Genomic DNA, 288,358 nt, shown 5'->3' on the forward strand with positions numbered 1-288,358 from the left:
GACAGAGCAAAGAATTGTACGGGTGGGACCCGGGTTCAATTCTGGCCTGTACGGGTGGGACCCGGGTTCAACATTGTCTGTGCGGAGTTTGCACTTTCTCCCTGTGTATGCGTGGGTTTCCTCCAGGTGCTCAGGTTTCCTCCCACAATCCAAAGGTATGCAGGTTAGGCGGGGATAAGGGGAGCGGACTTAGGTAGAATGCCCTTTCAGAGGCCCAGTGCAGATTCGATGGGCTGAATGGCCTCCTTCTGCACTGTTAGGATTCCAAGTACTGCTTTTGACAGCAGAAAGCAGTATTTTCAACCTTCATGACTGTTCACTAGCCTCACAGACCTGCTGATGCTGTGGAAAGGTGCCACAGCAAAATTATTGCTTCACCCATCCCACAAATTCCCCACCTCCCAGCACATATCGAATTCAGAAGTAGCACAGTTATACCAGAGGCTCAGATGTCAATAACTTGACAGCAAGACTTATTGGATTGGATTTTTTGGATTTGTTTTGTCATGTGTAGCGAGGTACAGTAAAAAGTATTGTTCTCCGTAGAGTCCAGACAGATCACTCCATACGTGAAAAAAAAACATAAGTCATACATAAATGCACAATGTAAATACACAGAAGCTGGCATTGGGTGAGAATAGGGAGTGTGGTACTATTCAGTAGAGAAGATGTGTGATCAGATCAGTTCAGTCCCTACGAGGGTCATTCAGGAGTCTGGTAACAGCGGGGAAGAAGCTGTTTTTGAACCTGTTAGTGCATGTTCTTGAACATTTGTATCTTCTGGAACAAGTTGGAAGAGAGAGAAACATGGGTGGGAGGGGTCTTAATTATGCTGCCCACTTTCCCAAGGCAGCAGGAGGTGTAGACAGAGTAAATGGATGGGAGGTGGGTTGGCGTGATGGACTGGGCTATGTTCATGACTCTGTAGTTTCGTATGGTCTTGGGCCGAGTAGTTGCCATACCAGGCTGTGATGCAGCCAGATAGGATGCTTTCTATGTAAAAATTGGTGAGAGTTAATGTGGACATGTTGAAATTCCTTAGTTTCCTGAGGAAGTATAGGCGCTGTTGTGCTTTCTGCGTCAGTGTCGGCGTGGGTGGACCAGTACAGATTGTTGTCGATGTGCACGCCTAGGAATTTGAAGCTGTCAACCATCTCGCCTCGGCATCACTGATGCAGACTAGCTCTGCTGCCTACGGCGCCGAGGACTTGGGTTTCACCTCCACAACCCAAAGGTGTGCAGGGTAGGTGGATTAGCCACGTTAAATTGCCTCTTAATTGGAAAAAAATTGGGTACTCTTAAACATTGATGCAGATAGGGGTGTGTATGATATGTTGCTTCCTGAAGTCAGTGACCAGCTGATGTTGTTGGAGAGATTGTTGTCATTACACCATGCCACTAGGTTCTCTATCTCCCTTCTGTACTCTGACTCATCGTTGTTCGAGTTCCGACCCACTACGGTTGTCATCGGCAAACCTGTAGGTGGAGTGAGAGCCACATAGTCATGTGTGTATAGGGAATATAGTAGGGGGCTAGGTAAGCAGCCTTGTGGGGTCCTGGTATTGAGGACTTTGGTGGAGGTGCTCTTTATCCTTACTGATTGTGGTCTATGGGTCAGGAAGTTGAGGATCCAGTTGGCGAGGAAGAAGCCAATCCTAGGCTCTGGAGCTTTCATATGAGCTTGGCTGGGATTATGGTGTTGAATTCGGAGCTGAAGTCAATGAATAGGAGTCTGGTGGAGGAGTCCTTGTTGTCGTGATGCTCCATGGATGAGTGTAGGGCCAGATAGATGGCGTCTGCTGTGGACTGGTTGTGGTGGTATGCAAATTGCAGTGGATCACGGCATTGTGGGAGTATGGAGTTGATGTGTCTCATGACCAATCTTTTGCATTCATAATGATTGATATCAATGCGGCTGGACGGTAGTGGTTGAGGCACGTTGCCTGGTTCTTCTTTGGGACCAGAATGATGGTGGTCTTCTTGAAGCAGGTTGGAACCTTGGAACGGAACAGGAAGTGTTTGAAGATGTCCGCAAACACACCCACCAGTTGGTCTACTTCGAATGGAGGTAGGGTACTTCATAGCTCAGTAGGAGTATCACTCTGAACCCATAGAACTCATAGAATTCCGAAAGTGCAGAAGGAGGCCATTCGGCCCATCAAGTCTACGCCAACCCCCTGAAAGAGCACCCTACCTAAGCCCAACCCCCACCCTAACCCTATAACCCCATCTAACCTGCACATCAGACATTAAGGGGAAATTTAACATGACCAATCCATCTAACCTGCACTTCTGCGCAGACGCAGGGAGGAAGTGCAAACTCCACATAGACAGTCACACAAGAGCAAAATTTAACCTGGGTCCCTGGCGCTGTGAAGCAGCAGTGCTAACCTCTGTGCCACCATGCAATCCATCAGGAGTTTTGTGAACCACATCAATAACAGGAGTAATACATTACTGTTGACATGTAATAATCTATTTAGACACTAGGGCGAGATTCTCCGACCCCCCGCCGGATCGGAGAATCGCAGGGGGCTGGCGTGAATCCCGCCCCCGCCTGTTGCCGAATTGTCTGGCACTGGATATTTGGTGGGGGTGGGAATCGCGCCGCGCCGGTTGGTGGGCCCCCCCCCGGCGATTCTCCGGCCCGGATGGGCCGAAGTCTCGCTGCTAGAATGCCTGTCCCGCCGGCGTGGATTAAACCACCTCTCTTACCGGTGGGACAAGGCAGCGCGGGCGGGCTCCGGGGTCCTGGGGGCGGGGGGGGCGCGGGCCAATCTGGCCCTGAGGGGTGCCCCCACGGTGGCCTGGCCCGCGATCGGGGCCCACCGATCCGCGGGCGGGCCTGTGCCGTGGGGGCACTCTTTTCCTTCCGCCTTCGCCATGGTCTCCACCATGGCGGAGGCGGAAGAGACCCCCTCCACTGCGCATGCGCGGGGATGTCGTGAGCGGCCGCTAATGATCCCGCGCATGCGCCGCCCGGCAATGTCATTTCCGCACCAGCTGGCGGGGCACCAAAGGCCTTTTCCGCCAGCTGGCAGGGCGAAAATCAGTCCGGCGCGGGCCTAGCCCCTCAAGGTTAGGGCTCGGCCCTCCAAGATGCAGAGGATTCCGCACCTTTGGGGCGGCGTGATGCCGGACTGATTTGCGCCGTTTTTGGCGCCGGTCTGCGGACATCGCGCCGATTACAGAGAATTTCGCCCTAGGTTTTTCTCATTTTACAATTCTGAATAGGGTAGAAATAAGGGGCTGGATTCTCCGCCGTCGGGATGCTCCATTTTGCCACCAGCCTGGGGGCTTCCGGACGGCGTGGGGCTGCCCCACAATGGGAAATCCCATTGAGCAGCCGGCGAAACGGAGCATCCCGCGGCATGCTGAACCAGGGACGAAATTCTCCGGTATTGGCGCGATGTCCGCCGACCGGCGCCAAAAACGGCGCAAATCAGTCCGGCATCGCGCCGCCCCAAACGTGCAGAATTCTCCGCATCTTGACCGGCCGAGCCCTAACCTTGAGGGGCTAGGCCCGCGCCGGACTGATTTCGGCCCCACCAGCTGGCGGGAAAGGCCTTTGGTGCCCCGCCAGCTGGCGTGGAAATGACATTGCCGGGCGGCGCATGCACGGGAGCGTCAGCGGCCACTCACGGCATCCCCGCGCATGCGCAGTGGAGGGGGTCTCTTCCGCCTCCGCCATGGTGGAGGCCGTGGCAAAGGCGGAAGGAAAAGAGTGCCCCCGCGGCACAGGCCCTCCCGTGGATCGGTGGGCCCCGATCGCGGGCCAGGCCACCGTGGGGGCGCCCCCCCCAGGACCCCGGAGTCCGCCCGGGCCGCCTTGTCCCGCCGGTAAGAGAGGTGGTTTAATCCACACCGGCGGGACAGGCATTCCAGCAGCGGGACTTCGGCCCATTCGGGCCGGAGAATCGCCCGGGGGGGCGCCAACTGGCGCGTCATGATTCCCGCCCCCGCCGAATCTCCGTGCCGAGATTTCGGCAACCGGCGGGGGCGGGATTCACGCCAGCCCCCGGCGATTCTCCGACCTGGCGGGGGGTCGGAGAATCCCGCCCCAGAAATCTGGTGCAGTGGGGCGGAGAAACCCACCCAAAGTGTAGATTACTCCTGCGAGTGATTGTGTCATATTAGAGCAGTGATAACTTTGTTGTCTTTAAGTGAGATCATGGATCAAGCCCTATATCAGGACATGAACATATAATTTAGGATAGGACAACAGTGCAGCACTGAGAGTGAGAACCCGTTTGCCTGTTCAGCTGTAAATAGAACTTGAGCAGGAGGATCTCCCTGTGTACTAGCCTACCTCTTAAATTCTGATAAAAAGCAATGCCCCAAAAAAGTCCTTTCTTCAAAAAAATGTCCCAACTTGGTAAATATTTCCAACACCCACACAACTGTGTTTTTGGTTTAAGATAAAAAACGTAAATTCTTTCAAAAATGGAAACAGATTTACAAACATCTTCTCTGAAAATTAATTATAAAGTTTATTTAATTCACAGGTATACTTCAAATAGCAGGATGTCATCATTTCAAAAATATTACTGTCAGCATGCCTCATTCCCAGGATGCCATACACGTGCAGCGGTTTATTGTTCCACCTAACAAAGGTCTAAAACAATGATGGCGTTACTTCAGTCAGACATTTTTCAAGTTCCATTTGTCTTCGGTTTTCTCCAAGGACCCAATTTGGAAATTATACCCAAATTGAGCTTGAAGATGTGTCTATTTAGCTTAGGTGAAATTGCATCCAAAATCCTGCGCAAACAATCGTTATTATCAAAAGTGCAGAGGTTACTGGAAGTCTGCAGAGGGATTTGGATAAGTTAAGTGAATGGGCTCGGGTCTGGCAGATGGAATACAATGTTGACAAATGTGAGGTTATCCATTTTGGTAGGAATAACAGCAAAAGGGATTATTATTTAAATGCTAAAATATTAAAACATGCTGCTGTGCAGAGAGATCTGGGTGTGCTAGTGCATGAGTCGCAAAAAGTTGGTTTACAGGTGCAACAGGTGATTAAGAAGGCAAATGGAATTTTGTCCTTCACTGCTAGAGGGATGGAGTTTAAGACTAGGGAGGTTATGCTGTAATTGTATAAGGTGTTAGTGAGGCCACACCTGGAGTATTGTGTTCAGTTTTGGTCTCCTTACTTGAGAAAGGACGTACTGGCGCTGGAGGGTGTGCAGAGGAGATTCACTAGGTTAATCCCAGAGCTGAAGGGGTTGGATTACGAGGAGAGGTTGAGTAGACTGGGACTGTACTCGTTGGAATTTAGAAGGATGAGGGGGGATCTTATAGAAACATATAAAATTATGAAGGAAAAGGATAGGATAGATGCGGGCAGGTTGTTTCCACTGACGGGGGAAAGCAGAATTAGGGGGCATAGCTTCAAAATAAGGGGAAGTAGATTTAGGACTGTGTTTAGGAGGAACTTCTTCACCCAAAGGGTTGTGAATCTATGGAATTTCTTGCCCAGTGAAGCAGTAGAGGCTCCTTCATTAAATGTTTTTAAGATAAAGATAGATAGTTTTTTGAAGGATAAAGGGATTACGGGAAAGTGGAGCTGAGTCCACAAAAGATCAGCCATGATCTCATTGAATGGCGGAGCAGGCTCGAGGGGCCAGATGGCCTACTTCTGCTCCTAGTTCTTATGTTCTTGTAGGTGAATGTAAAATCACCTACGGATTAATGCAATGAGCAAGACTAGAACAAAGTCACTGGCTTAAAGATGTTAGCCCTTCAAGATGTGGTCCTTCAGAATGAGGTTGGAGACTGCAAGGTAAGCAGCACGTATCTATTTTTCAAACTTTTAGATTAACTAGTTTAAATTACTCTGTAGGGCCCGTGGATTATTTTTAACTTTCCTTTTTCGCAGATGACTGACAGCATAGGCACCTGTGACAAGGTTTCCTGCAACAGGGCTTTCAATTCTGCCGAGGATTAAAGTTCTCTTCAATGATATTGAGGCTTGGCATATCAGAATAATTGGTTCCTCAGGAATGTGTGCAGTGAAAAGATGGGTTGTGGAATGTGGTACACAGTACCTCTGTGTGCCCAACAACTGAGGTTAAGTTCTGTAAATAAAATTGATGATATGACTAGATCAGGGAAGGTAAGAAATTCAGGAAGGGATTTCCAGTCTCTGTTTTTGGGGGGCAGGAATGGTAAGAGGGGCCAGAGAATCGAGCGGGAGTCCCAAAATGGCTTTTAAGCCTGCAGCACTTCCCACTCGATTGCCTCCGCAATGACTCAACGGAAATATCGACTTTAAAAATTGGAAACTCCATTTGCATTAATTTAAATAAGACTCTCAGGCGACTGTCCATTCAAGTCGGCAATCAAGACACGTCCCCCACGATGTGCATCTGATGAATAGAACCTGCCAGGCACACAGGTAAGTACAACCCCTAGTGGGGTCATGCTCGGGTTGCTGGCGGGGTGGGTGCCAGCATGACCGTCACAGGACCCGTCCCTTCCATTCCTTTCACAAAATGTTTGAAAATATAGCTGGCTGCCCTCTGCTTTTCTCCTCCAAGGCAACACTCTGGAAAAAAGAATCGAAAAAGTCCAGTCTCAGTCTCTCATACTTTCTGTCAAACCAATCTGCTAGGCAGTCAGATGAAACAAGCCAAGCTTCACCCTGCCCTAGGGTGGCACAGTGGTTAGCACTGCTGCATCACAGCGCCAGGGGCCCAGGTTCAATTCCGGCCTTGGGTGACTATGTGGAGTTTGCACTTTCTCCGTGTGTCTCCTCTGGGTGCTCCGGTTTCTTCCCACAGTCCAAAGATGCACAAGTTGGATTGGGCATGATAAATTGTCCCTCCAGTGTCCAAAGACGTGTAGGTTAGGTGGGGTTACGGGGTTAGGATGGGGAAGTGGGCTTGGTAGTGTGGTCTTTCAGAGGGTGAGTGCAGACTTGATGGGCCGAATGGCCTCCTTCTGCGCTGTAGGGATTCTATGTAAACTGTCTTTAAATGCAGAGACGTAGTTCTTTCAATTGCTTAAAATATTTATTTAATCTTTTGTTTTCCTGTCATTATAGGGCAACAATATGCAGAATGTCCATGAAACGTTGAAGACGATGTCCCAAACTGAGGAAAGTTCTTGCTTATCAGTGAGGCAGTACAAAGTAGACACAGAATTCTCACCCCATCTGATGTTCTGCAACTCCACACCTATCTGAGGAAGTAGGGCACCTCACTACCAGTTAGGGAAACCATTCTAACTCTCCAAGGAGCCCTAAAGAAGCACACTTGGAGAAAATTTGCGTTTTCCGGAGTTCAAGGTGACTAGTTTTGTGGACAGAAACTCATTTGGAAACAGGATTTAAAGTACGCACCTAAAAAAAAAATCACAAATAGTTGAATATTCTGAACCTCTGCATTATTACTTACCTCCACCCTTTTTTTTTACAATCTTTCAGGCAGCATTAGCTTGTTTGTGGCTAGATTGCACATATAACAAATCAGGAGGAAACTCCAGACTGTTAATAATAGGTGCATATTAAAATATAAATTATCATTCTGCCTCTGCAACAAGAGTAAACTTGTATATAGCTGCACAAGAGAACCCCACTTTCAAATTAAACTGCAAGAAATTCTGTATTTCATATGTGTTCTCTCGTTCGCTGACTCTCATTTTCCAATGGGCAATGTATAAGCGGACAACCCGGAGAAATCGTTTGCTAATTCATCCAACATTATCAAGCTTCTGTGTAATATCACCTTAGTGAATAAACTTCAATTATTGTCGATTTGTGGTGATATAGCAAAACATATAGAAGTCACTGAACATGGGTGAGTCGACAAAATTGTGTTGGAGAGTTACTGACTCTCTTGTTTGACTTTCCTTTTGCTGATTAGTTTCTTTAGCTGTTTTGCAACATCTTTAGGATTTCTGTAGATCATCCGTCTGTCTGTTCCTTTCATTTTGATCCATTTGGCGGAGGGATAACCTTGTGCAATGAACTGTTGCTGAAACTGGGTCACAACCTGCAGTAAATGTTAAAAAGAAACACAAGTTAAACAGGGGTTAACTATAACCAAGACAGAATAATCAACATGAAGAATTGGACTATAACAGCAATAAATCTAAAATCTAAGCTGACACAAAACTACAGATAATGGGGGTGTGTGGCAGGGGCACAAACTCATTCACACTGTTTTCTCGAGTTGCTGATGTGCTTCCACTGATATTATGATATAAACTGCATGGTATTAATATTCACATGAGCTGAAAACCTACGATGTATAATTTCCATTGACTATTAACATTCTTTTGACATGTTTCCAATCAGTAATATTCAATGTTAAACACTTGCATTTGCAAAAAATGCCTTTTCCCACAATGACTAAAATTGAACCTACAAGAAGTTTTCACAGATTTGCTGCACTTTCATCGTGCTGATACATCGTCAGAAGTCACATAAAAGTTTAACAAAAATTAAGGTGTCAATTTTAATTTGCTCCAAATATGGCGCACTAAACATTGCCTATTAGGCATTGTCAGTTTTTTTAAATTGTTATTTAAGCTGCCCAGTGAAACCAAGTTAAAAAGTAGTTTTTCAGTTTATCCAATAAACTGTTTTTAAAAGCAGAGTGTTAAACTTGCTAAACTTAAATAGACAAAGTAGAGTTTTTTCTCACATCACATTTGCTTCTTTTGCAAATCACTTTAAATTTGGGGTGCCCTTTCATTCTTGATCCTTTTACGAGCATGAACAGTTTCTCCCCATCTACTCTGTGCAGCCTCCTCATGACTTTAAACATCTCTATCAAATCTCCTTGTCATAACCCATGCGAGACCAACAGGGATGGATCAATTAGCCTCCCCGTGAGCTTTGTTGAGTATGAGCTTCCCCGCTGAGGGGCGGAAGGCCATCAGTGGAGTAAAAGCCGGCCTAGAACGAAAGCCGAGTTGGTGTAGTCCTGGCTGGGTCCTGGAGTGTACTGCATATATAGTTTACTGTGTAATAAAAGTTTTCTTTACGCCTCTCATTTGAACTCCTCTGTGGCCACCAAACTCCTCTTAGACTTCTTCTCTCAAAGGAGGACAGTTCCAATCTCGCCAATCTTTCTGCATAGCTGAAGTATCTCATCCCTGGAACCATTCTCGCAAATCTCTTCTGCACTCTCCAATGCGTTCACATCCTCCTTATAATGTGACGCCCAGAGGTGTATGCAATATTTTAGGTGAAGTCTAACGAGTGGCTTGTACAAGTTCAGCATAACCTCCTTGCTCTTCTATTCTATGCCCCTATTAACAAAGCCCAAAATACTATACATTTTATTAACTACTCTCTCCACCTTCAATGATCTATGCACCTATACATCCAAGTCCCTCTGCTCCTGCATCCTTTAAAAGTATTACCCTTATTTTTTACTGTCTCTTCATGTCCTTCCTACCAAAATGCATCATCTTACACTTCTCCACATGGAGTTTCATCTGCCACTTTCTGCCCACTCCGCCAACTTGTCTACATCCTTTTGAAGTTCTTTTTTTTTAGAAAATATTTTATTGAAGCATCTGTAATTTTCACAATTTAACATATTTGACATTTCTAAAACAACTGTGCGGGTCGACGCACAAAATACCCCCTAAAACACAACAAACAATAAACCACGTACCCCACTTCTCCCGCCCTATCCCCAATTACCCGTATACTAAATTCCCTGTCCTTATTTAATATTACCATGCCTCTTATTTTTCTCCCCCACCCCCCCTTTTTCCCTTTCCTCCTTACTGCTGACGTTCAGTTTTTGTTCAAGAAATCGAGGAACTGCTGCCAACTCCGGGCGAATCCCTGTATTGATCCTCTTAGAGCGAACTTGATTTTCTCCAGACTGAGAAACTCTACCATATCGCTGACCCACACTCCTGTTTTCGGAGGCTCCGAGTCCCTCCACCTCAGCAAGATCCGTCTCCGGGCCACCAGGGAGGAGAAGGCCAGGATATCGGCCTCCCTCTCCCCCCTTTGCCCCGGATCTTTCGACACCCCAAATATTGCTAATTCTGGACTCGGAGTTACCTTACCTTCCAGGACGTCAGACATAACATCTGCAAATCAATGCCAGAATTCCCTCAGTTTCGGACATGCCCAAAACATATGAACATGGTTTGCCGGGCTACCCCCACACCGCCCATATCTGTCCTCCACCTGCTGGAAGAACCTACTCATCCGAGCTACCGTCATGTGGGCCCTGTGCACTACCTTGAGCTGAACCAAGCTGAGTCTAGCACAGGACGAGGATGCATTTACCATTTTCAAGGCTTTTTCCCCACAGTTCAGTTCCCCTCCTAGCTCCTCTTCACCTCTCTGATAGGGGCCCCTTCCCACTCTAACAATTCCCTGTATATATCCAAAACCTTCCCACCTCCAACCCCTGTTTTTGACAGCACTTTATCCTGTAGTCCCCTCAGGGGGAGGCGAGGAAAGCCTGGGACCTGTCTCCATACAAAGTCCTGCACTTGAAGATACCGAAACCCGTTCCCACCCGGCAAATCAAACTCCACCTCTAATGTCTCCAAGGTCGGAAAGCCCTCCTGGATGAATAGATCCCCACACCTCTCAATCCCTGCCTGCTGCCATACCTTAAAGCCCCCATCCAGCCCCCCCCCCCCCCCCCGGGACAAATCGATGATTGTCACAGATCGGTGACCACACTGATCTCCAGTCTCATATGCTGCCTTCATTGTCCCCACACCCTCAGGGCTGCCACCACCACAGGACTTGTGGAGTACGGAGCTGGCAAGAACGGCAGGGGCGCCGTCAGTAAAGCCTCCAGACTCGTACCTTTGCAGGATGCTGCCTCCATCCGCTCCCAGACCGACCCCTCCCCCACTACCCACTTCTTGACCATCGATATGTTGGCAGCCCAGTAATAGTTAATAAAGCCCGGGAGAGCCAATCCCCCTTCCCCGCGGGCCTTTTCCAGGAGTGTCCTCTTTACTCTCGGGGTTTTACCCGCCCATATTAACCTCGATATCGCCAAATTCATACTTCTGAAAAAAGTCTTTGGGACAGAAATCGGGAGACACTGCAAAAAGAAAAGCAGTCTCGGAAGGACCGTCATCTTGAAATGAAAATCGCTTATTGTCACAAGTAGGCTTCAAATGAAGTTACTGTGAAAAGCCCCTAGTCGCCGCATTCCGGCGCCACCGTCTGAACCCTCTCGGCCAGTGGGAGCATGTCCCATCTACAAAAATCCCTTCTCATTTGATCCGCTGCTTTGCCCAAATTTAGCTTGTGAAGCTGCCCCCAATCCTTGGCCACTTGAATCCCCAGATACCTAAAACTCTTCCCAGCCACTTTAAAAGGTAGCTCCTTCAGCCTTCTTTCCTGCCCCCGTGCCTGAATCACGAACATCTCACATTTCCTTTTGAAGTTCTACACTGTCCTCTACACAGTTTACAATACTTCCCAAGTGTTGTGTCATCTTCAAACCTTGAAATTGTCCCCAAAAACTTAAATGTTCTGAGCTGGTCCATGATCATTGTTAGTTCTTGATTTTCCTGTTCCACTGATGGAATTCTTGGAGATGTCCATAATTTATTGCTGTGCTGGGCTTGTCTGACATCTTTGACAGACAAATGTACTTAAGGCTTCTACGGTAATTTACATTGAGAGCCACAATCACCAGCAATCTGTCACTTGATGCTGGAATCAACACCTGTATTGAAAAGGCTGTAGCCATTATGCCCATGATGAGTAAGAAAGTTTGAAACAACAATGTGACTGAGAACACCAAACTGCGAGTCAACAAGCCTGTGTTCTCAGTACATTCCTCTACATTAGTGAGAGGACTACGTATGCTAGGCTGGAAAAAAGGCTGAAGAGTTTCTGCTGCTTCGGATGTATTCTTGGCAGGACTTGGCCACCAACTCAGAGGTCCTGGACCATCAGCAGGCATCGCTAAGCCAATGACACCTGCACTGGCTCAGCCACGTTCATTGGATGAATGACAGTTGTACACCTTTCTCTATGGCGAACTGGCCACTGGGTAACAATCTCTTGGGTGTCCATACCTCTGCTACAAAGAGGCCAGCAAGCGGGATACAAAGATTGTGGACACTGACATGGACAACTGGGAAACAGTCGGTGTTGACCGTGACCTCTGTAGGTTGACTGCTTGGAAGAGCAGAAACCAAAAGCACAGCTGGCCAAGAAGAGGGCCCAGAGAAAAAAGAGACCAGAGACTGGCATGTCAGAGTGGGGATCCTAAACCACACCAGATGATATTTTAGGGTTGACCAGGGCTTAAACCATCATCTTACTTGACAGAAAGGCTGCCACCATAGATCATTTACTACTCAGAAGAAAGCTATTTGGCACATCGAGTCTACGCCAACTCTCTTTACAGCAATTCAGTCAGTCCCATTCCGCTGCTCCCACCGTCTAGCCCGCAAGTTTCTTTCCACTAAATGTCCCATCCAATTTCCTGTTCATATGATTGACCTTCTATGCATCCACGTGGCAGTCAGTTCTAGGTCATCACTATTCAGTGTAAAAAAACATTCTTGCTGACAAACCGCATCTCTCTGTCCCCCCCCCCCCCCGCCTCCCGGACTTGCCAAAACATTATATTAGTGCCCCCTAGTTCAGGGGTTCCCAAGCTCTGGGTTGCGATCTCCGATGGGATTGTAGGGCAAAACTCTGGTACGAGTTCCAAGCCAGCAATTGCCATGAAACCCGCACCGAGTTTGACAGCTGCGAAGGCCCCTTTAAATGTTTGGGCTTTTCTTTTTGCTGGGCATGACTTAATCATCTACTCTCGGAGGCCCGATTGCTGCTACAACTACAGCTGAGAAAAAGGTGGGCCTTTACTTTTTTCAGGGCAAACTCAGAAGTTCAAACCTCCGTCATCCTTCCCACTCCTGTTCAGATACACTCTCCCCATCAATTATTACTCCGGGGGTCACACAAAGACAGAAGCATTAAAACAGGTAACATCAGGAAAAAGATTTGGGAAGCGCTGTCCTAATCCTTGTTCTATCAGTTAGTGAAAACAGTTTTTCTTTATTTGCCTTCCTACACAGAAATTTTGCACCTTAATTTTGTGAATCTTCACCATTCTGCAACATTTAACTAATTTTCCTCACAACTCTCAAAACCATTGGATGCAAACCTTAGTATTTACTTTCTCCTACAATCTTTAAGCTTTTAATACCCAAGATTAGGATCACTTAATGGCTAAACCAGATTACCTAGTCTTCTATCCTTCTGAACCTTGATGTGCTCCACTCTGGCCCTTGACATTTGCCCTAGTTTTGACAACAAAATAAGTATCCAGTAATGAGATTATGGCATACCTAATACATCCCAAAGTTATTTAATTACAAGACCAAGCAGAGTTTCATAATCTAATTTATTCCTATGCCTTTATCATGACTGTGTATTTTATTCTCTGAATTTAACTTTCTTTGTAATTTACAGTGCTCATAGTCATCATTCTGAAATATACTAGAGGTCATCTTACTAGTTCAACACTGTGCTAAAACATTAATGAATTAGGTGGAATGACAAGGCCGGTATGTTTTCAATGTATGTAATGGATTGCAGATATCTGACTATGAACTAGCTTTTCGGCCCATTCTGGAAAGAGGCTAGTTTTCCCATCCTCAACATTACAGTGACATCCATTTTAAAACAAGGGCAACTATAAACAAAATTTGAGATCAATTAAATTAAAAATGGTCATTTCACGTGGAGCTCACAGAATCCCTACAGTGCAGAAGGAGGTCATTCACCCATCGAGTCTGCACCAACCCTTTGAATGAGCACTCTATCCATGTCCACTCCCTCATCCACCCCGTCGTATCCCCATAACCCCATAACCTAACCTGAGCACCAAGGGCCAACTTAACATGGCCAATACACCTAACCCGCACATCTTTAGACTGTGGGAGAAATCGAGCACCTGGAGGAAACCCATGTAGACACGGGGAGAAAGTGCAAACTCCAAACAGAGAGTCATCCAAAGCCAGAAATGAACCTGGTTCCCGGAGCTGTGAGGCAGTAGTGCTAACCACTATGCCACCGTGCCACCCCTTACTACAATAATTATGTCAATATTTTACACTTTATTTGCTCGTAGCTTTTGAAGCTGCTTTCCCAGTTAGAGATTCACTTTGGAGATGCACTGGCATTTTTGTGTTTTGGTTCTTTCAGCATTTGCAGTGTCACAAATGTTTAGTTCACAGAATGTTGGAATCCCTACAATCCATAAGGAGGCCATTCGGCCCATCGAGTCTGCACCGTGTCTCCAAAAGCGCACTCTATCCAGGTCCACACCCTCGCCCCAACCCTGTAACCCACTTAACCTTTTGAACACTAAGGGGCAATTTATCATGGGCAATCCACCTAACCTGCACATCTTTGGACTGTGGGAGGAAACCGGAGCACCCGGAGGAAACCCACGCAGACACTGGGAGAAAGTGCAAACTCCACACAGTCACCCAAAGTCAAAATCGAACTTGGGTCCCTGGCACTGTGAGGAAGCGGTGCTAACCACTGTGCCACCTAGCTGCCCCAGTTATGATATTATACATTTTGTAAAAAAGTTAATCTTTCTTCTTAATGGACACAAGAATCCTTAAAGATGGCTGCCAAAAATCTCCTGTCTTTTACAACTGCAATGTTGTCAAACTTCTGGAAGGCTCCAAGTGGACTGAAAGTAGACATATTCAGACAAGTGAAAATATTTGAAATCCAATATGAATTTCCACATGAGCAAACAGAAACTCCTTGACAATAACTTCCCCGGAGGTATGAACAGCTCCTTCCTGTCTCACAAAACCTGGAAGAATGGGAGCCTTTAAAGTTAATGGCCGAGTCATTCAAAAGGTTAATTACCGAGGGCGGCATGCTGGCGCAGTGCTTAGCACTGCTGCCTCACGGCACTGAGGACTCTGAATCGATCCTGGCCTCGGGTCACTGTCCGTGTGAAGTTTCCACATTCTCCCAGTGTCTGTGTGGGTCTCGCCCCAACATCCCAAAAATGTGCAGGGTAGGTGAATTGGCCATGCTAAATTGCATGGCCAATCCATCTAATGGCACATTTTGGACTGTGGGAGAAAACCGGAGCACGCGGAGAAAACCCACACAGACATTGGGGGAAGGTGCAAACCCCACACAGCCAGTCACCCAAGGCGGGAATTGAACCTGGGTCCCTGGCGCTGTAAGGCAGCAGTGCTAACCACTGTGCCTCCCTGATGGTGTCCTGTCTCTCCTCGACTGCATCCTGCATCCTCTCAAAGTCCGGCTCCAGGAACCGATGGGTCGGTCTCCTTGCTGTCATTTTCTTGGCTGGAATGAGTGTGTGTGGGGAGTGGTGTGCTTATAAGCAGTTCAAGTCTGTCAAGCGCTCCAGCACCAATTCCCGCCCCTGCAAATCAGACGGCGGAGGGAATGGGAATTGCTCCAGACGTGGGCAGAGTGCTGGACCAGTGTCTCACTCAAACGGAGAATTCCGGCCCTCATCTTGAAGTATGGTTTTAAAAAGCTTTTTTAATCTGCATTTTAATCTTTGCATCTGTATTTTAAATAACGACTTTATCACTTTTATTTAAGTAAGTTTCAACAGTAGTTTTGTACTAAACTAATCATTTTGTAATAACTCCACTCACCATTAAAATATCCATAATATCACTATATGTTAATAACTCTGCACCTTAGAGAATAATCCTTCTAATGTAATTGTTTTATTTCTTTGCATATAGAGAGCTTTAACCCTCTTGTGTATGCACACACACATACTACTGCCACCCCATTTTTCGGTGAAGGAGGAATGGGGAAAAAAAGCAGCTGGATGATTAAAAGGGAATGTGTGGGTATTCACTGTTGTGAGAAGGCAGAGTGCTGTCAGATTGTACAAGTTATTAATTGAATTTTAGTCTCATGGAAGCTATACTTCAACATGCTAAATCACTTGAAATTTCGTATTTTGTAATATTACATAATTAAAGAGAAGGGAATAGCAATCGGGATATCAAGTGGGACAAACCCTTTAAAATATGAACAGATTTCAAATGCTGAACAGGTGAATAAAGACAAAGTATAACTTTTGACTCAAGAATACCTGTCTGCTGTATTAAACAATATATATTCAACAGGATATATTGTATTTAAAAAACTTTCTGTTGAATATATACTGTTTATGTTTCCATGGCATGTAATATTAATATTGAACTGCTAGTGATGAGAATTCAGATCCAAGAATGCAATCCTTTTTTCTGGACAAGTCACCTTGCTGAAGAGTCATTGTTTTGGGAAAATCATCAAAAATGCAATTATCAGTTAAGTAAATGTTTGATCCAGGATAGAAAATAAAAAGCGACCCTCAGCTTCACTTAGGGTCATAATATGGGTACCATGGCAAAAATACGCACAGAGTTATTTAGCTACTTAGTAATACTGCCCATAGCTCAGAAGTTGTCAACTGGGTGCAGTACAATTTTTCAGAAGTTTGCAGTGAGACTCATCAGGATCACTGCTCGGTCAAAAACTCTTTTCAATTATTTTGAACGACCTAGGCCAAGGTGTGTGGAGCAGCATTAGAACATTTGATACAAAACTGGCAACAAATGAGGGCAGTTGTAAACTTCAGGATGACAAAGACAGGATGGTAAAATGGGAAGCATGATAGATGCAGTTAAACGTGGGAGAACTGTGAAACCTGATAACCTTTGTGTTTTGGGAAAAGCCTGCATTTTATTTTTGCGTAATGTGTCCCTTTAAGATCAATGTGAAACTAGAATAACTGAGAAGTGCTCACACGTGATCGGAGTTAATATGGGGATGAAAGTTAAAAAGCAGAGTGAATGGACAGCTAATTGGTAATCAAATTATACCTGGTCTCAAAATCTGCAGTTCACAACACAGAATTTGTGCAAAGGAAAGCAAACCGTATGGTTTACTATTTTTGCAGCAAGAAGAAAATACAACTCCGGATGCTCTTGGGTGAAGCAACGTGCCAGCCAGCTAATTGTTTGTATCTGAGGACCTGTAACTGTCAACTGGCTGTGTTGGTTAGTCAGTTAAAAAGGAACGCTTTTGAATTACGCCATCAAGACTGTTGTGACCCGAGTGAGAGGGGGTTTGTGGACCTGTGCCTAGTTGGGGTCAACTATATCCAGCAGCGTCAGAGTGAGTACACTTCTATTGAAAGGGACTCGAGGGCAACATCCATTGAGTGGGGAGCGTGAGACTATATCAGCTGGAGAGCGAGTTGGAAAGACTGAGAGATTGAACATGGTGCCACATTTGTGCAGCAAATGATGCAAGTACTTGTAACAACATGTGGCATACCTTTTGTTGCATCAACTACTAAAAATGAAATGTACTTTTGATTTGGTGATGAATGTAGGAATTTCAGATGTATTATTGGTATTTGGTGTAGTGAGGGTTAAAATGCTGGGTTAGTGTGTGTGTGACTGCTGCAGTCATGTTTTAAAATAAATCCTCATTTTAAAGACAACAAAGCTTTTGGGAGCCAGGGGTGCAATTAAACCAGGGGTGCAATTAAACCAATGTAAAAGGCTTGGGCTAATGCAATTTTGTTTGGATTAAGGGGATTCCCTGTGGAGTGAATTAGATTTTAGCCTGGTAAGATGATGCTGTTGCTGGGTGAGGCTAAGGCATCAGGCAGAAAGCAGTTCATTTGTGAGCTGAATGAAGCTATGACCATAAGTGACTCAGTTTGCTCTCACTACAGTTCAGTTAAAATAGATTAACACTCTTCAAAGCTGATGTCCTATGTTATTTGTACCAAGGTGTGCCATGGCCACTTGCTGTTCACCCTCCCCCTTCAGAATATCCTGAATATTCAGAGTAACCATTCTGAGACATCCTTGACCCTAGTACCAGAGAGGCAACACACCATCCTGGAGAAAGCTTCAAAGTCTGAGAACAAGGGGATCTGAAACCAACTGAAACAGCTTCTGAAGAAATACAGCCAGTGTTTCTGCATGGTTCCGACACGACTCAGGTCTTCACTTTAAAGCAGTATCAAAATATCTCTCTTTCTAAAAGAACATCTCTGTACAGCAGGTATTCCCAAGTTATAGTTATTTAATAGTGGATTGAGAGCGGAGATGTTTTATTTCTTGTTATTTGAGTAGGAATAAAGATAGCAGTTAAGGGTATTGTGTTCGCTGGTATGGGGTAGAATTGTTTAAGGGTAAATTTAAATTATTTTCTGGTGTGATGTTAGAAGATATTTTAATACTGTGTCGGTAATAAGGTTTATTTTAATATACCGTATCTCTATTTTCTTGTGTAACCACTCTGAGAGCGAGATATCCTTTCCGCCCAGTATTACAAAATTAAGATATTGGAATTTCTGTCCAGTATCCTAGCCACTGTTGGCGTCTGGGTTTGTAATAAATTGAAGTATCATTGGCTGTTAATGTTTAAACCATGTTGATTTTGTTTGTTAGTGTTAAAAAGTAAAATCTTGTTCTGTTTCCATTGGCATTGCAGGGAACTCTTCCTTTTAAAAAGTTATTGGTCTCTGCAGGGATCTTAACAGAATGCTACAATGTGCTCGGTAAATGTGGAAAGTCATGGGCGGGTGATTTTGAGCTGACATTTCCCTTGAATCCAGAGGGAATTGAAAAATGTAATTCTCTTGCGGTAACTGGGATCCCCCCTCCTCCTCCCTTCCCCTCCCTTCCCTTCCCTTCCCCCCTCCCCCCCTTCCCTTCCCTTTCCCCCTTCCCTTTCCCCCTTCCCCTCCTTTCCCCCTTCCCCCCCTTTCCCCCTTCCCTTTCCCCCTCCATCCCTTCCCTTTCCCCCCCTTCCCTCTCCCTTCACCCCTCCCTTACCTTCCCCCCCTTCCCTTCCCTTCGCCCCTCCCTTCCCTTCCCCCTCTTCCCTCTCCCCCCTCCCTTCCCTCTCTTCCCTCTCCCCCCTCCCTTCCCTCCCTCCTTTCCCTCCCCGCCCCCTCCTCCCTCCCTCCCCGCCCCCTCCTCCCTCCTTTCCCTCCCTCCCCCTCCCCCTCCTCCCTCCCCGCCCCCCTCCCCTCCCTCCCTCCCCCTCCCCGCCCCCCTCCCCGCCCCGCCCCCCTCCCTCCCCCGTCCCTTCCCCCCTCCCTCCCCTCCCTCCCCCGTCCCTTCCCCCCTCCCTCCCCCTCCCTTCCTCCAAAGCAGTATATCTGTTTCTCAGGGGAATATTCCTGCACTGCTGATAGATTGTCACTCAATCGCGGGGAGATGAGTCGGTAGCAGGCCTCAACTTCTGTGCGTTTCAGGGCACTTCTTGCTTTAAGAGGGGCAGGAGGCTTGCCTGCAGGCATCACTTCCTATGTCCTCATTTCTGGGCTTGCGCCCAAATCTATCAGCAGTGCAGGAATATTCCCGAGAGAAACAGATATACCGCTTTGTATACTGTAGTGGGGAATGACCTCTCAGGGGCAAGCAGCAACAGCCAAATTTGTTGCTCTACGGTTGGTTCTGCTGCAGAGGGGAGGAGTAAAAAGTGAGGGAATGCAATAGTTTATAGGGGACTTAATTGCAAGGAGAATAGAGAGGTGTTTCTGTGGCTGTAAATGAGTCTCCAGGATGGTGTGTTGCCTCCCTGGTGCTAGGATCAAGGATGTCTCGGAGCGGTTATTCTGAATGTTCAGGATATTCTGAAGGGGGAGGGTGGCTGTGGTACACCTTGGTATAAATAACATAGGTTAAAAATAAAAGGTTAAAAATAAAAGGGAAGAGGTTCTTAAAGCAGAACATAGGGACTTAGGAAGCAAGTTAAAAAGTCGGACCTCAAAAGGTAATGATCTCAGGATTACTACCAGTGCCAAGTGCGAGTCACCGTAGAAATAGCAGGATATATAGGATGAATACATGGGAGGGTTTCAGATTCCTGGGGCATTGGGACCAATTTTGGGGGAGGTGGGACCTGTACAAACTGGACTGGTTACACCTGGGCAGGGCTGGGCTATGTCCTTGGGGGGTGGAAGTGAGGGCGGGGGGGGGGGGGGGGGGGTGGGAAATAGTTGCTAGAGCAGTTGGGGAGGGTTTAAACTAATATGGTGGGAATCTATGTAAGGATTCAGAGCAGGGGAATCAAGAACAAGGGAAAAACACAGCAAGGAGAATAAGAAAAGCGATAAGCAGAGAAATAAATTAGGGGTCTGTATCAGGTAATGACGCCGTAAGAAATAGTAGCGATGGGAGAAAGAACGTTTGAGGCCCAGGCCTCCCAGGGGACATCCGGCAAAGTAATCTCAGGTAACAGGGTGTGGAAGGCAGCAGACAGTTGTGGATCCTCGGTAAACACCTCGACGTAGTGGGAGGGTTGGGAAGAGTCAAGAACCTGTAGGTACCTAGTGGGCACAGTTGAGCAGAGGCACTCATTACGACAGGCCACCACTATAAAAAAAACACATCCAAATAAACATCACTTGTTCACCAGCAGATTCTCCACCCTGTTGTTTCATGGCACCATGCTCCGCGAACCACCGCAGACACTCAGTGCTTCATCCATGTGTAGTGTGAGAGTGACAGTCATATATCTCTCCCAATTCTCACATTGATGACTCAGTAAAGAAGTGCTGCTGCTGGCAGCCCCCTCCTCCACTCAGCATCAACGCTCAGGCCTCTCATTGCAGCCACTCTTCTCCAGCGATGAGGCAGTTGGAAGACCCCTGACCTCGAAGGGGGCTGTAGTAGACGAGAGCTCATCCCGTGTCTCTAAACTCCATGATAAGCCTGTTCATGGGCAGGACACGCTCAGCTCGCTGTCAGGCAGGTGTCAGATATATTGTTGAGGAAGGAGCATCATTATCAACAAGTCATCATCATCATTCTCCTGCAGAGTCCGACCAATAGCTTTAGTTCCCTGCCCATGCAATCGGACACCATCGTGGAAAACTACCACTGGCACCACACAAATGATGAGGCAACAGTCCCCACGATAGGAGATCTTCTCAACCCCTGGTCCTGCTCGTCCCCAAACCGCAAGGCTACGAGGGCGCCCCTGGCCTGACAACCCATGCAGGCCCTGGCCCGAGGTCCTTCCTATTCCTCCTATTCTGCAGGTTGCCCCTTGCCGCTTTCCTCAACCTCATCCAAAGAGATGTCACGTTCCTCCATCTATCCTGGTCCAGGTGGTCTTCCCTCTGAAGCGCCAGTTGTGGAGAGCACAGCATACTCTCTGGGGGCTATATCGCAGGACCCCTCAACTGGTCCAGGCATTAGAACCACATCTTCAGTTGTCCAGTCGCCTGCTCAACTAGCATGCACGTTGAAGCATGAGACTTGTCATAGTAAGTCTCTGCCTCAGTCTGTGGCCTCCACACTGACGTCATCAGCCACCTCCTTCTTGGGTGACCCTTGTCCCCAAAGAGCTATCCTGCTGCTCTTCCTCAAAAATGTCTGGGATCTGTGAGGGCTCGAAGATGTAAATATCATAGGCACTCCCCAGGAAACTGGCACACACATGTACGATCCATATGGTGTAGTCACAGACAATCTGGAGGTTGGGGGATTGGAACCTCGTAGTTCATAAATGATGCCGCATGATGCCATGGAGACCGCAGGACCACATGGGTGCAGTCTATCACACCCTGCACCTGGGGCATGTCAGCTAAGTGGGCGAAGCCCATGGCCCTGGCGCCTTGGCTCTCCTTGTCACAGTCCAAGTTGATATACATGTGGGCCCTTGCATAAAGGGCATCTGTAACCTGCCTTATGTGCGGCTGACTGGGGGATGCCACACAGATCACCAGTGCTATCCTGAAACAAGCCACTCGCATAGAAGTTCACAGCAGTGATATCTTTAAGGGCCACAGGCATTTGGTGCCCTCCCAGTCCATGTGATGCCAACTCTTGCAGGACATGGCAAAGGTGGTCCCCAGGTCGGATGCGGTCTTCTTTGGCACTGCAACTCCTACACCAGTAAATAGGATGTCCGACATTGGAAGACCCTTTGCCGGTACAGGGCTGTTCCCACTGCAGTGTTGCTCCCTGTACAGCTATGGGCCCAGCCTCCTTCTCCTCCGGGTGCTGATCCTGACCGCGGGCAGCAGTAGGTTTCTGCCTCTGCTGCTGCTCTATCGCAAGTAGTAGAAACGCCGACTCAACAGGCTCCATGATTCTCCCAAAATTATGCACTGAAAAGAACAACAAAGTGAGGGGTGAGGATTCATGAGAAAACCCTTACCCTCAGCCCTCCACTCCTCGGTGACCTCCATCCACCCTGTGCTCCCCTCTTAGTGAGGACCTCTCCACTGAGCCTCACACCGTCTCCTCTTAAACTAGCATTCCCCACAACTGTCCCTCTCAACCTCACCTTGGTCCCGCGACTGTCTCATTGGCACATTTCTCCTGTCATTTCCCAAACGCCACAAACTTTGCGGTAGGTTACACAGCAATTGAATGGATGCGTGAACCTGTGTCTGCATCCTCACAGGGCACTGCAAAGATGCCCCCTGTCATGACATAAAACGCAGTGCGTGAATATAGACTTCACCATATGAAGCCTTTCACGGAGTTCATTTCAGTGTATCCTGTGTGATGTTAATTCATGTGGGAGTCCTGCCAGTTCAGATTATTGAGTATTGGCATGCGTGGCATTGGAGTGGGAGCAGGGACAGGAGGGGCAAATTTGAGTCAAGGGGCACCAAGGTGATTGTGGGGATGGGCGCGTGAGAAAGAGGGCCTCATGACAGATGGGCAACCTGTGGTGAGAGATTGCGTTGGAGTTGCAAGGGGTGGGGGTGCATTGAGAGACTGGAGGTGGAAGATTTACCCTAGCCGCATGAAGATGATCATTCATTTTCTTCTGGCACTGCTGCCCCGTCTTCTTCTGCAGTGAGCTGGCACTAAGTAATGCCGCTATAGCCTCCCAGGCGGGGGTGGTCACTTTGTTGGTGGGCTGCATCCTGGAGTGAGGGTACAGGAGACCCCGCCTCTCTTGTGCTCCCTCTGAGAATCCTGGTACAGACTTTCTGGATGCCATCCCCTCGGTTGGATCTGGAACAAGTGCTGGGGAGGCGTTTATATGGAGCTCCTCCGTGATTGCAATGATCAAGTCTCCCTGGGCCGAGCGAATCAGCGGGAGGCCACCAAGAGCACGGCGTCAGGGAGCACGGTGGTGCAGTGGTTAGCACTGCTGTCTCACGGCACCGAGGTCCCAGGTTCGATCCCGGCTCTGGGTCACTGTCTGTGTGGAGTTTGCACATTCTCCCCATGTTTGTGTGGGTTTCGCCCCCACAACGTAAAGATGTGCAGGGTAGGTGGATTGGCCACACTAAATTGCCCCATAACTGGGAAAAATGAATTGGGTACTCCAAATTAATTTTATTTTTTTGAAAAGATGACGGCGTGATTCACTCGGACAAAAAAATTAACAGACTCAAAATTCTACTTTTCGCACCATGTTTCTCACCAGAACTGACACAAAGGTTCTGACCAGAATTTAACTCGGGTCGTGTGGATTGTAAAAAGGAGATCACAGAGAATGAAATGGTCCTGGTACAATAATAGATTGGCAAAACAGTGGCAATTAAGCTAAGAAAATTTTAAAAATGTTGTTGAAAGTACTTTTGACTGCTGAAACACTTAACATTTAAACCGAACATTTAAAAGCTCAACAAGCCTGACTTCCATATTTTAAATTCTAATCTAATATTAACATATTTCTCAAATTCCACAGTACTTTCAGGTTTCTATGGAAACTAAAATGTATCTATGATCTGATTGATGCTTCCAGGGTGTGCTGTAATTCAGTGAGATTTTTATTCTGCAAATCGGGTGTGTAAAGCTAAAAGTAGATCCCACAATGTTTGATTGGTGTCATAAAAAGAAACTTTCAGACATCTTCATGCTGCATGTTGCTGATTTCTTATGGGGTGGTACTGCAGAATCTGAGCAATGTCTTGTTAATAATTTTCGCAATATTAAGCAGAATAGATCCGGAATAACTTTAAATCAATAATCCTAGTTAGATAATGTTAATCCTGGGTAAAATGTACTAAGTCCTCACAGAAAGATGATGCTATCTCTAAAGAGACAGAACTATTGTGAAGCTTGATTGGTCACTTGAGCTGGTTGGGTACTCAGACTAGGCTAGATGCTAGTCTTAATGTACTGTAGTTAAGTGCTACAAATAAATACCCCTAAAGTCAGTAATGTTTGAAGGGAAAATTAAATATTAAAAATACATCTGGAGAAATGTAGGGTTATGGCCCCAATCTTCGAACATGAAATAGTAATTTTTGACAATGTTTTAAATGCAAATCTTTTTGATGAGATTTCTACTGTTCTAGTTTAATATTTTTTCTTATGGGTGTGAATAGGAAATATTGTCCTTCAGCTTGGGAAGCTAAGAAATTAAAAAGTACAATTGAAAGTACTTTGACTGCTGAAACACTGACTCTTGTTAAAGCAGTGGATATGGGATATTTTAAGTGTGTTACAACACCCTGGGTGTGTGTGCAGTCAATCCCAGCCTCACTTATCCCTTGGTTACAACACAAGTGAATTAAGCAATAATTCTTGGAAAAATACCCAAAGTCTTTGGCCTTCGGCTGCCCAATAATTACAGTCACCAGGTTTGTAAATGTAAACACAATTACGGTTTGCTTATAACAAGTGAGAAGGCATTGCCTTTGTCTGCAGCCTGTAATGGTTTCCCGTAGATTCACTCATTCAGATTCTATGCAGCCCCAGGAATACAGCATTTCTGGAAAAACACGGAAAAGAGAGTAGGATCTTTCCTGTAAGCTGCCAGGAGTCAAACTGAAACCCCCAGGTCTCTGACAACCATCTCACGGGGATAGGATCCAATTACTAGATGATACTGGGCAGAGTACTCAGCCTTTTGGACCAATTCATTGGCACCCAGCCAATCAATCAAACCAAGTCCCAGCCAATCTATTTCTCTGGTGCCGACATGTCTGAAGGCTCACATTCAAACAAGCAGGAACCAGTATTCTCTCTCGTAACTTCTGAATTCTGCTGCTTGACTTAAAGATACATATCCATTAAACATCCATGGGTCAAAAATGATAACAGCAAAATAAAAGAAAGGGGAAAGAGGAGAATAAAAAGGAAGGACCCTTCCTTCTTCACCATGGGATAACGTATATTCAACAAAAAACGAGAAAACATTGGGGTTTCAAACACATACTGGAGAGAAATTAAATACATTCTCTAAAATCGAATTGATAGATGCCAGCCATGAACTGTTTTCAAAAGGAAATGGATATACGAGCAAATTGTTAAGGACCGCTATCAAAGGTTCTCTCGTAATGTAACATTTTGTACAAAACATGAAGGTTTTTGATTTAATTTATTTAGAAACTGTAGTGGTACATAATATGTTTTATTTAAAGAAGAAGAGAATCTGTTATTGAATACTAATTGTATTTAATTATAAGCAGATAGTAAGCATTAACTGGGAGTTCTCTTGAGTCATTATAAATAGTCACAGTCTGCAACTGTGGTTGTTGGGCGAGGAGGTACTTGCTTATAATCTGTAAGCATGTAAATAAATACTTTAAATGTGTGTAAGGACAGACTCCAGTTATATTAATCACCAACTGGCTTCCTGAAATATAACATGACTGATCAAATAACTTCCTTCATTGCTGCAAGTTTCTTTGACTCTGTGATTAAGTTTCTTCCTTCTTTTACCATTGCCAAACTTACCCTAGTACTCAGGACACACGTCATTTTGATTGTTCAAGCATGTTAAATTGCAGCAGAATTAGAGGACGTGGTGTGTTACCTATTTCAAGGAAGTTCTTGATAAACAATTGGCTTTAGAAAGAATTTGTATTTACATAGTGTCTTTCATACCCTCAAATCATGACAAACACTTGCCAGTTAATGAACAGCCTTTGTGGCAGCAGACGATCTGAATACCGCAAGATTCCCCAAGTCCAACTTTTAGCATGGGCACATGCCAATGTGCAGAGTCTCGAGGCAGCAGACAATTTAAATACAGCATGATTCCACAAATATTAATTAGGTTAATGCCCAGGTAATTTGTTTTTGGTGGTGGTGGCAAAGGGCTAAATGTTGGCCAGGTTACCAATTAAAATTGCTGACCTTCATTTTTTGAGTCAATAGGGCAGCACGGTGGCGCAGTGGTTTAGCACTGCGGCCTCACGGCGCCGAGGTCCCAGGTTCGATCCCGGTTCTGGGTCACTGTCCGTGTGGTGTTTGCACATTCTCCCCCTGTTTGCGTGGGTCTCACCCCCACAACCCGAAGATGTGCAGGGTAGGTGGATTGGCCACGCTAAATTGCCCTTAATTGCAAAAAAACTATAATTGGCTACTCTAAAAAAAAATTTTTTTAAATTTTTTAAGAGTCAATATAGATTGATAGAAACGAGGGGCTGATTACAAGATTCCAATTCAAAGTGCTCATCCAACCATGTGAGCAAAACTCAAGGTTTGTGCATGGAGCCAGTACTCTAACCATCAATATTTGTTTTAAGTAACAAATTTTATAACAATCTATACGCTTTTTAGACACAATAATGCCCCAGATGTTGCGGAAAAAACAAGGGTGAGGTTATGAGATTGTTAACGAGTATTAAAGATTCAAGGGGACAGTGACTGGTTGGCATCTGCACATGCACAGTAATACACGGAAAACCAGGAGGTTGCTATCTGATTTGCTCTGTTGCTCCAGAATTTTCACCAATATCTCAGTGAGATTCTTGGCATTGAAATACGTTCAAAGATGTGGGGCGTGATTCTCCGCTCCCGCGCCGGTTGGGAGAATCGCCTGCCGCGCCATTTTTCCACGTGACGCCGGTCTGACGCCCTCCCGCGATTCACCCAAGCGGCGAGAACGGCCCCGTCGTGTTCTGCGTGGCGCAGGCCGGAGAATCGCCCGAGACACCCAAAATGGCGATTCTCCACTATCCCCGCTATTCTCCGGCCCGGATGGGCCGAAGTCCCGACGGCGTGACCCCAGTTCACACTGTCGGCATTCACACCTGGTAAATAAAGTCGTCAGCCAGCGAGCAGTGAGCCGGTGAGCGGACTTCCCCGGAGCTCCTGCAGTCCGGGTCGGCTTCCCCGATAACGCTGCGGCCAACGGGGGGTGGGAGGAGGGGTGAGGGAGGGTGTGGAGGTGGGGGGGGGGGGGGGGGAGTGTGTGGAGGTGGGAGGGGGGGGGGAGGGAGGGTGTGGAGGTGGGAGGGGGGAGAGAGAAAGTGGAGGTGGGAGGGGGGGGGGAGGGAGTAGAGGTGGGAGGGGGGTGAGGGAGAGTGTGGAGGGTGATGCCACATGTCAACCGCCCTGATATTGCAGGACGGTGACGAGGACACGGCCGCAGGTTGTCGCGTGGCTGATGGGTACAGGCGACTGGCACATTGGTGAGGGGGACGATGTGAACTGACCGTTGGACGCAGACAGTGACCAGGTGTCAGGCTGGCTGCGTATCTGCAGCGCGACCAGGCCACCGGGGCATACAGGGATCCCAGGGGCACACAGGGATCCCATGCAACCCTAGGAGGAGGAGGATCATCCACTGATGGTGGTGCCAAGGCACCACAGGCGTCCAGCAAGGCCGAGGGTGTACCGTGACAGAATGTCGTTCGAGGCCCTACCGGACATCACATGCAGGAGGAGACGACGGTTCAGCAGGGAGACGGTCACACGTATATGACACCTCGTGGCGCACCTCGCACCACTTGCAATGGGTGGAGGACACGCTATACCAGTCTCCGTCAAGGTGACGGTGGCCCTAAACTTTTACGCTACCGGTTCCTTCCAGGCGCCGAGCGGGGACCTATCCGCGATCTCACAGGCATCGGTCCACAGGTGCATCAGAGCCGAGACCGACACCTTGTACGCCATCGCGGACGAGTACATTAAATTCCCCGAGGACCGAGGACAGCAGGAAGCACATGGATTCGCCAAGGTGGCCGGGATACCGATGGTCCAGGGTGTCATCGATGGTGTACACGTCCCCATGTGCGCACCTGCAGACAACAGGGAAGTGTTCATGAACAGGAAGGGCGCATACTTCATGAGCATTCAGGTGGTGTGCGACCCCCACATGAAGATCATGCACGTGTGTGCAAGGTTCCCCGGGAGTGTGCACGACGCCTACATTCTGGCACAGTCGTTCATCCCCGCAATGTTCCATGGATGCCCCCCACCCCGGCTGAGGGGCTGGTTGCTGGGCGACAGGGGCTATCCGTTGAGGTCATGGCTGATGACGCCAATACGGAGGCCTCAGACCAACACGGAGAGGCTATACAACGAGGCCCGTGCAGCATCCAGGTGTGTGGTGGAGCGGTGCTTCGGGCTGCTGAAGATGCGATTCAGATGCCTGGACTGCTCCGGAGGGGCCTGCATTACCGGCCCGACAGGGTCGGTCGCATAGTTGTGGTCTGCTGTGCGCTGCATAACATTGCCATGCAGAGGGGAGATGCACTGGTGGAGGAGTCGGAGGGAGGACCTGACGGCACCGGAGCTAACGCAAACGAAGGGGAGGAGGAAGAGGAGGAGGAGGAGAATGGTGTGCATCAGGGTGGGGGGAGGGGCGCAGAACACAGACACGGCCCGGGTGCTGGTTACGTCCAGGAGGTTGCACCGTCGAGGTCAGCGGGCACGCAATGCGTTGGTGGCCACACGGTTCACGCACTGTGGGGGAGGGATTCACTGAGCACTGCCACTTGCATCGCCAGTCCTGCACACGGGCACCGCTGCACGCCGCACCCCCCACCCCCCCCCCCCCCCCCCCCCCCCCCCCCCCCAACACCGTGTTCACGGCACCAATTCCACATCACCTTACCACTGCAGCACTACGGGATTGCACAACATTGATGATTGGGTAAGCAGGTGTGAACAGTGCCATGTTGAATGATGACAGCCTGCTCCGCGATGAGCTGTGAGCTCAGATTCGCCAGCCAATGTCTGACTCATGGCTAGAGCTGAACCATGCACTCTGGTGGTCACAGCCTTCGTAACGGACATTTCATCACGTGCCCATGTGGGGTAGCTGGCGCCGAGTGCCGAGGACTACGGTGTCCGATTTTGGGAGGCGGGGGGAAAGGGACAGCACATCCGGCACCAACGTTGAACCGCTCGTTAACCCCAGCGCCACTCAGTCACCCTCACGAGCCCCCCGGCACCGGACATAGCACAGAGTCTTACAAGTTAAGTGCAACAGTGAGTTTATTTGTGACATTGAAATACAGATGCCCTACCCCCTACAACTAAACTGTGCCCTGCCCTACCCCCTACAACTAAACTGTGCCCTGCACCCGTGCCAACTTATTAGCCTTACGGCCCTACCACTACGTCTAGGTGTCTCCCCAGATGGTGCAGCAGGAGTGGAGGCGGACTGCTGAGAATCATGCCCTGCGACATGGCTCTCCGTCGGCACACGTTTCCTGTGGCGGCCCGGCCTCGATGGGCTAGGCTGCTCGGCGGGTGTGCTGGATGGTGTGGTGCCACCCTGTCCTGCCCACTGCCACCAGATGCGCCAGGGACAGAACGGGGGGAGGCCGAGTGTTCAGGATGTCCCCTTGCTGGAGGTAATGGGACTTGCCCCAGAACCTCCTCCTCCCTCGGGGAGCCCGGTGGCCCCCGGGCCTCACTGTGGGACGGAGATGCGATCGTAGACATGCCCCGTCGCACCACCGACACCTGACGCTGCCAGTCCTGGAGGCCTGCAGCAGTATCGACCACGGTCCAAATGTTTGCAGAGACGGAGCCCAAGGAGTGCGACATTCGTGCCAGGGGCTGTGCCATTTCTACCTGTGAGTGCGCTACGCCATCCATCACGTGCGCCAGGCGGTCTATGCTCTCCGCGACTGACTGCTGGGACTGTGCCATCGCCTGCTGGGACCGGGCCATGGCATGGTGAGACTCGGCCAGGGCCCGGAGAGCGGCGGCAATGTTGTGTTGGCTCTGGCGCATGGCTGCCTGTGAGAGGGCAGCCCTCTTCTGGGCCATGGTTGACGCATGTACGTGAAGCCCAACGCCTTGCAGGACCTGACCAATGACCAATACCGTTTCACCCATTGCCTCCACCGCGGACGCCACCCGTGCGGTGTCGGCCTGGGTGGCTGCGATGAGCGGCACCACTCCCTGCTCCTGGACGCGAATGGACTCCTCCAACTGCGTGTGCAGGTCCTGGAAGATGGCCCTCATCCCGTTATTCAGTCCCTGGGTGTCCACATGCATCGGTTGTCCGGGTGGGTTAAGTACATCGAGGAACCCGGGAGCCGTCTGGGCGGCAGCTGTTTGCTGGGCCTGGGCTGCCCTCCGACCGTCCAACCCCTTGGCTGCTCCAAACTCCACCTGCTGTACCGGCTCGGCTGTGTGGTGCGCACCAGACCGTAACCCGGGAGCCTCATTGCTTACCTGCCCAACCGAGGTGACTGTCTCTGCGATGGTGGATGGTGTGGGTGACAGCAGTGCCGCTAGCTCGAGGTCATCGTCCGTTAGGATGTCTGCTGTGTACTGCTCCCCCTCATGGCCCGGCGCAAGGTGCATGCGGCCCATGTCATGTTGCCCTCCAGGTGAATCCATGGACTGTGTGGCTGTTCTCTGTTCGTCATCGTCACTGTCCGTCCTGTGCCCCTCAGTATTGTCTCTGTCCGTCGTATGTGCGTCCCCGTCCAGCGTCCCAGACTGAGAGGATGGCCCTCCTGTCCGACCGACTGCCACCCTCTGCCGTGCGTCCCTGGGTGCGCTTGAGGTTGGAGATGGGCGGCTGTGTCTTGGCCGAGACGACCCTGGACGTTCGGCGGCTGGCCCTGGGGAACACAACGATACGGGGTTCGTTAAGACACGCTGGGCCGGGTGTATGGTGGGTGGTGGGGGCAGTGTGTGTGTGTGTGTGTGTGGGGGGGGGGGGGGGGGGGGGGGGATCGGGGGTGCAGTGGCCAGAGTGTGAGGGGGGAGTGGATCGAGGGTGCAGTGACCAGAGTGTGAGGGGGGAGGGAATCGAGGGTGCAGTGGCCAGAGTGTGAGGGGGGTGATGACGGGTTGGGGGGGCAGGGGTGAGGACATGCAGGGTTGTCTCACTTGCTTCTGTGCCTCCGACCTGGCATGTCGCTACCTCCCGGGTGGCGGATCCCCCAGCGAGGTCCAGGGCCTCTACTCGTGAACATTAGGGGGTGCAGCACAGGAGAACCCCCTCCGGTTTTCATATGCTCATGATGGTTGTGAGCTGTCTTGTCCTGGGGGGGGTTGGATAAAGCATGACAATTAGGCAGATATCATCAGGGCATGCAGATATAGGCTATATTAATGCTGGGTGAGGAGACAGTTGGAGCCACGCCATGACATCTCTCCAGAGGGGGGTCCCGGTGCTCATGTGGGTCGAGTACAATGTTGTGCACCCTGAACCACCCACCCACTTCCCCCCCTCGTGCCCGGGGGGGGGGGGGGGAGGGGTTGGTTGTGACCCGGGGGTACCCTCCTGGCACTTACCCTGGCAGACCGAGTGAGGTTGTGCAGCTTCTTCTGACACTGCTCCCCGGACTGGGGGGGGGGGGGGGGGGGGGGTTGGGTGCCCCACAGCACTCTGTGGTGCCAAACTCGCGCCATCCACGCCTCACCGTGCTGGATGGCTGTCGATGCCCACGTCTTGGGCAAAGGGTGGCCCTTCGGTTTTCTACCTCATCGAGGAGGGTGTCCAGGTCCGTGTCCTGGAACCTCGGTGCGGCTCGTCGGGGCTCAGCCATCTCTCGTCCTTCTCCTCCTCGGGGTCCTTCCGTGCGCGGATTGCGCCGAGCGGAGAATCGTACCCGTGAAGTTGCAATACTTATCCACTTCATATCCACTAAACATGCCAGAAGATATTAGGGCAGCACGGTAGCATTGTGGATAGCACAATTGCTTCACAGCTCCAGGGTCCCAGGTTCGATTCTGGCTTGGGTCACTGTCTGTGCGGAGTCTGCACATCCCTCCTCGTGTGTGCGTGGTTTCCTCCCACAGTCCAAAGATGTGCAGGTTAGGTGGATTGGCCATGATAAAATTGCCTTAGTGTCCAAAATTGCCCTTAGTGTTGGGTGGAGTTACTGGGTTATGGGGGTAGGGTGGAGGTGTTGACCTTGGGTAGGGTGCTCTTTCCAAGAGCCGGTGCAGACTCGATGGGCCGAATGGGCTCCTTCTGCACTGTAAATTCTATGATAATCTATGAGCTTCTCCATTAAGGAGTAACTGAGTTCTTAATGGTGTACTAAGTTTTAATCATTGCCAAACAGCTCTCTCTCTCTCTCGCTCTTAATTCCATCTCTCTTTCCTTCGCTTTATTCCACTTTCTGTAAATTATTTCAAATTGAATTGAACAATGTAACCTGTACTTTCTGGATTAGCCTCCGTGGCTCAGTGAACATTCTTCAATAAGATAGGTTGTGGAGCCACACTGTTGTTTGCCCTGTTCTCACAGACCCCAGGTACCCTGGGCGCGATTCTCCACTCCCACGCCGGTTGGGAGAATCGCCTGGGCCGCCGAAATTTCTGGGGACGCCGGTCCGACACCCTCCCGCGATTCTCCCGAGCGGCGGGAACGGGCCAGTTGAGTTTCGCGGGCCGCAGGCCGGAGAATCGCCGGAGACACCGAAAATGGCGATTCTCCGGCACCCCCGCTATTCTCAGGCCCGGATGGGCCGAGCGGCCAGGCCAAAACGGCGGGTTCCCCCCAGCGCCGTCCACACCTGGTCGCTGCAGTCATGGGCGGTGCATGAACGCTGGGGGGGCGGCCTGTGGGGGGATCCTGCACCGAGCTTCACCTTGAATGTGGCATGGCCCGCAATCGGTGCCCCACCGATCGTCGGGCCGTCCTCTCTGAAGGAGGACCCTCCTTCCTTCCGCGGCCCCGCAAGATCCGTCCCCCATCTTCTTGCGGGGCGGATTTGGACAGGACGGCAACCACGCGCATGCGCGGATGACGTCCGTTATGCGGCGCCGGCCGCGTCATCTATGCGGCGCCGCTTTTACCGCGGGCGACAAGGCCTGGCGCGTGTAGATGACGCGGGCTCCGATACTGGCCCATTGTCAGGGCCTGAATCGGTCGGGACCGGGGCCGTTCTGCGCCGTCGTGAACCTCGACGGCGTTCACGATGGCGCGGCCAATTCGGCGTGGGGGGCCGTTCCGCGCCGTCGTGAACCTTGACGGCGTTCACGACGGCGCGGCCAATTCGGCGTGGGGGTGGAGAATCCCGCCCCCTGTTTCTAATTCTTGATTAAAAGTAAATGGTCACTTAAAAAGCCCAGAACGTTTTGTCGCCAATTCTACAGGCAGTGAACTGTGGGCATTTGTTTGTACGCTGCAAAGTCGAGATCAATGGTTTGCTGTCAGTACTAAACTGTGCAGTTAAGGTAGTGTGACATCACACTTCAGGTATCATTCCTGTTTGTACCGTTGCAACACTACATCACATGATATCACGCTGGACTTTGCAATGTGAGCTTTTGTTGCTGGAAACCTTTTTAACGATTTGTAATTATAAAGATATTATTTCCAAATGATCAACTGTAGAGTATTTCTCTATTAATTCATATTTTATTGAAGCCGGAAGCTTATTTGACAATCATAATTTTTTCTGTGGAGGTCATAACACATATTTATAGATTTAAAACACACAATTCCCTGATTTTTCAGTTAAGAGCTATCAGCAAATAAAAAACGGAACCTAAAACCAACTAAGATCTAAACCCAACGCAGAAAATGCAGTGTTTTATTTCATAATTAAATTCTGTAATAACTTCAGGAGATTATCATAGAATTTACAGTGCAGAAGGAGGCCATTCAGCCCGTCGGGTCTGCACCGGCTCTTGGAACGAGCACCCTACCCAAGGTCAACACCTCCACCCTATCCCCGTAACCCAGTAACCCCACCCTAACACTAAGGGCAATTTATCATGGCCAATCCACCTAACCTGCACATCTTTGGACTGTGGGAGGAAACCGGAGCACCCGGAGGAAACCCACGCACATACGGGGAGGATGTGCAGACTCCGCACAGACAGTGACCCAAGCCGGAATCGAACCTGGGACCCTGGAGCTGTGAAGCAATTGTGCTATCCACAAGGCTACAGTGCTGCCCACAATAATAATAATTGCTTATTGTCACAAGTAGGCTTCAATGAAGTTACTGTGAAAAGCCCCTAGTCGCCACATTCCGGGTCCTATTCGGAGAGGCCAGAACGGGAATTGAACCCGCGCTGCTGGCATTGTTCTGCATTGCAAGCCAGCTATTTAGCCCACTGTGCTAAACCAGCCCCTGGTTTAGAGATGTGGAGCGAAAGGCCAAACTGGTTTATTTTAAACTGAAAATAAAGCCGTTATCACTGCACACAAACAAACGACCCAGCCCAGGACTATCGGACACTGCCGGTCCTGGTCTGGAAGTTACATTTAAGGCCCCAGCTGAACGCGCCTCCGCCTGCTCACCACGGGAATTTGTATTCCACGAAGCCCATGGGGAGATCAAATGCGATCACCCATGGGCCTCATGCGGGTTATCGTTAAGTCAAAAGAGCCACCTAATTTTAGGAGTTTTATGTACCCCATGTCCCTTGGGGAAACTACTGCCATGCAATCCCTTCCAGGTATTTGCTGTTTCATAGATAAGCTATTGTACAAGTCAAACCAAAGCCTGTTACAAATGGATTTCTACTGCGCATTCAAATGTATTTTCCGATTCTCAGCAGGTTAAAAGGATAACATTGTGGTCATCATTAATTACAATATAGTACTTGCCTTATTCAAAGAGTCAGAAAGCTGTTCATCATAATGATCTCCTGTGATCACTGTTACAGTAGTTGTGCTGGACAGTGGTTTAAATTTCAAAATGTCTCTAATAAGAAAGAATTGGAAAATGTAAAGATGCAGCATCATCTACAAGAATCTATGATTGAAAATCTTCAGGTTACAATATAATATTTCAAAGGGGGAATCATTTCATAACCATTTTCCTCCTGTCTTTACTTCTAAGTTGCCTTGAATAATGCAACTCTTATTGGTAATTATTAGTTTCATCGGGCAATTTGAAAGATTGGTTACCATATTTTTCATGAATTCCACAACTTATAGCTTTGAATGTAAACTTTTAGATTGTATTCTAAAACTCTAACAAGAATGATTCAAACAAAATGGTCAATACAATCTGGTACCTGGTAATCTGGTACCTGGTACAATCTTCTACCGAGGGTGGCATGGTAGCCCAGTGGTTAGCACTGTTTCTTCACAGTGCCAGGCTCCCGGGTTCGATTCCCGGCTTGGGTCATTGTATGTACAGAGTCTGCACTGTCTCCCATGTCTGTGTGCGTTTCCTCCCACAGACGTGCTTGTTAGGTGAATTGGATATTCTAAATTCTCCCTCAGCGTAGCCGAACAAGTGCCGTAGTGAGGCGACCGGGGGATTTTCACAGTAACTTCATTGCAGTGTTAATGTAAGCCTACTTGTGACACTAATAAAGATTATCAATTCTTTCACCTGCCACCATCATGCACCCCCCACTTCCAATCATTGCTTATAGCTATAATTCTCCATTCCAAGGACAGATCCCACCTCCCGGAAACAACTGAAGTGTGCAGTCGAATATGCGGCCTCAGGATCAGGCTCATCAGCCATGCAAGAATCCACAGAACCAATGACCAGTAACACAGAGTTTCTTAGGTGAATATTCATACTCGTTAGCAACGATCGCCAAAGAAGAATTCTCCCATCTGACAACATCCTCTCCAGTGTGATCATATCCTTTTTGTAATGCGGTGACAAGGATGCAGGACTCCAGCTGTGGCCTAACTAGCGTTTTATACAAATCTACTTATACTTTGGCTAATAATATTATTACCAATAATAGAGGGAAGTATTCCATATGCCATATTAACCACCTTATCTATCTGTTCTTCTACCTTCAGCAATCGATGGACATACACTCCAAAGGTCATCAACCATTTATTGTGTATTTCCTTGATGTGTTTGCACGGCCAATCCGGTCCTCCTCATCTTTCTGCCAGTCACCCATTCCGTTTCTGCATGCATAAGCTTGAACTTTGGGATGACCCTTCTCCCCCCCCCCCCATTCCCAAAGCAGGTCACCACATAGAAAATAGGAGCAGGAAGAGGCCATTCGGCCCTTCGAGCCTGCTCCCCATTTATTATGATCATGGCTTATCCTGACTCCACCACCACCCCCACCGCCCAATGTCCTTTGATCCTCCTCTTTCCAAATGCTATATCTAACTACTTCTTGAAAACAGTGTTTTTGCCTCAACTTTTCCTGTGGTAGTGAATTCCACAGGCCGACCACTCTCTGGGTGAAGAGATTTCTCCTCATCTCTGTCCTAAATGGTCTACCCCGTATCCTCAGATTGTGACCCCTGGTTCTGGACACCCCCACCATCAGGAACATCCTTCCTGCATCTACTCTGTCTAGTCCTGTTAGAATTTTATAGGTTTCAACGAGATCCCTCCTCATTCTTCTGAATTCCAGCAATTACAATCTTAACTGACTCAATCTCTCCTCTTACATCAGTCCTGCCATCCCAGGAATCAGTCTGGTAAACCTCCTTTGCACTCCCTCGACAGCAAGAACATCCTCCCTCAGATAATGAGGCCAGAACTGCACACAATATTCCAGGTGTGGCCTCACCTCGGCCCTGCATAATTGTAGCAAGACATCCCTGCCATGTACTCAAATCCTCTCGCTATGAAAGCCAACTTACCATTTGCCGTCTTTACTGCCTGCTGCTCCTGCATGTTTACAATCAGCGACTGGTGTACGAGGACACCCAGGTCTCGTTGAACATTACCCTCTCTTAATTTATGGCCATTCAGATAACAATCTGCCTTCCTGTTTTTGCTATCAAAGTAAATAGCCTCACTTCTATCCAAATTATACTGCATTTGCCATTCCACTCAACATGTCCAAATCACACTGATGGATCTCTGCATCCTCCTCACAACTCACCCTCCCACCTGGCTTTGTGTCATCTGCAAATTTGGAGATATTACATTTAGTTCCCTCATCTAAATCATTAATATATATTGTGGCAGCGCTGGACCCTCTCTGCAACCGGAAAGCCAGGCTCACGACCACTGGGACCACACGTGCCTGTGTCGTCGGGAACTTGGCCCATTGGAGGCGGAGCATCGTGGGTGGACCGATAATGCCGTTGCGGCTGCAGGCATCCCGATGACGGCGCTTTGGTGGGGGCGGAGCATCGCGAACTGGCTTCAAACCGGCGCTTTCCCGGATTCCGGTGTCAGAGAACATTCTCCGCCCAATCGCCGATTTCGGCGTCGGGCTACGGAGAATCCCGCCCAGGAAGATTTTTTTTTTATGAAACTAGGACAAATGAAAGCACTTTAAAAGGGAAAAAGAACATCATCGTTGAGACTATCGATGGTGAAATTGCAGAGTAGAAGTGAAACACTGAAGAAGACTGTTGAATTATTTTGCATGCTTTTAAGTTTGGATGAGAACACTAAGAGCTTCTGCAATAAGAGGTTAATTGAATTCTACCAGGAGGTCATAGACACAAATCTTTTAGAAGATGAAGTGAAACAAGTCATCCATTTCATCGATAATAATGAGCTCTGTGCTTTGAGATCACCAGCTAATTTGTATAGGCTTGCACATGATGGTTTGCATGCCACCTTTCCAAATGTGGAAACCATTCGGAAGATCTTTTTCACAATACCTTCCGGAGAATGTTCTTTCTCTGTATTGAAAATGATGAAAAATAGTCTGTGAAGTACGATGAGTTTGGAACATTTGACAAGTTCAGCAGTACTGACAAATGAAAAGGCATCCGTACAACATTTTACATACGATGATGTGACTGATAAATTTTGTGAAGTAACAGCGCAGAAGAAAAGCCATCTAAGTTGCCATGGTTGAAAATCGCAAGAAAATCTAAAAAATCTGTACCTCTACCATGTTCTCCAGTCCAGTTCTGTTCTTCAAGAGAGAACATATACTGGTCTGATATAATGGCTGGTTATAGTTATAACCGATGAGTAACCGCCATATGAATAACCACCATCCCCCATCCGTGTGCTACAATGGTTAGCACAGTTGCTTCACAGCTCCAAGGTATCAGGTTCAATTCCCGGCTTGGGTCACTGTCTGTGTGGAGTCTGCACGTTCTCCCCGGGTCTGCGTGGGTTTCCTCTGGGTGCTCCGGTTTCCTCTCACAGTCCAAAGATGTGCAGGTTAGGTAGATTGGCCATGATAAATTGCCCTTTGTGTCCAAAAAGGTTGGTGGGGTTACGGGGATAGGGGTGGAGGTGTGGGCTTAAGTAGGGTGCTCTTTCCAGGGCCTGTGCACACTCGATGGGCCGAATGGCCTCCTTCTGCACTGTAAATTCTATGATCACTCTTTACTGGCCTTCAGAAAGTCTCTTCTTACTCTTTTGGACAAATAAAGAATGGAATCCTTCCAGACAGTTGGTAGCAAAGCCACTAATATTAGACTTGGACTGGACATTCCACTTCATTGGGGTATTTGCTCCTGCACTGGGCTTTTTCTGGTTCATTCTGTCCTTCATTGGCCTGTGTTGCAGTCATACCATGGGTAGCTCAGAGGTTAGCACTGCTGCTTCACAGCTCCAGGGTCCCAGGTTCGATTCCCAGCTCGTTTCACTGCCTGTGTGGAGTCTGCACATTCTCCCCGTGTCTGCGTGGGTTTTCTCTGGGTGCTCCGGTTTCTTCCCACAGACCAAAGATGTGCAGGTTAGGTAGATTGGCCACGCTAAATTGTCCTTATTGTCCAAAAAAAGGTTAGGTGGGGTGGCTGGGTTACGGGGATAGGGTGGAGGTGTGGCATTAAGTAGGGTGCTCGTTCCTTGCCAGCACGGTGGCGCAGTGGTTAGCACTGCGGCCTCATGGCACTGAGGCCCCACGTTCAATCCCGGCTCTGGGTCACTGTCCATGTGGAGTTTGCACATTCTCCCAGTGTTTGTGTGGGTTTCGCCCCTACAACCCAAAAGATGTGCAGAATAGGTGGATTGGCCACGCCAAATTGCCCCTTAATTGGAAATGAATGAATTGGGTATTCTAAATTTATTTTTTAAAAAGTAGGGTGCTCTTTCCAAGGACCGGTGAGATTCGATGGGCCAAATGGCATTCTTCTGCACTGTAAATTCTATGGTATCATCAGTTCATTTTTCCATCCCGGTGCTTATCAGCCAGTTCTTGTTTGCTCGCCTCCAAGACACTGAGATCTCAATATTGACCATTTCTATCATCATGCTAACATGCCGGCTTGGATTTCAATTTATCAATTCGTACAGACTTATTGTTTTCATAAGTTAAAGAACACTATACCAGTTTGTCAAGCAGTGATTTGGGGTTTCTGTGCCTTGCAAGGTGACAGCTGAGGGTTGGCGGGGTCAAGAGGGTACTGATGTCATTCGGTGTGGGGGTCGACATTGGGGGTGGGCCACCACATCATCAAGGGGCGGGTTACGACATGGGGCCGCCAAAAGTGTAAGTCTGCCTCTGCTTCAAGATAAGTGCATGCACAGCAATGCGTCAATCTGGGATGTACCATGCAGAGCAAAAAACAGGCCAGGCACAAAGCAAAAATAGAGGCTACATTGCAGATTACATCAGACTGTAATAAATCATTTCATATACTCTTTGTTGAGGTTTTGTTTTTGATTACATCCCTGCCATCTAAATACCACTTAGCAATTATCCCCATCTTCAGTGTTATTCCAGCCATGAAGGGTATTTCTCAAGCTCCGAGGTCCCAAAGAAAAACTGATCCTTGCAGTCTTGAATCAGTGTTAAGAAACCTTCTTTGACAGAGAAATTGCAAGTGAAAGTTGATTTTTGTGAATATATAACTAAACATATTCTTTCACAGGATTCACATGCAACATAGTCACCATTATACATTTAGAGTTGACTGATAACCAGGAACTAGAAAGGGTCTCCAGCTGAATACCTTGGGATTGGTTGATTCACTCCGATGAGAGACGCAATTTTAAAAATCCAGATGCAATAAATGTATTAAATTAACCTCTCCATAGCTTTTTCTTTTTTTTTAAGCAAAGCCTGGAACTTCTCTCTCAATTGTCAATGTTATAATTTCTTTTTTAATACATTCATTCTTTCTCATTACTATGGTTGACCTAAAATACAGCCCAGAAGCAAATCATATGATAGAGGTTACAAAATTTGTTTGGGGTTGACACAGATTTTCATAATGCTCACATTTTAAGTAACTTGGTATCTTATCTTCTCACAACAGAATCACATTTAATCAATGTGGGTTCCGTCGTAACTGTTTTCACAACTTCATTCCTGAATATCTGCCTTTCCAGATTGTAAGGACCAATACTATGAAGAATAGCTATTACGTTTTGGCATTCTTGTAACCTGGTTCTGGCATGAGCGAGGCACATTGAACAGTGCCACTTCACTTGCACCCTCTGGGATGTACTTCCCAGGCACACGAATGCCGGAGTTTTTCTGCCGTGTGAAGTTGAGTTGTGCACGTGCAGAACAATGTTCCTTTTGTTTTGATCGTAGCCAGTCATGCTTAAACTAACCGAGTGACACCCATTGGGCTGGAGGTGCAGGATGGGACTCTTGGTAGTCAGTAGATATATAAAGATTCCTGGAATGCTGCTTCTGCACCAGTCACTACACTGGATCCGCCAAAATGTGTTGAGTTGAGCCAAAATTGGGATAGAACCACAGAAAAGCTATGGCACAGAGAAAGAGGTAATTCAGCCCAATGTGTCTGAGCCGGCTGAAAAAAAACTAATAATGTACTAATAATCTTTGTCATAAGAAGGATTACATTAACACTGCAAATGAAGTTACTGTGAAAAGCCCCTAGTCGCCACATTCCAGCACCTGTTGGGGTACACAGAGGGAGAATTCAGAACGTCCAAATTACCGAACACGTCTTTCGGGAGTTGGGTTGAAACTGGACCACCCGGAGGAAACCCACGCAGACACAGGGAGAATGTGCAGACTCCACACAGACAGTGACCCAAGCTGGGAATCAAACCTGGAACCCTGGCGCTGTGAAGCAACAGTGCTAACCACTGTGCTACCATGTCATCCTCTAGCAGCCCATTGTAATGCCCACCTTCCAGCATTTGGTTCGTAGCCTTACAGGTTATAGCACTTCAGGTGTAGATCCAGGTACTTTTAAATTAGTTGAGGGTTTCTGCCTCAGCCACCAATCCGGCTAGTGAGGCACCCTCTGGATTGAAAAGTGTTTCCTATCATCCCTCAATCCTTTTGCCAATCACCTTAAATCTGTTCCCCCTGGAAATTGACTTCTCCACAAGGGGAAACAAGATTTTCCTGTCGACTGTGTCTCGGCCCCCTCATCATTTTCTACATCTCAATAGGATGACACATATAGTGTCTCCTCTGTTCGAAGGAAAACAACCTACCCAATCTTTCCTCATGGCCGCAATTTTCAAGAAGTGTCAATCTCCTTTGTTCTCTCTCCAGAGCAATTATGTCCTTTCTGTAAAGTGGTGACCTGAATTGTTAACGGCTGTGGCTAGCTCCACATTCAGACAGCACTCACTTACTCTACCTTCTCAATATCCTCTCCATTTATTGTGCATGTTCTTGCTTTGTTTGCCTTCCCACAATGTACAACCTCACACTTCTCCAGATTGAATTCCATTTGCCAATTCTCCGCACACTCAACCAAACTATGGATATCATTCTGGAGTCCACATCTCTCTGCTTCGTTATCGATAGTTCCCATTGGAGCATCAGTAGTGGAACTGATGTGTGAACTTGCTGTTTCATATTATAATCTTTGTGTGAAATAAAAAGGGACAATAGCATAGAAACAAAATTGGCTGAGCGACAGCAAACGAAAACTTGTGGTGAACAACCGTTTTACAAACGGGTGGAAGTTATATACTGCGGCTCCCCAGGGGTTGGTATTTGAACCACTGCTTTTCCTTGATCTATATTAACGACCCAGACTTGGGCATGCAAGTCAAAATTTCAAAATTTGCAGGTTAACACAAAACTTGAAGGTATTGTGAACTGTGAAGATAGTGACAGTCGTCAAGAGGACCTGGGCAAGCATGTGGAATGGGTGTACAGGAGCAGATGAAATTATGGGGTCGATTCTACTACGAAGTGTTTGCGCCGTCGTGAACGCCATTGTGTTTCACAACGGCGCAAACAGGGCCTGGACACGACCACAGGGGGCCAGAACGGCGCTGGAGCGCATGCGCAGTTGGGGCAGCCCAATCCTGCGCATGCGCAGTTGGGCCACGCCATCTTGCGCATGCGCGGGGAACGTCTTACGCACGCTGGCCCCTCACCGACATGGAGCCGGTGTTCTGGGGCTGCGCGCGGGAGGAGGTAGGCCCGGGGGGGGGGGGGGGGGGGGGAAAGAGGCCGGCCGAACGGTGGGCCCTGATCGCGGGCCATACTCCATCGGGGCCACCCCGGTGAAGGAGCCTCCCCCCCCCCACCCCAGCGTTCCCGCAGAGTTCCCACCGGCAGCAACCAGGGTTGGACGGCGCTGGCGGGAACCTTTTGTGTTGTAGCGGCCGCTCGGCCAATGCGGCCAGAGAATCGTCGCTCGCTGGTTCTCCGAGCGTCCCGGTGTGAATCACGCGCCGCTGGTTTCCGGGGTTGGGAGAATCGCGTGCGGGGGTCGGGGCGGCGTGGCGCGATTCGCGCGGCGCCCGGTAATTCTCCCTCCCGGCGTGAGGGGGGAGAATAGCGCCCTATATGTCTAGAAATGTGACGTGAAACATTTTGCTCAGAAAAATTAGGTAAAGTAATATAAAATGATACAAGCCTAAAAGAGGAACAGGAGCCGAAGTGTCTGGGATTATATACACACAAATCATTGAAGGTGGCAGGGAAGGTTATAGCAGTTACTAAGGTATACGACATCTTCAGCTTTATAAATAGAGGCATGGAGCACAAAAGCAAGGAAGTTATGGGAAACTTTAGAAAATATAGATTTAGCCTCACCAGAGTATTGACTTCCATTCTGGGCAGCACTCTTTAGCAAAGATATGAAGGCATTGAAGAGATGCAGAAAAGATTCACAATAATAATAATCTTCATTAGTGTCACAAGTAGGCTTACATTAACACTGCAATGAAGTATGTGTGAAAAACCCCTAGTTGCTACATTCTGGCGCCTGTTGGGGTACAGAGGGAGAATTAAGAATATCCAATTCACCTAACAAGCACATCCTTCGGGACTTGTGGGGGGAAACCGGAGCACCTGGAGGAAACCCACGCAGACACGGGGAGAACATGCAGACTCCGCACAGTGACCCAAGCCGGGAATCTAACCTGGGTCCCTGGCATAGTGAAGCAACGGCGCTAACCACTATGCTACCGTGCCGCCCAAGAATAGTTTTCAGTTATCTTAGCTAGATTGGTTAAGCTGAGGCTGATCTCTTTAGGTTACGACAAGATTGAGAAGAAATTTGATTGAGATATTCAAAAATCATGACAGATCTAGACAGAAGGCTTGAGAAGCTGAGCGCACTGATTTAAGGTGATTAGCAATAGAACCAGAGGCTGTATGAGGAAAAATATTGCTTATGGGATGTGTTTGTAGGATCTAGAATGTCCTGCTTGAGGCGATAGTGGAGGCGGATTCAATAATGGCTTTCAAAAGGGAGTTGGAACGTTATTGTTCTATATTGTATGATTTGTTTGGCTTGCTGTACTCTGCAAGCCAGGGCCTTGTGGGATCGTAGGATGCAATGAAGAAGAGTTGCAATGTCAATCATCTCCTATGTCTACTTGACCTTGAAAAGTACCAGGACCAAAATCACAATTAACTGGCGATGAGGATGATGGACCTCTGCGTAATGCCACTGGAAAAGTCAAACTAAGGTAAGGAAATTTTAATTTTCACCCGAACCATGATGTGTTATATATGTGGGATTAACACGGACTGCAACTCGATGCAGTATCACTTGAAAACAGGCTTCCAACGCTGGAGATAGTGCAACACTGCTTTATTGAACTTGCCGAGTAATGTACACAGTTCGCTGTGTGTCGACACTCTATTAATCTAAACTTGCTAACCTTGGTCTGGCTTTCCCAGACTTGCTCTGTGCCATGTGTAGTAGGTACTGACTGTACATTGCATCCTGACTGTCTCTACAGCTATCACCAGTACGAAGAGGCCGAGCCTTCCTGCCTCGTGTTTTATATACTGGTAATGTACCCTGTAGTGTCCGGCCTGGTGATTGGTTGTTCTGTATTCTGTGTGGTGATTGGTTCCTGTGAGTATCCATCACTGCCTGTCTGTATCTCATTATGAACATGAGTGCATATTATGACATCTCTCCTTTTTAAATAAATTTTGGATGCTTGTGGCTGTGTGCTTGTATTTACATGTGTCACTACATGCAAAATGGTGAGTAAGTGAACATATATACATGGGAAGGTGTCTATCGTGCATTTACAGAACAAGGTGAACAAAACTTACACAGTTAAAGCCTATAAGTCCAGTCTTTGTGGTGGGCGACGGATTCTTGTCGACCGCCTCAGGAGGTAGCGGGGGGGGGGGATGCCGGCGTCTCGACAGGCGGGATTGCTGTCAGATTGGCGGGCTCGTGCTTTGAAATGTCCGGAGGCGGCGTCTCGACATACGGAAGGGTGTGGTCAGGTGGTGGTGGGCAGGCAACTTTGCGCAGTACCCTTCTGTTGCACCTGAGAATGGAGCCATCAGCCATGCGAACACGAAAGACCTGGAGGCAGCCTGTTGTATAACAGCTGGGGCTGACCAACCTCCCTCAGGCAGCTTGATGCGAACATCATCTTCTGGAGCCAGCACAGGCAAATCAGTGGCATGAGCATCATACGTGATCTTCTGCTGGTCCGTGAGTCGCTGCACTTTTCTTAGCACCGTGAGGTGATCAAGGTCTGGAACGTGGATGGCTGGAACAGTTGTCCGCAGGTTGCGATTCATGAGTAGTTGAGCCAGAGTCAGACCAGTCGACAGAGGGGTTGCCCTGTATGCCAACAGTGCAAGATTAAAATCAGATGCAGTCTGCAGCCTTGCAGAGCAGCTGCTTAACAATGTGGACCCCTTTTTCCACCTTCCCGTTTGAGTGCGGGTAATGGTGACTGGATGTGACATGTTTGAAGTGGTAGGATTGTGAAAAGTTGGACCACGCTTGGCTGTGGAAACATGGACCGTTGTCGCTCATCACGGTGAGTGGTATACCGTGCCTGGCAAACGTCTCCTTGCAGGCCTTGATGACTGATTTTGACGTGAGGTCCGACAACCTCACAACTTCTGGGTAATTCAAAAAGTAACCGATCAGAAGTACATAGTCACGCCCATTTGCGTGAAAGAGGTCTATTCCCATCTTGGACCACGGAGAGGTCACAAGCTCATGTTGTTGGAGCGTCTCCTTGGGCTGAGATGGTTCGAATCTCTGGCATGTGGTGCAATTGAGGACCATGTTGGAGATGTCCTGGCTGATCCCAGGCCAGGCGTGGTGATGGATCTGGATAGGGCATCCGCGATTATCAGCTCCTTGCCCGGTGTCTAGACGAGGTCGAAATCATAATCGGCGGAGTCGCAGAAGAATGCGCTGTAGCCAGAGCGTCATGTCATTTAAATCCTACTGGATGATGTGGACTAAGGGTCTGTGGTCTGTTTCCACCGTGACCTTTGGCAGAACGTATACGTAATCGTGGAATTTAACGATTCCTGTTAGGAGACCCAGGCACTCCTTTTCAATCTGTGCGTACCTTTGCTCGGTCGGAGTCATGGCCCTGGATGCGTATGCCACTGGAGCCCAGGACGAGGAGTCATCTTTCTGGAGGAGCGCCGCACCAATGCCGTCCTGGCTTGCGTCCGTGGATATTTTTGTTTCCTTGGTTGGGTCAAAGAACGCCAGGACTGGGGCCATGGTGAGCTTTGCCTTGAGCTCCATCCACTCCACTTGATGTGTTGGTGTCCACTGGAATACTGTGGTCTTTTTTACTCGATGCCGGAGGGCTGTGGTGTGGGATGCCATGTTAGGAATGAATTTTCCCAGAAAATTCAACATCCCCAGGAAGCGTAGTACTGCCTTTTTGTCCTCTGGGGTCTTCATGGCATTGATTGCCATTACTTTGTCGGAATCAGGTTGCACACCCTGCTGGGATATTTGGTCACCCAGAAATTTGATTGATGACAGACCAAATGAGCATTTGGCCCTGTTTAGCTTGAGGCCATTCTCGTGGACCCTTTTAAAGACCTGTTTGAGCCGATCTATGTGCTCCTCGGGGGTCGTGGACCAGATTATCATGTCATCCACATAGACTCGCACACCCTCGATGCCCTCCATCATTTGCTCCATTATGCGGTGAAAGACTTCGGAGGCTGAAATGATACCGAAAGGCATGCGGTTGTAACAGTACCTGCCGAACGGAGTGTTAAACGTGCTGAGCTTCCTGCTGGAGTTGTCCAGTTATATCTGCCAGAAACCACGTGAGGCGTCCAGCTTGGTAAAGAATTTAGCGTGTGCCATCTCAGAGGTTAATTCTTCCCGCTTCGGGATCGGGTAGTGCTCCCTCATGATGTTGCGATTGAGGTCTTTGGGAGCGATACAGATTCGTATTTCGCCTGAGGGCTTCTTCATGCAGACCATGGAGCTGACCCAGTTTGTTGGTTCGTGACCCTTGAAATGGTGCTCTGGCTTTGGAGCTCTTGCACCTGCGCTCTTAAAACGATCCTTTAGAGGAGCCTGCACCCAGCATGGTGCATAAATGACTGGGGTGGCATCCGGCTTGAGTAGTATTTTGTAGCGATATGGGAGCGTGCCCATCCCATCGAACACATCGGGATATTGCGTGAGGATGTCTTCTATGTCAGCCTGTAGATTCACATGAGATGAGGCAGTCGGAGGTGCAAAGGACATGGCATGGATTCGCTGTACCAGATTAAGGAGTTTCCATGCACAGGCACCGAGCAGGGATGCCTTGTCATGCCTGACAATCTCGAATCTTAACGTCGCCGTGATTGCCTTGTGAGATACAACTAGATGACACGATCCACTAGCAGCTATGGCATTGCCATTGTAGTCAAGGACCTGGCAGGCTGGCGGAAGAATTTTGGGTTGGTCTCCGATGCTGTCAAGGTCTGCCCGGGATATGAGGTTTGCAGACGCACCAGTGTCCAGTTTGAATTGGATTCTGCACTGATTCACTTTAACGACAGCACGGCGGCATTCGTCACCAGAATCCATACTTAGGATTGAGAGGCACTTTGCATGAGTGGAGGAGATATTCTCACATGTGGTGATAATGCCCACCTGATATGGAGACTCGAGGCAGTCATCATTTGGGTCCGTTGGGCTTTCGGGATCGGAATCCTGCATGCCTTGCTGCATGCAGTCAACAGGTCTGCGTTGCAGCTGGGGTCGCTGGCTTTTGACCGGTGGTGCAGACCTGCATAAGGCCGCATAATGCCCAGGCTTTCCACATTGTAGACATCGCCTTCCTTTGGCTGGGCATTGCCCCTTTAAATGGGCGGTGCCACAATTTTGGCACGTCATGACGCTGACGTCAGTGCGTTCTGCGCACCTTCACGCCTGCGCAGTGCGGTCGGCCGACGTTCGCACATGTGCAGTAGGGTTTTTTGGCCGCATTGTCCTCCCTGTCGCGGTGCGCCTATGCGGGGCCCCGTGGAAAGCCCGCGAAACGGCCACTGAAACCCGCGAAAGGGCCACTCTCCTCAATGCTCAGGCCCTGCAGCCTAGTGATGGCCTGTACACTTTCAGCCTCGTGGGAGGCTAGTTTTGCCATTTCTGCTGCCTTGATGTGGGAGTAGTGATTTCTGGTATGTTCATGGACAAAGCACGTTTCGATGTTGATCAGGAGGGTCATACATTTGATTTTAAGGAGCTGCTCCCGCAGGGAATGGGAATGGACCCCGAAAACGATCTGATCCCGGATCATGGAATCAGTAGTCGAGTCATAGTTACATGACTGCGCTAAGATGCAGAGATGGGTCAAAAAGGAGTGAAAAGGTTCGTCCTTACCCTGAAGCCTCTGTTGGAAGATGTACCGTTCAAAGCTCTTATTTAGCTCAACTTCACAGTGGCTGTCGAATTTTTGCAGAATGGTCTGGAACTTTGCTTCATCTTCTCCTTGGGCAAATGTGAGCGAGTTAAAGATGTGGATGGCGTGATCCCCCGCCGTCAACAGGAGCAGCGCGATTCTCCTGGCATCTGATACTTTCTCAAGGTCGGATGCCGCGAGGTGTAGGAGGAACTTCTGTCTGAAGACCCTCCAGTTGGCGCCGAGGTTGCCGGAGATCCGGAGCTGCGGAGGGGCCTGGATCTTTTCCATACCACTGACTGTTTGCTACTTGCTTTCCGGTCGTTTCAGATTTACTCGCGGTAGGTCCGTTAAGAGTGATGCACTGTCAATTACCAGAAGACGAGAATGGTGGAACAATTGAGGCTTTATTGAGCAAGATGTTGTGCCTCCTGTAGCTGGAACCAGAAGGGCTGCAGCATCGGAGAGCACACACTTTTACACGCCAGCAGGCAGGGATTTACCATTGTACCCTCAATATACAGGCAGTGCCGTAATACATATGATATGCCACTAGTTGGGACTACCACATTCACCCCCTGTTAAAAAAAGAGTCCGGCGGGGGTGGTGGAAAATATTACAAATTAAGTCTGTCGGGGGCCTTGACCCTCCTCTGCGACCGCCGCTGTCCTAGTGGTGATGTGGGCGCCGACTTGGTCACCTGCGACTCCGGGAGCGTGTTGTCCTCGTCTTCGTCACCCCTGAGTGGATCCAGTGGGAGGACGGATCCTGCTGGGGTGGGGGCTGCGGTGAGGTTCGCTGGAGGGAGGGTGAGTGGTGAGTGGCGCAGGGGTGAATGAGGCAACCGGGGGGGGGGGGTGTCAGGTCCCAGAGGGAGACTGTGTCCTGGCACCCGTTGGGGTGTGCCACGTAGGTGTACTGCGGGTTTGCATGTAAGAGGTGAACCTTTTCGACCAAGGGGTCCGACTTATGGGTCCGCACATGCTTCAGGAGGAGGACGGGTCCAGGAACTGTCAGCCATGTTGGGAGCGAGACCCCGGAGGTGGACTTCCTGGGGAAGGCAAACACACGTTCGTGAGGGGTCTCGTTAGTCACGGTGCAGAGGAGCAATCGGATGGAGAGGAGCGCGTCGGGGAGGACCTCCTGCCAGTGGGGGACCGGGAGAGTTTTAGACCGCAGGGCCAGCAGGACTGCCTTCCAGACCGTCCCGTTTTCCCTCTCCACCTGCCCGTTTCCCCGGGGGTTGTAGCTGGTTGTCCTGCTCGAGGTGATGCCCTTGCTGAGCAGGAATTGACGCAGCTCATCGCTCATGAAAGAGGATCCCCACAAAGACCCAACGGAATGTGGGTCATACAGACCCATCTCACTGCTGAATGCAGACGCCAAAATACTGGCCAAAATCCTAGCCAAAAGGTTAGAAGACTGTGTACCTGAGGTGGTCGCAGAGGACTAGACGGGCTTTGTCAAAGGTAGATAGCTTACCTCGAAAATCAGGCGCCTGCTGAACGTGATAATGACCCCCTCCGGGGAGAGAACACCAGAGGTGATTGTCTCCCTAGACGCAGAAAAGGCCTTCGAGAGAGTCGAATGGAAATACTTCAGAGGTACTGGATCGGTTCGGGCTTGGAACAGGGTTCACCTCCTGGGTAACGCTCCTTTACAACGCTCCCATTGCGAGCGTATGGACCAACAATACCAACTCCCGATACTTCCAGCTGCACAGGGGCACCAGACAAGGATGCCCACTGTCCCCGCTGCTGTTCGTTCTTGCGATCGAACCACTAGCAATAGTGCTCAGAGCAGCAAAAAGCTGGAGGGGGATCCGAAGGGGAGGCAGAGAGCACAGAGACTCACTCTTCTGCAGATGCAGGTGGGCAGCACGGTAGCATAGTGGAGTGGGCAGCACGGTAGCATAGTGGATAGCACAATTGCTTCACAGCTCCAGGGTCCCAGGTTCGATTCCTGGCTTGGGTCACTGTCTGTGCGGAGTCTGCACGTCCTCCCAGTGTGCGCGTGGGTTTCCTCCGGGTGCTCCGGTTTCCTCCCACAGTCCAAAGATGTGCAGGTTAGGTGGATTGGCCATGTTAAATTGCCCTTAGTGTCCAAAATTGCCCTTAGTGTTGGGTGTGGTTACTTGGTTAAGGGGTTATGGGGATAGGGTGGAGGTGTGGGCCTCGGTAGGGTGCTCTTTCCAAGAGCCGGTGCAGACTCGATGGGCCGAATGGCCTCCTTCTGCACTGTAAATTCTATGAAATCTATGACCTGCTCCTCTACATTTCGGATCCAAAGAGCAGCATGGGTGGAAACATCGCGCTCCTGAAAGAGTTTGGCGCCTTCTCAGACTACAAACTCAACATGAGCAAAAGCGAGATCTTCCCGGTACACCCACAAGTAGGTGGGGCAGCACTAACGGGACTGCCGCTTAAACAAGCCCGACTCAAATTCCGCTACCTGGGGATCCAAATAGCCTATGGCTGGAAAGGGATCCACAAATGGAACCACACCAGTCTGACAGAGGAAGTAAAAAAGGACCTGCAAAGATGGAACACACTCCCACTCTCCCTAAAATGAACGTGCTGCCCAGGTACCTCTTCCTATTCAGATCCATCCCGATCTACATCCCCAAGGCCTTTTTCAAAGCACTAGACAAACTAATCATGGCGTTCGTATGGGGGGGGGGGGGGGGAGAAAACTAAATCCGGGGGGGGGGCTTGCCCTCCCAAACCTACAACTTTACCACTGGGCGGCGGCGGCCGAGCGAATAAGGGGATGGATCAAGGAGCCAGAAGCCGAGTGGGTGCGCGCGGAAGAGGCCTCCTGCATGGGGACCTCCCTCCGGGTCCTCGCCACGGTGGCGCTCCCATCCCCACCGAAAAAACACTCCAGCAGCCCGGTGGCAATAGCCACCCTCCAGTCCTGGAACCAACTACGGCAACAATTTGGCCTGACCAGAATGTCGGGTAAAGCTCCCATCTGCAACAACCATAGGTTCACGCCAGCGCTGACTGACGCCACCTTCAAAAGGTGGGGGCAGAAGGACACTGACAGTCAGGGACCTATACACAGACGGCAGGATCGCAACACTGGACACACTGAGAGAAATTCCAGCTAGCCAGGGGGAACGAGCTAAGGTACCTGCAACTAAAAATCTTCTTACGAAAGGAGACAGGGATATACTCACAACAACCACGACAGACACTACTGGAAGAGTTACTGGACGCAAGCATACTAGATAAAGGAAACTGCAGTGACATGTATGACGGACTGGGAGAAGGGGCCGACACCATACTGGACGCAACAAGAATGAAGTGGGAGGAGGACCTGGGGATCGAAATAGGGTGGGGACTCTGGAGCGAAGCACTGCATAGGGTCAACACCACCTCCACGTGCACAAGGCTCAGCCTGACGCAACTAAAAGTGGTACATAGAGCCCACTTAACAAGAACCCGTATGAGTAGGTTCTTCCCGGAGGTGGAGGACAGATGTGAGCGGTGCAGAGGAGGCCCAGCCAACGCCCACATGTTCTGGTCCTGCCCCAGACTTGTGGAGTACTGGACAGCCTTCTTCGAGGCAATGTCCAAGGTGGTGGGGGTGAGGGTGGAGCCATGCCCGAAAGTGGCGGTCTTCAGGGTTTCAGACCAGCCAGATCTATTCCTGTGGAGGAGGGCGGACGCCCTTGCCTTTGCCTCCCTGATTGCCCGCCGTAGAATCCTGTTCGGCTGGCGGCCAGCAGCACCACCCAAAGCTGCAGACTGGCTGTCCGACCTCTCGGAATCGCTCCAAATGGAGAAAATCAAATTCGCCATCCGAGGGTCAGACAACGGCTTCCACAGAACGTGGGAGCCATTCATCCAATTGTTCCGAGACCTGTTTGTAGCCAACAAACAAGCAGAAGAATAGCCAGGTAGCCAAGTGTTATAACCTGCCTACTTACCATTGGCTGGGGACTAATGACAATCCCACAATCCTGTGGGAGTATGAGCTTCCCCAATGAGGGGGGCGGAGAAACCATTAGTAAACTCCTAGTATAAATAAAGCTGGCCAGAGCGCCAGGTGGTCATATTGCTCACCGCCTGCGGCCCGCATACGTTTGGGGTGATTAGGAGCCTTACGTACCCAGCTGCGCCGGACACCAAAACGTTTGATGAACTTGTGAATATAGTGGGGCAACATTTTAACCCAACCCCGTCCACGATAGTCCAGCGTTACCGGTTTAATACCGCTGAGAGGACCCCTGGAGAATCCCTTGCCGATTTTCTATCCAGGTTACGCGGGATTGTGGAATACTGTGACTATGGTGAGACCTTGTCAGAAATGTTACGCGACCGTTTGGTTTGCGGTATTAACAATGCGGCCACCCAGAGAAAGTTGTTAGCTGAGCCAACATTGACTTTTCAACAGGCCATTCAAATAGTATTGTCCCGAGAGAGCGCAGAACGAGGAGTGCAGGAGCTACAGGGAATGGAAATGCATGCCTTGGGGCGCAACCCCTTCCGTCCGAAAACGTCCCCCCGCACTCCTGCGGTACCTTGGGCGAGGCAACGTCCGGACCGACGCCAGTGGCCGTCGGACATTCCTCCCCGAAGCAAGCCTTCTCCAGAACCAATGGATGAGGAGCCATGTCCGTGTCAGACTTGTAGGCGCCGACCCCGTCGTGGACGGCGGTCCTGGGGGCGCCAGAGGTGCCGTCGTTCCGACCGAAACTGGGACCAGCCCAGGGGCCGTAACTGGGACCAGCCCCAGGGGCCGTACCTTCCATGTGGATGAACCTGCGGCGACTACTCCGGAGGACGTGGAGACGGAGGACGACTGCCTGCAGTTACATTGTGTGGCAGCTCCCCGTGTGGCCCCCATTAAGGTGACAGTACAGGTCAATGGCCACCCGCTTGAGATGGAGTTGGACACTGGCGCAGCGGTCTCCGTGATCGCCCAGAGGACATTCGACCGCATCAAGCAGGGTATACAGACCCTTACATTAACCGACTCACAGGCCAGGTTGGCCACCTACACGGGGGAACCACTGGACATTGCAGGAACTACAATGACACCTGGTGTTTATGGATGCCAGGAGGGGCGTTTCCCACTTATCGTGGTGCGCGGCCATGGGCCCAGCCTGTTGGGTCGGGACTGGTTGCGCCATTTGCGGTTGCAATGGCAGCACATCCTCCAAACAGTTTCTGAAGGGTTGACTGAGGTGCTAGGACGATACCCAGATGTATTCCAGCCTGGTTTGGGGAAAATAAAAGGGGCGGTAGCCCGTATCCAATTCGAACCAGGAGCCACGCCGCGTTATTTCCGGGCGCGCCCGGTGCCTTATGCCTTGCTCGAGAAGGTAGAAGGGGAGCTCACTCGTTTGGAGAGTTTGGGTATTATCAGGCCCGTCCGTTTTGCTGACTGGGCAGCACCAATTGTACCTGTAATGAAGCCAGATGCCACAGTTCGCTTGTGTGGCGACTATAAACTTAGTGAATACGGCTTCCCGACTCGACCGATATCCAATGCCTCGCATAGAGGATCTCTACGCGAAGCTTGCAGGCGGACTCTCCTTCACAAAATTAGATATGAGTCACGCCTACCTGCAGTTGGAGCTGGACCCTGCCTCCCGACCATATGTAACGATTAATACACACCGGGGCCTGTATGAATATATACGGTTGCCCTTTGGAGTATCCTCTGCCTGCGCAATTTTTCAACGTGTTATGGAGGGCATTTTGAGAGGTTTACCACGTGTTGCTGTCTACTTAGAGGACGTTTTGATTACAGGGACGTCGGAGCAGGAAAATTTGGAAAATCTGGAGGCTGTCCTTAGACGCCTTTCGGAGGCTGGAGTCCGTTTACGTCGCACAAAGTGCGTATTTCAGGCAAAGGAAGTAGTCTACCTAGGTTATCGGGTGGACCGTGAAGGTTTGCACCCCGTCGCAGAGAAGGTGCATGCAATTCAACAGGCCCCCGCCCCGACTGACACTTCGCATCTTCGTTCTTTTCTCGGTCTCGTAAACTATTACGGAAAGTTACTCCCCAATCTGGCAACTACGCTGGCCCCTTTGCACGTTCTGCTAAAGAAAAATCACACCTGGGTTTGGAGTCAGCCACAAGAAACCGCTTTCAGGTGGGTAAAGCAACAATTGTCGTCGTCTGGGTTACTAACCCACTATGATACTGGAAAGCCTTTGCTCGTCACATGTGATGCATCCCCGTATGGTATTGGGGCCGTCCTGTCCCACAAGATGGAGAACGGGGCCGAGCGACCGATAGCTTTCGCCTCCCGCACATTGACTGCAGCGGAGAAAGAGTACGCGCAGATCGAGAAGGAGGGCCTGGCAGTGGTTTTTGCGGTGAAACGCTTCCACCAGTACGTGTATGGCCGCCATTTCACTATCGTGACTGATCATAAGCCTCTGCTGGGACTTTTCAGAGAGGATAAGCCAATACTGCCCATTGCTTCCGCACGGATCCAGCGCTGGGCTTTGTTGCTTGCTGCATAGGAGTATTCTCTGGAGCACAAACCAGGTACGCAGATAGCAAATGCCGACGCACTGAGCCGATTGCCTTTATCGACCGGCCCCATGTCGACCCCCACGACCGGTGAGGTGGTTGCGACCCTAAATTTTATGGACACCTTGCCTATCACGGCATCACAGATCCGTGAGTGGAGCCAGTCCTGTCAAAGGTTCGGCACATAGTCCTGTATGGTGGGCAGCATAGACAGCACCCAGGCGAGTTGCGGGCATTTTTCTCCAAGGTGTCAGAATTCAGCGTGGAAGACGGCATCCTCTTGTGGGGGATGCGCGTGATTGTCCCGGAAAAAGGCCAGGAGCTGATACTAACAGACTTGCACAATGGGCATCCAGGGGTGACCAAAATGAAAATGTTGGCCCGGAGTTATGTCTGGTGGCCAGGCCTCGACACCGACATTGAGAAGGTGGCTCAAAACTGCTCCATTTGCCAGGAGCATCAGAAGCTTCCGCCGGCCGCGCCCCTACATCACTGGGAATGGCCAGGGCGGCCTTGGGCACGCTTGCATGCAGATTTCGCAGGCCCTTTTCAAGGATCCATGTTCCTTCTATTAATTGACGCCCAGTCTAAATGGCTAGAGGTGCATAAGATGCAGGGGACAACGTCCTGCGCAACAATTGAAAAGATGCGTTTGTCGTTTAGTACGCATGGCCTCCCCGAGGTACTGGTCCCGGATAACGGCACTCCATTCACGAGTGAGGAGTTTGCGAGGTTCACAAAGATGAACGGCATACGCCATATCCGCACTGCCCCTTACCACCCGGCTTCAAATGGGTTGGCAGAGCCGACATTCAAAAGAGGACTAAAGAAGCAGTCTTCCGGATCAAAGGACACGAGACTGGCTCGCTTTTTGTTTATGTATAGGACCATCCCCCATGCGGTGACTGGGGTAGCTCCCGCAGAACTCCTAATGGGCCGGAGACTTCGCATCCGGTATGGTTTTCCCGGACATTGGCGCAAAAGTACGCCGCACACAAGAACGGCAGGGACAGGGATTTTCTCGGCATCAGCCGATTCGGCCCGGTGACCCAGTGTTCGTTCGGAATTTTGCTGGTGGTGCCCAGTGGGTTCCTGGTGTAATCTTTCGCCAAACGGGCCCTATATCTTACCAGGTGCAAGCCCAGGGTCGTCTCTAGTGCAAACATGTAGACCACGTTCGGTCCAGAAGACTATCCCCTCAAAAGATTCCCCACCCCCGGAGCTCATTTCTACAGCCGCAGAGACCAGAGACAAGGGAAGGTAGTCCTCACAATCTTCCACTGGTGCATCACCCGAAGCCTGCGCAGGTTGTTACGGGACCGAATGGAGATAGAGACGCTGGCATGACGGAGGCAGCAGACTCTGACTCCGAGATGGAGACACAGGATGCATCAGTGGGGGAATCCTCGGGTCCACGGGCCGTGGATGTACAACCGTTGCGCCGTTCATCACAGAAGCGCCGGTCTCCATCTCGTTACACGCCGCCTGATCCAGCGCCGCGTGCAAATGGTGTCCGGCCTGCGGCAAAACGAGTCCGACGCCCTCCTTCGCCAGGGTCTTCGGTGGATTCCTTGGACTTTGGGGGGGGGGGGGGGGGGAAGGATGTTATAACCTGCCTACTTACCATTGGCTGGGGACTAATGACAATCCCACAATCCTGTGGGAGTATGAGCTTCCCCAATTAGGGGGGCGGAGAAACTATTAGTAAACTCCTAGTATAAATAAAGCTGGCCAGTTTAGGAACCAGCAGGAAGGAGTGTGCAGCAAGGGAAGTTGCTGCTGTTACATATATATATATATATATATGTTATTGTAAATAAATGTTATTACTTTGTATCCTTAAAGCTTAAATGATTACTATTTATTATGAAAAACTTTGCGAAACTTTAATAAAAAATATTTTTGTTTTAAAAATTAAAGAGGATCCCCGATCGCTGTGGATGTAGGTGGGGAAACCGAACAAAGTGAAGATGCTGTGCAGGGCTTTGATTACCGTGGCAGAAGTCATATCGGGGCATGGGATGGCGAAAGGGAACCGGGAGTACTCATCAATCACGTTCAGAAAGTATGTGTTGCGGTCGGTGGAGGGGAGGGGCCCTTTGAAGTCCACTCTGAGGCGTTCAAAGGGGTGGGAGGCCTTCACCAGGTGCGCTCGATCTGGCCGGTAGAAGTGCAGCTTGCACTCTGCGCAGATCTGGCAGTCTCTGGTGACGGTCCTGACCTATTCAATGGAGTAGGGCAGGTTGCGGGCCTTGATAAAATGGAAGAACCGGGTGACCCCCGGGTGGCAGAGGTCATAGTGGAGAGCCTGGAGCGGTCCACTTGTGCGCTGGCACATGTACCGCGGGATAGGGCATCAGGTGGCTCATTGAGCTTACCCGGGCGATACAAGATTTCATAATTATAGGTGGAGAGCTCGATCCTCCACCTCAAGATCTTGTCATTTTTCATCTTGCCCTGCTGTGTATTATTAAACATTAAGGCAACCGACCGTTGGTCAGTGAGGGGAGTGAATCTCCTGCCGGCCAGGTAATGCCTCCAATGTCACACAGCTTCCACAATGGCTTGGGCCTCCTTTTCGACAGAGGAGTGCCGCATTTCGGAGGCATGGAGGGTGCGGAAAAGAAGGCCACGGGCCTGCCCGCCTGGTTGAGGTTGGCGGCCAGAGCTACGTCCGATGCATCGCTCTCCAACTGAAAGGGGAGGGACTCATCGACCGCATGCATCGTGGCCTTGGCGATGTCTGCCTTGAGGCGGTTGAAGGCCTGGTGGGCCTCAGCCACCAGGGGGAAAACTGTGGACTGAATGAGTGGGCTGGCCTTGTCCGCATAATTAGGGACCCACTGGGCGTAATAGAAGAAAAACCCCAGGCATCGTTTCAGGGCCTTAGGGCAGTGGGGGAGAGGGAGTTCCAGGAGGGGGCGCATACGGTCGGGGGCGGGCCCTAGGACTCCATTTTCCACACATAGCCAAGGATGGCTAAGCGGTTGGCGCAGAATACGCATTTCTCCTTATTGTATGTGAGATTAAGGAGTTTGGCGGTCTGGAGGAATTTTTGGAGGTTTGCGTCGTGGTCCTGCTGATCGTGGCCGCAGATGGTGACATTATCTAGGTACGGGAAGGTAGCCCGCAGTCCGTACCGGTCAACCATTCGGTCCATCTCTCGCTGGAAGACCAAGACCCCATTAGTGACGCCGAAGGGAAACCTAAGGAAGTGATAGAGACGGCCATCTGCTTCGAACGCAATGTATTGGCAATCCTCCGGGCGGATGGGGAGCTGGTGGTAGGCGGACTTCAAGTCCACTGTGGAAAAGACTTGATACTGCGCAATCTGGTTGACCATGTCAGATATGCGTGGGAGGGGGTACGCGTCGAGCTGCACGTACCGATTGATGGTCTGACTGTAGTCAATGACCATCCTGTGCTTCTCCCCAGTCTTCACCACCATTACTTGAGCTCTCCAGGGGCTGTTGCTGGCCTCAATGACCCGTTCCCGCAGAAGCCATTGGACCTCCGACCTGATGAAGGTCCTGTCCTGGGCATTGTACTGTCTGTTCCTAGTGGCGACGGGTTTGCAATCCGGGGTGAGGTTCGCAAACAGGGAAGGTGGATCGACCTTAAGGGTCTTGAGGCCGCAGACGATGAGGGGGGAGGGGTCCGCCGAATTTTAAAGTTAGGCTTGGAGATGGCACTGAAAATCAAGGCCAAGTAACAGGGCAGCGCAGAGGTGGGGGAGGACGTAGAGCCGGAAGTTGCTGAACTCTACGCCTTGGACGGTGAGGGTCACGATACAGTACCCCCGGATTTCCACCGAATGGGATCCGGAGGTCCGGGAGATTTTCTGGGTGATGGGGTGTACCGGGAGGGAGCAGCGCCTTACCGTAGTGGGGTGGATGAAGCTCTCGGTGCTCCCTGAGTCAGAGGCAGGTCGTCTCGTGCCCATCGATCTTCACCGTCATCGTCGCGGGGCCGGGTGATCTGCGGCAGATGCTGGGAGCTCCCGGGCTGGTCAACGGTGGCGGAGGTAGTGGCAGGCGATGAACGGCCAGACGAGCAGGGGTCCTGAGGCGCCGTCCAAAATTGCGCCGAAGATGGCGGCGCCCACAGGCGCACATGGCGGGTGCCAACAAAGATGGCGGAGCCCATGGGCCACACGTGGCTTGCGGTGAGGAAGATGGCGGCGCCCATGGGCCGCACGTGGCTTGCGAAGGGGAAAATGGCGATGCCCCTGGGTCGCACGTGGGGGGTGTAGGAAGGCCGGGCCTGGAAACAGCGACGACCGACCGGGCCTGGCAAACAAGCGAAGTATCCTTTCTTCCCACACCCATGGCAGGTCACGCTCCGCGCCGGGCGCGCTGCCTGGGGTGTTTGTTTTGCCCGCAAAAATAACACTTGGGGGCCCCCCAGAGTTCGCTGGCTGCCGCGCAGCGCAGGCTTGCTGTGAGCTGGAGTCGGCAGCTCACGAGGGTGCCACGCGGTCGAGGGCGTAGTACTGAGCGTTACATGAGGCCACATCTAACGAATTAGCGAGCTGCCTAGTTCCTGCAAGGTCGAGCGTACCCCCTTCCAGTAGCCGCTGGCGGACGTACGCAGACTTCATGCCCGTGACGTAAGCGTCTCAAATTAAAAGTTTGGTGTGCTGGACTGCCGAAACTGCCCGACAGTCACATTTCCTACCTAGGATGTGCAGGGCATGCCAGAAATCGTCCAGAGACTCCCCGGGGAGTTGCTGTCCTGTGGCCAGGAGGTGCCTGGCGTATACTTGATTCACTGACCGAACGTAGTGTCCCTTCAGGAGCTCCATCGCTTTGGAGTAGGTGGGCGCATCCCGAATGAGGGGAAAAATGTCAGGGCTCACCCGCGAATAGTGGGCTTGGCGCTTCTGCGAGTCCGAGGGATCTTCAGCGGCTGTTCTGTGGTAGCTTTCAAAGCAGGCTAGCCAGTGGTCAAAGGTGGACGTAGCATTGGCTGCTTGAGGGCTCAGCTGCAGGTGATCAGGCTTGATGCGGAGGTCCATCGTTTAAAAAATCTTGCTCAATAAATTGATGCACCGTCAATTACCACAAGACGAGAATGGTGGAACAATTGAAGCTTTATTGAGCAAGACGTTGTGCCTCCTGTAGCTGGAACCAGAATGGCTACAGCATCGGAGAGCACACACATTTAGACGCCGCCTGCTGGGAGGAGCCAGCAGGCAGGGATTTACTATTGTACCCTTAATATACGGGCAGTGCTGTAATACATATATGTCACTAGTGGTGACTACCATATAGAGTTAATAGTTTCCTGGTACCATGATGTGTTATATATGTTGGACTAACACGGATTGCAACTCGATACAGTAATACTTGAAAACAGATCAAAGGCGGTGGAGCCCATGGGCCGCACGTGGCTTGCGGTGAGGAAGATGGCGGCGCCCACGGGCCACACGTGGCTTGCGAAGGGGAAAATGGCGATGCCCGTGGGTCGCACGTGGGGGGTGTAGGAAGGCCGGGCCTGGAAACAGCGACGACCGACCGGGCCTGGCAAACAAGCGAAGTATCCTTTCTTCCCACACCCATGGCAGGTCACGCTCTGCGCCGGGCAGCGCTGCCTGGGGTGTTTGCTTTGCCCGCAAAAATAACACTTGGGGGCCCCCTAGAGTTCGCTGGCTGCCGCGCAGCGCAGGCTTGCTGTGAGCTGGGGTCGGCAGCTGGCGGGGCCCACGAGGGTGCCACGCGGTCGAGGGCGTAGGACTGAGCATTACATGCGGCCACATCTAACGAATTAGCGAGCTGCCTAGTTCCTGCAAGGTCGAGCGTACCCCCTTCCAGTCGCCGCTGGCGGACGTACGCAGACTTCATGCCCGTGACGTAAGCGTCTCAAATTAAAAGTTTGGTGTGCTGGACTGCCGAAACTGCCCGACAGTCACAGTTCCTACCTAGGATGTGCAGGGCATGCCAAAAATCGTCCAGAGACTCCCCGGGGAGTTGCTGTCCTGTGGCCAGGAGGTGTCTGGCGTATACTTGATTCACTGACCGAACGTAGTGTCCCTTCAGGAGCTCCATCGCTTTGGAGTAGGTGGGCGCATCCCGAAAGAGGGGAAAAATGTCAGGGCTCACCCGCGAATAGTGGGCTTGGCGCTTCTGCGAGTCCGAGGGATCTTCAGCGGCTGTTCTGTGGTAGCTTTCAAAGCAGGCTAGCCAGTGGTCAAAGGTGGACGTAGCATTGGCTGCTTGAGGGCTCAGCTGCAGGTGATCAGGCTTGATGCGGAGGTCCATCGTTTAAAAAATCTTGCTCAATAAATTGATGCACCGTCAATTACCACAAGACGAGAATGGTGGAACAATTGAAGCTTTTTTGAGCAAGACGTTGTGCCTCCTGTAGCTGGAACCAGCTCGGAGAGCACACACATTTATACGCCGCCCAGCAGGGATTTACTATTGTACCCTTAATATACGGGCAGTGCTGTAATACATATATGTCACTAGTGGTGACTACCATATCGAGTTAATAGTTTCCTGGTACCATGATGTGTTATATATGTTGGACTAACACGGATTGCAACGCGATGCAGTAATACTTGAAAACAGGCTTTCAACGCTGTAGATGGTTCAACACTGCTTTATTGAACTTGCCGAGTAATGTACACAGTTCGCTGTGGGTCGACACTCTATTAATCTAAGCTTGTTAACCTCTTGCTCTGTGCCATGTGTAGTAGGTGCTGACTGTACATTGCACCCTGACTGTTGCTACAGCTATCACCAGTACGTGTGTTTTATACTGGTAATGTACCCTGTAGTGTCCTACCTGGTGATTGGTTGTTCTGTATTCTGTGTGGTGATTGGTTCCTGGGTGTGTCCATCACTGCCTGCCTGTATCTCATTATGAACATGAGTGCATATTATGACAAACCACATGTTGAATTTACACTGCATACATGTTAAATACGGGGACCTGCGGAGTTGGAGCAAAAAGAAACTTGCAGACGTTTTTTTTTTTAAAAAAAGAAACTGTAGATTGTAGCAAACAGAAGGAAGATGTTTTTAAAAGCGCATCAGAAGCACTGTTATGCTTTTGAGTTTAAAAAACACATTACAGAGAAATAACAGCAGAGTCAGTAAAGTTAAATTACTAGTGAAAAAATACAGCAGGCAGTAGAAGCAGCTTTTAAGTTTAAAAAAAAACAGGGATCCTGAAAAGTGCAGGAAATCAACAACAAATCAACATCATCCCCGATGTGCAAAAAAAAGCAGAAAAAAGTCTGCAATAGTTTGTAAAAATAAGTGAGAAGTCCTCAAAAGTAAAAAACAGGGCAGTCATGATCGCAGGTCTCTCAAAAAATCACGCAGAAAACACCGACTCCATCAGACAGCTGAGAAAAAAAAGGTGACAGTCTTAAAGCAGCAATGCATTAAAAATGGCAACACAGCAATTGAGAGAGAAAATAAAAGGCTGAAAATGGCTACACTTATGGGACATTTTGACGAGACTGCTCCAAACATTGAACGTTTCAAGGTTTTTGTCCTTGCAAAAGAAATTGGAAATGATAGAAAGGTGGCAACTTTCTAAGTATGATGGGACCTTTGGTTCATTAAGAGGTTTGGTGCTGCCTGACAAACAATCATATCAGAACATTGTAACAGTGCTGGAGACCCATTTTCCTCCCAAGGCACTTGCAGAAAGATTTAGGTTTCACAAAAGAAACCAAGAAGAGGGAGAACAACTGAACAGTATGTTGCAGTGCTTAAAAAGCTCACTGAACACTGTGAATGTTGGTCTGTGGTTTTCGCAATGAAGAAATCCAGAAACACACCCTTGACAGAGGCTAACTCACCCTAAGCAAAGCTGTAGAAATTGCAGTCCCCATGGAGCTGGCTGCAAAAGAAGAAAAGCAGCTGAATGCATCAACTCAACTACCCAGCATACACACAAGATAGCAAACTGCTAAGAATGTTACCGCTGTGGAAAGTCTGGTCACCACCCATCTGAATGTTGGTGTAGAGACCTTGAATACCACCAGTGTGGCAAGCAGGGATACATTGAGCTGAGCGCGCATGTAAAAATAAAAAAGCTCTGAATCACAAAGCAAGCCAGGGAAAAAGCCATCTGCAGTCTGGCATAACAAGAAGAACAATCTGCATGTCATAAAGCAGGAATGGGAAGACCAGAATGACACTGCGTTCAAAGAAGGAGGCCTTTTCCAAATCTTGTCAGTGACTCACAGGGCTATTGAGCAATCCTGCTGCTCGAGGGCAAATCAATACGTATGGAACTGACTACAGGGGCAGCAGTTTCTCTGGTCCCATAAAACCATAAGACATAGGAGCAGAATTAGGCCAATCGGCCCATTCGAGTCTGCTCCGCCATTCAATCATGGCTGACATATTTCTCACCCCCCATTCTCCTGCCTTCTTCCCATAACTCCTGATCAGCTTATTCATCAAGAACGCGGTGTATGAGGAAAAGCTTAAACATCTTCCCTGGACGTCTGCAAAAATCATTCATAAATCGTATAAAGGGGAATCTGTACCCTTGATAGATAGAACGGAAGTTAATGTGGTACTAAATGGACAGACTGCGAAGCTATCACTGTGGTGAAAGGCTTCAGTTGGATGTTCATCGCTGCTTTAGTTGGACATCCTTCGCTGGAGAAGATCCGGTTAAACTTTGCAACAGCAGAAACTGGGTCTGACAGTTATACAAAAATATATGGTGTTGCTTTCAAAGGAGATTTGGGAAGAATGAAAGGAATTACCATAACATTGACTATCAAAGCTAACTTTCAACCAAACTTTGAAGACCAGAACCATGGGTGGGATTCTCCGAGCCTCCGCGCTGAAATCGCGATTGGCGTGGAGGCAGAGAATGTGCATCGACGCTGAAATCCGGCATGACGCTGCTCCCGCGATTCTCTGGTCCCCGGAGAATCATGCGTGCGCGGTCGACGCAGCGCGGGTAGGGGGCCCCGCACCAATTCTCCAAGAGTAATTGGCAGAGTTCCCGACGCCATGGTTCTCTTATGGTCCCACCCGTCGGGAACTCGGCATGGCAGCTGCGGTGGGGGTATCCTTCACCGGTGGGGGGTGGGGCCTCACAGACGGCCAGGCTATCGATCAGGGGCCACCGATCCATGAGCGCGTGAGAGGGCCTATCTTCTTGTGCTGGTCCGCAGTGTGGGTCCGCCATGTCGCGCGGGGCGGCTGCCGTGCATATGCGCGGACCCCTGACCGGAAGTGCAGGACCCCGTATCGGCAGCTGGAGCTGCGAGAACTACTCCGTGGCCCTGATGGCCCCCTCCAGGAAGGAGAATCACTCTGGACTTTCTTCAGGAAATTCCAGAGTGATTTGCCTGCGTTTCCATGCTGGAGTGGGAACATAGTCCCATTATTGGAGAATCCCGCCTCATGTCTTCTGCAATGTGACCAAAAGTCGAAGTGAACCTGGAGAGTATGGTCAAGATAAGAGTCTTGGTACCTGTCCCCCATAGTGAATGGGCAACAGCCATCGTCTCCATGCTCAAGAAAGGCAGCTCCATAAGCATCTGTGGGGATTTTACGGTTACTGTTAATTCTGGTGTGCTGAATAATTACACTTCCTCAGATTGAGAACCTTTTTGCTGGGCTGGCTGGTAGACAGAAATTCAGCAAAGTAGACCTATGCCAGGCTACTGCCAAATGCATGTGGATGAGCAGTCACATGAATATCTTACCATTATAAGACACAAGGGACTGTACAGACATTGCTGTTTGCCTTTTGGAATAATGTCAGCTTCAGCACTTTTTCAAAGGGCCATGTATCAATTCCCGAGTGGCTTGCCTGAAGTTAAGTGCCTCCGTTGATTACATCTTGGTAATGGACAAGGCTCGTACGGATCCACCTCACAAACTTGAAGCTGGAGGAATATGGCTTACGGGTAGAGGAGCTAGAGGAGTGTGGCTTACGGGTTTGTAAAGACAAATGCCAGGTTCTTTTCAGCCCTCTGGGGAATATTTGAGGCACATCATTAATGCTGCTGTTCTTCACAAAGCACCATGTAAGGTCAAGGTTACTGTGGACGCTCAAGCTCCTCACCATATCAGCCAGATTTGCTCGTTCTTCAGGCTATTGAAGTATTATGGGAGATTCACCCCACAGCTGACAACACTGCTGAAGCCCCTGCATGAGCTTCTGATTCAGAACAAAGCCTGGAAATGGAGAGAAGCCTCATGCTGCGACCAAGAAGGCTAAAGTAGCACTGACAAATTCTGAGGAAGTGACGCACTTTGACTCCTCCCTACCTCTACAACTTGCAAATGATGCATCACCTTCTGGAGTTGGGGCTGTTCTCTCACACATAATTCGCTCTTGTGTGAAGAGGCCCATAGTGTTCACATTAGACTTTAAATAAAGCAAAGCAGAGAGTTAACATGCTCAAATCGATCACAAAACACAGGGAATCATTTTCGGAATCCAGAAATTTCACCAGTACCTGTTTGGGCAGAAATTCATGCTCCTGCCTGATCATCGACATCAAATATCAAAAATTTACCTTGCATGGCAATGCAGATGGCCTTTCAAGGCTGCCCCCACCAATCAGTCATAGGGACTCTGCTCAAAGACATCTTCTACTTTGCACGCATTACTTCAGTCCAAATCAAGAAGGCCACTCGAGAGGGACCCAGCATTGTCCAAAGTTGGGATCCATAGCAACTCTTCCCCAGACTTCCAAGTCTCATCTGACCTTTATCCTTACATTTCCAGGGGGATGGAGTTATCAGTCACTTCTGGATGTTTGCTTTGGGGCATGAAAGTTATTATTCCACCAACATTAAGGAAACCAGTGTGAGACTAATTGCATTCAGGACACTGTGGAATAGTTTGCATCAAAGAGATCGGCAGAAGCTACTTTTGATGGCCTGGCCTGGTCCAAGACATTGAAGCCATGGCAAGATCGTGTTCTTCATGTCAGAGCATGAGAAAACTGCCTCAACTGCACCGCTCCATCCATGGGATTGGACGGCAAACCTCTGGCAGCCCATCCACATTGTTCCTTCAAATAGACCAGCAAAATCAATGTTCATGGTGGTTGTTGATTCTTTATTCCAAATTGCCAGAAGTTTCAGTGATGTCCTCTATTACTGCTGAGCGTACAATTTAAAGGATAAGAGAAATATCCGGTTGTTACAGATTATCAAAACAACTTGTGACAGACAATTGACCTCAATTTGTCTCACAGGGGTTTGAGAATCTTTTGAGACGTAACAGAATTCATCACATCACCTCCGCACCATGCCATCCATCCACCAATGGATTTGCAGGGAGACTTTTCAAACCATTAAACACGCTTTAAGGTTGTCGCAAGGACATTCGTCCATTCAAAAGCGCCTGGACACATTTCTGCTGACACACCGAAACATGCCACTTGCTTCAACTTCAGCATTCTTCCGAGTGGGATGGCAACTGTGCACTTGCTTTGATCTTAAACCAACGAAAAAACAAGTTGTGCAAGATCAACAGCATGACCAAGTAAAGAGGAGACCAGAAAGATCAACGCCAAGAATTTTCTGTTTGGGACAAGAGGTTCTAACTTGCAATTATGCTATTGGAGCGAAATGAGTTCCTGCTACTGTGGTTGCACAGACAGCACCTGCTTCTTATACAATCCAACATGCCAATAATCTCACCTGGCAGAGACATGTTATCCAAATGTCGCCAAGTCAAGCATCCCATGGAGCAGCCTGATTTCCCCACTTCCAGAGAGCCATCTCCAAGTCAAGGAATGGCAACTCAGTCTCACATCCTCAGTGTAGCTCGACTGAAGTTGAAGACACCTCACCTCCACCGGCATTAGATAAAACTTTAAATTCAACTAGAAGTCCCAAATTGACATCAGTCTCCAATGAATATTACTCTGTAAAAGCACCAGATGTCCATCGTAACCCACATCAGAGAGAAGACCTCCCGAGCACCTGAATTATAGTTTAGGCGAACCCATTTTTTTTTTTTTAGGCAGTCTGACCTCTTTCCCAAATTCACAAAATCTCTTGTTAACCCAGCATTTCCAGTAAGGGGGATGGAATATGTTATGTATTGTCATTTCATTATTGTATGTTTTGGCTGGCTCGCCGTACTTTGCAAGTCAGTGCATTGTGGGATTGTAGGATCCATGTTTTCTCATTAGTTCAACTGATACAGCAATAAATAATAGTTGTAATCTAATTGCCTCTTGTGTCTACATGTGTGCTGACTGATCATGAAAGATAGGAAGGGAAGAGAGAGAGTGTAGAAGATTTTAGGTTAGATGGGCAGATTGTCACAGTAACTTCATTGCAGTGTTAATGTAAGCCTACTTGTGACACTAATAAATATTATTATTATTAGCATGGTTGGCACAGGCTTGGAGGGCCAACGGGTCTATTCCTGAGCTGTACTTTTCTTTATTCTTTGATACCAGGAATCCTAACCATTATCTAAAGGGCAAAATTGGCATGGGTGCAGGAAAAAGCGGAGTTGCTCGTACAGAAAACCGGCACAGACACGCCAAGCTGTATAGGCTGCTTCTGTGCTGTAAGCACTCTACGATTCTATTCCTGGATATTATTGACTCACAATGAGAATGTTTGATACTGTTAGCCCTTGACTGCTACACCTCCCAAACTCATGTTACTTTGGCTCTTTTAGACAACAAGCAGAGAAAGCAGAGAAAGCCAAGTTAGGCCAGGTTTCTGGATAATCGGTCCACTCACATTACTGTACCCATTTTAATTAGTTACATTGTAATGTAATGCTACCATCATCAAAATGAGCTTTAATTGTACAGTATCTATCAGCAATAACTTTGTTCCTTTATACAAACAGATTTCAATTTGCCACGCATTAAAAAATTTAAACTGTACACAGTCCCCAGAAACCAGCGAATCACAATTAGATCACAAATAAACTAAACAAATACAAGTTGAGCATCCCTTATCTGAAATTCCGAAAACTGAAAAAATCCGAAATCCGCATTTTTTTTCTTGAACGCTGCTGTGATGTCACAAGTGGGAATCCCACAACGCTCTGGAAAGGTTCCGGGCGATGAGCAGGTCCCAACGTGCCGCACATGCGCAGGTCCCAACGCGCCGGACATGCACAGGTCCCAATGCTTCGCACACGCACAGGTCTCAACGTGCCGGACATGCACAGGGCCCAACGTGCCGGACATGCACAGGTCCCAACGTGCCGGACATGCACAGGTCCCAACGTGCCGGACATGCACAGGTCCCAACGTGCCGCGCATGCACAGGGCCCAACGTGCCGCACATGCACAGGCCTCAACGTGCCGCACATGCACAGGCCTCAACGTGCCGCACATGCACAGGCCTCAACGTGCCGCACATGCACAGGCCTCAACGTGCCGGACATGCACAGGGCCCAACGTGCCGCACATGCACAGGTCTCAACGTGCCGGACATGCACAGGTCCCAACATGCACAGGTCCCAACGTGCCGGACATGCACAGGTCCCAACGTGCCGGACATGCACAGGTCCCAACGTGCCGGACATGCACAGGTCCCAACGTGCCGGACATGCACAGGTCCCAACGTGCCGGACATGCACAGGTCCCAACGTGCCGGACATGCACAGGTCTCAACGTGCCGGACATGCACAGGTCCCAATGCGTTGCACATGCACAGTTCCCAGAAACAGGCCATTTCGTTCACTCAAAAATTATATTCCGAAATCCGAAAAATACCGAAATCTGATACACACTCGGCCACAAGCATTTCAGATAAGGAATGCTCAACCTGTGTCCTTTACAGTAGATATGCAGTCATTTATTTGCACTTATGATCTCATACGGCTTTGCACATTCAAAGCTGGGGAATTCGCGGATGTATCCATGAGAAAAATTCTGTTGGAAAAATAATGTTCATAAGACCATGAGCCTTGGGAACAGAAATAGGCCATTCAGCCCATTGGGTCTCCTCTGCCATTCAATGAGACCATGACTGATCGGATTTGACAATCCTCAAGTCCACTTTCCTACCTTATCCCCATAATCCTCAATTCCCTTCCTGATTAAAAATCTGTCCATCTCAGCCTTGAACATACATAATGACCCAGCCTCTACAGCCGTCAGCGATGAAGAGTTCCACAGATTCACTACCCAAATAGAAGAAATTCCTCCTCATCACAGTCTTAAATGAGCAACCCCTTACCAGAAGTGCCCCAAGAATCCTGTATGTCTCAATACGGTTGCATCTCATTCTTCTAAACTCCAATGAGTGCAGGCCCAACCTACTCAAACTCTCCTCATAAGAAAATCCCTCCTTAATCTGGTTTGACCTAGAACATAGAATATACAGTGCAGAAGGAGGCCATTCGGCCCATCGAGTCTGCACTGACCCACTTAAGCCCTCACTTCCACCGTATCCCCGTAACCCAATAACCCCTCCGAACCTAGTGACCCTTCTTTGGACTGTCGCCAATGCCAGTATATCTTTCCTTAGGTAAGGGGACCAAAACTGTTTACAGTATTCCAGGTGTGGTCTCACTACTGCCTTATATAGCTTTAGCAAGGCATCCCGATTTTTTACCCCATTCCCTTTGGAATAAAGGCTCGCTTTTTGTGTTTTATGCACAAGGACTCTCAAATCCCTGTGCAGCAGCTTTCTGCAGTCTTTCTCCATTTAAATAATATTCAGCTCCTTTATCCTTCCTCCACTTCTCATTTTCCTACATTATATTCCATCTGCCAATTTTTTGCTCACTCACTTAACATGTCTATATCCCTCTGTGGACTCTTTGAGCATGATCCAATGACCACATCGCGCCGAGAGAGAGAGCGGGTAGGCTGGTTAGATAGTGGGAGACAATGCCGGGCGCCGATCGGGTTCCGATCTAACCGGCCCGCTCCCTTTGGCGAGATGGGGATCCCTCCACAGCGTGGTTAGAAAACAATAATCCCCAATTAAGACTAATTTCTATCTCCTTAAAGGAAACGACGCCCTATTGAATGGCCATCGATGAGCGGTCACATGGGGGCCGTTCAATACACCTGGGGATCCGAGGATGTGAAATAGGGCAGTCAGCCCTGGGCCATCGGGGCCGCTGCCCCAGTGCTTGGGCTGCCACCGTGGAGGGTGGCATGCCACCCCGGATCTTGAATACCTATAAATAGGGGATGTCCCAGTCGCTGCCTGTCTGCCCCACTGAACACCTCCATGACAAAGCTCCATCCGTTGTAAGTCGGTGATGGTCACTTTAAATCCTGCTACCCGTGGCATCCACTGACCGTGCAGCTGCAGGCCATTGCTAATGGTGTATTTCCAATTCTAGCAATGTGAGCACTTTGCAGCTCCTCAGTGGATTCCCATGGATACACGTGCCATGAGGCAGGCGGTTGTTAAAGCCCAGCATCACAATCAGTCCGTAAGGGCTGGACACTCTGCCGAACCCCGGAGGTAGCAACACCTCAGAGGCAGCAGCCAACATTCAAACACTCAGGAGCTGGGACACAGCACTGGGGACATCCCCGCGACTAGAGGGTGGATGTGTGGACGGGAAGCGGACCAGCGCCCGGTTCAGGTAATGTTCCCACCTGGTGCTTGTGGTCCGGGGTCTAAGGCCCGGTGTCCAGGACACCTCTGCGGCCGGAGATGCATGTGCAGGTTGGGTTGGGTGGCACCATGAGGGGTAGCAGGGAATGGGAGGGTGGGGGAAGTCTGCGTGTCCTGCGGATCTCGGGTGGAAGGCATAGTTGATTTGTCTGTCCCTCACCCTCTCAAATTCTTACAGATATCACATTATGGATGATATTGTGGACCCCGCCGAAGCTGCCATCACGGTGCTGTGGCAGGCCAGGCTGCAAACACCAGAGAAGGCGGCAGCAGCATCGACATAGCCTTGAGGAATGAGCGGGGCTCTGCCCCACATCCTAAGGACCCGACCACCCATCAATCCAGGGATGGACCCAGAGGGGGAGGCCTGCGACGGCCCACGGTATACAAGCATCGCTGGTCCTTCGAGCAGAGACGGTGCGGCTGTGTGAGATGAGGGAGGAAATTACAGGGGCTCTGACCCAAATTTTTAATTCCTCTCTGGCCATGAGAGGTACCAGAGGACTGGAGGATGACAAGGTCCCACATAGGAGACTGAAGGGTAACATGACATGTTGAATCCAAAATTGGCTTAGTGATAGGAGACAGAGGGTGGTGGTATAAAGCTGTTTGTGTGACAGGAGGCTGGTGTCCAGTGACGTGTCACAGGAATAGTGCTGGGTCATTTACTGTGATACATATAAACAAAATAGAAGAAATTAAGGGGGGGGGGGAGGAGCAGAAGGATATAGATGGATTGGTCAGATGGGCAGATCAGTGGCAGATGGATAAAAGCTTGAAAAGTGTGAGGTAATGCACTTTGGAAGAAGTAACAGTACATGGGGTACGTAATGAATGACAGAACTCTAGGAAACTCAAGAGGAATAAAGGGATCTTGAGGTGTTTGTCCACAGATTCCTGAAAGACATTGGTAAGGTGTTGAATGAATACTTCATATCTGTTTTCACCCAAGAGAATAAGGAGAAAATATGGAACACAGGGAGAGGGACAGTGGGATTTTTGAGCAAATTTGCATTGGGAGTGATTGGAGGTGTTGGCAGCCTTAAAAGTGAACAAATCTCCAGGTCTGGATGAATTGTGTTCCAGGCTGCTGTGGGAGGCGAGGGAGGAGATTGCAACGGCTCGGACCCAAATTTCTAATTCCTCTCTGGCCACTGGGGAGGTGCCAGAGGATTGGAGAACAGCTAATGTGATCCACTGTTTAAGAAAGGCTGTAGAGGTAAGCCAGGGAACTACAGATCAGTGAGTCTCACGTCAGTGGTAGGGAAACTACTGGAAAAAACTCTGAAGGAAAATACGTCTCCACTTGGAGAGGCAAGGTTTGATCAGGAATGTCTAACAAATTCAATTGTATTTTTTGAGCATGTGACCAGGGCAGCACGGTAGCATGGTGGTTAGCACAATTGCTTCACAGCTCCAGGGTCGCACAATTGCTTCACAGCTCCAGGGTCCCAGGTTCGATTCCCAGCTTGGTTCACTGTCTGTGCGGAGTTTGCACATCCTCCCCGTGTGTGCGTGGGTTTCCTCCGGGTGCTCCGGTTTCCTCCCACAGTCCAAAGATGTGCAGGTTAGGTGGATTGGTCATATTAAATTGCCCTTAGGGTCCAAAATTGCCCTTAGTGTTGGGTCGGGCTACTGGGTTATGGAGATTGGGTGGAGGTGTGGGCTTGGGAAGGGTGCTGTTTCAAAGAGCCGGTGTAGACTCGATGGGCCAAATGGCCTCCTTCTGCACTGTAAATTCTATGTAAGGGGCGTAGATGAGACCAGGTGCGTAGTGCAATTGATTTAGTTCACATGGATTTCAGCAAAGCCTTTGACACGGTCTCACATGGGAGACTTATAAAGAAGGCAAATGAGATACAGGGTAACCTCATGAGGTGGCTTAGTTGTCGGAGAGAGGATGATGACAGATGGCTGCTTTAGTTACTGGAAGCCAATGTCTAGTGGCATACCAAAGAGATCTGTGTTTGGTCCCCTATCATTTGTCATTTGTATAAAAGACATAGATGGCGATGTGGGGGATAAGATCAGTAAGTTTGCGGATGGCACAATGATTGGCTGGGTGGTTAACAGTAAGGCTGAGAGTATTGGGTTGCAGGAAGATATAGATGGGATGGTCAAATGGGCAGAGGTGGCAGATGGACGTTAACCTTGAAAAGTGTTGAGGTGTTACACTTTGGAAGGAGTAATTTGACAAGGAAGTATACAATGAATGGCCTGATATTGCAAAATTCCTACTAACAAAGGGGCCTTAGCATGTTTGTCCATGATCTCTGAAGGTAGATGGGCAGGTTAATAGGGTGGTGAAAAAGGCATATAGGACATTTGCCTTTATCAATCAAGGCATAGATTACAAAAGCAAGAAGGTCATGTTGGAATTCTAAAACTCTGGTGAGGCCCCAGCTGGAGTATTGTTTGCAATTCTGGTCACCACATTATAGGAAGGATGTGATTGCACTGGATGGGGTGTAGCGGAGATTCACCAGGGTGTTGCCTGGGAGGGAACATTTATCTTACAAAGGCAGGTTGGATAGGTTTTTTGCTGGAGCAGAGAAGACTGAGGGGTGACCTGATTGAGGTGTACAAGATTATGAGGGGCATGGACAGGGTGAATAGGGAGCAGCTGTTCCCCTTAGTTAAAGGGTCAGTTATGAGGGGACACAAGTTCGAGGTGAGGGGCAGAAGGTTTAGGGTTTGAGGAAAAACCTTTTTACCAGAGGGTGGTGACAGTCTGGAATGCACTGCCTAGGAGGGTGATAGAGGCAGGTTGCCTCACATCCTTTACAAAAGTACTCTGATAAGCACTTGGCATATCATAATGTTCAAGGCTATGGGCCAAGTGCTGCAAATGGGATTAGGTAGGCAGCTCAGCGGTCTTTCATGTGTCGGTGCTGACTTGTTGGGCTGAAGGGCCTCCTCCACCCTGTATTTTTTGTGATTCTTTGAAGGCGGAACAACAAACAAAGAACAAAGAAATGTACAGCACAGGAACAGGCCCTTCGGCCCTCCAAGCCCGTGCCGACCATGCTGCCCGACTAAACTACAATCTTCTACACTTCCTGGGTCCGTATCCTTCTATTCCCATCCTAGTCATAGATTTGTCAAGATGCCCCTTAAATGTCCCTATTGTCCCTGCTTCCATTACCTCCTCCGGTAGCGAGTTCCAGGCACCCACTACCCTCTGCGTAAAAAACTTGCCTCGTACATCTACTCTAAACCTTGCCCCTCTCACCTTAAACCTATGCCCCCTAGTAATTGATCCCTCTACCCTGGGGAAAAGCCTTGACTATCCACTCTGTCTATGCCCCTCATAATTTTGTATACCTCTATCAGGTCTCCCCTCAACCTCCTTCGTTCCAGTGAGAACAAACCGAGTTTATTCAATCGCTCCTCATAGCTAATGCCCTCCATACCAGGCAACATTCTGGTAAATCTCTTCTGCACCCTCTCTAAAGCCTCCACATCCTTCTGGTAGTGTGGCGACCAGAATTGAACACTATACTCCAAGTGTGGCCTAACTAAGGTTCTATACAGCTGCAACATGACTTGCCAATTCTTATACTCAATGCCCCGGCCAATGAAGGCAAGCATGCCGTATGCCTTCTTGACTACCTTCTCCACCTGTGTTGCCCCTTTCAATGACCTGTGGACCTGTACTCCTAGATCTCTTTGACTTTCAATACTCTTGAGGGTTCTACCATTCACTGTATATTCCCTACCTGCATTAGACCTTCCAAAATGCATTACCTCACATTTGTCCGGATTAAACTCCATCTGCCATCTCTCCGCCCAAGTCTCCAGACAATCTAAATCCTGCTGTATCCTCCGACAGTCCTCATCGCTATCCGCAATTCCACCAACCTTTGTGTCGTCTGCAAACTTACTAATCAGACCAGTTACATTTTCCTCCAAATCATTTATATATACACTACAAAGAGCAAAGGTCCCAGCACTGATCCCTGTGGAACACCACTGGTCACAGCCCTCCAATTAGAAAAGCATCCCTCCATTGCTACTCTCTGCCTTCTATGGCCTAGCCAGTTCTGTATCCACCTTGCCAGCTCACCCCTGATCCTGTGTGACTTCACCTTTTGTACTAGTCTACCATGAGGGACCTTGTCAAAGGCCTTACTGAAGTCCATATAGACAACATCTACTGCCCTACCTGCATCAATCATCTTAGTGACCTCCTCAAAAAACTCTATCAAGTTAGTGTTAATAGGGTAGCTAAAAAGCAATTTGGGACACTTGCCTTTAATCATAGGATCATAGAATTTACAGTGCAGAAGGAGGCCATTTGGCCCATTGGATCTGCACTGGCCCTTGGAAAGCACACCCTACCCAAGCCCACACCTCCACCCTATCCCCGTAACCCAGTAACCTCACCCCACCTTTTTGGACCCAAGGGCAATTTAGCATGGCCAATCCACCTAACCTGCACATCTTTGGACTGTGGGAGGAAACCGGAGCACCCGGAGGAAACCCACGCACACACGGGGCGAACATGCAGACTCCGCACAGACAGTGACCCAAGCCGGGAATCGCACCTGGGACCCTGGAGCGGTGAAGCCACTGTGCTACCTACCCACTTTACTACCGTGCTGCCCATCATGGCATAGATTATAAGAGCAGGGAGGTTATGTTGGGTTGGAACTGTACAGGACTTTGGTTAGGCCACATGGTATACTGTGTTCAGCTCTGGTCACTACACTATAATGAGGATGTGATTGCACTAAAGAGGGCACAGAGGAGATTCACCCGGATGTTGTCTGGAATGGGCATTTTAGCTATGAAGAGAGGTTGGATAAGCTCAGGTTGTTTTCGTTGAAACAGAGAAGGCCGAGAGGGGACCTGATTGAAGTGTATAAGATTATGAAGGACATGGACAGGGTGGATAGAAAGCAGCTGGACCCCTTGGTTGAAGGGTCAATAACAAGGGGACATAATTTTAAGGTGAAAGTGGCTTAAGGTTTAGAGGGTATTTGAAGAAAACAAATTTCACCCAGAGGGTGGTGGGAATCTGGAATGCACTGTCTGGGATGGTACACAAATTAGGGAAAGATGCAATGCAAAGGGTGCAGCAACTGTGTAATATCAGAGTAATTTTGGAACAGAAAGTGATCACTTGGCCCACTGAATCCACGCCAGCCTCCGGTCTGCACGCATCCTGACCTTCCTGTTCCTTGCCATTTTAACAAAAGACCCTGCTCCCATGTCTGTTGAAAATGAAAATCGCTTATTGTCACAAGTAGGCTTCAAATGAAGTTACTGTGAAAAGCTCCTAGTTGCCACATTCCGGCGCCTGTTTAGGGAGGCTGGTACGGGAATTGAATCGTGCTGCTGGTCTGCCTTGGTCTGCTTTCAAAGCCAGCGATTTGGCCCTGTGCTAAACAGCCCCTGTTCTTGGCCTGCTACAATGTTCCAGTGAAGCTCAACGCAAACTGGAGGAACAACATTGCATCTTCGGGTCTCAACATTGAGTTCAACAACTTCAGATGGTTAGCTCTACCCCACCTCGACCCATTTGTTTTCATCCCATTTCATTTTAACTGTCTTTTACCATTTCTTTCTTTCTTGTCTTTCTTAATATATATTAACCCACCCCCACACCATCTTATCCACCTTTCCTTACCCTTTCTCCACTTTGCTTCCCCCTTCCCCTCCCCCCACATCTACATCTACATCTGTCACAGTTTACCCTCTGATGTCAGTTTCTCTGCTGTTTGGACTTTCACATCTTTTGTCCTCTCTGGGGACTGCCATTAGCACTCTTTCCCCATGGTTTCTGTGATCATTAGCACCCGGTTTCCCTGGGTTTCTGTGGCTATGACTCATCTTTCATTCTCACTGCACAATATAAATATTTACCACTTTCTCTGTCTGGTAGCTTTGACAAAGAGCCATTAGACTCGAAACGTTAGCTCTTTTCTCACCCTACAGATGCTGCCAGACCTGCAGAGATTTTCCAGCATTTTCTTTTTGGTTTCAGATTCCAGCATTGCAGTAATTTGCTTGAATCCATGCCAGTTCTCTGTAGATAAATCCATTCGGCCTCATTCTCCCGTTCTAACCCCATAGCCCTGCAACTTTATTTTGTTCAAGAGGTCACCCAGTTTTCTTTTGAAATCACTGATTAACTTTGTTTCTGCCTCCCATATAGGCACTGAGTTCCAGGTCATTCCCACTCACTGCATAAAAACATTCACAGATTTAAGGTTATGGGCAAGAGATACAAGGAGGATATGAGAGAGAATCATAGAATCTATTCTATGACTCTATGATTCTTCCCCATATCCTCCTTTTATCACTTGCTCATAACCTTAAATCTGTGTCCTCTAGCCTTTGCATCATTCACAGCTAATGTGAACAGCTTTTCCTTGTCTACCTTGTTTAAACCTGTCATACCTTGTATGTCTCTAAAATCTTACCTTAACCTCCTTTGCTCCTAGAACACCAGCTGAACCTTCTCGCTAAAATCCACCATCTCAGGAACCATTCTGGCAAATATCCTCTGCATCATCGAGGATCGGCACGGTAGCACAGTGGTTAGCACAGTTGCTTCACAGCTCCAGGGTCCCAGTTTCGATTCCCAGCTTGGGTCACTGTCTGTGCGGAGTCGGCACATTCTCCTTTTGTCTGCGTGGGTTTCCTCCGGGTGCTCCGGTTTCCTCCCACGGTCCAAAGATGTGCAGGATAGGTGGATTGGCCATGCTAAATTGCCCTTAGGTGTCCAAAAAGGTTAGGTGGGGTTACTGGGATAGGGTGGAGGTGTCGGCTTAAGTGGGGTGCTCTTTCCAAGGGCAGGCGCAGACTCAATGGGCTGAATGGCCTCCTGCTGCACTGTAAATTCTATGATTCTATGATCCTCACATCTTCCCGAGTAGTCTAATCAGAGGTATATAAATGAAATGAAAATGAAAATGAAATGAAAATCGCTTATTATCACAAGTAGGCTTCAAATGAAGTTACTGTGAAAAGCCCCTCGTCGCCACATTCCGGCGCCTGTTCGAGGAGGCTGGTACGGGAATTGAATCGTGCTGCTGGCCTGCTTTGGTCTACTTTAAAAGCCAGCTATTTAGCCCAGTGTGCTAAACCAGCCCCTAAGGTAACAATAACATCCTTGCTTTTGTATTCAATGCCTCTATTTATGAAGTCCAAGATTCCGTATGCTTTGCTAATTCCTCTCTCAATATATACTGTCATCTTCAATGACCTACAGGCCCAAGTGCCTGCGTCCCTGCACATTCCCTAAAACTGTGCTATTAAGTAAAAATATTGCTTGCTCCTCCATCTCCTTTCTGTCAAAATGCTTCATCTCGCTGTTCTCTGTACTAAATTCCATCTGTCCCTACTCTACCCATTCGGCTTGCCTATCTATGTCCTGTTGCAATTAATGAGTCTCCATCATTTTCTACCTGGATTTCTCACATGAGAAAGGAAATCCCCAAGGTTCCATTTTTTTGTACATACAGTCAACTAGATAAGTGATATTGTGTACATTGTTTGTTACACGCTATAATCCTAGTATAAAACCCCATTTGAATTGCATCATCCTTTTGCAGGGGCTGTTAGCTCACTTGGCTAACATGTGGATTATACTAACCCCAACAGCACAGGTTTGATCCCAGTTTCAGCTGAGCCAGACTTGGGGCCTGTCTCCTCGTCCTACCCGTAATCAAAAGCCACATTACTTTGCCGTGGTCAGGCGCATAGTTGTCAAGGACCTGCTTTTAGGCAGAGAACTCAGGAAGAAGAATAAATTTTGCATTGTGTGCAGCATATCACATTTCTGATAGCGAGGTGCGAAATGTATTAAAACAAACAAGAAAAAAGTTATTTCTTGTTGGTACCATCCGACCTGGAGCCAGGAATTTGCAGCCAGCTGTTTATTTGCCAACAGTAATTAACTTCGAATTGATTCGCAGCCAGGCCAAGTTATACACAAATATATCGTTGCAGCGCCATTATACAATACTTGCAGCATGGCATAATGTCCCTGTTGTCAGTAAAGTATTTTATGCACATTGCTGTTAGAAAAATACATTAGATCCACCTCCAGATATAAACATCCGGATAGATAGCTGTCACTCTTCAGACAGTACACTCCAGAGTGTCAAAACTTTACAACAAAAGCATTTATTTCTTCTTGCCTTTTCTGACCTTGGGATCAAGAGGAAACAATAATATGCAGCTGACAATCCATATGGAAAGAGAAACCTTTTAACTGACTTCTGCTGTAAGCATGTTTACAGCAATTAGGTTTCCAGCCTTACGCTGCACATCAGTTCACACATTTCACTGGCAGAATACGGTGTTGCCTGTCATTTGATGCCATTCCCCTGTCCTCCTGACGCAATTGATGGGGGCTCCTGTTATTATAGTTAAAGTACAGTTCAGATAAGCATTTCAAAATGATCTATTGTAACTTCAAAAGCCAGGGGCGGGATTCTCCGACCCCCCGCCGGGTCGGAGAATCGCTGGGGGCTGGTGTGAATCCCACCCCTGCCGGTTGCTGAATTCTCCGGCACCGGATATTCGGCGGGGGCAGGAATCGCGCCACGCCGATTGGCGGGCCCCCCCCACCCCCCGGCGATTCTCCGGCCCAAATGGGCCGAAGTCCCGCTGCTGGAATGCCTGTCCCACCGGTGTGGATTAAACCACCTCTCTTTCTGGCAGGACAAGGCGGCGCGGGCGGGTCCTGGGGGGGGCGCGGGGCGATCTGGCCCCGGGGGGTGCCCCCACGGTGGCCTGGCCCGCGATCGGGGCCCAACCGATCTCGGGCGGGCCTGTGCCGTGGGGGCACTCGTTTCCTTCCGCCTTCGCCATGGTCTCCACCATGGCAGAGACGGAAGAGACTCCCTCCACTGTGCGTGCGCGGGGATGCCGTGAGCGGCCGCTGACGCGCCCGCGCATGCGCCGCCCGGCAAAGTCACTTCCGCGCCAGCTGGCGGGGCACCAAAGGCTTTTCCCGCCAGCTGGTGGGGCGGAAATCAGTCCAGCGCGGGCCTAGCCCCTCAAGGTTAGGGCTCGACCGCTCAAGATGCGGATGATACTGCACCTTTGGGGCGGCGCGATGCCGGACTGATTCGCGCCGTTTTTGGCGCCGGTTGGCGGACATCGCACCGATTGCGGAGAATTTCGCCCCAGATTCTGATTTCACGTCTTGGATATTTAAATACCAAAGGTGCAGTCACCACTTACCGGACTTGGGAGATGCTCTCATTAATGAAGAAATGTTCATCCACAACAGCACTCAGGTGGGCTGGATTGCTCAGCAGATATTTCTAAGTAGGAGAAAATAACAGATTGTTGATTTGTTTAGTTGCAGAAAGTGTTTTAGTTAGCTTATGAAAGCCCTTTCCAGGTTATGTGCATTCAGAAAAGAGTTTATGGGCATGTGAAACAATCGGTGCTCTTAAAAGCGGCCACACAAACAACGGAATTGTCTCAATCTTCCATATGCAGTAGCAGAGAATCAGTCACATTGCTAAGTTATTAAAGAACTGGGAAATCAGCTATTCCAATGCACAAAGGTCATTATATCTGCCACCATACAATTTTCCCCAGGAAGCTACTACACAATACATCACAGTTATCATCTACACCATCTACTATTTATTCTCGTTGAAAAATGGATGAAGATTTATTTTTTTCACATAACCATAAAGTCAAACTAAATTAAACAAAACTGTTCCTATTTTTAATTTTACCTCCTTAAAGTAACCCGTTTAATGTCTCATCAAGATAATTTTGATGTCTAAGAACATAAGAAATAAGAGCAAGAGTAGGTCAATTAGCCCTTTGAGCCAGCTCTGCCATTCAATGCCATGGTTGACCTGATCCACTTGCCTGCTTACATTCCATAACCCTAGATTCCACTGTAGATCAAAAGTCTATCCAACACAGCCTTGAATATATTCAATGACACAGCCTCCACTGCTCTCTGAGGTGGAGAATTGCAGAGATGAATAACCCCGAGAAGAACATGGAGAGACAATATCAAATAAGTGGTAAAATTCTTAAGCAGTGCAGGAGCAGAGGGGCCTGGGTGTACATGTGCATAGATCATTGAAGTTGGCGGGTCAGGTGCAGAGAGGGCAGTTTATAAAGCACATAGTATTCTGGACCTTATTAATAGGGGCATAGAGTACTAGAGCAAGGAGGTTAGACTGAACTTATACAAGACGCTAGTTAGACCTATAGTGTACAGTTCTGGGCGCCACACTATAGGAAGGATGTGAATACATTGGAGAGTGCAGAAGAGATTTAGAAGAATGATTCCAGGGATGAGAAACTTCAGTTATGAGGGAAGATTGGAGAGGTTTGTACTGTTCTCCACGGAGAGAAGGCAGCTAAGGGCTTATGTGACAGAGATGTTCAAAGTCACATATCATATCATAGAATTTACAGTGCAGAAGGAGCCCATTCAGCCCAATGAGTCTGCACCGGCTCTTGGAAAGAGCACCCTACCCAAGGTCCACACCTCCACCCTATCGCCATAACTCAGTAACCCCACCCAACACTAAGGGCAATTTTGGACACCATGGGCAATTTAGCATGGCCAATCCACCTAACCCGCACATCTTTGGACTGTGGGAGGAAACCCATGCACACACGGGGAGAATGTGCAGACTCCGCACAGACAGTGACCCAAGCCGTGAATCGAACCTGGGACCCTGGGCACGAGGGAGTTGGACAGAGTAGATGGGGAGAAACTATTCTCACTCGCAAAAGGATCAAGAACGAGAGGGCACAGTTTTAAAGTGATTTATAAAAGAAGCAAATGTGATGTGAGAAAAAGTTTTTCACACAGTGACAGGTTCAAGTTTGGAATGCACTGCCTGAAATGTGGTGTAGACAGGTTTAATCGAGGCATTCAAGACGGCATTAGATGATTACTTCAAATAAACGGGGAAAAGGCAGGGAAATGGCATTAAGTTATGATGCTTGTTTGGAAAGGCGGTGTATACATGATGGGCCAAATGGCCTCTTTCTGTGCCATAACATTACTGTGACACTCTGCTCCTCATCTCCATCTTAAACAAGGGGCCCATTATTCTGAAACAGAGCTTCATACTTACAGAATACCATTCAAAGGGAATCATCCTTTCAATATCGACACTACCAAGCTCCCTCAGAATCTTATAGGTTACCTCTTATTCTTCTAAATTCCAGTGAGTATAGGCCCAACCTGTTCCATCATTCCTCACAAGACACCTCTTCATCCCAGGAATTCTCTGATCTGCCTCCAATGAGAATCCAGTTATCCCACATTTGGCACTCCTAATGTGTTCCTCAAAAACTTGTGCGAAATGAAAAGTCCTTTCCCATAAGCAATCCTGTAACAAGGGTTACATTCCTGGTCTGCTCTTCTTCAATTGAAATCCTGAACCTAACTGGCCCAATAATCCTCTTTCTGCTTCCGACTCACTATTATTGTAACTACTTCCTCCCACCTCCTGTTCACAGCATCCTTCTCTACTCTCACTCCCTCCAGCTCACTGCTTCCCTCTCCTGAACCCCTCGCTCTTTCCTTCGCAATGAGGACTCAGCAAGAGAGGTAGTGAGCGGGAAGCAGCAAGCGGGTCAGGAGAGTGTAGCAGTGAGTGGGAGAAAGTGAGGAAATTGGGAGAGAGTGAGGGCGGCACAATGACTAGCACTGCTGTCTCACAATGCCAGGGGCCTGGGTTCAATTCTGACCTTGGGTGACTGTCTCTGTGCAGTTTACACTTTCTCCCCATGTCTGCGCGTGTTTCCTCCGGGTGCTCCGGTTTCCTCCCACAGTCCAACGATATGCACGTTAGGTGGGCTGGCCATGCTAAATTGCCTTTTAGTGTCCAAAAGGATAGGTGGGGTTACTGGGTTACGGAGATAGGGTGGTGGCCTGACCCTAGGTAGGGTGCTCTTTCAGAAAGTTGGTGCAGACTCAATGGGCTGAATGGCCTCCTTCTGCACTGTAGGGATTCTATGAGTAAACTGGGAGGGAAGAGGTGGGCCGAGAGAGGTAGCAAGCATTAGGGAGCGAGGGTGGCTTTGGCTTTTGCACAACAAAATCCTTTGTCACTTAGTCTCTCCTGCCTTCCACCCTATCACAGGTCTTCCCTTTTATTCTTCCTGCCCCTTCCACTAACTCAACCCTATTATCCATTGAATCTCTACAGTGCAGAAGAGGGCATTCGGCCCATTGAGTCTGCATCGACGCTCCGAAAGAGCACTCTACCTAGGCCCACTCCCTGCCCTATCCCTGTCACCCCTCCTAACCTGGACATCTTTGGACATTAAGGGGCAATTTAGCATGACCAATCCACCTAACCTGCACACCTTTGGACAGTGGGAGGAAACATGCACAGAATTGAACATGACACTTTGCTAAACCTGAGCAAATTTGACAATCTGATTGACACTACTAATATTTCTCTGTAGAAAATAAAACAAATAAACTAATAGCAGAACTGTAGAGGAAAATGGATTGCTGAAGCTACATTTTTTTAAATGGAAAACACAAAACTATTGGTTGTGGATTACATATTTCAGAATACCACAAGAGGGCAACATTCCCTCTTCATCTGACAAACAGCAAACATCTAAAATTCCAAATGAAGTTGCAGAAACAAATTTATTCAGGAGTTCGCAGCTTTTGAAGATAACCAAGCAGAGAATTAATGTGGCTAAAATATTTTATTACTGACTTTCTTTGAAATCTCCTATGGAATCCGCCTCCGCCACTCTCCCAGGCAGCTCTTTCCAAATCCCAACAACTCTCGGAGTAATGATATTCTCCTCATCTCACTCCTAGCTCTCTTGCTGACCATCTTGAAATTGTAACTCCTAGTCACTGACTTACCAACTCCATGCAGGCAGAAGATCCTTCTTTACCCTGTCAAAATTGTTCATAATTTTGACCACCTTTTGGTCACCTCTTAATTATTGTGTTTTATACAGTTCATGCATAACCTCCCTGTTCTTATAATCTATGTATTGGCTAATAAAGAAAATATTCCACATGCATCTTATCGACTTGTCCTGCTATCGTCGGGATCTGTGAACTAGCACGCTCAGGTGTCACTTCTGCTACACCTCTTAGTATCCTCCATTTATTGTGTATTACTTTGCATTGTTTGACCTCCCCAAATGTATCACCTCACACTTCTCTGGGTTAAATTCCATTTGTCACATTTTCTGCCACCCGAACAGTCCTTTGATATTTTCCTGTAGTCAAAAGCTTTCTTCTTTATCAACCATGCAGCCAATCTTTGTGTCATCTGAAAAAATACTTGATCATGCCCCCGACATTTAAGCCTAAATCATTAAAATATATACCACAAAAATTAGGAGACCTAGATCTTTGAGCCCTGCAGAATTTCACTGGAAATAGCCTACCAATCGCAAAAACACATCCCAACCCTTTGTTTCCAGCCACTGGGCCAATATGTATCCAACTTGCTAGACTCCCTTGGATTCCATGGGTTTTTATATTTTGAACCAGTCTGCCATATAGTACCTTGTCAAATGCGCAGCTAAAATCCATGTAGATCAATTAGTCAGACACAACCTTCCCTTAACAAATCCATACTGACTGTCCTTTATTATTCCATGCCTTTTTGTGTGACAGCTTACTCTTAATTGATTCCACTTATTTTCCCAGCAAGGTTAGACTGATTTGCCTGTAACTATTCAGTCTATCCTTCACTCCGCTTCTAGACAAAAGTGCAACGCTAGCAATCCTCTGGTACGACACCTGTACCCAGAGAGGATTAGAAAATGGATGGTCAGAGCATTCGCTATTTCCTCCCTGGCTTCTTTAAACAGCCTGCAGTGCACTTCATTCGGCCCTGGTTACTTATCCCTGGTGACTTTCAAGGATGCTAGTTCCCTTAATATTTCCTCTCTTCGCACCTCTCCTCCTTAATTACAACATCCCTTTTGTGAAGGCAGAAGCAAAGTATTCATCAAGAAACATACTCACATCTTCTGCCTCTATACACAGATTAGCTCCTTGGTTTTTTATGGGTCCTACTCTTTCCTTAGCTATCCTATTACCCTTAATGTATTGATAAAACATCTTTGGGTTCTCATTGATTTTGCTTGCCAATATTCTTGCATGCTCTCTCTTTTGATTTCACGCTTGCACTTCCTATACTCCTCTTGGCTTTTTGGAATATGGAGTTCTTTGTGTCCAACATAGCTTTCAAAGAACAGTACACCAGAGGAACAGGCCCTTCGGTCCTCCAAGCCTGTGCCGATTATGATGCCTGCCTAAACTAAAGTCTTCGTTGAAGCCTACTTGTGACAATAAGTGCTTATTATCTTTATACTCATATTTCTTTAGCTCTTAATGCCAACATTCCATTCATTTTCTTTATTACCTGCTGTACTTGCACGCTAGTTTTCTGATTCTTGCATGAGAACACCCAGATGCCTCTGCACCAGAGCATCCCAAAGTCTTTCCCCATTTAGATAATAGTTGCCTTTCCATTTTTCCAACCAAAATGGATGACCTCACACTTATCCACGTTAAACTCCATCTGCCACATTTTGGCCCACTCACCTAACCTATCTATATCCATTTGTAAGGTTATTTCCTCATTGCAACTAACTGTTCCACTCATTTTAGTGTCATCTGCAAATTTAGCTATAGAACCTTCTATTCCTCTATCCAAGTTGCTAATATAGATTGTAAATAGTTGGGGCCCAAGGACCGAACCCTGTGACACCCGATTAGTTTCATCTTGCCGTCCAGAAAAAGACCCATTTAGCCCGATTCTCAGTCTTCTGTCCATCAGCCAGTCTTCTATCCAAGTTAATAAATTACCCCAACCTCATGTGATCTAACCTTGTGTATTAACCTTCTGTGCGGCACCTTATCAAATGCCTTCCAGAAGTCCAGATATATTACATATACAGGATCCCCATTACCCACTTGGCTTGTTACATCTTTGAAGAACTCTCGCAAATTTGTCAAACATGATTTACCTTCATAAAACCATGCTGACTCTGATGGAGAGAGTTTTGATTTTCCAAATGTCCCGCTATAACTTCCTTAATAATGGATTCTAACAAGTTCCCAACAACATATGTTAAAGTAACCGGTCTGTAATTTGCTACATTCTGCTCCCTCCCTTTTTGATTAAGTACTTTAGTATTTTTCCAATCTGCTGGAACCTTTTACGTGTCCAGGGAATTTTGGAATATTATAACCAATGGATCCACGATCACCACTGCCACTTCCTTTGAAGCCCTAAGATGTCGGCCATCAGGTGCTGGGGACTTCTTTGCCTTCAATCCCAAGAGTTTGTTGAGTACTGTTTCCCTATTGATGCTGATTGTTTTAAGTTTCACCGTTTCTATTACCTCTGAATTAACCGTTCCTATAGGAATGGTACTAATGTCCTCCACCATGAAAACTGGGGGAAAATATTGATTTAGCATCTTTGCTATTTCAGTGTTCCCCATTATTAACTCTCCATTTCATTCTTCAAGGGACCAATATTCACTTTAGTGACTCTCTTCCCTTTTATGTACTTATAGAAAGTTTTGCTATCCTTCTTGATGTTCTACGCTAACTTTCTTCCGTAATTTACCTTAGCTCTTTTTATTACTTTTTTTAAGTTTCCTTTCTTTGAAAGTTTCCCAATCTTCCAGTCTGCCACTGGTCTTTGCAACATGGTAAATCTTAGTTTTTGTGTTTATATCGTCCTTAACCTCCATGCTTAGCCATGGATGTTTTTTACCCCTCTTGCCATCTTTCTTCCTCTCTGGAATATATTTTAGTTGTGAGGAATTGAGTATCTCCTTAAACAACTGCCACTGCTCATTACCTTTTAGTCTTCCTGCCCACTCTATTTGAGCCAAATTTGTCCTCATGCCTATGTAACTATCTTTGTTTAATTACAGAACGCTAATGTGGGGCTCTGCTTCCTCACCCCCAAGAGCAAGGAGGTTATCCTGAACTTAAACAAGACCTCAGTTGGAATATTGTGCACAGTTCTGCGTGCCACACTATTGGAAAAACATGAACGCATTGTAGAGAGTGCAGAAGAGGTTTGCAAAACTGGTTTTAAGGATGAGAAACTTCAGTTATGAGGATAGATTGGAGAGATTTGAACTGTTCGCTTTGGAGAGAGGATGGCTAAGAGGAGATTTGATAGAAATGTTCAAACAGAACAGAGAGCAAAAAACTGTTCCAATGCATAAAAGGATCAATGACGAGGGGGCACAGATTTAAAGCGATTTGCAAAGGAAGCAAATGAGATGTGAGAAAAATCTTTTTCAGCCAACAAGTCTGAAGTGCACTGCCTGGAAGTGAGGTGGAGGCAAGTTCAACTGAGGCATTTAGAGGACATTCGATGATTACTTGAATAAAACCAATGTGCAGGGGTATAGGGAAAAGACAGGGCAATAGCACTAAGCCACGATGCCCATTTGGAGAGCCAGTACAGACATGATGGGCCAAATGGCCTCCTTCTGCACCACAGCGATTCTGTGAAAAAAATCAGGAGTGAGATCAGGCTTTGACTTATAAGTTACTTAAGTTCAACCCTAATTAGTTATTTCTAGACTTAATTGACAAAATGATTAATTGCAGGTAACAAACTGTAATTATACAGAGTAGACATAGGCCTGTTTAACTGTACAAATTTCAACAAATAGTAACTTTGAAACCAACAGAGAACAATAAGCTCGAGGCAAAATAATAATTGTGCATTTTCCTTTGCATTTATTCGACTAAATAAAATGTTTTTTCTATCCACGATTGATTTTGCCAATGTAATTTTGTTAAACTCACCCATGTAGATTGTTATCTTACTATCCTTTTATGATTTGACAAATGCACTTTACATCAGTGACATTCTGGAAGATCAACTTGTTCTCTCATTGCCTAGCAAACCACTCAGTTGTACCAAACCACTATGGAAAAGACGAAGAAACATGAAACTAGATTCAGACTCTGCTGCTCCCTCCCTTTACTCCCCGCAATACCCCGCTGCTCAACTCAGTCACCACATCAAGTGGCCAGCAGTAACAGTGTGCCCTGCTGGTGGGATGAGTGACAGCACCTGGGCCGAGGATGTCGAGGCTAAGTGGTGGTTTGGATCTGGCCATGAGCTCCAATGGGGCTCCTCACTCTGAAGTTCATGGATTCCGCCACAACTTCAAGCATAATTTAAAAGCACAAGATTGAGGACAAACGCATCAACAACTGGAGAGGTGGAGGCCATAACATTTTTTCCAATGGTGAAATGTCATATTTGAAATGAGAAATCAGCCAAACAGTGGAAATTCCTCATCCTTGCGTTTGTAACTCTCAGATACTGATGCAATGTTTCCACATGCAGCAAGACCTGGACAACATTCAGGTTTTGGCTAATAAATGGCAAGTGACATTCACTTCACGCAACCAGGCAATGGCCATCTTCAACAAGAGAGAATCTAACCATCGTCCCTGACATTCCACAGCATTGCCATCACTGCATCTGCTGCCCACATTGACATCTGGGGGTTATCAGTGATCAGAAACATTACTGGACCAACTACACATACTGTGGCTACAAGTGCAGGTCAGAAGCCAAGAATTGTATGGTGAGTAACTCACCTGCAGACTTCCCAAACTCCACACACCACTTAAAAGGCACAAGTCAAGAGTCTGATGGAATACACCAGAAGCACTGAGTATTAAAACAGGAAACAAGTTCTGCTGAACCTTAATAGAGTTTGGCAGAGGCCACAACCAGAATATTACATCCAGTTCTGGTCACCACTATTTAGGAGAGATGGGAGGATCCTTAAGAGGATGCTGAGCAGACTTATCAGAATGGCTACAGGGATGAGGGCTTTTAAATACTATGCTAGGCTGAAGATGTTGGAGACGTTTTTCTTGGCATAAAGAGATTGAGGGGCGATTTGATGGAGGTGTACAAGCTTCAGATAAGGTAAAGAAAAGTCATTCCTCTTGCTGATGGTTAGGCGACACAGATTGAAGGTTTAGGCTAAGTAATGCAGTGGTTATGTGAGGAAGAATTTTTTTATGCAGGGAGTGTTAATTACCTGGAGCTCGTTGCCCACCAGTGTTGGAAATGTAGACAACAAATAATTTTAAAGAAGATATTTTATGAGCATCCGAGGGAAATAAACTTGCTGAACAACAGGGATAGAGCTGGGAATGGGACTAACCTAATTTCTCTACAGAGAGTCACCATAGATTCAATGAACCAAATGATCTTCTTCTGTGAGGGGTGGCACAATGGCACAATGGTTAGCACTGCTGCCTCACTGCGCCAGGGACCTGGGTTCAATTCCAGCCTTGGGTGACTATGTGGATTTTGTACTTTCTCCCCGTGTCTGCATGGGTTTCCTCCCACAGTCCAAAGATGTGCATGTTAGGTGGATTAGCCATGTTAAATTGCTCCTTAGTGTCCAGGGATGTAAAAGTTAGGTGGGGTTATAGGGATGGGCCTACGTAGGGTGCAGACGTGATGGGCTGAATGGTCCCCTTCTACACTGTAGAGATTCAATGATTCTGTGTGCTACAGTGACGTTATCACTCACCGACTGCAGCTCCAAGAACACTCAAAGAAAAAACATCCCACTTGATTGGCATCCTAATTACCAACTTAAACATTCCTCTATCCCTAGAAGGACATCAGCACCTGTAAATTCCCCTCCCATGTCATACACCATCCTGACTCACGAGCTATATCACCATCCTTTCACGGTTTCTGGATCAAAATTATGTAACTCCATTCCTAACCACACTGTGGGTGTGCATGACCAAAAACATGGACTACAGGGAGTCCAGAGGGTGGCTTACTTTACCTGTTAAAGGGTAGTTAAGGGCGGACAATAATGTTACGACACCCTGGGCGGGTGCACAATCAGTTCCAGCCCCACAGACCCCAACGTAATTGAATTAACCGATAATTTGTGTATTTTCTTGAGATCTTTAACCCTTGACTGCTCCAATGAGTTACAGGCACCAGATTTAGAAGTAAAACATTAACAAACTGTTTATTTATAAGAGTAAAAGATGAACATATAATGGAAATAATGGAACAATGGTCCAACTATTCCTAAAAGCCCATTCCACCCTCTATCCAGACACACACAAGACAAACATTACGGTAGGGGGTAGGGGAAGGATTAAAATAACAGGGATTAAAAGGGTATTTGAGGATCTTCACTGCTGAGGTTAAGGTCCTTGCAGGCAGTAATCTCGATGCGAGGTGTTGCAAACCATCGGTGAGTTTGGATCTTTTAAGGTCTACCATCCATTAGAGCTCCCAGACTGTAGGTCTTCCTCTGGGGAAATCACCTACACACAGGAGATTCAGGTCTGTGCAATTCTATCATGCGACTACCAGATGGGCTCATATTCTCCTGGAGATATTACTGAAGTTTTCTACCTGAGAGTTTACAGCAGATTTTACATCCACTTAGCTTTTCAACTGCTTGCCTGGTCTCTGTGCAGATATTCTGGCTGTATTGTGAAGAGAGTCTTCAGACTGGGCTTTTCCCAGCCATTCAGACAGAGGATAAAAAACTGTGTACAAGAAAAGTAATGTGAGGAATTATTAATTGCTTTTGACCACTTAGAAAATATATTAATATTAGTTGCTATTATAAAAAAGCACTTGCTAAAGCATGCTGGGATTGTTTGACTATATTTTAGCACTGTGCTTAGCCATATCTTAGAATGATGCGTAAAGGAAAAAGCACTGGTAAACAACTTTTAGATTAATTCTATTGTGCTGACAAATTGTTCCAGCCAAGGATGCCAGGATGTGCTGCAAGATGTTGATGGTTAAGAGATAATGACTATAGTCACACTCCCAAGGTTGTATAGTAGTATAATCATGGTCAGGCCAGATGTTGTTTTGTACAAAAAGCTATTTATTTTGGTATATTAAGATAGGCTCTGCACTGCTGTAATCAGATCGCTGGTGAATGGTCACTGACTATTGCAGGCTCGCCACAATATTGTGCTAATAAACTCCTGAAACGAAGCTCGAAGTTTCTGCCTAATATTATTTCCACGACAAACTGTTACAAAGCTGGTGGGAGAATCTGCTGGAAGCCTTTCAAACCAGTAGTTCCCTTCACAGGTCTGGTTACAGAGTATAAAAATTGGCAAGTCATGTTGCAGCTGTATAGAACCTTAGTTAGGCCACACTTCGAGTATAGTATTCAATTCTGGTCGCCACACTACCAGAAGGATGTGGAGGCTTTAGAGAGGGAGCAGAAGAGATTTACCAGGATGCTGCCTGATATGGAGGGCATCAGCTATGAGGAGAGGTTGAATAAACTTGGGTTGTTCTCACTGGATCGACGGAGGTTGAAGGGTGACCTGATAGAGGTCTACAAAATTATGAGGGGCATAGTCAGAGGCTTTTTCCCAGGGTAGAGGGGTCAATTACTGGGGGCCATAGGTTTAAGGTGCGAGGGACAAGGTTTTGAGAAGGTGTATGAGGCAAGTGTTTTTTTTTTTTTTTTTTACACAGAGGGTAGTGGGTACCTGGAACTCGCTGCCGGAGGATGTGGTGGAAGCAGAGACGATAGTGACGTTTAAGCGGCATCTTGACAAATACATGAATAGAATGGGGATAGAGGGATACCGACCCCGGAAGTGCAGAAGAATTTAGGTTAGACGGGCAGCATGGTCAGCACAGGTTTGGAGGGCCGAAGGGCCTGTTCCTGTGCTGTGCTTTTCTTTGTTCTTTGTTCTACTGCCTACACTCTTTTAAATAGGAGTGCCTTCCACAGGTCTGGCTGGGAGCCTCTTAGGCCGCTTGACAGAGAGACAGCTGAGAGAGATTGCCTTAAAGCTGCTTCATGTCTGGATATTTCATAGAACGGACAAAACGGGGCTTTGCTTCTCCTGTTCCAGAAGTTTCTGAAAAGCTCCAACAATCCTAAACGAAAATCTGTCCAAGGCCCGGATTTCAACAAACTGATTGTCTGCTTGGCCAAGTTCATCAATATGGCATCATGGGATATGCCACATAGCATAATGAATCTGAAGATATCTGCCGGATCGGTCCACATAGCGGCTTGCAGCATAGGAGGTGTGGTTCCAGTTCAAAACCTAAAGTCTATGATTTGAAAACTAGCCAGCAGGATAGGCATTGAACGAAAAACATGAAACAGACCAGGATTTAGCAAGGGCAGCATGGTAGCATTGTGGATAGCACAATTGCTTCACAGCGCCAGGGTCCCAGGTTCGATTCCGGCTTGGGTCGCTGTCTGTGCGGCGTCTGCACATCCTCCCAGTGTGTGCGTGGGTTTTCTCCGGGTGCTCTGGTTTCCTCCCACAGTCCAAAGATGTGCAGGTTAGGTGGATTGGCCATGATAAATTGCCCTTGGTGTCCAAAACTGCCCTTAGTGTTGGGTGCGGTTGCTGGGTTATGGGGATAGGGTGGAGGTGTTGACCTTGGGTAGGGTGCTCTTTCCAAGAGCCGGTGCAGACTCAATGGGCCGAATGGCCTCCTTCTGCACTGTAAATTCTATGAAAGTTCCTTACAATAAACACTGGCCTTGTCAGAGATACTCACATCCCAAGAATGAATTAAAAAGACTTACACCATTGGACATGTAAAGTGGTCTTCAGTTTTGAACTGGAATGCAATTAAAAGCTGTAAATTCTATACTTCTGGCCTAATAAGAGTTGTTTTTCAGGAGACAAGTACTTTCAGAGTTCAGGACCAGTTCATGAAAGAGATCTGTCTGATTTCTATCAGCCACTATAATCTTCTCTCCAGATGATAATTATTCACTGAAATTTAAACAAACAAAAATCCGAGTACCACTCAAGTTCACATGATCACACTTCTTTTGTTACATACCATGCTGGCATACAGAATTACACTGGGTTCATTTTATAATTAATCTCAATTTTTTTTTCTATTTAAAGTCTGTCCAATTTTACACCACAATTTTGAATTGTGCAGTTGAGTGCAGTACTTATTTCGCCATTAGCACAAGCATTGAGCATCATGTTTCTATGGAAATTAGCTCTGACTAATGCATACACAATTGTATAACAGCAGCTTTAGACTCCAGTGACATCAATCTTGCCATGATACATTTACACAACAGCAGATTTACAATTCACAAGGATTTGTGATATTCAGTAATAAATGTGACCTATTGTGGGTTAACATAAAATTGACTACTTACCTGTCTCCTAATAAAGTCCTCAGAAATATTCTCTCCCATGACTGGCGGCTGCACCAGCCCTGCGATTAACAGCATTCTATTTAAACCAATAGCAGCAGAGAACTGTTGTGTCTGATGATACGAGAGTAGTTCTTTATACCTGAAAGTTAGGTAAACAAGATAAAGTAAAGAATCTTACTGGCATTCATCATGGTGAGAACATGAGCTACTTAGTTCTTCAATTCTAGCAATGACATTGAAGGCAAGATTCTCTCCATACTGTTCAACAATGTATTGTTGTTGTTCCACTCCAACTGTCTCCTTACCCTTTCTGCTGGCACATATCAAGATTGTTAAGGCACTTCACCCCAGATGGTTCACTTTCATGGTGTATGATTGAACAGATTGCCAAACAGCTATTTTCCCAGCAGAGACAATTATCATCCTACCCTTGATTTGATGTATTCACAAAAATGCTTCACTAATTAGGAATCAATCACTGGTTACAAATCGCGTGCAGGAACTTTGGTCCATTTCTCCCTGGCTCCGCCTAAGGACTGGAGGCTGACTATACCACTTCCATTTTTTTTTGCCAATTTAAGTTCAGCACAGACCAGCCATCAAACCTGCTATTGTTATGGTAAGTGCCATGTCATGCAATCCCACCTGAGACATGGACCCTGGGGTTTCTCCATTATCCAGGCCTCTTAGTCCTCCCCTCCCCACTTTATGCCTTCACTTCAATCATGCATAATATTTTTTCCACTTTCAAAATTCACCAAGCAATTCACCAAACAATCACAGAAAGATGCAAGTATAATGATATCGCCATTTTTGGCATCTGGTTGCAAATATCGTCCCATATATATGCAGCTTAGGCCATTAATATTAAGAGCAGCAACGATATAACGCAATGTTAGTTTGCGGCACACTTTAGATGATCCCACTGTGGCTACTAAATAAACCAAATTTATTTTAACAGCATTGTGCAATATTGTTAATACCCCATTCATTATGTATAATACGGTGCAGTTAATAACACTGGTTTCAGAGACTTTCCCAGCCTTCATTAGCATGTTCTGTCCATTGCACCATATAGAAATGATGGCAGTAAATTTATATTTCAAGATCTTTTCATTCTGATAGAAGAAGATGACATTCTCCTGCCTGAGTGCATGATATCATTCATTATAACTATCTCAAACGAGGGATGTAACTGGATTCTATTTTATCAGTAATTTCACAGGGTAGAAAGATCAAATGGCTCCTGAGCAACAAAGTGAAATGATTGAACAACAGAGGTTTTCACTGTCAAGTGAGAAGCGCTGGAGCTCTCAGGTATCTGCGTGTGACAACTGTTCAGAGGCCAGAGGACAAGGACAGAATGGTTTACAGTTGTATCTGTGTTTCCTTCCAAAGACTCTGCTGATTGCTGCTTCTCACTATAATATATTTTCAATATCTACTTTGCAGCACAACTTTATCACAATATTTCAATACTTCAAAAAGCACCAAGATAGAGTGGGAGGATAGTTAAGTAGATAAAATATCAAAGTCAGTGGAAAAGGCTCTTGAGAATCACATGCCGGGTAGAACAATTTATTAGTTCACTACGAGTCAATTATGCCTGACAATTTCATCCCACAATATTTGTTCACAGTAAACTTTCATTGGCAACAAATTAACCAGAACTCCAGCCATGATTCCACCCTCTGTTTGCAGGATAATTATGGATGATGCATGCCATCTAGCTCAGCTTATCTCATCTGCCCAAAACGGCACATGAACGTATGCATTCGGAGCAGGAGCAGCCTTGAGCCTGCTATGCCATTTGATAACATTGCCTACATTATACCAGTGACTTACAACTCAAAGTACTTAATTGGCTGGAAAGCGATTTGGGATATTGTAAAAGGTAATGTATGAATGTAGGTTTTGCCTTTCCTTCATTAAACCTGCACACAGGAAGCAGAGTGACGGTGGTAATGACGGAATTGTAAGCCCAATGCAGAGTCTCTGAGGATATTTAATCACAGAGAAATCAACTGATGTCAGGAAAGTGACTACAAAGAAATCACTACACTTAGATTGTAGCATTCTGACTTGTCTGGAGCCAACTCGCTGTTGTACAACTGTGCTGTACACAAAATTTACAACCTATCCACGGCTTCCATATGATGTTGCATTGCATTTGTACCAAATAAATGTGCAAATAGTATTCTTTTTTAATTCTAATCGCTGTTTGAGACGTGAGAGAAACAGCAGATTTGAGTGGAAAAATGGAATTTCTTACTTGTTAATTACATCAGCAAAAAAGCACAGCAGCAAAATCCCAGGAGAGATCATTTCTAGAAGCATAGAAGTCATAGGATTGGGTTTCTCTAAAAAATAGACCCTTTACGGTCAAACTCCTTTATGCTAATTATCTGGGATTTCAATGGATTTTATTTACCAAAGTTATAATGGACCACTGGGAATCTTCAACCCAGAAAAAATGTACTCCCACAGTATGACCACCTTCTGCTAGATTTTTAATAGCATGGTGCAGGGCAGGCTGAACGGATGGGGTAGAGATTTGTAAAACCTTTTTTTAAGCAATCTCTCAATGACAAATAGGGATTTCATTCCCAGACTTTGTCCGAGTAATAAAACAGGCTATAGTGAGTCAACACCCTGTTTTGCATCACTCCCGGTTTTTAGTTTCATGCATTTTGATGAGGCCAAAGTTTTCTGGTTTGGCAACACATATCACTAGAATCGTATCCACTACGAGGAAAAATAAAATTTAGACAGTTTTTATAGGCTAGTTTAAACAGAAATTAGAATTTTGAGATGCATGCAGTATTTAATTTTTATGGTACTAAACCTTAAAAACTGATCCTCCCACCCTCAACCATCCCCACACCCCTGCCAATCTCACCTCCCCAAACCCTCTGCAACCTCACCGTACTCCCCTTACCCCCCATCCCACCTTCAATGTTACCCCAGCCCCAACATCACAAACCCCCTGCCCCTACCCGAACCATCCATCACCCTCTAAACCATACCCTACAAATCCCCCACTCCCAGCTCACCCAACCTCACCTCTACCTACCCCCACACCATTCAACTGGTTCTGAAATTACAAGAACATCACTTACTATTTTTCAACCGAGAGGACTCTCGTGTCAGTTGCTGCGCTGCTACCGTTGACCTTTATGGTAATCTGGCAGGCTTTTCAAAAAGAAATCAGTACCACAAAGCTGCCCGAAGGTCGGAGGCAATAGTACAGCAACTAGTGAAACTGACCTGGCCGGCTTGAAACAAAATCAAAACTCTCAGGCTAGTGGTTCCAATTTTCTTAAACCGGTCTTCGAGGTCTGAAGCTCTGGCTGCTTAGGCTGATTACTTGAGAACTCCATTTAAAGCACTAAGGCTGATCCCACCTTATTCCCCAAGCCCGGGCGTTTGAAGCAATCTGCACATCCCTCAAACGGGCCCTGCTCTAGCCAAGCTATTCCAATATGGCTCAACTGGCAATTTTGAAAATTACCCAGATATGTCCTGTGTACAAAAGGTAGGACAAATCCAATTGGGCTCATTACCGTCCTATTAACCTATTCTCAATTATCAGCAAAGTGATGGAAGGATTTGTCAAAATTGTTAATAATTAGCATTTACTCACCAATAACCATCTTGGATTATGGACAGAAGAGATGAATGTGAATGCTCTTGAAATCAAGGCAGCATTTGACCAAGTATGGCATCAAGTGTGGCATTAAAGAGTCAGAGTAAAACTGAAGTTAATTGAGAAGCAGGAGGAAAATTCCTCAATGATTCAAGTCATATCTAGTGCAAAAGGAGATGATTGTGGTTGTTGAGGTTCACCATCCCAGCTGCAGAACATAATTGCAGGAATTCCTTAGAGTAATGTACTAAACCCAGCTATCTTCACTTGATAAATCAATGCCTGTTCTGCATCATAAGACTGGAAGTGGGTGATCCTGCTGCTGATAGTACAGTGATCTATTTTCAGTACCTCAGATAATGAAGCAATCCATGAGCAAATGCAGCAAGACCTGTACAAAATCAGACTGGGGGTGATAAATAGCAAGTGACATTCAAAGTCTGTTAAGTGTCAAGCAATTATCATCTGCAACAAGACATGGTCTAACCACCTCCCCAGGCATGCTATTTAATGGCATCGTCAAACCCCCACCACCAACATTCCGACAGTAGCCATTACCCAAAACCCAATTGGCCTAGCCAGTTAATGCTGCTGCTAATTGAGAGGTCAAATATGGGTACTCTGTGGTGAGTGCACTACCACCTGACCCCCAAAGGTTTCTCCACCATCTATAATCACAAGTCAGCTGTGTGATGCAATTATTTCCTTTTGTCTGGATGGGTGCCGCCATAAAGCAGTCCTTTTGATTGGCAGCCCATTCACCACCTTAAGCGTCCACTTCGTCCAACAGTCACACCTTGGCTGAAGTGTACACTCTCCACAGAACTCACCACAACAGCGCAGAGGAAGGTCTTTGAAAACACCTCCCAAAACAACTAACTCCACCATCACCTCCAAATTTTCTTTCAGACCACACAGAATCCCAACATGGACAATATAACCATTGTTTCATTGCCATGGGGATCACAATCCTGGAACTTCCCCCTCACAACATTTATTGTGATTCAGATGGCAACTTCTCACTAATCCCTTTTCAAGGGTAATTGGAAATGGGCATTAAATGCTGGTGTTCCTAGTGATGGCTATCTCCCAAGAGATTTTTAAAATTAGTACTTTTATGTACCCAATGTGAAGATTAGAATGTATACTTTAACAGGCAGGTGTAATCAATTTAGAATCACCAATTATCATGAATAAATGTAACACACAGGAGGAATTCCAGTATATTAAGATGATGGTTAACATAAGGTAATAGAACTTGTTAGAAACATTTGACTGAGCTGCGTACAGGTTTTACTACCAGGAGCATTACCCAACTGGAGCTGTATAAAAATGTACCAGAATGGGAGTGACCTTTCAGCCCACGTTGTGTTATAATTTGAATTTAGCTGTCCTTCCAAGATCTGCAAAATGCTCTAATTAACTTCACTCCTGGAGCTTGTTGATAGGCTAAGAAAGCACATGTCAAGCATAATATCCTTTCATGAATTCCACACATGCTGACCTGCAACAAAGGTTATAGTTCTCTACATTTCAGTTACTGAAATATCAATGACACAAAGGGCAAGCTAAGTAGGTGTTGCTGCTTTTGCGATGAGACTTTGCTAATCTAATTATTTAGTCTATCTGGACCAGCAAGCCAGTATTTATACAAGGATTGGAACTGAAATGTGGTCATTGAAATATCACAAAGATTAAAAATTTCCAGATAATATGCACAGCAGTAACACAAAGGTGTTTATTCTAGTGGCAGATCAGCAGAGCCGCACTGACGTAGCTTCATGGTGCCACTGTCTTGCACTGTTCTAAATCAAGTTGTGATTGGTAGACACGACATTTGTTGATGAATTTCAAGCACCACTCTGTAATTACACTGCACTTTATTTTTCTACACTGGGAACGGATAGACACATGGGGCGGGATTCTCCCCTACCCAGCGGGGCGGGGGGGTCTCGGCGTGATGGAGTGGTGGGAACCACTCCGGCGTTGGGCCGCCCCAAAGGTGCGGAAGTCTCCGCACCTTTAGGGGCCAAGCCCTCACCTTGAGGGGCTACGCTCGCGCCGGAGTGGTTTCCGCTCCACCGGCTGGCGTAGAAGGCCTTTGGCGCCACGCCAGACAGGGACGAAAGGACTTTGCCAGCCAGCGCAAGTCCACGCATGCGCGGGAGTGTCAGCGGCTGCTGATGTCATCCCCACGCATGCGCAGGGGAGGGGATCTCTTCCACCTCCGCCATGGTGAAGACCATGGTGAAGGCGGAAGAAAAAGAGTGCCCCACAGCACAGGCCCGCCCGCGGATCGGTGGGTCCAGATCGCAGGCCAGGCCACCGTGGGGGCACCCCCTGGGGCCCGATCGCCCCGCGACCCCCCCAGGATCCCGGAGCCCGCCCGCGCCGCCTGCTCCCGCTGGTAAGGAAGGTGGTTTAATCCATGCCGGCGGGAGAGGGCTGACAGCGGCGGGACTTCGGCCCATCGCGGGCCGGAGAATCGCCGGGGGTGGGCCCGCCAATCGGCGCGATTCCCGCCCCCGCTAAATCTCTGGTGGCAGAGAAATCGGGACACGACGGGGGCGGGATTCATGCCAGCCTCCGACGATTCTCTGACCCGGCGGGGGGTCGGAGAATCCCGCCCATGCTGCTCATGCTTTGAACACCCGTCGGATTTATTATTATTCACCATCCTTTGGATGCCCATCAACCTCAGATTCACTAATAGGCAGACAAGACTATAGCGTAAAATTATCATTCACCCTGACACAGTGTTATGTGCAAGACATGGGAGTGGAATAAAGTGTTTTTGTTAGTCATTTCCGATTTGTATTCACAAGGATAAAGGATAAAAAGTGCACATTATAAGAGAGAGGAAGCAAGTTAATGTAGAAATTTAAACATATTTACACTGTATCTACTGTTTGTTAAAATTAATAAAGGACATTGAGGGGCGGCTTGATAGAAGTCTACAAGATTATGAGGGGCATGGACAGAGTGGATAGTCAGAGGCTTTTTCCCCGGGTGGAAGAGTCAATTACTAGGGGACACAGGTTTAAGGTGCGAGACGCAAAGTTTAGAGGAGATGTGCGAGAAAAGTTTTTTTTTCTTTTTTTTTTAACACAGAGGGTAGTGGGTGCCTGGAACTCTCTGCAGTAGGAGGTGGTGGAAGCAGGTATGACAGTGACGTTTAAGGGGTATCTTGGCAAATACACAAATAGGATGTGACTAGAGGGATGCGGACCCCGGAAGTGTAGAAGGTTTTAGGTTAGATGGGCAGCAAGGTCGACGCAGGCTTGGAGGGCCGAAGGGCCTGTTCCTGTGCTGTACTTTTCTTTGTTCCTTTGTTCTTTGAATGACGAATAATGAATTACCAATTACAATATCTAAAGTAAGTAGAGAATCTTGTCTGTACGCATATACTCTTCCCCACGTCTCTCTGTCCTTGCAACCCATTTAGGTTGTGCTTTTTACTGCCACTCCTGAATTCCTGGAATGTATACAGGATGGTTTTCTGGACCAATACGTTGAGGAACCAACTAGAGAGCAGGCCATCCTAGACTGGATACTGTGTAATGAGAACGGACTCATTGGCAATCTAGTTGTGTGACATCCCTTGGGGATGAGCGACCATAATATGATACTACGGAGCTGAATCTTGATAAAGGAAACTAGGAAAGGGTGGCACTGTGGCACAGTGATTGGCACTGCTTCCTCACAGCTCCAGTGACCTGGATTCAATTCCGACCTCGGGTGACTGTCTATGTGGAGTTTGCACTTTCTCCCCGTGTCTGCTTGGGCTTCCTCGGGTGCACCGGTTTCCTCCCACAGTCCAAAGATGTGCAGGTTAGGTGGATTGGCCATGCTAAATTTCCCCTTAGTGTCCAAAAGGTTAGGTCGGGTTACGGGGATAGGGTGGAGCTGTGGGCTTAATTACGGTGCTCTTTCAAAGAGCTGGTGCAATCTCAGTGGGCCAAATGGCCTCCTACTGCACTGTAAAAGCTATGATTCTATGAAGTATGAGGCGCAAGTTGGCTATGATAAATTAGGAAATGTTAACTTAAAGAGGATGACAGTGGATAGGCAATGGCAAACAGTCAAGGAATGTATCGGGGAACTGCAACAATTGTTTATTTCTGTCTGGCATAAAAGTAAAATGGAAAAGGTGGCCAATCCGTGGCTTACCAGGGAAATTAGATATAGTATAGGTCTGAGGATTCGGAGCAGTTTAGAATTCAGCAAAGGACCAAGGGATTGATTAAAGGGAAAATAGAGTATGAGAGTAAGATCGCAGGGAACATAAAAACTGACTGTAAAAGTATATAGACATGAAGAGAGAAAGATTGGTGATGGGCTAAGAGTGTCTCTGTAGTTCTTTTGCTTGTCAACTCATCTGCAGCCCCATTACAACACACGGTGAGTAAATCTGTGGAATTTAAATGTGCTTAGGAAGACTCTGCGTTTGGTTGATTATTTCCTCTCTCGCTTTCTAAAATTGTGGGCATACAAACAGAACGGAAACATGTTTCACTGATTTGTAAATAAACTCAGTCTAGCTCCTCGCCGTCTCGCCTCTGTTGTTGAAGGATCTGTCTGGTTTGGGGCCATTCGATTTCAATGCAACTCCTCCCAGGGCCATGCAGGAAACAGGAGTTTGGCTTCTTTAAGGGAAGCATAGTGGCACAGTGGTTAGCACTGCTGCCTCATAGCGGCAGGGACCCGGGTTCGATTCTGACCTTGGGTAACTGTGTGGAGTTTGCACATTCTCCCCGTATCAGTGTGCTCCGGTTTCCTCCCACAGTCTAAAGATATGCAGGCTAGGTAGATTGACCATGCTAAATTGCCCCTTAGTGTCCAAAGATTTTTTATTTCTTCATGTCCAAAGATGTGTAGGTTAAGGCTTTATTCGGATAGGACAGGGAATGGGCCTAGGCAGGGTGCTATTTCAAAGGGTGGGTGCAGATCCGATAGGTCGAATGGCCTCCTTCTGCACTGTAAGGATTCTAGTAACAACTCCAAATGTGGCTGAAGACCACCAGCCCAGAAGATGAAGGGAATACTCTGGTCCATTTTAAATCCTGTTTGCACAGACAGTAATTGGACCCTTTCAGTCTAACCCTAATCAGATCATGGCTGATCTCTTCCTGGTCTCAAATCCACCTCCCACGTGTTCTCCATATCCCTTTAACCTGTTTTTTTTTTTAAAAATCAGAAATATATCTATCTCCTTCTTGAAACCATTTAATGACTCAGATTCCACCACACTATGGAACAGCGAGTTCCACAAATTCACTACCCTCTGTGAGAAGTAGTTCCTCCGCATCTCAGTTCTAAATCTATCGCCTCTCAACCTATATCCATTACCTCTTGTTCTAGATTGTCCCACAAGGGGGAACATTTGGTCTACATTTACTTTATCAATTCCTTTTAGTATCTTGATCAGATCCCTTCTCATCCTTCTAAACTTCAGCGAGTATAAGACCAAACTGTTTAATGTCTTCTCATATGTCAATCCCAGAATTAATCTGGTGAACCTCCTCTGAATTGCCTCCAATGCCACCTCAAATAAAGAGGCCAGAACTGGACACAATACTCCAGATGTGATCTCACCAACACCCTATAAAAATAATAATAATAATCGCTTATTGTCACAAACAGGCTTCAATGATGTTACTGTGTAAAGCCCCTGTGAAATGCAACACTTCTCTACTTTTATACTCTGGTCCTTTTGCAATAAAGGCTAAAATTTTGTTCGCCTTTTTAATTACATGCTGTACCTGCATACCGATTTTCGCAATTTATGAACAAAGACACCCAGATCCCTCTGCCCAGACAAATCTGCTTTCCATTTAGATAATAATTTGCCTTTCTATTTTTTCGGCCAAAATGGATAACCTCACACTTATCAACATTAAACTCCAAATTTTGGCCGAATTTCCTAGCCTATCTATGTCAGTCTGTAAAATCTTTATCTCCTCTTCATTGCCTGCATTCCCAACTATTTTAGTATCATCCACAATTTTTTCTATGTTACACTCTGTCCCGGCTTGCAGGTCATTTATATAGATTAACAGTTGAAATCAGAGGACGGATGCCTGCAGCACCCCGCTAGTTACAGTTCGCCATCCAGAGTAGGACCCGTTTATCCGTTTATTGTCAGTCAGCCAATCCTCAATCCAATCTAGTACTCTACCCCCAATCCCCTGCGATCGCAACTTCTGGATTAGTCTTTTACGTGGCACCTTGTCAAATGCCTTCTGGAAGTCTAGATATACCATATCCACAGGTTCCCCCTTATCCACCTTGCTGGTTCCATCCGCAAAGAACGCAAGAAAGTTTGGCAAGCATGACTTACCTTTCATAAAACCATGCTGACACTGGTGGGTTGAGCTTTGTCTTTCCAAATGTTCAGTTATCTCCTCCTTAATGATTGATTCCAGAAACTTTCCCACCACAAAGGTCAAGCTAACCAGTCTATAGTTTCCTACTTTTTGCCTCTTTCACTTTTTGAATAGGGGTGTCACATTAGCATGTTTCCAATCCACCGGGACCCTTCCAGAATCCAGGGAATTCTGAAATATCATAACCAATGCATCGCCTATCTCTGCTGCTACATCCCTTAATACCAGAGGGTGCAGGTCATCAGGTCCCAGAGATTTATCTACCTTTAATCCTGTTAGTTTATTCAATACCGTCTCCCTAGTGATGGTTATTGCATCAAATTTCTCTGCATTAACTGCAGCTTTTGGAATTTTTTTATTTTCTACTGTGAAGGCAGAGGCACCCGTCTGAACCTTCTGTATTATTCTTGATTCTGAACTGTATTTTCTACCTGACAACTGTCATAAGCAAACTTTTTCTTCTTCATCTTAATTTCCATCTACTTTTTTAATTTAGGTAGCTCTGAATTAGTTTGTCCTTTTAAGCGAATATACCTCAACTGTATCCGGATCATTTCTGTTTTGAAGGTGGCCTATCCATCGTTCACTTACTGTTTTTCCCACCAACCTTTCATTCCAGTCCATCTGGTCCAACACTGTTCTTAAAGTCAGCTCTCCCCCAGATAATTAGTTTTACTCTGGCTTGCCTATTGTTCTTTTCTGTCATGATCCTAAACCTTATGATACAATGATCACGGTCTCCTAAATGTTCCCCCACTGACATTTGATCTACTTGGCCCACCTAATTTAGCAGAACCAGGCCCATCAGCGCATCCTTTCCTTTTGGACTGGACACATCCTGTTGGAGAAAACTTTCCTGAACACAATCTAGAAACTTTTGCCCCCTCTATGTCCTTTACACCACCACTGTCCCAGTGTACATTCTGGTAATTAATGTCCCCCATTATAACTACTCTATAATGTTTGCATCGCTCTGTAATTTTCCTGAATATTTGTTCTTCTACATCCTTCTCACTAATTAGCGGTCTATAGGCCACACCAAGCAATGTAATTGCACCCATAAGACTAAAGGAAATAGGAACCGGATGAGGCCATTCAGCCCTTCAAGCCTGCTCCGCCATTTAAGAAGATCATGGCTGATCTAACACTCATTACATCCACTTTCCTGCCTATCTCCAGAACCCTTAATTGATTAAAAACCTATCAATCTCAGCCTTAAAACTGTTCCAGGACTCGGCCGCCACAGCTCACTGGGGTAAAGAATTATCTTTGGTTCTAGCCAAACTGATTCCGTCCTTTAACCCCCTGGGACATCCTCTTTCTTCAGATCTCCTTGACCAATGCCACCACCCCTCAAACTTTCCTTCCTTTATATCTTTCCAGAACACTTGTAACTAGGAATATTTAACACCCAGCCCTGCCTTTCCTCAAGCTAGGTCTCGGTTATCACCATAATATCATATTGCCACATATTGTTATTTACTAGATTACATGCATTCACGTACATGCACAGTTACCCGGATTTAGATGTCATTACTTTTTCCCTTACTGAAACTTCACCGATTAACTTATTAGTTCTATACTAGTGCGTTCCTTTCCTCCCAATGTTTTGTGCATCCGCATATTCCTCTCTAATGTAATTAGAGCAACGTATCAAAAGGGCAACCAGCACTGGTATAATTGTAGCCAGCATAACCTGACTCCTGGAGAATGGGGAAAAGGTGGTGAAAACTAACAAAAAAAAAAGCCTGTCTGATGATGTCCATATTTAAATATTAGGCTGTTGGTTTACACAGGATGAACAAAAAAGAAAGAATTTACATATGTTTTACTGTATCTGTGATCTTAATCAAATAACTCACTTAAGGTTTTAGTGTATAGAGGCACTGCAGAATTAAACATCAGCATTGCTGTTGTTTAATTTCATTCAGGCAAACTAATTAAAACCCTAAATAAAAACAGAAAACGCTGGATAAACTCAGGTCTGGCAGCATCTGTGAAGAGAGAAACAGAGTTAAGGTTTTGAGTCTATACGACCATTCTACAGAATGTTCTGGAGGAGCATCATTTTGACTCAGAACGTGAACTCGGTTTCTCTTTCCACAGATGCTGCCAGGCCTGCTGAGTTATCCAGCGTTTTCTGTTTTTATTTCAGATCTCCAGTGTCCGCAGTATTTTGCTTTTAAAACAATTAAAATGATAATTGTATTTACTTACCAGTACTGCACCCATACATCCTCCATGAATGCTTCTTCAGGGATTGGATCAATGAGGACGAGATCAGAAACCTCCCTGTGAGACAGAATAGACCATGTTAAAATGCAATTTGCCTCACCTCTCAGGGATGTATTTGACCACAATACAGCACAACCCCACTGACCTGTCTCCAATGATAATATATGGGGCAGTTCAACAGATAAATACTGCAAGTACTGCATTGTGACATCCGCATCTTTGCAGAATCACACTAGCTAGTTCTGTATAATGTTAAAAATGAAAAGAAAGCAGGGGACATGAAGTGAATAAAAAGGAATTTGGAAGACTGAAAAATAGAAAATGGCTGAAACACACAGCAGGCCTTTCAGCATCTGACCTGTTATGGGGGCAGGTGGGCACAGCACCATTCTGGGTGTGTTCCTGGGCCAAGGGAAGACGGCTATTCACAAGTGCAGGATGGAGGCAGCCCATCTGGGTGGTCGCTCTGGCTGTTTGCAGCTCTTTCATGGTATTATCTATGTCAGGATGGTCCTGGAAAGGGAACATGTCGTATCTTCCATATAAGCAGGGAATAATGTGTTTGATAGACACACGTGATAATGAACCTGACCTTCTGTGGAGTGGCAGGGTCGGATTGCCACTCCGCTCCTAGTTACTTGCCTGGAAATCCTGGGTAACTATTACTGTATGACAGTCAAAACCATCTGAAGTTATATTGTACTTTCTGATGGTTCTGATTGCAAGGCAGTTGCCCAACCGACGTCTGAACTTCTCAGAAAACTGCTGGCAATCACCCTGCGGTGGTGGGATGGGACGGGGGAGGAGAGAATAAAGGGATACGGACCGAGTAAGGGCAGAGGGTTTTCTTTTTAATTGGGGCATCATGATCAGCACAGGTTTGGAGGGCCGAAGGGCCGAAGGGCCTGTTTCTTTCTTTGTTCTATATACTGGACTTTTAAAAAAGGCACATTTTCTTCAAGAGAAATCAAAGTGATCTACGGCAAGATAGCCCAATCTGATCTACGTCACCATACATTCCACAGGCAGCCAGTCTACGAAACTCATTACAATGGCAACCCCCCTGGGAATTGTAAACAACCCTCTTCCAGCTCATCATAGACATCTGTGGTAGCAATCTACAGGATTCAACAATTGGAAATACGTCATGCAGAGTCTGATTACTTGAACACAGGACCTAGATTCCAAGATAACATTCAGACATGATTCAATTAAGTTACAGTTAGAATATATAATTATTGTTTTAAACTGTGGCATGCCAAGTTCTCTTTGTATATGCTTCTGCATATGTTTTACAGAACAACAGTAGCAGCTGAGTGAAGGAAAGCTGCCTGCACTCTTTCTCACTCGATCTAAAGACTGAGCTCTGTCTACGAAATTGTATCTTCATTGCTATACCGGACAAAGTTTAATTTTAAAGACTTTTTTACTGCAGCATCTGCAGGGAAGAAGACAACACCAGCTACAACTTTAAATCACCTCAGTCCTGGAAGAGAGGACTTTGGAACCTATCTGCAGCCAGACAAGACAGCAACCTACAAATCGTGAATTTTGTTTCTCTTTTTATGAATCTAATTTGGCCCCATTTTCCCTCCTCTATTCTACAATCTGTATTTGTGTATGAGCTTTTCGAGTGCACGTGTGTTGCAGAAGCATTTTTTATATTTTATTTGGGCTGTTTTTTAGTGGAATAAAATTAACTCCTTAACTTTGATAAACTCGAAAAAAAACACCTTCTTTATAATCACAGAAACTGAACACTGAACTGGAAAGCGTAAACTTTTTAAAAAAAACCAAAAACCTCGCTGTGGTCAAATGGGGAGAGGGCAAAGAGGGGAGTCCATCCACGATTCCTCACCTGGTTGTAGCAACCATCTATGTGACTGTGGACAGCCGTCCTGACCTGTCTGCATACTCTGATATGCCATTCTCCTTCAAAATCACGTCTCCTTCATCCAACTAAATGGCACTATCCTTTGTTCCCTGTAAGAACACTATTCACGACGCCCTATGCTGCTCTTGCTCATGTATTTGCTTTGTTTGGCCCCTTGTTCCGCACTGTAACCAATCACTGTTTGTCGATGTATCATTTGTCAATGTTCTCTGTTGATTATTCTTTTTGTCTACTATGTATGTACTCTTTACGTTCCCTCGGCCGCAGAAAAATACTTTTCACTGTACTTCGGTACGTGTGACAATAAATCAAATCAAACCTGGTTCAATTCCAATCTATTCTTTTATAGCTGAAGAATCTTCAACAATGGTTCTCTTCCCATTCCCGCAGTTACCTCCAATATTCTCCAAAACAACAACCAAAATATGTCAGCTTCCACATACACTTACACCGAGCTCAGTTCTACCTCAACAGCTCACTCAATCCTTCCACGGGTCTAATCTGTCACGCTGCTTGGCCAACATCCAGTGTTGCAAGAATGGAAATTTCTTCCAATTGAACATCGTCAAGTCTGAAGGCATTTTCTTAGTTCCCTGCCACCAACTTAATTTCCTAACCATGGACTAATTTTTCATCCTGACTACTGTTTGAGGTTGAGTCAGAATGCTTGCAACTCAGGTGCTCTATTTCACTCTGAGCAGAGATTCTTAACAAAAGCTTTCCAATCACGATGGCCACCTCTATAATTTTGCCCATCTTTGTGTCTGCTGCAGCTCATCTGCTGCTGAAACCCTATCCATATCTGGTGAAGTCTGGATGAAACCATTCTCATGTTCTGCTGGTTTAGCCTCCTGCCTTGTACCCTATGTAAACTCCAGCTCATCCAAAACCCTGCGGTTCATAGCCTCACCCCTCACACCTGTCCTTACTAACTTACATTGGATCTCAGTCCCCTCAGCAAAACCTCTGAAATTATCATCCTTATGTTCAAATCCCTCCATGACCTTGCCCCCTATCTCGCAACCATCTCAACTCCTGAAATCCTCCGACATCTCTACTTTTCTAATTCTGGCCATTTTGGCATTTTCAATGATCAGTGCTGTGCCTTCACATACCTGGTCCGAAGATCTGGGATTCCATCCTTAAACCTCTCTGCATCTTTACCCTTCGCTCTTTCCTCAAGGTGTTTTTAAAACCTACTGCATATGTCCTAGTTTGTGGCTTGGCATCAATTGCTGTTTATAACACACTCGGTGTGTTTTCTTATCTTAAAAGCATAATGTTTAAGGCCAAGAAGTTACTGTTCTGTTTGGCGCAATTTTGTTCAGTTTTGTTAAGTAAGGCACTACTTCAAACTACAAGACTGGAGGGAGCATTATCCACCAAACTAAAGGCTCAACAACCATCATCTTACCAGTTGTGAATGTGCGCATAAAATCTTGCATTGAGTGCTCCAAGTTCTGATCCCACGAAAATGAAAGGACTATTCAGCTTAGCTTCTTTAACAAGTCTGTGCAGATCGTCTACCATTCTTGAAAAGAAAAATTGAAGTCAAGTTCAGTGGGGCCAACATTGGCATTAACAGCTCATTATTAAAATACAGCACATTCATTTTGTTTCCAATCACAGGAAAAAGGGAAATGATAAGTAAGAGGTGCAAATAGTTGTGTATACCTTAGTCTGCTTACACATTATTTCCTTCACCTTTCAGCTCAGAAAACCGAGAGCTGTTAATGGTGTGATGTGGGCAATGGGGCTTCTGGGACCTTAATGCATGACCGGATCAACAATGTATCTCCTTCATCAATGGGATTTAAGCTTTCAGAAAGAAAGAGCGGAACAGCAGAAAAATAAATGAATCAGCTAAATCAGGTAAAGAAAGAGGGAGGGAGAGAAAGAACAAATACTTTGAAAGAAAGGAAAAGCAAAGAATTGATAATAATTTAAAACTTCCAGCAACAATTTACTACCTGCAGGAATGAGATCCACAGTTTCAATCTTTCCCTTTCTGGGCCAGAAAGATCGAGTGGAATTGAAGCAACATAAATTTTGTCCTTTAATACCAACCTTAACCTTTTGAGAGAGCTTAATTTGTATCAATATGCAAATGCAGCAATTTTTTGAAACTCATGGCAATGACGATCTGTCATTTTGGCAAACCCATGAGGAGGCGGAGCAGAAAATATCCATCAAACAGAACATTTCTACCCAGCCACAGGTTTCTGCGTGATTAATGCACTAATAATAGTGTGTAGTAAACTCACTTGCATTTTGTGAGCAACTTTTGGCTCAATACGTTAAAATATCCAAAGTGAATTATTCAAAAAGATCACACATTTTCAGTGAAGACAATGCAGGCCATGATAAGATGATGTAATTCAGACTCTGGAAGGGTTCAAAATTAATATGGTGGTGGTATTGGATAGGCTGGCTACTTAAAGGTTGATAAGGCACCAGGACTGGATAAGTTGCATCCAACTTGTGAGAGCGAAATTTGCATAGGAATTTTTCAATTTTCCTTGGGTTTAGGGGTGGTGCCAGAGGACAGGAGAATTTCAAACGTTACACCCCTGTTCAAAACCGGATATAAAGATGAACCCAGGAACCACATGAGTGGCCAAGGGGTTCAATTTCAGTGGTGGGGAAATTTCTGGAAACAATAATGCAAGACAAAATTGATAGTCACATGGAAATATTTCGGTTGATTAGGAAACGCTAGCATAAATTTGTTAAGTGAAAATATAGTTTAACTAACTTGCTGGAATTTTTTGAAGAGGGAGCAGAAGGTTGATGAGGGCAATGCTGTTGATGCGATGCACAGACTTCCAAAACACATTTGATACAATGCTGCACAACAAGCTTGCGAACAAAGTATTATCTCATGGAATAAAAGGGACAGTAATAACACGGATACAAAATTAACTGAGTGACAGGAAACAGAGTAGTGCGTAATGTGTGTTTTTCAGACTGGAAGATGATTTGTAGGGGAGTTCCCCAGGGGTTAGTGTTGGTACCATTGCTTTTCCTGTAAATCGAACTTGGTGCAGAAGGCACAATTTCAAAATTTGCAGATGATACAAAACTTGTAAACATTGTGAACCAGGTGTAGAGCTTCAAAAGGACACAGACACGTTTGTAGAATGGCAGAAAGGTGGCAGATAAAGTTTAATGTAGGGAAATGTTACAGAGATTCATTTTGGTAGGGTGAACATGGAGAGACAATTAAAATAAAGGGTACAACTATAAATGGGGTGCAGGAGCAGAGGGATCTGGGTATATATGTGCATAAGTCATTGAAGTTAGCAAGACAGGTTGAGACAGCAGTTAATAAAGCATATAAGTGAATGCAAAGAGAACAGAGGTTATATTGAACTTATAAAAAAGAGAATAGCTCGGCCTCAAGCTAGAGTATTGTGTCCATTCTGGGCACCGCACTCTAGGAAGGATGTGACGGGGCTAGAGAGTGTAGAGAAGATTCACAAGAATAGTTCCATTTATTTCCTCACATCCAATGTCCGTAAGCAGAAGATATTTTGATGTATTTTTAAAGTATGCAGTGGCACGTTTTCCCAAACCCTCAAATGTGTCCTGTGGTCATGCAACTTTGCTGCAGCCAGCCCTTTTTTGGTTCGGCAGGAAATAAAATTTTTAAACATGGAGCGGGATTCTCCCCGAACCGGCGGGGCGGGCCGTACCGGCGCCGAGGAGTGGCATGAACCACTCCAGCGTCAGGTTGCCCGGAAGGTGCGGAATCCTCTGCACCTTCAGGGGCTAGGCCGGTGCCAGCGGGGTCGGCGCCACGCCAACCGGCGCCGAAGGGCCTCTGCCGGCCGGTGCGATTTGGCGCATGCGCGGGAGCTCCAGCGAGTGCTGGCGTCACCCCAGCGCATGCATAGCAGGGTTCTTCTCCGCGCCGGCCATGGTGGACCGTTACATCAGTCGGCGCGGAGGGAAAGAGTGCCCCCATGGCACAGGCCCGCCCGGGGATCGGTGGGTCCTGATCGCGGGCCAGGCCACCGTGGGCCCCCCGGGGCCAGATCCCCCGCACTCCCCCGAGGACCGAGGACTCCGCAGGCCGCCCGCAGAGCCAGGTCCCGCCGGTACGGACCTGGTGTAATATACGCAGCTTAACCCGCCGTAAACGGGCGGCCATTCAGCCCATCGTGGGCCGGAGAATCGCGGGGGGGGCCGTTGACGGCGGCGCGATTCCCGCTCCCGGCGAAAAACCGGTGCCAGAGAATCCGGCAGCAGGCGTCGGAGCGGGATTTACACCGCCCCCGGCGATTCTCCGACCTGGCGGGGGGTCGGAGAATCCCGCCCATGAAGTTTCAGATTTCATGTCATATGAACCCATCAAAGGGGAATTAGATGATTATCTGAAAGGAAGAATGCGCAGGGTTACAGGGAGAAGACACTAAAAGAATTACTCATCAAAGAGCTGGTGCAGAGATGATATGCTGCAACAATTCCAATAACGAAACAGGTAGCTCTTTTTCCATGGGTCTTGGTTTTGCATACGCACACATGAACTCAGAGCCAGAGTAGGTCATTCGGTCCCGTGAGCTTGTCCCGCCATTTGATGGTTGGTCTGATTGTGGCCTCAGCTCCACTGTCCTGCATACCCTTTATACCTGTTGATTCACATGTTGATCAAGAATCTATCTACATCTGCCTTAAAAATATTCTGTGACCCTGCCTCCAGCAGTCTCTGGAAGAGAGTTTTAAAGACTCAACCTTCCGAGTGAAAAAATATCACCTCATCTCGATCTTAAATGGGAGACCTCCTGTAATCTGCCATATAACAGCACGTGGCGGTGCTTCACCAACTTGGGATTTCCGTGTCCATGCTCAAACCTGAACAGCCGTCACCAGCAGAGTATCCATAAAAGTCAGGGTCACCACAACTGCATCCGCAGCTAGTGGGGACGGGGAACACGCAGGCAGCGGTAGATGACCAAGGGTGTCAGCCTGAGCTATTCTGTGTACCTGGATGATGACGGAACGAGTACTCATATGTTGCCAGCAAGAGTGTCCAACAATAAATCCAGGCTGATGGAATGGGAGAATGTCCTTGTCCTCTTCAAAGAGGCCCAGCAGAGGCTTGTGATCAGTGTAAGTGTCACCCGTAGACATACTGATGGAGCCTCGTGACCCCAAATATCACCGCCAAGCCTTCCTTTTCTATTTGGGCATAGCAACGTACCGCGTCTGCCAAAGTTCTCAATGCAAAAGCAATAGGGCTCTCTGTGCCATCGGCTCATCTGTGGGCCAGCATTGCCACAATGCCATAGGGGGAGGCATCGCAAGTCAAGACTAGGGGCCGAGCTGGGTCATAATGGGTGAGGAGTTGAGAGGATGACAGATGCCTCTTCAGCCCAGCCAATGCTGCTTCCTATGAGGCACCCCAAACCCACTTTTGTTTCTGTTTTTTTTTAAAGTATGGGGGGGGGGGGGGGGGGGGGGGTGCCAACAGGGTGGCCAGTTTTGAGATGAATTTTCCATAATAATTCACCAGGCCCATGAATGATGGTGTGCATAGCTTGGATGGCCCTTCCTTTTGGACTCCATGATATCGGTCACGGCACGGTGCAGGTCCGGCCAGAATTCCTCCACCTGGGTAGTCTCCTAGGCAGGTTTGTTCATGTTGCGGGCACTGCTGCAGTCTGGTGGCATACTACACCCGAGGAGGACGGTGAGTGTCGGCTGCCATGAGGCCATTGTGGTTGGTCTCACGAGGGTCAGGGCTGCCCGGTGTGGCGCAGTGCACACCGCCCGCGACAGCAGCAGCGGTCACCCTGGATGAGGGCTTTGCACATGGTCACTCAGGACAACGACGACTACTTGATGCAGCTGAATTGTGTTTTGACTCCAGTGTCGCACAGATTCGGATTACTTTGCAGGTTAATGGACACCCAGTACCAATGGAGATGGATACAGGGGCTGTCATCTCCATTGTGGACCTCCACACTTTCCAACAGCTGCATATAGGAATCATACCGCTGATCTTGCGGGATACCAAGACTCGACTGGCCATCTATACAGGGGGAACTGTTAAAACATTGTTGAGACCACCGTGACACCGGTGGGGTTTGGACATGTCTGCCCCTAATGGTTGTACATGGTCTGGGTTCAAATGTAGTGGGAAGAGACTGGTTGAGTGTGCTTCAATTCGATTGGCAGCAAATCTTTCAAATGGGCTCTTGCAAAGTTACGACGTGTTGAATAAATATCCAAAGGTTTTTCAGGATAGTCTGGGCAGGATTAAGCATATCGAAACCCACATCTATGTCAATCCTACTGGTCAGTCCCGGTACTTCCAGGCGAGGCTGGTTGCTGATGTGCTACCAGCTAAGATGGACACAGGATTGCACTGGTTGCAAGATCTAGGAGTCATCCGACCCGTACAATTTGCAGACGGAGCTGCGCCAGTATTGAAACCTGATAAAAACCGTCCAGCTATGTGGGGACTTCCAGCCTACTGTAAACAGGGCTTCACGATTGGACTGCTACCCGATGCACCTTGTCAAAGATCTATATGCTCGGCTGGCCGGGGGTTTATTGTTTACAAAGCTCGATAGTGCCACGTGTACCTACAGGTGGCGCTTGACCTGGAGTATCAAACGTTTGCCACTGTAGGAGTAGATGGTTATTATTGTAGGAGTAGATGGTTATTAATGTATGCAACTGCGTGGTCAGCAGCAGATGTTGTGGAACTAAGTTAAAGTATACGTGAAAAACAATATTGAGTTCAGTGACTCAGTAACCAACCTCACCGAAAACACAATAGGTTGCATGTGGTTAAGACATAAACCCAATCAGTGAGGGGATAAACCCAATCAGTGGGGGTAACGTCCCACTGCAGCATATTACACCCAATCGTGTAAGGAACTGACACTCTCACAGCCCTACCTTTGAAAGGAGTTATAAAAGTTGTGAAAGTTGTAGGCATTGCAGCGAAAGAAGTGATACCAGCATGTAACGTTGAAGACTGAATAAAGTTTTGTACGATTATACCACAACTCCACTCAGTGAACACCACGATAAATACACATCGAGGATTGTTTGAATACATCCATCTTCCATTTGGAGTTTCGCCGGCCCCGGAGTGTGATGGAGAACATCTTACAAGGCTCACCAAAAGTTGCCGTCTTCATAAATGACGTTCTTATCACCGGTTCCATAGTGCAGGAGCAGATGGCAAATCTCCAGGAGGTACTCTGCCGGTTTGCCCATGTGGGCACCCAACTAAAACAAAGTAAATGTGCTTTCCTTACCTCAGATATTGCGTGGATAGCAATAGGCTGCACCCAGTTAAGTATGGGCTGTATCTAGTTGAGGATAAAGTCTGGGCTATAAAGGGGGACTTTCCCCCCCCCCCCCCCCCCCATCCCCATAGAACATCACTGAACTCCTGTCCTTTTTGGGCTTCATTAATTATTGTGGTAAGTTTATCGCAAACCTAGCTTCCCTATTGGCCATGTTCCACATGTTGTTGAGGAGATCAGAAATGGTGCTGGAGCACATCCCAGGATGAGGCATTCGCAGCCATGAAAAGGCGTCTATCTTCCAAACAACTCTTGACACCATATGACCCGACTAGACCCCTAATTGTAACGTGCGATGCTTCCCCTTATAGCATCAGTACAGTGCTGCCCCATGTGTGGAGTGACAGCATGGAACGCCCATTGTGTTTTACTGGAGAACCTAGGCAGACGGCAAGCACCAGTATGCACAAATTGAGAAGGAAGGTCGGACAGTTATCTTTGGAATTAAGAAATTCCATCAATATGGGTATGGTCGGCATTTCATTATCATTACGGACCACACGCAGTTGCTCGGCCTATTCCGGGAGGACAAGAGCATCCCACCTATTGCATCAGCTAGAATCCAGCAGTGGGCACTCCTGCTTGCCACTTACGAGTACACTTTTCAAACCATTTGGGTACCAGGATCGCCCATGTGGACGCCCTCCGCCAGTTCCCGTTGCCCGTGAGCAGCCCGTCCCCACCTGTGGCAGATGAGATAAGTGCGGCTTTGAATTTTATGGACACCTTACCGGTGACGGCTGCTCGAGTGTGTGCATGGACCCCGTGGGACCCGGCATTGGTGGGACTTCGCCTTATGTTCCTCGGTGGCAGTAAAAAGGATGCGTTTCCACCATCTCTGCGACCTTTTGCTCAGAAGATCTCCGAGCGGAGCTTGGAGGATGGAGTACTATTGTGGGGTGCTCACGTGGTTATTACCCCTGAGGGATGGGAAGCCCTGTTGTCGGATTTGCATGCTGGCCATCCAGGGGCTTCCAAAATTAAAAACGTTGGCACAAAGCTATGTTTGGTGGTCGGGTACAATGTGGATATCGAGCAAATGGTACAAAACTGCCCAGCATGCTGGAATTGTAGAATCTACCTTCGCCAGCACCTCTCCACCCGTGCGAATGGCTGGGCTGATCATTGATATGCCTTCACGCGGATTGTGCTGGACTAATCATGGGCTCCATGTTTTTAACAATTGTGGATGTTCACTACAAGTGGCTGGAACTTTTCAGGATGTCTTCCACAACATCCAGGACTGCTGTTGAGAAACTGAGGGGCTCTTTTGTACTCACAGACATTCGGAGGTGCTGGTGACGGACAATGGAATTCCTTTCACCAGCGAGGAGTTTGCCATTTTTACGCAAGACAATGGCATTCGGCACATCCCTAAAGTGCCATATCATCCTATCTCTAATGTCAGAGAGGGCAGTCCAAACTTTTAAATGAGGTTTACAAAAGCAGTCGACCCTGTCTATGGACAAGCAGTTGGCGCACTTCTTATTCAATTATTGTTCAATGCCGCATGTGACCACCTGGATTGCTCCAGCAGAACTCTTGATGGGAAAACGACTCTTTACTCCTTTGGAGTCTTACCCTTAATATTAATAACAATCTTTATTAGTGTCACAAGTAAGCTTATATTAACACTGCAATTAAGTTACTGTGAAAATCCCCTAGTTGCCACACTCCGGCGCCTGTTCGGGTACATGGAGGGAGAATTCAGAATGTCCAATTCACCTAACAGCATGTCTTTCGGGACTTGTGCAGCAAACTGGAGCGCCCGGAGGAAACCCACGCAGACTCGAGGAGAATATGCAGACTCCGCACAAGATAGTGACCCAAGCCGGGAATCGAACCTGCGACTCTGGTGCTGTGAAGCAACAGTGCTAACCACTGTACTACCATGCCAGCCACCTTAGGGCAACGGTCGAGCAGTATCAAGGGTCGCAGAAGAATCACCCAGTTCTTCACGGACGTCGGGGCAAACGTTCAGTGCCAGAGATACCATTTATATATGGAATTTTGGTGATGGCGCGCTGTGTCTCCCGGGAGTGACACTGGTCAGATGGCCTTGTCTTGTATACGGTCCGAGTCCAAGGGGAGACCCTTAAAAAGCATGTGGACCATTTGACCAGGCGTGAAGCTGCCTGCCACAAAGTTCTGCTGGTGGCAGTACTGCTGTCACCGCAGCATGAGCCACCCCTTGAGTTGAGGGCCTGGCCATCTGGGTTGTCATGTCGGGCCCAGCAAGTGTGCTACGACTCAGGTTCCAATATGGACACGGAGGTATCCACGCCGGCAATCGACAAGTGTGTCCGGCACCGAGGCTCCTATGGTTACGCTTCGGTGGTCAGTCAGGACGCGGCATGCAAAGACCCGTCACACTGCACCCGACCCAGATCCCCCGCAAGTAGATCTCAGCTGCAGGATAAGCACCGCAGAAGGTCTCCACCAGTGTCAGTTGATGGTGGACTTTCGGACTCTGGGGTAGAGGGGTGTTATAAACCCCTTAGGACCATGGGGAACCAATCGTCGATCTCCCTGTGGGACTCACGGAATACGAGCTCCCTAGTTAGGCAAACCACCTGGGGCTCATTAAGGCAGGTGATAAAAGCAGGTCCAACTCAGGGCCTGATCAAACCGATCCTCCCAGCAAGGTCCACACTGTGAGTGAGATGCATGTAACTGTAAATAAATTCAGCTTTGTTCCGGACAGCTTCTTTAGGAGTTATTACAGCCACACAATTAGTATTTTTTTTAAACTGTGAATTATCTGCATCTAATGTTCATTGTAACATTACTCAAAATGTTACTATTCCATTGTTCGATAACATCATTATACAACCTTCTGTCCATTCAAAGAATAATGTGCTCATCCTAGCAGATCTCCAACACCAAAAGCCTTTACTGCAGGAGTAAAAGCTCGAATCAAAATGCCATAGTCACGTACTGAATTTAGGAAATTGATTATTCCATCAATTCAAGAACTGCTGCCTTGGCTCTATGCTATAACCTCTACTGCTGTCAGATAAATTGCTACAGATCTACTTACATTCAGAGGTAGTGGATTATTTTATAGATCACCATCAAGTTACTGCAGGCTGACAATTATAATCAAGTTACCAGTGGATATTGAAAAAAAATGAAAATGTGCATAGCCTTATAATTCAGTTATTTCATTTCCTATGCCTTGGATACAGATTATTGTTTCTTGAAGGTCAGGTTTTCACAATTTATAGAACGCCCACAGTGCAGACGGAAGCCACTAGGCCCATCGAGTCTGCACCAACCCTTCCGAAAGAGCACTCTACCTCGATCTACTCCCCCGCTCTATCCCTATAACCCCACGCATTGTTCGTGGCCAATCCACCTAACCTGCACATCTTTGGACTGTGGGAGAAAACCGGAGCACCCTGAGAAAACCCACGAAGACACGGGGAGAACATGCAAACCCCACACAGTTACCCAAGGCACTGGCACTGTGAGGCAGCAGTGCTAACCACCATATCACCATACCATCTCTGTTTTGTTCCTGTCCCCAACCTCTACCAGGAAAATTTCAAGCTGTAGCCTGTTCTACCAGCTGGCTCAAATAGTCTAATTCGATGTTAATTAATCACTTTTTAACAATCTTTGTTACTGTCACTTTTGTGAGCTACAGCAGTACATTTTACAAGGCACTCCATAAGAAGAAGCATATCTGTACTTGTGCTAGCAGGGCAAGGGTGTGCTGTTACTGTAACTATTTCTAAGTATGCAGTGCTGATACGCAGACTACACTAACTATATCTGGGCATTCAGGATGACATTCAGACCAAACTGTAAACTCTGCTACTCTAATTATATCTTTGGTACTGAGGACTTTTTCTCGGACTACGCTAATGCTAACTACAGCACTGTCATTTCACTTGAGCTTGCAACTATTGCTAGGCTCATCCTCCCATAGCCCCCCTGAGAAAATAAGAAATTGATGTATAAAGAATCAGGAGTTAAAATGAAAGCCATCTTTCAGATTTAAGTTTCAAAACAGAGGGCAGTCTCCAGAGGGACGTTGCAATTTAAATTGGGACGAAGTAGCAGACCCCAAGATGTCCTGGCTGGGGACTGAAATGCAAAGGGACTGGATGTCCAAGATGAAAAGGGGATGGTTAGAGTCAGAAAACTGGAAATAATTAAAATGACATTCTTTCCTTGAACCCGTCTCCATTCACCAACAGTCTCCTTCGGAACTTGTTCTTCTGCTAGACAACAACTCCTGAGACACCTTTCACTTCCTCCAATTAAAAGGCATAATTATAGGAATCTGCATGGGATCGGGCTTTGCTCGTTTACAACACACGGCTTAGGGGTAGGTCATTTCACCCTCTGAGCCTGCTCCACTGTTCAATAAGGTCACAGCTGATCGGATTATCTCAACTCCACTTTCCTGGTTGCCTGGCCCCTAACCCTCAACTTCCTTGTCTTACAAAAATCTGTATAACTCAGGCTTTAATTAATTCACTGACCCAGCCTCCATTACTTTCTGGGGAAGAGAATTCTAAACTAACAATCATGAGAGAAAAAATTTAATCTCTTCACCATCCGAAAAGGGAAACCTCCTTTTCTTAAATTGTACCCCTATTTCTACGTCTCCCTCACAAGAGGAAACATCCGCCGAGTGCCCACCCTATTAAATACCCTCAGGATCTTGTATGTTTCAATAAGGTAACCTGAATCTTAATAAAGGAAACTATGAAGATATGAGGAGTGAGTTGGCTATGATTGATTGGGAAACATTACTTAAAGGGATGATTGTGGATAGGCAATGGCGAACATTCAAGGAGCACATGGGGGAACTGCAACAATTGTTTATTCCTGTCTGGCACAAAAGTAAAGCAGGAAATGTGGCCAATCCATGGCTTACAAGGAAAATTAGAGATAGTATTCGATCCAAGGAAGAAGCATACATTGGCCAAGAAAAACAATTGGGAGCATTTAGAATTCAGCAAAGAAGGATCAAGGTTTAATTAAGAAGGGGAAAATAGAGTACGAGAGTAAGCTAGCAGGGAACATAAAAACTGATTGTAATAGTTTCTGCAGGTACGTGAAGAGAAAAAGATTGGTAATGTTGCCTTTTCTTTTACTTCGTCTTATCTGTGGCTCTGTTCCAATTATGGTAATCAGTGAGTTTGCCCTTCTTTCTGTGTTATCTATGTCTTAATGCTTAGAGTCACCAGGTATCAAATGATACCACCACAAGTTTCAACCGGCTATCGATCAAAGAACCAAACACCAGTTAGTTAGTTCAAGGTCAAGGGTACATTATTTACACACAATTAGTCATGCAACATAAACACTACTACACCTATCAACTAAGACAACCTGTACTTAACTTCGGGAACCCGGCTTAGGTCAGAAAACAGTGGCCGCTGTTCGCTTCTTGATCTATCAATGCATGGCATTGAGGGTAAAGTGGTAGCATGGGTGGAGGATTGGTTAACTAACAGAAAGCAGAGAGTAGGGATAAATGGGTGTTTCTCTGGTTGGCAACCTGTAACTAGTGGGGTCCCTCAAGGATCAGTGTTGGGCCCGCAGTTGTTCACAATTTACATAGACGATTTGGAGTTGGGGACCAAGTGCAATGTGTCAAAGTTTGCAGACAACACTAAGATGAGTGGTAAAGCAAAAAGTGCAGAGGATACCGGAAGTCTGCAGAAGGATTTGGATAGGTTAGGTGAATGGGCTAAGGTCTGGCAGATGGAATTCAATGTTGCCAAGTGTGAGGCTATCCATTTTTGGAGGAATAACAGCAGAATGGATTATTATTTAAACGGTAAGATGTTAAAACATGCTGCTGTGCAGAGGGACCTGGGTGTGCTGGTGCACGAGTCGCAAAAAGATGGTGTGCAGGTGCAACAGGTGATTAAGAAGGCTAATCGAGTTTTGTCTTTCATTGCTAGAGGGATGGAGTTCAAGACTAGGGAGGTTATGCTGCAATTGTATAGGGTGTTGGTGAGGCCGCATCTGGAGTATTGTGTTCAGTTTTGGTCTCCTTATCTGAGAAAGGACATATTGGCACTGGAGGGAGTGCAGAGGAGATTCACTAGGTTGATCCCAGAGTTGAGGGGATTAGATTATGACGAGAGGTTGAGTAGACTGGGACTGTACTCATTGGAATTTAGAAAGATGCGGGGGGATCTTATTGAAACATATAAAATTATGAAGGGAATAGATAGGATAGATGCGGGCAGGTTGTTTCCACTGGTCGGGGAAAGCAGAACTAGGGGGCATAGCCTCAAAATAAGGGGAAGTAGATTTAGGACGGAGTGTAGGAGGAACTTCTTCACCCAAAGGGTTGTGAATCTCTGGAATTCCTTGCCCAGTGAAGCAGTTGAGGCTCCTTCTTTAAACGTTTTTAAGAAAAAGATAGATACCTTTCTAAAGAATAAAGGGATTCGGGGATATGGTGTACGGGCCGGAGAGTGGAGCTGAGTCCACAAAGATCAGCCATGATCTCACTAAATGGCGGAGCAGGCTCGAGGGGCCAGATGGCCTACTCCTGTTCCTAGTTCTTATGTTATCGGGTTCGAAGGAGTAACAGCTGCTCAGCTGGGCTCATCCGTCTGGTAGTGAGCGTTGAACTTGTACTTGCTTCTGGTGTTGCTGCAGTTGGCGATGGTCGTGACCGGGGTACCAAGACCAAGAGAGAGCGAACATATGGCAAACTCTTCTTCTCATACTCGGGGGGTTTTCGCGCTCTTTTGGGCGGTCCTTAGATTTGTGCCTTACTAATTGGGTGATCCCTGATCACTCAGTTCGATTCCTTAGCCAATATGTGGGCGGGGATCTGGATGACTGGGCGTGTCCCTAGTGGTCACTGACCCAGTTGTTTGCGTTTCGCTTGAACAGGGAGTGGCGCTGAAATGTCTGGGACTGTCCCGGTTGCTTGAGTACCAGTCCTTTGTTTTGGTGAAGGTGGGCCATCAAATGCTAATCGGCCCCATTAAAATGCTAATTGGATGGAGTTTCGATACCGTCTGGACTTCTTGCTTACGAATATGCATTTCAGGCTCTGAGCCTGCCTGAGTCTTGGCTTGTCCATTTTACCCACTAGGCTTTGCGTGTTTCTCTGTACCTAGTTGGAAGTGGCCATCCCAGATGGCTACAGTAAACACAAATGTCTTCCCTTACAGTTAGAAATAGGGGAATTTATAATTTATAATGGGGGGCAAAGAAATGGCTGAACAACTAAATACATACTTTGGTTCTGTCTTCATAAATGAGGACACAAATAAGATACCAGAAATGCTTGGGCACTCAAGATTTAGTGAGAGGGAGGAACTGAAGGAGGTTAATATTAGTAGAGAAATTGCATGAGGGAAACTGATGGGATTGAAGGCTGATGAATTCCCAAAGCCTGATACATCCTACAGTCCTTAAGGAAGTGGCTGTAGAAATAGTGGATGCATTGGTGGTCATCTTCCAGGACTCTATAGACTACGGAACAGTTCCTGCAGATTGGAGGGTAGCTAATGTAACTCCACTATTTAAAAAGGGAGGTAGAGAGAAAATAGGGAATTATAGACCATAAGCCTGACATCGGTAGTGAGGAAAATTCTAGAATCCATTATCAAAGGTTTTATAGCAGAGTACTTAGAGAACAGTGGCAGGATCTGACAGAGTCTGCATGGGTTTATGAAGGGGAAATCATGCTCAACAAATCGACTGGAATTCTTCAGGGTAGAAGGGGAGCCAGTGGGTGTGGTTTATTTGGACGTTCAGAAGGCTTTTGACAAAGTTTGGCATAAGAGATTGGCGCATGGGGGGGGGGGGGGGGGTGCAGTGTATTTAGATGGATAGAAAACTAGCTGGCAGACTGGAAATGAAGAGCAGGATTAAAAGGTCTATTTCAAACTGGCAGGCAGTGACTAGTGGGGTACCGCAGGGATTGGTGCTCGGACCACAGCTATTTACAATGTATAATAATGATTCAGATAAGGGAACAAAATGTAATATTTCCAAATCAGTTGGGTGGGAGGGTGAGCTGTAAGGAGGATGCAGAGATTCTTCAGCATGATTTGGACAAGTTGAGTGAGTGGGCAAATGAATACCAATTGCAGGATAATTTGGAGAAATGCGAGGTTATCCACTTTGATCGCAAAAATGAGAAGGCAGACTATTATCTAAATGACCACAAGTTAGGAAATGGAAATGTGCAACGGGACCTGGGTGTCCTAGTACACCAGTCGCTGAAGGTAAGCATGCAGGTGCAGCAGGTGGTAAAGAAGGCAAATGTTTTGGCCTTCTTTGCGAGAGGTTACGAGTGCAGGAGCAGGGATGTCCTGCTGCAATTATATAAGGCTTTGGTGAGGCCACACCTGGAATATTGTATGCAGTTCTGGTCTCCTTATCTGAGTAAGGATGTTCTAGCTATAGAGGGAGTACAGAGAAGGTTTACAAGACTAATTCCTGGGATGGCAGGAAGGTCGTGTGAGGAGAGATCGAGTCGGTTTGGAATGTATTCACTGGAGTTCTGAAGAATGAGGCGGGTGATCTCATAGAAACGTATAAAATTCTAACAGGACTAGACAGGGTAGATATAGGAAGGACATTCCTGATGATGGATGCTTCCAGAACCAGGGGTCACAATCTGAGGATATGGGGTAGACCATTTAGGACAGAGATGAGGAGAAATTTGTTCACCCAGAGAGTGGTGAGATTCTGTGGAATTAGTTAACACAAGAAGTAGTTGAGACCAAAATATTGTATGTTTCAAGAAGCAGTTAGATATAGCACTTGGGGGCGAAGGGAATCAAAGGATATGCTGAAGGGGGATGGGGGAGAAGCGGGATTAGGCTATTTAGTTGGATGATCCACCATGATCATAATGAATGGCGGAGCAGACTCAAAGGGCCGAATGGCCTCCTCCTGCTCCTATTTTCTATGTTTCTAATCTCTCAAGATTCTAAATTCCAGCAGGTATGGGCCCAACCTGCTCAACCTTTCTTCATAAGATAAGCTCTTCATCTCCGGAGTGAGGTGGCTGAATCTTCTCTGGACTTTAAGAAAGCAATTACATCCTTTTTGAAGGATGATTTCCTCACCTGAGGAAGGAGCAGCGCTCCGAAAGCTAGTGACATCGAAACAAACCTGTTGGACTTTAACCTGGTTAAGACTTCGTACTGTGCTCACCCCAGTCCAACGCCGGCATCTCCACATCATCCTTTTTCAAATACAGAGACCAAAACTGTACAAAAGATACTCAATATACTCATAGGGAATCAAGAGATATGGGTAACGAGCAAGGAAATGGAGTTGAAGACTGAGATCAGCTATGATTGCATTGAATAGCAGACCAGGCTCAGCGGCCCAAGTGGTCTACTCCAGCTCCTATTTTTTGTGTATATGGTCTTACTGAAGTACTGTACAGCTGCAGTAAAACTCCCCTACTTTTATATTCCCTTCTCCTTACAATAATAATTACAGGGGAGGCTATGGCATAGTGGTAATGTCACTAGACGAGTAATTCAGAGACAAGAGGTTAATGGGTTCAAATTTAATTCATAAATCTGGAATTAAAAGCCAGCCTAACAGTAACCACAAAAATGTTGTTGGTTGTCGTAAAAGCCAAACTGGATCACTAATGTCCTTCAAGGAAAAGAAATCTGACATCCTTACCTGTTCGGTACTACCTATGATGCCAGTCCATAATGTGGCTGACAGTTAAATGCCCTCAAGAGATGCTCCACCAAGCCACTCTGTTCCACCAAAACACAACAAAGTTTAAAAGGAATAAAACTGGATGGACGACCTGGCATTGATCTCAGCACTGAAAATAACAACGGCACACCCAGCCCCATCAGTGTCAGCTTCATATTGATGATATTCTCCAACATGTTGCGTGGAACTACCACTGTGCTAAATTGGCTAGATTTTAAACCAATCTAACAACTCAAGTCTGGGCATCCATGAGCTCTGTGGGTCATCGGCAGAATTGCATACAATCTGCACCTTAGGGTGTTCACCCTGCATGCCCCCCTCTCTACTATCACCTTCTCTGTACTCCCTCTATAGCAAGAACATCCTTACTCAGATAAGGAGACCAGAACTGCACACAATATTACAGGTGTGGCCTCACCAATGCCTCATATAATTGCAGCAAGACATCCCTGCTCCTGCACTCGAAACATCTCGCAAAGAACAAAGAACAAAGAAATGTACAGCACAGGAACAGGCCCTTCGGCCCTCCAAGCCCGTGCCGACCATACTGCCCGACTAAACTACAATCTTCTACACTTCCTGGGTCCGTATCCTTCTATTCCCATCCTATTCATATATTTGTCAAGATGCCCCTTAAATGTCCCTATCGTCCCTGCCTCCACTACCTCCTCCGGTAGTGAGTTCCAGGCACCCACTACCCTCTGCGTAAAAAACTTGCCTCGTACATCTACTCTAAACTTTGCCCCTCTCACCTTAAACCTATGCCCCCTAGTAATTGACCCCTCTACCCTGGGGAAAAGCCTCTGACTATCCACTCTGTCTATGCCCCTCATAATTTTGTATACCTCTATCAGGTCGCCCCTCAACCTCCTTCGTTCCAGTGAGAACAAACCGAGTTTATTCAATCGCTCCTCATAGCTAATGCCCTCCATACCAGGCAACATTCTGGTAAATCTCTTCTGCACCCTCTCTAAAGCCTCCACATCCTTCTGGTAGTGTGGCGACCAGAATTGAACACTATACTCCAAGTGTGGCCTAACTAAGGTTCTATACAGCTGCAACATGACTTGCCAATTCTTATACTCAATGCCCCGGCCAATGAAGGCAAGCATGCCGTATGCCTTCTTGACTACCTTCTCCACCTGTGTTGCCCCTTTCAATGACCTGTGGACCTGTACTCCTAGATCTCTTTGACTTTCAATACTCTTGAGGGTTCTACCATTCACTGTATATTCCCTACCTGCATTAGCCCTTCCAAAATGCATTACCTCACATTTGTCCGGATTAAACTCCATCTGCCATCTCTCCGCCCAAGTCTCCAGACAATCTAAATCCTGCTGTATCCTCAGACAGTCCTCATCGCTATCCGCAATTCCACCAACCTTTGTGTCGTCTGCAAACTTACTAATCAGACCAGTTACATTTTCCTCCAAATCATTTATATATACTACAAAGAGCAAAGGTCCCAGCACTGATCCCTGTGGAACACCACTGGTCACAGCCCTCCAATTAGAAAAGCATCCCTCCATTGCTACCCTCTGCCTTCTATGGCCTAGCCAGTTCTGTATCCACCTTGCCAGTTCACCCCTGATCCCGTGTGACTTCACCTTTTGTACTAGTCTACCATGAGGGACCTTGTCAAAGGCCTTACTGAAGTCCATATAGACAACATCTACTGCCCTACCTGCATCAATCATCTTAGTGACCTCCTCGAAAAACTCTATCAAGTTAGTGAGACACGACCTCCCCTTCACAAAACCATGCTGCCTCTCACTAATACGTCCATTTGCTTCCAAATGGGAGTAGATCCTGTCTCGAAGAATTCTCTCCAGTAATTTCCCTACCACTGAAGTAAGGCTCACCGGCCTGTAGTTCCCGGGATTATCCTTGCTACCCTTCTTAAACAGAGGAACAACATTGGCTATTCTCCAGTCCTCCGGGACATCCCCTGAAGACAGCGAGGATCCAAAGATTTCTGTCAAGGCCTCAGCAATTTCCTCTCCAGCCTCCTTCAGTATTCTGGGGTAGATCCCATCCGGCCCTGGGGACTTATCTACCTTAATATTTTTTAAGACACCCAACACCTCGTCTTTTTGGATCACAATGTGACCCAGGCTATCTACACCCCCTTCTCCAGACTCAACATCTACCAATTCCTTCTCTTTGGTGAATACTGATGCAAAGTATTCATTTAGTACCTCGCCCATTTCCTCTGGCTCCACACATAGATTCCCTTGCCTATCCTTCAGTGGGCCAACCCTTTCCCTGGCTACCCTCTTGCTTTTTATGTACGTGTAAAAAGCCTTGGGATTTTCCTTAACCCTATTTGCCAATGACTTTTCATGACCCCTTCTCGCCCTCCTGACTCCTTGCTTAAGTTCCTTCCTACTTTCCTTATCTGCCACACAGGCTTCGTCTGTTCCCAGCCTTTTAGCCCTGACAAATGCCTCCTTTTTCTTTTTGACGAGGCCTACAATATCACTCGTCATCCAAGGTTCCCCGAAAATTGCCGTATTTATCTTTCTTCCTCACAGGAACATGCCTGTCCTGTATTCCTTTCAACTGACACTTGAAAGCCTCCCACATGTCAGATGTTGATTTGCCCTCAAACATCCGCCCCCAATCTATGTTCTTCAGTTCCCGCCTAATATTGTTATAATTAGCCTTCCCCCAATTTAGCACATTCATCCTCGGACCACTCTTATCCTTGTCCACCAGTACTTTAAAACTTACTGAATTGTGGTCACTGTTACCGAAATGCTCCCCTACTGAAACATCTACCACCTGGCCGGGCTCATTCCCCAATACCAGGTCCAGTACCGCCCCTTCCCTAGTTGGACTGTTTACATATTGTTTTAAGAAGCCCTCCTGGATGCTCCTTACAAACTCCGCCCCGTCTAAGCCCCTGGCACTAAGTGAGTCCCAGTCAATATTGGGGAAGTTGAAGTCTCCCATCACCACAACCCTGTTGTTTTTACTCTTTTCCAAAATCTGTCTACCTATCTGCTCCTCTATCTCCCGCTGGCTGTTGGGAGGCCTGTAGTATACCCCCAACATTGTGACTGCACCCTTCTTATTCCTGATCTCTACCCATATAGCCTCACTGCCCTCGGAGGTGTCGTCTCGCAGTATAGCTGTGATATTCTCCCGAACAAGTAGCGCAACTCCGCCTCCCCTTTTACATCCCCCTCTATCCCGCCTGAAACATCTAAATCCTGGAACGTTTAGCTGCCAATCCTGCCCTTCCCTCAACCAGGTCTCTGTAATGGCAACAACATCATAGTTCCAAGTAGTAATCCAAGCTCTAAGTTCATCTGCCTTACCCGTAATGCTCCTTGCATTAAAACATATGCACTTCAGGCCACCAGACCCGCTGTGTTCAGCAACTTCTCCCCGTCTGCTCTGCCTCAGAGCCACACTGTCCCTATTCCCTAGTTCTCCCTCAATGCTCTCACCTTCTGACCTATTGCTCCCGTGCCCACCCCCCTGCCATACTAGTTTAAACCCTCCCGTGTGACACTAGCAAACCTCGCGTCCAGGATATTTATGCCTCTCCGGTTTAGATGCAACCCGTCCATCTTATACAGGTCACACCTGCCCCGGAAGAGCTCCCAGTGGTCCAGATAACGGAAACCCTCCCTCCTACACCAGCTGTTTAGCCACGTGTTTGTCTGCTCTATCTTTCTATTTCTAGCCTCACTGGCACGTGGCACAGGGAGTAATCCCGAGATTACAACACTCGAGGTCCTGTCTTTTAACTTTCTGCCTAGCTCCCTGAACTCCTGCTGCAGGACCTCATGCCCCTTCCTGCCTATGTCGTTAGTACCAATATGTACAACGACCTCTGCCTGTTTGCCCTCCCCCTTCAGGATTCCCTCTACCCGTTCGGAGACATCCTGGACCCTGGCACCAGGGAGGCAACATACCATCCTGGAGTCTCTTTCACGTCCACAGAAGCGCCTATCTGTGCCCCTGACTATAGAGTCCCCTATTACTATTACTCTTCTGCGCTTTGACCCTCCCTTCTGAACATCAGAGCCAGCCGTGGTGCCACTGCTCTGGCTGCTGCTGTTTTCCCCTGATAGGCTATCCCCCCCGACAGTATCCAAAGGGGTATATCTGTTCGAGAGGGGGACAACCACAGGGGATTCCTGCACTGACTGCCTGCCCTTTCTGGTGGTCACCCATTTCTCTGCCTGCACCTTGGGTGTGACCACATTTACATAACTGCGATCTATGACGCTTTCCGCCACCTGCATGCTCCTAAGTGCATCCAATTGCTGCTCCAACCGAACCATGCGGTCTGTGAGGAGCTGCAGTTGGGTGCACTTTCTGCAGATGAAGCCATCCGGGATGCTGGAAGCCTCCCGGACCTGCCACATCTCACAGTCAGAGCACAGCACCCCTCTAACTGACATTGCGTCAATTAATTAAAATTTGTCTTTTTTTTTTTTTTAATACTTTTTTTTAAAATTGCAAAGTTACTGTCAACTATCTGTTTCCTAGCACTAGATTTCTAATAGAAATGCGATAGCTAACTATAATATTTTCCGATCTCTGGCTTAGATATCCTCTAAATTATAATTAAGTTATTATGTTTAATTAGTTCCCAAATACTCAAATTTTTTTTTTTAAATTTAGGTTAGAATCCCAACCAGCCACTCAGGTCACAGCTTTTCTGTGATGTCACTTCAGTTTCCCCCCGACACACACAATTTGAAAAAAGGTATAAAAGTAAAAATCACTTACTTACCTTCTTACCTTCTGAGTGTCTGAGATGTTCTCAGGTTCTCTCGCTGACAGAGACTGCTCCTCCACCTCCGATCCTTGACCTGCACAATGCTAATAATATAATAATATAATATGGCACTTACCTTACACCAATGGGTCTTATTATTAGGTTAGAGGAGGAGGGCGGGTGGGAGACACTACACGTGTAGTGTCTCGGGTTTCCTCTCCACCAGAATTTATTGGTTGGGGGGGGGGGGGGGGGGACTTGCCAGAGGTCGAACTTCCGGTTCCCGCCTTATATAAAAACAAATAAAACAGAAAAGAAGAACAGACACGGGACCAGGTAAGGCTTTTTAAATACACTACTCACCTCCAAGAAGGCCCCTGCACACCGCTGCCGCCGAAATCCAAAGGGCTGCTCCTGTAAAGGTAAGAGCTTTTAAACTCACTACTCACCTCCCAGAAGGCCCCTGCGCACCGCTGCCGCCGAAATCCAAAGGGCTGCTCCTGTAAAGGTAAGGTTTTTAAATACACTACTCACCTCCAAGAAGGCCCCTGCGCACCACTGCCGCCGAAATCCAAAGGGCTGCTCCTGTAAAGGTAAGAGCTTTTAAACTCACTACTCACCTCCCAGAAGGCCCCTGCGCACCGCTGCCGCCGAAATCCAAAGGGCTGCTCCTGTAAAGGTAAGGTTTTTAAATACACTACTCACCTCCAAGAAGGCCCCTGCGCACCGCTGCCGCCGAAATCCAAAGGGCTGCTCCTGTAAAGGTAAGAGCTTTTAAACTCACTACTCACCTCCCAGAAGGCCCCTGCGCACCGCTGCCGCCGAAATCCAAAGGGCTGCTCCTGTAAAGGTAAGGTTTTTAAATACACTACTCACCTCCAAGAAGGCCCCTGCGCACCGCTGCCGCCGAAATCCAAAAAGGCCATACCATTTGCCTTCTTTACCACCTGCTGCACCTGCATGATTACCTTCAGCGACTGGTGTACTAGAACACCCAGGTCTGGTTGCACATTTCCATGTCCTAACTTATGGCCATTCAGATAAGTCTGCCTTCTCATTTTTGCGATCAAAGTGGATAACCTCGCATTTCTCCAAATTATCCTGCAATTGGCATTCATTTGCCCACTCACTCAACTTGTCCAAATCACACTGAAGAATCTCTGATCAAGTGAGAGGATCAACCCTGATTCAAGGAAGGGTGCAGGAGAGCACGCCAGGAGCAGCACCAGGCATTCCTAAAATTGAGGTGTCAACCTGGTGAAGCTACAACACAGGACTACTTGCAAGCCAAACAGCAGAATCAGCAGGCAATAGAGTGAGCCAAGTGATCTCACAAGCAATGGATCAGATCTAAGCTCTGCAGTACTGTTACATCCAGCCATGAATGCTGGTGAACAATTAAGTAACTCACTGAAGAAGGAAGATCCACAAATGTCCCCACCCTCAGTGATGAGGGAGCCCAGCACATCAGTGCAAAAGATAAGGTTAAAGCAGTTACGGCCATCTTCAGCCGATGGATGATCCATCTCGGCCTCCTCCTCAGGTCCCCAGCATCACAGATGGCAACATTTAGCCAATTTGATTGATCCACATGATATCAAAAAATGGCTGAAGGCATTGGATACTGCAAAGGCTATGGATCTTGACAACATTCCGGCAATAATACTGAACCATTCAACTGCTCACCTCATTACAACATTGGTCCAAGCAGGGGAAAAAAAACGGAACACACAAACTTTACCAGTCCGGAGTGAGATTGCTAAGTTTATATTAATAAAGCAACAGCAAAAGTTCAACAGGTTCATGCAGAGTGACACAAAAGGACTCGGGTTGCATGCCAGGTCCATATAGATCTTGGCAGCAAAGCTACCACTTGCTGACTCTGGGTAGGAAAAACTTCATGTGTATATATTAAGGTGGGGGGGGGGAATGCGTAAGAGAATAAAAGGGAACAAGAGAGCAAGAAGAGCAAGATGGAAAAGGAGCTAGGTAATGGGTGCAGCATGGGCTGGTGGAAGTGACTAGTGCAGCTGCTCCCTATTCTTTGTAAACGTGACCATGGTTGTTAACTGTTCCTATCTGCTTTCTTCTTACAGTTGTGTACAATGACATTCATACTTAAGGATTATATCTGGAATATAATTATTCCTGGATTTCTAGAAATGAAACCACAGCAGATTAACAGAAACTATCACATGCATTTAGAGACATAGCAACAGGAATGGGTAATTTAATTCCTTGAGCCTGTTCCACCGATCAATTTCACTTCCTATCTGGCTGATCTGTATCCTACCTCCATTTGTTTGCCTTGGTTCCAAATCCCTTAATAATTTTAGCTCACAAAAATCTCTCCATCTCAGTTTTGAAACTTTAAATCGTTTTTGCCTCAACAGCTTTTTGAGGAAAGTGTTCCAGATTTCAATGCCATTTTTGCCTAATTTATCAGAGTAACGGGCAATGTAGATAAAGGGGAGCCTGTGGATGTGGTGTACTTAGATTTCCTGAAGGCAGTTGACACCAGTTGACAAGGTGCCACACTAAAGGACATGACATAAAATAAGAGCTCATGGTGTAGGGAGCAAATTATTAGCATGGACAGCATTGGCACAGAGTGCTAAACGAGTCAGATAAATGGGTCATTTTCAGGTTTGCAAGATCTGATGAGTGGAGTGCCACAGGGATCAGTGCTGAGGCTACAACTATTTACAATCATTATTCATGACTTGGATGATGGGATCTAATGTACGGTTGCTACATTTGCGGGTGATACAAAGATAGAGAGGAGAGTAAGTTGTGAAGAGGGCATGAAGGCTGGAATTCTCCATCCATCCACACCTGCAGGATTCTCTGGTCCTGCTACAGTGATTGACGTTTTGGCTGAGCATCAAATTCTCACTGGCGGCAGTGGCAGGGCAAACTCGGATCGGAGAATCCTGGCCAAAGAGTCTGCAAAGGAATACAGATAGATTAAACGAGTGGGCAAAGATTAAGCAGGTGGTGTGTAATGCAGGAAAATGTGAATTTGTCCATTTCGGCAGAAGAAAAATAAAGCAGCATATTATTTAAATGGAGAGAGATTTCAGAGCTCTAAAGTACAGAGAGAATTGGGTGTCCTGGAACATGATCACGACAAGTTACTATGCAGGTACAGCAAGTAATTAGAAGTCAAATTGAATGTCAGGAGTCTTACAGGTAAAACAGATGAGTAAAGGGCGAGAATGGAAACATGGAATTGTGATATAGTAGCCATCACAGAGATGTGGTTGAGGGAGGGGCAAGATTGGCAGCTCAATATCCCGGGATATTGAATCATCATGCGAGACAGAGGAGGGTAAAAGAGGAGGAGGCATTGCATTATTAGTTAAGGAGTCAGTTACTGCAGTGAGGAGAGATGATATCTTGGAGGGGGCATCAAATGAAGCTGTGTAGGTAGAGCTTAAGAATAAAAAAGGGATAGCCACATTGCTAGCGTTTTTTATAAACCCCCATGTAGTCAATGGGAAATTGAGGAGCAAATATGTGTGCAATTTGCAGAGGATAATTATATCAGGTGATTTCAACTTTCCCAACATTAATTGGGATAGTCATCATGTTCAGGGATTAGATGGAGTGGAGTTCTTAAAATATAGACAGGAGAACTATTTAGCTCAACATCAGAGGGTCCAACAAGGGACAATGCAGTGCCTGATCTGGGGAATGAAGCCAGACAGATGGTTGATGCGTTGGTGGGGGAGCATTTTGGTGATAACGATCACAACTTGGACAATTTAAGTCTGATTTGGACAAAGAAATGGACAAGTTGCAAAAAAAGGTTTTGGATTGGGAGAGAGTGGATTTTAGTAAAATAAGGCAGGATCTGACCAAGGCAGACTGGAAAGAGTGACTTATGGGGAAATTTACAGAAGAGCAGTGGGGCGGGGGGGGGGGGGGGGGGGGTAAAAAAGGAAATGGGAAGGGAACAGGCCCAACATGTTCCCTCGAAGGTAATAGAAAGGAGTAACAATCCCAGAGAACCATGGATGACTAGAGATATTCAGGATACAATGAGAAGGAAAAGAGAGGCTTTTAGGGGAGCAAATCAACGGAGGCATTCGTGGAGAACAGAAAGTGCAGGACGATGCTTAAGAAAGTAATTAAGAGAGCAAAGAGTGGATATGAGAAAGCTCTAGCCGGCAAAAGTAGGGAAAGTATAAGTACTTATACTTATATATAAGCAGGGAAAGTATAAGTGGCAGCACGGTAGCACAGTGGTTAGCACTGTTACTTTACTGTGCCAGGGTCCCAGATTCCACGCCTGGCTTGGGTCACTGTCTGTGCGAAGTCTGCACGTTCTCCCAGTGTCTACGTGGGTTTCCACCGGGTGCTCCTCCCACAAGTCCCGAAAGACGTGCCGTTAGGTGAATTGGACATTCTGAATTCTTCCTCAGTGTACCCGAATGGGTGCTGGAATGTGGTGACTAGAGGCTTTTCAAAGAACAAAGAAAAGTACAGCACAGGAACAGGCCCTTCGGCTCTCCAAGCCTGTGTCGACCATGTTGCCAGTCTAAACTAAAAACTTCTGCACTTCCGGGGCCTGTATCCCTCTATTCCCATCCTATTCATGCATTTGTCAAGATGCCCCTTAAACGTCACTATCATCCCTGCTTCCACCACGTCCTCCGGCAGCGAGTTCCAGGCACCCTCTGTGTAAAAAACTTGCCTCGTACATCTCCTCCAAACCTTGCCCCCTAGTAATTGACCCCTCTACCCTGGGAAAAAGCCTCTGACTATCCACGCTGTCTATGCCCCTCAAAATGTTGTAGACCTCCATCAGGTTGCCCCTCAACCTCCGTCGTTCCAGTGAGAACAAACCGACTTTATTCAGCCTTTCCTCATAGCTAATACCCTCCATACCAGGCAACATCCTGGTAAATCTCTTCTGCACCATCTCTAAAGCCTCCACATCCTTCCGGTAATGTGGCGACCAGAATTGAACACTATACTCCAAGTGTGGCCGAACTAAGGTTCTATACAGCTGCAACATGACTTGCCAATTTTTATACTCAATGCACCGGCAAATGAAGGCAAGCATGCCGTATGTCTTCTTGATTACCTTCTCCACCTGTGTTGCCCCGTTCAGTGACCTGTGGACCTGTACACCTAGATCTCTCTGGCTGTCAATACTCTTGAGGGTTCTACCGTTCACTGTATATTCCCTACCTGCATTAGACCTTCCAAAATGCATTACCTCACATTTGTCCGGATTGAACTCTGCCATCTCTCCACCCAAGTCTCCAAACGATCTAAATCCTGCTGTATCCTCTGGCTAACCGCAATTCCACCAACCGTTGTGTCGTCTGCAAACTTATTAATCAGACCAGTTACATTTTCCTCCAAATCATTTATATATATTACGAACAGCAAAGGTCCCAGCACTGATCCCTGCGGAACACCACTAGTCACAGCCCTCCAATCAGAAAAGCACCCTTCCATTGCTACTCTCTGCCTTTTATGTCCTAGGTAAGGAGCAGTGCTCCGAAAGCTAGTGTTTGAAACAAACCTGTTGGACTTTAACCTGGTGTTGTAAAACTTCTTACTGTGCTAACCCCAGTCCAACGCCAGCATCTCCACTTCTATGACTTAGCCAGTTCTGTATCCATCTTGCCAGCTCACTCTGATCCCGTGTGACTTCACCTTTTGTACCAGTCTGCCATGAGGGACCTTGTCAAAGGCCTTACTGAAGTTCATATAGACAACATCCACTGCCCTACCTGCATCAATCATCTTTGTTACCTCCTCAAAAAACTCTTATCAAGTTAGTGAGACACGACCTCCCCTTCACAAAACAGTGCTGCCTCTCGCTAATACGTCCATTTGCTTCCAAATGGGAGTAGATCTTGTCTCAAAGAATTCTCTCCAGTAATTTCCCTACCACTGATGTACGGCTCACCGGCCTGCAGTTCCCTGGATTATCTTTGCTACACTTCTTAAACAAAGGAACAACATTGGCTATTCTCCAGTCCTCCGTGACATCACCTGAAGACAGTGAATGTCAGTGTCAGTGAAGACATCACAAAAATTTCTGTCAAGACCTCAGCAATTTCCTCTCCAGCCTCCTTCAGTATTCTGGGGTAGATCCCATCAGGTCCTGGGGACTTATCTACCTTAATATTTTTTAAGACGCACAACACCTCGTCTTTTTGGATCTCAATGTCACCCAGGCTATCTGCACACCCTTCTCCAGACTCAACATCCACCAATTCCTTCTCTTTGGTGAATGCTGATGCAAAGTATTCATTGAGTACCTCGCCCATTTCCTCTGGCTCCACACATAGATTCCCTCGCCTGTCCTTCAGTGGGCCAACCCTTTCCCTGGCTACATTCATGCTTTTTATGTCTGTGTAAAAAGCCTTGGGATTTTCCTGAACCCTATTTGCCAATGACTTTTCGTGACCCGTTTTAGCCCTCCTGACTCCTTGCTTAAGTTCCTTCCTACTTCCCTTATATTCCACACAGGCTTTGTCTGTTCCCAGCCTTCTAGCCCTGACAAATGCATCCTTTTTCTTTTTGACAAGGCCTACAATATCTCTCGTTATCCAAGGTTCCCAAAATTTGCTGTATTTATCCTTCTTCCGCACAGGAACATGCCGTTCCTCAATTCCTTTCAACTGACATTTGAAAGCCTCCCACATGTCAGATGTTGATTTACCCTCAAACATCCGCCCCCAATCTAGGTTCTTCAGTTCCTGCCTAATATTGTTATAATCAGCCTTCCCCCAATTTAGCACATTCACCCTAGGACCACTCTTATCCCACCCTAGGACCACTCTTATCCTTGTCCACCAGCACTTTAAAAACTTACTGAATTGTGGTCACTGTTCCCGAAATGCTCCCCTACTGAAACTTCTACCACCTGGCCGGGCTCATTCCCCAATACCAGGTCCAGTATAGCCCCTTCCCTAGTTGGACTATCTACATATTGTTTTAAGAAGCCCTCCTGAATGCTCCTTACAAACTCTGCCCCGTCCAAGCCCCTAGCACTAAGTGAGTCCCAGTCAATATTGGGGAAGTTGAAGTCCCCCATCACAACAACCCTGCTGCTTTTACTCCTTTCCAAAATCTGTCTACCTATCTGCTCCTCTATCTCTCGCTGGCTTTGGGTGGCCTGTAGTAAACCCCCAACATTGTAACTGCACCCTTCTTATTCCTGATCCCTACCCATATAGCCTTGCTGCCCTCCGAGGTGTCCTCCCACAGTACAGCTGTGATATGCTTCCTAACCAGTAGCGCAACTAAATTTTCACAGTAACTTAATTGCAGTGTTATGGGCAGCACAGTAGCACAAATGGCTAGCACTGTTGCTTCACAGCGCCAGGTCCCCAGGTTCGATTCCCCGCTGGGTCAGTGTCTGCGTGGGTTTCCTCCGGGTGCTTTACGTGCAGGTAAAGTAGATTGGCCATGATAAATTGCCCTTAGTGACCAAAAATGTTAGGAGGGGTTACTGGGTTACAGGAATAGGGTGGAAGTGAGGGTTTAAGTGGGTCGGTGCAGACTTGATGGGCCGAATGGCCTCCTTCTACACTGTATGTTCTATGTTAATGTAAGCCTACTTGTGACAATAAAGATTATCATTATTACATCAATGGGAGGAGGATAACCAAGGAAAGAGCAGGGCCCATAAGGGGCCAAGGGGGAAATCTGTGGGTGGAGAAGGAGGACATTGGTAGGGTGTTGAACAAATACTTCACATCTCTTTTCACTCAAAGAGAATGAGGAGGGAGATAAGGAACTCTGGGGGAGAGACTGTGAGGTTCTTGAGCAAATTGTCATTCAGGGTGACAAGATATTGGAGGTGTTGGCAGGCTTCAAAGTGAACAAATTTTAATGTCCAGATGAATTGTGTCCCAGGAAGTTGTGGAAGGCGAAGGAGGAGATTGCAGGAACTCTGACCGAAATTTGTAATTTCTCTCTGGCCACGGGGGAGATGCCAGAGGACTGGAGAACAACTAATGTGGTCACATTATTTCAGAAAGGTTGTAGAGATAAGCTAGGGAACTACTGGGTTGTTTTCACTGGAGCAGAGAAGACTGAGGGGTGACCTGATCGAGGTGTACAAGATTATGAGGGGCGTGGGCAGGGTGGATAGAGAACAGCTGTTTCCCATAGTTGAAGGGTCAGTTACGAGGGGACACAATTTCAAGGTCGGGGCAGAAGGTTTAGGGGGGATTTGAGGGAAAACGTTTTTTACCCAGAGGGTGGTGAGGCTCTAGAATGCACTGCCTGTGGGGGTGGTAGAGGTGGGATGCCTCATACCCTTTAAGAAGTGCCTGGCTGAACACTTGGCACATCTTAACATTCAAGTGCTGGCAAATGGGATTAGGTAGGCGGGTCAGGTGTTTTTCATGCATTGATGCAGACTCGACGGGCCAAAGGGCCTCTTCTGCACTGTATTATTCTGTGATATACTATGTACTGTCTCCTTATTTAAGAAAGCACATAACTGCATTAGAAGCAGTTCAAAGAAGGTTCATTCAACTGATTCCTGGGATGAGGGGTTTATCCAATGGGAAAAGGTTAAAACAGTTGCGCCTGCATTCATTGAAGTTTAGAATAATGATAGGTGATCGTTTGAAGCATATAAGATACTGAGGGGACTTGAAAGAGTAAATGCGGAAAGGATGTTTCCCCTAGCGGGAGAAACGAGAACCAGGGGACACATTTTCAAAATAAGGGGTCTCGGGGCAGCACGGTAGCGCAGCAAGTAACACTGCTGCCTCACCGCGCCGATGTCCCAGGTTCGATCCCAGCTCTGGGTCACTGTCCTTGTGGAGTCTGCACATTCTCCCCGTGTTTGGGTAGGTTTTGCCCCCACAACCCAAAGATGTGTAAGGTAGGTGGATTGGCCACACTAAATTGCTCCTTAATTGGAAATTTTAAAAAATGAATTGGGTACTCAAAATTTAAAAAAAAAGGGATCTTATATGTGATTATACTGAATGGCCCAGCAGGCTCGAGCGTCTAAATGGCCTACTCATGTTCCCAATTCACACATTCATATGCATGTTCTTTTGGGTAAAGAAGTGCTCCCTGTCACCTAATTGTTCTGGACTTCCTCATTGGCAGAAAACCTTTAATTATCTTAATCACCTCAATTAGATCATCCCTTAATCTCCTATACTTAAGGGAAAATAAGCCTTGATTTATGCAACATGGTCTAATAATTTAACTAATCCCCATCATAGAATAAGTTATCATTTGTTTATTTCCGTCAGAATGTAACTAAGACAGGAACACCAGGGATGTGCCAACTAAAACAAATGCAAACTATGACCTTGGTGGGCTTAATTGCATTCTATATTACTGGCAAAGAAGCTAAGACAGGCGGTCATCTCAAAATAAAAAACACAAACTCTCAAACAAAATTGCCATTTCTGCTTCATTTAAATTTAAGTATCTCAGCTTATTATTTATTCCACTGATTACCTTCCTGTTGTCGACCCCCTCCATAACGTATTCAGTCCAGTTGTTTCATTCTGGAATATTCTCTTACTGAAGCCAAGTCCAGCTCTGTCATAAATGCATGCCTGCAGAACAAGACAGAGTTTATGACAAATCCCAACAGCGGGGGAATAAAATAATCAAGTGTCTGATAAATTACATCAAGTGTTTATTGTCAGTATAGTAATACGGACAGTCGAGAAATGGTAAATAAATAAAAATAAATAATCTTTATTGTCACAAGTAGGCTTACATTAACGCTGCAATGAAGTTACTGTGAAAAGTCTCTAGTGGTCATATTCCGCCGCCTGTTCGGATACATGGAGGAAGAATTCAGAATTCTCAGTTGGTACGGGAATTGAACCCGCGCTGCTGGCCTTGTTCTGCATTACAAACCAGCTGTCTAGCCCACTGAGCTAAAGCAGCAGGATGGTTCCCCCTTTTCCATCTCTCAATTGGCTGCAGATAGCTGTGTTCTAAAGAGCAAGTGTTTTAATTACTTGAGTGTAGACTTTCAAGAACAGGCAAACAGAATAATAGAATAACATAACAATACAGCGCAAAAGAGGCCCTCCGGCCTAACAACTGTGCACCGCCACATGAAAAACACCTGACCTGCCTACCTAATCCCATTTGCCAATATTTGGCCCATAGCCTAGAATGCTATGACGTGCCAAGTGCTCATCCATGTACCTTTTTAAGGATGGGAGGCAACCGCCTCAACCACCCTCCTAGGCCGTCACCAGCCTCTGCACCCACTTACACACTGTTATCAAGCGACAATAAGCTAGGCTCATCATCCTGACTTGGAAATGTATTACTGTTCCTTCACTGTCGCTAAGTTAAAACGCTAGAACTTCCTCCCCAACAGCACTGCGGGTGTACCTACACCACATGATCTGCAGCGGTTCAAGGTAGCAGATCACCACCACCTTCTCAAGGGAAGTCAGTGATGGACACTAAATACAGGCTGAGCCACATCCCTTGAATGAATAAAAGGAAAATTAAAGCTCGAAACGTTGCAAGGCTGATAACTCCCTTTTGGTGCACTAAAGAAATGGAGGCTGGAAATTTCTTATGACGGATTCACTGTGGCTTACTGCTTAAAGCAGCAGCTTCTAGTTTTTCAAATTGGTAGGGGAATCCTGCAGGTGGATTTTAGGCAGGGTCTCTATTACTTTGCTGGGTTGCGTCGGTTCCCTCCTCGCTCGTTTCCCAGATTGTCTGAGGCTGCTGTCACAAATGTGTATTAATAAAATGCTCCTCATCACAACCTGGTTTCAGTCAGGTAACCACAGTATCTGCATCCCATTTGCCATGCAAGTAGTCTCTGACGACTTGAGCACTAACGTACAATAGTGTTCGATTTCACCATTTGCATTTCCTTGTGATAGAATGGCTTTCACCTCACACCCATTCTGTGTCTTACAGCCAAGAAGTCTGCTGGGCTATTGTGATCCAACTTCAGCAGGTATTTAATAAAGGCAGCCATTAAATCCAGAAAGATTTGTTGCATTTTGTAACAACCCTCATGGGACCGATGGGATGACCCAATTGATCTCCCGGGATGGCTCATGGATAACGAGCTCCCCAGCTGAGGGGCGGAGACCTAACAGCTGGCGCTCGCTGAATTTAGCAGTTAAAAGTCGGCCAGGACTGAAACCAGCTTTGGGAGATTCCAGCTGGCCTTATTTTTCTTTAACAGAATAAACTTGTGTGTTTAAACCTTTTCGGGACTCCTGTGAATATTATACATTTTAATGCCTTCTCAATGGTACATTCCAAAAACATTGTAGGCATTTTACCATCCTGTCCAAACAAGCAGACTAACATCCAGCCATGCGTGGCTCTATTCACATTGGCAGACAAGAAAGGAACTCTCAACTCCAAAGCAGATTCCATTTTGTTTTATCAATTTTTCTTAAATCCATGAGTATCTTTGATTTCTCACACTAGTAAAATCTTGCTTAGGATCTTCCTGGAATGGATCTATAAAAAGAGATTGCTGATAAGCAAGCTGGATTTTGATATGAAAGAGGAACTAAAGATTAAATCGCTAATGTTAGGATCATAACGTGCAACGTTGAGGAACATTGACTTTGGGAAGGTATTCAATTTGGTTTCACGCAAGAGGTTCTGATTGACAATGCTAGACATGGGTGCACCCACCACATTTACCCAATTATCTAGACAAGCTTTATCATACTGTAGCCACCTAAAATGGCGGATTCCCTATTAATTTGGCCAAAACCCGATTTAAAATGGCTAACCGAAAAGGCTGATGGGAAAAGCAAGCAACAGGGCACAAACGGACAGCTGCAGACAAACAAACAAAGAACAAAGAAATGTACAGCACAGGAACAGGCCCTTCGGCCCTCCAAGCCCGTGCCGACCATACTGCCCGACTAAACTACAATCTTCTACACTTCCTGGGTCCGTATCCTTCTATTCCCATCCTATTCATATATTTGTCAAGATGCCCCTTAAATGTCCCTATCGTCCCTGCTTCCACTACCTCCTCCGGTAGTGAGTTCCAGGCACCCACTACCCTCTGCGTAAAAAACTTGCCTCGTACATCTACTCTAAACCTTGCCCCTCTCACCTTAAACCTATGCCCCCTAGTAATTGACCCCTCTGCCCTGGGGAAAAGCCTCTGACTATCCACTCTGTCTATGCCCCTCATAATTTTGTATACCTCTATCAGGTCGCCCCTCAACCTCCTTCGTTCCAGTGAGAACAAACCGAGTTTATTCAATCGCTCCTCATAGCTTATGCCCTCCATACCAGGCAACATTCTGGTAAATCTCTTCTGCACCCTCTCTAAAGCCTCCACATCCTTCTGGTAGTGTGGCGACCAGAATTGAACACTATACTCCAAGTGTGGCCTAACTAAGGTTCTATACAGCTGCAACATGACTTGCCAATTCTCATACTCAATGCCCCGGCCAATGAAGGCAAGCATGCCGTATGCCTTCTTGACTACCTTCTCCACCTGTGTTGCCCCTTTCAATGACCTGTGGACCTGTACTCCTAGATCTCTTTGACTTTCAATACTCTTGAGGGTTCTACCATTCACTGTATATTCCCTACCTGCATTAGCCCTTCCAAAATGCATTACCTCACATTTGTCCGGATTAAACTCCATCTGCCATCTCTCCGCCCAAGTCTCCAGACAATCTAAATCCTGCTGTATCCTCAGACAGTCCTCATCGCTATCCGCAATTCCACCAACCTTTGTGTCGTCTGCAAACTTACTAATCAGACCAGTTACATTTTCCTCCAAATCATTTATATATACTACAAAGAGCAAAGGTCCCAGCACTGATCCCTGTGGAACACCACTGGTCACAGCCCTCCAATTAGAAAAGCATCCCTCCATTGCTACCCTCTGCCTTCTATGGCCTAGCCAGTTCTGTATCCACCTTGCCAGTTCACCCCTGATCCCGTGTGACTTCACCTTTTGTACTAGTCTACCATGAGGGACCTTGTCAAAGGCCTTACTGAAGTCCATATAGACAACATCTACTGCCCTACCTGCATCAATCATCTAAATGATAACAGAATAGTGTATTCGGCTCTGGGGAAGTCGGCCCAGATCGATACTCAAGACTATTAGCAGCACATCAACCCAGACATCTGCAGTTTAATCGGCTATCCCCGGGAACAACTGCAACATATTAGCAATTGAATGCCGGGCCAGACCTGTCGGTGCCTGCAGTGGCCGAAACAAAGACAGGTGAACGACCACCCCCCGATCGAGGAATCGCCCCGTTACTGGATATATCGAACCCAGTGATTGGGAACAAGTCCAATCACTTGGGACTCAGGGTCAAGGGCCGCCCCGAGAGGCGGGAAGCCCCGGGACCCTATAAAGTGAGGGGCCAAGTTCAGATCTCTCCCTCTCTCCCTTCTTCGCCTGCTCGCGACCTTCGCAAGAACATCGACCAGAAAGCGTAAGTTTGACTCCAGCGATCGCTACCCGATAGAGACTCCTAGCCATCGACCCGTATCAGCCTTTTGAATCCCGCGGGCCAGATCCGATTCGATAAGCCATTCGTTTCCCTGACCTGGTGGGCCCTTCCTAAAGTTATGTATTGGCCAGTAGTGGTAGGTTCCTATATAGAGAGTAGCATTATTGTGTAAGCATTACTTGTATATAATAAATGACCGTTGATTTCAATCGTACTAAGCGGTGTGCTGACGTATTAATCATAACTCGAGCTTGAACCACGTGGCGGTATCAGAAAGATACCTGGCGACTCATGAGCAAAGGTGACATAATCAGAGGTAATAAACTAAGGCTAATAAGAGCAACATAATTGGCGACTCCGCCGGGACCCGACATAGAAGTGGAAAACCACTCCGGGAGAACCCCAACAATTTGAATAGAATCCAATCGGAAACAAAAAAAAACCCACAAGTGTTCAAGCGGTTCTGGTTAATAATTCACAATTCGGAAGTGTGTGTATGCGTGCGTAACTAACAGGGTTATAAGGTAAAACTGATAGATTTTGTTGCGTCAAAATTGTCGGAAGTCTGTATTTTCGGAAATTAGCGCAAGCCGTACCCGCATCTACGACACCATCTTAGCCCCCTGTTCCAAATTTGAACGTATCGAGCAGATAAGAGAGATGGCCATGCAGGCAATGCAGGCAATGCAACGCCTCATGAACCCCGAGGAATTTGCGGTCGCAGCGACCAGCAGCAGTAGAGTGGGACAGTGCCCCATTTGGGAAGTGGAAATTCAGATATTTCTCCAGGGCAAAGGATGGCCCATGTGGAATGATTTCTGCAATAATGATGATTCAGGTCCCGGAAGTACAGAGCATACTTGGTGGGGGAACCTGAGTGAGATCCATAAAAAGAGTTTAGCAAAAGCGCGCAAGCCGATGGCAATCGTGTCCTGTCTGGCACAATTGCGAGGCACAGAGGAGGTCGTCAGGACGCTCCGAAAAGAAATAGAAGGCACACATCATATGAGTAAAATCGATGTATGCGAGATGGAAAAAGAGAACCTGGAATTGAAAAGGCAGTTGGAAGCCAAGGACGAAGAGGTGGCTGACGCCAAATGGGGTCACCAGTCTTGTCTGGCGCATTTAAGCAGTTTTCAATCCCAGTATGAGAAGGCTTATCAGGACACGCAGCGTGCCGTCCTGGTTAAGAAAGACACGGAGAAGCAGGTGGAGACACTACAGAAGCAATGTAGCGATCTCAAGGCAGCCTTGAGAGCGCTCCACGCTGCAACCACGGAACAAAGGCAGAGTACCTTAGACCATGCGAAGTGCCGAAAGCAAATTGCAGACCTGCAAGCAATGCTTTCTGTCCAAAAGGGATTCCAAGACACCTTTGGGGAAAGTTTAGACCAGGAAGACGGTCCTGATTGGGAAGAACTGCAAGAGACAGCGCAGAGATATGTTCAGGGAGCATGTGCGCAGGGAAAACCCCAAAGGAGGAGAGCACCCCCACCCCCCACACAGCAGGTAATACAGGCTCCCATGAACCCTGTAACAACCCACCGCACCGCAACAGCAGACGAGGCGGAAGTCTTATATTCCACCCCCCTCACAGTGACCCAATTACGGGACAAGTGTGCTAAAATCACACCGTTCCTCCCCGCTTCAGACCCACACCATTTCTTTGCCACCGTCAAACACCAGGCGACCATGTACGGCCTGGATGAAAAAGAGCAGGTAAAGCTCACGGTCCTCAGCTTAAACCCATCGGTCGCAGCAGCCCTTCCCGACCCACAGAATGTTGGAGGAGGCACCCTTGCAGAAATGCATACCGCGATCCTGGATGCGATCGGGTACAACCGGGGCGACCCCGTAGACGGTCTAAATAAGTGCAGACAGAAAAAGTCTGAACACCCCACAAGTTCGCAGGACGCTTGTGGATTCACTTTGAAGCCGTTTTCGGAAATGTAGACCAAGGTCCCAAGTTCGATCTGGCTCTGGGTCACTGTCCGTGTGGAGTTTGCACATTCTCCCTGTGTATGCATGGGTTTCGCCCCCACAACCCAAAGAAGTGCAGGGTAGGTTCATTGGCCACGCTAAATTGCCCCTTAATTGGAAAAAATGAATTGGGTACTCTAAATTTTTTTTTTTTTTTTTTAAAAACTTTGTTCACTCAGCGCAAAAGAAATTCAGGCAAGTCTTAAAAAGGGACATTACGTAAACTTGCTTAAAGGAGTATGGAATAGCCACAGCATCTCAATTACAATTAATGTTAGTTTTGTGAAAGCCCTTATGCGGCCGGTGACAATGTTTGGCTGTGAAAGCCAGGCCATCGAGTAAAGGTTCCACGGCTCAAGTAAGAGCATTCGAAATGAAAGACCCCAGACGGATATTACGTGGCTCATGGACAGCCAAGCAGACAAATGAATGGGAGTGCGAGAAAGCTGGTGTTAAGAGGAATTTGTTTAAGGTAGTGATATCAAGGAAACAGACATATTTTGGGCATGTGATGCGAACAGGGAGGGAGTGTTTAGAAAAAGAAATAATGCAAGGCAAAACAGCTGGAAAATGCACACAACGAAATCACAAGATGGCATAGACAGATAATATCAGAACATGGGCTGGCCTCTCTATGAGACAGGCAGTGAAGTCAGCGGAGAAACAAAATTAATGGTGAAAGATTGTTGATACTGCAGCCAACGCTCAGAACAAGAATGGATGGAAGACAAGAAAGACCACGAGTATAACTGCATCAATATGACAATGGTGACAGTTCCGTAAAATGAAATTCGGCGAAGAAACATTTATTCAATCATCCATACTACCGCTGGCAACTGGCCTCAATAATGCTGTCAAAATGAGGAAAGACTGGTGTCATCGTCATAAATATTCTCACTGTCATAGCTCCAAATGAAACACAGTAGCATAAATTATATTCTGCAAGCAAGCATAAAAGGTACAAACTACATCTGCTTAAAGCCTATTTTTCTAAATTCCATCTAATGTGTCAGTAAATATAAGAAATGATTGATCAGGAAATTACTCATTCAACTTTTACCAAGCAAAACATATTAATCTGTTGGGCTGCCTAAATTGTGAGCAACTGACAGATTAAATTTATTGTCAGCACAACTGATTTTAAACAGAATACATTTGGGATGAAAATCTTTCAAGTACACCAAGGTATATTCTATGCAATAAGTCTTGAGATCACATACGCAACACAGAGTCAGAGAGTGATAGTGGTCCACAGCACAGAAAAGGCCCTTCAGCCCATCGTGTCTGCACCAGTCAAAAATAACTACCTAACTATTCTAATCCCATTTTCCAGTACTTGGCCCAAAGCTGCGTATGGCTTGGCATCGCAAGCTCACATCTAAATACTATAATACTAAATATTATAAGGGTCTCTGCCTCCGCTTTCAGACAGCGAGTTCCACTACCCTCTGGGTGAAACAATGTTCGCTCACGTCCCCTCCAAAACTCTTGTCCCTACCTTAAATCTATGCCCCCGGTCCTCCACCAAAGGGAAAAGTTTATTCCTGCCTACTCTATCTATGGCCCTCATAATTTTATACATCTCAATCATGCCCCCTTCAGTTTCCTCTACTCCAAGGAAAACAACCCAAGTCAAGCCAATCTCTCTTCATAACTAAACCTCTCCAGCCCAGGCAACATCCTGGTAAATCTCCTCTGCACCCTTTTCAATTACATCACATCCTTTCCAATGATATCACATCCCTCCTATAATGTGGTTTCAAGAACTGCACACAATATCTAGCTGTGGCCTAATCAAAGTTTTATGCAGTTCCAGCATATCTTCCCTGCCCTTAAGATAAGTATACCATATGCCTTCTTAACCACTTTATCCACCTGCCCTGCTACCATAAGGGGCCAGTGTACATTCACAGCAAGGTCCCTCTGATTCTCGGTGCTTCCCAGGGTCCTGCCGTTTATCATGTATTCCCTTGCCTTGTTTGTCCTGCCAAGTGCATCACCTCACACTTATCCGGACTGAATTCCATTTACCACTGATCAGCCCCTCTGACCAGCCGTTCTATATCCTCCTGCAATCTGAGGCTATCTTCCTCACTATTTCCCACCCTACCAATTTTCAGATCACCCATGAACTTACTGATCAACCCTCTTGCATTCAAGTCTAAATTATTTAATTCAACCATAAACAGCAAAGGCCCCAACACTGATCCTTGCGGAATCTCTCTGGACTCAAGACTTACAGACAGAAAAACACACCTCGACCATCATCCTTGGTTTCCTGCCACTTTAGCCAATTTGCCAAATTTCCTTGGATCCCATGGGCTCTGACCTTCGCTATCAGTCTTCAATGTGGGACCTTATCAAAGCCTTGCTGAAATCCACTTAGATTATGTCAAAATGCACTGCCCTCATCTACACACCTGGTCACCGCTTCGAAAAATTCAATCACGTGGTCAAACATGACCTCCCCTTAACAAAACAATGCTTGATTAATCCCTGCCTCTCCAAATGCAGATTAATTCTGTCTCTCAGAATTGCTTCCACTATTTTCCCCACCACTGAAGTTAGACTGACTGGCCTGTAGTTTCCTGGTTTCTACTTTCCTCCCTTCTTGAATAATAGTACCACATTGACTATCCTCCAGTCCTCTGGCACCTCTCCTGTGGCCGGAGAGGAATTGAAAATTATTGCCTGCACCCCTGCTATTTCCTCCCTTGCGTCATTCAACAGCCTGGGATACATTTCATCCGCCACTGGAGATTTATCTACTTTTAGGCCTGCCAGACCACCCAGAACCTCAGTATATGCTAATTAATTCATTTAATTGTATCACAATCTTTCTCCCCGATCTCTCTACCAACACTGTCCCTCTCAGTAGTGAACACCAACACAAACCATTGATTTACCCCACACACAAATTACCACTGTGGTTCTTAATGGACCCTACTCTTTCCCTAGTTATTCTTTTACCCTTACAGCACTTGCAAAACAACTTAGATTTTTCCTTTATTTTACCTGCCAGTATCCTTTCATGTCCCCCTTTTTGCTCTCCTAATTTCCTGTTTAAGTTCCTTCGTGCACATGCTAAACTCCTCTAAAGCTTCTGCTGTTTTGAGCGCTCAACATCAGCCATAAGCTTCCCTTTTTCTCTTTGCTCAATGCTGTGTATACCCTGGAATTGCCTTCAAGAGAGGGGGCAGTGCTGCACCTAGATTCAGGGGGTGAAGCCAGGCAAGTGGTAGAAGGTTCAGTGAGGGAGCATTTTGGTGACAGTGACCATAACTCAGTCGGATTTAAGGTAGCAATGGAAAGGGACAAAGATGGATCAGAAATAAAGGTTCTGAATTGGGGGAAAAGACCAATTTTAATAGGATAAGACAGGATTTGGCAAAAAAGAGCAGCACGGTAGCACAAGTGGCTAGCACTGTGGCTTCACAGCGCCAAGGTCCCAGGTTCGATTCCCCGCTGGGTCACTGTCTGTGCGGAGTCTGCACGTTCTCCCCGCGTCTGCATGGGTTTCCTCTGGGTGCTCCGGTTTCCTCCCACAGTCCAAAGATGTGCAGGTTAGGCGGACTGGCCATGCGAAATTGCCCTTAGTGACCAAAAATGTTAGGATTGGTTATTGGGTTACGGGGATAGGGTGGAAGTGAGGGCTTAAGAGGGACGGTGCAGACTTGATGGGCCGAATGGCCTCCTTCTGCACTGTAGGTTCTATGTTCTAAGTCGGCTTGGAGCAGCTACTTGCAGGTGCAAGGACCCTGTTGATTCCCTTTTGTTATTTTCGCTGTTATCATTTTGATCCATGGATGTTTAATGGGCATATATCTTTATGTCAAGCAGGGGAACTGAGGAACTCATGTAACAACCTCGTACATTGTGCTAGCTTTCGGCAGCAAAACTCAGACTTTTTGGCATCTGAGATGGGTGGGCTTGGTTTGATTGGTAGGATGTTGGCCAATGAATTGGCCAAAAGGCCATATTCTGCCTGGTAACAGACGGTGATTGTGTCCTGCCTGAGTGAGATGATTTTCAGAGAGCCAGAGGAAGTTTAGTTGGAGTCCTGGACACTCAGAGGAAAGGATATGCCCCCTCTTTCTTCCTTGTTTTTCACCAGAAAAGCTGTACAGCTACTGTATTTCTGAAACTGCAGAGACCTCAATGAATCACAGTGAAAACCATTACAGACTTGAAACAGGGGCCGGGATTTTCCGAGCCTCCGTACCAAAATCACGCTGGGCCTGGGGGCAGAGAATGGGGTCTCAGACCCGCGATCGGCTCCGACGCTGAGACATGATTCTCCGGCGATCGAAGAATCGACGCCCGTCGCGGCGCCGGTCAGGGGCCGTTGAAAAAGGCCCCCGCGCCGATTCTCCGCGGTCGACCGCCCAAGTTCCGCCTGCGTGGTTCCCGGGAGCTCTGACTCATGGCCATGATGGCCGTCCTGGTGGAGGGGGCCGGGGAGTGGGGGGTGGGGTGGAAATCAGACTCCGGAGGTGGGGGGGGGGGGGGGGGGGGCCTTCACGACGGCCAGGCCTGCGATCGGGGGCTACCGATCAGTGGCGCGCGCAATCCGGGGGGGGGGCTAATTTCTTCCGCGCCGGCCCGCTGTGCGGCTCCGCCATGTTGCGCTGCGGCCGGCGCACGCATGCGCAGACCCGCAGCCGGAGGTGCAGGGCCCCGTATCTGCAGCAGGAGCTGTGGGGCGCACGCCGGGGCCCGGCTATCCCTCTTGGAGTCCAAGAATCACTCCGGACTTTTTGAAAAAAGTCTGGAGTGATTCGCGCCCGTTTTCCGGCAGCCGTGGGGACATTGCTCCATTTTCGGAGAATCCTGGCCAGGAATTTTGAACTGAAAGCCTGGGTTGAAGGCAGGTGTGCTGTAAGACAACTATCTGAAAGAAAGACTTTTATCCCTTTTACTTATTAATTTACCTCCCTCTTCTCCCCTCTGTGTTTGAGTGGAGGGGGGTTAGGAATTAGATAATAGTTAACCTGTTGTATTTGCTGCATATAATTATAGTTATTATTAATAAACTTAATTGTGTTTAAATTTACAAACCAGGTGACTGTAGTTATTGGGCAGCTAAGGGCCAAAGGCTTTGGGCCTTTTTCCAAGAAATATTTATTAATTTCAATTGTGTTGCGACTCCGGGTCAAGTGGGGCTGGAATTGACCGCGCACTAGCCCAGGGGGTCGTAACCTATGGAAATCTACATTAGAGCAGTGGGATTCATTCAAAAAGGAAATGGAGACAGCACAGAGACAACATGTTCCCATAAAGGTGAAGGGTGGGAGCAACAAGTCAAGAGAACCCTCAATGTCAACAGATATCCAGGGGCGGATAAAGAATGAATAAAGAAAGAAAAGGAGGGCTTATGGCAGATGCTGAAGAGCACAAAGAGTGCAGGGGGTTACTTTAAAAAAAATTAGGAGGGGGACATAAACAAAATAAATGAAAATCTAAAGGGGTTTGTAAGTATGTTAAGGGCAAGAGGATGACAATGAAAGGAGGGCCTATTAGCAATCAACATGGCAATGTGTGTGTGGGGCCAGAAGACGTAGGGTAGGTTCTGAGGAGTACTTTGCATCTATGTTAATTATGAAGAAGGACAATGTAGGTATAGATCAGGGAGAGGGACTGTGATGTACTTGAACAAATTAACATTGAGGGAGAGGTGGTATTAACAGTTTCAGAAGGCTGGAGAAAGTGGAGAAATTCCCAGGCCCAGATTACATGCAGGCTGTTTGGGAGGCAAGAGAGGAGGTTGCAGAAGCTCTGACAATTTTCAAGCCTTCTCTGACCACAGGAGAGGTGCCAGAGGACTGGAGGACAGGGAATATGGTACCATTATTCAAGAAGGCAAATGGGTGGGGGACTTGCGGTGGCGGCCAGGGAGTGAGTGGTCGCACATTTGGTGGATGTTTTTGGTCCGTCCCCATCCTAATTTTGTGGTGTTTGATGGCAAAAGGTGCATGAGTACTGAGGGAATGTAATAGTCTTCTGATGGGACTGGTTTATGGTTCACCGGACGAGGAGCGCAACGACAAAGAGGCAGCAGCTTGAGCGCGAGAGTTATAGTAGTGCGACACATGAGCACCCCTCTCAGTGGTCTATGGGGCAACTGGTGGGATTCGTTAATAGCAAGTTACTGCAGCAAAGGAAGGAGGCCTTTGAGGACCTCGCTAAGGTAGTGGAGCCACTTAGGGCAGCGATTGAGCGTATGGAGAAGAGGCAGGAGACACAGGACTTTGCGATCCAAAAGATGGAGGACATGGGGCGGGGGGGGGGGGGGGGGAGTACAAGGGTCGGTTGACCTCGCTGGAGGCAGAGATGGGGATAGTGAGGAGCTGCCAAAAAAGGCTAAGGGAGAAGTCTGAGAACCGCTCCAGAAGGCAAAATTTCCCGATCGTGGGGATGCCTGAGGGTACTGAAAGATCACAGGCCGCCGCGTACGTGGCGAACATGTGGGAGAGCTGATGGGGAGAGGAGGTCTTTGACTGTCCTCTCGAGGTGGACCGAGCACACAGGCACTGAGGAGGAGCCCAGAGGTAGGGGTCCCACCGATGGCAATGGTGGTAGGCTGCATCGTTTTCTCAGAAAGGAGAAGATTACGAGGTGGGCGAGGCAAGACAAAGTAGTGCACAAGGGAGGAGAACGAGCTGCGCATTTATCAACAGACCAGGGAGCGGAGCTGGCCAAGTGGAAGGCCGGGTACCGCCGGATCAAGGTTGCCCGAAAAGAGGGAGTGAAGTTTGGGGTTCTGTATCCCGCTCATCTGTGGGTTACACACCAGAACCAAGAGTCTCTTTTGACTCTCCGGAGGACGCGAAAGATTTTATGAGAGATTATGGACTAGTAGGGGATGAGGACATTGAACTTTGAAGTGGTGTTTTGTATAGAGTATGGGCACATATGGTGGGTGGGTTGGCGATTGTTCCGATGAAGGGAGTAGAGAGGGGGAGTGTGCCTTTTGTTTTTTCTCATATGTTTGGGGTTTGCGGGGGGTGGGGGTAGCCAAAGGCCCTGGGCAGGGGCCACCATGCCAGCTGGTTGGCCTAGTTAATGGGAGTGACGTGGGGGGGTTGTCAGGAGGAGGGCGTGGGAGAGGGGGGAATAAGTTGGTTCTTTGTTCGGTTATGGGGAGAGAGGTTGGATGCTGACATGCGGGGTTGGTGTGGCGCAGTTGGTTAGGGAGGGATGGCGGCAGACATCTTGGGGTAGACCCAGAAAAGTGCAAGACGCAGGCCGCGGGGGGAGCTGGCTAATGAAGGGTAATGGCTGATCAGCAGGGAAGTGGGGGCGGGGAGCCCCCGATCGGTTGGTTATATGGACCATGCGGGGTTGAATGGGCCGGTTAAACATTTGCGTGTTTTCGTACATTTGGGCAGTTTGAAGGCGGACGTTGTGTTTCTTTAAGATGCACACCTGAAATTGGGTGAACAGACGAGGCTGAGGAAAGAATGGGTTAGGCAGATGTTCCACTCGGGGTTGGGCATGAAGACGAGGAGGGTGGCAGTGCTGGTCAACAAGAAATTGGCCTTCGATGTTGGCAGTATTGTAGCTGACCCCGGGGACAGATACGTGATGGTTTGTGGGAAACTGGAGGGGACGCCTGTGGTTCTGGGTGAACGTTTATTCCCCAAGTTGGAACAACGTGGATTTCATGAGGCCGGTATTAGGGAAGATCCCAGATCTGGACACGCACCGGCTGATAATGCGGGGACATTTTAACACGGTACTGGATCAGAGGCTGGACCAATTCTGTCCCAGATCTTTGAATAATTGGGGCTCATTCTGGGGTAGGTGGGACCTCTACAGACGGGATGGTCTGCACCTGGACCAGAGGGGTACCAATATCCCGGGGGGGAAATTTGCTAATGCTCTTCGAGAGGGTTTAAACTAGTTCTGCAGTGGGTTGGGAACCTGAATGGTAGCTCCAGTATACAGGAGGTTGAGAGTAGTGAGGTCATGAGTAAGGTTTCAAGCTGGCAGGAGTGTACCGGCAGACAGGAAGGTGGTTTAAGTGTGTCTACTTCAACGTCAGGAGCATCCGGAATAAGGTGGGTGAACTTGCAGCATGGGTTGGTACTTGGGACTTCGATGTTGTGGCCATTTCGGAGACATGGATAGAGCAGGGACAGGAATGATTGTTGCAGGTTCCGGGGTTTAGATATTTCAGTAATCTCAGGGAAGGTGGTAAAAGAGGGGGACGGGTGGCATTGTTAGTCAAGGACAGTATTACGTTGGCAGAAAGGACGTTTGAGGAGGACTCGTCTACTGAGGTAGTATGGGCTGAGGTTTGAAACAGGAAAGGAGAGGTCACCCTGTTGGGAGTTTTCTATAGGCCTCCGAAAAGTTCCAGAGGTGTAGAGGAAAGGATTGCTAAGATGATTCTGGATAGGAGCGAAAGTAACAGGGTAGTTGTTATGGGGGACTTTAACTTTCCAAATATTGACTGGAAACGCTATAGTTCGAGTACTTTAGATGGGTCCGTTTTTGTCCAATGCAGGAGGGTTTCCTGACACAGTTTGAAGATAGGCCAACAAGAGGCGAGGCCACATTGGATCTGGTACTGGGTAATGAACCAGGACAGGTGTTAGATTTGGAGGTAGGTGAGCACTTTGGTGATAGTGACCACAATTTGGTTATGTTTACTTTAGCGATGGAAAGGGATAGGTTTATACCACAGGGCAAGAGTTATAGCTGGGGGAAAGGCAATTATGATGCGATGAGGCAAGACTTAGGATGCATAGGATGGGGAAGGAAACTGCATGGGATGGACACAATTGAAATGTGGAGCTTTTTCAAAGAACAGCTACTGCGTGTCCTTGATAAGTATGTACCTGTCAGGCAGGGAGAAAGTGGTCGAGTGAAGGAACCGTGGTTTACTAAAGTAGTTGAATCACTTGTCAAGACGAAGAAGGAGGCTTATGTAGAGATGAGACGTGAAGGTTCAATTAGGGCGCTCGAGAGTTACAAGGTAGCTAGGAAGGACCTAAAGAGAGAGCTAAGAAGAGCCAGGAGGGGACATGAGAAGTCTTTGGCAGGTAGGATCGAGGATAACCCTAAAGCTTTCTATAGGTATGTCAGGAATAAAAGAATGACTAGGATAAGAGTAGGGCCAGTCAAGGACAGTAGTGGGAAGTTGTGCGTGGAGAGGTGCTAAATGAATATTTTTTGTCGGTATTCACACAGGAAAAAGACAATGTTGTCGAGGAGAACACTGAGATACAGGCTACTAGACTAGACGGACTTGAGGTTCATAAGGAGGAGGTGTTAGCAATTCTTGAAAGTGTGAAAATAGATAAGTCCCCTTGGCCGGATGGGATTTATCCTAGGATTCTCTGGGAAGCTAGGGAGGAGATTGCTGAGCTTTTGGCTTTGATCTTTTATGTCGTCATTGTCTACAGGAATAGTGCCAGAAGACTGGAGGATGGCAAATGTTGTCCCCTTGTTCAAGAAGGGGAGTAGAGACAACCCCGGTAACTATAGACCAGTGAGCCTTATTTCTGTTGTGGGCAAAGTCTTGGAAAGGTTTATAAGAGATAGGATTTATAATAATCTAGAAAGGAATAATTTGATTAGGGATAGTCAACGCGGTTTTGTGAAGGGTAGGTCGTGCCTCACAAACCTTATTGAGTTCTTTGAGAAGGTGACCAAACAGGTGGACGAGGGTAAAGCAGTTGATGTGGTGTATATGGATTTCAGTAAAGCGTTTGATAAGGTTCCCCACGGTAGGCTATCGCAGAAAATATGGAGACATGGGATTCAGGGTGATTTAGCAGTTTGGATCAGAAATTGGCTAGCTGTCGGACAGAGGGTGGTGGTTGATGGGAAATGTTCAGCCTGGAGTTCAGTTACTAATGGTATACCACAAGGATCTGTTTTGGGGCCACTGCTGTTTGTCATTTTTATAAATGACCTGGAGGAGGGCGTAGAAGGATGGGTGAGTACATTTGCAGATGACACTAAAGTCGGTGGAGCTGTGGACAGTGTGGAAGGATGTTACGAGTTACAGAGGGACATAGATAAGCTGCAGAGCTGGGTTGAGCGGTGGCAAATGGAGTTTAATGCAGAAAAGTGTGAGGTGATTCATTTTGGAAGGAGTAACAGGAATACAGAGTACTGGGCTAATGGTAAGATTCTTGGTAGTGTGGATGAGCAGAGAGATCTCGGAGTCCATGTACATAGATCCCTGAAAGTTGCCACCCAGGTTGATAGGGTTGTTAAGAAGTCGTACGGTGTGTTAACTTTTATTGGTAGAGGGATTGAGTTTCGGAGCCATGAGGTAATGTTGCAGCTGTACAATACTCTGGTGCGGCCGCATTTGGAGTATTGCGTGCAGTTCTGGTCGCCGCATTATAGGAAGGATGTGGAAGCATTGGAAAGGGTGCAGAGGAGATTTACCAGAATGTTGCCTGGTATGGAGGGAAGATCTTATGAGGAAAGGCTGAGGGACTTAAGGCTGTTTTCATTAGAGAGAAGGTTAAGAGGTGACTTAATTGAGGCGTAGAAGATGATCAGAGGATTAGATAGGGTGGGCAGTGAGAGCCTTTTTCCTCAGGTGGTGATGGCTAGCACGAGGGGACATAGCTTTAAATTGAAGGGAGATAGATATAGGACAGATGTCAGAGGTAGGTTCTTTACTCAGAGAGTAAGGGCGTTGAATGCCCTGCCTGCAACAGTAGTGGACTCGGCAACATTAAGGGCATTTAAATGGTCATTAGATAAACATATGGATGATGAGGGAATAGTGTAGATGGGCTTTAGATTGGTTTCACAGGTCGGCGCAACATCGAGGGCCGAAGGGCCTGTACTGCGCTGTAATGTTCTATGTTCTAAAGTTTCATAAGACCGTAAGATCATAAGACATAGGAGCAGAATTAGACCACTCGGCTAGGCCATCAATCGTGGCTGATATTTTTCTTATCCCCATTCTCCGGTCTTCTCCCCATAACCCCTTATTAATCAAGAACCTATCTATCTCAATCTTAAAGACACTCAGTGATTTGGCCTTCACAGCCTTCTGTGGCAAAGAGTTCCACAGATTCACCACCCTCTGGCTGAAGAAAGTCTTCCTCATCTCTGTTTTAAAGGATCGTCCCTTTGGTCTGAGATGGTGGCCTCTGGTTCTCGTTTTTCCTACAAGTGGAAACATCCTCTCCACGTCCACTCTATTCAGGCCTCGCAGTATCCTGTCAGTTTCAATAAGATCCCCCCTCGTCCTTCTGAACTCCAACGAGTACAGACCCAGAGTCCTCAACCGTTCCTCATACAACATCATTTTCCAGTGCAATGCCACCCTAGCAGTGTTGCCCTCGGTGCCACGCATTGTCAGCACCATCTCCTGTGCCAGCAACCTTTGGGACTCCTCCAATCAGCCTTGCACTCGGCTGGAATGTTGCTGACACCCCCTCCTGAATCTCATGGCCATGTCCTATCATATGCATCAGCTCTGGGAGTACCTTGTCCATAGGTTCTGCATCTGGCTCGGACCCAGTTGTGTCCTGGTATCCAACAGTCCTCAGACTGTCTCCCTTGGAGGTTTCTGCCTCCACCTGATGTGCATCAGCAACTGTGGTGCTCTCTGTCCACTAACGCCGCCCACCGAGGTGTCTATTTTGATGCTGATGGAAGGTGCGGGTGATAGCTATGGCACCTCGCCGGTGGTCTTCTTGGAGCTCTCCTCCGAGGTGGTCTCTTCAGTGGCCGGGGTGGGGTATGACTCCGGATGGGGTGCCAACCTTGCTATCAGTGACTGCTCTCTCCTTGGGCAACCCTGTGATTTCCAGGGCCCGTTCCTCACAGGGGTGAGGACTCGACTCTCTATGATTCTCCCCCGTCTCTTGGCCCTTTCCCATTGATTATGGGCCATCTCCTCCAATGGGGATGAAGCGTGTGCTTTGTGAGCTGCACACTTGATTGCACATAGCATGTGTGGGCACCGCACATAGATATGAAGCGATCTGCTGGTGGGTGCCAGGGGGTTCTGAGGAACAAGCACAAGCCAGTAGATTCGGGGGGGATGTTTGGAGGTGTGGCAGGCGGAACCGATGCCAGGGGAGTGGTGGTAACTTACCCTTGCAGCTCAGCTCGTTGGTCTTCTTCCAACGTTGGACAGCAGTCCCCCTCGTCATGCTGCCGCATTGACAGGCCCCGCCACTGCCTCCCTGGCCACATTGCTGACCCTTCGATCCTCTTGGGGGAACGTGGTGCCCTGCCTCTCATCCACAGCTTTGAAAAGCCTTGTGATGTCGGCATCCCCAAAGTGAGGAGCAGGTCTGTGCATTGCCATGCTTGTGTGTTGACTGGGAGTGAGTGGTGAGGAAATGTGTCTTAAATATTAAGAGGTCTTACAACACCAGGTTAAAGTCCAACTGGTTTGTTTGGAATCACTAGCTCACTCGCCTGTTGAAGGAGCTGCGCTCCGAAAGCTAGTGATTCCAAAGAAACCTATTGGATTTTAACCTCGAGTTGCAAGACCTCTTACTGTGCCCACCCTGGTCCACCACCGGGTGCATCTCCACATCTTAAATATCAAGAGCAAAGCAATTGCTTTCAGTTCCACCAGACTGTTCCCTCACCACTGACTTCATTTTTCCCCCAGGACAGAATCTGAGGCTGAACAAGACCATGTGCAACCTTGATGTCATATTTGATACAGAAATTAGCTTCTGACCATGTATCTGCTCCATCACCAAAAGCAACTACTTTCCCCCCCCCAATGTAACACTACTCCAACTCCGTCCCTGCCTCAACTCATCTTCTCAAGCTCTGATCCAAACCTTTGCTACCTCTAGACTTCACTATTCCAGAGTTCACCTGGTCAGCCTCCCATATTTCACTTTACAAAGACTATAGCATGTCTAATTTTCTGCTGTCTATATCCTAACTGGTACATGTCCCATTCATCCCCAAACCCAGTACATATTGAACTACATTAGCTCACGGTCTACAAATGCCTTGATTTTATAATCTCATCCTTAATTTCAAATTTCCCCATGGTATCGCCCCTCTCCATCTCTAAAGCTTTCTCCAGCTGTCCGAGATCTCTGCACTGCTCCAATTCTGCTCTCTGATGCAACCCCGATTTGAATGGCTTCACCACTGGTAGTGGTGCCGTCACCTGTTTCGGCTACAGACTCTGGAATTCCGCCGTCAGCTTCTCCATCTTTCGATCCAACATGAAGATGCTCCTTAAAACATATTTCTTTGATCAAGCTTTTGGCCAAAGGTTTTGATTCTCCATTCTCACTTTTGAAACACCGTTATGGAGAAAATGTGCAAGTGGCAGCTTTTATTGAAACAATGTGGCATAATGATGTTGCAGGCTGATTTTTGCCATAACTGCTCCAGGTAAAATATTTGGACTGCACAAAACTCCTTTAAAGAAGCAGAGCATCTCCAGGCCACAGTCTAGCTAAGATCGAGAATTAAGTAGAGAATTGCAAGTCAGTCAGCATTTCACCGATCTATGGTTATCATCTGGTACTATTGCACTATCCACCTCACTTTTTTCTAAGTTTGATGTGAATCATGAGAACGGAAACGCAAAGACATTTATCATAATCAGAACACACAACTAAAGAATTTTAACACGACAAGATTATGTTGTAATTAGTACCAGTAAAAGATTGAAAACTAGCAGAATTATGAACTGTACTAGCATTTTGCTGTTCAGCATGTTAAATTCAGAAAGACCCCAATTTAAAATAGGCAAATTTATTATTGCAATTTGCAATCTGAGTCTAAGCCAGATAAATTTGCAGGTGATACTGTTGAAATTGGTGAGACTGACAACACTTTTCGCAGAGCTCATTAGGAGCAAATCTGTAATGAGTAGTGGGAATTGAAATTTAATATAGGCAAGTGCAAGGAAATGCATATATTACAAATAAAATTAGGATGCAAAACTATTAAGCTGAAAGAAATTAGTTGTAGTAGTACACACCCACATCCAAACATCAGTCTTCAAAAATAAGACAAATGGCCAACTTTCATATTACTTGTTTTTAAATTGATTTACGGGATTTGGTTAGGCCAGCATTTATTGCCCATCCCTAGTTCCCCTCCAGAAGGTGGTGGTGAGCTGCCTTCTTGCTCCTGAGGTGTAGGTACTCCCATACGCGCTTTTAGGAAGGGAATTCCAGAATTATTACCCAGTGACAGTGAAAGAATGGCAATATATTTCCAAGCCAGGATGGTGAGTAACTTAGAGAGGAACCTCCAGGTGGTGGTGTTCCCAGGTGTCTGCTGCTCTTTTCCTTCTCAATGATAGTGATTGTGGGTTTGGAAGGTGCTGTCTAAGGAACCTTGGTAAGTTCCTGCAATGCATCCTGTAGTTGGTACACATGGCTGCTATTGTTCATCGATGGTGGAGGGATTGAATATTTGTGGAAGGGATAGCAATCAAGCAGGCTGCTTTGTGAATGGTGTCGAGCTTCTTGAGTGTTGTTGGAGCAGCACTCATTCAGGCAAGTGGAGAATATTCCACTACACTCCTGGCTTGTGCCTTGTAGATGGCGAACAGGCTTTGGGGAGTCAGAAGGAGTAAAGCGCTACAGGATTCCTGGACTTTGATCTGCTCTGACAGCTACAGTATTTATATGGCTAGTTTAGTTCAGTTTTTGGTTAATGGTAACCCCCATGGTGTTGACAGTGGGGGATCAGCAACGGTAATTCCACTGAATATGAAGGGGAGATGGTTAGATTCTCTCTTGTTGGAGATCGTCACTGCCTGGCACTTGCGTGGCGCGAATATTATTTGCCACTTGTTAGCACAAGTCTGGATATTGTTCAGGTCTTGCTGCATTTGGACATGGTCCGATTCAGTATCTGAAGAGTTGAGAATGGTGCCGAACATTGTGTAGTCATCAACGAACATCCCCACATCTAACTAATATATTATATAACCTTATAGAGATTTGAAATCAAGTTCACAGAGGTGATACTAAAGTTATGTAGCACAGTGGATTTTCATAAATACCAAGCTTAATTTAAAGATCGCTCATATAGAGTCATAGAGGTCTACAGCACAGAAAAGGCCCTTTGGCCCACCACATCTGCACTGGTCAAAAACAATCAAACTATTCTAATCCCATTTTCCAGCACTTGATCCATAGCCTTGTTTGCCTTGGAAAGGAATTCTGGAATGCTCCAAAGCTGCAAGTCACCAATATCCAACTCATTAGTTTTGCTCACTGTAAAGGGCTCTTAATCTATAAAATTTAGCTGGTTTCAGTCACTTACTTGTGTTAATTGGGACACATCCTTTTGAATCCAGAGCCACACGTCTGAAGACATACCAGTGGGTGCATCAAATATCACTGGGCAGATGGAAAATAAACAAATTAGATCAAAGCTTCAATCTCAAACCATACTTTATCCAAAACGTTCAATAAAAAGGTCAGACTTGAAAATATCAAAACTTCGCTTTTCTCTTCTAAATTATGATACGTTTGTGTATTCTGAGTACTTCTGTTATTTTTAGAGATTCCCAGAATTTATTTATTAAAAAAAGGCAAATTCATCAAAGAGATGACAGGAGGTTTAGGGAGGGGGGTTGAATTATAATGTTCATTGTGCGAAGAGCCAATAGTACTAGAAACACAATCCTTTGCAATTTTAGCACCTATTAGGTACCTAGAAGCAGTTTAAAGCACTCCTTATGTTGCACGCCTGGTGGTAGTGCAATTATACCGCAGATACTACTATTTAAGCAGATATATCCCAGCAATGCCCTGATTAGCTTGTCTGACTGGTGCTACAATTAGTCATAGGGACATGCAGAGATCTTCTTCCAGTTGTTAGGATACGGGACCAGACCCCAAATTTTGTTGGGATACTGGATGAGAAACCCCAACAATTTTTCAATTTGTAAAACTGTGAAGAAATAATTTTTCACCAATGAGTAATGACCCTGACCATTAGGTATCTTTTATGTTAAAACAAACTTTAATTTATAGACAGAATTAACCATGTTATCAAAGAATTGGCTTTATAATTAACAGTTGAACAGTTCATAAATAAAAGTCAAACTTTAGCTTACGATCTACACCTGCCACCATATTCCAATTAAGCAACCCAATATAGTTCAAATGCCACTTGTAGACTAATAATCATGGTTGCTTGTTTATCTGTGCAGATCTTTGGAGAGAGAACCGTTCAGGGACAACCTAAAAATCCTTCTGTCTTATCAGACTCAAATCCAATGGCAACTGCTGTTCAACAGAGCTAAGCGATTCCACAACAAACACATCAGATCTAAATTCTGCAGTCCTGCCACATCCAGCCGTGAATGGTGGTGGACAATTAAACAACTCACTGGAGGAGGAGGAGGCTCCACAAATATGCCTATTCTCAGTGATGGAGGAGTCCAGCACATCTGAGACAAGGCTGAGGTATTCGCATCAATCTTCAGCCAGAACTGCCAAGTGGATGGTCCATCTTGGTCTCAACCGGAGGTCCCCAGCATCACAGATCTCAGTTTTCAGCCAATACGATTCACTCCATCTGATATCAAGAAACGGCTGAAGGCACTGGCTACTGTAAAGGCTGTAGGCCCTGTCAATATTCCAGCAATAGTACAAAGACTTATGCTCTAGAACTGGCCGCACCCCAAACTGTTCCAGTACAGCTACAACACTAGCATCTATCCGGCAATGTGGAAAATTGCCAGGTGTGCCCTGTACACAAGAAAAAAGACAAATCCAACCCGGCCAATTACCGCCCTATCAGTCTACTCTCCATCATCAGCAAAGTGATGGAACAAGTCATCAACAGTGCTATCAAGCACTTACTCTCCAATAACCTGCTCATGGATGCTCAATTTGGGTTCTGCCAGGGTCACTCCTGACCTTAATACAGCCTTGGCACAAACATGGACAAAAGAGCTGAATACCAAAAGTGAGGTGAAAGTGACTGCCTTGACATCAAGGCAACATTTGACAGAGTATGGGATCAAGTAGCCCCAGCTAAACTGGAGTCAATGGGAATCAGGGGAAAACACTCCGTTGGTTGGGCTCATGTCTGACACAAGGGAAGATGGTTGTGGTGGTTGGAGGTCAATCATCAGCTCCAGGACATCACTGCAGGAGTTCTTCAGGGTAGTGTCCTAGGCCCAACCATCTTCAGCTGCTTCATCAATGACTTCCCTTCCATCGTAAGGTCAGAAGTGAGGATGGTTGTGGATGACTGCACAATGTTCAGCACCATTCGTGACTCCTCAGATAATGAAGTAGTCCAAGTCCAAATGCAGCAAGACCTGGACAATATCCAGGCTTGGGCTGACAAGTGGCAAGTAACATTTACGTCACACAAGTGCCAGGCAATGACCATCTCCTACAAGAGAGGATCTAACCATCACTCCTTGACATTCAATGCCAATACCATCATTGAATCCCCCACAATCAACATCCTGGGGGTTACCATTGATCAGAAACTGAACTGTGGTTACCAGGGCAGGACAAAGGCTAGGAATCCTATGCCGAGGAACTCACCTCCTGACTCCCCAAAGCCATCTACAAGGCACAAGTCAGGAGTGTAATGGAATGCTCTCCACTTGCCTGGATGAGTCCAGCTCCAACACTGAAGAAGCTCAACACCATCCAGGACAAAGCAGCCCACTTGATTGCTCCCCCTTCCACAAACATTCAAGCCCTCCATCATCGATGAATAGTGGCAGCCGTGAATACCATCTGCAAGATGCACACCAGTAACTCACCAAGGTTCCTTAGACAGCACCTACGAACCGACAACCAGCATCTAGAAGGACAAGAGCAGCAGGTACCTGCGAACACCACCTCCTCAAGGGTCCCCTCCAAGTCACTCACCACCCTGAATTGGAAATATATCGTCATTCCGGTCACTGGAGCAACATCCTGGAACTCCCTCCCTAATAGCACCATGGGTGTACCTACAGCTCAAGGACTACAGCAGTTCAAGAAATTAACTCACCACCACCTTCTGAAGGGCAACTAGGGATAAATGCTGCCCTAACCAGCGATGCCCATTTTCCGTAAAAAAAAAGGAAGGCAGACGGCATTCTTGCCTTCATCGCCAGGACATAGAGTATAAAAATTGGCAAGTCATACTGCAGCTGCATAGAACCTTAGTTAGGCCACACTTGAAATGTAGTGTTCAATTCTGGACACCATGCTACCAGAAGGATGTGGGGACTTTGGAGAGGGTACAGAAGAGGTTTACCAGGACGTTGCCTGGTATGAAGGGCATTAGCTATGAGGGGAGGTTGGATAAACTCAGTATGTTCTCACTGGAACGACAGAAGTTGATGGAAATCTACAAAATAATGAGGGGCACGGACAGAGTGGATAGTCAGAAGCTTTTTCCCATGGAGGAAGAGTCAATTACTAGGGGACATAGGTTTAAGGTGTGAGGGGCAAAGTTTAGAGGAGATGTACAAAGGCAGTCCACTAGTAACACCTGCCTACTTGAAAATTATCCATTTAATCCGATTCTGTTTTATGTCCGTTAACTAACCCTCTATCCCTGCTAATGTATTGGGCGGGATACTCCATCCGCCGACTTCGGAATCGCGAATTGCGATCGGCGGAAAATCGGGCATCAGCCGAAAATCTAGGTTGGTGCCGGGCACTCAATGGCATGACATGCTCCAGCGCCTCGATAGCGACGTGAATGTGGTCCTTGCTACATGCCAGCGTGGGCATGTAAAATGTACAGTAGCATCTATTGCAGAGTGCACCTCACCTGGCGGTCGCATGCACCATGGCAGTCGGCACCTACCTTGGCACACTGCCCCTCACAGGGCAGACATCCCACCAGTGACATCATCTATCTCACCCCACAGGACCACCGGATGTCACCAAGCCTGCCTGCCCACTGCGGCCCTGCTGCCAGCCATCCTGCCCCAGACAACTAGGCACAACTGTTACGCCGCACACTTGATCCACAGCACCAAACAGCTACAGACCCAACAGGTGCCCATCCCCCAGCCGAGCCCTGCTGTAGTTCTACCCGCATACCAAACACGGTGCCGGTCAGTGGCGCACTGCGCCCAATGCCCCCCCCCCAACCTGGTGCCACCTTGCTGGTGGGGTATCACATGGCCCGCCCATAGAGGACGCTCACAATAGACCCCATAGGAGGGTGCAAGACAGGGCCACAGAGCATACTGCTGGCATGGGTAGCACCTGTCAAGGTAAAGCTGGCAGGGACAGATGGCGGGATTAGAGGCTCCCCAGTACCAGGCTCCGATGGAGCTAGGGGCACGGTGCAGAGGGCAAAGTGTCAGGTGGAACAACTGGGGGTGGGAATATGGGGGGCATGTGGGGGAAGGGGCTGCAGTGCAAACCAGAGCCACTGTGCAGCCCGTTGGATCTGGTTGAGCACCAGGGTACTCACTATGCAAACATGTCTGCCCCTTTACCCCTGCAGAAAATGGATTTCAATATCGAACCAGGAGTGGTTTGTTTCTATCTACAGACCACAGCTCTGGCAGACGCAATGAGGTTGCATGAGCAGGTGCTGCTCGGCGAAGGCCCTGCAGAACAGGAGCCTGCACCAGAGGAGCAGGAGCCAGCCAGTGTCGATGGAGAGCCAACCAACCAACAGGCCGAGGAGGTAGTGGAAGGAGGCATCGCAACAGGCCTCGTGTATACCAGCAGGCCCTATCGTTTGAGTACCTGCCTGATCGAGCGTGACAGCGAAGCCTCCAGCTGACCAGGGAGACCGTACGGCATATCTGCACAATGGTGCATTCTGGAGCCGCAGAGGTATAGGGGAGGACACCCGCTACCGATGGCAGTCAAGGTAACTGTCGCCCTGAACATTTTTACCTCGGGATCCTTCCAGCCGCCGAGTGGGGGCTTGTCTGGGATCTCCCAGAGCTCCGTGCACAGCTATATCCATGCCATAACGGAGGCCCTGTATGCCCGGACAACACACTACATTCACCTGGCTATGGACCGAGTCCATCAGGTTGCCCGGGCAGCGGGGTTCACCACTATCGTCGAGATGCCCCAAGTCCAGGGGCTGATCGACGATCGACGGGACGCATGTCCCCCTTCAAGCACCCTGAGCCCTTCACATACCAAAAGGGATTCCACTCCCTCAATGTGCAGTTGGTGTGTGACACCAACTGCACACCATGTACTTCTGCACCTGGTATTGCGCAACGCCTTCATCGTGGCACACTCGACAATGCCAGATACTTTTGAGGCACGCCACCCGGTGAGGGGTTGGCTTCTTGGCGATCAGGGTTATCCGCTATGGTCGTGGCTGATGACATCTACCCAGAAGCCACAGACCAATGCGGAGAACTGCTATAATGATGTCCATGCAGCAACCGGGAGTGTTATCGAACGGTGCATCCGCATGCTGAAGATGCGGTTCAGGTGTTTTGACCATTCTGGAGGGACCCTGCATCGGCGAACCTCGGTGTCGACCTCCCAAAGGGTGGCATCTTCTTGGCTGGAATGAGAGTGTGTGGGGAATGAGACTGCTTATATGCGGCTGCAGCTCATCAGGTTCTCGAGTGCCAATCCCAATCCCGGCGAATCACATGGCGTTGTGCGCTGGAATCGCAATGTTCCTCATGGTGCCGGTTCTGGCCTATGAGCATGTCCTGAATGGCTCTGGGACTAGCACTGCCATCAGAATGATAGAACACCCGCGATTCAGTCCCGGGGTCAGCACTTAAGTCTCTGAAACGGAAAGTCCCGCCCATTAATTTTCACAAGTCCTTGTCTTGTGCTACAACCTTTCTCTCTAGTATATTATCAAATGCCTTTGGATAAATCAAATCTTCGACATCCATTGGTTCCCTTTATCTAGCCTAAAAATTACATCCTCAAAAAACCCTATCAAACATGATTTTCCTATCATAACATCATGGTGCCTTAACCTAAACTTATTGCGATTTTCCAAGTACCCTGTAATGACATCCTTAATAATGGATTTCAATATTTTCCATTCAACTGGCGTCACACTAACTGGACTATAGTTCAAATGTTTGCTACCTTTCAGTGGAACTGCTCCAAAATCTAGAGATTTTTGGAAGATCATAAACAATGCGTCCATCTCTGCAGCCAATTTATATAGAACTTTAGAATGTGGTCTGTCAGGTCCAGCAGATTGGTCAGCTTTTGGTCCCAGGAGGCAGCACGGTGGCCCAGTGGTTAGCACTGCTGCCTATGGCGCCGAGGACCCGTATTCGATCCCGACCCCGGGTCACTGTCTGTGTGGAGTTTGCACTTTCTCCCTGTGTCTGCGTGGGTTTCACCCCCACAACCCAAAGATGTGCAGAGTAGATGGATTGGCCATGCTAAATTGCCCCTTAATTGAAACAAAAAAAAAGTGGGTATTCCAAATTTATTTTTAAAAAGCTTTTGGTCCCAGGAATTTCTTCAGCACTTCTAATATTCATCACTGGACATTCCTCATTAGACCCATACGCCCCCACTACCGAATCAAAGAATGTTACACCAAAAGAGGCCATTTGACCCGTCAAGACCATACTCTCCACAAGAGGGATTTAGCTTGTCCCACACCTCAGACTCTTTATCAAATTTCATTTTGACAACCTCATGGTATGATTTTGTGCCTTCAAATGAGAAGATGGATGGATACCATTTCCTTATTCTCAAATTAAATTTCTCTTGCCTTTAAATGACTCAAATTCACATTTGTCTGCTTATTTGTGACTAGTGTACTCCCATATTGTCTTCATCTTTGTCAATTTTTTTTTACAAATACTTAGATGGATTCTAAAACACTCAATGTTTAGGCATACTATGCTTCCTAGAATAATAATAATAATCTTTATTGTCATAAGTAGGCTTACTTTAACACTGCAATGAGGTTACCGTGAAATGCCCCCAGTCGCCACATTCCGGCTCCTGTTCGGGTACAGAGAGGGAGATTTCAAAATGTCCAATTCACCCAACAGCACGTCTTTTGGGACTTGTGGGAGAAAACCGGAGCACCCAGAGGAAACCCACGCAGAAACAGGGAGAACGTGCAGACTCTGCACAGTGACCCAAGCTGGGAATCGAACCTGGGACCTGCAAACCTGGGACCATTATAAGTCTCTTCTTTTCATCGAACCTCTTTAATTAGCCACGGATGGATCACTTTTGCTGCGGGGTTTATACTTCCCAATGGAACATGAGAATTTTGAAATATTTTCATAAGGTTTGCCATTGCTTCGTTAATTTTTAATATCTACCTTAGCCAACTCACCCTCTCAAGCCTATGTGTAATTTGCTTTAATTATATTTAAGACTCTAGCTTCGGACTTAAGTATGTCAATCTCAAACTCAACATGGAATTCCATCATATTTATGATTACTATTTCCCAAGTGAAATTATTAAATAATTTCACTATGAAATTACTAATTAACGCAGACTGACTACATAAGACAAGATATCAAATACCCTGCTCCCGGATGGTTCCACAACATATTGGCCTGAATTTTATACTCCCTCACCCGAGGGTTTCCTCCTGCTCCCGCTGACCTTGAAGTGATTTACTGTGACGGATAAAATCTCGGACAGGGAGCCTGCCCTTGCCCAAATTAAGGCCCTATGGGCCATTTCCCACCCAGTCTCCATTTTCAGGCTGGTGAGCAGATTGAAGATTCATGTGGGAAGGCCAGATATAATCCAAGTCAGAGCTGGGGTGGGAAGGGTAGGGGGGCACCTCCATCAGAAAACCCCTTCTGACTGTGGATGACACCTCCTGAAGACCCAGTGACCTATGGAGGTCCCTGTGCACCCCCCTCACAACCCCCCAGGCCTTCCATACCCTCCTCGCCCTAGGACCACTTTTTCTTTTTTTCAAATAGATTTAGAGTACCCAATTCATTTTTCCAATTAAGGGACAATTTAGTGTGGCCAATCCACCTACCCTGCACATCTTTGGGTTGTGGGGGTGAAACCCACGCAAACACGGGGTGAATCCACACGGACAGTGACCCAGAGCCGGGATCGAACCTGGGAGCTCAGCGCCGTGAGGCTGCAGTGCTAACCACTGCGCCACCATGCTGCCCATAGGGCCACTTGTTGCTCGGGTTCCCGGATTTGGTCTCAAGGACTCCTGGTGCAGTTTTTCATCCAGCCCCTGCAGCACTGCCGGCATCTGTCAAGGCAGAACCTCGTCCCGAGAGGCTGAAGTCCTGCCTTCTGCCAATCAACGCGAGCATTAAAGGCAACCTGTCGGCCTGAATCAATGGGGGTCAAGCCCCTGCCATCCTAAAAATTAAGGACATTGTTCTATGTTGAATGCATTCCACAAACTTCTCATCGAGGCCATTTTTGCCAATTTGAATTTTTCAATCCTTAAGAATATTAAAGCTCCCACATTTATTGCACTGCCTTTGTTATGAGCTCCTATCATTTCTTGCTTAATTCATGATCCACCAAAATAATTTAAATAAATAATACCTTGAAAATTTGAGTTTATCATTTAATCGCACAATAATGTTTTCATGTCCACAATATTCATAATGCCGGAATAGATCATGTTGGTAATTTAACAGAAATATTTTAATGTTTAGTTAATGAAATACAAATGTTGTTAACTCCTCATCTCTAATATTAATCCATTTAATTTCTCCATACAGGAAGAATGGATTTGATTTTTTCTCAAATATCCATATGTATTTACATTTTTGCAGAGGGCAGTTCTTTTCTGCAAATCTTATTTCCTGTTGTCACAAATTTTTCCATTTATGTTATTTACGTTATCTATCCCTCTGGAACAAGTTTCTGAAATCTCCATCCCAAATTAATTGCCACCTTCCACATAAAGAGTAACTCACATCCATCAACCGACCATGAACTTGAAAGGGAATTTACTAGTCGCGCCAAATGATGAAATCAAACTGAAACATAGAAATCATAGAATCCCTACTGTGCAGATAGAGGCCATTCAGCCCATAAAATCTGCACCTACCTCTGAAAGAGCACCCTACCTAGACCCACAACCCCAACCCCGTAACTCAGTAACCCCACCTAACCTTTTGGATACTAAGGGGCAATTTAACATGGTCCATGAATTTAACCTGCACATCTTTGGACTGTGGAAGGAAAGCAGAGCACCCGGAGAAAACCCAGACGCAGACTCAAAATCCACACGGTCACCCAAGACCGGAATTGAACCTGGGTTCCTGCCAGCAGTGCCAACCACTGTGCCACCATGCCGCTCATCATTGTACTAAAGTACCACTCAGCTCACTTTCACATTGAAGAAATTTTAACTCGAGCTCATTTCAGGAGTAAAAATCCTGCCCGCTCATCTAGTAAGCCTTTGTACCAGCCCATACTTTCTTCTTTTACTTGTCCCATTGTTATTCTCTTCTTTCTCTCCATCTTCCTCTTCCTCTCTTGTAATTACAGAGTAATAGATTCTTACAACATGGAAGGTCATTCAGCACAACATGCCTGAGCCAATGCTTTGAAAGAACTGCTCACTCAGTCTCTTTCCTCTGCTCTTTTCCTATGGTCCGGCAATTTTCAAGTATTTATCCCATTTCCTTTTGAAACTTACAACCGAATCTGCTTCCACCACTCCGTCAGGCAGTGCATTCCACATCATAATAACTACTTACGGGCCTTTTGGCTAAGATCAAGCGTATCACTTCTTGGCCTTTTGGCTAAGATGAGTGTGGGATCAGGTGTAATGCCTGGATCTGGTATGTCTCTCTTGTGGCAACCATGAATTGGATTCAATTTGAATTGGTTTTTGGAGCAGGTAAGGAGCTGGATTAGGGGTTCGTCCCTGTCCACACTCTGAGCTCTGGCTTTGTAACTCTGATAAAGTAATGGATTTTAAAAAAAAATCATCTCCCTTCTGGTTCTTTGGCCAACACGCTTAACTTTTTTCCTACTGATTACCAATCCTTCTTCTAGTGGAAACAATTTTTCCTTATTTACTTTCCTAAAATCCCCATCATTTTAAACGCCCCTATTTACCTTCCTTGCTGAACAAAAAACCCAGAATCTTTCATCTCGTTATGTAACATATTCCTTGCTCCCATTCTAGTAAACTGCCTTTGCACCTTCTCTCAGACTTCGATATCCTTTCTGAAAAGTGATGCGCAGAATTAGACTCAATATTCCAGTTGAAGCCTAACCCGTGATTGATAAAGGTTTAACAAAGGTTTAACGTCCTTGCTTTTGTACTCCCCACCACTCTTCATAAAGTCAAGAATTTTTTTTTTTTATAAATCAGCATCAACTCGCCTGCCAACTACAAATAACTTCACATAAACCCAAAAAGGTCTTTTGTTCCTGCAACCCAAATAAAATTCCTATTTAGTTCATATTGACTCTCCCTCATTGCATAACTTTTCACATGTCTGTCCAATTCACCAGTCTCTCTACATCTTCATATCACTCTTCAGTACTTTTACAAAGTTGATGTCATTTGCGATCTTTGAAATTATTCCCTGTACACGGAGGTACAGGTCATTAATATATATCAAAAAGAGTAGTGGTCCTAATATCAACCTCCAAGGACACTACTGTACACTTTATTACAATCCCGGACCAGACCCCAACAGTAGCTAAGATACTGGACAGAAACCCCAATATTTCATTTTAATTGCTCCAGGAGTGATTGCACTCAAAATAGGGATCTAGTATATTAAAACAAACTTTATTTCTAACACCGCATTACAATATCTTTAAGATCACCCAACAAGATAGCTTACAATTACCCTTAAAGAATGCTCATCAATACATGTGACACAATAACCCTTTACTGCTATCTTTATTCCCACTCAAACAACAAAACCATCTCAGCTCTCAATCCACGTTTAAATACAGTTAGCACTCAGGCATACTTACTTCAGAGATGCTCTTTGAGACGGTTTTCAGAGATAGACTTGAATCCTGTCAGAGCAATGAAGGATCTCTAGCTGAAGTCCTCAGAAACTGCCTTCATGATTTGACCTCCAATAACCAACTTAACAATCTCGGTTTCTCTGCTAAAATGTCTGATACTCTAGCTCCTCCCATTAGTTACATCATCTTACCAATTCAACACAAAGGTCTCTAATTAAATACTCCACAGGAAACCCCTTAAACCCCCCAAAAATATTAGCCCAAGCTTTTACAATGCTTTAATTGCACCTCTTGCTGCCAAAACCTTTCAAACCAGGATTATTTTAAAACATGACTACAGCAGTCATACACACACTAATCCAGGCTTTTAACCCTTACTGCACTAAATATATATAATACAGTACTTCTGAAATTCCTACATTCATCGCAACTTCCTTTCAGCTTGAAAAACACAACTCCATTTTCTGAATTTTAGTCTTGGTTCAAACATGGACAAAAGAGCTAAACGCTAGAAGTGAGGTGAGAGCAACTGCCCTTGAGGCTGCATATGACCAAATATGGCATCAAGGATCTTGAAAAACTGAAATCAGTGGGAATCAGGGGGTACACTCCCCATTGGTTGAAGTAATGCCTGGCACAAAGAGAGATGATTGTGGTTATTGGAGTTGTGTCATATCATCTCCAGGACTTCACTGCATGAGGTCCTTAAGGCAGTGTGCTAGGCCCAACCATCTTCAGCTGCTTCATCAATGACATTCCTTCCATTGTAAGGTCAGAAATGGGGATGTTCGCAGATGACACCTGTTACGACACCCTGGACAAGTGCACACTCAATTCCAGCCCCACAGACCCCGGAGTCTCAACGTAAGTGAATTAACCCATAATTCATATACATTTTTTGAGATCTTTGACCTTTGACTGCTCCAATGACTTAAGGGCAACGGATTTGGAAGTAACATTTAATAGCTGTTTATTTAAAACAAGAGAATAGATAAACACATAATGGTGATAATAGAACAATGGTCTGCTAATCTAATTATTCCCCTCTTCTCCGCCCCACCCTCTACCCACACACAAAGACAGACACATAGTGGGGACGGGAAGGATAAAAGGGGGATTAAAATGAGAATGTAAATCATAGAATCCTTACATTGTAGAGGGAGGCCATTCAGCCCATAATCTGCACCGACACTTTGAGACAGCACCCTACCTATGCCCAATCTCCCGCCCTATCCCCGTAACCCCACCCAACCTTTGAACACTTAGGGGGAATTTGTCATGGCCAATCTTTGGACTGTGGGAGGAAACCGGAGCACCGGGGGGAAACCCACATGGGGAGAATGTGCAAACTCCACACAGACAACCACCCAAAGTCGGAATCGAACTCCAGGTCACTATCACTGTGAGGCAGCAGTGCCAACCACTGTGCCAGAGATGAATATCTTCTCTCTGTAGTCGGCTATCTTCTCGGGCCACAAAGTGTTGAAACCCACCGGTTGGATCGGACCTTCTGGTTTGTGCCTTCAACTAGAACCCGCAGGCTGTAGAATTTTCTCTGGGGAGTCACTTTCACTTGACTGACCTGTACCAGATTGGCTCTCAGTCTTTCGGAGATAAAATTAGAATTCTCTGCCTGAGGATTTCTCCTCTTGACCACTGGCCGGCTCTTTCTGCAGATCAGAACTAACTATAGTGCAGAGAGAGAGAGAAAAAAAAAGGGTATTTTCTTCAAGAGCCCGAGAGATTTCAGGGGAGATATCAGCCTGGGCTTTCTTCAGCCTTTCAAACAGGGGTTCTTTCACAGGTGACTTACATAGAGAGTCTGATTGCAGCATTTTAATAAGAAATTAAACTTTCACAGGCTGGCTGGAGTGAGTTTTAATCGTCAGGCATTAGCTGATAGAGAGAGTCCAAACCTATGTTCCTGCTCTCTCCCGAGTCAAAACAGAACTGAATTCAAAATGAAGTCTGCCTTCTTCTTCCAGAATCTTCTGGTACTCTCTACCAATCAAAATTGAGAACCCCTCAACTCCCGAGATTCCAAAAAAGTTAATTGGCTGCCAGCCAAGTCCATCAAAAGGTGACATCACTGGACCAAATAGCACATTTCCCTGGGGATTTCCTTGGACCAGACCATGTAGCCCCTTGAACCAGGGAGTGTTTCAGCAATCGTCCAAATACAAAAGTTAAAAGCCAAAAAGGACAGAAATTACAAAGGGAAATAAGGCGACTGACAAAAATTTACAAGAGGTTCCTTACATTGCACAATGTTCAGCACAATTTGCAACTCTTCAGATACTGAAACAGTGCGTGTCCAAATACAGTAAGACCTGGACATTATAGAGGGTTGGGCTGACAAGTAGCAAGTAACATTCATACTACACAAGTGCCCAGGCAATGATGATCTCTAACCAGACAAAATCTAACCATCGCCCCTTGACATTTATTGGCATTACCATCATTGAATAGCACACTATCAACATCCTGGGCGTTACAATTGACCAGAAATGGATCTAGGTTAAACATTAAAATACTGTGATTACAAGTGCAGGTCAGAGGCTAGGAATTCTGCAGTGAGTAACTCACCTCCTGACTCCCCAAAGCATGCCCACAAATCTACAAGGCACAATTCAGAAGTGCGAAGGAGTACTCTCCACTTTGCTGGATTAGTGCAGCTCCAACACTACTCAAGAAGCTACAAGACACCATCCGGGACAAAGCAGCTAGATTGATTCGCACCTCATCTATCAAATCTTAATCTCTATACCTTTAACGGTCCATAGAGCTCTTGTTTTGGATGCACTTTTCTCCCCTTGTGGTCATATATCTAGCCTGTTTTTAACCTATCATCTCTTTCACAGCTTCCAACTGCTCATTTACGGTTTCACCCATCAATGTTTCATCCCAATCCAACATAATGAATGCATGGAGGCACAGTGGCTAGCACTGTTGCTTCACAGCACCAGGGACTCAAGTTCAATTCCGGCCTTGGGCGAGTGTCTGTGTGGAGTTTGCACATTCTCCCCATGTCTGTGTGGGTTCCCTCCGGGTGCTCCGGTTTCCTCCCACAGTCCAAAGATTTGCAGGTTAAGTGGATTGGCCATGATAAATTGCCCCTTCGTGTCCAAGGATGTGGGTAGGTTAAGGGGTTATTGGACAGGGCGGGAGAGTGGAGTGCTGTTTCAGAGGGTCAGTGCAGACCCGAATGGGTCAAATGGCCTCCTTCTGTACTGTAGCGATTCTATGATTTTATGAATCTGTCTCCATTTCGATTCACTGAAATTACCTCTTCAGCTAAGTATTTTGACATTTTATTGTTCATTGTTCTTTTCAAAAACTACTCTAAACCTAATGATTAATATTTCTCAAATGTTCTCTCACTGAAAAATGCTTCACTTGTCCCCAGAACTAGGACCAGCTAGGAGACTGCTCGATAATCAGAACAAGACATTGAATGCTAAAGCAATCTGTCTTTGGTTAAGAAGCAGGCAGAAAGGCTCTCTGCTTCCAACCTGCTGCAGCCCCCAAGATATCTAAAGATTGATGGCAGAATTTTATATAATTATTATATTATATTCATGGCTGAGTTAGACAGATTTTTATCCCAACATAAACTACGCAAGTTATGAAAATACGGTGATAGAAGCAGACTAAATAAATGTAGCCCACTATTTCTTTACACAGTGCACTATGGACGCCATTAATGGAGAAAAAGCACATTTCAACTTGGTTCTTGCAAATAATCAACACACGCTGATAAATACAGTGGAATTGATGAGGATGAGTGATGATAAATAATTAAATTTGAAATTACCTAGAAATACATGCCTGCTAAATTAGCAGACTGCTCGTCTGGGATTCAATGCTGGGGGAGTAGAAATTTCATCCAATTAAGTATTGAGAGGCCACTTTCTTTTAGTCTGCACTATGACCTCCATTCTCTAGTTACGGCACAAATTAAAACATGGGGTATGATGTCATTGCTGACACTGAGAGATGGTTGGGAGAGGGGCAGGATTGGCAGCTCAATTTTCCAGGAGACACAGTCTTCAGGTGAGAAAGGCAAAGGAAATAAAAGAGAAGGGTGTGTCACAATTTTGATCAGGGAATCAATTACAGCAGTAATGAGGGATGACATCTTACAAGGCTCTTCAACCGAAGCCATATTTCTCCAAAAAGGAGCAATCCCATTGCTGAGAGCATTCTATAGGCAGCCAAACAGTCCGAGAGAAATAGAAGATTAGATAATAGGCAAATTTCAGAGAAGTGTAAAAGTAATAGGGGAGTGATAGTCGGGGATTTCATCTCCCCCAACATTAACTGGGGTAGCCATGGTGTGAAAGGTTTAGAGGGAGTGGAATTCTTAAAATGCATCCAGGAGAGCTTTTTTAGCCAGTATGTAGAAGGTACTACAAAAGGCGTGGAACTAATTTTAGGTAACAAAGACGGTCAAGTGGTTGAAGTAGCAGTGGGGGAGCATTTTGCAGACAGTGATCATAACTTAGTTAGATTCAAGATTGTTTTGGAAAAGGACAAGATTGGGCCCGAGATCAATGTTCTAAACTTGGGGAAGGCCGATTTTAATAAGATTAGATATGATTTGACCAGAGTAGACTGGGAGCAGACACTTTTAGGTAAATCTGTGACAGAACAGTGGGATGCATTCAAGAAGGAAATAGGGAGATTACAGGGCCAACGTGTTCCAACCAAGAAAAGGGTTGGGTCCAACAAATCCAGTGAACCCTGGATATTGAGGGATATACAGCATTGGATAAGGAGAAAAAGGGAGGCTTATGGCAGATATCAAGGGCTCAAAACAGCAGAAGCCCTGGAGCGTATATAATGTGCAAAACGGAACTTAAAAAGGAAATTAGGAAAGCAAAAAGGGTACATGAAAGGATACTGACAGGTAAAATAATGGAAAGTCCTAAGTTGTTTTACAAGTACATTAAGGGTAAAAGGATAAGAAACATAGAAAAAAATGGGAGCAGGAGGAGGCCATTTGGCACTTCAAGCCCGTTCCGCCATTCATTATGATCATGGCTGATCATCCACTCAATAGCCCAATACTGCTTTCCCCCATATCCTTTGATCCCCTTCATCCCAAGTGCTATATCTAACTACATCTTGAAACCATACAATGTTTTGGACTCAACTACTTCCTGTGGTAACGAATTCCACAGAATCTCACCACTCTCTGGGTGAAGAAATTTCTCCTCATCTCTGTCCTAAATGGTCTACCCCGTATCCTCAGACTGTGGCCCCTGGTTCTGGATACACCCACCATCGGGAACATGCTTCCTGCATCTACCCTGTCCAGTTCTGTTAGAATTTTATAGGTTTCTATGAGATCCCGCTCATTCTTCTGAACTCCAGGGAATATAATCCTAACCGATTCAACTCTCCTCGTATGTCAGTCCTGCAATCCCAGGATCTGTCTGTTAAACCTTCATTGCACTCCCTCTATAGCTAGAACATTCTTCCACAGATAAGGAGACCAAAACTGCACACACTATTCCAGGTATGGCGTCACCAAGACCCTGTATAATTACAGCAAGACATCCTTGCTCCTGTACTCGAATCCTCTCACAATGAAGGCCAGCATACCATTTGCCTTCTTTAATTTAAAAGGTGGTTGAGAGATTTTCTGAAATAAAATAAAACGATAAATGGTCTTTGATTCACAAGGATGTCTTCCAGTTAGTTTTTACACGCTGCCTGTGGACACCTGACCCTGCTGTCATTTTGACTCCTCTCTCCCTCCTCAGAGGAGGTGCCCCCAGCAGAGTACACAATCCCCATCTGTTGAAATGGAGATGGCACTGCCCCATGCACTGAAAGCTGCAATGTGCAGAAATGCTCCAAACAAGTTGACCCAAAACAAATAACACTCAGGACAAGGCTAACAAAGTAAATGCTTCAAGAAAACATCAGAAAGGTCTGAAATCTCAAGACTAAATTGGCTGAGTGGCAGGAAGCAGAGGGTGATGGTCAAGAGGTGTTTTTCTGACTGAAGCCCGAGTCCAGTGGGATCCCGTAAGGAACAGAGTTGGGACCCTTGTTGTTTGTGGTTTATATTAATAACTGAGACATGAATGTCGGAGGGTTGATCAGTAAGTACACGGATGATACGAAAATTGGTGGGGTGGTAAATTGTGAGGAGGATAGCCTTAGATTACAAGAGGATATAGACAGGCTGGTCAGATTGGCTCATCAGTGGCAAATGGAATTCAATCCAGATAAGTGTGAGGTGATGCACTTGGGCAGGACAAACAAGGCAAGACGATACATAATAAATGGCAGGACCCTGGGAAGCACTGAGGATCAGAAGGGCCTTGGTGGGCAAATACACCAGTCCCCTAAAGCAGCAGAGCAGGTGAATACAGTGGGCAAGAAGACATATGGCATACTTGCCTTTATTAGGCGAGGTACAGAGTTTAAGAGCAGGGAGGTTAGGCTGGAACTGTATAAAACATTGGCTAGGCACAATGAGAGCATTATGTGCAGTTCTGGAATCCATATTATAGGAGGGATGTGATAGCATTGGAAAGGGTGCAGAGGAGATTTACCAGGATGTTGCCTGAGCTGGAGAGTTTTAGTTATGAAGAGAGATTGGCTAGACTGGGGTTGTTTTCCTTGGAGCAGAAGAAACTGAGGGGGGACATGATTGGGATATATAAAATTATGAGGGGATAGATAGACGAGACAGGAAGAAACGTTTCCCCTTGGAAGCGGGATCAATGACCAGGGGGCATAGATTTAAGGTAAGAGGCAGGAGGTTTAGAGGGGATGTGAGGAAAGAATGCGAGAGGGTGGTGGGAATCTGGAACTCACTGCCTGAAAGGGTGGTAGAGGCAGAGACACTCATAACATTTCAGAAGTATTTAGATGCACATTTGCGTTACCATGGCATTCAAGGCTATGGGCCAAGTGCTGGAAAATGGGATTAGAATGGTTAGGTAGTTGTTTTGACGCGATGGGCCGAAGGGCCTTTTCTGTGTTGTAGACCTCTATGACTCCACGGCTCAATCCTTCTCCCTGTCTGAGGCAGAACTAGACTCTTTGCAACCCAGAATTCACATTTGAGACTGCCTTTAGCATGTTAGAGGGACCTCAGCAAAGGTAATTTGTAACCTATCAACCAGCATGTTCCTCATGTCCAAGTCTAATGCTTCCTGCCAGGTTTACTCAACCCCCAACTGATTAATCCAGATTCTCACATGAGGAACTTTATCAAGAAGACATAGATACATAGAAGATAGGAGCAGGAGGCCTTTTGGCCCTTCGAGCCTGCTCCGCCATTCATCACAATCATGGCTGATCATCCAACTCAATAGCCTAATCCTGCTTTCTCCCCATAGTCTTTGATCCCATTCTCCCCAAGTGCTATATCTAGTTAGCATCAACTATTCCTGTGGTAATGAATTCCAAAGGCTCACCACTCTTTGTGTGAAGAAATGTTTCCTCATCTCGGTCCGAAATGGTTTACCCTGAATCCTCAGGCTGTGACCCCTGGTTCTGGACACACCCATCATTGGTAACATTTTCCCTGCATCTACCCTGTCTAGTCCTGATGGAATTTTAGAAGTCTCTATGAGATTCCCCGTCATCCTTCTGAACTCCAGCAAGAACAATCCCAACCTAATCAATCTCTGCTCGTATGACAGTCAAGCCATCCCTGGAATCAGTCTGGTAAACCTTCGCTGCACTCCCTCAAGAGCAAGAACATCCTTCCTCAGAAAAGGAGACCAAAACTGCACACAATACTCCAGGTGTGGCCTCACCAAGGCCCTGTGGAATTGCAGCAACCCATCCCTGCTTCTATACTCAAAACCTCTCACAATGAAGGCCAACATACCATTAGCCTTCTTTACCGCCTGCTGCACCTGCATGCTTCCCTTCAGCGACTGGTGCACAAGGACACCCAGGTCCCACTGCACACTCCCCCTCCCAATTTATAACCATTCAGGTAGTAATCTGCCTTCTTGTTTTTGCTTCCAAAATGAATAACCTCACACTTATCCAAATTATACTGCATCTGCCATTGATTTGCCCACTCGCCCAACCTGTCCAGATCATGCTGTAGGAACCCTGCAATCTCGTCACAGTTCACCCTCCCACCGAACTTGGTATCATCTGCAAACTTTGAGATGTTACATTTTGTTTCCTCATCCAAATCATTAATATATATTGTGAATAACTGGGGTTCCAGCACCGATCCCTGTGGTACCCCACTAGTTACTGCCTGCCAATTTGAAAAGGACCCATTAATTCCTACACTTTGTTTCCTCTCTGCCAACCAGTTATCTATCCACCTCAATACATTTCCCCCAATCCCATGCGCTTTAATTTTGGACAATAATCTCTTATGCGGGACTTTGTCAAACGCCTTCTGAAAGTCCAAACATGTCCATCATGAAGATCCACCATCCAAACTATCCAGTAAACTGAAAACATTCACCCGTAGACCATGCTATATTTTTGCTAAAATTCCACCTCATAACTTCATCCAGAACATCAGATATGAAGTGAGAAAGTATCCTGCATGCCAAGAACAGAAGAACAGTTTGGGCAGGTACCTTATACACCACAATTTTGTAGTGGAGCACATTGCCCACAAAAGATATTTCACATTCATCCATATATACTTAAAACAGTGGGCAAAAGCGGCTGAACACGGCTCAACCCTCCTGAGATATGGGCATGATGAGTCTCTCATCTACTCACAGATCTTGGAACTGACTTACACAACCTGAATAAAATCCGGACGTTATCACAGCTTTCGGAGTCTTCACGAGGTCTTATAAAATATCGATAAAAGCCAATCGATGAGTTCCCTATAAAACCCTGCAAGAGCACACAATCCCCCAAAAAGGCACAACCTATCTACACTCTGCTTGTGTTGAAATTCGGTGATTATTCTTCAGAAGAGCAGAAGGTGGACAGTAACTTCAGTCTAGAACACGGACATTACACAAGATTCTAAAGGAATTCTAGTCGCCAGATTGAGTAGAAAACTGCAAAGCATTTGTAATTCGCTCACAGGATGTGGCGGTGCTGGCTGGGCCAGCATTTTTTGTCATCCCTAATTAGTCTCAGGAAGGTGGAGGTGAGTCGCTTTCTTGAACTGCTGCAGTCCATACGGTGGACACCCATATTGCTGTTAGGGAGGGAGTTCCAGGATTTTGACCCAGCTGCAGTGAAGGAAAAGCGACCTCATTCCAAGTCGAGGTCGCTATGTGGCTTGGAGGGGAACTTGTAGGAGGTGGTGTCCACATACCGTTGCTGACACATGCTACAGGTGGCAGAGATGAGTTTGGAAGGTGCAGCCAAAGCAGCCTTGATGGGCTGCTGCTGTGCATCTTGTAGATGGTGCATACTATTGACATCGAGCATCAGTGGTGGAGGGGTTGAATGTTAAGAAGCTCTCAATTGTGAATCCCCTCTCCTCGCCCATTTGGAGCTGGAAAAACTCAGGTTAAAGCTAGAATGGGGGACGAGAAAGAGAGAGCGAGAGCGAGGATTCCAGTTCCGAAAATTGGAACTGGAGCACACAGCTCAAAAGGAGAGAGGCGACAGACAATTGGAAGCAGCAAGGGAAAATCTCTCTACACAGCAACACCTCTTATCTCTCAAACCAAGAACCACTCTCAAGATGCTGTCAAGTATGCAAGACCCTTTCCCAACCTTGAAGATGTGATGTGGAGTCATTTTTTGCTGCCTTTGACAAAATAGCTGGACAACTAAAATCGCTCTCTGATATCTGAAATCAATCACGATCGACCGATGAATAAGACCCCAAAAAATTCCCACGCACCTGCGCGGGGTTGCGTGAGCTAGTACTTTGAGGAATTCAAAAATTGCCTATCCTTCAACCTGCGAATATACCTAGAGGTGCAAAATGTCCTCAGAGTCAGGGCATGCAGCTGTCACTGCAGACAGCTAGGACTTCACCCATAGGTCTGGAAACTCAGACAGGCCCTTTCCAACCCATTCTCCTGAGCTTTGGAAAGATAAACAGGGCAATTTAGATAGGAAAGGACCCAACCCGGAAAGGAAAGCACATAAGAGAAGCCCCCTTGCAGCCTGAAAGGAAAACTCAGAGGCCAGTGTGCTCTCAGTGCAACACAATGGGCCATTCTAGACCAGAATGCTGGAGATTGCACAGCAAGCCAATTTCACATGAGTTGTCCCCTGAAGGACACCCCAATGGGTAGTCCAGCAGATTAGGCAGAGGCTCTCACTACAGGATCTTACCCCTTGGAAAGCACGGCATTATGTATATCTGAGACAGACAAACTCTGAGCTTCCAGATTTTTTTCCTTTCAGGAACATTGTCCCCCCTCTCCTAGAATATGACTTTTGTTTCAGGTCCTGTTAGAGTAGGAATTGTCCCTAAACTACTTGCAGGAATTGAATTCCTCCTGGGAAACTATCTGGCTTGCAGCAAGGTATTAGGCAGTAAGAAGAAAATAAACCAATGCCAACCAGCAGGAAACTGCAGAAGGAAAGAATGCTGGCAAAGAGCCCTAAGGAGTAGAATATTACCCATAGACCTCGAGCTCAAAGATAGCACGGACGAGACCAGTAAAATTAAAGAGGTCCAGAAAAGATCCCTAGAATCCAAAATAGATTCCAGAAGTATTCCAGAATTAAATAGGGAGCAGAGAAGTCCGAAAGCAGGAAAAGATGAAGGAGATGCCCTACGTATATGAACAGCCTGAAAGAAGGTGGGCCATTAAGCCCGGAAAGAAAAAAAGGAGTTGCCTCAATTATGGAGTTGCCTCAATTATTGAGAACGGAAACCTCCTTTCCAACATAAAATCGGGGCAAAGGGAGTTCACAAATCAATGAACAAATAGGGAGTGCAATATCTCATCCAGTCCAAAAGCCACGGGAAGTGCAGCTGGAATTGCACCACCACGAGGGCAGAAGGGCTCCAAAGGACATGGAACAAGTTTGTCCACTCCCAAACCAAAGGCCCCAGCTAGGAAGCCATTGATTGGCCTGGCCAGTAGCTATATGGCAAGTTTAAATGTGGACCATAAAGCTCCCAAATTGGCCTAGAAAAGCTGAAGGAAATGCATGCTTAGTTGAAAAGGCACCCGGCTCCACAGCAGGAGCTGACCATCCACCAGGAGGCAGTAGTGTCTCATAATACACAATGCCTACCCCACAACTGACCAACAGAGGGACCCCAAAGCTCACCCACCATAATGCAGGATCGCAAGGTGACCAGACAGGATTAACCACATTTAATCCGGTATGGATGTGGGAAAGGCCACTTTCCTATCATCCAGGCAAAAGCTGGAACTGTCCAGTTATGCAAGCACCCGAACTGGACCCCGAATTGCAATCCCCTAAGGAGCCACGGTCCCTTTAAAACACCCCACTTGTCTGACCTTCAGCCGAACCACAGTCCCTGGATCCGACAAGCTGAGCCTACAGGTTCCCAAAATGAGCAGGTGCTAAGCTGGATAACAGCAACTCAGCCCTGTGATCCCAGGGTCAAGCACCCAGAGTGTAAGATATCCACCAATCCACCGTGGACTGACCAGAGCACCTTGACCATCATTCACCCAGAGTGCTAACTATCCTGTAAAACCTCCAGCCCCTTTTGAGAATAGTTAATTGTTGTGTATCTGAAGTGCCAGTACGAATGAGCGAATGCCTGTATATTTCTTCACTTCCTTCTTAAGGCCACATATATTTTAAAAATGAAAAATAATTACTTTTTTCTCCAACGGTGGAGGCGTTTCCTGGCGGGAAGTATGAAAGAAAAAGTTATGGGCATGATCTTCCCAAAAGGGAACAAAGTCCCCTAGCAAGCGCATATAGCCGCGTGTTTCCTGGCACTTGCACATATAGCCCAGTTGTTTTACAACGGGGAGCTCCACGCGCCGGAGCTCCCCATTGTAGCGAGAGATCAGGACATCGTTTTTTAAATGGCCCACAAAAAAATACCGACCTCCCTCCAGCCCGAACTCAACATAGGAGGGTCCCCCGCCCAACATCCACGGTGGGAAACCCCGGCCCAATCATACGCGCAAAAAATGCCAGCTTGGCACCATGGCAGTGCCCCTGCTGGCTGGCAGCGCCACCTGGGCACCTTGGCAATGCCAGGCTGGCACCCAGGTAGCACAGCCAGGGTGACCAGCTGGCAGTGCCAAGGTGTCAAGCTGGCACTGCCAAGGTACCCAATTGGCACCAGCAGTGCCAGGGCACCACTCTGCCCAAAGGGCATGCAGCTGGGGGCCTCCGATCCCCTTGGAGACCCCCACAAGTGACGTTCCGGCAGGTCCGCGTTGGTGGTGACCAATACCAAAGAGCGCCCGCCCGAGGTCTCCGAGGCAGAGGGATTGAATCCCAAAGCCTCGGGAATCTTCACATTAGAATAAGGCTTTCTACCTCGGTCTAATATGCAGATTTGCCAGAAGCTGATCCCGCCCATTGTGCACGGGATTCTCCTTGCAACGTCTCGCTAGATTGCGTTGAATCTCGCGAGGTGTTGCGAACCGGGTGGATCCCGGGAGCGGAGTCTCCTGGCTTTCACTGGCCACGCTGCGCAGCGGCGTGCTGCTTTTCCAGCATAGCGTGGCCGGAAGATCGTGCCCTATATATCAAGATCATGGTGGCTACTGTACAACATTTAAAAAAATATATAATAGACAAAGGCTTTGCACTGACTGAAGCCATGACTGGCTCAACTCAGACAAATAAATTTCTAGCCTTTAGAAAACCACAGCGTATTCATTACCTGTGATTCCGTAATGACACTGGCTTCAGAAATCAAACTCCAAGGAAATGCACAAAGTCCCTGTTTGTTGTGTTGGGTGTTCCGATATACAAACGAACCAACACGGTTGTAGGTGGTAAAACTCTGTTTTATTATTCTGTACAATAACAACTGTTAACTTCTGGCTGTGGTTCGTACTTCACCAGTTAACCTGTGGACCCAGCCCTAGCACTATCCTAGAGAGGCACTCAGCACATGGTGTATGTCTGAGTGGCATGCTGTGAGCTCTGAGCTATCTCCTGGTGGAATGAGCGGGAACTGTGGTGTTCCCTGTTTTAGAGTGCATGTGCTCTCACTGGTGATTGGCTGTGATGTTGCGTGTGTTGGTTGGTCCGTCTACCTGTCCATCAGTGTGTGTGTGTGATTGCACCATATGTTAATATGGATATCATGACATCCCCCCTTTTCACAAGGATATGTGCCTACATGGTAATAAATATTGGTGTGTACGGAGTGCGGCTGAGTATGTGTGTGCAATATTTACAGGAGGCTAAACTATATACATAGGAAGGTGTCAGGTGCAACATAGCAACAAGGTTGTACCACAAAACAAAACAGGTGCAATCAACAAATATCGAAAGAGAACTTCTGGAACGACAAAAAGAGAAACACGTTAACATTGTTGCACAACAATTCAGTGAGTCCAATGTGCAAACAGGCTCATAAGTCCAGCCTAGTAGGTGGGCGACGAATTCGAGTTGACCGCCTCAAGAGTGGGTCCGGATCCACTGGCTGAGGAATGGGCCTGGCCCCGGGCGATAGAGGAATAGGCAGAGTGGCAGGAAGCTCCATGAAGTCGACATCAGCGACAACAGGAGGGCGTGGCACCGGTGCATGATCACGTAGCGAACGCAGAAGCAGCCGAAGGGTCCGCCGATTACGCCGGCGAATGGAGCCATCAGGCATGCGAACCAGGAACGAGCGGGGAGCCACGCGGCAGAGAACCTCGGCAGTTGCCGACCAGCCACCCTCTGGTAGGTGTATGCGGACGTTGTCTCCAGGCGCCAGGGCAGGAAGATCAGTTGCCCGAGTATCATGTGCCACCTTCTGCTGAGCACGCTGCTGTTGCATCCTTTGCAGTACTGGAGCATGGTCGGGTTTAGGAACATGAATGGACGGCACAGTGGTCCTGAGGGTGTGACCCATCAACAGCTAGGCTGGTGAGAGGCCTGTGGACAGTGGGGCCGAGCAATAGGCCAGCAGGGCTAAAGAGAAGTCTGATCTGGCATCAGCAGCCTTGCAGAGGAGCCGCTTCACGATATGGACGCCCTTTTCCGCCTTGCCATTCGACTGGGGATGCAAAGGGCTGGACGTCACGTGCATGAAGCCATATGAAGCGGCAAAAGACCATTCTTGGCTCGCAAAACAGGGCCCATTGTCCGACATGACGGTAAGCGGAATGCCATGGCGAGCGAAGGTTTCTTTACATGCTCTGATTACAGCTGATGATGTCAAGTCGTGCAAGCGTATGACCTCCGGATAATTGGAAGAATAGCCAATTATGGTGACGTAGTCCCTGCCGAGCTCATGAAAAAGGTCCACACCCACCTTTGCCCAGGGGGACGTTACCAACTCATGGGGCTGAAGTGTCTCAGGGGGTTGCGCCGGCTGAAACCTTTGGCAGGTGGGGCAGTTGAGCACCATGTTGGTGATGTCGTCGCTGATGCCCGGCCAGTACACAGCTTCTCGGGCCCTCCGTCTGCACTTCTCAACCCCGAGATGGCCTTCGTGCAATTGTTCAAGGACAAACCGGTGCATGCTGTGCAGGATCACAATCCGGTCCAACTTTAGGAGGACACCATCAATGACGGCCAAGTCGTCCCGGACATTGTAGAATTGTGGGCACTGTCCATTGAGCCACCCTTCCGTCGTGTGGCGCATCACACGTTGTAGAAGGGGGTCAGCCGCAGTCTCACGGCGAATGTGGGCCAGACTTGCATTAGTAGCTGGCAGATTGGCCGATGTGAAGGCTACATGTGCGTCGACCTGACAGACAAACCCCCCCGATTCGGGCGGTGTGCTCACTGCTCTGGACAGGGCATCCGCGATAATGAGGTCCTTTCCCGGGGTGTAGACAAGTTGGAAGTCGTACCTCCAGAGCTTGAGCAGAATGCGCTGGAGGCGAGGGGTCATCTCATTGAGGTCCTTTTGTATGATGCCGACCAGGGGGCAATGGTCGGTCTCCACGGTGAACTGCGGAAGACCATACACATAGTCGTGGAATTTATCTATGCCGGTTAACAAACCCAGGCACTCCTTCTCAATCTGCGCATAGCGTTGTTCTGTGGGGGTCATGGCCCGCGAGGCATAGGCGACCAGGGCTCATGATGCAGTGTCGTCCCGTTGCAGGAGTACCGCCCCAATGCCAGACTGGCTGGCATCAGTCGAGATCTTTGTGTCTCGAGTAGTGTCGAAGAACGCCAAGACCGGGGCGGTGGTGAGCTTGATCTTGAACTCCTCCCATTCCTTCTGGTGTGCGGGCAGCCACTGGAACTCTTTACCAGGTGGCGAAAGGCCATTGTGTGCAAGGCAAGGTTGGGAATAAACTTCCCCAGGAAGTTGACCATCCCGAGAAAGCGTAGCACTGCCTTCTTGTCTGCCGGCTGCAGCATGGCTGCAATAGCTGCCACTTTGTCGGCATCCGGACGCACCCCTGACCGGGATATGTGGTCCCCCAGAAACTTTAGCTCAGTTTGGCCAAAAGAACACTTGGCTCGGTTGAGGCGCAGGCCGTGCTCTCGTATCCGAGCAAAGACGCGCTGGAGACGACTGATGTGCTTCTGTGGTGTGGTGGACCAGATGATAACGTCGTCTACGTAGACGCGCACCCCTTTGATGCCCTCCATCATCTGTTCCATGATTCGATGAAACACCTTGGATGCAGAGATGATGCCAAACGGCATCCTATTGTAGCAGTATCTGCCAAAGGGAGTGTTGAAAGTGCACAGCTTCCTGCTGGACTGATCCAGCTGAATCTGCCAAAAACCCTTTGGGGCATCAAGCTTGGTAAATATTTTCGACCGGGCCATTTCGCTCCTGATTTCTTCCCGTTTGGGTATGGGGTAGTGTTCCCTCATGATGTTATTGTTCAGGTCTTTCGGGTCGATGCAGATCCGGAGCTCTCCAGAGGGCTTTTTTACGCACACCATGGAGCTGACCCATGGCGTGGGCTCCGTGACCCGGGAAAGCACTCCTTGGTCCTGCAGATCCTGCTTGAGGCGGTCCTGGAGTGGTGCTGGGACTCTACGAGGTGCGTGAATGACCGGGGTGGCGTCCGGTTTGAGCCGTATTATGTACGTGTAGGGCAGTGTGCCCATGCCCTCGAAAACCTCCTGGTTGTGGGCGAGGAGCGAATGGAGCTGTGACCTAAAGTCCGCATCCGGGAAATCGGACGTGCCTTCTGGGGACAGAGTGTGTACCCGCTGAACGAGGTGGAGAATCTTGCACGCCTGTGCGCCTAGCAGAGAGTCCTTTGAGGATCCAACTCTCTCAAAAGACAGTGTGGCTGTGTATGAATTGTGTGCAACCTCGAGCTGGCAAGACCCCACGGCCGGGATAACATTCCTGTTGTAATCGACCATCTGACAGCGGGATGGCCGAATCGGTGGTTTGACCTTCAAGGTGTAGAAGGCTGACCATGTAATGAGATTGGCAGAGGCACCAGCGTCTAAGCGGAATGTGATTGTTGATCGGTTGATCGTTAGGGTGGCACACCGGATTAACGCTGTGCACTGGCATCGGCTGGTGGGTCCTACTTGGGGACATCCGATTTCTGTCTATTACCGCAACGCGGAAGAGTTCCCGGTCGTCGGTATCACCGGTCTGTATGTTGTCAGGGCATGACTCGGTGAATGGAGGCTGAATGGCCCGCACGACCCTGCGAGGCTGGCGGAATTGCGGAGCGTTGGCAGGTTGAGCTGCTCGACAGCAGGCAGCGTAGTGGCCCATCCTGCCACAGCGGAGGCATTGCCGAGTTTTGGCTGCACATTGCCGCTTTAAGGATGCGGATCCACAGTTGCCGCACGTCGTGACATCATGGCGTTCGTTGCACCACCGCACATGCGCGGTTTGGTCCTGTGTAGAGCGCGCCTTTGCGTCACGGCCCTCTGCGTCGATGTCCCCTCTTTTGGCGCGTACAAGCGCGGGAGGCCTCGGAAAGCGCGCAAAATGGCCGCCCGCGGGCCGGGAGGAACTCGATCGACTGGACCCGCTCGGCCTCATAGGACCCCTGCCGTGCCGATTCGGCCACCTGGAATTGGGAGTACCGGCTGGTCACGTTTTCGTGTAGGACGCAGGTTTCGATGGCGGTGGCTAGGGTGAGGCGCTTTATTTTGAGGAGCTGCTGGCGTAGGGTGTCCGAGGTGACCCCAAAAACTATCTGGTCCCGAATCATGGAATCGGAGGTGGCCTCATAGCCGCAGGACTGCGCGAGGATACGGAGGTGTGTCAAAAAAGTTTGAAAAGGCTCACCCTCACCCTGCAGGCGCTGCTGGAAGAGGTACCTCTCGAAGCTCTCCTTCACTTCGACGCTGAAGTGTTGCTCAAATTTTTTTTTTTATAAAATATTTTATTGAAAATTTTTGGTCAACCAACACAGTACATTGTGCATCCTTTACACAATATTATAACAACACAAATAACAATGACCTATTTTATAAACAGAAAATGAATAAATAATAAATAACAAAAATGAAAACTAACCCTAATTGGCAACTGCCTTATCACAAGTAACACTCTCCAAAAATATAATTTATCAGTCCAATATATAATTATCTGTAGCAACGACCTATACATATTATACAGTATATATTAACAACCCGGAGAGTCCTTCTGGTTCCTCCTCCCTCCCCCCTCCCCCCTCACCCCACCCCCCCCCCCCCTCCCCCCATCCTGGGCTGCTGCTGCTGCCTTCTTTTTTCCATTCCGTCTATCTTTCTGCGAGGTATTCGACGAACAGTTGCCACCGCCTGGTGAACCCTTGAGCCGACCCCCTTAGAACGAACTTAATCCGCTCTAGCTTTATAAACCCTGCCATGTCATTTATCCAGGTCTCCACCCCCGGGGGCTTGGCTTCTTTCCACATTAGCAATATCCTGCGCCGGGCTACTAGGGACGCAAAGGCCAAAACATCGGCCTCTCTCGCCTCCTGCACTCCCGGCTCTTGTGCCACCCTAAATATAGCCAACCCCCAGCTTGGTTCGACCCAGACCCCCACTACTTTTGAAAGCACCTTTGTCACCCCCATCCAAAACCCCTGTAGTGCCGGGCATGACCAAAACATATGGGTATGATTCGCTGGGCTTCTCGAGCACCTCGCACACCTATCCTCCACCCCAAAAAATTTACTGAGCCGTGCTCCAGTCATATGCGCCCTGTGTAATACCTGAAACCGAATCAGGCTTAGCCTGGCACACGAGGACGACGAGTTTACCCTGCTTAGGGCATCTGCCCACAGCCCCTCCTCGATCTCCTCCCCCAGCTCTTCTTCCCATTTCCCGGAATCCATCCGGTCCCGGGGCCTTTCCCGCCTGCATGCTCCTAATTCCTTTCACCACTTCTTCTACCTCGATCTGTGCTCCCAGTCCCACCCTTTCCTGCTCTTCCACCTTGGGAAATTCCAGCCGATCCAAAAAGCCCATCATTCTCTCCCTCCCATCCGGGGGTTGAGCTTCATATAATTTTTTATAAAATGTCTTGAACACTCCATTCACTCTCTCCGCTCCCCGCTCCATCTCTCCTTCCTCATCCCTCACTCCCCCTATTTCCCTCGCTGCTCCCCTTTTCCTCAATTGGTGTGCCAGCAACCTGCTCGCCTTCTCCCCATATTCGTACTGTACACCCTGTGCCTTCCTCCATTGTGCCTCTGCAGTGCCCGTAGTCAGCAAGTCAAATTCTACATGTAGCCTTTGCCTTTCCCTGTACAGTCCCTCCTCCGGTGCTTCCGCATATTGTCTGTCCACCCTCAAAGGTTCTTGCAGCAACCGCTCCCGTTCCTTACTCTCCTGCTTCCCTTTATGTGCCCTTATTGATATCAGCTCCCCTCTAACCACCGCCTTCAGCGCCTCCCAGACCACTCCCACCTGGACCTCCCCATTATCATTGAGTTCCAAGTACTTTTCAATGCACCCCCTCACCCTTAGACACCCCCCCTCATCTGCCATTAGTCCCATGTCCATTCTCCAGGGTGGGCGCCCTCCTGTTTCCTCCCCTATCTCCAAGTCCACCCAGTGTGGAGCGTGATCCGAAATGGCTATAGCCGTATACTCCGTTCCCCTCACCTTCGGGATCAACGCCCTTCCCAGCACAAAAAAGTCTATTCGCGAGTAGACTTTATGGACATAGGAGAAAAACGAGAACTCCTTACTCCTAGGTCTGCTAAATCTCCACGGGTCTACACCTCCCATCTGCTCCATAAAATCTTTAAGTACCTTGGCTGCTCCCGGCCTCCTTCCAGTCCTGGACTTCAACCTATCCAGCCCTGGTTCCAACACCGTATTAAAATCTCCCCCCATTATCAGCTTTCCCATCTCTAGGTCCGGAATGCGTCCTAGCATCCGCCTCATAAAATTGGCATCATCCCAGTTCGGGGCATATACGTTTACCAAAACCACCGTCTCCCCCTGTAGTTTGCCACTCACCATCACGTATCTGCCCCCGTTATCCGCCACTATAGTCTTTGCCTCGAACATTACCCGCTTCCCCACTAATATAGCCACCCCCCTGTTTTTCGCATCTAGCCCCGAATGGAACACCTGCCCCACCCATCCTTTGCGTAGCCTAACCTGGTCTATCAGTTTCAGGTGCGTTTCCTGTAACATAACCACATCTGCCTTAAGTTTCTTAAGGTGTGCGAGTACCCGTGCCCTCTTTATCGGCCCGTTCAGCCCTCTCACGTTCCACGTGATCAGCCGGGTTGGGGGGCTTCCTACCCCCCCCCCCCCTTGTCGATTAGCCATCCCCTTTTTCCAGCTCCTCACCCGGTTCCCACGCAGCTGTATCTCCCCCAGTCGGTGCCCCCCCGCCCATCCCCTCCCATACCAGCTCCCCCCTCTCCCCAGCAGCAGTAACCCAGTAATTCCCCCCTCCCACCCACCCCGCTAGATCCCCCGCTAGCGTAATTACTCCCCCCATGTTGCTCGCAGAAGTCAGCAAACTCTGGCCGACCTCGGCTTCCCCCCGTGACCTCGGCTCGCACCGTGCGACGCCCCCTCCTTCCTGCTTCTCTATTCCCGCCATGATTATCATAGCGCGGGAACCAAGCCCGCGCTTCTCCCTTGGCCCCGCCCCCAATGGCCAACGCCCCATCTCCTCCACCTCCCCCCATCACCACCTGTGGAAGAGAGAAAAGTTACCACATCGCAGGATTAGTACATAAAACTCCTCTTTCCCCTCTTTTTAACCCCCCTCTTCGCCCCCCACATTCGCCCCACCACTTTGTTCAAACGTTCTTTTTAATAACCCGCTCATTCTAGTTTTTCTTCCACAATAAAAGTCCACGCTTCATCCGCCGTCTCAAAGTAGTGGTGCCTCCCTCGATATGTGACCCACAGTCTTGCCGGTTGCAGCATTCCAAATGTTATCTTCTTTTTATGAAGCACCGCCTTGGCCCGATTAAAGCTCGTCCTCCTTCTCGCCACCTCCGCACTCCAGTCTTGATAAACGCGGATCACCGCGTTCTCCCATTTACTGCTCCGGGTTTTCTTTGCCCATCTAAGGACCATTTCTCTATCCTTAAACGGAGGAATCTCACCACTATGGCTCTGGGAATTTCTCCTGCTCTCGGTCCTCGCGCCATCACTCGGTATGCTCCCTCCACCTCCAACGGACCCGCCGGGGCCTCCGCTCCCATTAACGAGTGCAGCATCGTGCTCACATATGCCCCGACGTCCGCTCCCTCCGCACCTTCAGGAAGACCAAGAATCCTCAAGTTGTTCCTCCTTGCGTTGTTCTCCAGTGCCTCCAACCTTTCCACACATCGTTTCTGATGTGCCTCCTGCGTCTCCGTCCTCACCACCAGGCCCTGTATGTCGTCCTCATTCTCGGCTGCCTTTGCCTTCACGACCCGAAGCTCCCGCTCCTGGGTCTTTTGTTCCTCCTTTAGCCCTTCGATCGCCTGTAGTATCGGGGCCAACAGCTCTTTCTTCATTTCCTTTTTGAGCTCTTCCACACAGCATTTCAAGAACTCTTGTTGTTCAGGGCCCCATGTTAAACTGCCACCTTCCGACGCCATCTTGGTTTTTGCTTGCCTTCCTTGCCGCTGTTCTAAAGGATCCACTGCAATCCGGCCACTTTCTCCTCCTTTTTTCATCCGTATCCAAGGGGGGATTCCCTTCTGGTTTACCGCACAGTGTTTTTAGCCGTCAAAATTGCCGTTGGGGCTCCTATCAAGAGCCCAAAAGTCCGTTTCACCGGGAGCTGCCGAAACGTGCGACTCAGCTGGTCATCGTCGCACCCGGAAGTCTTGCTCAAATTTTAGAAGGACCGTCTTGTACTTTGTCTTGTCCTTGCCTTCCGTGAATGCCAGGGAGTTGTAGATGTGGATGGCGTGTTGCCCCGCCGTGGAGAGAAGGAGGGCGATCTTCCTGGTGTCCGATGCATTCTCCCTGTCTGTGGCTTCTAAGAAGAGCTGGAAGTGCTGTTTAAACAGCTTCCAGTTGACGCCGAGATATCCAGCGATTTGGAGCGGCTGTGGCGGGCTGATGGTGTTCATGGTGCAGGATGGCGGATCTCTGAAGAGGTGCAGGTAGGTCTCACATTTGCTGGCGAGTTTCCAATCCTGGTATCATGTCGTGTTGGGTGTTCCGATATACAAACGAACCAACACGGTTGTAGATGGTACATCTGTTTTATTATTCTGTACAATAACAACTGTTAACTTCTGGTTGTGGTTCGTACTTCACCAGTTAACCTGTGGACCCAGCCCTAGCACTAACTTAGAGAGGCACTCAGCACATGGTGTATGTCTGAGTGGCACGCTGTGAGCTCTGTGCTCTGAGCTATCTCCTGGTGGAATGAGCGGGAACTGTGGTGTTCCCTGTTTTGTAGTGCGTGTGCTCTTACTGGTGATTGGCTGTGATGTTGCGTGTATGTTGATTGGTCCGTCTACCTGTCCATCAGTGTGTGTGTGTGATTACACCATGATATGTTAATATGGATATCATGACAGTCCCTTTACATTTTTGAGGTAAACAGAAACAATCCATCTGTGAAGGCAAAGGTCTTTGAAACCTCTGGTAAACATATTGATGGAGGAAACATTAACCATCTCAAGACTCTAGACCAGGAGTATATATCCTTTGTTCAAACCAAGAAAAAGATGTGGGAGCTGTGTCACATGACCTGCAGACACACCATCAGAAGCTACGATGTTGCCTTGTGACGCTGAAAGGAGACAGTCTGCTACCTTCCATCAACAAAACAGATGCCGAACCAAGTGCCTGGCTCCCCCACACAGTTTCTACTAGATCATGTGAACTTCTGTACCAGTACGCACTGCAAGACTAATTAATCTCCAAATGCTCCTCCCATCGTGAAAGCGCGACTGGAAAAGTGGATTACCCCACATCAGCTTGAGCCTGCTCACCACTCTGAAGGAATACAGAAACATTGATGCAAGCGTCCATTTCGCTTCTCTTAAAAAAGGAGCGCAGGTCGTACCGCCCGATTTCCCTACTAAATGTGGATGCTGAGATATTGGCCAAGGTACAAGCACTACGGCTGGAGCAGTGTCTCCCTCAAGTTAATGGGGATGTTCAGACGGGTTTCATTAAGGGTCGGCGATTGTTGTCTCAATGTGCGGCAACTGTTAAATGTGGTGCTTGCCCCGTCGGGAGGGACTGAGCAGGAGGTCACTGTTGCACTAGTGCCGAGAAGGCTTTTGATAGGTTGGAATGGGGGAGTAGAATGGGGGTATTTGTTTGCAGTACTGGAATGGAATGGGATGGAGCCTAAATTTGCGTCATGGGTGCACTTGTATACTTGGGTGCACTTGTTGTATACAGCACCAAAGGCCAGTGTCTGCTCAAACAATGTGAGCTTGGGGAATTTTCAGTTGAACAGGGGAACGAGACAGGGGGCCCTATGTCCCTCCCTCTTTGTTGAGCTGGTGATAGAACCTTTGGCTATTCACCCTGAGGGCTTCAGATAGGTGGAAGGGAATAATGAGGGGTATGGGGGACGTGGAAGATGGTCCAGTACGCGGATGATCTTCTACTGTACGAGACAGACCCAATCCTCATCATGGGCGATATAATGGCACTGCTGAGGCACTTTGCCTCTATCAGGGTACAGGTTGAATCTGGAGAAAAGTGAGTGTTTCCTGATTACTCCCTCCAGGAGGGGAGTCAATCTGGGGGTGTTGCTGTTCCGCTTAGCGGGTTCTCATTTTAGATATTTGGGGATTTAGGTAGCTCAGGACTGGGATCGACTCTGTAGGTTTAACTACACAAGCTTGATGGGAAGGGTCAAGACCGATTTGCAGAGGTGGGATAGTCTCCATCTGTCCTTGGTGGGCAGGATTCAGTCAGTGAAGATAAATGCTGTCCCTATATTCCTGTTCCTGTTCCAGTATGTGCCGGTTTTTCTTTCGAAGCCCTTTTTTGGGAGAGCCGAGAAATTGAATTTGTCCGTAATTTGGGTGGGCAAAGTGGTGTGGATTCGAAGAACAGTTCTTCAGAGGGACCGACAGTCATGGAGCCTGGCGTTGCTGAGTTTGATATATTATTACTGGGCGGCGAATGCAGAGAAGGTGTTGAAGTGGAGTGGCGATCTGGGGGCCACCTGGGTACGGGTGGAGCCGAAATCATGTAGGGGTCTGGGTTGAGGGCACTAGTGCCGACCGGTGAAATATTCGGCAAATCCAGTGGCCAACTCCACCCTGAAGATATGGAGACATTTATCAGCAACATTTTAATTTGGGGCGGTATCGAAGCTGGCTCCGATCTGCACGAATCATATGTTTGAGCCTGCAAGGTTGGATGCCACATTCGGGGGTGGGAAGAGAAGGGGCTGAAAGGAATGGGGCATCAGTTCTTGGAGGGATGGTTTGCGAGTTTGGAGGAGTTGACGGAGAAATTTGAGCTCTCGCGGTCGGACTCCTGCAAGTTCACAATTTTGCAAAATGGATTTTTCCAACATTCCCGACGGCGCTGCCAACCTCGTTGATGGAGGGGGTTTGTTTGCTCGCAGGGGATCTGTGGAAGGATTATGGCCAAAGACACAGTATCTGTGCAGGGCCACAAGGCCAAGCGGGAGGAGGAGTTGGAGCTGGTGTCGGAGGATGGGGTGTGAAGCGAGGCCCTGCAGAGGGTGAACTCCCCGTCCTCGTGTTCAAGGCTTGGTCTAAATACACCTTTGCGTAGGGCTCATTTGACTAGGTCTAGGATCAGTAGGGCTTTTTGCGGGAGTGGAGAACAAGTACAAGCGTTGTGGGAGAGGTCGGCTAACCATGTGCACGTGTTGTGGTCTTGCTCCCAGCTTGTGGGGTTCTGGGTCTCCTTCGTTCATACCATGTCGGCGATTATGAAAATTGAATTGGAATCCTGTCCTATAATGGCCATATTTGGAGTGTCCAACTTGCCGGGGCTGTAGACGGGTGCTGGGGTCGATGTCCTGGCCTTCGTCTCATTAATTGCTCAGAGGCGAGTGCTTATGGGTTGGAGATCAGCTTCTCCGCCCAGCACCTCTGTGTAGCTGGGAGATCTGTTGGAGTTTCTATACCTTGAGAGAGAGTCAAGTACACCGTGAGGGAAGCAATTCAGGGGTTCTAAGATGGCATCCGTTTATTCTGTATTTCAAAGAGCTGGTCATCATTAGTTGCAGGGGGTGGCGTATTTAGGGGGATTGGGTTTTTTCAGTGGGAGAGGGTATTTGTGATTGGGGTATTGTTTTGGTTTGGCGTGACGTATAAAATGGAAAACATTTTGAATAAAAATATTTTTGGAAAGAAATTGCATAAAACACTGGTGAGGCCACAACTGGAGTATCGTGTACAGTTCTGGCTACCACAGGAAGGAGGTAATTGCTCTGGAGAGAATGCAGAGGAGGCTTCCAAGAATGTTGCCAAGGCTAGAAAAGTGTAGCTATGAGGAGAGATTTGATAGATGGGTGTTATTTTCCTTGGAACAAAGAAAGCTGAGACTTTACTGAGGTGTACAAAATTATGAAGGAAAGAGATAGAGTGGACAGGAAAAATAGTTTCCCATGGCAGAAAACTCCAGAACCAGGGGACATAGATTCAATATAAATTGCAGAAGATGTAGAACATAGAACATACAGTGCAGAAGGAGGCCATTCGGCCCATTGAGTCTGCACCAACGTAGAGGGGACATGAGGAAGAACGTTTTGCACAGAGGGCAGTGGGCATCTGGGATTCGTTGCCCGGCAGAGAAAGTACCCGGATCTGCACCGTAAGTGCATAAAGCACGGGGTTATGGGCTGAGTGCGAAAAGACAGGGTTAGAAAGGGCACCTGGATGTCCTCGGGCTGGCATGGACAAGATGGGCCTAATGGCCTCCTTCTGTGCTGTAACCTTTCTATGGCGCTATTTGAAGGTGGGAGAGTTTGGAAATTGGAAGCAAAGTTGAAACATTTTTCCAGGACGAGGCAAGAGCATGAAGCGGCACCAATATAGTCATCAATGTCATGGAAAAAGAGTTGCGGGGGTGGGCCTGGAACAAGGAGTGTTCCATACACCCTACAAAAAGTCAGGCATAACTGGGGCCCATGCAGGTACTCACAACAAAGGAGAAAGGAGAAATTAGTGAGTGACAGAACAAATTCAGCGAGGCAGAGGAGTGGTGAATGGGGATTGTTTGGGCCTCGGCTCCAGAAAGATTGGAGAGCCCTCAGACCATTCTGGTGGGGAATGGAGGTGGAGAATGACTGGACATCCAGAGTGAAAAGGAGGCAGTTAGGGCCAGGGAACTGGAAATTGTTGATATGACATAGGGTATCAGAGGAATCAAGAGTGGGAAGATACTGGACAAGGGGAGAAAGGATGTCGACAAGATATGAAGAAATAAGTTCCGTGGGGCAGGACAGGCTGATACGATGGGTCTAACTGGAGGTAGAAGAGGACTGTGTGAGGTTGTGGGGATATGAGGTTGAAGATCACCAGAGGATGACAGTGACCATCCTAGAAAAAAAGGCTTAAGGTTTGGTGGTGGGTTCATGGTCCAAGGGGAGGTAGGAGGAAGTGTCTGAGTGTTAGCGCTCAGCCTTTGCGAGGTAGAGGTCAGTACGCCAGATAACAATGGCACCATGCTTGTAACAGGTTTGATCATAAGGTCAGGGTTGGTCTTAAGAGAACGAATTTCAACAAGTTCAGAGGGAGGCAGATTAAAATGGGTGAGAAGGGCAGTGAAATTGTAACAGATGAAGTCATACCGAAAGCGCACAATAAAAAGATCAAGAGCAGGGAGGAGCCCAATGGATGGAGTCCAGGTAGAGGAAGAATACTAGAGGAGAGTGAAAGAATCCACTGAACGGTCAAAGACATAGAAGTGAGCATGGGGACTGAGGCAACAGAAGAAGAGTTAGCATCGTGCCAAGCCCGAACACTGTACCTTACATGTGCAGCACTTTCCTCACTGAAATAAAATAAAATGCATCACTAAATAAAAGAAATACTGTACAATATGCTATACAATAAAAAAAATACACTCACCATATTTAGAATTCCAAAACTATTTTGTGGCAAAAATTGGGCGTTGCAGTTATCAGCTGAAGTCCCTGAACTACCTGCACTGACCAACTCCTGCCATGAGGTGGAGCCCAGGAATTCAGCACAGGGGAAGACCGTAGTGGAGCCAGCAGCGAGGAGAAGAACAGATGCTAGCGTCTAAGGAAAGAACAGAAGGCAGGTAGGCTAGGGAGCCACGAACAGGAAGAAATAGTGGGAGCCAAGGGCAGCAGGTGAGTGATGGGAGCGGGGCGATTGCGAAGAAGGCTTTGTGAGCAGGCATTTTCAACAAAAATATCAGAGTTCAGTGTTGAAGATGGTATCCTGTTGTGAACCATCGTTCCAGGGGCTAGGACTCCATCTTGCGGGACTTGCATAACGGACAACCAGGAGTGCCTAAAATAAAGATGCTTGCTCGCAGCCATGTTTGGTAGCCAAGCCTGGACGCAGAGATTGAAAAGGTGGCCCAACAATGAAGGGTTTGTCAGAAACAGCAGAAGCTTCTGCCAGAGTGGCCAGGGTGGCCTTGGGTGCGGCTACATGCCGGACTTTTCCTAGGATTTATGTCGTTGATTATCGTGGGTACCCACTCGAAATGGCTGGATAGAATGCCGTTGACTGCCTTGATGGCACCCATTGAAAAATGACGGCTTATTCAGCACGCAGTGTATCCCAGAGGAGTTGCCATTAGACCATAAGACATAATAGCAGAATTAGGCCACTTGGCCCATCGAATCTGCTCCACCAGTCAATCATGGCTGACATTTTGACTCATCCCCATTCTCCTACCTTCTCCCCATAACCCCTGATCCCCTTATTAATCAAGAACCTATCTATCTCTGTCTTAACGACACTCAGTGAATTGGCCTCCACAGCCTTCTGCGACAATGAGTTCCACAGATTCACCACCCTCTGGCTGAAGAAATTCCTCCTCATCTCAGTTTTAAAGGATCATCCCTTTAGTCTGAGATGTTGTCCTCTGGTTCTAGTTTTTCCTACAAGTGGAAATATCCTCTCCACGTCCACTCTATCCAGGCCTTGCAGTATCTTGGACGTTTCATCGACAACGGGACACATAGTCTCCCGATGGGAGAATTGCGCCCTAAGTCCCGACGCCGGAATGTTTAACTCCGGCGTCGGAGGCCGTTCCCAGCCCCCTATTCTCCCGCCCCCGGGGGGCTAGGAGCAGCGCCACGTCATTTACGCGAGCCAGGCCTTGGCGTCGTGTAAAAGCTGCGCCACGCAAATGACGTCACCCGCGCATGCGCGGATTGGCTGGTGCCAACCCGCATATGCGCGGTTGCCGTCCTCCCCGCGGCCACCCGGCAAGAAGATGGCGGATTGATCTTGCGGGGCAGCGGAGGAAAGGAGGTCCTCCTTCAGAGAGGCCGGCCTGCCGATCGGTGGGCACCGATCATGGGCCAGACCCTTTTTGAACCCCCCTCCCGGTGCAGGAACCCCCCTCGCCCCCACACAAGCCGCCTCCCTAGCATTTCCGCGCTGTTCCCACCGGCAGCGACCAGGTGTGGATGGCGCCGGTGGGAACCTGTCGTGTTGGGCGGGCCAGAGAATCACTGCTCGCCCATTACCAACGCCAAGTGGTGATTCTCCCAGCGGCCAGCCGTGATTCGCGCCACGCCGGTTTGGGGGTGGGGGTTGGGAGAATCGCATGCAGGCGTCGGGACGGCGTGGCAGGACTCGCGCGGCGCCCGGGCGATTCTTCCACCCGGCGTTGGGGGGGGGGGGGGGGGGGGGGGGGGGGGATTCCGCCCCTTTTACCAGCCAGGAATTCATAGGATTTACAAAGGCAAACCGAAATATCCTTACAGTCCCGTATCACCTGGTTTCAAATGGGCTGGCGACAAAGGCGGTACAAACATTTAAATGGGGGCTAAAAAAGCAACCTTTGGGATCGATGGACACTCTGTTGGCAAGATTCCTGTTCCCATTACCGAACCGCACCACATACCGCAACCGGGGTAGCACCGGCGTAATTATTGATATATTGACAGCTACGGACGGATCTTAGTCTTATGTTCCCAGATGTTAGCAGAAAGTACGCTGCAGCCAAGAGCGGCATGTGCATCGCCCAGATGGACATGCGCGGACCAGACTTTGTGCCAGATGACGCCGTCTATGTTCGAAACTCCACAGATGGCACCTAGTGGATCTTGGGAAAGGTTCTTCGCCAGACCGGGCGGTATCATACCAAGTTCAAGCACAAGGTCACTTCCATGAAAAAACACGTTGATCATATCAGACATAGGAGACCAGCCGTTCACAGCCAATTACTGACCAGCCTACTCCAACTCTTCAAGACTCAAGAGCGTTGCCCCAAGGGGGGCAGGTACAGAGATGCGGGAGGTCGTTGATATGGATTCGAACATGGAGACCCGGGCGTAGGAAATCTTTGATGGGCAACAAGCCATTCAGCAGCCTCCAACAGTACCTCCACCACGGCATTTGTTGCGGAAACAACGTTCACCATCCAGGTATATGCTGCCTGGTTTGGCCCAGCAGGCGCAGCCGTGAGCGAAGAGGCAGCAGACATACTCCCACTCCACCATCGTTGGGAGAGTCTTCGGACTTGGGGGAGGGGATAACCCACACTAAACTTACAGAGTCGATGCAATTAGCCTCCCCATGAGCCTTGTTCAGTACGAGCTCCCCCGTTGAGGGGCAGGGTGCCCATGGATACGAGGGGCAGGGTGCCCATGGACACTCCAGTAACCTGCAATATAAATATCGGCCAGGTTTGGAACCAACATCTCAGGCCTGGTTAGGATCTGAAGAGTATTGTACATACTGTTACTTCATAATAAAACTGATTTCTCTTATCCACTCATCACAAGACCCATCTATGGTCACTGAAACAACCAACACCCTTTAAGTCAGACACAGTGGGACATTTTTCATCTTCAATAAATTTTGCTATGGACCCGAGATAAGTAATATTTTATTTCACTTCTGCCTTTTATTTCATTCCCTGATAGAACAAAATGTTATTAAACCGTAACAAAAAATCTAACCAAATGAAAATTTTTACTCACCCAGCGGATGCCCCTTCCCTTGACAGTTTAAGTACAATTTCTGACCGAGTCCAATGTCAACCAGCTCACCTTCTGTCAATAAATATCATACTTGAAAACTTTAGGACAATGACAGTCTCAACATTGAAAATAATTACAAAAATCACCAACACCACTTGAGAGAAATGTAGCAGCAAAGTAACAATGTAATAGAGAAAAAGAGACAATGTAGCAGCAAAGTAACAATGTAAGAGAGAAAAAGAGACAAAGAGAATTAACCTTTTATTTCAAATCGGATATCTTTAAAATCTCCCAAAACAATTCACAACCTGACGGCCACTATTAGTTGTTCACTTTATGAGAAAGAGTAGTTAACTGGCAGTCATTAACAGTTATTCGATCGTTTTAAGGTACATAGACCGTTAATTAATGGTCCTCAGTGCAGTATTGGAGAGAGACTTTGAGATGAGATGATAAACCCAGGCCCCATCTGTCTGCTCTGGATGCTCAGATAAAGATCATCTGGCATTATTTTGAAGAAAAGCAAAGTTATCCCCAGTGTCCAGAATATTTATCCCTCAATCAACATCAAAACAACAAATTAACTGGTCACTATCGCTTTGCTGCTTGGGTTTGCTGCACACAAAATTAGCTGTCGTATTTTTTGCATTACAACAATGACTACACTTCTAAAGTACTTTATTGCCCGTAAAGCACTTGGGAGATATCTAGTGTTCCTGAAAAGAGCTATATAAATGCAAGTCTTTATCTTTACTGTAATAATGTCCCGATGCTAAGGTGATTGGTCTCCCATCAGCTATAAATATCTTTCTTTGTGCAGGGTGTACAAGTAATTGGTAATTTGAATTTAAATTCTCATAAGTGTTCATTTGAGAAATTAACTGGTACAATGTTGTGGGCATCACGGAGACATGTCTGCGAGGGGAACAGGGCTGGGATCTAAATATCCAAGGATAAATATCCTATCGAAAGGACAGGCAGATGGGCAGAGGGGGCAGGGTTGCATTGTTAGCAAGGAATTAAATTAAATCGATAGCAAGAAGCGATATAGGATCAGAAGGCATAGAATCTGTGTGGGTAGAGTTGAGGAATTGCAAAGGTAAAAAGATCCTGATGGGAATTATGTACAGGCCCCCTAGCAGTAGTCAGGAGGTGGGGCAGAAAATAAATCAGGAGATAGAAAAGGCATATGAAAAAGGCAATATTACAATAATCATGGGGACTTCGATTTGCAGGTGAACTGGGAAAATCAAGTTGGTAGTGGATCCCAAGAAAAGGAATTTGTGGAATGTTCAAGAGATTTTTTTGGGAGCAGCTTGTGACAGAGCATACTAGGGAACAGGCGTTCTGGATTTGGTGATGTGTAATGAAGCAGTCTTAATTAGGGAACTTAAGATGGAGAAACCTTTAGGGGGCAGTAAACACGATATGATAAAATTTACCCTGCAGTTTGAGGGGAAGAAGCTGGAATCAGATGTAATGGTATTATAATTAAACAAAGGTAACTACAAACACATGAGGGAGGAGCTGGCCAGAGTTGATTCGAAGGGGAGCCTAGCAGGGAAGACAGTGGAACAACAATGGCAGGAGTTTTGGGGGGGTTATTCAAGAGGCACAACAGAAATTCATCCCAAGGAGGAGGTAACATGCCAAGGGGAGGACGAGGCATCCATGGCTGACGAGGGAAGTCAAGGACAGCATTAAAGCAAAAGAAAAACCATGCAAAGTGGCGCGGATTAGTGGGAATTGGGAAGCCTTTAAAAGCAAGCAGAGGACAACTAAAAAAAGCAACAAGGGGGAGAAGATGAAATACGAGTGTAAGCCAGCTAGTAATATAAAAGAAGACAGGAAGAGTTTTTTTCAATACACAAAATGTGAGAGAGAGCCAAGAATAGACATTGGATCACTGGAAAATGAGGCTGGAGAAATAGTAATTGGAAATAAAGAAATGGCAGAGAAACTGAATTGTTACTTTGCATCAGTCTTTACGGTGGAAGACAACCAGTGGGATACCAGGAGAATCAGGGGGCAGAGGTGAATGCAGCAGCCATCATGAAGGAGAAGGTTCTGGGGAAACTGAAAGATCTGAAGATGGATAAGTCACTTGGACTGCACTGCAGGGTTTTGAAAGAGATAGCTGAGGAGATTGTGGGGGCATTGGTGGTAATCTTTCAGGAATCACTAGAAGCAGGGACTGGAAAGTGGCTAATGTAACACCGCTGTTTAAGCAGTGAGGGAGGCAGAAGACAGGAAATTATAGGCCGGTGAGCCGGACTACGGTCATTGTTAAGTACTTGGAAGTGCAAGATAATAGAGGCCTGAGTCAGCATGGCTTCGTCAAGGGGAGGTCATGTCTGACAAAGCTGTTAAGAGTTCTTTGAGGAGGTAACAAGGAAGTTAGACAAAGGAGAATCAGTGGATGTGATTTATTTCGATTTCCAGAAGGACTTTGCTACATAGGGGACTGTTAAATAAGTTAAAAGCCCATGGTGTTAAGAATACGATCCTGGCATGGAGAGAGGATCAGCTGACTGGCAGAAGGCAGAGAGTGGGAATAAAAGGATCCTCTTCAGGGTGGCAGTCAGTGACTAGTGGTGTGCCTCAGGGATCGGTGTTGAGACCGCAGCTTTTCACAATATACATTAACGATCTGGAAGAAGGAACTGAAGGCACTGTTGCTAAGTTTGCAGATGATACAAAGATATGCAGAGGGACAGGTAATACTGAGGAAGCAGGGGGGGCTATAGAAGGCCTTGTCAGGCTAGAAGAGTGGGCAAAGAAGTGGCAGATGGAATACAATGTGGAAAAGTGTGAGGTTATGCACTTTGGAAGGATAAATGGAGGCATAGATTATTTTCTAAATGGGGAAATGCTTAGCAAATCAGAAGCACAAAGGGACTTGGGAGTCCTTGTTCAAGATTTTCTTAAGGTTAATGTGAAAGTTCAGTCAGCAGTTGGGAAGGCAATTGCAATGTTAGCATTCATGTCGAAAAGAGGGATGGCCTTCTGAGGCTGTATACGGCTCTGGTCAGACCCCATTTGGAGATTTGTGATCATATTTGGGCCCCGTATCCAAGGAAGGATGTGCTGGCCTTGGAAAGGGTCCAGGGGAATGATTCCTGGAATGAAGAGCTTGTCATATGAGAAACAGTTGAGGACTCTGGGTCTGTACTCCTAGAATCATAGAATGTACAGTACTCATTGGAGATTGGACGGATGAGGGGGGAATCTTGTTAAAATTTACAGGATACTACAAGGCCAGGATAGAGTAGACATGGAGAGGATGTTTCCAGTAGGAAAAGCTGAAACCAGAGTACACAACCTCAGACTAAAGGGACGAACCATTAAAATGAGATGAGGAGGAATTTCTTCAGCCAGAGGGTGGTGAATCTGTGGAACTCTTTGCCGCAGAAGACTGTGAAGGCCAAATCATTTGAGTGTCTTTCAGACAGAGATAGATAGGTTCTTGACTAATAAGGGGATCAGGAGTTATGGGGAGAAGGCAGGAGAATGGGAATTGAAAAATATCAGCCATGATCAAGTCTGCTCCGCCGTCCAATGGGCCGAGTGGCCTAATTCTGCACCTATGTCTTATGGAGACTTTATCCATTCAGTCTTCCATCTCATGCAAACCTGAACCCTGGAGAGTTATGCTCCCTGGCTCACGGATGGTGGACAAGGGGAACGAGATGCTGAGGTGGGGCTACATCTGGTGCAGGTTCCCTGGCATTGAGATGGACCATATGTTTGCATGCAGTCCGTTCTCTGGTTTTGACTGATTAGGAAACTGGTCCTGTCTTCTCCACTATGATCCCCGGTATCCACCAGACTCCGTCTCCAAAATCCAGGACATACACTGTCTCATGGCTTGAACCCTCTGTTGTGCTTGCCGGTGGTCATGCTACCTCTTGAGAAAGTCTTGTTTCTTCCCCACCTTCCCAGCAAGGTTGGGAAATGTCAAGCTTAAACGGGTTCAGAGCTGTTGACCCATTAGGTGCTTCGCCGGCGCTACACCGGTCGTAACGTGCGGCGTGGTCTAATAATCAAAATTAAAAACATGACAGTTTTGTTTCAACTGACCCAGTGGGTTGTTGTTTCATGCCCCTTTTAAAGGTTTGCACTGCCCACTCAGCCAGACCATTCGAAGAAGGGTGACACAGAGTGGTTTGAATATGCTTCATCCCATTCGTCCGTATAAACCCCAGAAATTCCTCACTTGTGATGGGGTGTCATCATCAGTGACAAGCACCTCTGGGATACCATGAATGCTGAATAATTGGCATATCTTCTCCATGGTGGAAGGCATCCAGTGTACATCCATTTGAGTGGGCATTGATCAACAGCAGAAACACTGACCCCAGGAAAGGCCCAGAGACGTCTGCGTGCAATCACACCCAAGGGCACCCCGACCACTCCCATGGTTGAAGCGAGGCTGATGGTGGGAGCTTTTTATGTTCTTGGCACGCCGCGCACTGCTCTGCCCCACCAACCCCTCAACATCGAGCCCTGGCCACCACACATAGCTCCTAGCGAGCATCTTCATTTTGGAAATCCCCGGATGTCCACTGTGCGCATCTTCATTTTGGAAATCCCCGGATGTCCACCGTGCAAGTGCTGCAAAATGTTTTTTTGGCCTTGCACGGGACGACCATACAGGCCACAGGAGAATGCCGTCCTCTACGCTACGTTCCTGGTGCTTGGTTGCGAATGCTCGCAGTTCTTCTGGATGTTTCCCCTCAAGTCCCCCATGTAGGACGACGTGGCACAGTTGTGCCAACATAGAGTCCTTCAAGTCCACAAACGGATTTCAGGCCATGACAGGCAACATGGCCATAAAATTAAGTGCCAACACAACTTTGTCTGCTACTGGCGGGGATTGGGTGGGGTGGGTTGTATAAGCATTTGGAATTGGCTAAAGGCATCTGCGTGTGCCTGGGCGATGCTCAAAAATATATTTGTGCCAACAGTAATGCCCTTCGCTGGATCCTGGCCGAAGCTATTGGCGTGATCACTTTGTCTTCTTTGAAAAGTCAGAGTCAAAGTAAGGGCTTGTGGTCCGTGATTATTGCGAAATGATGTCCATAGACGGACTGGTTTTAAACTGCAAAGATCACACCCAGTCCTTCTTTTTCAATTTGATCGTAATGGCACCCTGCATCACCTAAGGTTCTTGAGGCGTAGGCTATTGGCTGCTCTGTCCCATCGTCCCACTGATGGGACAACACTGCCCTGATGCCACATGGGAAGGCTTTTCATGTAAGCATCAGTGGCTTTGACGGGTCATAATGCATTAGTAGCCCGGAGGATAATAGATGGCGCTTTAATTTGGCAAATGTCTCTTCTTGTGATGCTTTATATGCCCATTTCTGGTGCTTCTTTAAAAGTACATGTAGAAGCACCAGGATGCTTGCCAGATGTGGAATAACTTTTCCATAATAGTTAGCAAGCCCTAAGAATGACCTTAACTCTGTTGCATTCTCTGGTGTTGGTGCCCGTTTGATGGCTCAGACTTTAACTTCTACCGGTTGTAACCCATCTTTGTCAACCCGGTATCCCAGGTAAAGGACTTCTCTTGCCCGGAAGACGCACTTTCCTCTTTTCAGGCGGACACCTAATTCCAAGAATCGGCGGAGGATCTCTTCTATGCTGTCTCGGTTTTCCTTCTCTGAGGCTCCTGTAATCAAAACGTCCTCCAGCTGGACAGCCACCTGTGGAGCCCTTTGAGAAAGGTTTCCATAATCCGCTGGAAAATGGCACATGCAGACAACATCCCAAATGGGAGCCTGGTGTTCCCACTGTGGGTATTAATGGTCACATATTTTCTGGACGTCGAGTACAACTCTAGCTGGAGATACGCATGGCTCATATCCGGAAAGGCCCCTAGCCAACTTCGCGTAAGGCTCTTCCATGTGCGACATGGTGTACAGGTCTAAACAGGACAAGCCAACAATCTGTCTGGCTTCAGCACTGGGACCACTGGTGCCGCCTATTATGCAAACTGGACAGGGCGAATAATCTCCAAGTTCTCTAGACGGCTCCGCTCGTCATGCACTTTTGACAGGTGGACGAATTTGGGACTGGGCGGGCCCAGGAATACTTGGGTTGGATATTTCGGTCTTAGCCGTGGCCCTTTTATCTTCCCTAAACCTTCCAGGAAGACTTACGGGTATTTTCCCAGGACCTCCTACAATCTGTCTGTACCTATTTTAAAGATCTGTTGCCAATCTAGGCGGAGTCTCTATAAACAGTCACGGAAAACTGGGTTTGGGCCCCTGCACCAGTACCAATGGCAGTCAAATTGATTGTTGTCCATGGGTAACTGGGGTCATCGTTGTCCCAATAATTGTTAAAGTTCTCCAGTGTACGTTGCCAGCTGTGCCTTAGTATCCTTTAGGCCCAGGTGCCATTTTCCGGAATGCCTGTTGTCCAACGACCGAGACAGCAACCCATTTATCTATTTCCATATCCAAGGAGTGGCCATTCACTTGGGAGGATTATCTGCCTACTCTCTCACTGCATGTCTCTAACTGCAATCAAATTAGTTCAACTAAACAGTAAAAGCTCATCTGCCTTACAAGGCCCCACGTGCCATGCAACCACCACATGCTTATGTTTTTTTGTTTATTCTTCAACCTGGAACATTCTCCAAGCACAACAGAATCACAGTTTGAATTAAAACCAACCCCCAAGCATGCAAAAATCTTTGTCCAGCATGAATCTAACTATATGTTTTACCTTTCCAGGCACAGAAACATATGAAATTAAACCCTTTTAAAACTATTAGTTTAGTTCTAATGTTTACCAATACAAATAGCTACCTGTGTTTTCCTAACACTGCTTTTATTTGAGAGAAGACACCATATGATGTCTGGGAATATGGATTCATTGTTCCAGGTGCCTAACTGATACATAGGTATCAGTATGTTCTGTAAAACTTATTAAAACAGGCACTTATCAACGTGTTTTTGCTGAGACAACTGTTTTGCCACACAGTGTGCTTGGTAAAAGTCAATTAAAAATACGGCAGAGTTTTGAAAAACTTACAGAAAAAGTTACAGAAATTACTCAAAGTCTATAGAAAACACATATTAACTCAATGCTTGAAAGTTATTAGACACATTCAGCTAACAGATATCAAAATTTAAAAGAACTCTAAAATTACAAAAACTAATTACAGAACTTAATTCCAAACACATATAATCAAAGATGGTTCATGCTGGGAAAGAAAGTGACGTCTTTTAAACATCACAATGTACAAGGCTGAATGTTTTGACACTTTTTTTTTCCTTTGCACAATAGATATTTGAATTTAGAAAACGGAGCTGATAATTTCTAGGGAGGAGGAGGGTGGTTCCACACCAATAATTGTTCAACATTAACATTTTACATCACTAGCTTAAGGGCCATATATTTTTCTCCCTTGTCAAATTTGAGTGTGATGCTGAGATGAAGTCATGTGATAAACTAATGTCCCAGAATTCAAGATAAAGCCATTGGCATGTACTGCATAGAAACTCTCAAACTCCAACTTCTCTGCTTTAGAAATTGCTCTCTATTTTTCTATTTAACTATATACCATAGTATGCAATAATAATTAATCCTCCAATGGTTGACATTCTTTGTTTATTTGACTAATGCCCCTATATAATTGTAGATAGTGATCAAAATTAAACTTTCCTACAGGTGTGACATCAGCTATTGCAGGGTTTTCCTCCTGATTCCCACTGACTTCAATTTTACCAGAGCTGCTGGATGTCAAATGCTGTGTGGATGATGTCCAGGACAGTCATCATGGGGAACAAATTCAATTGACTGAAAAGCAGGATCTGTGACCCTGGGAATCTCAGAAGGAAGCGGAGATGGATAATTCGCTCAACACTTCTGGCTGAAGATGGCTGCAAACATTTCAGCCTTGAATGTTGCACTCGTGCTAGGTTTCACAAACACGGAGTATATTCATGGAGTCGCCTCCTCCCATTATTTGTTTTCTTGTTCACCATGACTTACAGCTGGAAATGGAATGAGAGCTTTGAGGGCGGCAAGGTGACAGTGCTTAGCGTGCCTGCCTCACAGCACCAAATCTGGCCTTGAGGGACTGTCTGGCTGTGGATTGCACCTTCTCCAGTGTCTGCATAGGTTTCCTCCGGGTGCTCTGGTTTCCTCCCACAGTCCAAAGATGTGTAGGTCAGGTGGATTGGCCATACTAAAAAAATTGGGGTTTTGGGGATAGAGCGAGAGTGCTCCTTCAGAGGGCCGGTGCAGACACCATGGACCAAATGGCCCCCTTCTGCACTGTAAGAATTCTATGATTGTGGCATTGCTAGCTCGTGTATAACATGTATCCACCTAACCCCCATCTCTGGGCATGCCTAATAATAGCATGTCAATCTGGTGAAATTACAATACAGGAGTACATACACGCTAAACAGTGAAGGTCGAATCAAAGGGTGGGGGGTGGGGACAGATAGTTGGGGAGTCCTATGGAGGGCCGGGGTGGGTCAGTTACCCAGAAGCTAGAAGTTTTTTATATCTAACTTTTCCTGGGTAATTACTGAACCATTGAAGTTTGTGGTGCAAATCTCATTGTCAGATGGTTCCTAGTCCAGGGCAATTTCTCAAAGGAAGTTTGAACTTCCCGGACAAATGCCAGTCAATCCTTATCTGAAGGCATCCGTCGGGATTGGGGAGAGGGGAGGTGGGGGAGAGATTCGGAAGTTACAGGCCTATAATGCTACAGTGCGGCCATTCAAGGAAGTGCATAAAGATTGACAAATTTATACAAATAGTTTCCATTTCAAACGTGTCAAAACGTTTGCAGGAAATCGGCACAATAGTCAATTCTCCAGCGGAATGAGGGTTTGTTACAAGTGGAGCAGGGAACTCGGACACAATCCTTCTCCATTTTGAAATTTTTATTGTAAATATATTTCTGTCATTTTTAAGTATACTTTTATTGCAAATTCCTCTGTGCTGTAATCACACAATGTGAGAGTGCGATTATGTGTATCCCGATATTTTCATTATAAAATGCGAGATAGGTATTGATAGTCGAAACAGCCAACAGGAACAGTACACAGATATGATGCTTAGTTCCAGAACATGAATCTGGACAAACGTTTGCCTCAACTTACATAACATTAGTTCTAATTACAACATGTGAATTGGGGTAATTATTTATTTCTACAGTGCAACCTCATTTGAACACCCACAGGTAATAAATACTTTCAGTGGACAGATTAGCTTATAGGTGCAAGAGTATATAAAATCTCACCTTGAGGCTGAAGTAATGTTCCTTCTCTTTGTAAAGATGCATAATTAAGGAATGGTGGAATCACAAGCATTAGAAGAAGGTACTTTAAAACCGAGAAGAGTCGAGGACATACTCTCAACTGTGAAGATGATTCTCTGTTACTCTCTGTGGGACAAACTTGATCCGTATTGTTTTTCTGGATAAAGAAAAGGTGAACATTACCCCCATAGTTGTGGATGTTGTTTGTTTCACTGTATCTTCAAAGTAATGACACAGCTGAGAATAATTTTCTTATAGCCAACAGACAGACTGAAGGCATCAAAATTAAGGTGGTATTTTGCCACTTAATAAGTGACTATTTCAATGATCAATTAGGAGTTGAAAGCAGGAGTTGAAAGCCAGCATAAGAGAATTATCTTTGTTGACATTTTGATTAAGAAAGTAATGAAGAAAAAAAAATGTACTTGAATTTATAGGTCACCTTTTTGACCATAGAATGCAATACTTTTACAGCCATTAAATTACTTTTAAAGCATAGTCACGGTTCTACGTTAGGCACAATTGGAAGCTAATTTGGGCACAGCAAATTCCCAATGCTGGCCAGTTATTCAGTTTTTGACTGTGGCACGGTAAATGCCAGCCAGGACACAAGGAAAGCTCCACAGCCCTTTGATACAATGGTGGTGTGGAATCTTGCATGTCCACCCAAAATATCAGATAAAAGCCTCGTTTTAACATCACATTTAAAAGATGTCCAACAGTGCATTACTCCATAAGTAATGCCGGGAGTTTCAGTCTTGATTGCGCGTTGAATTCTCTGGAACGGAGTTCAAACCCACAAACTTACGACTGGGAGGTTAGTATGCCACCAGGTTATACTGTAAATTTACATACCAAAAATGAGACTGCATAGATGCATCTAATATAGTCCAATAAGTTAGAATATAACAGCAAGGATTCTATGTTCAATTGATAAGCCTCAACCTTAACCCCACTGTTACAGCAACAGACAGCATGTCATTAGAGTATGGGAGCTTGATTTAACATATATAATCATTGAATCCGTGCATATAAATATGTACACTAATCTCTTGCTCCCTCACTCCCCGATTGTCACTCACTTGCCTTGTCACCAAGCCCCGACTCAAAAGTTTGGCATTACGTCCTTGCTTTTGTACTCTACGCCTCTACTGTCCTGTATACTTTTTTTTAATAAACTGTTTTAACAACTTTTGCCAGCTTCAGATATCTGTGAACTTAAACCCCAGGTATCGCTGTTCCTGATCCACAAATATATTTATCTGGATTTGAGCAGGCAAAGCCCAGAGGATTTTCAAAATTAGTGATAGATATAGCCAATGACACAAAAGTGGGATATGTAGGGGAACAATACAAAAATGTAATAGTAAGTATTGGTAATGATACAAGGAGGAACCCACAATACAATAAGAAACTTTCTGGATAAAAACCATCTGCGATGGAATTGTCTGGATAAACATCCCTCTGTAATGGTTCCTAACTGGAATGATACAAGGAGGGATTCCGGAGGTAAATACCATTCTGTAACGATAGAAAAAGAAACTAACTGGATACACACCCAGCTGCATAAATACAAGAAGAAGTGTACTGCGATAGTGCCCATAGTTATAGGGGAAGCAGTGGCAAAGTGGTAATGTCACCAGGGTCCAGGCTAATGCTTTGGGACGCGTGTTCATATCCCACCACTGCAGCAGGTGGTATTTATATTCAGTTAATAAACCTGGAATCTAAAGACCATGAAACCATCAAATGTCGTAAAAAACATTTGGTTCACTCGTGCCTTTTGAAGGCAATCTGCCAGCTTACCTGGTCTGGCCTCCATGTGACTCCAGCACAACAGGTGATGTGGTTGACTGTCCTCTGAAACGACCCAGCAACCTACTCAATTCAAAGGTGCTTTGATCCCCACGAGACCCACAGAGACGATCCAATCGATCTCCCAGTGGTGCTCCTCCACTGAGGGGTGGAGGCCCGACAGTGGGCTCATTAAATCCCCAAGATAAAAGGCGGCCCAAAGGGAGCTGGCGTCTTAGGCTGGTCCTAGCTGGGACTCGGGGTGCTTTTTGTCTTACTGTGAGGAGGAAATAAACCACTTTTCGGGACTCCACTCCACATTGACAATATTGGCGAGGAGGACAAAAACAGAACTGCAGGTGGCGCTGCCGAACATCGAGACGACAGCTGCATCTCACCATTGAGAAGCTACGCCTCTCATTCAGTACCCATGGCGTCCTGGAGGTATTGGTCACAGACAATGTTACCACGTTTGCTAGCGAGGCGTTTGTACACTTCAAAGTCAAGCAGGGTAAAGCACATCCGGGCCACCCCAGACCACACTTCCTCAAACGGTCTGGCTGAACGAGCGATGCAGACGTTCAAGAAGAGCATGAGGAAACAGGTCACGGGAGCCGTGGAGACAAGGTTGCAGTGTTTTTTGTTCAGCTACCATACCATGCCACACAACGACCGGAGTGACACCAGCGGAACTGCTGATGGGCCGGATGCTGAGAACCCGCCTTGGCCTGACACTCCCTGATATTAGCGGGAAAATGGAATGGAGGCACAATCTCCAGAGACAGTATGGAAGCAAACGGACGTAGCACAGAGGTTTTCGACTAGGGCACAGAACTTTGGAGACGGTGCCCGGTGGATACCAGAGACTGTGGTGAAATGAACGGGACCGGTATCTTACATGATAAAAACACGGGAGCGGATGTGGTGAAAGAATATGGACCGCATTCAAAGCAGGGAGCCAACATCGGGACCGACCCTACCGGATGAGCCGGCTTTAGGTATCAGGTCCGACCCTACCGGATGAACACTCCTGTGGTCCCGCCTGCCCGGCACAAGGGGGTTTCGAGGCGACGTCCCCTAGGGGCTCTGAGACTGAGAAGCGCAAAGTGAAGGACTCCGAATCCGACATGGATGCTCAGGCATCCACGGTTTCGGATGACAGCCTCACCAGGGAATGATCACAAAATGCCCCCCCCCCGATAATCGGTGCGAAAATGACATTCCCCAACATGCTACAGTGCTTCCACCCCCCGCCCCAGCCCCTCAACAGCCGGAGACACAACCGTCGAAGTGGAGAAGTCAGCCTCCTCTACCCTCTATTGCAGAGGAGCTTGCAGACTTTGGGGTAGAGAGAGAGGGACGGGTTATAACCCCTATCAGGCCCACGGGGACAACTCAATTGATTTCCCCCACATGGGGCTCATGGAATACGAGCTCCCCTGAAGGGTGCAACAGCGGGGTTCATTAAATCCCCGAGATAAGAGCTGGCCAGGCTGGGACTTGGGTGCTATTTACCATTGTATGTCCTTACTGGGAGTAGGAAATAAACCATATTAAACTTACCTTTTCAGCACACTTGATTGATTACAATAAAAGGCAATTAGGAATGGGCGACAAATCCTGGCCTTGCCAGTAACATCCACATCCCCTCAAAGAATTCAAAAAAGATTATAAGAAAGAACCCTCTGCAAATACTCATTTGCAATGTTATGTAGAGAAATGATTCCTTTGATAAATATCCATTTGAAAATGCACAGGTGGGAACTCTCTGGATAAATATCGATTTGTAACAGTCCAAATGTTTTGCAGATTCAATAGTTTGCGTATAAATATATATCTTTTTTTTTTTTTAATTTGGAATATCCAATTCATTTTTATCCAATTAAGGAGCAATTTAGTGTGGCCAATCCACCTAGCTTGGATTGTGGGAGGAAACCGGAGCACCTGGAGGAAACCCACGCACACACTGGGAGGATGTGCAAACTCCGCACAGACAATGACCCAAGCCGGAATCGAACCTGGGATCCTGGAGCTGTGAAGCAATTGTGCTATCCACAATGTTACCGTGCTGCCCTCGTCATTGGGTATTCTTATGGGATAATGTTAAGATATCTATTTATACGAAGAGCAGCACGGTGGTGCAGTGCATAGCACTGCCGCCTCACGGCGCCGAGGTCCCTGGTTTGTTCCCGGCTCTGGGTCACTGTCCGTGAGGAGTTTGCACATTCTCCCCGTGTCTGCATGGGTTTCGCTCCCACAACCCAAAGATGTGCAGGTTAGGTGGATTGGCCATGATAAATTGCCCTTAGTGTCCAAAATTGCCCTTAGTGTTGGGTGGGGTTACTGGGTTATGGGGATAGGGTGGAGGTGCTGACCTTGGGTAGGGTGCTCTTTCCAAGAGCCGGTGCAGACTCGATGGGCCGAATGGCCTCCTTCTGCACTGTAAATTCGATGATGATGAACTTGCAGAACCACTGCCGCTCTATGATGACTTTTTTTTTGTTTTATTTTTTTTAATAAATTTAGAGTACGCAATTATTTTGTTTCCCAATTAAGGGGCAATTTCGAGTAGCCAATCCATCTAACTTGCACATCTTTGGGTTGTGGGGGTGCCACGTGCCGCCCTGAATACCTAATTATTTTATCAAACACTCCTTACATTACAAATATTTGTGGAAACCCAGCTAACGTGAGATACTAATTCTAATCATAGGAAATACCATTTGAGAATAATGCAAGTTGCGGTGGTTACTCGATCAATAAAATGGGCACGATCAACCGGTTGCGTTACGCCCGAAAGGCCAGGTATACGCCGGACAATCTTGTGAGACGTTGCAATGTGAATCCCGCCCATTATGGGCAGATTACTTTTTAGGAAATCTGCATATTAGAGCGAGACAGCTAGTCTCACTCTAACACCCTCCCACAGTCTACCCAAGGCATTGGGATCTGACCCTGTCGCCATGGAGACGTCACGTGAGCGCTGTTCAGTGCTGGTCTCCACAAACAGGGACAAGACGGAATGGCACTCATTGAGGTCTCCCAGGGAATCGGAGGCCCCCAGGTGCTTGCACTCTGGGCAGGGTGGCACCCTGGCACTGCTGGTGCCACTTGGGGCACCAGCCTGGCACCCTGACACTGCCAGCATGGGTACCAGTCTGGTGCTGCCAAGGTGTCCAGGTGGCACTGCCAGCTGGAAGGGTTTAGTGCAGAAAATGGGACTCTTGTTTGCTGAGACCTCCCGGGCTAAAGACCTCACACACCAGCGGCTTCTTTCGGCAGGGAGGACGCGTGCATCCATCGGTGTGGTCGTCGCAGAGTGGTAATATTGACTTGTGTATTGGCTGGGCCCCTTCTGGCCTGAAGACCTTGCATACCAGCGCCTGCTTTCCATCGGTGCAGTCTTCCCAGGGCAAGAGTATGGACTGTGTATTTGCTGGGCCCCATCCAGGCTGAAGACCTCCTTTCGCTCCCATATCCTTCCGCCCACCAACTGCACTGGAGTCTCCCATCGGAGGCACCAGCCCATCCACGTGCCCCACCTTCCTGTGCCACCCGAATGGGAAGAGTCTTGTTCGATAGTGTGGGGTTTCCGACGCTCTGACTGATCACGCCCAAATGTGAAGCCAAGAATGGCCCAACATAAATCAGCTGCAAATTACTCTGGACAATATTTTTTATGCTTAATTTTATGTTAAATCTTTATCCTGCTCATTCCTATCAAACAAGTTCATCACATTGTACTGCTAAAAATATGTCTGTTCAGACAAGAAAATGTCATTTATGGATAATGCTATAAAGGACACGACACATAATAACAAAAGAAAATTAAGTTGTGATAGGACTGCTGAAAGATGAGTGATAGGACTACTGAAAGATGAGTAAGGTAAAGTAACAGGCAATGCAGAAATGACAGACATATTGAATACCTATTTTGCCTCAGTTCCCTGAAGAACATAACAGATACTACACAAGAGGATGAGCTTAAAAAGAATATCAATACAATTGGCATACAAAAGAAGAAAATACTTGACAAATTAGCAGGCTAAAAGAGAATAAAGGTTCGGGAGCTGGATTCTTCAATTCTGGGGCTATGTCCCCACGTCAGCGGGGGAACGGTGGCATTTTACGCCAGGAAAACTGGCGCAATTCCCCGTTTCGCTGGGGCCTAGCAGGACGGCAGCGTAGAGCACACAGCTCTAGCTGCCGACCCGCCCCGGTGAATTGCCAGGTCCTTGGCCGCGCATACGCATGGCGGCGGCCTGCAGCGGCTACACGTGCTTCATGGCGGAGGCCGCCTGCGGAACCGGCCCGCGAAATGGTCCCCCCCAGTGACCCCAGCGCCAAATAATGTCCCCCCCCTGCCCGGGGATCAGCTCTCCCCGGCTGTGGCTGCGCTGGACTTAGTCCGCAGCTGCCACGCTGAGTTCCCGACGAATGAGGCCACACGTGTCCCGCGCCATCGGGAGCCCGGGCGGTCGGGGGAGGTACATCGGGGGGGCGGGCCTCAGGCATTGGCCTGAGGCCGTCAATACGGCGCATGGCGGACTCCCAGAGCTTTGGAGGGGGCGGAACATCGCAAAAGCAGCACCGCCCCCGATTCAGTCAGGAAATGGGAGTCTCCGGCCGTTCGCCGAACGCGATATCGGCGTCCGTGTCATAATATCCACTGGTATATAATGAGATGCAGACAGGCAGTGATTGACACACAGGATAACCCATGAACACACACGACACATAACAACCAATCACCAGACAGGACACCACCACTATAAAGCACACAGGGCATTAAGACTCTCCCTCTCTCTACAGGACACAGCTACTGAGATAGTAAGAGTGCACAAGCCAGTGAGCACTATCACCATGTGGTAGAGAGTTAGTCTGGTCAAGCCATAGGAAGTTATCAGTTAGATTGATAGAGTGTCAACTCACAGCAGACTATGTACAGCAATCAGGAAGTTCAATAAAACAGTGTTGGACCATCTCCTGTGTCAGAAGCCGGTTTCTAGTTTCACTGCATCCAGTGGCAGTCAACGTTGAACCAACTTACTTAACACATCATTGTACCAGAGTGCTATTAATCCTAATGAACCTACCTCGAGTGCATCTGCAACGACCAGCAAGCAGCCATCCGGCCTCATGGAAAACATCCAGCCTCCTTTGCAACTCCGGATCTCCGGCAACCTCGGCGCCAATTGGAAAGTCTTCAAACAAAAGTTCCTCCTGTACATCGAGGCCTCCAACCTCAAGGCAGCATCAGATGCCAGAAAGATCGTGCTGTTCCGGTCGACTGCGGGGGATCACGCCATCCACATCTATAACTCGCTTACATTTGCCGATGGCGTAGACAAGACAACGTTCAAGACAGTTCTGCTGAAATTCGACAGCAACTGCAACATTGAGGTGAATGAGAGCTTTGAACAGTACATCTTCCAAAAGAGGCTTCAGGGTAAGGATGAACCTTTTCACTCCTTGACCCATCTCCCCATTCTAGCGAGATCAGATCGTTTTCGGGGTCCAGCCCAACTCCCTGCGGGAGCAGCTCCTCAAAATCAAACAGCTGACCCTCTCCACCGCCATCGATAAGTGTGTTGTCCGTGAGCATGACAGAAATCACGACTCCGGCATCAGGGCGGCAGAAACTGCAACACTGGCCTCCCATGAGGCAGAAAGGGTGCAGGCCATAGCAAAAATGCAAGGCCTGAGCATCGAGGAAAGTGGCCATTTCGCGCACTTTTCTCGGGTCCCCACGCATGCGCGCCACGACCGTGTGGATGATGAGGCCGAAGACCCCGAGGCGCATGCGCGAACGTCGGCCGACACACTGCACATGTGCGATGGCGCACAGAACGTGCTGACGTCAGCGTCATGACGTGTCCGAATTGTGGCTCCGCCCATTTAAAGCGGCAATGTCCAGCCAAAGGCAGGCGATGTCTACAGTGTGGAAAGACTTGCCACTAAGCGGCCTTCTGCAGGTCCGCTCCACCAAACAGCCAGCGATCCCAGCTGCAGCACAGACGTGTCCACTGCGTACAACAAGGCATGCAGGATTCTGATCCAGACAGCCCAGCGGACCCCGATGCTGACTGCCTCGAGTCTCCATGTCAGGTAGGCATCATCATAACACGCGAGTTGGTCTCTACCACGCCTGCCAACCACTTTTCGATCCTCAGTGTGGATCCTGACAACGAGTGGTGTGCCGTCATCACGGTCAACCAGTCTCGCATCCGATTTAAATTGGACACTGGCGCGTCTGCGAACCTCATATCACAGTCAGACCTCAACAGCATCCGACACCAACCTAGCATTCTTCCACCAGCCTGCCAGCTCCTTGACTACAATGCCAATGCCATAGCTGCCAGTGGGTCGTGTCCGCTAGGTGTCTCTCTTAAGGCAATCAAGGCGACATTGAGATTCGAGATCATCCAGCCTGACGAGGCATCCCTGCTCGGTGCTCGCGCATGCAAACTCTTAAATCTGGTACAGCGAGTTCATGCCATGTCCTCGACACCGGCGACGGCCTCGCCCAATGCAAATCTCCAGGCGGAGATAGATGACATTCTCACACAATACCACAGTGTGTTTGATGGGATGGGCATGCTCCCATATCGCTACAAGATATTGCTCAAGCAGAATGCCACCCCAGTCATCCATGCACCACACCGGGTGCCGGCTCCTCTCAAGGATTGTTTGAAAACGCAGCTACAAGAGCTCCAAGACCAGGGCATCATTTCAAAGGTCACGGAACCCACAGACTAGGTCAGCTCCATGGTCTGCGTCAAGAAACCCTCTGGCGAACTCCGCATTTGCATTGATCCCAAAGACCTGAATCGCAAACATCATGCGAGAGCATTACCCAATCCCGAAGCATGAAGAATTGACCTGTGAGATGGCTCACGCCAAATTCTTTACCAAGTTGGACGCCTCCTGTGCCTTCTGGCAAATTCAGCTGGACGAGTCCAGTTGGAAGCTGTGCACTTTTACCACTCCATTCGGCAGGTATTGCTACAACCGCATGCCTTTTGGTATCATATCAGCTTCCGAAGTATTACATCGCAAAATGGAGCAAACGATGGAGGGCAGCGAGGGGGTGCGAGTCTATGTGGACGACGTGATCATCTGGTCCACGACGCCCGAGGATCACATTGCTCGCCTCAAACAGGTTTTCCAGAGGATTCATGAAAATCGCCTCCAGCTCAACAGGTCCAAATGCTCGTTTGGGCGGTCTGCTGTCAAGTTTTTAGGTGACCACATTTCACAGCAAGGTGTGCACCCTGACGCCGACAAGGTGCTGGCAATCAATGCCATGAAGACACCAGAGGACAAAAAAGGCGGTCCTTCGCTTCCTCGAAATGGTAAATTTTCTCGGAAAATTCATTCCCAACATGGCATCCCACACCACGGCCCTCCGGCATCTCGTTAAAAAGTCAACAGTGTTCCTGTGGCTTCCCGCACATCAAGCGGAGTGGCTTGAGCTGAAGGCGAAGCTCACCACAGCCCCAGTACTGGCGTTCTTTGACCCAACCAAGGATACCAAGATATCCACAGACGCAAGCCAGGACGGCATTGGGGTGGTGCTCCTCCAGCGTCCTGGGCTCCAGTGGCATATGCCTCCAGGACCATGACTCCGACCGAACAACGGTATGCCCAGATCGAAAAGGAGTGTCTGGGTCTCCTAACAGGAATAGTCAAGTTTCATGACTACGTATACGGTCTGCCGAAGTTCACGGTGGAAACAGACCACAGGCCTTTAGTCCACATAATCCAGAAGGATTTAAGTGACATGACACCTCGGCTGCAGTGAATTCTTCTTCGTCTCCGCCGATATGACTTCGAACTCGTCTACATACCGGGCAAGGAGCTGATCGTTGCGGATGCCCTATCCCGATCCATCACCACGCCATGTGAACCGGGCAACTTCATTTGCCACATCGAGGCACAGGTGCAGTTGTATGCCAGCAACCTCCCAGCCACTGATGAACAAGTTGTCCAGATACGCGAAGAAACTGCCAAAGATCCTCTACTGCAGCGCGTGATGCACACCTTGCCCATGGCTGGCAAAAGGGGCAGTGCCCCCAGTTCTTCAACGTTAAGAACGAGTTAACTGTTGTCGAGGGGATCCTTCTTAAACTCGATAGAATCGTCATTTCCCAAAGCATGCAAGCCATGGTGCTCAGACAGATCCACGATGGTCACCTCGGGGTCGAAAAATGTTGACGCAGAGCTCAGCAGACAGTCTACTGGCCTGGTATCAGCCAGGACATTGCCACTACAGTCCGCCACTACGGTCCTCAACTGCACAACATGCCAGAAGTTTCAACCAGCTCAGCCCAAGGAAACACTGCAACAGCACGAGATCGTGACTTCTCTGTGGTCCAAGGTGGGGATAGACCTCTTGAATGCAAATGGGGGTGATTACGTGCTCTTGGTCAACTACTTCTCCAGCTACCCGGAAGTGGTGAAACTGTCGGACCTCACGTCCAAGTCCGCCTGCAAGGAGACGTTTGCCAGGCACGCATACCACTCACAGTAATGAGTGACAACAGCCCATGTTTCTACAGCCAAGAGTGGTCCGACTTTGCACAATCCTACCACTTCAGTCACATCACGTCCAGTCCCCATTACCCGCAAACGGGAAGGCCGAAAAAGGGGTCCATATTGTCAAGCGGTTGCTGTGCAAGGCTGCAGACTCAGCCTCGGACTTCAACCTGGCGCTGTTGGCATACAGGGCAACCCCTCTGTCGACTGGTTTGCCTCCGGCGCAGTTGCTCATGAACCGCAACCTGAGGACGACTGTTCCAGCCATCCATGTTCCAGACCTTGACCGACTCATGGTGCTACAGAAAGTGCAGCGATCCAGGGACCAGCAGAAGATCACGTATGATGCTCATGCCAAGGATCTATCTGCGCTGGCTCCAGACGATGTTGTTCGCGTCCAGTTGCCTGAGGGAGGTTGGTCAGCCCCAGCTATTGTCGTCAGGCAGGCTGCCCCCAGGCCCTTCATTGTCCAAATGGCTGATGGCTCCATTCTACGGCGCAACAGGAGGGCGCCAAAGTTCCCTGCCCACCGCCTGGCTGCACTTCTCCGCATGTCACCATGCCTCCTCCGGACATCTCGCAACACGAGGCCACCGATCTGGCAGCGATCCCGCCTCTCCATGAGACCGCCGACATGGCAGCAATCCCGCCTGTCCAAGTGCCGGCGTCCCCCCCTCCACCTCTGAGGCGATCAACAAGAATTTGTCGCCCGCCACAAAGACTGAATCTATAGACTTAAATCTTGTAAATTTTGTTCAGTCTGCTCTGTATCTGCACGATAGACACCTTCCCATGTACATATGTTCATTCACTCACCACTTGTATATAATCATGCATGTATATATAATCGCCACTTTCCAAAATTTACTTCAAAAAGAGGAGATGTCATAATATCCACTCATGTATATAATGAGATGCAGACAGGCAGTGATTGACACACAGGATAACCAATGAACACACACGACACATAACAACCAATCACCAGAGAGGACACCACCACTATAAAGCACACAGGGGATTAAGACTCTCCCTCTCTCTACAGGACACAGCCCCTGAGATAGTAAGAGTGCACAAGCCAGTGAGCACTATCACCATGAGGTAGAGAGTTAGTCTGGTCAAGCCAGTAGGATTGAGGAAAAAGTACAGTAACTCAATGAATATCTGCAGACAGCAAACTGGGGGTTATAGCTAACACTGAAGGAGAGAGCAACAGCATGTTAGAAAACATTAGAAAACTTGCAGACTGGGCAGTTAAGTGGCAAATGAACTTTAACATAAACGCGGAATGTCATCCATATCTTAGAAAATAAGAAACTGAAAGATGTTGAAGATCAAAGGATCTGGGAACGTTGGTGAACAAATTATTTTAAAAAGCATTACAGCTCAGCAAAACAAGACACTGGGATTTATTTCTAAGAATACAAACTCTTTGCCGCAGAAGGCTGTGGAGTCCAAGTCAGAGTGCTTTAAGACAGAGATAGATAGGTTCTTAATTAATAAGGGGTTACAGGGAGAAGGCAGGAGAATGGGGATGAGAAACACATCAGCCATGGTCAAATGGCAGAGCAGACTCAATGGGCCAACTCATAGAATCCCTACCCCCACCCCATCCTCGTAACCCAATAACCCCACCTAACCTTTCGTTACTAAGAGGCAATTTAGCATGGCTAATCCACCAATCTTTAGACTGTGGGAGGAAATCAGAGCACCGACCCTTCGAAAGACCACCCTACCTAGGCCCAATCCCAGCCCTATTCCTGCAACCCCAGCGTTAAGGGACAATTTCACATGGCAAATCCGAAGCAGCCATACACAGTGCAGACCTTAGAGCTGTGGAATTAGAGCTATGGAATACACAGTGCAGACCTTAGAGCTGTGGAATTGGTGTTGTGGTGGAGAGCTGTTGCTGCTGCTACTCATGTTTTCTGCCTGCCTGGAGGGAGGAGGGAAAGAACGAGAGAAGGAGAAGAGGGCGACTTGAGACCAGGGTGGGAGCTGAGCCCTCTGGACTGCTTATTTGCTGGGCCCTGCCTCGCACCCATCAACAACTGCCTTTCAGTGAGGACGAAGGCTTATTTTCTCAGACCATCAGGTGTGCATGTCCCAGGGTGAGGATCTGGTAGCCAGTGTGTTAGCTGAGCCCCTCCCAGGCTGAAGACCTCACACACCAGCAACTTCTTTCGGCAGGAAGGACGCCTGCTTACATTGGTGTGGTCATCCCAGAGTATGGACTGTGTATTTGCTGGGCCCGTTCCGGGATGCAGACCTTTCGCTCCCCTGTCCTCCCGCCCACCAGCTGCACAGGAGTCTCCCATCTGAGGCACCAGCCCATCCACGGTGCCCAACCACCCTGTCCTCCTCCCACTGTCCCTTGCTCTCTTTCTCTTTACTTTCCTCGCTCCTCCGCTTCCCTTTCTGGAGGGGAAGAGGACATTATACCACCACATTCTTACTCCCAGCCCCCGCTCCGTCTACTTATGAGTGCTGACAGGACAAAGGCAACATCGGGATGGGCGAGGCACTTGCCCTAATGGCCACTCCATCTACATCAGTAACGGGGCCATCAAAAGTCACATATGCGGGAGTGGTGACCTCCTCTGCTCCCGCAACACTGCTAACACAGAAACTGGTCAAGTGCTCTACTCACCCCACCGTGACCATAGAGTCCATAGCATTCGCACAATGGCTGGGAAAGTCATGTTTTTTCTGAAGGCTGAGCGGGTGGTCCACCTCGCCCTTGAAAAGGGGCTCACGGTGGGCGGTGGACCCTCTTGAGGCCACCTTCGAGAGGGTTACACTAATCGAACGTCCCGCCCTACCTCCTTACAGAGCTCCTCCCCCGCCTTCATCTGGTATAGAAGGTGCTGTCCGAGGTAACGCCGCTCACACTCGGCCTGGAGGACACCCTGCCCCTCAGGCACATCAACTCATTCCAGCGCAAGACTTTCGTCTACCTGATCCTTGGGGAGGTATTAGATGTGGGTTTCGAAGTCTCGCAACAAGAAATGTCTTATCATAATTTTTGGTCTGTGGAGTCACGCCTGCAAGAAGGTGGAGCAGGTGCGGAAGAATTGCCGCGCCTCCAAAGCCATCCCCTCTCCCTCCACTAACGTTACCACCCCACCCCCGCGAGGGGGGACATGTCGGCACTGACTGACACCTCGGCTGCCGGCGCGGAGGAGGGAAGGTGTCCACCAGGCCGTAAGACGCGGAAAAAGACAAGGCGGGGGTGGCCCCACACACCTCCGACCCCGTCGGCCTTGAGAATCTGCTCCCCGGAACACCAGCTGGGGATCTACTGCGACACCTTGCCCCACCACATCACGAGCCCACCGACGCCTCAGCACCTAGTACTCGGCCCAGCATCACTTCAGCGAGGATCAGCAAGGGGAGCGGCGGCAATGAGTACGACCCCGAGCCGGTGCGGAAGGCAACCAAGTCACAACCCCAGGAGCAGAGTCGAGGGAATGGAGGAGCGATACAAGAATGGAGGTTTCGTCGGCGCAGCCCACCATGCGCTCCCCCCCCCCCCGCCCCCGCCCATAAGCGCCGGCACTCTTTTGGGGGGAGGGGGGAAAAAAGAGATTATTTACAACCACCCCTGGGTGTGGAGAGGGTGATTCCCCTACCTCTGCCCCTCGACATCACACCCCAGCCTCCCAAGAAAACTGAAAAAGGAGCAATACATATTAACCCCGGAACTGTCGCAGCCCCCTTGATGACCCGATAAGCCTGGAATACCTGACTGGCGCCCACAACAGCCTTTCCAGGGGCAAAACCTCGAGGCTGGAGGGGGCTGACTTTGGAGTTCTTCAGGGCGTGCTGGGATGTCATAGGGAGAAACTATGCAGGGTTCCTGGGGGAAAGTATCATGATTGGGGAGATGCCCCTCTCATGGCGCAGGGCCACTATTACCTTGCTGCCAAAGACAGGTGATCCCTGCCACCTTAAAAATTGGCCATTGGTCTCCCTCCTTAGCACAGACGACAAAATCTTCACTAAGGCAATGCGCTTCCGCCTTGGCACTGTGCTGGACCACAAAATCCACCCTGACCAGGCCTACACGGTCTCGGGTCACACAATCTATGACAGCATCTGGGTCTAGAACCTGGTATTCCGGACTTCTGGTCAGTCTGTGCTGATGGACACCCTCTCAGAAGGGCTCGGCCTTTCACCTGGAGCAGGACCAGCTTCCTTTATTTGGGTGTCCATCTTTGACCAGCTGAGGAATTCTGGCCGACTAACTGGCAGGAGCTGGAGGCCAACGTCACCGCTCGCTTGAGTCACTGCTCAGAGTGCTGTCTTACAGAGGTCAAGCTCTTGTCCTAAACCAACTGATAGCCTCAAGTGGTGCCGGCTGGTCAGTTTTACCCCTCCCCTTGACTTTGTTACAAAGCTCCATAGAATGCCTGGAGAGTTGTTCTGGGTCGCTGCTGAAGTTCTGAGTCTCCCACTTAGGGAGGGCGGTCAGGTGCTGGTGTGCCTTCGCACTCAGGTGGCGGCCTTCCGCCTTCAGACCCTGCAGTGTTCTCACAAAGTTGAAGACAGCACAAAGGACCTGGCTGAAGTCTCCACCTCCGCAATCCCCTTTCCTCCTTTGAACCTGATGTACGAGGAGAGATTAACAGTTTGGGCTTATACTCGCTAGAGTTTAGAAGGGTGAGAGGGAATCTGATCGAGGTGTATAAAATACTAAATGGGATTGATAAAGTAAATGTAAACCAAACGGTCCCTCTTGTGAGGTAATCTAGAACGAGAAGTCACTGATATAGGTTGAAAGATGGTGGATTAAGAACTGAGATGAGGAGGAACTTGTCACAAGAGGGTAGTGAATGTGGAACTCGCTACCCCACAGTGCGGCGGAATCTGAGTCATTAAATGTTTTCAAGAAAAAAAAAGAGATAAATATATTTTTGATTAAAAAATGGGTTAAAGGACAACAGGTGGAGAGGTGAGTTTGAGACCAGGAAGAGATCAGCCATGATCTGACTGAATGGCGGAACAGACTCAAAGGGCTGAATTGCCTACTTCTACTCTTAATTCCTATGTTTCTATGTTCAAGCGAGATCATTAAGACCAAGCAGACTCCCTTTTCACATAAAAGGTAAGAAAACTGGCAAGGGTTGCAAACGTCGGCTGAATGGCAAAACTGAGTCGCAGGAAAATGTTTTAAAATCATTGGTCTAGAGGGACACAGGTTTAAGGCTTTGAGCAATAAATACATAGAAACTTCGAAAATAGAGGAAGGAAGAGGCCATTCGGCCTTTCGAGTCTGCTCCGCCATTCATTACGCTCATGGCTGATCATCAAATTCAATACCCTGATCCTGCCTTTCCCCCATATCCCTTCACCCCCAAGAGCTATATCTAATTCCTTCTTGAAATTACACAAGGTTTTGGCCCCAAACTACTTTCTCCTCACCTCAGTCCAAAAATGTTTACTCCTTATCCTCAAACTATAACCCCTAGTTCTGGATACATCAGGAATACGAGGGTAAGCATTTTTACATAGTGAGTCATACTCCACGCACACTGTCTATAGGTTGGGGGAATCAGAGATAACAAATGATTTCAAATTTGTGGGCAGAATGCTAGCACAAGTGGCTAGCACTGTGGCTTCACAGCATCAGGGTCCCAGGTTCGATTTTCCAATAGGTCTGTGCGGAGTCTGCACGTTCTCCCCGTGTCTGCGTGGGTTTCCTCCGGGTGCTCCGGTTTCCTCCCACAGTCCAAAGACGTGCAGGTTAGGTAGACTTGCCATGATAAATTGCCCTTAGTGATCAAAAAAAGCTTAGGGGGGGTTACTGGGTTACAGAGATAGGGTGTAAGTGAGGGTTTAAGTGGGTCGGTGCAGACTCACTGGGCCGAATGGCCTCCTTTTGCACTGTATGTTCTATGTTCTAAATGGAAATTGGATAGGCAATTGATGGAATATATTTGCATAGCTATAGGGATAGAACAGTGAAAATGGGCTGAATGGACTGCTCTACAGAAAAATTGCAGACTAGATGGGTCGAATAGTTTTTCTGAGTTTAATGGCTCCACGTACAAGCATGTGGCACTGTCAGTAAATGTTACAATCACAAAGCCGAGCTATTTTACAAAGGTCTTCAGGCCGATTCGGCTGAATGGGGAGGTTGTTGCTATCGCTGTCTGGGGTTTGCTCCCTAAGGCTCAGGTGGCTGCTGTGTTTGAGGCTTCCCCTGGATATATTTACCTGTGCTGCAGGCTGTGAAGCGACACAAGGCGGCTGCGTCGGCACATGCTGCTGCCTTCTCCTCAAAGCCGCTCTCATCTCTCCACTGCCCACACTCACACAAGGAGCTTCCCCGCTTGGGCCTTGTACCTGAGCTCGGCCCCGCCCACACTGCTCTGACTGACAGTCCGACCCCTCCCACCCTGCTCTGACTGACAGCCCGGCCCCGCCCATACTGTTCCGACTGACAGCACATTGCTGACTGACAGCCCGGCCCCGCTAAGGCTGCTGGGTGACAGCCCGGCCCCACCCACGGTGCTCTGACTGACAGCCCGGCCCCGCCCAGGCTGCTGAGTGACAGCCCGGCCCCACCCACGCTGCTCTGACTGACAGCCCGGCCCCGCCCACACTGCTCTGAGTGACAACCCGGCACCGCCCAGACTTCTCTGACTGACAGCCTAGCCCCGCCCCTTTGTCAACACTGCTGGCATTGACAGCATGTCGCTTTGATTGGCTGAGCCGCTCAGTCAGCTGCTGGCAAGCTGTGAGTGACAGATGGGGCTCGCCGCTTTTCCTGCCACTGCCCCGACTGGCACCTGGTCGATAAGATGAGAATAGAATGGTAGTCAACATAAAAGAGAACCCCAAAATATTCTACCTGGAACCCCAAAATATTCTACCTGTATGTAAATTATAACAGTAAGCAGGTCCTGTTAGGAACAAAGAACTGCTTACAGAGCTGCATATTTAACATGTACTTGGTATCAGTGTTTACTAAGGAAGTTGAATCTGACAAAATGTCTAGAAATGGAGATGGAAGCGATGGGATGGGAATTGAGAGAGAAGGTACTGGAAAAACTGGCTATGCTTAGATAGCTATGTTGCCTGGTCTAGATAGCTTGCATTCCAGGTTGCAAGGTAGTTGGAGTGGAGATAGCAGGAGGACCTGCAATAATCTTCCAGTTTTACCTGGAAAGTGGGGAGGTGCCGGACGATTGGAGACTCGCAAGTGCGATACCCTTTTGAAATGGTGTCAGAACAGTCTGAGCACCTATTGGTTTAACACCAGTGGCAGGTAAGGTTTTAGAAACAATGATCAGGGGGAAAATTAACAGGCAATTTGAGAGGTTTGGGTTAACTAAGGATAAGACAGCAAAGGCAAATCATGCTCAACTCATTTAATTGAGTTTTTTGATGAAGTAACAAAAGGTAAATGAAGGGACTGCAATGGATGTTGGCTCCATGGATTTTAAGAAAACAATTGGCAAAATAGCACAAAAGGCTGGTTAACAAAATAAGGCTTGTTGAATAGGTGGGTCGGTGACCAATTGTATTAAAATCTGGATTCAGGAGACTTCCAGTGGCGGCTATGAAGGAGTAAGTCGCACATTTGCTGGCTCCCACTCTGGTCGGACTTTTGGATCTTCCCCCGGACTTTTTTCCAGTTTTAAATGGCAAATTCAAAGGCTGAGGCAATTGGGCACTTTTTCCACGTATCGGTGCATGGAGAAAAGGACCAGAAGTGCATGAAAGGGCAGAAACAAGAAGTTAGCCACGAGCTGTGTTGAAGCTGCAGCGGGAGACAGTATGGCCGAGGACCGGACCCCTGGGGTGGCAGCGCAGCGACCAACGGACCCGGTGATGCAGAACATCCAGGATGGTTTTGCCAGGCAGAAGTGGGAATGTTTGGACCCGATTAAAGTGGTGAAATTCCATAGGACCCTGGACAAGGAATGCATTCTTCGGTGGACCAAGCGAACGCGGAGCTGTAAGTGGGACAACAGCATCCTGCGGGTGTACCAGGACCTGAGCGTGGAGCGAGGCAGAGGGCAGGCTTTAACCAAGTCAAATCTATTGTCTTCAAGAAGCAGGTGAAGTTCGGTCTGCTGTATCCAGCGCGTCTTTGGGTCACGCATGAGGACCAGTATCATTATTTTGAGTCGCACGATGAGGCGCTGGACTCTGCTAAAAGAAAAGGACTGGTGGGGGTCTGAGAACTCTCGGTCTCGGAGACAACTTGTTGGCCTATATTGGGCCCCTTTTGTCTGTTTTTGTTTTTTCCCCTTGGTTTTTGGGGTTTTGTTTTCCTATTTTTGAATTGTTTATGCTTTCTCTTATTGTTTTGTGTCTGTTTTGGGGGCTCTGTTTAAGGGAAAAAGGGGGGGGGGGTGAAAGTCGATTTTTCAGTTTTGGGTTCTTTTTCTTGGTAGATGTTGGCAATGTCCCTTTTGTTTTTACTGATGTGCACTTTTGAGTTTCGGTGGGTGGTGCTTTTGTCTGTGTGTTTTCTTGCTGTTGGGTGTTTGTTTGGGGATTGTTAGATGAGGGAGTTTGTATGAGCGGAGGGAGGGGAGCGAGGGAACAATAGGTGGGAGACTTCTTGGATCCGGGGGCGGGGCCACCAAGCTAGCTGGGTGAGCTAGCTCACGGAAGCACAGTGGGGGGGTGTATATGTTTAGTTTACTCGATGGGTTAGGTTTTAAGAGTAGTGTTGCTGGGGGAGGGGGAGGGGGGATGGGTTCTGCTGACGAGGGAGGGACTTCAGTGGAGGGACACTGAGGAGGTCGGGGGTGGGAGCCGCCGTGGGGCGGACCGGAGAAGGTGCGGCGCAGGGGCTGGAGGCGGGCCCAAGCAAGGGGATGACTGATCGGCGGGAGGGGGCGGGGCGGGGGGGGGCACTTTGCCCCCCAACTAGGCTGATCACCTGTGTACGGGGGCTAAATGGTCCAGTAAAGAGGGCATGTGTGTTTGCACACCTGAAGGGACTGAAGGCGGATGTGGTAATGCTGCAGGAGATGCACCTTAAGAGTAGTGACCAGGTCAAGTTGGGGAAAGGTTGGATACAAAGACTAGAGGGGTTACGATCTTGGTTAACAAGCGGGTGACATTTGAGGTGGGAAGAATAGTCTCGGATGTGGGAGGTCGATATATCGCGGTTAGTGGCAAGCTGCAGGGGATGAAGGTAGTGCTGGTCAGTGTATATGTGCCAAATTGGGATGACGGGATTTTTATAAAGAAGGTGCTAGGGAAGATTCCGGACCTGGACTTGCACAATCTGATTATGGGAGGGGATTTTAATACGGTTATTGATCCAGGCCTGGACCGGTCATGCTCGAGAACGGGCAAGGTGCCAGCAATGGCAAAGGAGCTGAAAGGATTCATGGAACAGATGGGCGAGGTGGATCCATGGAGATTTAGGGAGCCGAGTGCAAAGGAATTTTCTTTTTACTCCCACGTACATAAGGTGTACTCCCGGATCGATTTCTTTGTCCTGGGTAGGGCCCTACTGGCTGGGGTGGTGGACACTGGGTACTCGGCAATCACGATCTCGGACCATGCTCCGCACTGGGTGGACCTGCAGGTGAGTATGGATAGCAAGCAGCGCCCACAATGGAGGTTGGATGTAGGGCTGTTGGCGGACGAAGCAGTGTGCGAGAGGCTGAGGAAGTGTATGCTGAATTACCTGCAGGTAAATGATACGGGGGTGGTCTCAGCAGCGGTGGTCTGGGAAGCGCTGAAGGCAGTGGTGGGAGGAGAGCTGATCTCGGTCCGGGCCCACAGAGACAGGACGGATAGGGCAGAAACAGACCGACTGCTAAAATTCTACGAGTTGATAGGAGGTATGCAGAGGCTCCAGAGGCAGGGCTTTTAAGGGAACGCCGGAGGCTGCAGGCGGAATTTGATTTGTTAACCACAGGGAAGGCAGTGGAACAGCTCAGAAAGGTGAAGGGGGCGATTTACGAACACGGTGAGAAAGTCAGCAGGATACTTGCACAGCAGCTCAGAAAGAGGGAGGCAGCTAGAGAAATAGGGAAAGTTATTGACGGGGATGGGAACTTAGTTGGGGACTCGGCGGGGGTGAGCAAGGCCTTTCGGGACTTTTATAGCAGGTTGTATAGGTCGGAGCCCCCTGCGGGGCCAGAGGGGATGAGGCACTTCTTGGAGGGGCTGACTTTCCCGAAGGTGGATGGGGGGGCTCATTGAAGGGCTGGGGGCCCCGATCGGGCTGGAGGAGAGAGTGGAGGGTTTGAAGGCCATGCAGTCAGATAAGGCCCCGGGACCGGACGGGTACCCAGCCGAGTTCTATAAAAAGTTCTCCGGAATATTGGGGCCAGTGCTGATGTAGGTCTTTAATGAGGCTATGGAAAGAGGGGTTCTGCCCCAGACGATGTCACAGGCCATGATCTCGCTCATCCTGAAATGGGACAAGGACCCGGAGCCAAGTGGGTCTTACAGGTCGATTTCCTTGTTGAACGTAGATGCCAAACTTCTGGCCAAAATGTTGTCCTCCAGGATTGAGGACTGCGTACCAGACGTTATTGTGGAGGATCAGACGGGGTTTGTTAAGGGTAGGCAGCTGGGGGCCAATGTAAGAAGGCTGTCAAACGTGATCATGCAGCATCTGTCACCTCCCCACCCCCCACACCCTGTTGCACTCTCCCACGGTCTGTGTTACATCACCCCAGGGTGATGGGCCTGTGTCGGCACTGCCAGGAGGTCACTGTCGAAGGCAGGAGGGTAATGATAACCCACTGTGAGCTGAGCTCTGGTGCTCCTCAATCTATGCCATAGGCTGATTCCTGTCTGTCTGTTGAGTGCACGCTCACACCCATCACCTGCAGGCAGTATGCCTTGGGTGAGGGGGGATGGAATCTGGGACTGCCATGCTCAGGGGCCTCAGCAGGGGCAGGGGCTTGGAGGTCGGCCCGCATTACAGAATAATGTGCCAGAGGCTTCACATGTCTCAGATGCAACGTGTTTTGATGCTGTACAATTGTGACCCCCCCGCTCAGTGATTCTCGAACTGCTTAGCCCTCCATGCTCTGCCGCTGCATCTAGGTGTGTTCCCAGGATGCACACAAGATGTGGAGGAAGCCTGTTGCTTACCACGTCCCATCACCTTTGATGCCCCAGTGGGCATCCTCTGGGGGCCATGGGGCCGGAGGCCCCGGCATACTTTCCGGTGGCACATGCCCTGCTGTGCCACCCTGTTCCAGACGCTAACTCTGGAGACATGCTATTGCCGGGGGTGGGGTGAAGGGGGACTCGGGGGAACTGGTAGCTGCTGTTGCCCCGCCCTAGGGAGGTTTGGGGTTAGCGTCCAATGCCCCCTCTTCCTGGACAGTACTCATAGGTTCCTGGGGGTCACCTCTGGACGGAGGGGCAGCTGTATTGAGCTCAGGATACTCCTGCGTCACCTGGCTCTGTCAGATCTGATGGCTCCCCAAAGCCTCCACCATGGTGTTGACGCCCTCAGCGAAGCTCCTCAGTGACTGGGTAATGCTATGGAGTGCTCCGGCAAAGTCCACCTGAGACCGGGACACGTCCCCCGGTGACCAGGACATGCTGCTGAGGAGCTCAATTTTGGCCATCACTGACAGAGCTACACCTTGGACAGCACCACACATGTTGCTGATGTCGTACACTAGGCACTCCACTGTGGTCACCACCCTAGTAGTATTGGCCTTGGTGCCTTGCATCCTCCAATCGGCTATGGACCTGCTGGAGTGTCGCTGACATCCCCCTCGGAATCTCACGGCCGCACCCTATGGACTGCAGCAGCTCCAGGTAATCCCGGTCCAGTCACCACTGCTGGAAATCGGTGGGCTGGGGAACGGTATGGTGGTCGGCGGGGCTGCTGCCAACTCACCCTGTGTGGCCCGGTGGTGGTCGTTGATCTTTTGATCTTTTTACGGCACTGGGTGCTGGTCCTCCTGGTGACATTTCCCAAGCTGATGCTCGCTGCCACTTCCTCCCAGGCGGCACTGGCTGCCCTGTGGCTGACACTCCGAGCCTCTCGGGGCAACAGGGCATCCCGTCTGCACCGCATCCAACATTCTGGCCAGGTCAGCGTCTCCGAACCGTGGAGCTGGTCTCCTTGGTAGCATGATAGCAGTTCCCGCTCGTTACCACACTTGGAAACCTTTCTGTTAAATCACACCCAATGTTGAGCCAAATATGACTTCTTCAAAAATGAAAGAAGGTAGAAATGTAATGGGTTTTGTGCCATTGGATAGAGAAATTAAATGACAAAAATAGTAGAGAAACAAAGCATTTGTCCAAAGTAAGTAGGAATAGCAGAATAATGGACAACTGTCCAAAAGCAAAAACACATATTGACGATCAAAATGAAGGACAGCGTTCACCGTCTGAAATTGTTGAACTCAATATTGAGTCCCGAAGGCTGTAAAGTGCCTAATTGGAAAATGAGATGCTGCTCTTCAAATTTGCCTTGAGCTTTGCTGGAACACTGCAGTAGACCAAGGCCACATTTGTGAGCATGAGAGCAAGGTGGTACAATAAAACGGCAAGAAATCAGATGCTCAAGGTCATGCTTGTGGACTGTGCAGAGGTGTTGCGCAAAGCGACTACCCAAATCTGAATTTGGTCTCTCCAATAGAGAGGAGACTGCATCGTGAACAAGGAATGCAGTGAACTAAATTAAAAGAGGAACAAGTAATTTGCTGATTCACCTGAAAGGGAAGGAATGTTTGCAGCTTTGGATGGTGATGAGAGAGGAGGTGCAAGTGCACGTGTCACACCTGCAATTTCATGGGAAGGTGCCATGGGCAGCGGATGAGGTATTGGGGGTGATTGAGCAGTGGACCAGGTTGTCACAGAGGAAACGGACCTTTCAGAATGCTGACCAGGAACGAGAGATGAAGATATGTTTGGTCAAGGTAGATGCAGAAAAACCTCCCATTCGCTGATGGGACAAGGGGACACAAATTTCAGGTTTTGGGAAAGAGATGCAGGGGAATGTGAGGGAACACAGAAAGTGGTAATGATTGGGACTCACTGCGCATGAGAGGGATGGGAGGGGAAACAGTCAATGCTTTTATAAGAAAATTAGATGGGCACTTGGAAGAAATCAACCTGTTAGGCCATACTTGGAGTATAGTGTTCAATTCTGGTCGCCACATTACCAGAAGGATGTGGAGGCCTTGGAGAGGGTGCAGAAGAGATTTACCAGGATGTTGCCTGGTATGGGGAGGGCATTAGCTATGAGGAGAGGTTGAATAAAATCAGTTTGTTCTCACTGGAACGTCGGAGGTTGAGGGGCGACTTGATAGAGGTTTACAAAATTATGAGGGGCATAGACAGAGTGGATAGTCGAGGCTTTTCCCCAGGGTAGAGGGGTCAATTACTAGGGGGCATAGGTTTAGGGTGCGAGGGGCAAGGTTTAGAGGAGATGTACGAGGCAAGTGTTTTTTTCCCCCCACAGAGGGTAATGGGTGCCTGGAACTTGCTGCCTGGGGAGATGGTGGAAGCAGAGACAATAGTGACATTTAAGGGGCATCTTGACAAATAAAGGAATAGGATGGGAATAGAGGGATACGGACCCAGGAAGTGTAGAAGATTTTAGTTTAGACGGGCAGCATGGTCGGCGCAGGCTTGGGGGGCCGAAGGGCCTGTTCCTGTGCTGTACTTTCCTTTGTTCTTTGTTCTTTGCAGAGCTAGAGGGATCGAACGGGGGAGCAGGACTGACTGAATTGCTCCATGGAAAGCTGGCTTGAACTCGATGAGCTAAATGGCCTCCTTTGTGCCACAAATGACACCAAGTCTGCTATAGCTTGCACGATAAATCTCAGACTAGAGCCAAGATGTCCCTCACTGGCCACTCATACTATATGCTGCAAGGGTAGGAATTAGAGTAGGTAGAGAAGGTAGGAACCTTCAGGTTGGAGGTCTCCCAGGAGTTTTAACCACGTCTGACGACTGGACCCCTTCAAGTGTTATTGTCTGGTTAGAGTATTTGCTCCTGGTTTCTTGCCAGCAGCTTTTCTACGAGAAGTTTCAAGAACACAGAGACCACCTGTGAAATAGTGAAACATAAGGAATGGAATAGGGGGGGGAGGGGGGAACGAGAGACTGTCTGAGGGGATGGACGAGCGGGAGATATCATGGAGGGTGGGGGGGAAACGGTACGCGCGGCCAAGAGCCAGTGTATAAAGCTATGTAAATATACCATCTTGCCTTGTATATATCTTGCTCAGGGAGAATTTGCGTTATTTTGTTACGGGGGGGGGGGGGTTATTTGTTTGTAAGGGGAAAAAATTGTGTTGTTAAAAAACCTTAATAAAAATATTTTTTTTAAAAAGGAATGGAATAGGGGACCCCGAATGTCGGGAAGGGATTCAGAGCTTTGATTGTACCAATACGACACTGAAATTGCACTACTGATAAGTACTGGTAACACTGAAATTCTCTGAAAGCAAACATTAATTCAGTGACTCACTGGTAGTCCATATTCCTGTAACTGGCAGTAGTCTGGAGCAGACCATTATCCTCTGCCGGTCAGTTAGATCTAGTCTGCACTTCAAGACAATTTTCTTAACTTTTGGTCCATACCCCGTGATACCTTGACAATCAAAATCCATCTGTCTCTAGTAATTAGCATAAAAACTAAAGTTGATAATTTATCGTACAATTACTGGCAGTTCAAGCTAATTACAATTACTGGCAGTTCAAGCTAATTAATCAAATCTAGGGGATAAAGTTAATTTTAAATAACAGGGAACGCTAAAGATTTCTGAATTTTTCTCTAATATCTGAAGATAATTAATAAGAGTTAAATTAAAACATTTTGGTTAACCTTCCCTAAAATATTCAGTGACACCAACGCAGGAGAAGCAGCTGGTCAGTGAGTCATTAGTAAGTTTAACTGTCGAATAACTAGAGGAATGGCAGAGCAGCTCAGACCTATGGAGCGCACATCTGGTCCATGTGGAAACCCCAGGATGCTTCTCGTATCCTTGACAATCATGTCTGCAGCTCCAGCTCCTGGATTTGGAGCTTAAACAGCACCTGGCAGCACTGCACATTCCTGCAGTTGAGGGCATGCAGACAGACAGGGAATGGATGAAGCCTATCAGGAAGGATCAGGCATGAAGTGCAGGAATCCCCTGAGTGCAGCTCGCTCTCCCAACATGCATCACTTCTAATACTGGTGAGAGTGATGGAGAGCACTGGAAGAGCCAAATCCATGGCACCACAGCTGGCTCAGCTGTACAGAGGAGGTAAGAGGAAAATTGAAAAAACAATAGTGATAGGAAATTTGATGCTTAAGGGAGCAGGCAGACCTTTCTGCAGCCGTAAATCCAGGATGGTATGTTGCGTCCCTGGTGCCAGGATCAACATATCACTGAATGGGTACAGACCACTCTGAGGGGGAGGGTGAACAATCAGCAGTCCATGGTCTGTCACTGTACCAACGACAAAGGTAGAACAAGGACGAGGTCTTGCAGGTAAATTTAGGGAGCTGCGAAAGAAACTAACAAGCAGGATAGTACAGTCAACTAGTAGTCAACTCTTGCCGTTCGTGTCCCTTTCATCGTAATTTAATTTACCTGTGTCAATTTGTTTGCGCATTCAATTGTGCTCGCGGACCCAAAATTTCATTCATCCCAGATTTAAAATGTTAAACTTCCCACTTTAAACACATGGTCCCAAAAGATTAATGAAAGACTTGCTGTAAAAACCATTAAAATGTTGTTTGTCGACTTTCCCACAAAGAAAGCACGTATTGCAAATGTGCTACCACTTGCATGTGCAATCTCCATGTGCATGTTGGTTGCTGTGATCTACAAGATTATGCAGTAGCACAGTACCAGAAAAGCACTTCTACTAAAAATGTGTAAATTAGGTTAAAGTAAAACAATTCCCAAGTAAGCAATGACACTTGAACATAAAGTCACAATGCCAGATGGAGACTGAGAAATGGTGCAAGTGTTTCCATACTGGCCAGGGAATACTCTGTGAATGAATGCACAATCAGATAAATTAGGCTATCTGAAGAGAAAATAAGGACCAGTGTTAGAAAATGAAGAGCGGCAGCATCAAAGGAGGAACCCAGTTAATCATCCAATCATTCGAAACAAAGCCATTGAATTGTACCAGAAAAATAAAGAGTAGTGAAGAGGGCATCGCCGGTGATGATGAAGGTGGTGCAGAACGTGCCTCTCCTTCAATTTCAATTTCAAGGACTCTCAGCCAGCACAGGATGATTCAATCACTTTAAAAACCATTTCAGCTGCATGATATGAAGTTAGTGGGGGAGATTGCTTCAGCTGCTAATGCAACTGCAGGAGAGTTTTCCAAGGTACTGCCCAAATACATTTTGGAGAGACTCTACCAGGCAGAGCAGGTCTTCAATGCAGATTCAACTAGCCTGTTCTGGAAGAAGGTGCCACGTGAGACCTCTTACAAAAGAAGAAAAGACAGCTGCTGGGTTTAAAGCAACAAAGGACAGGTTGACAATTCTGCTATGTGCCAAAGTGGCTGACTTTAAATGCTGGTTTATAGGTCAAAACACCCTCAAACCTTTAAAGGGAAAAATAAATGTCATCTGCCAAGATGTTGCCTGGTACGAAGGTCATTAGCCATGAGGAGAGGGTGGATAAATTCGGTTTGGTCTCACTGGAACAACGGAGGTTGAGGGGCGACCTGATAGAAGTCTACAAGATTATGAGGGGCAAGAACAGAGTGGATAGTCAGAAGCTTTTTCCCCAGGGTGGGAGACACAATTACGAGGGGACATAGGTTTAAAAGGGGCAAAGTTTAGATGAGATGAGTGAGGGAAGTTTTTTTGTTTAAAAACACAGAGGATAGTGGGTACCTGGATCTTGCTGCCAGAGGAGGTGGTGGAAGCAGGTACGATAGCGACATTTAAAGGGAATCTTGACAAATTCATGAATAGGATGAGAATAGATGGATAAGGTCCCCAGAAGTGTAAAAGGTTTGAGGTTAGACGGTTGGTGCAGGCTTGGAGGATCAAAGAGTCTGTTCCTGTGCTGTACTTTTCTTTGTTAGGCTAGCCAGAATGCCCGGGTTACAGCAGTCGTATATGAAGACTGGTTTTCAATTGCTTTCTGCCAAAGGTCTGCATTTATGTGAGGGAAAATAACCTGTTTTGTAAGGTCCTATTAATCCTCAATGGAAGTGGGCAGGACTGTTAACTTAGCAAAACAAGTTGGCGGGGGAGGGGAGTGAGATTTGAAGACATGGCCACAGCGTTAGTGGATGAGTTGTTTCAATCTCATCAAGAGGAACTCTCTGTAGAAGAATTGGTTGAACTGATGAGATTGAATTAGCCTAAATAGAAGCTAGCGGGGGAAGAAGAGCATAAAGAGATCCTGATCTGAACTGGAAGATTTCATTAGGTCAGCCAAAGATTTGAAAGAAATAAGAAACAGACCATGATAGAAACATGGAAAGAAGTAAAGGGATTTGTAGAGTGATTGACACAGCTATTGCTTCTTACAGAGCAGGCAGGGAACTACCCCCCGTATCTGTAGTACAGGGCGTTACCGTAAAGCACCTACACCCACATCCAATATATACACATCAGTGGTGACTACCACATTCACCCCCTGCTATAATTGAGTCCGGCGGGGGTGGTGGAGAACTATATACAGGTAGACGTTTTAAAGTACAGAGAGAAAAAAAATTGAGTCCAGCAGGGTGGAGGGGAAAATTATATACAGAGTGATGATGTTTTAAAAGTCCAGGTCATGTTTCAGATTCAGTCGGTCCAAAGCCTTGATCTGCCGTTGGGAGCGCCGCAGTGCTGGCGGCGATTCCGGTGTCGGTCTGGTCTTCGGTGGCTCCGGGAGCGTGTCGAAGTCCTCTTCATCCCCGGGTGTGGGCAGGGGGAGGACGGATTGTCCTGGGGCGGGGGTTGCGGCTGGGTGTGCCGGGGAAGGGGGGGGTGGCGCCGGGCCGGGGGGGGGGGGGGGGGGGCGCGGGGGGGTTGAGAGTGTGCGGAACCAGCTCTGGTGCCAGGTCCCTGAGGGAGACTGTATCTTGGCGGCCGTCGGGGTACACTACGTAGGCATACTGTGGGTTGGCGTGGAGTAGCTGTACCCTCTCAACCAATGGGTCCGCCTTGTGGAGTCATGTGTTTACGGAGGAGTACGGGTCCTGGAGCTGCGAGCCAAGTCGGGAGCGACACCCCAGAGGTGGACTTCCTAGGGAAGGCAAAGAGACGTTCATGGGGTGTTTCATTGGTCGCAGTGCACAGGAGCGACCGAATGGAGTGCCGGGCGTCGGGGAGGACCTCCTGCCAGCGGGCGGCTGGGAGATTTCTGGACTGTAGGGCCAGCTGGACGGCCCTCCAGACCGTCCCATTCTCCCTCTCCACCTGCCTGTTTCCCCGGGGGTTGTAGCTGGTCGTCCTGCCCGAGGCGATACCCCTGTTGAGCAGGAACTGACGCAGCTCATCGCTCATGAATGAGGATCCCCTGTCACTGTGGACGTAGTCGGGGAAGCCGAACAGAGCGAAGATGGTGTTGAGGGCTTTGATGACGGTGGCAGACATCATGTCGGGGCATGGGATGGCGAAGGGGAATATTCATCGACCACACTGAGGAAGTACATGTTACGGTCGGTGGAGGGGTGGGGCCCTTTGAAGTCCACGGTGAGGCGTTCAAAGTGGGGGAGGCCTACACCTTCTGGCCGGTAGAAGTGCGGTTTGCACTCTGCGCAGACCTGGCAATCTCTGGTGATAGCCCTGACTTCCTCGATGGAATAGGGCAGATTGCAGGCCTTGCTGAAATGGTAAAAACGTGTGACCCCCGGGTGACAGAGGTTGTCGTGCAGAGTCCGGAGTCGGTCCACTTGTGCGCTGGCACATGTACCTCAGGATAGGGCACCGGGGGGCTCGTTGAGCTTACCGGGGCGATACAAAATCTCGTAGTTTTAGGTGGAGAGCTCGATCCTCCAACTCAAGATTTTATTATTTTTGATCTTACCCCGTTGTGTATTATTGAACATAAAGGCAACCGACCGTTGGTCAGTGAGGAGAGTGAATCTCCTGCCGGTCAGGTAATGCCTCCAATGCCGCACAGCTTCAACGATGGCTTGTGCCTCTTTCTCGACGGAGGAATGCCGAATTTCGGAGGCATGTAGGGTTCGTGAAAAAAACGCCACGGGCCCGCCTGCCTGGTTGAGGGAGGCGGCTAGAGCGACGTTTGATGCATCGGTCTCGACTTGGAATGGTAACGTCTCGTCGACCGCGTGCATCGCGGCCTTGGCGATGTCGGCCTTGATACGGTTGAAGGCCTGGTGAGCCTCGGCTGTTAAGGGAAAAAGAGTGGATTGAATGAGTGGGCGGGCCTTGTCCGCATAGTTTGTGACCCACTGGGCGTAATAAGAAAAGAACCCCAGGCATCGTTTGAGGGCCTTGGGCAGTGGGGGTGGGGGAGTTCCATGAGGGGGCGCATGCGGTCAGGATCGGGCCCTAGAACTCCATTCTGGACCACATAGCCGATGATGGCTAAGCGGTTCGTGCTGAACACACACTTCTCCTTGTTGTAGGTTAGGTTGAGGAGAGTAGCGGTGTGGAAAAATTTGGCAAGGTTGGCGTCATGGTCCAGCTGATCGTGGCCGCAGATGGTGACATTGTCCAGGTACGGGAAAGTGGCCCGCAGCCCATACTGGTCAACCATTCGGTCCATTTCCCGTTGGAAAACCAAGACCCCACCCCGTTGGTGATGCCAAAGGGAACCCTAAGAAAGTGGTAAAGGCAGCCATGTGCCTCGAAGGCAGTGTATGGACGGTCTGCCTTACGGATGGGGAGCTGGTGGTAGGCGGATTTAAGGTCCACAGTTGAGAAGACCCGGTACTGTGTAATCTGACTGACCATATCAGACATGCGTGGGAGGTGGTACGCGTCGAGCTGCGTGTACCTATTGATGGTCTGGCTGTAGTCCATGACCATCCTGTGTTTCTCCCCAGTTTTCACAACTACCACTTGGGCTCTCCAGGGGCTGTTGCTGGCTTCAATTATGCCTTCCCGAAGCAGTCGCTGGACCTCGGACCTGACGATGGTCCTGCCCTGGGTGCTGTACCGTCTGCTCCTGGTGGCAACGGGTTTGCAATCCGGGGTTAAGTTTGCAAATAGGGAAGGTGGGTCGACCTTTAAGGTCGCGAGGCCGCACAAAGCAAGGGGTGGTAGGGGCCGCCGAATTTCAGTGTTAGTCTCTGGAGGTTGCACTGGAAGTCCAGGCCGAGTAGCAGGGCAGCGCAGAGGTTGGGGAGGACGTAGAGGCATAAGCCGCTGAACTCCACGCCCTGGACAGAGAAAGTGGCGATGCAGTCCCCCCCGGATCACCACGGAATGGGACCCGGGAGGCCAGATTCTCTGGTTAGCGGGGTGTACCGCGAGGGAGCAGCGCCTTACCGTATTGGGAAGAATGAAGCTCTCGGTGCTCCCGGAGTCCAGCAGACAGGAGATCTCGTGCCCATCGATCTTCACGTTGGTAGATGCCGTTGCCAGGTTGTGTGGGTGAGACTGGTCAATTGTGACCGAGGCGAGACGCGGCTGGTCGTCAGCGGTTGCAGGCAGCGCGCAGCCAGAAGAGGTGCCCGGAGGTCATGGGTTCTGGTAAGATGGCGACGCCCACGGGCCGCACGTGTCATGGGGAAAACGGGATGGCGGCGCCTGACGATCCTGGGGAGAACAAGATGGCGGCACCCGCGGGCCGCACGTGGTGGGGTTCGAACAAGATGGCGGTGCCCACGGGCCACACGTGATCCGGGGAGGGGAAGATGGCGGCACCCACTGGCCGCACGTGGTGGGGTTCGAACAAGATGGCGGTACCCACGGGCCGCACGTGGTCCGGAGAGGGGAAGGTGGCGGTGCCCACTGGCCGCACGTGGGGGGGGGGGGGGAGCTGGAACAATAGCGGTGACTGAGCGGGCCTGGCACACCACAGCGAGATGCCCCTTCTTGCCACAGGCCTTGCAAAGGGCGCTCAGGGCCGGGCAGCGCTGTCGGGGGTGTTTGGACTGCCCACAGAAGTAACATTTGGGACTCCCGGGGTTGGTGGGCTGCCGCGCGGCACTGGCGTGGGGCTGGCTGAGGGCGGTCGCTGGTGGGGTCCATGATGGGGCGGCCGTCTGCGGGGTCCACGATATACAGGAGGGGTGGGCCGCGCGGTCGGCGGCGTAGGCCTGGATGTTGCGCAAAGCGACTGTAAGCGAGAGCGCTAGCTTTCTGGTTTCTGCGAGGTCGAGCGTGGCCCCTTCTAAGAGGCGCTGGCGGATGTAATCGGACCCTATCCCCGTAACAAAAGCGTCTCTCATGAGCAAGTTAAAGTGTTCCGTGGCCGAGACAGCCTGACAGTCACAGTCTCTAACTAGGGGAATCAGGGCACACCAGAAATCTTCCACTGACTCACCAGGAAGTTGACGACGAGTGGAGAGCAGGTGCCTGGTGTACAGCGTGTTGGTCCCCTGAGCGTAGTTTTCCTTCAGTAGCGTCATGGCGTCTGCCTAGGTCGGCGCGTCCTGGATAAGTGGAAAGACGTTGGAGCTCAGCCGCGTGTAAAGGATCTGAATCTTCTGAGCTTCTGGAATTGGGTCTGGCGCAGACCCGATGGATGCTTCGAAACAGGCTAGCCAATGTTCAAAGTCCTTTTTTGGCATTGTCTGATTGCGGATGCAGCTGCAGGCGATCCGGCTTGATGCGGAGGTCCATCTTCTGAAAACTTAATGTAATAAATTGATGCACGATCAATTACACAAAGACGAGAGTTGGATTCAATCGAGGCTTTATTACACCAAGATGTGTGGCCTCCTACAGCAGCTGGCGAAATGGCTGCTATACGAGGAGCACACATATTTATACTCCGCCTACTGGGCGGAGCCAGCAGACAGGGGACTACCCCCGTACCTGTAGTACAGGGCGTTACCTTAAAGCACCTACATCGTCTATATACATCAGTGGTGACTACCATCCAAATCATCCACTTCAACGCTTGTATCAGCCATGTCACCCAGCCCGTCTACCTCCACTGTCAACTATGGTACTTTACAATAATGTGCTGTGATTTGTAAATTGTACGGTTCTGTTATTGGAAAGTTTAAAATTGTTCTTGTGCTGACAAACAATTTCTTCAGTAATATGGTCTTCAATTTACTAAAAAAAAGTTTTTATTGACTTTGAATTTAAAAATGTGAAATTTGTGGATGGCTGGAACGTATCTAATTAATTCCAGTTATAAACTGTATACCCCATTTGTGATTTCACCCTTCACAAGACTTCATGAGAATGGAAACCCTGTGAACAGCGGGAGTGGACTATAATCTCCGGATTACCCCTGGTACCAAATGTACATGAGTAGAGAAATAGGAGGATAGAGCACATAAATGCATGAACAGATAAATGCATGGCAGGAGCTATGATGCAGCAAGGAGGGCTTTAGATTCCTGGGACATTGTGACCGGTTCAGGGGAAAATAGGACCTGTACAGGCCGAGCAGAGCAAGGACATTATGGGAAATATTTGCAAATGCTATTTTTAGAGGATAGACTTGCAGACCACAAAGGTACAAACAAACAAGAGCTATATTGGAAAGGTGTTTACTCAACAGGCTGTGTAGACTGTCTGTTTGCCTGCTCAAACATTATCAAAATATCACATGATCGGACTCATTAGTAACAAACATGAATACACAACACATTGGAGATAAAAACCAAGGTTCACAGAGAATTGGGCAAAACAGACAGCACCAGATTAGGAAATAGTAAGGTATTAGGTTGGGTCAGAGTAAGAAGCAATGTAATAGGGTTTAAATTAGGATTACTGTCCATGTATTAGTGCACAGCATATGGTGGGCTACAGGTGCAGAAAGCCACATGGAAATGCTGACAGTGGAGACCTGGCTCAAGAAAGGCTGGACTGGACACTAAATATTCCTGAATAAAAGGTGTTCAGGAAATATGAGGCTGAAATAAAGGAGGTGTAGCAGTATTGATTAAGGAGAATGTTACATTGCTAGAAAGAGAGAAGGTCCTTGGAGGACTAAGGACACAACCTATTTGGTAAAGTTAAAAAAAATAGTGGTACCATTATATCACTGTGTATTCTACAGGCCACCTTCTAATGGAAACAGATATAGATGAACACATTTGCAAGGAAATTGCAGAGTAGGTCCAATAGTTATAGTGGGGGATTTTAATTATTCTAATAGGTGGATAGAAATAGTATACAAGGCAGAGAGGGTTAAGAGTTTCTGGGGTATTTCATGAAGAATTGTCTATATCACTATGTTTCCAGTCTAATGAGGAAGGAGGCAATGCTGGATCTGATTCTGGGAGAGAGAGTTGGGTCAAGTGGATCAAGTATCAGGAGGGGAAGGGTGCTCCCAGTACCCTGATGGTTGGGTTGGCTATGGAAAAGGACAGGAGCAATCCAGAGTTCAAATAATTATGGAAGGTCAACTACAAAGGGGCAAGAACCTGGGCTAGATCAATTGGATTTAAAGATTGACAGGTAAAACTGATGGAACAATGGGTTGCCTTAAAAAGGAGATACAGTCAAGGTACTTTCCCACGAAGCAGAAAGGTAGTCCAACACATCCAGTGTTCCCTGGATGTCAAAAAGAGATAGAGAGTAGGAGGAAGCTGAAGAAAGGTGGGTGTGGCAAATGGCAAGTGGACAATATAATTGAGAACCAGGTTGAAAGTAAAAGGTTCAAAGATAAAGTGAAAAAAGCATACAAGAGAAATTATAGAATTATAGTGCAGAATGAGGCCATTCAGTCCATCGGGTCTGCACTGGCCTCTGCTCTGATAGAGCTCCCTCCTAGGCCTAATACCCCACTCCTATCCTCCTAACCCCACCTAACCTTTGGGCAATATTAACATGGCCAATTCACCTAACCTGCACATCTTTGGACTGTGGGAGGAAACCGGAGCACCCGGAGGAAACCCACGCAGACACGAGAGAAAGTGCCAACTGCACACCGATGGTCACCCAAGGCCAGAATTGAACCCAGGTCCCCGGTGCTGTGAGGCAGCAGTGCTAACCACTGTGCCACTCAGTGGGAAGTAATGAAAAGCATGGGAACTTACGAACATCTAACATAAAAAAGGAATCCAAAAATCTTCTAATGGACATATAAACACCAGAGGGATGGTAAAGGAGGAATGAGGTCAATTAGGGATCTTCAGGGGATTTACTCAAGGAGGCAGAATGGCTGAGGGAACTAAATGAGTACTTTATGTCTGTCTCTTGCCACACATAGGAGAGGGATCAATTTAAAACTGCTCTGGTTTCCTCACTCTCGCCCTATCCATGAACAGAAAGGTGTTTAGTTTTATTCTAATTCCCCCCTTTATAAATGGTGGTGTATTTTCCCCATGCTTAAAATTTGTAAATGTTCTACTCCTCTGTTAATAACTTGTACAACAAACACAAGGTAAAATGAAAATAAAAGGGTTGGTTTATTTTTACATGCAGCGTCCATCCCTTTTTACACTCTCACAATAAATGGGGGTAAGGAAAAAGCAAGAGGGTTCAGACCATGACCACAATTAAAAATACAAGTATCGGTTTTACATGTTCCAGTGTCCAGAATCAACTGAAATGTTCCATACGTGGGGGAGGTTGGCTGACTGTAGAATACCCCTGTCTTCCCCAGAGTCAGGCTTGCATGACAGGAGAAGGCACATGGAATGAGTCAGTCAGGAGACACGAGTTCCAAGGTTCCAGCAATTGACAGATTCTGAGTTCTTTCTGCTGCCACTGGCTTGATGGTAGACAGCACAGGCTATTAGAACAAAGAACAAAGAAATGTACAGCACAGGAACAGGCCCTTCGGCCCTCCAAGCCCGTGCCGACCATGCTGCCCGACTAAACTACAATCTTCTACACTTCCTGGGTCCGTATCCCTCTATTCCCATCCTATTCATGTATTTGTCAAGATGCCCCTTAAATGTCACTATCGTCCCTGCTTCCACCACCTCCTCCGGTAGCGAGTTCCAGGCACCCACTACCCTCTGCGTAAAAAACTTGCCTCGTACATCTACTCTAAACCTTGCCCCTCACACCTTAAACCTATGCCCCCTAGTAATTGACCCCTCTACCCTGGGGAAAAGCCTCGACTATCCACTCTGTCTATGCCCCTCATAATTTTGTATACCTCTATCAGGTCTCCCCTCAACCTCCTTCGTTCCACTGAGAACAAACCGAGTTTATTCAACCGCTCCTCATAGCTAATGCCCTCCATACCAGGCAACATTCTGGTAAATCTCTTCTGCACCCTCTCTAAAGCCTCCACATCCTTCTGATAGTGTGGCGACCAGAATTGAACACTATACTCCAAGTGTGGCCTAAGGTTCAATACAGCTGCAACACGACTTGCCAATTCTTATACTCAATGCCCCGGCCAATGAAGGCAAGCATGCCATATGCCTTCTTGACTACCATCTCCACCTGTGTTGCCCCTTTCAATGACCTGTGGACCTGTACTCCTAGATCTCTTTGACTTTCAATACTCTTGAGGGTTCTACCATTCACTGTATATTCCCTACCTGCATTAGACCTTCCAAAATGCATTACCTCACATTTGTCCGGATTAAACTCCATCTGCCATCTCTCCGCCCAAGTCTCCAAACAATCTAAATCCTGCTGTATCCTCCGACAGTCCTCATTGCTATCCGCAATTCCACCAACCTTTGTGTCGTCTGCAAACTTACTAATCAGACCAGTTACATTTTCCTCCAAATCATTTATATACACTACAAAGAGCAAAGGTCCCAGCACTGATCCCTGTGGAACATCACTGGTCACAACCCTCCAATGAGAAAAGCATCCTTCCATTGCTACTCTCTGCCTTCTATGGCCTAGCCAGTTCTGTATCCACCTTGCCAGCTCACCCCTGATCCCGTGTGACTTCACCTTTTGTACTAGTCTACCATGAGGGACCTTGTCAAAGGCCTTACTGAAGTCCATATAGACAACATCCACTGCCCTACCTGCATCAATCATCTTAGTGACCTCCTCGAAAAACTCTATCAAGTTAGTGAGACACGACCTCCCCTTCACAAAACCGTGCTGCCTCTCACTAATACGTCCATTTGCTTCCAAATGGGAGTAGATCCTGTCTCGAAGAATTCTCTCCAGTAATTTCCCTACCACTGAAGTAAGGCTCACCGGCCTGTAGTTCCCGGGATTATCCTTGCTACCCTTCTTAAACAGAGGAACAACATTGGCTATTCTCCAGTCCTCCGGGACATCACCTGAAGACAGCGAGGATCCAAAGATTTCTGTCAAGGCCTCAGCAATTTCCCCTCCAGTCTCCTTCAGTATTCTGGGGTAGATCCCATCAGGCCCTGGGGACTTATCTACCTTAATATTTTTTAAGACACCCAACACCTCGTCTTTTTGGATCTCAATGTGACCCAGGCTATCTACACACTCTTCTCCAGACTCAACATCTACCAATTTCTTCTCTTTGGTGAATACTGATGCAAAGTATTCATTTAGTACCTCGCCCATTTCCTCTGGCTCCACACATAGATTCCCTTGCCTATCCTTCAGTGGGCCAACCCTTTCCCTGGCTACCCTCTTGCTTTTTATGTACGTGTAAAAAGCCTTGGGATTTTCCTTAACCCTATTTGCCAATGACTTTTCGTGACCCCCTCTAGCCCTCCTGACTCCTTGCTTAAGTTCCTTCCTACTTTCCTTATATTCCACGCAGGCTTCGTCTGTTCCCAGCCTTTTAGCCCTGACAAATGCCTCCTTTTTCTTTTTGACGAGGCTTACAGTATCTCTCGTCATCCAAGGTTCCCGAAAATTGCCGTATTTATCCTTCTTCCTCACAGGAACACGCCGGTCCTGAATTCCTTTCAACTGACACTTGAAAGCCTCCCACATGTCAGATGTTGATTTGCCCTCAAACATCTGCCCCCAATCTATGTTCTTCAGTTCCCGCCTAATATTGTTATAATTAGCCTTCCCCCAATTTAGTACATTTTTCCTAGGACCACTCTTATCCTTGTCCACCAGTACTTTAAAACTTACTGAATTGTGGTCACTGTTACCGAAATGCTCCCCTACTGAAACATCTACCACCTGGCCGGGCTCATTCCCCAATACCAGGTCCAGTACCGCCCCTTCCCTAGTTGGACTGTCTACATATTGTTTTAAGAAGCTCTCCTGGATGCTCCTTACAAACTCCGCCCCGTCTAAGCCCCTGGCACTAAGTGAGTCCCAGTCAATATTGGGGAAGTTGAAGTCTCCCATCACCACAACCCTGTTGTTTTTACTCTTTTCCAAAATCTGTCTACCTATCTGCTCCTCTATCTTCCGCTGGCTGTTGGGAGGCCTGTAGTAAACCCCCAACATTGTGACTGCACCCTTCTTATTCCTGATCTCTACCCATATAGCCTCACTGCCCTCTGAGGTGTCCTCTTGCAGTACAGCTGTGATATTCTCCAGAACCAGTAGCGCAACTCCGCCTCCCCTTTTACATCCCCCTCTATCCCGCCTGAAACATCTAAATCCTGGAACGTTTAGCTGCCAATCCTGCCCTTCCCTCAACCAGGTCTCTGTAATGGCAACAACATCATAGTTCCAAGTACTAATCCAAACTCGAAGTTCATCTGCCTTACCCGTAATACTTCTTGCATTAAAACATATGCACTTCAGGCCACCAGACCCGCTGTGTTCAGCAACTTCTCTCTGTCTGCTCTGCCTCAGAGCCACACTGTCCCTATTCCCTAGTTCTCCCTCAATGCTCTCACCTTCTGACCTATTGCTCCCGTGCCCACCCCCCTGCCACACTAGTTTAAACCCTCCCGTGTGACACTAGCAAACCTCGCGGCCAGGATATTTATGCCTCTCCGGTTTAGATGCAACCCGTCCTTCTTATACAGGTCACACCTGCCCCGGAAGAGCTCCCAGTGGTCCAGATAATGGAAACCCTCCCTCCTACACCAGCTGTTTAGCCACGTGTTTAGCTGCTCTATCTTCCTATTTCTAGCCTCACTGGCACGTGGCACAGGGAGTAATCCCGAGATTACAACCCTCGAGGTCCTGTCTTTTAACTTTCTGCCTCGCTCCCTGAACTCCTGCTGCAGGACCTCATGCCCCTTCCTGCCTATGTCGTTAGTACCAATATGTACAACGACCTCTGCCTGTTTGCCCTCCCCCTTCAGGATGCCCTCTACCCGTTCGGAGACATCCTAGACCCTGGCACCAGGGAGGCAACATACCATCCTGGAGTCTCTTTCACGTCCACAGAAGCGCCTATCTGTGCCCCTGACTATAGAGTCCCCTATTACTATTACTCTTCTGCGCTTTGATCCTCCCTTCTGAACATCAGAGCCAGCCGTGGTGCCACTGCTCTGGCTACTGCTGTTTTCCCCTGATAGGCTATCCCCCCCGACAGTATCCAAAGGGGTATATCTGTTCGAGAGGGGGACAACCACAGGCGATTCCTGCACTGACTGCCTGCCCTTTCTGGTGGTCACCCATTTCTCTGCCTGCACCTTGGGTGTGACCACATTTACATAACTGCGATCTATGACGCTTTCCGACACCTGCATGCTCCTAAGTGCATCCAATTGCTGCTCCAACCGAACCATGCGGTTTGTGAGGAGATCCAGTTGGGTGCACTTTCTGCAGATGAAGCCATCCGGGACGCTGGAAGCCTCCCAGACCTGCCACATCTCACAGTCTGAGCACAGCACCCCTCTAACTGACATTGCGTCAATTAATTAAAATTAAAATTAAAACATTTTTATTTTTTTTTGGAATAGTTTTTTAAAAAATTTCAAAGTTACTGTTAACTATAACAGTAGTTACCTGGGGTTCTGTTCACATTGAGAGATCTGACAGTAACTACTGGAATTCAGTTCCAACAGACGATATATCACAATGCAGGTTGGACAAGATCATATGGCATACCTTCTCAATGTTGGACATGGGAGGCATATTCCCAGGCTGGAATCTTGAAGTGTTAAATTGGAGTCAAAGTTTCTTTGTTCTGGGAGACATTGGGTTCAAGTAGGTAAACAGTCCCTCTCTTGTTGAGACTATTGTGCCAGAATTGCTAATACTTCAGCCATTAATGTGGCATTATGGGAGATGTTCAGAATACAAAGGGTTAATGTCATATCATAATTAACCACTAGATGGAGCTAGATGCAGAACTATATAAAGCACTGACTCAAGGCTTCTGGGAGAAGGCTAGAGAAGAGAGCAGAGGAGCAGTGAGAGATCAGAGTACGGTTGTAGAAAGAGTGTAGAGACTAGTGCTAGTAAAGTGTAGATGTCTAGATTCATGTTTACTATAGGAGTAAGTGGTCGAGTTTTAATAATTAGTGCAAGTAAACATTAGCGTCATTAATGAACTTAGCTTCTGTGGTCTTTGTGAACAATACAACATCCATCCTGATAACAGAATCACAAAGAACACCACAATTAGCACCATTATGGGTGGTTTTCCTTTGTTCAGAGTTAGTTGGCCCAGTGGCCATTGTAGCCTTGAAACTGCTGCAAGGCATCAGGTGACTGGCTGAAACTTTTGTTAGCTCAGCAATTTTTCCATTTTTAACAACGGGGGAAAAAATGACTAAAAATAGTCCAGCTGGTGAATATATATTTTTTTAAATCTTTCATGTCTCGACCTGACACTTTAGAAATTAACTAGATGCTGCCCAAGTCATGGTGAAAGGCTGGCTGTACTTAAAGCTGATAATTCACAATGAGCAGCTAAGATGCATCCAAGGACACTAAAGAGCATAAAGGTGGAAATCGTGGAGGCACTGACCATAATCTTCAAATCCACATTAAAGAGAGTGGTGCCAAGGAAAGGAGAACTGTTGTAGGGCGGCACAGTGGCTAGCACTGCTGCCTCATGGTGCCCGGGACCCAGGTTCGATCCCGGCCCTGGGTCACTATCCATGTGGAGTTTGCACATTCTCCCCGTTTCTGCGTGGGTCTCACCCCCGCAACCCAAAGATGTGTAAAGTACGTGGCTTGGTCACGGCTAAATTGCCTCTTAATTGGAAAAAATTAATTGGGCACATTAAAATTTTTAAAAAGGAAAGGAGAACTGCAAATCATAAGAATCCCTACAGTCCAGAAGGCCACTCAGCCCATCGAGTCTGGACTGACCCTTCGAATGAGCGTTCTACTCATGCCGACTCTCCCCGATCCCATAACCTAACCTGCACCTCCGTGGATAAGGGACAATTTAGCATGGCCAATCCACCTAATCTGCACGTCTTTGGGGTGTGGGAGGAAACCACAGCTCCAACAACATCCCAACCACCAACTGAAACATTTGCTTCCTCCACGATCATTGAGACGGTCATGTGTACCATCCGCAAGGCACATTACAGCAACTTGCCAAGACTCCTCTACCTAGAAAAACAAGGGCAGCAGGTACATGGGAGTACCAGCACCTGCAAGTTCCCCCCCCAAGTCACACACCATCCCGACTGGGAAATATATCATTCACTCAATATCATTGGGCCAAAATCCTGGAACTCCCTTCCTAACAGCATTGTGGGTGTACCTACATCGCACAAACTGCAGGTGGTTCAAGAAGGCAGCTCACCACTACCTTTCCAAGGGCACTTAGAAATGGGAAATGAATGCTGGTTTTGCCAATGACATCCATGAATGAAGAAAACAAAACATTTCCCAATCTCCCCATTCCCCAGTCACCCTCTTGTCCTTCCAGTCCATTGTCATTCTCTCCCTCGACCCTGAAACCCAATCCTCCAACTCCACTGGTACCCGGTTACCCACTCTTTCCTCACTGATGCTCAAGCCCCAAATCTTTACACTAAACCTGTTTAACTTCTTCCAACACAGCCCTGCATATCTCTTAGAACATAGATCATAGAATATAAAACAGTGCAGAAGGAGGCCATTCGGCCCATTGAGTCTGCACCGACCCACTTAAACCCTCACTTCCACCCTATCCCAATAATCCCTCCTAAACTTTTTGGTCACTAAAGGCAATTTATCATGGCCAATCCACCTAACCTTCACGTCTTCATTCACGCATTCTTTTTTCAGTCAGTGGGAGTCAAAAGAAACTTCATCCAGAGCCCATAATATTTTTACATTTGTGGTGTCACCAGGGACAGTGTGCTGGAAGGGTGGTACTTTTCTCATCAGAATCTCCAGTTCCTGGACAGAATCACACCCGACCAAGATAGACACAGGAAGCCAACCCGGAAGTCACATGACAGGGGAAAACCACTATCAAGAATCAGTGGAATGGGGATCAGCTGTGTAGCCTTACCAGACTGAACAAGCAGAGCACCGAGTCCTGTTAGGGGCAGAAGCCAACTTGATGAAGGTGCCTGGGAGAGTGCAGTAGTTGCTGTGTGCATACTGTGTGTTTGTGGCTGACCTCGGAAACCCTGATTTGGATTGAATTTTGGCCGGTGTGGAAACCCGCTCTGGTAATCTGATCTTCTTTTGGCATATTAAAGCAAACTTTATTATCAAACAAGGAAATAATTTGTAATTGTTGTGTTTTGTCTTCTATACCTTAAAAAAGATTCCACCAAATACTTGGATATGTTCAAACCAGGATCTTTATTGAATTTTGTGTGGTAAGATAGCAATCCGTTACAGAGCACGTTATCATGGGAGTCTCCTTGTTACTCCTCTGGAACTACACCTAGCACCGACCATTAACTTTGATGTCTTACTACCATCTGCAATCTTCTGAACATGGCTGGATGTGTCTCCCCTTATCTGGGAGTCTCTGGTCACATGACCTGAAGGTTGAGAGACCACATGGTATGTCTGCACCACCACCTGTTGGTTGGAGGACGCACACCATCCATCTATGATGGTGCCCAGAGGCATATCACCACAATAATTGCCCCTTAAACCATGTTTTGACCTTGCCTTGCCCTCATGAAGGACTGTTGCTATTATGTACTGTGTTCAGTTTTCACTGAGATACGTATTAACCGTCCAGGTTTAAAGGGGGATATATGGCGTATAAAGTTAGGCTCAATAAAGAGCGAGGTGTTAATTTCCTTTCCTTTCTGTTTGGCTGAGTATCTGAAGACCTGTAAATAAATGTTCCTTTTTTTTTTTTTTTTTTTTTAAACTGAGTGAACACCAGCCCACCTATCACAATCTCCAGCACCTTGCAACGTCACATTTCAAAATTCACCTAGCCTCAAGTTTCAAAACAAAGCAAACACATGCATTACTCTATATCCAGTCCACGTTATTTAACAATACTGTGAAGTGATCCACTTTGAGATCTGACTCGGGAAGACATTATTGATTTTGAAAAGTGTAGATGAGCAAATCCTTAAATGTGAAATGGCAAGTTGAAAATGTGGTTAATAAAGAAAAAAGTCAGAGTGGGGTGGGGGAGTCGAGTTCGCAGGTCAGGTTGGATCCACAGTGGTTAACACAGTTGCTTTACAGCTCCAGGGTCTCAGGTTCGATTCCCGGCATGGGTCACTGACAGTGCGGATTCTGCACCTTCTCCCCGTCTGCGTGGGTTTCCTCCCACAGTCCAAAAATGTGCAGGTGGGGTTTCTGGGTTAAGGTAGGTGCACTTTCCTAGGGCTGGTGCTGACTCAAATGGGCTGAATGGCCTCCTTCTGCACTGTAAATTCGAAGATCTACGATAAGATTGGGTAAGGGAGGGATCGGGTCAGGATGGGGATGGAAGTTAGAATAGATTTTAATTCTTTCAGTCACTTTTGCAGTTGGCAATTTAAAAATCACATTTCTGGATGATTCCCATGATGTGGAGATGCCAGCGTTGGACTGGGGTGAATACAGTAAGTAGTCTTACAACACTCCGTTGATTCACCCGAGGAAGGAGCTGTGCTCCGAAAGCTAGTGATTCGAAACAAACTTGTTGGACTTTACCTGATGTTGTAAAACTTCTTACTTTGAATGATTTGCAGGGTAATTGCCCAGAGGAAGTTAGCACCTCTAGACAATTGCCATGCAAACCCTTGCTTGCAAAGGTCTGAGAGGGATTCCCAGTTCACCTTTGGGATAACCCCCATGCTGGGGAATTCAGAAGATACTTCCCAATATATAACAGATCATTGGAAGGTTGCCAGCTTGTTACCAGGGAAGGGGGGGCTTCAGTTATACCTGTTCTTTCCCCATAGCCCTGTAAGTTTTTATGCAATTCCCTTTTGAAATTCTTTATGTAACCTGTTTCCGGTAATCATTCCGGAAATCCATTCCAGGATAGGTTGGGTGAGTTGTGTGAGTGCTTTCCGGAAATCCATTCCAGGATAGGTTGGGTGAGTTGTGTGAGTGCCAGCAACAGTTCACATCCTCTTGCAATGCCTTTGTATGGGAACATTCTGAAGTAATTTCAACATTGTTAAATAACTAACTTATTGTTCTTGTCAGGACACACAAACCATGTGTATGGTTGAATGAAGAGTATCAGAGCTTTTTTCAGTTATCATAATTGAACTTTAGAACAAGGGTCATCTGCTTGTGCTGAGGATTGGGTTGAAAAAGCAGATTTATTTCCAATTTTCTCACTACTGCACAATAGTTTTGAAGATAGTTATTTAAAAGTGTTGTACTTGACAATAAGCTTATTCAGATATTGCTGACCCTTGTTCTTGTTCTTCATATTGGCCCAGAATTGGCTGGGAAAAGACAAATTCACAGATCACACTTTTAGGAGTATAGAAAGAAACCCAGGAGTTTGGCAAGGAAGTATGCTGTCAGTTGAGAATTCCACAAGTTTTTGCAAAATGTGTTCCACTTCACCTTTAGCCTTCAAAAATTGGAGCATGTCAGTCATTCCCTGAGTGTATCAAGAAATTGTTTCATGAAACAAAATGGGCAAACTTTCCTCCAAATACAAATCCCTCACCTTGACCAGCCCCTCACCTTGTCCCGTCCCACTTCCCTCCACTTCCTGTATACACTATCCATCCCCCCCGCCCCCCCCCCCGGCTCAAAGCCATGATTCTCGCACAGCGGTGTTAGCACCGACCCTACCTTCCACCCTAAAATGCCTCCTCAGCTGATTCCATATCTTCACCGTGGACTGCACCACGGGGCTCCCTGAATACCTACTCGGAACCATTGGCAATGCTGCCGTCACCATAGCCCTCAAACTAGACCCCTTACAAGATTCCTCCTCCATCCTATCCCACTCTACCCCTTCTCCTTCCCACCACCGCCGCACATTGTCCACATTCGCCGCCCAATAATAATGAGGCAAGTTTGGCAACGCCAACCCTCCCTGCTGCCTCTGCAGCAGGGTCCTCTCCACCCTCGGCACGTTCCCCACCCATACAAAGTCAGAGATGATTGTGTCCACTTTCCGAAAAAAGGCCTTTGGTAATAAGATCGGGAGAGCCTGAAAGATAAACAAGAACCTTGGCAGAATATTCATTTTCACCACTTGGACCCTCCCCGCCAATGTTAAGTGCAGTGTATCCTGCCTCTTAAGATCCTCCGTGGCCTCCTCCACCAGCTTAGTTAAGTTCCACTTATGGAGCCCCATTCATTCCCTTGCTACCTGAATCCCCAAGTACCTAAACCAATCCCTCGCTACCGTAAATGGCATCCCCCTAAATTAACCCGCTGTGCCAGCTCATTCACCAGGAATAACTCGCTTTTCCCGACATTCAGCTTGTATCCAGAGAACCCTCCAAACCTCCCCAACAGGCCCATAATCCTTCCCATACTCTCCAACGGATCCGAAACATACAGCAAGTCATCGGCTCAGAGTGACACCCGATGCTCCCTTTGTCCCCTCATTATCCCCTGCCACTCTGCTGACCCCCTGAGAAACATTGCCAATGGCTCTATGACCAGTGCAAACAGCAGCGACGATGGCGGACACCTCTGCCTCGTACCCCTGTGCAAGTCAAAGCTTTGTGAGCTCATATCATTTGTCCTTACCCTTGCTCTTGGCGCCACATACAGCACCCGCACCCATGCCACAAATCTCGGGCCAAACCCAAACCTTCGAACAAGTACCGCCACTCCACCCGATCAAATGCTTTCTCCGCGTCCATGGACACCACCACCTCCGGTACCAGAGCTCTTGACGGATTCATCACCACATTCAACAGCCGTCTTATATTACTCGCAAGCTGCCTGCCCTTCTCGGAGCCTGTTTGACCTTCTGCAACCACCCCTGGGACACAATCCTCCACCCTCCCCGCCAACAACTTAGCCAATACTTTCACATCCGTATTCAATAGTGATATGGGTCTATATGACCCACAATCCACTGGATCCTTCCCTTTTTGGAGGATTAGTGTGATTACTGCCTGCGTCATAGTCTCCGGCAACTCCCCCTTCTCCAGTGCTTCATTAACCCCCCCCAGAGATGTGGTGCCAGGTCCGTTATGAATTCCTTAAATTCTGCCGGGTACCCATCCAGCCCAGGGGCCTTCACTGACTTCATACCCCTGATACTATCCAGCACCACCCTCAGCCCCAGGGGCTCCTCCAACACCTGCCTCTTTGCTTCCTCCACCTGGGGAAATTCCAGCTCGTCCAGAAACCACCCCATGTTCCCCACCAATCCCCCTGGGTCTACCTCGTAAAGTCCCTGGTAATACTCTCTAAATGCCTCATTTGATCTTCCCTGGCTCTGACATCACATCCCCAGCCCCAGTCCGGATCTTCAATATTTCCCTGGACGCAGCCTGCCTCCGCAGCTGGTACGCCAGCATGTGGCTGGCCTTCTCCCCATACTCTGATTGCACCACTCTTGCCCTATGCAGCCTACCACCCTCCCCATTGTCAGCCTGTCAAATTGCCCCTGCAACTTTTTCCTCCTTGCCAATCCCTCCACGGTGGGCACCCTCGAATATTCCCTGTCCACATCCATTATCTTGCTCACTAGACGGCCATGTTTCACCCTCCTTTCCTTATTCGCACGAACTGTAAACAAGATAATTTCTCCCCGGACCACTGCCTTCAGTGCTTCCCAAAAAATGCCCGCATCTTAAACCTCCATCCGCCAACAACCCCGAATCAAACCTCCACCCCGGCCTCTGTTCTCGTCCCGTACGGAACTGAATATCCAGCCGGGGGGTGCATGGTCAGAGATAATTATCCCCGCATACTCTGCCCCCTCCACCCCAACCAAAATCTTCCGACTCACTACAAAGTAATCAATCCTCGAATACATATTATAGACATGTGAAAAGGAGGAATACTCCCTTCCCCCTGGGTTCTGAAGCGCCATGGATCCACCACACCCATCCTCTCCATAAACCCCCCCAGCACCCTTGCCATTCGTACCCTACCCATCGACCTGGGGATCGACCCATCCACCCTCAGCTCCAGGACACAATTAAAATCTCCTCCCCTGATATGTGGCCAAATCCAGGATTGCTGCCAGCAACCCCCTCATAAAACCCACATCATCCCAATTTGGGGCATACACATTTACCAACACCACCGGTGCCCCTTCCAATACCCCACTCACAATCACACACCTCCCACATGGATTCCGCACCTCCTTCGCACTCACAAATCCCATTTTTTTGCTCATTAAAATCACCACACTCCTCGATTTTGTGTAAAACCCCAAATAAAAACCCAACCCACCCCTTCCTTAACCTAACCTGGTCCTTCACACGGAGGTGTGTCTCCTGCAAAAAGACCACCCCCCGCTTTCAAGCTCCCGAGGTGTGCGAACATGCGCGACCTTCTAACCGGCCCATTCAGTCCCCGGACGTTCCACGTTACCACCCTTACCGGAGGCTTGCACCTCAAATCCCCTCTACCGTCTGTCATCTTCCCCACTTAACTTCTGCCCCTTGAATTCCACTCTGTACCTAGCCCATCCCAGATGGCCCCTTTCTTCACCCTTGACCATGTCATCTCTCACCCCCTGCCACGTCGCAAACCCCCCCCCCCTAGTTTTTCCCTTCTCTTTCCCTCTTCCCTCCCCCCCCCCCCCCCCCCCCGGCCACCCCTTGTGGCCTTCTCCCCCACCACCTCACTTCCGTTCACTAGCATAATCTGCTAACGCGGCTGCCCCTGCCCAAAGGCACATCCTAATGACCTCCCCCTCCCTCTCTCCCCGCACTCCCCACACCCCCCCCCCCAGCTCAAAGAAGGCAGCTCCTGCTGACCTTACCCTCCCCCACCCAAACAAGGACTTCTCCTGAACTCCAGGCAGCCTTCTCCAAAAGCAAACAAACACAAACAGTCCCATAAATCAGGAGGGGGGGGGGATGGGAACATTTAAATCCACATAACTTTTCACCCCTACAACTCCTTACAATGTCAACATTGAACAAAAACCACCACCCCCTCCCACAAATAAAAAGGCGAAAATCCCCCAATCCCTACACCCACTTCAAACATGCTCCCGACCATTACATAGTGCAAGTACCCCGGTTCCCAAGCATTGTCCGCTCATTTCTCCCCCAGTTTATGCTCCTTAATGATGAAGTCTTCGGCCGCTTCTGGGGTCTCAAAATAATACTCCCGGCCTCCGAACGTCACCCATAATTTTGCCGGGTAGAGCACCCCAAACCTGATCTGCTGCCAGTACAGCACCGCCTTGGCCTTGTTGAAACCTGCCCGCAGTTTTGCCAACTCAGCTCTGATGTCCTGAAAAATACGGACGTTATTTCCCTCCCAGTCGCAGCTATACTTCTCCCTGGCCCACCGTAGAATTTTCTCTTTCTCCACAAATTTATGGAGCCCCACGATCACCGCCCGCGGCGGCTCCCCAACTCTAGGCTTCTGCCTCAGAGACCTATGCGCTCGGTCCACTTCAGGTGCCTTATCCAGCACCCCTTCTGCGACCAGTCCCACCAGCATCCTCGAGACGTACCTCGAGGCACTAACACCTTCCACTCCTTCAGGCAGGGCCACTATCGCAGGTTCGGTCTTCAAGGTATTTTCCTGCTCCTCAACCTTTGCCCTCAATGCCTTACAAAGGTCTCCAAGGAGCCCCACCTCTGCCTCCAGAGCCACCACACGATCGCTGTGGTCCGAGATCACTCCTTCAATCTCCCTAATCTGTGACATCTGCACCTCCAAACACCTCTCCAAAGTGCTCTTCAGGGGTGCCACAGCTTCTGCAATAGCCTTTGCATGATCCTCAAACATTTCTTTTCTCTGCTTATGGAATTCCTCCTTGATAAAAGTCATCAGTTCCTGTATCTGGGGCTTTCCAGCTGGCCACTCCCCCATCTGCATGCTGGAAGAGGCTGTTGCTGTAGCACCAGACTGTTTCAACTTTCCAGCCAAATTTCTCACTGTTTTCTGCCAGGTCCAGTGATCAGAAGACATACCATTCCAGGGGTAAACTACTCCTCTAACATTCACCTACACCTTTTCATCAAAATTCCACCCGGATCTGTGTGAAAAGAGCCCTTTTCTGTGATTTTAAGCAGGAATAGCCCTGTATGTGACCACTCACTCCATGGTCACAACCGGACATCATCTATTCCCCTTACAATTGAATCCCCTATAACTATTGAATTCCCACACTTTTTACTCCTCCCCTCTGCCACAGAACCAACCATGGGACAACAAATTTGGCTGTTGCTGTTTTCCCTGAGAGGTCATTCTCCTCAACAGTATCCAAAGGGTATTTCTGTTTTGCAGGGGAATGGCCACAGGAAATTCCTGCACTGCCCGCCTAGCTCTCTTGCTCTGCTTGGCAGTCACCCATTCCCTTCCTGCCTGCAGAGTCAGAGCCTGCAGCATAACAATCTATTTATATGTGCTATCCACAACACTCTCTGCCTCGTGGGTGTTCCCAGTTTTCCCACCACTCCAGCTCAGAAACGTGGGCTTTCAGGAGCTGTAGCCACTTCCTGCACTCAAGCTGGCCCTAGCACTGGAAATGTTCCCAGCCTCCCACATGTAGCAAGAGGAGCAAACAAAGGCTATGCACTCTCCTGCCATGACTCGCCCCTTTAAATTAAACCTTTGGAAGATGCTCCATATTAGATTAAATCCAATTCTCTATGCTATTCCTCCTGGTCACTACCCACCACATATTTTTAACTACAAGTGATAAAAATTGTAAAGACTTACCAATCAGCTCTCGCCCTTGTAGTTTCAGCTGCAGCAGGGCAAATTTTAAAAGTTACAAAGCAAGGAGAAAAAGCCAAAAGCACCTCTTTCCTCTCTGCACCAAATTCCCACTCAGTTTAAAATTCCCAAGTTTAAAACACACTCTGACTGTGTCTTACTCCGCATGTGGCCGTCCGTAAAACTCACTGAGTGCACTTTAAAGCCCTATTCTTAAAAAGAGCTAAAATGGTCGGAGATGTCTCAGATGACTCACACACCAGTTAAGCTTCAAAAGTAAGAGAGCAACATCTCTTGACTCCTAATCAGGCTTCAGGTGTTAGAAATTTAACTACCCCTCAGCTATCTGGATAGGGTAGCTCCTTGTTAACCTTTTAACTAGACTACTAAACTTATAAAATAGGGGAAAACTTCCCAATTCAATTCCCACTCTGTTTCAAATTCCCAAGTTTAAAAGTCACTCTGGCTGTGCCTCACTCCAGATGTGGCCTCTCCCACTGCTCATGCACAAACCTCACTGTAAGTGCACTTTGAAGCCCTTTTCTTAAATAGAGCTGAGATGACTTTGATGACTCACCCACTAGTTAAGCTTCAAAAGTAAGTAATCAACACCTCTTGACTCCTAATCAGGCTTTAGGTAATGGACAGTTAACTGTCACTCAGCTATCTGGGTGGAACAGCTCCTTATTAACCTTTTAACTGGACTACAAAAACTTACAAAACAGGAAAGAGGGAAAGACTTACCAATTCAATTCCCACTCTGTTTCAAATTCCCAAATTTACAACTCACTCCCACTGTGGCCTCTCCCACTGCCCATGTGCAAAACTCACTATGATTGGCAGAGAAATCAAGGGCCTGTATCAGATAATGACACTGTAAAAAATAATAGGGTTGGGACAAGGAACGTTAAAAGGACTAGCCTGAAGGTTTTGTACCTGAATGCTTGGAGCATTCAAAATAAAATGGCTGAATTAGTTGCGCAGATAAATGTAAAAGGATATTATATAATTGGGATTGCAGAGACATGGCTCCAAGGTGACCATAGATGGGAACTAAACATTGAGGGTTATTCAGTTTTAATGACAGACAGAATGGAAAAAGTGGTGGAGTCACATTGTTGATAAAAGGAGATATTGATACACTATTGCGGTTACTCATGAAGGTCCGCCTTCTTAACCTTGCCCCTCACCTGAGATGTGGTGATCCTCAGGTTAAATCACCACCAGTCAGCTCTCGCCCTCAAAGGGGAAAGCAGCGTATGGTCATCTGGTACTATGGTGACTTTACCTTAAAAATATTGAGGAAAGATATTAGCACAGATGATGTAGAATCTGTCTGGGTCGAGTTAAAAAACACCACGGGGCAAAAATCATTCATTTTTTAAAATATAAAGTTAGAGTACCCAATTCATTTATTCCAATTAAGGGGCAATTTAGCGTGGCCAATCCATCTAGCCTGCACATCTTTGGGTTATGGGGGCAAAACCCACTCAAACAGGCGGAGAATGTGCAAACTCCACATGGTCAGTGACCCAGAGCCGGGTTCGAACCTGGGCCCTCGGCGCCATGAGGATGCAGGGCTAACACACTGCGCCACCGTGTTGCCGCAAAAAACATTCATAGGGGTAGTGTACAGAACACCAAACTGCGATGGTAATGTTGGGAATAGCATTAGACAGGAAATCAGAGATACATGTGATGAAGGAACATCTGTGATTATGGGTGACTTTAATCTGCATATAGATTGCGTGAGTCAAATTAATCACAGTATAATAGAGGAGGAATTTCTGGAGTGTAAACGGAATGGTTTTCTGGACCAATACATTCAGGAACCAACATGGGACCAGGCCATCTTGGGCTGGGTGTTGAGCAATGAGGAAAGATTAGTTGGCAATCTAATTGTGAGAGAACCCACGGGGATGAGTGACCATAATATGGTAGAATTCTTTATCAAGGTGGCGGTAGTTGATTCTGAGACCAGGGTCCTTAACCTCAATAAAGGTAACTATGATGATATGTGGCATGAGCTGGCTATGATCAGCCATGGATATCTCAGGAAATAAAGGAGGGTATCAAATTCAAAGAAAATGCATACAGAGTGGCAAAGATTAGTGGGAATCTAGAGGTTTGGAAATCTTGAAAGGTCAACAGAAAGCCATGAAAAAAGCTATAAAGAAAAGGAAAATAGATGATGAGAGTAAACTAGCTCAAAATATAAAAACAGATAGCAAAAGTTTCTACAAAGATATAAAATGAAAAAGAGTGGCTAAGGTAAACAGTGGTCCTCTAGAGGGTGAGAAGCTGGATTTAATAATGGGAAATGAGAAAATGGCCGAGGCATTGAACAAGTATTTTGTGTCGGTCTTCACAGTGGAAGACACAAATAAGATGCCAATAATTGATGGCAAGGAGGCTATGGCAGATGAGGCATTAGAAATGATCATTATCACTAAGGAGGTAGTGCTGGGCAAGTTAGTGGGGCTAAAGGTAGACAAGTCTCCTGGCTATGATGGAATGTATCCCAGGGTACCAAACGAGACGGTGGGGGAAATAGCAAATGCGCTTGTGGTAATTTACCAAAATTCGCTGGACTCCGGGGCAACTCCGGCAGATTGGAAAACAGTAAATGTGAATCCACTTTTCATAACAGGTGGTAGACAAAAGATGGGTTAGCTTAACTTCTGTAGTGTGAAAAATGCTTGAGTCTATCATTAAGGAAGAAATAGTGAGACATCTGGATAGAAATTGTCCCATTGGGCAGACAGAGCATGGGTTCATGAAAGGCAGGTCATGTTTGACTAATTTACTGGAATTCTTTGAGGACATTACGAGTGCGGTGGACAACAGGGAACCGGTAGATGTGGTGTATCTGGATTTCCAGAAGGCATTTGACAAGGTGCCGCAGAAAAGGCGGCTGCATAAGATAAAGGTGCACGGCATTACGGGTAATGTATTAGCATGGATAGAGGATTGGTTAACTAACAGAACTCAAAGAGTGGGATAAATGGGTGTTTTTCTGGTTGGCGATCAGTGGCCAGTGATGTGCCTCAGGGATCAGTGTTGGGACCGCAATTGTTTCCAATTTACATGGATGATTTGGAATTGGGGGCCAAGTGTAATGTGTGAAAGTTCGCAGATGACACTAAGATGAGTAGTAGAGCAAATTGTGCAGAGGACACTGAAAGTCTGCAGAGGGATACAGGTAGTTTAAGTGAGTGGCAAGGCTCTGGCAGACAGAGTACAACGTTGGTAAGTGTGAGATCATCCACTTTGGTGGGAATAACAGCAAAATGGACTATTATTTAAATGGTAAAAAATTGCAGCATGCTGCTGTGCAGAGGGAACTGGGTATCCTTGGGCATAAGTTGTAAAAAGTTGATTTGCAGATGCAGCAAGTAATTAAGAAGACAAATGGAGTTTTGTCCTTCATTGCTAGTGGGATGGAATTTAAAAACAGGGAAGTAATGTTGCAGCTGTGTAGGGTGCTGGTGAGGCCACACTTGGAGTATTGTGTACAGTTTTGGTCTCCTTACTTGACAAAGGATGTACTGGCACTGGAGGGGGTGCAGAGGAGATTCACTAGGTTGATTCCAGAGTTGAGAAGATTAGCTTATGAGGAGAGACTGGGTAGACTGGGACTATACTCATTGGAATTTAGAAGAATGAGGGGGGGATCTTATAGAAACATATAAAATTATGAAGGGAATAGTTAAAATAGAAGCAGGGAGGTTGTTTCCACTGGATGGTGAAACTAGAACTAGGGGACATAGCCTCAAAATAAGGGGGACCACATTTAGGACTGAGTGAGGAGGAACTTCTTCACCCAAAGGGTTGTGAATCTGTGGAATCCTTGCCCAGTGAAGCAGTTGAGGTTACCTCGTTGAATGTTTTAAGGCAAAGAAAGATTTTTGAACAGTAAAGGAATTAAGGATTACGGTGAGCAGGCGGGTGAGTTCAGCTGAGTCCACAAAAAGATCAGCCATGACCTTATTGAATGGTGGAGCAGGCTCGAGGGGCCAGATGACCTATTCCTGTTCCTAGTTCTTAAGTTAAATCAGCCCATCAAAAATGTAAACTTCTCGGATGTCACATTTAGATGATGAGGCCAAGGTTAGATGCTCAAGGAACACCAAAGGTAAGATACAGAAACAGAAAGAGAAATCATTGCAACTGATTCTCTGACTACCATTATATTCATAAGAATGAAACAAGACGAAGGCCATCCCACTCAGCTAGACAACAATGGAGAAACATTGGATGAGAATGGTGTGGTCAACTGTGTCAAAGACTGACTTCCGGGTGCGGCGATGACCAGCTGAGTCGCACGTTTCGGCAGCTCCCGGTGAAACGGACTTTTGGGCTCTTGATAGGAGCCCCAACGGCAATTTTGACGGCTAAAAACACTGTGCGGTAAACCAGAAGGGAATCCCCCCTGGATACGGATGAAAAAAGGAGGAGAAAGTGGCCGGATTGCAGTGGATCCTTTAGAACAGCGGCAAGGAAGGCAAGCAAAAACCAAGATGGCGTCGGAAGGTGGCAGTTTAACATGGGGCCCTGAACAACAAGAGTTCTTGAAATGCTGTGTGGAAGAGCTCAAAAAGGAAATGAAGAAAGAGCTGTTGGTCCCGATACTACAGGTGATCGAAGGGCTAAAGGAGGAACAAAAGACCCAGGAGCGGGAGCTTCGGGTCGTGAAGGCAAAGGCAGCCGAGAATGAGGACGACATACAGGGCCTGGTGGTGAGGACGGAGACGCATGAGGCACATCAGAAACGATGTGTGGAAAGGCTGGAGGCACTGGAGAACAACGCAAGGAGGAACAACCTGAGGATTCTTGGTCTTCCTGAAGGTGCGGAGGGAGCATATGTGAGCACGATGCTGCACTCGTTAATGGGAGCGGAGGCCCCGGCGGGTCCGTTGGAGGTGGAGGGAGCATACCGAGTGATGGTGCGAGGACCGAGAGCAGGAGAAATTCCCAGAGCCATAGTGGTAAGATTCCTCCGTTTTAAGGACAGAGAAATGGTCCTTAGATGGGCAAAGAAAACTCGGAGCAGTAAATGGGAGAACGCGGTGATCCGCGTTTATCAAGACTGGAGTGCGGAGGTGGCGAGAAGGAGGGCGAGCTTTAATCGGGCCAAGGCGGTGCTTCATAAAAAGAAGATAAAATTTGGAATGCTGCAACCGGCAAGACTGTGGGTCACATATCGAGGGAGGCACCACTACTTTGAGACGGCGGATGAAGCGTGGACTTTTATTGTGGAAGAAAAACTGGAATGAGCGGGTTATTAAAAAGAACGTTTGAACAAAGTGGTGGGGTGAATGTGGGGGGCGAAGAGGGGGGTTAAAAAGGGGGGAAAGAGGAGTTTTATGTACTAATCCTGCGATGTGGTAACTTTTCTCTCTTCCACAGGTGGTGATGGAGGGAGGAGGGGAGGTGGAGGAGATGGGGCGTTGGCCATTGGGGGCGGGGCCAAGGGAGAAGCGCGGGCTTGATTCCCGCGCTATGATAATCATGGCGGGAATAGAGAAGCAGGAAGGAGGGGGCGTCGCATGGTGCGAGCCAAGGTCACGGGGGGAAGCCGAGGTCGGCCAGAGTTTGCTGACTTCTGGGAGCAACTTGGGGGGAGTAATTACGCTAGCGGGGGATCTAGCGGGGGGGGGGGTGGGAGGGGGGAATTACTGGGTTGCTGCTGCTGGGGAGAGGGGGGAGCTGGTATGGGAGGGGATGGGCGGGGGGGCACCGCCTGGGGGAGATACAGCTGCGTGGGAACCGGGTGAGGAGCTGGAAAAAGGGGATGGCTAATTGACAAGGGGGGGGGGGGTAGGAAGGGGTTGATCCCGAAGGTGAGGGGAACGGAGTATACGGCTATAGCCATTTCGGATCACGCTCCACACTGGGTAGACTTGGAGATAGGGGAGGAAACAGGAGGGCGCCCACCCTGGAGAATGGACATGGGACTAATGGCAGATGAGGGGGTGTGTCTAAGGGTGAGGGGGTGCATTGAAAAGTACTTGGAACTCAATGATAATGGGGAGGTCCAGGTGGGAGTGGTCTGGGAGGCGCTGAAGGCGGTGGTTAGAGGGGAGCTGATATCAATAAGGGCACATAAAGGGAAGCAGGAGAGTAAGGAACGGGAGCGGTTGCTGCAAGAACTTTTGAGGGTGGACAGACAATATGCGGAAGCACCGGAGGAGGGACTGTACAGGGAAAGGCAAAGGCTACATGTAGAATTTGACTTGCTGACTACGGGCACTGCAGAGGCACAATGGAGGAAGGCACAGGGTGTACAGTACGAATATGGGGAGAAGGCGAGCAGGTTGCTGGCACACCAATTGAGGAAAAGTGGAGCAGCGAGGGAAATAGGGGGAGTGAGGGATGAGGAAGGAGAGATGGAGCGGGGAGCGGAGAGAGTGAATGGAGTGTTCAAGACATTTTATAAAAAATTATATGAAGCTCAACCCCCGGATGGGAGGGACAGAATGATGGGCTTTTTGGATCGGCTGGAATTTCCCAAGGTGGAAGAGCAGGAAAGGGTGGGACTGGGAGCACAGATCGAGGTAGAAGAAGTGGTGAAAGGAATTAGGAGCATGCAGGCGGGAAAGGCCCCGGGACCGGATGGATTCCCAGTCGAATTCTATAGATAATATGTGGACTTGCTCGCCCCTGTATTGACGAGGACCTTTAATGAGGCAAAGGAAAGGGGACAACTGCCCCCAACTATGTCTGAAGCAACAATATCGCTTCTCTTAAAGAAGGAAAAGGACCCGCTACAATGCGGGTCCTATAGACCTATTTCCCTCCTAAATGTAGATGCCAAGATCCTGGCCAAGGTAATGGCAATGAGAATAGAGGAATGTGTCCCGGGGGTGGTCCACGAGGACCAAACTGGGTTTGTGAAGGGGAGACAGCTGAACACGAATATACGGAGGCTGTTAGGGGTAATGATGATGCCCCCACCAGAGGGGGAATCAGAGATAGTAGTGGCGATGGATGCAGAGAAAGCATTTGATAGAGTGGAGTGGGATTATTTGTGGGAGGTGTTGAGGAGATTTGGTTTTGGAGAGGGGTATGTTAGATGGGTGCAGCTGTTGTATAGGGCCCCGATGGCGAGCGTGGTCATGAATGGACGGGGATCTACATATTTTCAGCTCCATAGAGGGACAAGGCAGGGATGCCCTCTGTCCCCATTATTGTTTGCACTGGCGATTGAGCCCCTGGCGATAGCGTTGAGGGGTTCCAAGAAGTGGAGGGGAGTACTTAGAGGAGGAGAAGAACACCGGGTATCTTTGTATGCGGACGATTTGTTACGATATGTGGCAGACCCGGCGGAGGGGATGCCAGAAATAATGCGGAATCTTGGGGAATTTAGGGATTTCTCAGGGTATAAATTGAACATGGGGAAAAGTGAGTTGTTTGTGGTGTATCCAGGGGAGCAGAGTAGAGAAATAGAGGACCTACCGTTGAGGAAGGTAACAAGGGACTTTCGTTACCTGGGGATCCAGATAGCCAAGAATTGGGGCACATTGCATAGGTTAAATTTAACGCGGTTGGTGGAACAAATGGAGGAGGATTTCAAGAGATGGGATATGGTATCCCTGTCACTGGCAGGGAGGGTGCAGGCGGTTAAGATGGTGGTCCTCCCGAGATTCCACTTTGTGTTTCAGTGCCTCCCGGTGGTGATCACGAAGGCTTTTTTTAAAAGGATTTAAAAGAGCATCATGGGTTTTGTGTGGGCCGGGAAGACCCCGAGAGTGAGGAAGGGATTCTTACAGCGTAGCAGGGATAGGGGGGGGGGCTGGCACTACCGAGCCTAAGTGAGTATTATTGGGCCGCTAATATTTCAATGGTGAGTAAGTGTATGGGAGAGGAGGAGGGAGCGGCGTGGAAGAGATTAGAGAGGGCGTCCTGTAGGGGGACTAGCCTACAGGCTATGGTGACAGCCCCATTGCCGTTCTCACCGAGGAACTACACCACAAGCCCGGTGGTGGTGGCTACACTGAAGATTTGGGGACAGTGGAGACGGCATAGGGGAAAGACTGGAGTCTTGGGGGGGTCCCCGATAAGAAACAACCATAGGTTTGCCCCGGGGGGAATGGATGGGGGATATGGAATGTGGCAAAGAGCAGGAATAACGCAACTGAAAGATCTGTTTGTGGATGGGAAGTTCGCGAGTCTGGGAGCGCTGACCGAGAAATATGGGTTGCCCCAAGGGAATGCATTCCGGTATATGCAACTGAGGGCTTTTGCGAGGCAACAGGTGAGGGAATTCCCGCAGCTCCCGACACAAGAGGTGCAGGACAGAGTGATCTCAAAGACATGGGTGGGGGATGGTAAGGTGTCAGATATATACAGGGAAATGAGGGACGAAGGGGAGACTATGGTAGATGAACTAAAAGGGAAATGGGAAGAAGAGCTGGGGGAGGAGATCGAGGAGGGGCTGTGGGCAGATGCCCTCAGCAGGGTAAACTCGTCGTCCTCATGTGCAAGGCTAAGCCTGATTCAGTTTAAGGTATTACATAGGGCGCATATGACTGGAGCACGGCTCAGTAAATTTTTTGGAGTGGAGGATAGGTGTGCGAGGTGCTCGAGAAGCCCAGCGAATCATACCCATATGTTTTGGTCATGCCCGGCACTACAGGGGTTTTGGATGGGGCTGACAAAGGTGCTTTCAAAAGTAGTGGGGGTCCGGGTCGAACCAAGCTGGGGTTTGGCTATATTTGGGGTTGCACAAGAGCCGGGAATGCAGGAGGCGAGAGAGGCCGATGTTTTGGCCTTTGCGTCCCTAGTAGCCCGGCGCAGGATATTGCTAATGTGGAAAGAAGCCAAGCCCCGGGGGTGGAGACCTGGATAAATGACATGGCAGGGTTTATAAAGCTAGAGCGGATTAAGTTCGTTCTAAGGGGGTCGGCTCAAGGGTTCACCAGGCGGTGGCAACCGTTCGTCGAATACCTCGCAGAAAGATAGATGGAATTGAAAAAAGAAGGCAGCAGCAGCAGCCCAGGATCGGGGGGGGGGGGAGGGGGGGAGGAGGAACCAGAAGGACTCTCAGGGTTGTTAATATATACTGTATAATATGTATAGGTCGTTGCTACAGATAATTATATATTGGACTGTTAAATTATATTTTTGGAGAGTGTTACTTGTGATAAGGCAGTTGCCAATTAGGGTTAGTTTTCATTTTTGTTATTTATTACTTATTCATTTTCTGTTTATAAAATAGGTCATTGTTATTTGTATTGTTATAATATTGTGTAAAGGATGCACAATGTACTGTGTTGGTTGACCAAAAATTTTCAATAAAATATATATATTTTTTTAAAACTGTGTCAAAGACTGCAGATAGTTTGAGAAGGATGAGAAGGGAATATTTACCTTCATCACTATCGCATAGAATGTCATCTGTGACTTTGATAAGAGCCACTTCAAAAAATAGCAGGGGTGGAAACCTGATTGGAGGGTTTCAAACATGGGGCAGGATTTTCCAGCCACATCCACTGGTGGGATCTTCATGTCTCACTGAATTCAATGGGAATTTAAATGGATTACCACATCTGCCATGGGAAACCCTGCTGGGTCGGGGCCAGAAAGTCTCAAGGGTGTTTCAGGAAAGGTGGGAATAGCTTGGGAGCCTACACCATGTCCAAGGACTTTTAAAGAGAAAAGGGAGGTTAGAGATTGGTTGATGTGCATTGGGATGGTGGAACCAAAGTTTTTTTTTGAGGAGAGGTATGATGAACATCTGAAGAGAGAACTGTTTACAATCTCAGCCAAAATGGGGGCCTGGCGAGGAGGTTGGGTGACAAGCAATTTCAGTTGTAATGGGATGAAAAGAATAGGCTCTTAATATCATGGACAAGGTTAGTGCAGAGGGCATGGCGGGAGATAGGGGCGAAACCAGTGAATAATCAATTTTTGCATTCCAGGATTATCCTGTAAATGAGCAGTTATAACAAACAAAATCAGCACCCAATAGTATTTTAAGTGGTCAAGCCCGATCTGAATGGCTAAATCAGATTCCCGCCATATCCTTTCAAGTGTGCACCCCACACATGGTTTATATCTTTTGTTTCTTAGACTGCTGCTGTGCAGAACAGACTTTTTGTTCAACTTCCATTTCAGACTTAACATTGAGTTCAACAACTTTAGACAGTAAACTCCTTCACCATCACCCCATTTTTATTTCTATCAATTTATTTTAATTTTCATTTCTTCCATTGATCTGTTTTGCCTCACCATTGTTCCTAGCTGTTGTTCTGCCATTCACACATTTTAATCTCTTTATGTGCCTCTATCAGCACTCTTCTTAGCCTTAATAACTCCCATTTACATTCCTTTTGCCTTTCTGTTCTCGACGTCTTTGTCAATCTCCACCTACCGCTCCCCTCCATCCAGCCCCATGCTCCACGCCCTTGCACTGCACTATAAATCTGACTCTATTTCCAGTTCTCTCTAACTTTCACAAAGAGTCATCCAGACTTGAAACATTAGCTCCCTTTTTCCTCCACAGATGCTGTCAGACCTGCTGAGATTGCCAAGTATTTTCTGCTTTTGTTTCAGATTCCAGCATCCGCAGTAATTTGCTTTTATAAATATATATATACACTTTATTTTTTCTTATACAACACAGTAACTTGTGCTAAGTACGAAAATACTGGACAATATTTAAAATGCCTCCTATGTCAAGTTTATAACAGTACAAACCTTGGAATGTAAAAGCACCCACTTTATCGAATTTCTAAATTTTATATAATATAAATAAAATTAGAAAATGCTGGAAAAACTCAACAGGTCTGGCAGAATCTGCGGAGAGAGAAATATGGTTAACATTTTGAGTATGTATGGCTTTTCATTTTCTGTCTAATACTCTGTTTACAACACACTTCATTCAGAAACGCTCAGTCACAAAATATTGTGAACATTTAGGTGTAGTATATCTAACATTCGTATTTCATGAATGCATAATTTTCCTACATCTTTTGCACACCTTGGCACCCCAAAGATACACATCTCCAGAAGAAGCAAATGCACAAAACAATTCCAGCAGAAAACATTTGCTTTCTCACATTGGTCCCATCATTTATATACAAAGAACAAAGAAAAGTACAGCACAGGAACAGGCTCTTCAGCCCTCCAAGCCTGCACTGACCATGCTGCCGTTCTAACCTAAAACCTTCTACACTTGCAGGGTCCGTATCCCTGTCTTCCCATTCTATTTATGTATTTGTCAAGACGTCCCTTTAACATCACTGTCATGATATTCAGATAAACATCATGGTGCAAACACACATACACACTGATGGACAGATCAACGGACCAATCAATACACACGCAACATCACAGCCAATCACAAGCAAGAGCAGACACACTATAAAAGGGGGAACACGACACTTCCGATTCATTCCAGCAGGAGACAGCTCAGGGCACAGAGCTCGCAGCAAGCCACTCAGACATTCACCATGTGCTGAGTGCCTCTCCAAGATAGTGTTAGGGCTGGGTCCACAGGTTAGAGGGTAATGAATGAACCGCAGTAACCAGTTTACAAATGTTAATATTGTAAGTAATAAAACTGAGTTGTACCTTCCGCAACCATGTTGGTTCGTCTGTGTAGCAGAGCACCCAACACGACAGTCACCACTGTTTGTCTAAGATGTATATGAGAGATAATACGGTAAGGCTCCTGTACTACAGGTACGGGGGTAGATCCCTGCCTGCTGGCTCTGCCCAATAGGCAGAGTATAAATGTGTGTGCTCACCGAGCTGCAGCCATTTCGGCAGCAGCTGCAGGAGGCAACACATCTCTGCGTAATAAAGCCTCGATTACTCTCTACTCTCGTCTCGTCGTAATTGATAGTGCATCAATTTATTAAGCAGAGATTTTACAGCGATGGACCTACGCATCAAGCCAGATCGCCTGCAGCTGCACCCTCAAGCAGACAACGCCACGTTGGCCTTCGACCACTGGCTAACTTGCTTTGAAGCCTACATCGGAGCAGCGACAGAACAACCCTCAGAAGCACAGAAACTCCAGATCCTGTACACACAGGTGAGCTCCGATATTTTTCCCCTTATCCGGGATGCGCCCAACTACACTGAGGCCATGGCGCTTCTGAAAGAGAACTACACCCAGCCGATCAACAAACTCTACGCCAGGCACTTCCTGTCCACGCGGCAACAACTCCCCGGTGAGTCATTGGACGATTTCTGGCGTGCCCTGCATGCCCTGGCATGGAACTGAGATTGCCAGGCAGTTTCGGCCATTGAACATACTGAACTGTTAATCAGGAACGCTTTCGTTACGGGCATAGGGTCGGCGTACATCCGCCAGCGCCTCTTAGAAGGGGGTATGCTCGACCTCGCAGCGACCAAAAAACCCGCGATCTCACTAACGGTAGCCTCCCATGATGTACAAGCGTACGCCCCCGACCGCACAGCGCCCCCTCCTGGACATCATGGGCCTCACCAGCGGCCGCCCCCAGCCAACCCCAAGCCTGCGCTGCGCGGCAGCCGGCAAACTCCGGGGGGCCCAAGTGCTATTTCTGCGGGCAGACAAAGCACCCCCGGCAGCGCTGCCCAGCGCGGAGTGCAATCTGCAAGACCTGCGGGAAGAAGGGGCATTTCGCTGCGGTGTGCCAGGCCCGGTCGATCGCCGCTGTATCCAGGCCCATTGTTCCTGCACCCCCCACGTGCGACTCGTGGGCGCCGCCATCTTCCCCCATCAGACCTTGTGCAGCCCGTGGGTGCTGCCATCTTTAACGATGCCCGTCATGTGCGCCCCATGGGCGCCGCCATCTTCGGCACCATTTTGGACGGCGCCTCAGGATCCCTGCTCATCGGGCACCTCATCTGGCCGCTCATCGCCCACAATCGCCGCGGACCAGCCCGGGACCCACCAACACCAGCCGCAGCTCGCCTCCAAAGAACAAAGAAAAGTCCAGCACAGGAACAGGCTCTGCAGCCCTCCAAGCCTGCACTGACCATGCTGCCGTTCAAACCTAAAACCTTCTACACTTCCAGGGTCCGTATCCCTGTCTTCCCATTCTATTTATGTATTTGTCAAGACGTCCCTTTAACTATCGTACCTGCTTCCACCACCTCCTTCGGCAGCGAGTTCCAGGCACCCACTAACCTCTGTGTAAAACACTTCACGTGCACATCTCCTCTAAATATTGCCCCTCGAGCCTTAAACCCATATCCCCTAGTAATTGACTCATCCATCCTGGGAAAAAGCTTCTGACTAAACTCCTGGTAGTGTGGCGACCAGAATTGAACACTATGGGCGCGATCATCCGGCCACCCTGTGCCGGAAAAGCATCTCGCTGCGGTGCAGCATGGCCAATGAAAGCTAGGAGAAACTGCTCCCGGGACCTACCCAGCTGGCAACACCTCACGAGATTCAATGCAATCTTGCGAGACGTTGCAAGGGGAATCCCGCCCACAATGGGCAGGATCGGTTTTTGGCAAATCTGCATGTTTTTTTTAAAATAAATATTTTATGGAAAATTTTTTGGTCAACCAACACAGTACATTGTGCACCCTTTACACAATATTATAACAACACAAATAACAATGACCTATTTTATAAACAAAAAATGAATAAATAACAAAAATGAAAACTAACCCTAATTGGCAACTGCCTTATCACAAGTAACACTCTCCAAAAATAGAATTTAACAGTCCAATATATAATTATCTGTCGCAACGACCTATACATATTATACAGTATATATTAACAACCCTGAGAGTCCTTCTGGTTCCTCCTCCGCCCCCCCTTCCCCCCCCCACCGATCCTGGGCTGCTGCTGCTGCCTTCTTTTTTCCATTCCATCTATCTTTCTGCGAGGTATTCGACGAACGGTTGCCACCGCCTGGTGAACCCTTGAGCCGACCCCCTTAGAACGAACTTAATCTGCTCTAGCTTTATAAACCCTGCCATGTCATTTATCCAGGTCTCCACCCCCGGGGGCTTGGCTTCTTTCCACATTAACAATATCCTGCGCCTGGCTACTAGGGACGCAAAGGCCAAAACATCGGCCTCTCTCGCCTCCTGCACTCCCGGCTCTTGTGCAACCCCAAATATAGCCAATCCCCAGCTTGGTTCGACCCGGACCCCCACTACTTTTGAAAGCACCTTTGTCACCCCCATCCAAAACCCCTGTAGTGCCGGGCATGACCAAAACATATGGGTATGATTCGCTGGGCTTCTCGAGCACATCGCACATCTATCCTCCACCACAAAAAATTACTGAGCCGTGCTCCAGTCATATGCGCCCTGTGTAATACCTTAAACTGAATCAGGCTTAGCCTGGCACACGAGGACGAAGAGTTTACCCTGCTTAGGGCATCTGCCCGCAGCCCCTCCTCGATCTCCTCCCCCAGCTCTTCTTCCCATTTCCCTTTTAGTTCATCTACCATAGTCTCCCCTTCGTCCCTCATTTCCCTATATATCTGACACCTTACCATCCCCCACCCATGTCTTTGAGATCACTCTGTCCTGCACCTCTTGTGTCGGGAGCTGCGGGAATTCCCTCACCTGTTGCCTCGCAAAAGCCCTCAGTTGCATATACCTGAATGCATTCCCTTGGGGCAACCCATATTTCTCGGTCAGCGCTCCCAGACTCGCGAACTTCCCATCCACAAACAGATCTTTCAGTTGCGTTATTCCTGCTCTTTGCCACATTCCATATCCCCCATCCATTCCCCCCGGGGCAAACCTATGGTTGTTTCTTATCGGGGACCCCCCCCAAGGCTCCAGTCTTTCCCCTATGCCGTCTCCACTGTCCCCAAATCTTCAGTGTAGCCACCACCACCGGGCTTGTGGTGTAGTTCCTCGGTGAGAACGGCAATGGGGCTGTCACCATAGCCTGTAGGCTAGTCCCCCTACAGGATGCCCTCTCTAATCTCTTCCACGCCGCTCCCTCCTCCTCTCCCATACACTTACTCACCATTGAAATATTAGCGGCCCAATAATACTCACTTAGGCTCGGTAGTGCCAGCCCCCCCCCTATCCCTGCAACGCTGTAAGAATCCCTTCCTCACTCTCGGGGTCTTCCCGGCCCACACAAAACCCATGATGCTCTTTTCAATCCTTTTAAAAAAAAGCCTTCGTGATCACCACCGGGAGGCACTGAAACACAAAGAGGAATCTCGGGAGGACCACCATCTTAACCGCCTGCACCCTCCCTGCCAGTGACAGGGATACCATATCCCATCTCTTGAAATCCTCCTCCATTTGTTCCACCAACCGCATTAAATTTAACCTATGCAATGTGCCCCAATTCTTGGCTATCTGGATCCCCAGGTAACGAAAGTCCCTTGTTACCTTCCTCAACGGTAGGTCCTCTATTTCTCTACTCTGCTCCCCTGGATGCACCACAAACAACTCACTTTTCCCCATGTTCAATTTATACCCTGAAAAATCCCCAAACTCCCCAAGTATCCGCATTATTTCTGGCATCCCCTCCGCCGGGTCTGCCACGTATAGTAGCAAATCGTCCGCATACAAAGATACCCGGTGTTCTTCTCCTCCTCTAAGTACTCCCCTCCACTTCTTGGAACCCCTCAACGCTATCGCCAGGGGCTCAATCGCCAGTGCAAACAATAATGGGGACAGAGGGCATCCCTGCCTTGTCCCTCTATGGAGCCGAAAATATGCAGATCCCCGTCCGTTCGTGACCACGCTCGCCATCGGGGCCCTATACAACAGCTGCACCCATCTAACATACTCCTCTCCAAATCCAAATCTCCTCAACACCTCCCACAAATAATCCCACTCCACTCTATCAAATGCTTTCTCATCATCCATCGCCACTACTATCTCCGTTTCCCCCTATGGTGGGGCCATCATCATTACCCCTAACAGCCTCCGTATATTCGTGTTCAGCTGTCTCCCCTTCACAAACCCAGTTTGGTCCTCGTGGACCACCCCCGGGACACATTCCTCTATTCTCATTGCCATTACCTTGGCCAGGATCTTGGCATCTACATTTAGGAGGGAAATAGGTCTATAGGACCCGCATTGTAGCGGGTCCTTTTCCTTCTTTAAGAGAAGCGATATCGTTGCTTCAGACATAGTCGGGGGCAGTTGTCCCCTTTCCTTTGCCTCATTAAAGGTCCTCGTCAATACCGGGGCGAGCAAGTCCACATATTTTCTATAGAATATGACTGGGAATCCATCCGGTCCCGGGGCCTTTCCCGCCTGCATGCTCCTAATTCCTTTCACCACTTCTTCTACCTCGATCTGTGCTCCCAGTCCCACCCTTTCCTGCTCTTCCACCTTGGGAAATTCCAGCTGATCCAAGAACCCCATCATTCTGTCCCTCCCATCTGGGGGTTGAGCTTCATATAATTTTTTATAAAATGTCTTGAACACTCCATTCACTCTCTCCGCTCCCCGCTCCATCTCTCCTTCCTCATCCCTCACTCCCCCTATTTCCCTCGCTGCTCCCCTTTTCCTCAATTGGTGTGCCAGCAACCTGCTCGCCTTCTCCCCATATTCGTACTGTACACCCTGTGCCTTCCTCCATTGTACCTCTGCAGTGCCCGTAGTCAGCAAGTCAAATTCTACATGTAGCCTTTGCCTTTCCCTGTACAGTCCCTCCTCCGGTGCCTCCGCATATTGTCTGTCCACCCTCAAAGGTTCTTGCAGCAACCGCTCCCGTTCCTTACTCTCCTGCTTCCCTTTATGTGCCCTTATTGATATCAGCTCCCCTCTAACCACCGCCTTCAACGCCTCCCAGACCACTCCCACCTGGACCTCCCCATTATCATTGAGTTCCAAGTACTTTTCAATGCACCCCCTCACCCTTAGACACACCCCCTCATCTGCCATTAGTCCCATGTCCATTCTCCAGGGTGGGCGCCCTCCTGTTTCCTCCCCTATCTCCAAGTCTACCCAGTGTGGAGCGTGATCCGAAATGGCTATAGCCGTATACTCCGTTCCCCTCACCTTCGGGATCAACGCCCTTCCCAGCACAAAAAAGTCTATTCGCGAGTAGACTTTATGGACATAGGAGAAAAACGAGAACTCCTTACTCCTCGGTCTGCTAAATCTCCACGGGTCTACACCTCCCATCTGCTCCATAAAATCTTTAAGTACCTTGGCTGCTGCCGGCCTCCTTCCAGTCCTGGACTTCGACCTATCCAGCCCTGGTTCCAACACCGTATTAAAATCTCCCCCCATTATCAGCTTTCCCATCTCTAGGTCCGGAATGCGTCCTAGCATCCGCCTCATAAAATTGGCATCATCCCAGTTCGGGGCATATACGTTTACCAAAACCACCGTCTCCCCCTGTAGTTTGCCACTCACCATCACGTATCTGCCCCCGTTATCCGCCACTATAGTCTTTGCCTCGAACATTACCCGCTTCCCCACTAATATAGCCACCCCCTGTTTTTCGCATCTAGCCCCGAATGGAACACCTGCCCCACCCATCCTTTGCGTAGCCTAACCTGGTCTATCAGTTTCAGGTGCGTTTCCTGTAACATAACCACATCTGCTTTAAGTTTCTTAAGGTGTGCGAGTACCCGTGCCCTCTTTATCGGCCCGTTCAGCCCTCTCACGTTCCACGTGATCAGCCGGGTTGGGGGGCATCCTACCGCCCCCCCCCCCGTCGATTAGCCATCCCCTTTTTCCAGCTCCTCACCCGGTTCCCACGCAGCTGTATCTCCCCCAGGCGGAGCCCCCCCGCCCATCCCCTCCCATACCAGCTCCCCCCTCGCCTCAGCAGCAGCAACCCAGTAATTCCCCCCTCCCACCCCCCCCGCTAGATCCCCCGCTAGCGTAATTACTCCCCCCATGTTGCTCCCAGAAGTCAGCAAACTCTGGCCGACCTCGGCTTCCCCCCGTGACCTCGGCTCGCACCGTGCGACGCCCCCTCCTTCCTGCTTCTCTATTCCCGCCATGATTATCATAGCGCAGGAACCAAGCCTGCGCTTCTCCCTTGGCCCTGCCCCCAATGGCCAACGCCCCATCTCCTCCACCTCCCCTCCTCCCCCATCACCACCTGTGGAAGAGAGAAAAGTTACCACATCGCAGGATTAGTACATAAAACTCCTCTTTCCCCCCTTTTTAACCCCCCTCTTCGCCCCCCACATTCGCCCCACCACTTTGTTCAAACGTTCTTTTTAATAACCCGCTCATTCCAGTTTTTCTTCCACAATAAAAGTCCACGCTTCATCCGCCGTCTCAAAGTAGTGGTGCCTCCCTCGATATGTGACCCACAGTCTTGCCGGTTGCAGCATTCCAAATTTTATCTTCTTTTTATGAAGCACCGCCTTGGCCCGATTAAAGCTCGCCCTCCTTCTCGCCACCTCCGCACTCCAGTCTTGATAAACGCGGATCACCGCGTTCTCCCATTTACTGCTCCGAGTTTTCTTTGCCCATCTAAGGACCATTTCTCTATCCTTAAAACGGAGGAATCTCACCACTATGGCTCTGGGAATTTCTCCTGCTCTCGGTCCTCGCACCATCACTCGGTATGCTCCCTCCACCTCCAACGGACCCGCCGGGGCCTCTGCTCCCATTAACGAGTGCAGCATCGTGCTCACATATGCCCCGACGTCCGCTCCCTCCGCACCTTCAGGAAGACCAAGAATCCTCAGGTTGTTCCTCCTTGCGTTGTTCTCCAGTGCCTCCAGCCTTTCCACACATCGTTTCTGATGTGCCTCATGCATCTCCGTCCTCACCACCAGGCCCTGTATGTCGTCCTCATTCTCGGCTGCCTTTGCCTTCACGACCCGAAGCTCCCGCTCCTGGGTCTTTTGTTCCTCCTTTAGCCCTTCGATCGCCTGTAGTATCGGGACCAACAGCTCTTTCTTCATTTCCTTTTTGAGCTCTTCCACACAGCATTTCAAGAACTCTTGTTGTTCAGGGCCCCATGTTAAACTGCCACCTTCCGACGCCATCTTGGTTTTTGCTTGCCTTCCTTGCCGCTGTTCTAAAGGATCCACTGCAATCCGGCCACTTTCTCCTCCTTTTTTCATCCGTATCCAGGGGGGATTCCCTTCTGGTTTACCGCACAGTGTTTTTAGCCGTCAAAATTGCCGTTGGGGCTCCTATCAAGAGCCCAAAAGTTCGTTTCACCGGGAGCTGCCGAAACGTGCGACTCAGCTGGTCATCGCCGCACCCGGAAGTCCGCAAATCTGCATGTTAGAGTGTGGCAGTAAGCCTTACTCGAATGTGCAGATTCCCAAGGTACCTGAAGCTTTGGGATTCAATCCCTTCACCTCTGGAACCTCGGATGAGCGCCGTTTGGTACTGGTCCCCACAAACGGGGACCAGATGGAACGGAACACGCGGGGTCTCTAAGAGGATCGGTGGCCCCCAGCTGCAGGGTGGTGCCCTGGCGCTGCTGGTGCCACCTGGGCACCCTGGCAGTGTCACCTGGGTGCCAGCCTGGCACTGCCAGCTGGCAGGGGCACTTCCAGAGTGCCAGGTTGGCACTGCCAAAATGTCAAGCTGGCATTTTTGTGTATGCATGATCGGGCCGCAGTTGCCGAGTGTGGGTATTATGGTGAAGGGCCGGGGAACCCTCCCATGTTGCGTTCGCGCTGAGGGGGCAGTCGGGGATTTTTTTGTGGGCCTTGGAGATCGGAATGCCATCTACAACGGGGAGATCCGGAAAGTGGAGTTCCCGGTTATAAAAAGTGCAGCCTCGGCCGCGCGTTCCCCGTTTAGGCCCCTGATTCAAAGCGATGCGCATTGAATTGCCATGTGTTTCTCAGCACTGACAGTGCACACTGCGAGTGCCGGGAAACACACGGCTAAACGCGCTTACTCGCGAACCTTTTCCCTTTTGGGAAGATCACGCCCTATATTCGAGGTGTGGCTTAACTAAGGTTCTATATAGCTGCAGCATGACATGCCAATTTTTATACTCAGAATTCCAGCCGATGAAGGCAAGCATGTCGTATGCCTTCTTGAATATGCCATATGCCTTCTTGTTGGAACATTTGCTGTCAGATCGGCAACTTGAAGGTTTGAGTCCTACACCAGTGGTTTTAGTTTATCATCAGAGAGAACATTGCAGCTAAGCAGTGAGAGTGCTTCATCATTTATTCAAACAAATGAATTGTCAAAGCTCATCAAGTGGATATCAAAGAGAAAAGAATTCTCCTGGTGTCCTAGCCAGCATTCTTCCATCAGTCAAAAGATCAAAAGCTTCCCAGAATAAAACAAAATACGTGGCCATTCATTTCATGGTTGCTTGTGGAACATTACTGCTAACTGGCAAAATGATTCCCTGATCGCCTACAAATAATATCACTTCACTTCAAAGTAATTCATTTGCTGATAAAGTGGTATATCATCAGATTGAAGCAACTCAGATTGTCACAGTTCTGTGATTTGTGTGTTCAATTATTTGTTTTTTATACTGTAATCTTCTGATGCAAGTATCATGCTTTATATCAATGATATTTAAAAGAGTGCATTGAAGGCATCTGGGAACAGTTGCAAAAGCAATGGGGATCAGTAAGAGAACAAGAATGAAGGGCATAAAAAGTAAACGTGTCAGGGGGCAGTGGTGATCATGCATTGTAAGGTACTTAGAGTTTGCCTTTGATTAGAATCAACTGATAGCAGACAAACAATCTCAGTACATATAACATATGGAGAAGGCAAATGGAGTGTTGTTGATTGCAAGGAGAATGGAATATAAAAGTTAAGGGGCGCGATTCTCATCTCCCGCGCCGTTTCAGAGAATCGCCTGGGTCGCCAAATTTTCCCGCGACGCCGGTCCGACGCCCTCCCGCGATTCACGGAAGCGGCCAGATCGGCACAATCGCGTTTTGCGCGGCGCGGTCCAGTGAATCGCCCAAGACAGCCAAAATGGCGATTCACCGGTACCCCCGCGATTCTCAGTGCCGGATGGGCCGAGCGGCCTGCCCAAAACGGCGGGTTCCCCCCAGCGCCGTCCACACCTGGTCGCTGCCGGCGGGAACAGCGCGGGAATGCTGGGGGAGTGGGGGGGTGGGGGGCGGCCTGCGGGGGGGGGATCCTGCACTGGGGGGGGCCTCAATTGGGGTCTGGCCCGCGATCGGTGCTCACCGATCGTCGGGCCGGCCTCTATGAAGGAGGACCTCCTTTCTTCCGCAGCCCCGCAAGATCAATCGGACATCTTCTTGCGGGGCGGACTCGGGGAGGACGGAAACTACGCATGCGCGGGTGACGCCAGTTATGCGGCGCCGGCCTCGTCATTTTTAAGAAAGGATGTAAATGCATGAGAAGCAATTCAGTAAAGGTTCAGTTGACTGATTCTTAAGATGGGGTGTTTTCTATGAGGAAAGGTTGGACTGGCTGGGTCTGTATCCAGTGGAGTTTAGAAGCTTGAGTGGTGATCTTATTGGAAGATAGGTTTCTGATGGACTTGACAGGGTGGATGTTGAAAGGTTGATGCCCCTTGTAGGAGAGATTAGAACTAAGGGGACACAGTTTAAAATAAGGATCATCCAATTAAGACAGGGATGAGAAGACATTGTTCTCCGCGAGGGTCCTTGGAACTCGCTTCTCCAGAGAACGGTGGAGGAAATAAATATGTATAACGCAGAGGTAGATAGATTCTTGACTAACAAGGGAGTCAAGGATTATTGGGAGTAGGCGGAATGTAACATTTGGAGACTCGAGTAGCGGAATGGCTCACTCATGCTCCTGTGGCTCAAAGAGTGGTGCGGGTGGAATGGGTTTGAATTTGTGCGACATTGGCACCAGTACTGGGGAAGAGGGGACCTGTTCCAATGGGATGGTCTTCATCTGAATCGTGCTGGGACTAAAGCCCTGGCGAATCGCATACTTAGGGCTGTAGATGGCCGGTGGGGTGGGGGGGTTAGGGGGATAGCAGGGGGGTAGTATTGAGGAAACGCAAAGGAAAGTGATGGGAGTTATGTACAGGCCCCCTAGCAGTAGTCAGGATGTAGGGCAGAAAATAAATCCAGAGAAGAACAGGCATATAAGAAAGGCAATATCACAATCATTGGGGACTTCAATATGCAGGTAGCTGAAAACATCAGGTTGATAGTGGATCCCAAGAAAAGGAATTTATGGAATGTCTAAGAGATGTTTTTTTGGAGCAGGCATGTGACAGAGCCTACTAGGGAACAGGCTAGATTTGGCGATGTGTAATGAGACAGTGCCAAGTGCTAGTCAGAGTAGAAATAGTAGGATGTATTGAATGAATACATGGCTGAAGAGATGGTGTGAGGGGGGAGCTTTTCAGATTCCTTGGGTATTGGGGCCGGTTCTGGTGGGACCTGCACAAATTGGACGGGTTGCTCCTGGGCCGTACCTGGACCTGGGCCGTCCTTGGAGGGGGGGGGGGGGGGGGGTGTACTTACAAGAGCGGTTGGGGAGGGTTTAAATTAATATGGCAAGGGGGTGGGAACCTATGTAAGGATTCAGAGCAAGGGGAATCAAGAATAAGAGAAAAAGACAGAAAGGAGACAAACAAAAGTGATAGGCAGAAAAATCAAGGTCTTGTATAAGATAATGACACTGCAGAAAATAGTAAGGACGGGTCAAGGAATGTTAAATGGACTAGCCTTAAGGTTTTCTACCTGAACGCGCGGAGCATTCAAAATAACATGGATGAATTAGTTGTGCAAATAGATGTAAAGGGATATGATTTAGTTGGGATTATGGAGACATGGCTCCAGGGTGACCAAGGATGGGAACTAAACATTGAGGGCTATTCAGTTTTTAGGAAGGACAGACAGAAAGGATAAGGTGGTGGAGTTGCATTGTTGATTAAGGAAGATATTGATACAATATTGAGGAAAGATATTAGTACTGATGATGTGGAATCTGTCTGGGTTGAGTTAAGAAACATCAAGGGGCAATAAACATTCGTAGGAGTGGTATGCAGACCACCAAATGTTGAGAATAACATTAGACAGGAAATCAGAGATGCATGTGATGAAGAAACATCTGTGATTATGGGTGACTTTAATCTGCAGAAAGATTTGGTGGCTCAACTTCCTCACAGTACAATAGAGGAGGGATTTCTGGAGTGTATACAGGATGGTTTTCTGGACTAGTATGTTGTGGAACCAACAAGGGAACAGCCATCTTGGATTGAGTGTTGTGTAATGAGAAGGGGTTAGCTGGCAATCTAGTTGTGAGAGAACCCTTCGGGATGAGTGACCATAATATGGTCGAATTCTTTATCAAGGTTAATAGTGAGGTAGTTGATTTTGAGCCTGGCATCCTGAACCACAATAAAGGTAACTATGATGGTATGAGGCATGAGCTAGCTATGGCGGACTGGGAAACATTACTGAAAACAAGACAGGGGATAAGCAATGGCAGGCATTCTAGGAATGAATAGGTAAACTCCAAAAGTTGCTTATTCCTATTTGGCGCAATAGTAGAAAGGGAACTGTGGTCAAACAAGGAAAATGAGAGATAGTATTAGATTCATAGAAGAGGTATACAAATTAGCAAAAAAAGCAATAGTCTTGAGGATTGGTAACAGTTTAAAATTCTGCAAAGGCAGATCAAGGGATTGATTAAGAAGGGGAAATTACAATTTGAAAGTAAACTAACGGGGAACATAAAAACTGACTGTAAAAGTTTCTATAGGTATGTAAAGAGAAAATGATTGATAAAAAGTATGTAGGCCAGAAACGGGGGACTTCATAACAGAGAACAAAGAAATCGATGAGGAGCTAAATTCGTGCAAAGGAAGACATGAATAATGTACCGGAACGACTGTGAAACACAAGTTTTAGTGAGGAGTGGAAGGAAGTTAGTATTAGTAAAGAAATTGTTTTGGGGAAATGAATGGGATTGAAGGCAGACAAATCTCCAGGGCCTGATAATCTTCATCCCAGAGTATTTAAGGAAGTGGCCCTAGAAATAGTAGATCCATTGGTAGTCATTTTCCAAAATTCTTTGGGCTCTGGAATGGTTCCTACAGATTGGAGGGTAGAGAATGTAACCCCACTATTAAAAATGGGAGGTAGAGCAAAAACAGTAAACTATAGACCAGTGAGCCTCACGTTGGTAGTAGGGAAACTGCTGGAGTGAATTATCAAGGATTCATTGCACAACATTTGGAAATCAGTGGTGTAATCAGACAAAGTCAGCATGGATTAACAAAAGAAAAATCATGCTTGACAAATCTATCAGAATTCTTTGAAGATGGAACTAGTAGAGTTGACCAGGGAGGACCGGTGATGTGGTTCATTTAGACTTTCAGGAGGCTTTTGACAAGGTCTCACAAAGCAGATTAAATGTAAAGTTAAAGCACATGGATTACGGGTAGTGTCTTGAGATGAATAGAAAGCTGATTAGCAGACAAGAAGCAAAAGTTGGAATAAATGGGTCTTTTTCTGATTGGCAGTCAGTGACTAGTGGGGTACCTCAGGGATCCGTGCTGGGACCCCAACTGTTCACATTTTATATTAATGATTTGGACTAGGGAACGAAATGTATTATCTCCAAATGTGCAGGTGATACAAAGTTGGGTGGGAGGGTGAGCTGTGAGGGGGATGCAGAGATGCTTCAGTGGGATTTGGACAGGCTGAGTGAGTGGGCACATGCATGGCAGATGCAGTATGATGTGGATAAAAGTAAGCATGCAGGTACAGCAGACAATAAAGAAGGCAAATGGTATGTTGGCCTTCATAGCGAAAGGATTTGAGTATAGGAATAGAGATGTTTTACTGCAATTGTATGGGGCATTGGTGAGGCCGCACCTGGTGTATTGTGTGCAGTTCTGGTGTCCTTATCTGAGGAAGGGTGTTCTTGCTACGGAGGGAGTGCAGCGAAGATTTATCAGGCTGATTCATGGGATGGCATGACTGTCATCTGAGAAGAGATTAAGTTGGTTATAATTATATTCATTGGCGTTTAGAAGAATGAGAGGGGATCTCGTATAAACTTATAGAATTCTAACACGATTAGACAGGGTAGATTCAGAAAGAATGAATGGTGGGGGAGTCCAGAATTAGGGGTCATAATTTGAGGATAAGGGGTAAACCTTTTAGGACTGAGGTGAGGAGAAAATTCTTCACCCAGAGAGTGATGAATCTATGAAATTCGCTACCACAGAAAGTAGTTGAGGCCAAAACGTTATGTAATTTCAAGAAGGAATTAGATATAGCTCTTGGGGCTAAAGGGATCAAGGGACATGGGGAAGGCAGGATCAAGGTATTGAACTTGATGATCAGCCATGCTAATAATAAATAGCGGAGCAGGCTCGAAGGGCCGAATGGCCTCCTCCTGCTTCTATTTTCTATGTTTCTATGAAATACGAGTGTAAGCTAGCTATTAATATAAAAGAAGATTGCAACAGTTTTTTTCAATATATAAAAAGTAAGAGAGAGGCAAGAATAGACATTGGACCTCTGGAAAATTAGGCTGGGAAAGTAGTAATGTGAAACAAAGAAATGGCAGAGGAACTGAATTAGTTACTTTGCATCAGTCTTTAAGGTGGAAGACCCTGACCTGGGTACCGAGCGAGGAAGGAGACCCTCCGGGGTGTGCTGGTGTCTGACTGTAACTGGTAATAAACCTCTTTGTGCTTTTCCAAACTACTGTTTATGCATGACTGCTTACCTCTGATCTGAAAAACAGGTTCCAACATTTTCCTTATGATCGATGTGAAGCTAACTGGCCTGTAATTTCCTGTTTACCATCTCCTTCCCTTCTTGAATAGAAAAGTTACATTCGCTATTTTCCAATCTGATGGAACCTTCCAGAATCTAGGGGACTTTGGAAAATTAAAACCAGTGCATTTATTATCTCAGAAGCCACTTCTTTTAACATCCCAGGGATATAGTCCATCAGGACCTGGGGACTTGTCAGCTTTTAGTCCTACAATTTTCTCAGTACTCTTTCCTTGGTGATTATAATTGTTTAGCTTCCTCCCTCCCTTTCATCTCTTTGTTTGTTTATTATTTACAGCACAGAAATATGCCATTCGGACCATCGTGTCCGCACTGGCTCCCAACTAGCTCCCAATAGCTAGTCCCATTCTACAGCCCAACCTCCGTAGCCCTCTAAATTAATCACTTTCAAATATGTATCCAGCTCTCTTTTGAAACCTCCTATGGAATCCACCTCAACCACTCTCCCAGGCAGCGCATTCCAAATCCCAACTCTCTGAGTAAAGAAGTTTCTCCTCATCTCACTCCTAGCTCTCTTGCTGACCATCTTGAAATTGTGACCTTGACATATTGACTTACCAACTAGTGGAAACAGAATATCCTTCTTTACTTTGTCAAAATTGTTCAGAATTTTGAACACTTCAATAAGGTGGCCTCTTAATCTTCTTGCCTCCAAGGAGAACAAGCCCAATTTCTCCAATCTTTCCTTGCATCTAAAATTCCTCATTCCTGGTATAATTCTAGTAATTTCCTCTGCATTCTCTCTCTAGAGCTTTAACATCCTTCCCTCAATAAGGTGCCCAGAACTGAACACAATACTCCAAATATGGTCTGACCAATGATTTGTCAAAATGTAGCATCACTTCCTTGCTTTTATACTCGGTGCCTCTATTTATAAACCAAAGGATGCTATAAGCCTTCTTAACAACTGTTTCAACTTGCCTGGCCACCTTCAGAGAATTATGCACTTGAACCCCGCCCAAGGTCCCTCTGCTCCTGCATTCCCCTCAAAGTTGTACCATTGAGTTTAAATTGTCTCCCCATCTTTCTTCTACCAAAATGCATTACCTCACATTTTCCAGCATTGAAGTTCATCTGCCAGGTATCTGACCATTTGGCCAACTTGTCAATGTCCCTCTGAAGTCGCTCAGCGTCATCCTCACAATTCACTATTCTCCCTAGCTTAGTGTCTGCAAATTTAGAAAATTTGCCCTCAATACCCACCTTTTCTGTAAATCAGAAAAAGCAACACTCTGAGCACTGGGGAACACCACTTTCAACTCGTCTCTAGTCTGAGCAATGTCCATCTATTCCTATCCTCTGCTTCCTATCTCTTAGTCAACATCCAATCCTTGCTGCCAAGAACCTATAAACCCCAAACTTTTTAAATTTGCTAACCAACCTGCCATGTGGCACTGTATCAAATGCTGAAAGTCCAAATATGCAACATCTATGGTAGTACCTTCATCCGCTGTCTGTGTTACCTGGTCAAAGAATTCAATTAAATTTGTAAGACATGGTCTGTCCTCGACAAAGCCATGTTGACTGTCTAGTATTAACTTACTTTTCTCTAAATGTATATTTATCTCATCCCTTATTATTGCCTCCATCAGTTTTCCCACTATTGATGTCAAGTTGACATGTCTGTAGTTTCCTGGGTTATCCTTTGCCCCTTTCTTAAACAATGGTGTCACATTTGAAATCCTCAAGTCTCCCTGGGTGTAATCTGTGTTCAGAGAGGACTAGAAAATTTCTGTCAATGGCTCTGCAATGTGCTCCCTTACCTCTCTCAGCAAGCTAGGGTGCATCCCATCTGGGCCTGCCGACTTCTCTACCTGGAGTGCTTCCAGCCTTTTTAGCACCTTTTCTTCACCTATCACTATACTGTTCAATTGCTCAACACTCACATTTTCAAGATGCACACTTACTTCTGGGATGTTAATCATATCCTCTACAGTGAAGGCAAATAGAAAATATCTGTTCATAATCACAGAATGGTTACTGTGCAAAAGGAGGCCTTTTGGCCCATCGTGTCTACCCCTGCATTTTTCCCGTACTCCTGTTTCTGTTCAAGTAATCAGCTAATGTCCTCTCGAATGCCTCGATTAAACCTGCCTCCACCACTCAGGGCACTCCAGACCTGAACCACTCACTGTGTGAAAAAGGTTTTCCCCACATCACATTTGCTGTTTTTGCAAATCAGTATCATCTGCTATTTTCTTATTTTCCATTATTAATGCCCCAGATTCACTCTCTAGAAGACCAACACTCACTCTAGTTACTTTTTTCCTTTTTAAATAACTGTAGAAAATCTTCCGATCTGTTTTTATACTTCTAGCTGAACATCTTTGGTCTGTGGGAGGAAACAGGAGCATCTGGAGGAAACCCATGCAGACATGGGGAGAACGTATAAATTCCACACGGACTGTGGCCCAAGGCCAGTGTTGAATCTGGGTCCCTGGTGCTGTGCGCCAGCTGTGCTAACCACTGTGTCACCGTGCCGTCATCTATTGTCATTTCCAGGGGTGACACGGTAGCACAGTGGTTAGCACTGTTGCTTCACAATGCCAGGGCCCCGGGTTCGATTCCCGGCTTGGGTCACTGTCTGTGCGGGTTAGGTGGATTGGTCACGTTAAATTGCCCCATAGTGTCCAAAGGTTCGGTTAGGCTGCTGGGTTACGGGGATAGGGTGGAGGTGTGGGCTTAGTTAGGGTGCTCTTTCAGGGGCCGGTGTAGACTCGATTGGCCGAATGGCCTCCTTCTGCACTGTAAATTCTATGATTCTATATAACGATTTAAAAAAAATTTTTGTTCAAATTTAGAGTACCCAATTCATTTTTTCCAACTGGGGGCGATTTTAGATTGAACAATCCACCTAACCTGCACATCTTTGGGTTGTGGGGGCGAAACCCACGCAAACACGGGGAGAATGTGCAAACCCCACACGGAGCAAGAATAATCTTTCCTCAGATAAGGAGACCAAAACTTCACACAATAATTCAGGTGTGGCCTCACCAAGGCCCTGTATAATTGCAGCAAGACATCCCTGCTCCTGCACTCAAATCCTCTCGCTATGAAGGCCAACATACCATTTGCTTTCTTTACTGCCTGCTGCACCTGCATGCTTACCTTCTGCGACTGGTGTATGAGGACACCCAGGTCTCGTTGTACATTCCCCTCTCCTAATTTATGGCCATTCAGATAATAGTCTACCTTCCCTTTTTTGCTACCAAAGGGTATCATAACCTCACTTTTATCCAAATTATACCTGTCCAAATCAGACTGAAGGATCTCTGCATCCTCCTCACAGCTCACCCTCCAATCCAGCATTGTGTCATCTGCAAAGTTGGAAATATTACATTTAGTAAACTCATCTAAATCATCCATATGTATTGTGAATATGTGGGATCCCAGCACCGATCCCTGTGGCACCCCATTAGTCACTGCCTGCCGTTTGGAAAAATACTACTCTTTGTTTCCTGTCTGTCAATCCATCTCCTTACACTACCCCTAATCCTGTGCACTTTAATTTTTCATGCCAGTCTCTTCTGTGGGACTTTCTGAAAGCCCACATATACCACATCCATTGGCTCCACGGCATTAAATCTATTGGATACATACTTGAAGAATTCCAGTAGATTAGTCAAGCATGATTTCCCTTTCATAAATCCTTGTTAACTCTGTCTGATCCTGTTACTATTTTCCAAGTTCTCTGTTATAAAATCTTTGATAATGGATTCTACCAATGTCAGGCTTACTGGTCTATAATTCCCAGTTTTCGCTCTACATTCATTTTTAAACAGTAGGGTTACATTAACTACCGCCCCCCCCCCCCCCCCCCCCCCCCAATCTGTAGGAACTGTTCCAGAATCATTTTGGACTTGAACATTGACTGTTTTTCTCTCTCCATAGATGTTGCCAGGCCCCCTGAGTTTTTTTCCCAGCACTTTCTGTTTTTAATGTAAATCTGCGTCCCCTGGTGCCTGTACCATCAGCTAATGGGAACAATGCCTCCTTGTCTACCCTACCCAAATCTGTTACAACCTTGTACACCCGTAACCTCTATCAAATCTCCCCTCAATCTCTTTTGTCACAAGGTGAACAATCTCAGCTTCTCCAACTGATGACTTTAAACAAAGAACGCTACAGCACGTGAACAGGCCCTTCATTCCTCCAAGCCTTCACCAAGATGCCTCTTAAACATTGCTATTGTATCTGCTTCTACCACTTCCGCTGGCAGCGTGTGCCAGGCACAAACCATCTTTGTGTAAAGCATTTGCCTCGCACATCTCTAAACTTGCCCCCTCGCACCTTAAACGTATGTTGCCGTGTGATTAACTTTTCCACTCTGGGGCGAAAAGCGCCTGACTATCCACTCTGTCCATGCCACTCAATTTTGTAAACCTCTATCAGGTCACCCCTCGACCTCTGTCGTTCCAGTGAAAACTATCCGAGTTTATCCAACCTCTGCTCATAGCTAATACCCTCCAGACCAGGCACCATCCTGGTAAACCTCTTCTGTACCCTCCAAAGCCTCCACATCCTTGTGGTAATATAGTGAATAGAATTGTACGCAGTATTCCAAATGTGACCTAACCAAGGTTCTGTACAGCGGCAGCATGACTTGCCAATTTTTATATTAATGCCCCGACCGATGAAGGCCAACATGTGGTACGCCTCTTGACTACCTTATCCACCTGCGTTGCCACTTTCAGTGATCTGGCCACTTTCACCACGTGGGCAGAACGGTAGCATTGTGGATAGCACAATTGCTTCACAGCTCCAGGGTCCCTGGTTCGATTCCCAGCTTGGGTCACTGTCTGCGCGGAGTCTGCACCTTCTCCCCGTGTGTGCGTGGGTTTCCTCCGGGTGCTCCGGTTTCCTCCCATAGTCCAAAGATGTGCGGGTTAAGTGGATTGGCCGTGTGAAAAAATTGCCCATAGTGTCCAAAATTGCACTTAGTGTTGGGTGGGGTTACTGGGTTATGGGGATAGGGTGGAGGTGTGGACCTTGGGTAGGATGCTCTTTCCAAGAGCCGGTGCAGACTTGATGGGCCGAATGGCCTCCTTCTGCACTGTAAATTCTATGAATTCTATGAAATTAACCTTGTAGCTAAAATCCCCATCCTTTGAACCGATCTGATAACACTTCTCTGCACAATCTCAAGGATCCTCACATGTTTTCTAAAATGGTGACGAGAATTACAGGCAATATTCTAGTTGTGTCTAACTAGAGCTTTATGAATGTA

At 47.7% G+C, this 288,358-nt stretch overlaps 1 protein-coding gene across 3 annotated transcripts; it reads right to left on the bottom strand.

Annotated features, from left to right (window-relative positions):
- Positions 1–6,994: 6,994 nt before the first annotated feature.
- Positions 6,995–224,878, bottom strand: LOC140385261 (uncharacterized). Of its 3 annotated transcripts, none has more exons than XM_072467217.1 (11): positions 224,737–224,878; positions 208,171–208,345; positions 198,900–198,968; positions 158,798–158,874; positions 137,583–137,683; positions 107,785–107,901; positions 104,459–104,533; positions 92,210–92,348; positions 79,241–79,323; positions 34,697–34,793; positions 6,995–7,997 (listed from the first exon to the last, which is right to left on the bottom strand). In XM_072467217.1, exons 1-11 carry the CDS (start codon positions 224,812–224,814, stop codon positions 7,830–7,832), a joined length of 1,179 nt encoding a protein of 392 aa, XP_072323318.1. In that variant the 5' UTR covers positions 224,815–224,878; the 3' UTR covers positions 6,995–7,829. The 3 variants fall into 3 exon arrangements, with proteins under 3 accessions (XP_072323318.1, XP_072323317.1, XP_072323319.1); XM_072467216.1 differs by having other exon boundaries at positions 198,900–198,971; XM_072467218.1 differs by lacking the exon at positions 34,697–34,793 and having other exon boundaries at positions 7,853–7,997; positions 198,900–198,971.
- Positions 224,879–288,358: the final 63,480 nt, after the last annotated feature.

This window comes from Scyliorhinus torazame, chromosome 11 (assembly GCF_047496885.1).
Source record: "Scyliorhinus torazame isolate Kashiwa2021f chromosome 11, sScyTor2.1, whole genome shotgun sequence".
In the NCBI taxonomy this organism is placed as follows: Eukaryota; Metazoa; Chordata; class Chondrichthyes; order Carcharhiniformes; family Scyliorhinidae; genus Scyliorhinus; species Scyliorhinus torazame.

What these genes read in the sequence shown, in the direction of transcription:
- LOC140385261 (XM_072467216.1), bottom strand. Translation starts at nt 224,814, where the DNA reads ATGAGAGCGGCTTTGAGGAGAAGGCAGCAGCATGTGCCGACGCAGCCG. An exon ending in GATGTATGGGTGCAGTACTG is followed by an intron (nt 92,349 to 104,458) that starts GTAAGTAAATAC and finishes CCTAACTTTCAG; the next exon opens with GTATAAAGAACTACTCTCGT. An exon ending in AGGACTTTATTAGGAGACAG is followed by an intron (nt 79,324 to 92,209) that starts GTAAGTAGTCAA and finishes TCTCCTACTTAG; the next exon opens with AAATATCTGCTGAGCAATCC.